The 225,000-nt window shown below is 47.5% G+C and overlaps 1 protein-coding gene and 1 pseudogene across 11 annotated transcripts; both read right to left on the reverse strand.

Annotated features, from left to right (window-relative positions):
• Positions 1–33,951: 33,951 nt before the first annotated feature.
• On the reverse strand, positions 33,952–205,887 carry Baldspot (elongation of very long chain fatty acids protein baldspot). 11 transcript variants are annotated; one of them, XM_084589509.1, is made up of 3 exons: positions 205,569–205,887; positions 115,244–115,339; positions 33,952–35,657 (listed from the first exon to the last, which is right to left on the reverse strand). In XM_084589509.1, the coding sequence occupies exon 3, from the start codon at positions 35,630–35,632 to the stop codon at positions 34,787–34,789; it is 846 nt and encodes a 281-aa protein (XP_084445635.1). In that variant the 5' UTR covers positions 35,633–35,657; positions 115,244–115,339; positions 205,569–205,887; the 3' UTR covers positions 33,952–34,786. The 11 variants fall into 11 exon arrangements, with proteins under 11 accessions (XP_084445635.1, XP_084445633.1, XP_084445637.1 ...); XM_084589507.1 differs by having other exon boundaries at positions 33,952–35,660; XM_084589511.1 differs by lacking the exon at positions 205,569–205,887 and adding an exon at positions 156,198–156,535.
• Positions 186,973–190,666, reverse strand: LOC146204808 (uncharacterized; annotated as a pseudogene).
• Positions 205,888–225,000: the final 19,113 nt, after the last annotated feature.

Raw genomic sequence — 225,000 nt, forward strand, 5'->3', positions numbered from 1 at the left:
ACAATTGTGTGTAACTTTTAAGCGGCACAGAGAGGCGATGACGCACCACTGGCCGCGAGGGTGGTGAAGCAAGCAAGGCAGGGCAGCTTTCGATCTACTTTTTATCCTTTTATGATTTCTAGAGATGGACTACCGTAACTATTTGAGCAATGAAAGGAAGTGAATATAGCCGTTTCACGTCATGTTTAGCAGCAATGCTAATCACACTACATTTGTTGGGGCAGCCGATCATTCATATACTCTTTCCTGCTTGAGCGGCTACTGCGGGAGTTCCCGCCCCTCCACAGGGGTGCTATTCTCAAGGATCCATTATCCATTTCGGATCCGTTTAGTTTGCCGGTATGTGCGGGAAGTGGCGATGACTTGTTGACGGCGGGAGCTGCTATTCTGCAATTTCTTTGACTGGGCGCTAGCTGCGTTTGCCTGGCTCTGCCGTCTTGCTGACATCCAGATTAAATAGAAAATTGACAATTGATACTTAAGGAAGAATGACCTTAAATTATGTCCCATAATGACCTCATCGAAAGTTGCTTTCATCAAAAATTGTGTAGTCCATTTGTCATCGCAAGATATGCTTACATAGAGAGGTCACTACTATCCCTATGATCACATTCCCATTCATTATCGGCACCAAAAAAGATGCTTATTTAAAAAAAAAAAATATTGTGACGCTCTTTTACTACATAAGTTGGCAACCAACTTATTAGGTATCGTTGTCTTCAAGTGGAACATGTTCTTTCATACTTTCATTAACCTCGGGTGACTGAATCGAAATAGTTTTTCTTTCCTGGCGGCATCTGGTAAATATTTGCCGCAAGTAATATTACCCGCTTGTTGCCCAAAGGCTGCCATTTTTGCACTGATATACAGTTTTTCCTGCCCCTTTCCCTACAAACACAGTGTTCGGAAGTCATACTAAAGGCTGCCAAGGCGAAACATTTTTGCTTGGGGCTTGAAACTTAGAGGCTGGTCGTCTTCGCCCGATTGAAAGAGTTGTAATTGGAACAGCGCAAAGCTACACACGCGCATATACCACCGCTGTTAATCTTTTATCTTCTGTTCTTTATTTCCTTTTGGCTGTTATTTTCTTGTTAATGCGAGCTACAGAGTAAAGAAAAAGGTTTTGCTAACCGCGACACCTCTTAGCAGCTAAACTGCGGCCGGCGGAAATGAAACGATTAGGAAAAGAAAGGAAAGAACGGGGCGAAAGAAGAAAGAACAGGCCGGGATGGGGTATGTAAAAAGCGTATAAAATGTAAAAAAAAAAAAAAAAAGAGAGAAGGATTAAAGATAGCGCATCGCTCTCATTAGCTAACCAGCTTTGACACTTTTCGGCTATTCAAGAGACTTTGCGTGCAAAAGGCTGCGCAACGCACGTGCTTTCTCCATAGAATGTTCTGGCGCCCCCGCTGCTATCACCGCGTCGCAACATACCAGAGAGGAGGAACGGCGCTGCGCGCGTCCGGATCGAGGCTATTTTCTTCCTCGCCACGAAAACGATCAAAGCGAACCAGCCATCCAACTAACCTGCAAAGCCTCGGGTCTTGCGTTTAGCTTGAGATTTTGCAGGTTAGGTGGGTGACGGGTTCACTTTGTGTTGCCTCGCCTAGCCTAGCCTAGGTAACTCTGCCGACAAGAACACCCGCCATCTTGGCACATTTGTGCAGCAGGCGTAAAGACATAATTCCATCAAATCTGTCGTGCTGCAGAGCATTGCTTATCATATAGTATACGTACGTAAACGCACTTGAGAAAAATCGTCTTCAAAAACACATTAATGTAAATTTTTATCAAGGCCGATATATGAAATAATAAAATTAAGAGCCAGATTGAACACCATTGCACTGCGCAATAATAATAATAATGATAATAATAATAATAATAGTAATAATAATAATAATAATAATAATGTTTATTGCCACTTTGTAGATGATACAATATGGTTCAGGCCCGTCATAAGCCAACAAGAGGCTTGAGGGACTGGGCCCGGCAGTTACGGCCAAGACTACAAAAAAGGCAGTAGATATAGCAACGCTTCTCGCTACACCCAAGCGAGAGCAAAAAAAAAAAAAAAAAAAAAAAAAAAGAAAAAAAAGAAAAAAAAAAAGGTGGAAAAAACAGGTTAACAGCATGAGTATTGAGAAATTCAACTCTAAACCCAGAGTAGACGTCAATATAAAAATAAATGAATTGACCAATATATTTTTAAGCATAACTTCACTCTGACAAAAGAATACAAATATCAACAAAGGGCTTTCAGATGCATCTTTAGGCTACGCATAGAAGTTACTGCAAAAATTTCATCCGGTAACTCGATTTCAGGTACATAAGCACAGCGCCTTGCTTTCCCGTATCTAGTTACACTCCGTGGTATATAATAACGTAATGTTTTCCTTAACTTCCGTTCAGGAGTATTATTAATTAAAAAGTCAGAATTCCAAAAATGCCGGTGAACAACGGTCTGCACAAAAAGAGAATGAAATGACGGAAGGCCTAGGAACTGAAAGACGTCCGTGCCGGATGGTATTTGACAATTGTATGCAATGCTCTTGAACATGTTTTTTAATATACTATCAATACGGCAATGCCAGAGTGAAGGACATGGCCCAAATGTAGTTATGCCGTATCTGAGAACACTGTAGGCGAGTGCATGAATTATAGTTTTTTTTACTGACATCGGCGCCAAAGACTTCATATTGAAGAGTATATACCACGTAACTTTCCGTAGCTTAGCACACAGATATGCCAAGTGGTCATGCCAAGATAAGCTGCTGCTGTCAAAAATAACACCGAGATATTTGATCGAGTTAACATATTCTATTGGCTTGCAACAACAGGGGAGGGAATCATGATCATGCAAGAATACTTGTCTATCTATAAGTAGTGTCTTTAAAGGATTTCTGAAACATATCATTTTCGTTTTGTTTATGTTTACCGAGATTCCATTATCGGAAAACCATTTCATGACATAATTAATGTTTTCCTGCAACACATTCACTGCCGTCTCGTAGTTTATATGCTTTGTGAGCAGAACTGTGTCGTCAGCGTACTGAAAAATCAAGCACTTGGATGTTACTGAGCTCAGATCATTTATAAATTTATTAAAGAGCAATGGAGATAGAATGGATCTCTGTGGTACACCCGCTTTTACAGGGAGCTTTCCACTGTGTTCCATTTGGCTGTTAATTCTGACTACTTGTGAACGTCCGCATAAGAAATTCTTTAAAACAGCATAAAAAGGACCTCGAAAGCCCAGAAGGTACAGTTTTTCTAATAAAATAGTATGATTACCGTATCAAAGGCTTTATTAACGTCTAGGAAAAGAGCACAGCTAAACGTATTTTCATCGAAAGCAGCGTACAACTCATCAGCAAATTCCTCAAGCAATAATGTAGTACCTCTTCCCTTAAAGAACTCATATTGACGGGTTGAAATGGCACCGAATTTGTCTAAGAAGGAAGTCATACATTCAAATAGGAATTTCTCTAGTATCTGTGATAAAATCGGCAGGATAGAAATCGGTCTGTAGTTGTCGATAGCATTCTTTTGTCCTCCCTTGAACAGTGGTTTTACGATAGCAGTTTTCAAATCTTCAGGTATTACAGCGTTTTCCAAAAACCCATTAATTAAGAAAAGCAGTATGTCCGAGAGAGCGGGAAAATTCCGCTGTATCAGTGCAGCCGATATACCATCTATTCCGGCGGGCTTGTTTTGTCGGAAGCTAAACACTAGCCTGGCAAGATCCTCCTTTGATAGCCTTGGAAGATACGTGGAAGCTGATGAAGAATGTTTTAGAGTACATTTAAAGCTTTGCCGTGTTGCTGCCATTTCGGCCGCTAGCGTAAAATACTTATTGAAATCGTCACCTTTCGACAAAAGTTCGTCTACCAAAACGTCCGAACAAGACAGGTTCCCATCGTTTCCCCGAAGGTGTTTAATCAGAGACCACATTTTTGCAGGATTTTTATAAGATCGTTGGAACTGCTGCTGAAAGTACTGCCGTCGTGCGGATCGAATAAGTGCTACAACCCTGTTTCTGGCGGTTCTGCATTCAGAACGAAGGTCAATGTTATTAGGAGCACGTTTAGAGCGTTTCCAAAGCCAATCTCGATTTGCGATTGCCCGAATGATTTCAGAGTTTAACCAGTGTGATTACGCCTTTTCTTACGCACTAATTTCCGAGTACACGTTTCTTTCAGCTGGTGAAGTTTATTACACAACTTTGTGTAAACTAACTCCGCCGGTTCGCCTTCAATTAAGTGCCCAGCTAAAGGACCCTATCAGCTTATTCAATCTTCTTTCATCTGTAATTGCGACAGTTAGCATATTAGCATCCCTGCTACTTGATGCAGTGGCTCCAGGCAGCTTATATTTCGGCGAAAAACGACAGGCAGTGAAATAATGATCTGCTAACCGCTGTGAAATAAGACATGCGGACAAGGTGTGATGCAGTGCACGAACAGCGATGTGATCAAGGCAAGACCTCACCAGTCGACCGTTCATGAGATCTTCACGCGTAGGGGCATTGATCATGTTTTCTATTCCAAATGCCGAAAGAGACGACAGGTAATCAGAAACAGGAATCTTAGTTGGGCATAAGATGTCAATGTTCAGGTCCCCTGCCACGCAGAACAAGTCATCTGCTTTGTGTTTCAGAAGTGTCTCTTCGAGTTCAATGACAAATCGTGTTATGCTAGCACATGGTGGTCTATACACAGCCAATAATGTAAGGGACGCATGCAATAGATCTATCTTTAAGGCTAAACATTCCGCATGTGCAAACGAGATGTCGACAACAGAAACATCGTACTTTTGGTTCACAAAGACAGCAATGCCTCCACCACGGCGCACTGCGCGTGTGGCAAACCTAGCACGATAACCATTCACGGTGAACAAATGTAAACAGGATTCCGGTGAATTAATCTCGGTGACAACAAATATGTCCACAAAACCTACCAATTCCTCTGCCAACATCTTGAATTGTTCCCAATACTTGCGAAGACTACGAATATTGAAGTTAACCAACGTGAATTCCTGACCTGTATTTCGTCCAAGGTTTGCCCTAAAAGCAGCAAAGTCTGTAAACTCTAGTGGATTTGTGAAGGATCCGTGATTCATTTTATAATAATAATAATAATAATAATAATAATAATAATAATAATAATAATAATAATAATAATAATAATAATAATAATAATAATAATAATAATAATAATAATAATAATAATAAATACAGGACAGAGTAAAGGCTAAAAAGTAACTTGCATTTTCTCATGAAATTGCAAAAACAATAGCTAATTAAATCAATTTCAGGCTATCATCAACGCTGCCAAGAAGCAGAAAATGTCTTCATGGGCACTGAGAAGGTTTTGGATATTGCATGAGATAAAATGAAACAGAATTCAGCAAATAATGAATCGAATTTCGGACGCCTACTACTTTAAGGGGAAGGCCTAAGCAATTCTCTAGAACAAAATCATGCGCTCAGTTGTATATTTATTTTTATATTTTTATTCTACTTATTGCAATACATTTCAGCGTCCGACATTTACGACTAACTGAGTACTGCTTTTAGGTGGTTTAAATGAAAATCGAATGTACTTTTTTTTATTCAAATAAAAAAATCTCCAGTTTTTTATATTTTTGAATTTTAGACAATTTCGAAGTAATTAAAAAAATGAACAGACAAATCCATTTTGCAGCTATAAAGAGCAATATCTCCATAATACCGAGAAAAAGCTTCAATGCCAAACACTTATTGGATGGTGCCGGAATGTAGGGCTAAATATTGATAATTTTCAATACTAGCTCTAAGTTCTATAATATTTTTTATAATTTTGAACAATATAATGCGACACTTTTTTTAGTTCCTAGTGATTCGAAGATATTGAGGGTTCTTCGCGGCGATTTAAAAAGAATCGAAGATGTCGCTTTTTTTTTTAATTGGAATCAAAGTTGTCCCCCTTTTTACTGTTTTCGAAATTTGGCCGAATTTGATGCGTTGTGGAGAAAACACTTGAATATCTAGAGCCTCAAGCTTTTCTGAAATTAAAATAATCGCATCAATATTCAAGGCAAAAAGTTTTAGCGAGAACAGCGTAATCCCTCATGTCGTAATATAGGATTGAAAATCGACTTTTTTTTCCAGCACGCTGCTCCTGGAGCAAAGTTTGCGATTTTTTTAGTAAAACAAGGCAAGGAAAAGATTTTTAATAGCTCTCCTTAAAAACGTTGCGTAGATTTATTTATTAAAAATAATGAACGAGAAAATTTTAGTGCACGAGCATCAGGGCTCCAAATTTGCAACCTTCTCAAATGGAAAAAACGGCGTTTGCACCTCTAGTGATTTACCTTTTTTTTTTTTCCGAGAAAGCTACAGCATATCTTGCGAAACTAAGGTTCATTCCTTTGTGTTGAGACATTTGCCCATCACATATAAAAATTTAATTGAAAACAAAACATGGTCATGGGACACCGATTACCGTTCTTATCTGAACACACGAGTTAGTAATTATAACCCAGAAAATGCGTCATTAGAGTCCTGCGTCCATCAGAACTGTGGCTGCGCTGCAGACATGTCTAGGTAGGCCGTGAAAGACAGTGGGGGTTACCATATTTACCATACCTTTACCTTGAGTCCAGGATTCCGGGACACCTTTTAGCTGTGGGGCAATTGCGGAATATTAGAAGATACTTTTAAAAAAGCAAATGTTGATGAGAATGGTCTAAGCTTTCGATGCATGGCAAGAATTTGCTTTTTTAATCCACCAGCAAGCCAAAAAGGCTCGTCTTTTGATATTGGCTTCAGCTCTGAGAATCAATCACCAGACTTCATTAACGATCAGCTGACGCCAAAAAAACAAGCGACTTTTTGTCCATGCTTTAGGTTTCCAAAAAGGGTTCCAGCCCGCCCGCCCGCCCGCCCGCCCGCCCGCCCGCCCGCCCGCCCGCCCGCCCGCCCGCCCGCCCGCCCATCCATCCATCCATCCATCCATCCATCCATCCATCCATCCATCCATCCATCCATCCATCCATCCATCCATCCATCCATCCATCCATCCATCCATCCATCCATCCATCCATCCATCCATCCATCCATCCATCCATCCATCCATCCATCCATCCATCCATCCATCCATCCATCCATCCATCCATCCATCCATCCATCCATCCATCCATCCATCCATCCATCCATCCATCCATCCATCCATCCATCCATCCATCCATCCATCCATCCATCCATCCATCCATCCATCCATCCATCCATCCATCCATCCATCCATCCATCCATCCATCCATCCATCCATCCATCCATCCATCCATCCATCCATCCATCCATCCATCCATCCATCCATCCATCCATCCATCCATCCATCCATCCATCCATCCATCCATCCATCCATCCATCCATCCATCCATCCATCCATCCATCCATCCATCCATCCATCCATCCATCCATCCATCCATCCATCCATCCATCCATCCATCCATCCATCCATCCATCCATCCATCCATCCATCCATCCATCCATCCATCCATCCATCCATCCATCCATCCATCCATCCATCCATCCATCCATCCATCCATCCATCCATCCATCCATCCATCCATCCATCCATCCATCCATCCATCCATCCATCCATCCATCCATCCATCCATCCATCCATCCATCCATCCATCCATCCATCCATCCATCCATCCATCCATCCATCCATCCATCCATCCATCCATCCATCCATCCATCCATCCATCCATCCATCCATCCATCCATCCATCCATCCATCCATCCATCCATCCATCCATCCATCCATCCATCCATCCATCCATCCATCCATCCATCCATCCATCCATCCATCCATCCATCCATCCATCCATCCATCCATCCATCCATCCATCCATCCATCCATCCATCCATCCATCCATCCATCCATCCATCCATCCATCCATCCATCCATCCATCCATCCATCCATCCATCCATCCATCCATCCATCCATCCATCCATCCATCCATCCATCCATCCATCCATCCATCCATCCATGCATGCATGCATGCATGCATGCATGCATGCATGCATGCATGCATGCATACATACATACATACATACATACATACATACATACATACATACATACATACCCGGAGAAAATCTGCGAGACACGGGCAAAAATGCGTGTGGCGCGTTGCTGCGGTTTGCGTCCGTGTTGAACTTCATGTCAGTGGCGTTGTACGACTCGTTCCGATGCCTGAAGCCTGGTTGTGCTATTACGTTTTTTGTTTGACTTACTGTTGCTGTTCGAGCGGGTTTGCCTGGGGCGTGTTTTTATTTTGTTGATCACTTTATATTATTTAGAAACATGCAATGGAACATCATGCAGACATGCCGAATTTGATCGCAATGCTAACAGGTGGGTGCTCGCAGCGATACATATCTGGGCATTATAATTACAGATATCGGTGCCGGAAGTTTAGAGCACACTGGTACTAGTCGTCGGCGGCTTTTCCTAGAGACTGTTCAGCTTCCTTATATAAGAGTGCACATCCAACAAAAGTGGTCAGCGCCTGTCAGAAACAGTCCGTACTTGTGAAACTATTAATAAATAAGAAGACCTGTGTAACTGCAAAAGAAACGTTGAGTGGGTGCAGTAGATCAACCTTGCACTCATTTGAGGGGGTGACATGAATGCACGTTCGAGGGTGAAATTTTGTTTATATAGTGAAGAAAAAGTTCAGTGGCAGCGTAGCTTTTACGTTGCGATAAGCTTCTTGCGACAATGCTGTACTCACGGCTACTGACGCAACGAAGAGCGCGGCCAATGCCTGACTGGCATTCTTGTCTTTTTCATGCCTAACTGATAAAAAAAAAAAAAAAAGCTTGATTTGAACCGACGCCTGGCATACCTCAGATGTTCCAGCAGAGGAATAAAACATATATTGCTACGCAGGCCGCATTTAGAAAACATCGTCCCTCGAATCGGAAATAATAAGAAAAATATAGACATTAAAATAGAATGGTAAAATAAAAATAACAAGATATATCAAAGCAACGTCTCTTTGCTAGAACTCACCTTTCCATTCTTCATTTAAAAGAAAAACGGCACGTGCTCGATTCTGCCAAAACGCCGAACAAGCGTCATTTCAAGATGTTTCGGAGAAATAAGTTATTAAAAGCGTACAATAGGTAATAAATACCCATTCTGTTTTCCCCCAAAAAGAAAATGCAGACTTGGAGGTAAAAGCGAGGGCGAGTTGTCCGAAGCTTACGCATATTAAGCAGCCCATTTTCATTATTTCCACAAACACTGTACCGTCTGGGGACGAGACCTTTTAGCTGATGTTAGTTGAAAAACGAGACTGATCGTAAAGCCGACAAATAAGAGTGACACGTGCTTTCAGAACAGAGGCTGAAATTTTGGAGCCGGTGAACCGCGGCACACAGCTCCTCTGGCTGCGTGTTTGAAATTGAAAAGCCGCCTACGCACCACAAGTTATCCATGTTTTTTCTCTATCTCTCTCTCTCTTTAACGAGAGTTAGTCTCCACATTTGCTTTTTTCCGCATGGTCGATAAGTGATATTTTCGACAGGCTTGCCGTAATTTCATGTAAACCTGCTTTATTTTTTTTTTTAATAAGTAGTAGAGATGGGAGTGAGCCTGCTTTCACCACTGTCGGCATTCGGTTTTGTAACGAGAGTTCTTTATGGGAGACTTGCCGCGACTGCCTAGTGCCGACGCGTGGCTCGCTTCGCGCAGGTGAGGGCGGATGCTAGGAGTGAAAGTTGGCGGAACCCGCAGCGCCGGTATTTCTCGGGATCATAGCTCTGACGCGCTCGGCTCTGGTTCGGCGCCGGGGGGTAAGACAGGTGAGGGTGATGATGGATGCAAGAAGGAAAAGCGACCTTGCAGAGCGCTCGGCTCTCCTAGCAGGGTACGGGCGAAGAGGAAGCACGGTGGATGCTGGGAGGGAATGGCGAGGCTGTGTAGCCTTTATTTAGCCACGGTGTTCGCAACTGTCACGATAAGTCACAAACAGTCAAAAAGCGCGCACATGCAGCAGATACCTAACCAAAATACCTAAACGCTGCCAGGTTTTAAAAATTTTAAAATTCGCAGATGCTTCGTGCAACTCCACATCAAAAAGTTCAGTTTGCCAAGCTTGTAATTTTTGAATTTTTCGAGAAGGCATTGAGTCGTTAAAACTATGGGGCAATTATTTTTTTAAAGATGCTCAATAATTTACGTAATAAAGAGTAATGCTTTGTGTAATACAGTTTTCCTGCTTCGATGCCCTTTAGACCACAAATAAAAGCCGCTGAAAGATAGCAGTAATAAGACACAAAATAAAATGAGAACAGACAAGTATCTCATTCCGCACAAAAACTAAATGCTGGTATTGTCTTGGGCTTAATAGATTAACTTTGTGTGGCAACTTGGATGGGCAACTTACAGCAGCTGTCTTGATTTAGCTTTCGTGTCTTGATGCCTTACCAACGACGTCCAATGGTTTGCAGATATAGAAACCTACGGAAGTGACCACATTCATACATATGTGATCATTAATGGCCTTTCCACATCCACGTCTGTCCCACGAATGCGCCACATCGATTGGTCGGCATTTCAAGCACTTATGGAAGATGCTTGCACAGCAAGCCTCTCTGCAAGTATTGAAGAGAAAATTAAGGAGGCCATGATAAACGCGACGTCTTTCTTCACCCCAGTGCCTACCTACACAGAGTTTGATACGGAATTACAGCGCCTGGGAGCATTGCGACGGAGGGCAGAGCGTAGATACTGACGCACGAAGTCGCGCCTCGACCTCAGAGATGTGAGGCGCCTCCAAAAGAAAATTCAGCGCCGAATTCAATCCCTCCAGGCAAAACGCTGGCGGTCATTCTGTGAAACGCTTGATCCCCGCAAGCCTTTATCACGCATCTGGAATGTCGTTCGTGGTCTCCGAACATCCCCTAAACTGCTCTACCCATTCAAATCTCTCGCACTCTATCAAAGACGTAGTGGGGTCGAGGTAGCAGAATTTTTCTGCGCTAGGGTAGCAGGCCAATCGACTTCAACGGCAAGGCTACATTTCAACGATGTTCCAGCTTCACGGGATTCACGAATGGACCTTCCCTTCTCGCTGGAGGAACTTGACGCTGCGCTGGCTTCTTGCAGACGGTCATCACTGGGTCCCGACGGTGTAACATACACTGCGCTTGCAAATCTTGGACAAGAAGTTAGGCACGCTCTTTTGGAATATTACAACAAATCATGGAGTGAGGGTACAGTTCCAGACGAGTGGAAGAGCAGTCGTTGAGTTCCGCTCCTGAAATCTGGCAAAGCGCCTCTGGACTTGACATCATACCGTCCAATTGCACTGGCTAGTTGCGTTGGTAAAGTACTTGAAAGAATGCTGCTTGCACGTATTGAATGGTACCTAGAGCGCTACCGCACATATCCGGATATTATGTCAGGGTTTCGACGTGGAAGCTCTTCGATTGACAACGTGGTGGACCTGGTATCATCTGTACAATAACAAAAAATTTTGAAGCGCTTACCCGCGGCGTTGTTCCTGGATATAAAAAGCGCACATGACAACGTCACTCACCATGGTCATTTTGAACGCTCTGGAAGCTGCCGAGCTTGGCGGTCGTGTTTTTTGCTGGATACGCAGTTATTTATCCAACAGATCTCACTTTATGCAGACTGAGGATGGCCCAATATCTTCTCATTTCACTTCCCGTGGAGTCCCACAGGGCGGAGTACTAAGCCCAACGCTTTTTAATCTTACTCTTGTCGGGCTTGTCGACTTAATACCACAATCGGCTAAACTTTCAATACTATGCAAACGACATATGTATCTGGGCATCAGGAGTTACGCGCCCACAGGTTAGAGCGAGGCTTCAAAAGGCAGCAAGTATAGTTGCGACCTACCTCCACCTGCGTGGTCTACAAATATCAACTGAAAAGTGTTCGCTAGTTGCATTTACACGCAAGAACATGTCACCTTACACCGTACTCATTGATGGAAAAACAATACCCTACGAAATCAGCCATCGCTTTCTGGGAGTTATCATCGACCGAAATCTTTCGTGGACTCCCCATATTTCATTCATGAAAAAGAGGCTGACAGCAATTACTCACGTACTTGCCTTTATTGGGGGAAAGTCATGGGGAGCGTCCTTGTGGTCGATGCTCCAACTATACCGCGCCTTATTTATGGGATTTCTTCGGTACACCTTACCTGCACTTGGAAATATCAAGAAAACCAACTTAGGAATTCTACAGAGCGTTCAAGCTCAAGCTCTGCGAACCTGCATGGGATTGCCGAAATGTGCCTCTACGGCTGCTACCATTTTAATTGCACAGGAGCATCCCGTATCTACCTACCTAACAATTGACTTCCTGAGGGCACATTTCCGACACATCTTTCGAGTTCCCCGTCATTATTTGGCCAGTCTTCCCATTACCAGGCCGCGTACATAGTTTACAAAGACCGTTGATGCGCATCGCTCTATGTTGCCGTCCCAGTTTACACCCGCATCTATAGACCGTCCTCTCCACTATGGAGCCTGCATAAAGCACACGTGCTTCTTTCAATACCCGGGATCAGGAAGAAGGTCGAGCTATCGACGACAGAACTCAAACAAATCACTCTTGAATACTTCCATGAGTACCATGCAAATCGTTTGCACGTCTACACCGATGGTTCAGTGAATGCCGTGCGGTCTTCAGGCTCCATGGTCATACCCTCAATTAATACAGAAATAAAAGTTAGGACAATTCACCAGACTTCTTCAACAGCTGCAGAGCTAACCGCTCTTCGTGTCGCAATTAGGCATATCAGTCAGCAGAGCCCCCAGTGGTGGTCTATTTTCACAGATTCAAAAGCAGCCCTGCAAACATTAAAAGCGGCTCTTCGCCGTGGAGCTCATGAACAACTCGTTGCGGAAATACAACAATTTCATCACTGTGCAATTAATGGAGGACATGACATCATCTTCCAGTGGCTTCCAGGACAAAGCGGCATAGCGGGCAATCTTCGGGCGGACGAAATCGCACGAACAGCCCACCAAGACGGCGATTGTGTGTTGAATCCCTTTTCCAGGGCAGACGCAGCGGGCAGGCTTCACGCACTTGCGCGGGAACACACACTCTTCTTGTGGAATTCTGGCCAGTGTGCGAACTGCCGCTTAAAATCCCTGGACCCTGACCTGAAGCTCCGCCTTCCACCTGGCCTACTCCGACGCGAAGAAACTTTGCTGTGCCACCTGTGGGTTGGTGTAGCATTCACAAACCCGTATTCTTTTATGATAGGCATGGCAAACAGCCCTACATGTACAAACTGTGGATGCGACGAGTTTATAGGCCACATTCTTTGTGAGTGCCCGATATACAGTGAGGAAAGGCAGTGTCTGTGCCGTTCGCTAGAGCATCTAGATGGAGCATCTAGATGGAGCATCTAGATGGAGCATCTAGATGAAGCATCTAGATGGACGCCCATTGAGTGAAACTAAGATTTTAGGTCCCTGGCCGCGGCGATCGTCTGCGGCGAAGGCCTCCCAGGCACTGCTCCGCTTTATGAGAAGCACAGGCCTAATCGAAAGACTATGAGTTTGCTATGACATGACTGTAACGTGATGTGATGTGGCATGTCTGTTATGTGACTGTATTAACTTCAACTATCCCTCTCTCACAACTTTTATATCCACTCATCACCTTCCCCCAGTGCAGGGTAGCAAACCGGTTGCTTTTACTGGTTAACCTCCCTGCCTTTCCTCCTCATCTTCCTCCTCCTTCGTGTGGCATTGTGCACCGCTGCGGCTGAGCTCGAGGTCGCCGATTCGATCCTGGCCACAGCGACCACATTTAGATAGATATAAAACGCAGAAACGCAGAAACGTTCATTTCACGCCAGAAAACACCCGGTCGTCGAAATTAACCCGGAGTGCTTCTCTATGCCGTGCACCTTATGCCCACACGGTGCGGATAGAGATTTTGTCCCAGTTGAACGTTACACGCGAAACCTCACAAAGACTAGAGAACGAAATAAAAGTCCTCCATGTACATATGGCTGGAGACATGACTACCTCACGTGCATGGTCGCCAAAGTCGCCGAAACAAAGCGAACAAGAGTCTGTTGCAGTAGCAAACGAGCTGTCACGTTGCAGAACCGACGAATAAATAACCAGAGACCTCATGGGAGCGCGCACTTTTCTCCTTCAGCAGCATTTTAACAATATGGCTTGGCAGTCAACCGGCTGGCTATTTTATTACTACCAGCCTAGTGTAGTGTAGTGTAGTGTAGTGTAGTGTAGTGTAGTGTAGTGTAGTGTAGTGTAGTGTAGTGTAGTGTAGTGTAGTGTAGTGCAGTGTAGTGCAGTGTAGTGTAGTGTAGTACCAGGCAGTAGTAATAGCACGTGGCTATTTTATTGAAAATAACAAAAGGAAGTAGCAAGATTTTTTTTCCCGGCCACAGTATCTGCTATCGCGAGAAACGGAAGCACTGGAACTGTGGCGGTGGAAATGAAGTGAAAGCAAGGGAACAGATAGGGAAAAGAACAAAGGGAAAGAATAGGAGAAATGACAGAGATAAAAAATAGTATTTCTCTGCGCATGGCTAGGTTTTAAGCAGTATTATACTGCATTAGGTGCAATGAGAGGCAAGCCTGCAGTGTGGTCAGAACAAATAGCCCTACATCTGATAATTCATTATACTAACTATATGTACCAATGCTGCAAGTGGTCTGCGATGAAGTGCATGTTAAAAATGTTAATTAACTTTAATTAACTACTTCGTGCTCACGTTTTTTGAAATGAATTGAATGTGCATTAATAAACAAATCGTTCTTCCTTCATTTCTTCCAGGACACGCGCATTTCACTCATAATTTTATTTCTACATTTTATGAGTGCAAGCTCGGTTTCGCTTTGTACACGCTCCCAGACGGAAAGGATTCGCGTGCAGCCGTACGCGACCGTGAATCACCGAAGTGATGAACAATTCAATTTGCTCGTATACATTCGACATACAGGAATCATCGAGTAACTTTTCCTTCCCCAGTATAGGTTATTGAACTGTAACACTACGCACAAAAAAAAAAAAAAAACTAGAGAGAAAGCGAAAGAGAGAAGCAAAGGCCATATAAAAAAAAGAATTAAAGCTTGCTGGGGTAGTAGCCAAAGTAATTTGCACTCTTTCTTGTGCTTTCCCTGCTTTCCGCGCTCAGCAGGATTTGGCAAAATCACAATGATGGCCTTCATTGAGATGAAGTGCTGCGGGGATCCTGGGTTCTCATCCTCTTCATGACCAAAAAGTCGCGGAAACAGCTGAACCCACTCCCGATCTCAGCTGGGCCACATGGAGCTTTGTTCCTTTTTATTCTTTCCTATAATTACTTCGCAGCGGTGCCTTTATCCGACAATAGCCAATGCGATAAGCCCTGGGCACAGCAAAGGCTGCAAAGATTATCAGTATCCGACTTCGGAAGCAAAAGCCGTAAAGTGCGTGATCCGTGAAGTGCGCTGACATAAGTGATTTGTCATACTCTGACATCGCGATAGGAAGAACACATGTAAATTCCGCTGGAAACGTTCGCCAAAATTCCCGAAAATAAGCAGACAGTTCCTGAAACTCACATAACTTTACTGAATAGTCATCATCATCAGCCTGACTATACCCACTGCAGGGCGGGCAAAGGCCTCTCCATATTTCTCCAATTCACCCGGTTCTGTGCTAGCTGCATCCACTTGACACCTGCGAATTTCTTAACCTCATCCGCCCACATTACTTTCTGCCGCGCCCTGCTACGCTTTCCTTCCCTTGGAATCCAGTTGGTTACCCTAAGCGACCATCGGTTATTCTCTCTTCGCACTACATGTCCTGCCCATGCCCAGTAGCAGTGTTTTTTTTTTTTTTTTCGTTAGTAGTCTTTATGCCAATTTATCTTCGAAGCCGAATTTGAGCGAATATGTCATATCAGGAGCATTTCAACAGTGTTTCTGCTCTAGCCAGCTATTCTGGAGCGATGCAAACTTGGAAGATAGCGCTGAGGCCTGTGTTGAATTTTAGACAAGCAGACAAATTCTTAGGTCCTGAGACAATACCTTATTTTCCATTTTGGGTGCTAACCTTTTGGTCTTCAGACATTGGCCGCGGCTTCCTGTTGACGTAGGCCGTACCGGGAAACGTCAGTGGCTAGCCAACACATCGCACCCCACAAAACACTACACCATGTCACGTGCTTCGCGCGGGGGCTCAATGGTTAGGGCGCTCGACTGCTGAGCCTGGGATTCGGTCCCGGCGGCGGCGGCGGTCCCGTTTCGATGACGGCGAAGCGAAGGCACCCGCGTACTGTGCGACGTCAGTACGCACGAAATAATTCTAGGCGCTCAAAATTCACCTAGAGCCGTCCACTACAGCTAATCTCAAGGCCTATGTCGCTTTCAGAAGTTACCATATATACCATACTACACACCTCATCACACCGTATCACACCACACCGCCTCGCACATCAAACCGCGGGCACACACACGCGCACGCGTACGTACACATATGTTCACACACCAGATTTACGAGCTGAAGCGCACATGCATGGTGTCGTCGGTCAGCTCAATCAGTAAGGATTACACTCATCGTAAAACGTGCCTGAAATTAGCGATGCATAATGTGCTGGCGCTGTGAACTGTATACATGCTACGCATACATAATTATTTTAAACGTTCCGCTTCCCGCATCACTTTGCAGGACGGCGGCAGTTCCAATTAACTTTTCGACAGTTGCCTCAAACATAGGTAAGGATGGCACCCCGCGGGTTTTCAGTGAATTATAGAATTGCTATTTATAAACGACGGCCGCCACGTCCTCCGTTTTTACATAGGAATGGAAACATGTCGACGGCACTTAGGGGTGTTTCGTATGCATATTGCGGTCGATAAGGTAGGCGCTACTAGCTGTAGGTGATCAAAAGGGCATAAATGTACAGCGGTCGCAAAGCCCGGGAAGACAAACGTCATTCTCCTCTTCGTGTCTCATGTGCGACGAATGCACATTTACAGCGTAAAAAAAAAAAAAAAAAAAAAAAAAAAAAAAAAAAAAAAAAAAGAGAGAGAGAGAGAGAGAGAGAGAGAGAGAGAGAGAGAGAGAGAGAGAAACAGCACAAAGAAAGGAGGCAGACGCAGGACGAACGCTTTTTCGCGAAGCGAGTGTCTTTGGCTCTTCCTGCGTCTGTCTGTCTTTGTCCTGTGTATTTTTGCGCTGAAAATATGCATTCGTTGTAGCAAGACTAACGGGCCCGTCTTTTTATATATACGTTAACAAGTCTCGTGTGTCTTGCTCGATCGTCTAACGTCTAATGATAACGAGATCTTTGGCAAACACCCAGTGTCTTTCTCCTGCTATCCAGCAGGCATATGCGATACACCCCGGTCAGCAACTACCACATTTACTCGACTATAAGCGCCACACTCGCGTATGGGCCGCTGATCCGAACTTGAGAGCCAATAATAAGTAAAATGAAAACTTGCGAAGAGCAACAGCGCTACTCGAGCTCGTAAATTTATCTGCGCTGCACGCTGCATATGGCGACACTAGTACTGCCACCATCATTCAGCATGCGGCACCGTTTAGCTGTACTCCATTTAAAGCACTGATCGGACGCTGCGGTATACACGGAGTGGATGGCAGCGAAGCGACTCTTTACTGAAGAGCATCACTTCAGGGTGGCGAAAAGCCGTCCCCGAGCAGCGGCGACAGCGGAGGCGATGAAGAAACATATACGTATCTGAAACTAGGTGTCACATAAGGGAGTAATTACTCACTGACATACACCAAGCGCAGCTATACGGTTACAAAGAAAAGCTAGATATATCGTAAGACTATATGGTACAACAGGCTAGTTCCCCTGGATTTCGCTGTATATTTTAACTGAAGCGACGACGGCTTGCAAAAACCTCACCGAGGCAAAATAACGAGAGAAAAAAAAAAAGAGAAAGAAATGCGACCGCATAGAGCGCATACTGTTGTTGGGCACGTAAACAGACCAAACCGCACGCGTTGTGAACGCGAACGTGCATCGTGACGGCAGTGGCACCCGCAGCCACCAGTTCTGCGGAAATGAGGCATTGCACAAACTAATGCTTTCTCAAGGGGGCAGAAAATACTGGCGAATGAATCGAGAAAACATCAGGTATACGGCCCCGGGAGACGTCGATGTTGTTCAGGCGCCAGCGTCGAGGGGAGTTATCTGCTGCGGATTGCAAGCAAGCTTTGGAACTTGCGGGAAACAAGGGGGGAAACAGTTCCGACCTTATTGAACAGACGCCAGCACCTACCGCTGTTGACGCTAGATATATGACAAATGTTGGGACTTTCTGCGGCCAGTCCCAACAGTGGAAGTAGCGCAACTGCATTGGCCATCGTCGCAAACTCGCAGGTTGTTGGCTTTTCTGAAAAGGCATATTGCGAAGGATAAGCGTTCAGCTGCCCGCTGCTAGGGGCCTGCAAATGCCAATAGAAAAGAGCACGGCAGTGTGGAGATGCACAAAAAAAAAAAAAAAAAAGCTATAATAAACTGAGAGGAACTGAAAAGAGTTCACAAACTTTCTGTCTGCCAGCCACGGGCAGAATGAGTGTGCAATTTTTTACACGGTAATAAATTCCCGGCGAAAGACGTCAATAGTAGCTCAGAAGTAGAAGACGAGTACTCCAGAGCTCCTGATAGAATTTTGGTTATAGTCTCGAGCGTGTGCGACCGATTTCGGGCCCTGTATCACACCAGCCACCACAGCTTCAATCCACGGCTCTCACGGTCAAAAACGCGCTCCGACGCCTACGGCATACCTGATATATGCCAGAACGGCCGTATTACGAACGAGCGGAATAGCGTGACAAGATAGGCCGATGGTAGCCATAGACGTTTGAGAGTGTATACGTAACGCCATACATTCATGAGCGAGTAGTTTGCGTAAAGATGACCGCAATATCCAGTTACAGCATACAACTCAAAGTGGTATTGACAGGGCAGTCATGCGAGACTGACTCGAGAGAGGAGACCATCAAAGTCGCGATATGATTACCTCGCTTTATTGGGAAAACAATAACAAAATAGTAAAGTTAGACAGTTAGACAGTTATATATTGTTATTGCTTATTTATTACCGTGTAGAAAATGGCACACTCATTCTGCCCGTGGCTGGTAGACAGAAAGCTTGTGAACTCTTTTCATCATCATCATCAGCCTGACTATACCCACCGCAGGGCGAAGGCCTCTCCCATATTTCTCCGGAACCCGGAACTCTTTTCAGTTCCTCCCAGTTTATTATAGCTTTTGTCAATGTCGTAAGCCAAGCGAACCAGTGCGGTCGCATTTACATAATACAAAATTAACACAGCTAGCGTTTGCGCGAGCTCGTCAGCCTTACCCGACTCCTATCTGTTGAGTTCGTCCCTCCGTCATTCAGCAAACAAATCCTGCTCCAAGAAAAGCGGCCTGGCTTGCTTCTGCCGGGTTCACGCAAATGCTGCCCGCATACCGTCCCATTTCATTTGATGGCATCGTTGCTACATTCATTATTAACGGACGGGTAGAATCTCTTCAAGCATTGAGCACTCGAGATAGCAGCCCGTTATCACCCTTCCTGCGAAGCGCTGGCCTGTGTCCGAAGTCACCTGACCTCCACGCGGTTTTTCGGGATTCTTTTTTTTTTTTTTTGCGCATCTCCACACTGCCGTGCTCTTTTCAATTGGCATTCGCAGGCCCCTAGTAGCAGGCCGCTGAACGCTTATCCTTCGCAATGTGCCTTTTCAGAAAAGCCAACAACCTGCGAGTTTGCGACGATGACCAATGCAGTTGCGCTACTTCCACTGTTGGGACTGGCCGCAGAAAGTCCAGAATTCTCATATATCTAGCGTCAAGAGCGGTGGGTGCTGGCGTCTGTCCAATAACCTCTAAACTGTTTCCCCCCTTGTTTCCCGCAAGTTCCAAAGCTTGCTTGCAATCCGCAGCAGACAACTTCCTTCTGCGCTACATAGGGCGCCTGAACAACTTAGATGTCTCCCGGTGCCGTACCTGTTGTTTTCTCGATTCATTCGCCAGTGTTTTGTGCACTCTTGAGAAAGTACTCGTTTGTGCAATGCCTCATTTCCACAGAACTGATGGCTACGGGAGCCACTGCCGTCGCGATGCACGCGTTCGCGTTCACAACGCGTGCGGTTTGGTCTGTGTACGTGTCTAACAACCGCATGCGCTGCACAAAAGTCAATATTCAGCCCTTTATTCTGGCATGATGCTACTAAATGTTTCCGCTGAAACTTTTTTGCCTGCAATATAGAGGTTATATTCTCTATTTCAAGCAACAATTGCAGTTATAAGACTGTAAACGTATTTTCCATGGCGCTTTAAAATCTGCTGAGGTTAAAAAACGTCACAAAACGAGCAAATTTGATTTACAAAAAAAAAATCCTCTTCGATTTCATTAAAAATTTGTCAGAATGATCCACATATGTCTCGTAATTATAACGCGCTGAAAATGCGTTGCATTATATCATTGAAATTTCATGAACTCAAGCTCATGATTGAATTCTGGGGGATTTAGTAGTATTACACTTGGAAAACTTAGCTGCGAAAGGGTAAATAAATTCGGCGCGATGAAAATGCAAGCAGATCTCCTTTCGCACGGTTTATAAAATCCTCATCAACCCCCTGGTTTATTTTTTTGCGACTGCAGTGTGTTAAAATTGGAGCAAATTCGCTTTTTTGGCATCATTTCTTAATAACTGCTTAATGTCCGTCAAACGTGTCCGCACTGTGTACTACATTCTATATGGCGCTTTGCTATGGAATAGATTATTTATTGATAGAGGATAACTGCAATTTTAAAATCTTTTTTGAATCTGCATACATAACAGGAATCTGGGGGGATCTCGCCAAAAGTGTTAAATATAGCTTTTTGATTACTATGCGCTCTAATCGATGCAGGACCGCTCCAGCTTCCTGTCTCCTTCGCGAATACAAGGTGGCCGTTTCTGAGATAGCTACTATGGCGATGGCTACAAGCGATACCCACGATAGCGGCGCGGGTTAGCGAAATCTGATATCTTCGGCGCTGTCGGTGACGGCTCACTCATATGGCCGTGTGCGCGACGACGGAACTGGAAGCAATCTTCTACCTCTAGCAAGCGTCTATCTCCCCCTCTTGCTATAAACATCAGTACCTACCCTTTCCACCCTTAAGCCGCGTTCAGACTACGTGCGCAACGCACGTATCGTTCGTAAGGATCGTAAGCGTAAGCGCAAAAAACGTAACGTGTCTGTTTAGACTGCTGTCGTATTGAGCGTAAAATGCGCAACGTACGCAGCCAGCATGGGCGTAAATTTCGGAGGACCCGCGACTTTTACGACAAGCACAGATACGTCTGTTACGCGCGACCAATGCGCACAGCCGTTTCGGTTTTCCTTTTCCGGTCACGGGGCTTCCGGTCCTCCCAGATTTCGCGCGCAAACCTAGGCGACATCATCCAACGCTCCTACTCTGCTGCAGTGTCTCGACTCGCCGGTGTTATATGTGTCGGTGATTGTGTCTGTCCGCGTGCAGTGCGGAATTTTCGCTGTGGAATTATCAGCCTGTCATAAAAAAATGTTCGGCAGGGGCCGGCTCTCTACTACGAGTAGCTGAAATCGCACAGAGAGAAGTGCAAACGATGCCTGGCTGCAAATTGCCAGTGCGCTGAGTGAAAGTAGTAAGTGGTTTATCAATCCGTTTTTTCATGTGCGAACAAGCTCTCAACAAGCAAATATTTTATCTAGTTTAGAAAAGTGAGGTTATGGAGGCGGGGGATGCCCGCTTCATCCCCGTGCATTCTCGCAGCCCATCGACTCCGTTGACAAGTGAGGAAACAGTTGGCCGGCAGCGAAAGGCCGATGCCGGGCGACGTTGCGGTCGGGCCGCAGAACGGAGCTGGTGCGGACTCGTCGAAGTTTGAAAGAAGCTCACCGTAAAAGAGAAAAAGAAAACAGCATTTTCTGAGGGAGGACGAGGTTCCGCGGACGTTTCCGTGTCTGCCGCGCGCCCCGGCTCATTGTTTGGTGTCAGTAGTACGGCCTTTGAGTCACCGCCCCGGCCCGTCTCCAAGATCGCTCCGGGGCACTGGTAAAATCGCAAGCAGGGATGCAGGCGGACAGTACGCCTGCTTTGGTGCGAGAGAGTGCGATCACGGGACACCGAGCAGGAGTGCGCTGTACGTCGACAATGAGAGCGGGCGCGTGAAGAAATGTGCGGAATGAGTGGTGCGTCAGCACGCTGAGCGGACGTTTGAAAACTGTGTGCGAACGTGCGTGTGCGAAACGAAGTGTATTTGTAATCGAGTGGTTAATTGTTAATATACCCATTGTTCTTTTTCGTATTTTATTTGTGTGTCCAGTCTTTTCTTTCACATCTCATTTTGAGTTTGAAGAGCCCAGACCGCCGCTATCAGCCGCTCGCTAACCGGCGCCATGTTGAGAGCGGTGATTGGTCGGTCGTAAAGAACGCATCTTACCGAACGGCCCAGTGTGAACATGCGCGGTCGCAAGCTACGTAAACGGGAGTTCCAGCCGCTATGCGCACTGCGATAAATACGATACTTACGACAGATGCGCACGTAGTCTGATTGCGGCTTTATGCTGAAAAAATAATTGTTAGAGTGAACCCAGCAGCTGTGTTGAAAGATTCCCCGATCACAGAGCTCCCATGCCCCCAATTTAACATTGAAGTAAGGTGACGTTTTGCGGCATCATTCTACCGCAAAATTCGCCTGTTTTTCTACAAGCCCCCCCCCCCCCCCCCTTTTTTTTTTTTTTTTTTTTTTGTAAAGGTGGCGTTCCCTGTACACCTGATACAACTCGGGGTTCTGTGGTTCTGCAGGGCACTGCCACAGTATAAAATTTTTCTTCTGAAGGCGAACATTTTATTTTCAAAATTCAAAAAGGGTTTACCTGGCGAGGCAAGTTACAGATATGATGGCATTTTGTGTGCAGATTCTAATCCAGGAAAATCCTTTAAGACAAGAAAAAAAAGCAGTCATTGACGTCGCTATATGCGTCACATATTGTCCAGCGCAGAACCACAAACAAGATCACAGTCTCTTCCAATCTGCATCTGCATCGGGATCGAGCTTAACTCCCCACGCGACGGCGGCAAAAGGTGTGCTATCACAGCCGGGATCGCGCCGGTGGTTATACGGCTACGGAACGGCTGCAGTCGTGAGCAGCGGAATCTCATTAAACATACCTTTAGAGCAGCAACGCGCGTCTTGAATATATATCTAGACTACCACTAAATGTCCGAGCTCTAAAATTGCAAGCTAAAGTATACTGCGAGTCAAACATGCTCCAGTGTCACGCAAGTTTTCAAAGCGAATACGAGTGTTTGTCTTATATGATGGCTAAAAACGCAACTTGCGCACTAGACACACTACACCGATGAATATGTAGAAATATACCTAGCCTTTTCTAGGTCGAAGTTTCGTAGAAGACACTTTCCAAGAGCAAAGTTTAAGAAATTCCAATGAATGAAAACATTAACTTAAATTTGCATTTACTATTATAATTTCAAACAATATAGTGCAACACTTTTTCAGTGCGTTATAATTACGAGAGATGTGGAATTATTCTGACAAATTAAAAAAAAAAAAAAGTCTAGAGATGGAGTTTTTTTTTTTAATTCAAATCAAATTTGCTCGTTTTTTGAAGTTTTTGAACCTCAACAGACTTTGAAGCGCCATGGATAAAAATTTTACAGTCTTACAACTGCACTTCTTGCTTGGAATAGAGAATATAACCTCCATATTGCAGGCAAAAAGTTTGAGCGAGAAAATTTAGGAGCATCATGTCAGAATAAAGGGCTGAAAATTGACTTTTGTGCAGCGCGCTGCTCGTGAATCTTTTTAATAAAACAATATTGCATCAAGACGCTTTCTTTTTAGTGTTTTTATTAGTAAAAGCTGCGTAAACTTATTCGCCAAGAAAATAATTCACGAGAAAAGTTTAGTGTGTATGCAACCGGGGACCACATTAGCCATATTCTCGACACAAATGGCTATGGCCACCGTTCGGCGCCATTTTGTTTCTCTGATTGGTTCTCAGAACAGTCAGGTTTTTAAAATTTGTGGCGAGAAATTTCAGTGTGTCGAAATGGCTTTTTTTGCGGTGACGTAAAAATGACGTGAGCGTGAAAACGGATTTTTAGCAGCGGTATTCATGATGTCTGGATGGTATTTATAAGTAATTGTGGAGGGAAAACAGAGGTATACCGGGTGTCCCAGCTAACTTGAACCAAGGTTTACAAAATAATATATTTGAGGTAGGTCAATGAAACCAGTTGCATACAACTACCAGCCTGCTTGAGCACTACAGGCAATTTTTTGTTTTGCTATTAGTTAATTGGCTAATTATGTTAATTTTTCTAATTTAATAAATATTCACCTTAGACCACAAATGTGAATTGGAAAGTTGTAGAGCACCATCAGAAACCCCCATTCCATTAATTGCGATAAAGAAAGTCTCACGTGTATATTTTTTTCAGGGCTCAAAAGAAAGCCCGCGAAATACAAATAATACCACGTGACTAGCGCATTTGAGCGCAGCGATCGTGGGGCTGTCAGTCGTGGTTTGAGCGAACGAAATCAACTGCGGCCGTGACCCGATGGTCCCGTTGCAGCGGCAGGCAGAAATGTTGGCGATGGTTGGAGCGAGAGCTCCCCCGTCGTCACCGCGATCTTAGCCAGGCCTGTGCACCGCAGCAGCCTACATCACGACAGGTGGATGACAATAAAGAACCGCCAAATGAAGGTGCAGCGCTAATTTTAGTCGAGTCACATGTCACCTCGCCCCTTTACCCAAGCCTGTATGCGCAGATTCAGTGGCTGATACCTTATCGCTCATCCGTTTGCCGTAAAGTTTGCTGACTGGAGAGAAAGGGGGTTTTTTAGAATCCCGGTGGTGTCGGCTCGCCGCTCTCGGTGCTACTTGCACCATCACGTGGGCCGGCTGTCGGACTAGGCGAAGAAGCCATCGCAGGCATATCGGCCTGCCGCTTTAACGGGGCAAAGGAGACATGGCCGCAGCCAGTTTCGTTCGCTCAAACCACGACTGAGAGCACCACAGTCGCGGCGCACAAATGCACTAGTCACGTGGTATTATTTGTATTTCGCGGGCTTTCTTTTGAGCCCAGAAAAAACGATACACGTGAGACTTTCTTTGTCGCAATTAATGGAATGGGGATTTCTAAAGGTACTCTACAAGTTTCCAATTCACATGTTTGGTCTAAAGTTGATATTAATTCAATTAGAAAAATTAACATAATTAGCTAATTAAGTAATTGCAAAACAAAAAATCGCCTGTAGTGCGCAAGGAGGCTGGCAGTTGAATGCAATTGGTTTCACTGACCTACCCCAAATGTATTATTTTGTATCCCTTGGTTCAAGTTAGTTGGGACACCCGGTATATGATAGAAAGGGAAGCACTTACGCTTGTATTACGAATGCGCTGAAATGAACCGCCCACTGTCAAGAGCCGACTCCTGAAACCTGATTGGCTGACGTTGTGTGGCGGGAAATACGTCATGCATAAACATTTATTGATGACGTCAAAATGACATTACAATACGTAAAGGGTGTTCGACCATTGCTGTAAATGACCAAAGTTGTGCGCCGCATTTCGAAACAGATGAGGCGGCCGCAAAAAAAAAAAAAAAAAAAAAAAAAAAAACATTGCGAATTCGACGTGCAGTATAGGCGGCTGTTATCTCACCGCTGTTTGGTAGATAATTTGGTGGGTGGTGAAGTGAGCTGACACATCATGTAATTGCAGAAAGCACTTAAACGACGTCATAAGGAAACTTTTCAGCTGCGTCAACTTTTAACGGATTAATAATGAAGATGCAGATTTACAGCCGCACGAGGGTCGTTGCTACCCTCCCGTTGCAAATGCTTTGCTCTCATAGGGAAAACATCAATCCGCGCCGTCGTTGCCAAGCGCAGGAATGCGGGCCGCTAACTCAAGCGGTTGATCTGCGCGAGACAAGGCATTTCAGAGAGCAACAGAAGGGAAAGTTGGGCGAGTTGTAGGTTGTTCATGATGGTTTCGTGGGCGCTCTTTAACACAGAGACAAAAAAAAAAAAAAAAAAAAAGAAGAAGAGAAATAAAGGCTCCAGTCCCGTATTTTCTTCTCTTTGTCTCTGTGTTAAACAGCGCCCACCAAACCATCATGGATTTCTGAGAGTACCGCGATGCTTTCTAATTATCTGTCTGGTCGGATCTTTAGTGCAACCTGAGGGGTCATATGGTTCGATGGCTTTGCAGGAACTTAGCGCTGCAGGCAGCGAGGAATCACCAAAGACTGTCTTAAAGGGCAACTCCGGTGGCTTTTTCATCATATTGTGTTTTTGGTTGAATTATATTCCTCGGCACGTCCTGACTCCAACACAAAAAACCGTTTTTTGAAATTCCAATTAGAAGTATTTTTAAAAAGGAAAAACAGCAAATCGAAACCGAAACTGTTTTCATGGCCAGAAACGACGTCCCAGTTGACGAAATGGTGACGTCACACTCAGTATTAGAAAAACACTCGTACGTGCGTTGGATGGTGAAAATTAAGTATGGAAATCATGACGCACTGCATAAAATGTCTGAGGTAGATCAATATAAGCCTCATATTTTTATAATCACGCGGGAAGGGAACAGTAACGCCGGTATACTACTTGTGACGTCAGAAACTCGGTATTGCCAGCAGAAATAGTCTCAACTTAAGCTATGAAAACGGTATATATTAAAGTCGTGTTGCGCGCGAACGGATTATTGTACGGCGCCCAAATTTTGTAGAATGCGTCAAGACGGCGAGGGGAACCTACAGTAAAATGTTTACTACAATATTCGAATGTCAAAAAACCTCCGAAGTTGCCCTTTAAAAAATCTTGTATTTGTATAACTTACTTACACATATAGACAAGCGTCATGTTTGTAAACAAAGGTGGCGCTGCTATCGGCAGCGACATGGGGTGTAGGCAAAAGCGCGGCGTGCCTACACTGCGCAAAGCGACGCTGCCTTCGAAACCAGTTCGCGCGTGCGAATATATTGAAACGTAAGCTTCGCTTATACGTAGAAATAGCTTGGTTTATGCCTGGAGAGTATTTCCGCACATTATCAGGCGATTACAGCTAGAATTACTTGGCGAAGAGCGCTGCATTGGCTTCCTTCTCCGTGGCCTCAACAGCGCGCGGCTGCGGTACGTAGGCGACGGCTGTGAGTGATTAAGTTAAATAAAAACGAGAAAGCGCAATGTATAAGAAAGACTAATAGTCAGCCCTGTTCAACTCCCAGGCCTATTCCTAGCGCATGCAAGGAGGACGACAATATGAATGACTGGAAGTGTGTTTTTCATATGACGAATCTATTGACTGCCTTTCTGTTGCTTCAAGCACTCACTCTAAAGAACAATATTATCGGCAACTATATATAGTAAACTAGAAATCCCATTTCTAGCTCACTTTACCGGCAACTTAAGTCATAGAATTTCGTATCTACAAAGAAGAACTCAATCTTTTAGATCCTTTTAACATGTTGGCAAAGTGCACTGCCAACTTGTTTTCGCCTGCCCGATAAAAAAGACGTTGACGTCTATCTCATCTTACAGATGTAGCAAGGTCATTCACAGGTTAATATGTACATGAATGCCAGTACGAAAGCTCTCATTTTGTTCTCTTTGCTCTATAGGAGAGACGCATGAGTGCAGATGAAACGTTCTTCACGATCGCTTGCAGCGAAATTTGCGTGATCTGCTGAGCTTTTTTTTAATATACATGGAAATTTTTTATTCAAATGCGCATCATCTTATTCTGCTTATTTTGCACCCCTCATAGTCGATTCCTCTTTGGGACATTGAACTCCATGTACCATATATACTTAAATATCCTGCTCGATCAGAGCTAGATTGTACGTGGATATTTAATTCGTTCGTCAGGATCTTATAATGACCTCCAAGAATAAATTTAGAAATGAGAAATAATGCTGCGGAACTGCCCGGATCATAACAATGTTTACTATAGAACCGGTGATGAAGAGACTGGTTGAAACTCGTGAAAGTACAAACAGAGAAAAGCTATACTTTACAGGTCCGGGCCTGTTATAGCCAGCAATATCGCACTGGAGTGACCGCGCTCAAAGTAATTGCAATTACCTTCACAGCAGCGTTTGTGTCCTTTCTGTGTGAACATATGCACGGGCAGCACTGCAAGTGAATAGAACTCACAGTGCAGCTTCCCTGCGGGATCATACGCACACGGAATATATCGCGTGTGAACTTCTTACAACTTAATAGCATATCAAAATGGGCACGAGCTGCAGGCGTTTGTTCTTGCGCTATTCGTCGTGCCGCCGAAAAGCAATCATGATAATTAAGGGTTGCAAACGAACTGATCTAGTTTCGGTGAAGAACTGCAACGCATATATATGTTAGCCGCGAAGGCAATCCGTCACCGAAGAGTCCACTTGTCGCGCTCAATGCCGCTGCCCTTCGCTCTCATCTTTATTCTACCGCAAGAAACATGTTAAAACAAGTGCCATTTTGCTTTTTGTGCCTCGAGGCGCAATCAATCGCACCCCAGCTCGTAGAAATATTGGGAATTATGCCCGAAAACAGAGCAATCGCCGCGCATCCAATGCAGACGGCCCGCGCTTTTGCCTACACCACGAAAGTCACTGCTGTCGCCAGCGCCACCGCATCTCCGCTGAAGTCACGGGCTGACGCTTGTCTATATGTTACCTATTCTGCTTTTCATTTCTGTGCGCCCCATCTCTTATGTAATACCCTCTAATGAGGGTCTTTAAGGTATTAAAGTGAAGTGAAGTCGGCTCTAAACACTGCCTTTTTGCCTTGCACTATGCACTCACTGCAATGTTAATGAATTGAACAGCCTTTCCATGATGGGAAAAGCAAGCAAAAATACTCACAGCTTCTATGTTAATAAAGGAATGCATGTTCCATGTACATGGCACATGTTTGCTTGCCACATTTGACGTGCTTCATATATAACGTTTTGTTTTAATATGCATGCGGGCTCACCATTTGCTTACTTCATAGAAAAAAATAAGTACTCCGGAGCATGTTATGACGGTACGCTTTAATCATATGATGTAGTTGAGTAACATTTTGTGTTGATTGCTTTTTTTTTTTCTTCTTTTTTACAGCTGGAAAATAATCTCGCCCCGCCGGGGTGGCGCAGTGGTTACGGCGCTCGACTACTGTTCCCAAGGAAGCGGGATCGAATCTCGGCCTCGGCGGCTGTGTTTCGATGGAGGCGAAACGGAGTGGCGCCCGTGTGCTGTACGATGTCAGTGCACGTTAAAGAACCCCAGGTGGTCGAAATTTCCGGAGTCCTCCACTACGGCGTCTCTCACAGCCTGAGTCGCTTTGGGACGTTAAACCCCACAAACCAAAACCAACCGGAAATAATCTCCCTTTATTGATTTGCATTTTACCGTTTCGACAGTAAGGAATATGCGCGCGCGGCGCCGCACTATCTTCATACCACGATTTCCTCAGTCATCTTTCGCTTTCTTTCTTTATTCTCCGTTTATTCCCCTCTGCGCGTGTATGGTAGCCTGGGCATTGCCTGATTGACCTTCCTGCTATTCCGTTCTTCTGTTTCTTTCTCTTTCTCGGACATCTTTTGCGTTTCGCACGCCAGCGCATGAAAATTTAACCGACTAGGTGTAAGGCCCAGCATATGCCTCTCACTTCGTGTGTGTGTGTGTGGGAGACTCTCTCTCTCTCCCTTCATCTCTCTCTGCGCTGCTATCCGCGCTCTACACAACTCAAGTCGACACAGTATGTTAGAAACTTAAGCAGACTTGGTGACCTGACGGTAACTGCTGGTCATAACGCGGCTTTTCGAAAAAGGTGGGTAGCACAGCCAGTGCGTAACAGTAATTGATACTTTCAGACTGCGAGCGTTGTCCTCAGACATGGACCATGCCGGCAGCTGCGCTGGGGCCTCTTCGTCAGTGCTGGAGCTACTTTGGAAATCTGTCGATTCTTTCTGTTTACGACCGAGTCCTTAACTTAAAAGCCGCTGATAAGTGAACGTGAGAGGTAACTGGCGTTTGAACAGCAATGCTATTTTCCGCCCCCATTTTGCATCAACCCACTGCGAATATTCCGTTGCCGTTCTTGCTCTTCAGCTGAAGCTCGGGCAACCTTTCCTTGCGTAGCTGATGTCGAATGTTTGACAGCAAATATGTCATGACACACTAATACCGCAACGCCACAACATACTTCACTCGCCCTCACTGCAACCAGAGACTTCCGAATCGCAGAATGCACCGCAGCGGCTCGGTTCCTGCATGGAGCATCGTCGTTTTTCATACTTGGCGCCAATATTAGTAGCAGACGACAGCGCGCTTTTTTCTGTCACTTTGTTTGTGTGTTTCTTCAGAATGCGTAACCCGATTGTGTGCCTACGTAAACTGGCACCGTCCTACCGCACACGTCACGCGTACGTCACAATGTGGACAAAATGGCGAATTGTCGAGAATAGGACCCCGGGCTCCAAACTTGCAACTTTTTGAAATGGCAAAAACGGCGTTTTCCACCTCTAGTTATATACGATTTTTTTTCTTCCAAGAAATCTACTGCATATCTTGCAAAACGAAGGTTCATTCCTCTGTGTCGAGACATTTGCCCACCGCATATAAAACTTTAATTGAAAACAAAAAATGGCCATGGGACCTCAATTCCCATTCTTATCTGAACACTGACACACACATACATATTATATATATATATATATATATATATATATATATATATACACACTAGTCAGAAATTGCTTCATACTGTTTCCAAGTTTATTTGGAGTCGACGTTTCGGCAGGAGCCCTGCTTTCTCGAAAGGCAGGGCTCCTGCCGCAACCTCTAGCAACCTAGTACGTCTATTTACTTATGCTATATATATATATATATATATATATATATATATATATATATATATATATATATATATATATATATATATATATATATATATATATATATATATATATGTATATATATATGACACGAGAGCTACACCTGCGCTCTACAGTAAATATTTCTACCGAAAGCTGCGTCATTCGATAATAATAAGTATGAATCCCATTTGCAAGCTTAACTCTTCTATGGGAAAAATATCTCCCTGGAGTGTGCCGACTGCGCCTCCACCGGCGCAAAAGGTAAAGTAAAAGTAGCGTTCAGCGAAAGTTCGTTAATGCTGCGGCGAGGTATCAGAGCGGGCGCGCCAAAGTGAGGTTGACTAGGAAATAGGGACGCGGCTTAGGAACGCTAGAATTCTCTTCAAAGCAGGCGTGCCTATAGAGTAACGCGCGATTAATTATTACGCGCGCTCATCCGTATCCTTCTAGACCAAAGAAGCTATGCTGCATCGAATTTCGTGATAGGCCTTACATAATTTAGGGCCAAATGAATTGGTGGGAATGATAAACTCTAGAAACACTCTGAGCCAAGAAGAAGAAGAAAGAAAGCTGCAAGGCACAAAAACAGCACGTGTGAACTGCGCTGACTGATACTGGAGCAAAGGGGTAAAGAAATAAAGTAGTTTCGGCCCTTTCTAAAAAAATAAATAAAAAAAAACGCACATGGATAAAAAAAAGCCAAGAGTGGATTGGTATGGAAAACGCTTGTTGGATGAGAGGTTTGCCTTTTTTTCTTTGAGGATGAAATGGGGAGGTTCAACACAAAACATATGACTTTCCTTCATATAGGAAAATGACACACAATTTGCTCAGTGAAAAAGGGGGAAGTGGGGGGGGGGGGGGGGAATGGCGTCTGCTGCCATTACGCTACAGAAGTGCAAAAAAAAAAAAATGCCGTTGCGATGAGCCTTGAAGTCGCTTTTTTTTTTTTTTTTTTTTTTTTTTTCATCTTGACAGCACTGTTGACACCCAACAAGTAAGCAAGGGCTTCGTCAAGTGCCATATTTTCTGGCTTATGGTTCGCATGCCATGGAAACAGCGACATAAAATATAAGCCCGCACAAAAGTCTGCTTACACGAGTTTTAAACAAGGCTTAAACCAGCCTGCGTGTGCTTAAACCGCATTTATCGTCTTCTCATATTCTGCACATCTAATAACAATATCACTTTATCGCGGCCGATAAAGCCATCAACACAAAACGCAACTGTAACTAGCGTTAAGGAAGGCGTGCTACCAGGCTGGTTGCGTTGTGTTATAAAGAAGTTGAAGTTAACGCAAATACGTTGACAAGCGCATTTTCTTTGACTTAGCAAAGCAAGGAGACACACATGACAATTGACTAGCGCTTCGTGGGGCATCGTAAAACAAGAGAGAGAAAAAAAAGCGCTACTTAATTGCTAAGATTGTTCTTATTCTAAGCATTAGCGCCTTCATACCACATAACTATCATAAACGCTTACAATGACGGCGCACTGTTGTTGTCCTGCATTATGAAGTGTACCACGCAGCGCGATGTTTTCTTTCTTTTTTTTTTTTTTTTTTGTCATGAACATGCCCTTCAACATTGATAGCACCTGTTAAACTCTAAATATGCGTAAGGCAAGAACCCAAGTCCTCACCTTTAGAGAGACCTCTTGGTCTTTGGGGTGCCGAAAGGGGTCCGCTATGCGACTGAGGGGCTTCGTAGTTAATTTTGGCAAAGACGATACATCTGCACAAGTCTCTCTTGCTCCTCTTCAATTGCTGTCAAAGATCAGCCACCTTAGTGGACGGACTCCCTGGCATCGTCCCCAAGTATGCACAGGGGTGGACATAAGTACACGGACCACGGTCTATTTAACTATAACTACGCGTTCTCTATGCGAAAATGAACAGAAATTGGTTACCTGAGGAAGGGCATTAGCGTGTACCATTAACGTGCACACACCATAGCACCAAATTCAATTGAGGCAAACCATTAAAATTGGAGCACAAAGCATGCTCAGTTTACTTTTGCTCGCGTTTTGCTCTTTTTCAAGCGTATCGCTTCTTACACCGTTTCCAAACGTATAGTGCGATAAGACAAAACTCATCTCGATTCACGCATCTCTCCTTTCAAAAACTGAAGCCCTGCGAAGTTTATGCGTTATTTACAGCAGCTCGCTCGCATGTCACACACTGCAGCAAGCTGCATGACGAAATAAATTTTATAAATAAAACATTCCGACTTGTACGTTAGAAATGGTCACGAGCCAATTGCTCAACTCACGGAAGTTTTCTCCAGTCCGCAAGAGGGGTTTACTTAGACACAACCACAATATATAGGAAATGCCTGGCAGCATGACTGCCAGCCACTTCCGTTTTCTTTTTTACCTGATCGGAAGCACTTGCCTAGCTGGCATCCGCGTTGTACGACGCCTGCAGAGTTGAACTCAAACAAAATACAGTCTGGTGGAGGCGTACGGCCACAGAGGTGACAAGAAAAAAAGAAAAATAAAAATGCCTCGAAGCCCCACTACCACCGTGTTGCAGATCGTATCAGCCTGTCGCCTCGCCGAAAGGACTTCGCTGTTCTCAGCAGCATGACCTTCGATTCCACAATACTGAACACAGGCCATGTGCTGAACAGTAACACTAAGCAAGCAACTTTTCCACAGCCGGATTAAAGTGCAAGAAACTGAGACCTAATAAGCGTATTTGGCCGGGCTGCATTGTGACGCAGCGATTGAGCTGCCCTTATGTAGTAGCAGTCGACCGTGACGCGCGGGACGCTTCAGCGAATGCCACTTGCCTACGTAAAGCCCAAGACAGCGGCATCACACAGCGTGAATCCCCTGAATGTCCAGCCCTGGAAAGCACCCTTAGTTCATTTTTAGGTTCACTTGCATAAGAAATGTAGAAAATGTATAAATGCTCTTGTACGTTGTTTTGGCATGTGCAAGATTACAGTCAGGTCACTAAACAGTAGCAGTCATGGGTATGTAAACTGAACGCACTTTTATTGTCTTGGAGAGGAAAAAATAAAATAAGGGGTGTGGGGATGATCAAAATTTGTAGACGACCAGAGCAATTAAAAAAAAATGAAGAAAAGGCACTACTCGTCGTCCAATGCCACAGACTTGTGGTCCACTGCCACCTCGCAGGTTAGAACAGTGTATGCGTTTACTATAACAATACCCTAGACGATGAGCCTTTTTGCGCATCAGAACCTGTCGGACAGTCATCGTTATTGCGACCCTCATCTAGGCGATTGAGTAACAAAACAGAGCAATGAGACACTTCTCATCCGCATTAACCAGCCTAAACCTCGTTGTGCGTGCTATGTTGTGACGCTAAATTCGTGCTCTAGGAAGCACACTCCGCCTAAAGACGTTTTGATCGGCTAAAACAGCACCAGGTGTGCGCTGACTCCCGCCAAGAGCGCGTGTTCCCGGACAGGGCACTCGCGCTCTACACGGAGCACTGGGTCTACTCTTTGAGCAACGTTGCCCTACACTGCTAACTGTCGCCACCGCAGATACATGCGATGACAATACTGCAAACTTTCGCCTGAGAAGGTGCTGGCTACCGCCGAACTGGACACTAGGCATAACTGCTGCGGTAGTATGATCCCAAAGAAAACAGGATGCGACGATGCAAGCGAAAGTGAAAGCAGCGATCACTAAACTTGCGCAGCACACACCGCGATTCGTTGAAGCCGTTCGATAGGAATGAGTCCGTCGCCAGGCGACCGCGGGTGAGTGGGGGCAAGAGGTGGGGAGCACCGCACGGCACTCGTCGGCTGTCCAGACACCACCGGCAGCGTAGGGAGGCTCAGTCGGCCTTGGCGGCGTCCTTGCGCTTGGGCTTGAGGTAGGCACCGTAGAAGAAGAGCGCGAAGAGGATGAAGTAGGATAGGTACATGAACATGGCGAGAAGCGCGGTGCGCTCGGAGATGGCGCACGAGGCGGCGCCGCGCTTGTTGGTGAAGAAGCCCAGGCCGGTGACGTAGGCACCCATGAGCATCTGGCCGATCTGGAGCGAGGTGATGCAGACGCCGATCCAGCGCGGCATGCGCACGCGGAACGACCGCAGCGCGAAGTACGAGTACATGAGCGAGTGGACCACGTAGTTCATGACCACGTACCAGCGCGCGGGCGCGATGTGCTGCTGGTAGAAGTACCAGGAGAACATGAGCACCGTGATGTGGTGGTACCAGTGCAGAAAGATGAGCTCCTTCTTGCGCAAGATGATGAACACCGTATCGCCCAGCTCTGGCACCTTGCTCAGCACGAACATCCAGGTCCAGAAACCAGAGACACGATCGTACTCGATGTAGGAGTTGTTGCACACCGAGTGAAAGAAGCCGAACTCGCGAAGCACGTGGATCAGCTCGGGGATGGTGCGGCAGGCTCCCACCACGCTGAACACAGACAGCAGCACGTTCCATGCCTGCAGCGGCCGCGTCAGCTTGAACGCCGGCCGCTGCGCCATGAAGGCCTGGCCGCCGAACACCACTAGCATGTACAGGCCCACCCAGTAGACCGACGTGTGCCAGTTGCGGTTCATCCACAACCGGTTTTGGTCCTTGTTGAAGTTGACCTCGAAGTCGAACTCGAACGAGTAGTTGGGCTTGATGTTGAGCAGGTTCAGCGGGGCATCTACGCCGACGCCACCCATGGTGCGGCCGCTGGTGCACGAGGCACTGCTGCAAAAGAGAAAAGAAAGCCAGAGATGACTGTTAGGACGGTTTTCCAGCGCAAACTGCACCACCGCAATACTCCACACGCTATGGTACTGGGCAATATCACAAGTGAACGACTAGTGGAGACGTGCGCGGGTTCACGCGATTTTACAGAGCACCCTGAAGAGCGCCACGTCCGCTCTTCGGGGACACCGCCCGACTAGGCTCCCTACGCCCGACGCTTTGTGCACGACATCTGCAGGGCATAGACCGACGAGATGGATCTCGCGATAGCAGCGCAGACAAGGACGCTGTTTATACACCATGGCGGGAGACAGCTGAATCAATCAAGATCGTCAATGAACAATGCCACGCGCTGTCCTCGGGGCTCGTTGCGCTCTTTGCTTTTCCGCTTTTAGTCAGACAAAACGGCATGTCAGCACCAGAGACGGCAGGCATTAGAACACTTCAGTCAACGCTACAAGGCAGCGATTACCCGCTCAATACGAAGCGTTCTATGGATTACACGCAGTTGTGACGATAGGCAGAGCACCAGAGCGATCAAGGCAAAACGAACTGTTTATCCAAGCGAATATGGGCCCGCGGTTACCCTCAGACCCACCTATGTAAATGACAGGCAACTTTCCAGGTAAACATGCATACCTTCGCGAACAATCGATAATCACAACCAAAGAACGAATACGCAAGAAAGTTCAACCCGCATGTCGGGGCTGTGCACCAGCGGCGATACACACACACACGCACAAAAAAAAAAAAGATCTTAAAAAAGTAAAAATAACAAAAGAGCGTGACAAAATATTTGTGTTTCTACAACACTTCAGCCCAGTGGACGCCACAAGTCATCGAGAGAAGCGCTTTTATAGTTTATGAAGCCTAGAAGGCAGAGTACGGGAGAAATTCGACACCAACTGAAGCCCAGGAACTCATTCTTACTACCAATACTACCAAACGAGGCCCATTCGGCCATTGAAACATCGCCAAAATGCCTTGAAAGTCTAGCTAACATAAATGAACGATCCTGACTGATTCATAACAAAGTGTAAAAAATAGAGGCGCTCCGGAGACGTCGTTTTAAACGACTAGTGGTGCATTCCAAGTAACAAACCTGCGCAGTGTAAATTTCTGGAGAACTCTGCATTGAATTTAGGGTTTAGTTGTCGAAATGTGAACTCATGGCATTTCCGTCCACCGATATGCGGCCGCCGCTGCTCTGCGGCACACCCATCACCTAGGACGCCATAGCGAGCGAACTTACACGGTATGTTATGAGTTAGCGCGAATACTTAGATGAGGGACGAAGGAAGGAGACACATTGAGTCCCCTTTCTTCGTCAGTCATCTAAGCATTCGCGCTAACTCCTTCATAACATGCAACACCAATTATCCCGGCAGCACGCTCCCTTGAATTGTAAACGGCACGCACCTGTTCCCTAGAGTGCATTCATGCTCCATTGCGGTGTAGTACCGTGCAAGGTGTGCGCTCCCCGCGGTAAGAGCGCGCGTGGTACTCAGTCCCACAACGCAGCTTGGAATGCGCACACCTGAAGATGAAGCCGCGCAGCGCTAACACACGCTCAGGCAAGGCCGAGTGTTTCACTTGGCCCAAAACAGCAAAATAATGAACAAAATTGAGCCATAAGTACCACAGCGTCAGCATGAGAGCCGTTGTCACCTTGAGGCACATCAGGCGGTAAGAGGCCGCTGAACCTTCCCTCGTTCCTCACTACCGATCCCAGCACTGAAATGGCCCTGCTTTTCCTGACTTCTTTTCGACGCAAGCGAAAGCCTAAAAAAGGAAAGAAGGCCGCAGGCAGTGCCCGGCTATTCGCCTGCTCTTCAATTTCGGTGTCCACGCCTGTATGTGCGCCTGTAAGCGCGTCCACATGCGCTGCGAAGGAAGCGAAAAAAGAAAACAGACAAGTTTCCTCGTATCGGTCGCACCCTCCTCTGCGTGCGGTGGAAGCCGAGTGCGAGTTGACCTCTGCTTCTCGAAAAAGCTTAACAACGAAGACGCACTCTCTGACGTCATTCCGCTTAATTCGAGCCGTTTTTCTTCTGTTCTCCGACTCTCCTGCCAAGCTGAGGTACACGCGAACTGCATACGGCTGCGCGACGCCGAAGGCAAATCAGACGAGGCAAGTATGCGTCGCCTACAGATGTGACGTCATTTCATCACCCGCAGGGTCGAATGCCGGTTGCTCAAGTTAGGGTAGAGAGAAAGTAGGCAAGAAAAAAAAAAAAAAAGCACAAGCAAGCCACCAGACCAAAATTTCGGGTGTCTTGCCTCACAACCTAGTAATGTAACGCTGGCGGCGGAAGACACATCGCCTTTTGCCTTTTTTTTTTTTTTTTACTATACATCAGTCTACCAGCGACGTTAAACACATGTTCGCATTCCACAGCCGTTCACTACATGAGGCTCCGCGGTACACCCTGCCCAGCTCGTTTCGCAGCGGCCAGCCTTCAAGCAGTATGTTTACGGACGCGCATGGCTGCAGAGTACACCGACCGGTCCTGTCTGCCGCCACGCACTGTGAACTCGAAGCCGGGGCAGCCACCAAACACTGACCCGCGAGACTGCTAAGTGCGGGGCTGAAAACTTCCTCCTTCGCGAGGATCACCAGAGGCTGCCACATGCCCACAAGTAATCATCTGTATGCGATCCTTCCACGAAAGTTAATTTGTATTCCCAAGGGAGAAAGGCAGGCTCACATAAATATACGCGCGAAAATCGGCGATCGCGTTAGCACCCCGATAACGTAACGCCCCTACGCTATCACCACTACTGTATGCGTTTTGATACGTATGCCTAACACACTATTGCCAGATCCACAGCGGCTGTGGGTAACGTCATGAAGCCGCACCCACGGAATCACCATTCAGGGAGAGCCAAGTGCTGGCCCGAGGGAAGAAGGCATCATAGACAGCCCGACGGATATGTTCGCAAAATCGGTACGGTAATCGAAGTTGCACCGTACGGCTGCAAGTACGCGATACCAAAAGCCGTTATTCACGAATGAGCCCCTTTTCTTTTCTTAACAACGCACGTCGTGCGGCTACACAGTCGAGGCAGTAATATCGCAGAAGCTGTGCGGATAGAAGTGCAAAACAGAACGCGTTGATGGGTACGCCCACCCGGTTCACCCGACATGAGCGAAGCGCTGAGACCGCGGCGTTCCCATATCCGCCACGTCCGCACCAAGGTTCGAGTCGGGGCACAAGAAAGAGGGCTCGTAATCGAAGACTTGATCTTCTAGGCAGAATAGACGAAAAGGGCCGAATTCTTGGTACCATGCGAACACGCAAGTAGCGTTATGCGTTGCTTTCTTGACGTGATGTGGAGTCACTGTTTCGTAGACAGATTAAATGAAGAAAGAAACATGTTTAATAAAGTCACACATTAAGGCAAATACAGGCAACCACGTGTCTGTCACACTGAACTCGTGCGAATCGACGCGTACGCGATATATAGCACCCACGAGCAGCTCTCAACAAACAAAGGCACCCTCTGGCGCCAAAAACAGGGAAAGTCAGACGTGCAGAAGAGCAGTCTGGACGGGAGTAGGAGTCAACAGAGTTTCACTCCCGTGAATAAAGAAGAACACAATCGCTAATAGTAGGTTCACCTGCCACAATGCTATTTCAAGTCACAACCTATTCTGCTGACCAACGTTTGGCTCCCCACTCAGCGCTCTAGAGCTGGATTCCGCCCCGGCAATGTTAGTAGATCCGTTGGTCCGGGGCTAGGCTCCTAAAACGTCCGCGGAAGGCGAGCAAACCTGGATCAGCTGATGCTAGGTGGTCAAGTAAATGGCACTGCGTGACGCTTTGGGATGGTGATGTGGCAGAGCATGAGCGTCCAGAATTCCTTGCCTCTGAGGCGAGCGCTATGACATATGAAGCCGACATCGCACACTGACCTCATGACGCTGATCAGTTTAGGTTATGCGCAACGTTCCTTCGCCCTAATTGTAAATGCCGTGACGATGACTGGCTTGAATTCTTCTGCACATGAGCTCTCCCTTTTGTTTCTTCAAAGTGCGAGATCGCGTGAGCATTTTTATCACCTTTTTTTTTTTTTTTACCACAGCCAAATTCAAGTAAACAGTGGTCTTACCAGCTTGATGGCATAGCCGGTCACCGTTTGGTCGCGCAAGTAACAGAATCTGGTAATACAAGACTGTTAAAGGGGAGAAATAACGACACACACACACAAAAAAAGTCATTTAAGTAGAAAGTGGAGAACCCAACACTCGCGTACATCTAAAGAAATCTCTCTACATCTAATTAAGAGTGTAGTACACCTAAAATGTACATCTAAATAAATCTCTCTGCACCCCAATTTTTAGCCAATTCCTCTGTGGCGGCACGTGCAGTCTGTTGACGGTCAACAACAACAAAGTGACAAAGCTCACGGGCGTGAGTGCTGAGACACCAGGAGACACCAAAATAGGACGAGGTGCACTGATGCTTTAGCAGAAGGCGAGCAGGCTCATGGTACGTCGCATGTATCGACGAAAGAAGGCAGCATTTTTAGAAATGAAAGTAAGCTGTGCTCAAACGCGCATTATATATATATATATATATATATATATATATATATATATATATATATATATATATATATATATATATATATATATATATATATATTTTTTTTTTTTCCCGCGGCTTCAAGAAACTTCGGAATCGCCACCTCAACCAACTATCGGCTCAAAAATGTAACCGGAACACACAGTTTTTTTATTTCGTAACAAAATCAAGAAGACGTTATTTTCGAGGGAGAGGCGGTTAGCCACGCTTTCTCAACCGGGCTGTGTTGAATGTATACCTTGTCAGTAAACCGCAGCGTTGGTTTTCGATCAATAAGACTTGAAAGCAGCTTTCGTTTCCAGGCTACTGCGCAGTTTCCGCCGCCAGCCACGAGCTGCTCATCTCTGCGACGCAGTGATAAACCCGTATACGCAGGCCCAGACACGCGCATCCTACAACCTTCGTTGCCATTGTGAGAAACGCGCGGTTGCAAGAAGTCGCCAAGCGCTAGAAACGACTCTTGAACGACCTGTGTGCCGTACGTCCGTGCAGATGTCGCAGACAGCATTGTAGAGGCGCAGTGAATTGTTTTTTTTTCTTTTTTTGTTAACGATTGGCTTAACCAGCAGATTTTGCGTCGTCAACGGATTTTTGGCTCCATAAAGTGTGCGCATAAGCCGACGAGAGAACTACACCGCGATCAAGTCTCCCCCAAAACCGGAAAAGATAACGGAAGCAGCTCACGCCGAGGATGACGGCGCTGAGCGCACGCAGCGACAACCCGTTTCCAGCACTCAGCGTCATCCGATAGCGCCACCCCACCACCACAGACGGTGGGGACGCTGGTAAGCAAAAGCTGATACACAGACGACAGCCCTCATGTCAAGTGCTGCCACAAACCACGAGACGTCTGGATGCCTTTGCAGGCTGTCTGTGCGAGAACAAGAACTCCCCGTTACACTCGCATTTGATCATCCACTCACTCGCTCCCCCGAAGTGCGCCAACAAACCGAAGAACTTGTACATAGAGTAGTAATATCAATATCGGGCCACCACGGACAAAGCGGGAAGGAAAACCACACAAAAGGGAAACTGCCGACGGAAAGCACCGCATGCCGCCCCGCAGATAAAGACCTCCTCTCATACACCCCCTTCCAGGCGCCGGGCGAGCCGATAGCCATGCATCCGCAGTCTGCGACGCGGTGCACGAGATGATACAGTTGTCCTAATCGACCGACACAAGCGCTCCGGGGCTGATATTACCCTCTCCAGCGCTGCTGATCATTTTTTTTTTTTTTCCCCTCTGAACGCTCCGTCGTTCTCGACGGGGCGTTGCGCCTCAGTATCCTGTCCGGGGCGAAAGTTGTCCGAAGTGGCTGTTTTATCGCTGCCTCGACGCAGATTACGGCGAAACCCGCCACGCCAGGGAGGTCGGCCAACTGGACATCTCTCGCCACTGCCGGTGCGCTTGTCCTCAGGTTAGTCTCCGGACGAAAGTGAAGGTCACTCACGCTGAGCGCCTCTAAAGTCACTCGCGCCAAAAATTTACGACGGACTTTAGCGACTAAAGTATTGAAAGGCGAAAGCCTGAGAAATCTCATCTTGTCTAGCGTTCCTGCTATCTGCAATCCCACACTTGAACGCGCGCCAAGAAACGCCACGCGACAGCCGCCGCAAAAGCGGGACACACTTTGTCCACGACAGTATGAGCCATTAAAGGCTTCCGCCTTAATATAGCGCAAAAGTACGCTGTCAAATTACGATTCCAGCTCGCCCTCGACCACTCACTTGGGGAATGTCAGTGACAAATTCTGAAGCTGACATATATAGAACGCGGCAACGCACCCCTAAGCATTTCTCAGCGAGCGGCTTCGCTTGAACGGGTGGTGCTTTCCTCAGAGGCGGAAACATTTGCTAACAAGAGCTTATAAACTAGGGTTCACCTTTCCTGGACCAATTTCAGCGACAACTGCACGGAACACCCTGCTTTAGCGTTTTCGCTCAGACGAAATGCTCACTTTTTTTTTTCTTTTTTCCAGCGCAGGCGACGGTTTTACGTTACGTGGCCACTAATCGTCGTGAAGGCCGATCGCATGCGTTTTTTTTTTGTTTGTTTTGTTTTCCCTCGGGCACGTACGCTTTGCCGTTTCTTCAACTCACAGTTATCCTCCAATGTACTCGCGTCGCTGATGCCCGGCTCCTGCGGGCATGGACGCCGCCGAAAACGGGCTGAAGAAGCACAGCACACACCCGACGGTAAGTCAGCGCAAATAACGCCAGAAGCGCGACACGCAAAAGTAGAGCCTGTCAGTCAGCGTTCGCGGTTAAAAGTGGTCGCGGTTACACGCGAGACAAGTGTAGGCTGTCGTCAACTGCCTCGACTTCCCGGTGCGCGACCATCGAAGCCTTGGCTGGTATGGTGCGAAAAGCAGCTAGTCGTTCAGGCTTGGAAATTTTTGTGCCCGCCGAGCATCCTGAGAGCACGCTGTCGACTCTAAAAGCGGGACACGACCGCAGCTGCCTCTGGCAGAAACACTGCGAGGATCGAACTCACGTTCTCTCATGAAAGGAAAGGTTTCGGAACTGCGGCCAAATTTCCAGAAGTGCAGAGGACCATTACATTGTTCCTTATATATTTAGAAGTCACACAAGTGAGCGCCCGCTTACTGACGCGCTGTTTAGATTTCGGATTGACTGGCCGTGATGGTCCCTTGCATGCATGTCACGTCCCATGGCGCGACGGACAAAACCTTCTTTCTCTGCCGCTTTCAGATTCTTTACTCGTTACTGATGTCTAGGGTATACCCAACCGGGCATTACATATGCTTGGTCAACTTCCTTGTCTATATTCTCCTGCACCCATGTCTAGGAAAGCCGCTAGATCAAACCTGTAAAGGAAAGAAACCCGACTGGATGCAAACAGCATACCGTTCTTTTATTTTTATAATTCGAGGATGAGGCCATCTCAGAAAAAAAAAAAAAAAAAAAAAAAAACCACAGTCGCAGAAGTCAGTGCACTTGTTTATATACAATTTTTACCTGTCTGAGTTCACCGTTGTTACCGCACATGCAGGTTGATACTGTTTTTTTTTTGTTTTTTTTTTTTGTTTTTTTTTTGTTTTGTTTTTTTACGGCCCTTTCTCTCTGCTTGCTATGTTGCAAAAGAATCCCGTTACAATCGCTTGTATTCGCGTAACTGAGATATATGCGTACTTGTTAGGCATATGCTTTTGAAATTTGTTGACATTTTGACTGAGCAGGATTCATAATCTTTGTGACACATATTCGCTTTCTCGGTTTCACCCAGTTTATGCGCGTTCCATCGCTTTGAATATCCCCAGGATGCACCTTTCTTTTTCATGAAAAATTAAGTCAAACGCATTGTACTGAAAATGTCGGGGATCCATTATGAAATGAGCGAACAGTCAAGCAGAGAGCTTGTCCACAAAATTGTGAATGTCTGGCGAGTAGGCAGAGATAGATGCAATTACGGGAAAGGGGGACGGGCATACATATGTGCTGGAAGCCGTACACATACTGCGTACAGCTCCCAGCGCGCAACGCAACACGAGCAAACTAGCTCTCCGGCCGTCAATCGCAGCGCTTTGCCCGTACCCTCCGCAGGCGCAGCTCAATTATTACCTCCATCGCCTTCGACCTTGAACCCGTGTAGGTGCCCTTCAGTATCGTGGCGTCCTGGCAGGTGTTGCCAATTTTACCAAAGCCGAATAAAATAAAACCGGCGAACGCTTCCCGTGGAGAGCCGGGAAAGTTGCAGAGAGGGCATCTCTCCGCAAACGATCTGCGACAGCTACACTAAGCTGAGCAGGTGGCCAGAGAGACAGTGCCCAGAAAGCGCGAGGCTGGACAGCAGCCCACATCTATGATGGAAGATGGAAAAGTTGTCAAATTAAATTGCCACTTCACACTTTTCGTGAGGAGGCCAGTATTGAACTTATAGCTGCATATATGGTAAACTCTACCAGGATAGAATTAGCTACTCTTCGTGTTTCTGTGCAATACGTCAGACAGTGTGCAACCCGGTGTATACAGCACAGTGCTGGCCTATGGACAAGCGCAAACCTCATTTACCTGCAAATTATAGGACTCGTTTCTCTCTCTCTCTCTATTTCGGTCCATCAAGTCGGGAAGGGGTCAGACTTCAGAACACTTGCAATCATCCATGCTTACCGCTTTAGGGCAATGACGAACGAAAAGTTACGAGAGGATTCGAAAAAAGAAAAAAAAAAAAAACGCGCCAAATTAGCGCTGCTACTACGTATGCCTCACCTTTACTAGTCCTCCATTATGTATTTCGGCTGGGCTATTACAAACGTGTTTATTCACTTATTCGCGTGCTTCCCTTTACAGCTTCGATGTACACACGCAGTCAAACGTTTAATGAACGCAGGTACAGCAGCGAGAAAAATTAATTTAGTCACCACCTTTAGGTGCAGTTCAATGATGAATGCGCGACACTACACAGTTCAGTCCCAAACGTCAAGCAATGCGCACTGAATGATAATGCATTCGTCAAGGTCGCGTTTCCCGACTCAAAAGGCATGGTGTGCATTCGTACTGGCGGCGTAAAACTTGCGGAAAGAGCTCTAAGAAGGCGCAGCAGTAAGTGGAAAGAGCACGTAGACAGCAGCTGACAGCTTCACGTAGCCCGCCCATAACCACCTGCAGCTCGTAGGTCTACGTATACATCGCGCAAGCGTTGCCTAAACACAGTTTCGATGTTTGTAAACAGAAGGGGTGCTGTGCTGCTGTTGATGATAATAGCGAACCCAAAAGCGCCTCCAGTATCATTGGCGCGGTGTTTGGAAAAGCGCCGGCTCAAACAACGCGAGTAGGACGACGATTGAAAATGCGCTGATGCAGACGAGGCGAGGTACTTGTTAAGGAATTCCGCTCAGTGTTTGATAACGCTCCGGTGCAGGTGACGCGTCCGTTTCCAATGTTCCGCCCCGCTTGGCATTTTCAAACTGAAAAACCGCCCCTAAAATGATACAAACAGGAAGCGATCTGGGGCTTAGTCGCAGTGTCGTCGGGACCAAAAGCGTTCGTCAAAGCCCGCAGCAAGGTGTCGCTTTTATTTATAGGACAGTGCGCCTCTAAAACTGTCTGCGCTTTCCCTTCCCTACCAGACTTGGGGTGTATTCTCTCACACAACTTTCCATGCCCCAGACAGGCACATGGCAACTGCGACAAGAAGTCCTTTCGCGCGCGACTCTAGTTTTATTACGCCTCGTGCATACAAGACTGAAAAAAACTGACCGCTGGGGCGACTTGGATGCATAACACCCTCAAGGAAAGCAAGCAGCCCGCAGCGGACCAAAATACAGAGCCTAGAATTCCACTTTTTTCCTTTCCAGCGCCCCCAAAATAAGCACGAACGCGGCGGCGTCCGTATCAGCGTGGAGCGCGCCCGTGAGGAAGAAAATTCCCTCAGCGCGCGGCTGAGGACAATCGGCGGATGCGATAGACTAGCGGGCGCGCGACTTCCGCGTGAGCTGATCCATGGCGCGGAAAAGTAGACCCGCGAGACGCAGGTTCTACCGCTGCTATTCCAGGGCGTGCGTATAGCGCGTACGCAGCCACGTAGGCGTGCGGTTGCTATATGCGGGATCTCTACGGAGTGAGTGTGGTGGGCTTACATCACGCGTCGTCCTTTTTCGGTGTCGCGATAGGAGCGCTTCCTCTGGGCTTCCCCCGTTTGATCAAGAGCAAAAGATGCCGGCCCGAGGTCAACACCATCTCTGGCAAGCGCACTTGCAAAGCGCCCTTCCCACTCTTTCTTCCGCTTCATTCGTAATGTTTTGTGCGTAACGAAGAACAGTCGCCCAACCAACCTCTTCCACTCCGGGCTATTGCATAGCGGCAGCCGACACTTACTATCGTGGAACTTTGCCAGACACATTCGTCGAGGTCACTGCGCTGCCGCGGGCGAGAAAAGGCGCGACGAGCAGCCATCCCCATTTCTCACGCGCACGATGCGCTTTCCGGTTCAATGAGGCACGACAAAAACCAGCGCACGGGGCATCGAAAGGTCAAGCGCAACAGGGCGAAAAGCGGGCACGAGGCGGACACGTCTCGGCCAACTGGCGCTGAGAGAAAAAAAGTTTAGTCACACGCAGAGGCACGTCATGCTTAAATTTTGTTTCGGGCGTCGGTTTTTCCAATCACAGGCAGTTATGCGCAGTGAAAGGAGCAACTGTACAGCGGCACACCTCAAGCGTAGGCACATGTGGATTTAATGAGCACGATCGCACAACTATAACACCACTCATCGCAACTGACAAAATAAGAATAGGGTACGTAACCTGACAGTTAAAACAAATTATAGTATTGCCTCGAAATCAATGCTGCAGTGTCGCAAGTCCATGAACTTTTTAGAGAGGCACACAAGAAGCGCGCTGAGCTGCAGTCAGACGCTGGCAGGGAGGAAGCTTTCTCAAAAACGACTGCAGCTGGAAGGTGGCTGCAGTCCCTTGACCAACCGAAAAATTGCGCACATGCAGCGAGGCTTATTCTCAATCAGCTTCACGGCCATTTGTGCCAGTGATGTATCGCAGACGCTGTTTGCATAGATGGACATGCAGAGGAAAAAGTAAAACGCCACGTACAGTTGTGAAGAAATAACTGACAAGTAAAATAGAAGCAAAAGCAAAAAAAGGCACGCTAAAGCAGCGACAAGAAGCGGAAGAAATACATGGGGGGGGGGGGGGGGGGGGGCAGCGGACTACAGGCAAGCAAAAAAAAAAGTTGTCGACGTGTATCACGCGATGGCCTATCGGACTCGCTCAACAGAAAAGCCTTCGCCGTAAACCAGATTTAAGAAAAGCTCGGGACCTCTGCATGCCAGGCGGGCACGCAACGCATAGGCCACGCAGGCTTTTTTCTTTTTCTTTATTGCCTGGAAGTACTTCGAGCACTTTAACCAGTTCGCATTCCGCAACCTGTCAATACACAGTTACACCAGCATCGAGCTCTCACTTTGATCACACATCAAAATTCCGGGAGACATATACATGCATCCAGTAAATGTAACCAGGCAGGAGGTCGATCCTGCGCAGCATCTATACCCTCCGCACCATAGCACATCGTTCTCTGAATAGAGACTTCAATGAACGTGGTGGCTCTGCGTGGCGATCGGTCATGCGGCTCTTCCACAGGCTAAAAAGTCACACGAGCACAAAAAGGTCACATGGCGCCTCACGCAGGGTTTCTTTTGTAGCGAGAGCTACATTGGCCACAGTCTCGCCATTTCACCGAGCCTGTCTGAAGAGCGAAGAAAGAAGAAAAGAAGAAAAAAAAATAAGTTTAAAAAATAAGAGCAGAAAAGCAGGAGAAGAAGAAGAGAATGAGAATGGTCAACGACGAGAGGCAAACGGTGCTTATACGTGAAGTGATTCCCCTGTGGCATGTAAAGCTGAAACCAGAGTAAACTATTATGTGCAAAAGCCATGTCTACTTTCAAGCAGCACCTACGCGTAGCCATGCAGATTGCTCTCGCGTAACTCCACACTTACCCACCAAGCTAAACTACAGCTATTTTCTTTTTTTATTACCGACTTCGGCACGGGATAGGTACAAAGCGTAATGGCAAAACGTCAGCAAGACATTTACAGGCGTGACAGGTTTAAATTTTTTTTTTCTTCAAACAGCACCAGTTAGTTGATCAAGCACTCCAATCCATGTTGGCTGATCAGGAAGTACTCGACGCGCTTCTCTGAACCGTATAACACTTTAAATGAAGTGCTCACGTACAGATCGAACTTCGATATCTGTGTTGTTATACTGCATTCTCGTTTTCTACAAATTGTGGAGGCACAGGAGAATAATTTAGCATCAAATGGAATATTATCTGTTTGCACAGGTAAGAACATAATTACATAGGGTTGTAACGGAAACTCTAATTTTCCTTGAAGGATATGCCAACAATCCAAAAACTTGTGTTCTATTGTTTCAGGTTTTTTTTTTTTACAGATAAAACAGTCAATCAATATCTTAGCTTATGCAGATGACATTGCTGTATTTTGCTCAAAGAAAGTGTAAGTGCAATGACAGCGGTTGTTGAGAACTATTGCACATCCACTGGTGCACAAATAAACTGGTATAAAAGTTCTGGGGTTTGGCATGGGGACTGGCACGAAACACTAGATTATTATTCCCAAATTCAGTGGTCAACCATTCCTGCAGTGCACCTTGGTGTGCCACTTGAGTGTTATCGGAATCCAGAATCCTACTGGAATGAGCAGGCCACAAAGGCAAAGGAAAAGGCCAACACATGGCGGCAGGGTCGGCAGCTGTCAATGTTTTCGCGTGCACCGTCTGCAACATTTTTCCTACAGCTGAAATATTGTACGTGATGAGTGTGTTGTGTGCGTCGCAAGGCAATATACAAAAAAAAAAAAATCCATCGAGTGTTTGCCGTCTTCATATGGGCCTCTCTACTTGGGAAAGGTCAAGTCGAAGAAACTTGTTTATAAATGCGAAAAAAGGAGGGCATGGTCTAGTGCATTTATCTTTGCGACAGGTTGTATAGCGCTTCATGTTCATTCGGGATCAAAAGGATGTATTTTTAAGGACAATAATTCAATTACGGTTAGGCCGTCTGCTGCCCGAATTTATTTGTTCGTCTGAAACCATGAGTGGTGCAGTGAGGAGGAACCTGCTAGAAGTTGGGCTCTCTTACAGGATGTTGCACGTGCGGTTCTCCATGGACTACCTGAATAATGTCACGAGGAAAAAATTGTATAGAGACTTAGTGGACATAATGCTTCCAGTGAAGTTGTACCGTTTTCCGCACTGCGGAGGCCCAAGAGGAGACGTGCACGATTGAGTTAAACGAATGCCAATCTTTTTCTTCAAATTTCACACTAATACATGATCAGTCAAAACATGGATGCATAACAACGGTCTTTTTGTCCCTTGGTTCACCACGCAGGGTCATTGGTACCAAGCGTGTTAGAGGGGAGTACCTAACAAAAGAGTTGTGGTTGTGGCGCGAGTAACAAACGTGCGTTTGTGACATTAACAGTAACAATAATTTTAAATATATCGATCATTTAAAAAAAAATGTTTCAAAGATCGCAGAATGAAAAAGCGGTGCTAAAGACGCGAAGCTTAGCAGTCCTCCCAATTTTTCAAAGCAGTCCTGGCGACGAGGAGGTGCAAAAGAACGTGCGAGCATGTCGTTTGAATGCCCTTAAGAAATGCCGGAATCGGTCTATTTCGCGCACACGTGTGCCGCATATACGTTCGTTTGGCGCCACCCAAAAAGCATCAGTGCAACAGCTAGGCAACTTTCTCCACGCTAATATCCAGCCATGCATTCGCCGGCGTGAACGGTAACCGGTCCAGTGGGATGTCCTCGGTTGTGCAACGCGTGCTAGGCCCATTCTGTGCCGCGCAATCCCAACGCAATCCTCGCTCTCCCGGACGGAAGCAGGCACGCGGAGTAAAGTAAGTCGTGCCTCGACCGGCTTCACTCCTCGCATTTGCATTTATCTCTCCTTCCGAAATTTCCCCGCGTCGCGTTCTTTTCACCCGATCAAGGTTACGAGGCGAGCAAGCGCGCTGCGCAACCACCCTGCAACGAGTGTAGTGGTCATTCTCTCGCCTCCCTCTTCTTCCCGTCTGGGCCCTAGGGCTACCTCAACGCAGTGCACAAGAGCGAGTGCCTCTCGATCGGCCAGATTTGCTCGGTGAACAAGCTTGCAGCAGCAGTAGAAGATACGTGCCTGTGCCGCCGTTACGCAGTCCATGCAGCTATTTTCTTCGACAATCAGGCAGTCTCGGCGTAGAGAGAGAGCCTGAATGAGGAGACACATGCTGCTTTTTTTTTTTTTTTTTTTTCTCGTTCCTTGCTTCCTGGACGAAGCGAGAGTCGTTAATAAATGACCGCTGGCGAAAAAACAGGACGTGAATAGCCGTCGCTGGGGCGTGTTCAAGTACGCGCGACAGAGTAATCGGCGAGGGGTCATTCACATAATCCGAGAACGGAAACGTATGTATAGGCAGTCAGTCCAGAACGCAAGCGTACGCGATTTGCATCCATCGAAATGAGCAAGTACAGAGTAGCGCATGAAAGCGTCCGCCTCACTTATTCACTCCCTTCGATGAAATTACCCCCAAACTGCAGGTTGCATAACCCGTTTGCGGTATAGGTGTATACACATGAGCAAACACAAGTGAAACCTGTACCAGCCACGTGTATACAAAAGTACCCGAGCACCTGCCCACGATCATTAGACAAATGAAACCGAATAGCGGACTGGAAATGTTCACCAGAAAATCTGAACACAGCGGCTCACTGAGAGCGGTCCGTGCCAGTGCCTTTATCTGAAATCTCTCAATCACGGAAACTTAGTCGCCGGAAAGGAATGTTTAAGACTCTACTCGCAGCTTTTTTCACAATTTCGTTAAATTATCTTCACTCGAAACGTATTCCAGCAGCGTCAATCAGGTTGGGTTTGGATCGCGCCAAGCTTGAAGGACACAGCGCGTTACCCCAGAACTTCAACTCTTTCCGCTGAGCAAGAATCGGGCGCCTTCCTCGTTTGCAGGAACATGCACACTACTCGGGGCGCTCAAGCGCGGTATACGACAAACAACACGGCAGAGATGTCGCGCGACCTTGGTTGACGCAACCGACCGACCGTCAAACCAGACGTGCCGTACAAGCTACTTACCCGTCATTGTTTAAAACTCGTCCCAGCGTGCCCCCACACACGTTACGCAACTGCACCTCTACACGACGGCGGCGCACACGCGCGCGTTTACCTACGCATATCGTTTAGAAACACTTGGCAGCTGCGAAAGCGCGGACAAGGAGGAGGGCGCAGCCGTATATCGGCGCATCTCTGCGTACTGAATTTACGAGCGAGCAAAAATGACCGCAGTGCAGTCGATTTGCGACAGGCTAGACAATGGCGTATTATATATTAAGGGATAGTATCGACACGCAGACTACGGGATATTCTAACATTCTAACGACCACACTGGCCTTCCTTGGTTCATGGTGAAAATCTCGCGTAGGCGAGGTCTGTCCGCAAGATGTGTCCGCGAGATTCCACAAAATGTCGGCGTAGCTTTGACCCTCAATTGTACAGTAGATGGCATCCGGAAGTCTGTAATCCTAGATGTACTCACTGAAACAGCATGGCAGATCTAGTCCACATGGTCTGAACCTGCCCATTTTATAATGATCCTAACAGAAATGGAGAATCTTGGAAGACTTTATTACTCAATCACAAAGCAGAAGAGCAACGAAAAGTCATCGGTCTCGCCCTGGCCGCCGCCGAGTCTCAAGGGATTCCGGCTTACGGTTAGGGCAATGGTTGGGGGTGTAGGCCTTCTTCCCCGTCATTCATTATGGGTGCGAATGAAAGCTATTTCTCTCTCTCTCCAACCTTGAAAAAAAAATAATCCTCCATCGGGGATCGAACTTATATACCCCTCCGACCACCTGCCGAGCGCGTTAACTGACTATACGCCTCGCCGGGCATGTGAGAAACATATCTCAGTTTTTGTCTAGCATTCCTGCCGTCTCCATGGCAACGCAGGGGCTCGGCGACGGCGCGTTCTGCCCACTCTCCAAGAGGGAGCGTGGCGCACGCCATCTTCCGCCAGCTATGAAGACCAAGCAGCGCAACGAGCGCGCGCCATTGCCGCCGAGCAGAGCTACTCATCTTGAATCCGACACGGAAGAAGCCCCTATCCTGCACTGTGTGATCGGTGGGGCTCTGTCAAATAAACGCTACATTACAACCAGACCCCAAAGAGTTTCGCCTTATCGCTCTTCAGTGGTTTTAATTAAGTGCCTCAAGCATACTTTATAAGCTAAAAAAAAAAAAAAATCAGGAATGAAAGTGCACATGTAGCCATCGCTGGCCGATTCCTCCTCTGTAATCCGCGCCCAGAGGTCGATGTCGACGTAATTTGCCTCTCACGCGAAGCACCAAAGCCGTCGCCATTGCGGTAACCAAAATTGAGCAAAAGGATGTCGGAGAAAATACGCCCATGATTGAGTATCAAAACTGAGAGGCAATCGTACTTTGCACAGCGTTCGTGGTGGTGTGATACCTCTTCGTTTCTGCTTTAGCATCCATATGCTAGTCGAATTCTAGTTTGAGACAGGGATTCGAACCGACCACATATGCACCTCTGACAAGTGTAGGCGGCCTCCGAGAAGTGACACAGATATTGGGCCTTCCTCTTCTCCCCAAACCAACTAATATATAGCCTATAAATGCTCAGGCTTCGATGAGAGCGATCTCTTTGTGATTGGTATGCCGCAGTCTGCATGTCAATACTAAGCCAATCCATATAAACTGCGTGCGTCAAAGGCGAAATTTTTTTGCGGTCCGATCCTAAACTACGTACGTAAACTACCTTCACTGAATCCAGCCTCAGTCGAGCGGCGGGAAAGTTCCGAGGCTGGCGAGTGGAGACTCCACGACAGGCTCACATGAACGGTTGTTTCAATTAGCTTTTTTTCGCATTACGTCCGTCACAGAGCGGCACAGAAACTGGGCTCCGTGTGCAAGCACCGCCGGTAAACAAGGAGAACGGAACGAATGTAATCAATTGGCTTCAAGCATAACACTGACACCGCGCAACAGGAGCAGACACATTACATCGCGCAGGGGAAAGAAGGAAATGTAAACCTCTGAGCAAGGCAGGGATGTTTAATATAACGTGGACCAGCGATGATGGCTGGGAAATGCGGCGTATGCGTGCACAGGAACGACAGAGAAGCGCGCTAACAAAAAGTGACATTTAGCTGTACAACCTAAGGTTCGCTTCGATAAATGTTCCCGCTAGCTGTGTCAATTGTCTGAGGAACATGGTAATGGAAGGTATAAAGCACAGTGGCTAAAGCCCTCCAAAATAGATCTGGAAATAATACATGTGCGGCGGCGTTTTAAGCTCGTTATTACGTTAAAAAAAAAAAAGAGAAAATAATAATAATAATGTCGTTCGAACTACTGACAAAATAAAACGTTTTTTTTTTCGGCTTTTTTTTTCTTTCTTTGACAAAAAAAAAAAAAAGTACAAGGAAGATGATGAACTGACGGAAAGCTCGGAGGTCAGCCTGGCAAACGAAGGTCCGCCTGGCAACCTGCAACTAAGCGTCGGGGTAAAAGGAAAGGCGAAATAAAATGTAGAGGAAAGTGGCGACGGGCAAGACGACGGCGACTTACACGCAAAGAAAAACATCTCTTTGAGGGGAGTCCAACGAAGTCCACACAGGTCTAAATTACTGCCCCAGCAACCTGAATACATTTCGCGAATAAAGAACGGGCGGCCATATCTCGCACTCTTAAAGACGAGGCCCGCCACAGACACAACATTATGAAGTGGGAAAGAACTATACTGCTGCCTGCTCGTGCGCATATCGCGCGAAACACATGTCTCTTGACTGCCAAACACAGACTCCGTCTCAACAGAAGAGAAAGCACCAATCTCATAACTATACGCCTCGCCACTCAACTCGAGCGCAAAACACGCGCACTAGCCCCCTAGAACGTCACCACAGAACGTCATCACAAAAAAAAAAAAAAAAAAAAAAAATCCAGCACCCTACGCAGCATCAGACCGACTGCAGAGGAGCAAGCGTGAAATGCTCTCATAAAAGACAACTGCAAAGCAGAGCCGACCCATTATGCCTGTCCACATCGCACGCGCCAGCAGATATCATGCGCATGCACTTTCAACGCCAACAGATTTGACGCGAACGCCGCGCGTGTTTTATCAACACGGGTTTGTTGACACAGGTTTGTTGGCCTGTGACTCCAACACAGCGGGAGTCACCGGCCAAATAACCCCACAGTGCAAGCCCTCCGCAACCGCTAACGAAGGTCAGGGGGCAAACTCCGTCAAGCTGACTAGAAACAGTGACCTGCGTTTGCACGAACAGTCGCGTTTTGTGCCTGTACGAGTGATAGCAGCAAGCATATACAGCTGAAAGCACCCGGTTCGACTGCCGCATCGTCTTCATGTGTTTCATCGAAAAATGAAAGGAAATTCCCCCTTTCTCAACTTACGCCTTATGGCAAACTTTTGAAATAAAATATATATATATATATATATATATATATATATATATATATATATATATATATATATATATATATATATATATATATATATATATACTTGTGCTAGCCGCGGCATTTACCATAGCGCTTGGATGCACCTGAGCTGCGATGACGGAAATAGAGACAGTGAGTAGAGTGTAAGAGGAAATATCTGCATAAGAACACGACGCCCGCGCCCGAGATTGTCTTGGCACTGCACAGCCCATCACTAAGACAAACTTCGTGTGGCAGACAAGGCCGCACCTGGACGAGCGGGGTCGGAAGAAGTTCACCGCCTCTTCGTCAGAAATTCGTTCCATGCGGGTCGGCTACATCACTCCGAAGAGCCAAGCTCATAACCGTCACGCCACCAGTAAAGAGTCGTGTTGGCGCGACAGGTTTCTGCAGATGCAGCATTTTTGCCATTGTACGTGTTTAAGAGCTACGAACTCGGGAGGAGTCAGGAGGGCGAAAAAAAAAGGGAGAGAGAGAGAGAGAGAGAGAGAGAGGAAGAAAAAATAATAAATAACATGAAATGGGCCGAATAAGTTAGGTACACGGTAAAGCGAAATGGAAATGGCCACCTCACGTAGCCGGTGGAGTTCGCACACTAGCCATTTGCATAATAGGAACGATCCAGAGGCACGAGGAAAACAACAGTATTGCAGGTGCCTCTTGTGCGTGTGAATACTCCCATGCCGTCGGGGAAGTTGAGGCCCGCGGGTTTAAAGGGCGACGTCAATGAAAGTCGTCTGGGAGCGCGCATTCAGTGAAAGCCCACCATATGTTTTTTTTTTTTTCCCCGTCACCGCCGCGCTGACAGACAACAGTAAACGTACTGCGCCGCGCACCCAGCCGGCGTCGTAAAGAAAGACGTGCGCCACTTCCGCGTTGCCTGCCAAAGTGAAAAATCGCGCAAATGCACGGCGCACGCTTGTAGTCAAATGTCAGGCAGCATGTATGCGGACTAGATTATGGAAGCCAAACAATCCTCGCCTTCGACAAAACTTCCACGTAGCCCGCACGCTTACTATTGGATGAGTACACCACCTCGGAAATGGTAGTTTTGCTCTCCTCGGAGACCTGTAGCGGTATAGAGTGTTTCACATAAAAATGCTAGCAACTTTTAAAAACAGCCTTTATAGCTCTTTGGCACAGCTCCATCGGAGGTGGTTTGCATCAAAATATAAATATACGAGAGCGCTGATTTAACTAATATCAAAAGCTAACTTTTCATTGATAAGTTTGTAGCACACCGTAAGTTAGATCCATATCAGACTTCAGTTTTTTGAAAACGTCGTTCCAGTCACCGCTGCAGCGCAAAGCATTCTGGGACAGCACAGAAGGGCTTTTTTTTTTTTTTTTTTTTTTTTTTCGCGGATTGACAGCACGTCACTGGCGCGTCGGTGTGTGACGTGCGCTCACCACACCGAAATGCCTTGGGCATGCGGCGGCGACGAGAACTGTAAAATCTGATATTAGTTGGTTGGTTTGTGGGGTTTAACGTCCCAAAGCGACTCAGGCGATGAAAAGCGCCGTAGTGGAGGGCTCCGGAAATTTTGACCACCTGGGCTTCTTTAACGTGCACTGACATCGCCTAGCACACAGGCGCCTTGCTTTTCGTCACCATCGAAAAGCGGCCGCCGAGGCCGGGATTCGGTCCCGCAGCCTTGGGCACAGTAGTAGAGCGCCGTAACCACTGCGGCACGCCTGCGGGGTGATATAAATTAAGAGTGGGCTACGAACCTCTCAATAAGTCAAACCTCTCAGTCTAACGGAAACGGGTAAACATTTCACTCTTGAAAATTAGTTAAGCAGCGTGCTAGTTAACATGTCATAGCTGTATCCCGATGCCCACCACCGCTGACAATGCTGTACTCAGGGGAGAGCTATTAAAAAAAAAAAATACGTTTCATTGAAGATTGATAACTAAACAAAGCGAAGCACCCTGTGTATTCCCGCCGCTCAGGAAAAGTTCGAGTGCTGACCAAATGAAGGGAGCTAATAATTCTCGTTTACAGGCGTTATCCGCCGGTGTTGGAAGGTGAAAACCAGCGACCTCGGAATGCGGCAAAGAGCGTAATGTAACCAACCGCAAACAAAACACGCAGATCTGCAGTGGGCTAATCCGTACAGAGACGGCGTACAGCTATTTTGAGCAGCCCACTGCATTACACAGCATGGGTTGTATACAAGAAACTCGATTGCGGCATTTTTTGCTCGCGAGATGGGGAGGCGTGCCGAGAGTTTATGACGGTCGGCTAATTCAGGAGGAAAAAAAAAAAAAACAAAAAAATACAGAGTACCTTTGTTCGAAGCCATACGTCACAACGACAGCGTGACGTAGTATTATGTGGTATGACCACCCTCACAGCGTACTTCGCACGAATGCAATAAATAAAGTCGCCTATGCTACGCACACAACGGCAGAGCATAAAAACCAACGGAGACGCTCTAATGAAAAGAGCGAATGCTAGGTTAAGCGTAATACGTATTGTGCCCGGTGCACTGCGCGCCGCACCAGCGGCAGGAAAACTAGACCAAAAACTACTCGCGTAGGGTATTCATAGAATGAAGCGTCAGCGGGCCGCACAAAACTACATCTCTCGTGTAGCATGCCAAAAGTATACGCGGTGTGACACCCAAAAGTAACTAGCTGCTTCCAGAGACTCTTCGCAGTATCGCATAAGAATACTTCATTAATTAGACCCTGCGGTGCGACATACTGGAAAAACGCAAACGTGTATATATGTGCGGATAGCATCACATTTGCAGTTCGTTTGAGCCCTTGCGCAGCTTAATAACCGAGAAAAAGACTGGAACGACGGCAAGACCAAGAAAAGAAAAAAGCCATACTTTCCATCTAGAGAATCGGGGACCGACGTATCTCGTGTTTTTTTTTTTTTTTCATTTTCTTCTGTGTTACCAACTTACACATAACACGTACTGAACCAAGCAACAACAGCCACACACACACACACAAAAGAAAAAGAAATACGCCACGGAAGGTTTACTGCTTATTCTTAGGAATTAAGAGCAAGTCCTCCCCGCCAGTTAGCACCTTCATTTGGCCCAGAAACACTTTTTTATTTTCTTTCAACTGTCTCCAATAACTTGCCTCAACCTAACCAAAGTAGCGCAGGTGAAAGACACGCACACACACACACACAGTAAATTAATAGGGTAAGGGCCAAGACAGGATGTCGGTTGAGATAATACAAGAAAAAAAAAAAAAAAAGGTGACAAAGAAAGCCCGGCCGCGAAATCGGAGCTGTGAGCAAAGCTGGAGTGTGCAGAATTCTCCACAGTCATGCTGTGTATGTATGTAAGCATAGCCTATAGGTCTCTTCGATTTGGCTTGCACTGGCTGCACTAGTTCTGAAAAGTGCTGCAGTGGTGCCAGGCGGTCACGTGAGCGTGCAGTGCCAGTTCCGACACTGGCGTGCGGCGGCAGCTGCCAAAACGAGTACGCAAGTGTAGGATTCTGCAATCTAGCAGACGCGTACGGGCGCATCATGTATCGCGTGCTGTAACATGATCACGTTCAATTTCGAAGCCATGGCTGCCGTATGCTTACAGCACTCGATCGGAAAGTGACGACCGGTAACAGTGACGCTGACTGCGACCAACTGACCACAGTACGCGCGACTGCATGATCATTAGATGGGCCGGTCTGCCTGGGCACGAGAGAATTAACATTGTAAGCAGTTACCACTAGTATAAGTTTAATTATCATAGTTTAATTAAGACTGCCTAACGAGACCATTGATTGGTTTAAGCGAACTTCTGTCCAAAAGCGCTAGCTGCTGAACAGACGCACGTACCTCATTGCGCGCTCTCGGACGACGCATGTGCGACAAGTTTGATGTCGCAGAGTCGCTGCGCACGCTATCACGTGGCACACACACTTGGCACGAAAGAAGCTCGATTTATCGCAACTGACTTCTGTTTGCAGCTACCCGTCTTCTTAGGTCACAACACGATTAAAAAAAAAAAAAAAATACTACATAGGACAACGCGCGCGAAGGTGCCGTATCGCGGCCACGTACCACTGCATATGTGGCCACAACTACATATAATACCGCTCCTCCATCAACAATCACCAGCATGCAGCCCAACTACCCTGTATACGCAACCATTCGCGGATCCATTAGCAGCGAACCGTCCGGGTTCTGAAGGAGACGGACTTCACAAAGCTCTGCAGAACGATGCGCAGCGTCGTCTGCTCTTGGCCGAGCGGCGCGTACGCCATGCTACACTTTTTTCTGCACCTCCTCTCGAGCGAGTGCAGGATGGGCGAGAACTCGTGCATAACTAGCCTTGCACCTTGACAAAACTATAACAAAACGAGGAGATAAGTGCAGACGGCGCGCGCGGCACCGGCAAAACGAGGACGGCGGTGCTGCACTGCTTGAACTATAGTGCAGCTGGTGCAGCCAAATCGAAGAGACCTTATGTCACAAGTTCAGAGCCCAGGGGGACTTGCTTCGAATAAGCAAGCCGTGTGGCTGTAAGGGGGCTTTGTAGCATAAGTGGAAGTCCTTACCTCCGGAAGGGGGAATACAATCAACTATTGGTATGGCGCAACGAGCCATTCAGCGTAGTCGAGAAGAGGCTTGTGACAAATACTGTACGTAAAACGCCTCGCCGGTTACCTTTCATCATTTTGAGGACCCAGGTTTCGCCAAAACGAGCAAACTCCACCAACTAGCCCAAGAAACAACTTTGCTGAATTAGATTTCATTGTTGGCTTTCCTTCACAACTTGACGGTACCGTACTCGATGGAGCTTTTAGTTTGTTTCTCACTCGTAATTTGTTTTACTGCCTCGCTAAACGCTGTTACGAGCTTGCTTTGTGCACTGCTCGACGATTGGCGTTGCGCAATATACGGCACTTTGCGCGCGAGAGTGAAATGGAATCTAAACCGTTTTGAGATCTGAGCTGCCACGGGACATCCGAAAACGTTCTCCAGCCGTGTCACGCGACCTGTAAAGGGACCGTGCTTAACTCTCCAGATCACGCCAACATATTGATCACGAACAGACTGCAGCGCCGGCGAAGCGGACTCTCGCGCGCCAAATAGCGCTGCCGTCAAGCGCCAATCCCTTTGGCGAGCGGCAGCGTACAAAACAAGCATTCGATTTCGCCACCTTTCCTTGTTAGCGATGAGTACCAGAGGTGCTCGCCCTGAAGACGACTTGTACCCCTCAGCCTCGTAGAGAAAGCGGTAGCTGTATCGTATACTGCATGAGACCGAGGCCACACGTCCATAGCGCCGATGCAACTGGACCAGAATTCTTGTTCGCTTGTCGGCAACCGACCGGTGTTTCCGATCAAGACATACTTCGCTGTCATTTCGTCCAGGAGAAAGTCCTTTACACCCAGCTGTTGCTGCAAATGCACTCGGGCCGTGCTGTAACTGTGTAGACATACATTTACCGAGCCTTTGTCAGTCGCCCAGCTCTTGTTTGCCGACTACGTCGGAGACAGGCACACAACGTCTTGGAACATACGCATACATTCAACGGTAAGAGCGCACACAAACGTGGTAACTCAAACACTCGTATCGCGATATCCTGGCATCTGTGAGGAGCGTGCAAACACGAAGAGCTCACGCGCGAAGAAAACAAACAAACAAAAAAAAAACGGCAGAAACGAGGGGAAGGAAAGCTATTGACGTCAGCGGGGCTGCTGGCAGACCAAAAAGGAGTAAGAATGTCAGCGAGAGGGACAGAGACAGAGAGAGAGAGAGAGAGAGAGAGAGAGAGAGAGTCCGGCACGTGAGAAAGGTGCGCGAAGCTTTCTCGAGATCTCCCGTTGTTCTGCGCCGGCGGCAGACTCCCCCACGCCTCCGTGTCGAGACGGAGGAAATTGCGGGCGCTGCTAGAGAGCTTCGGCCCTTTTCCTTCCCACGCGACACCGCACCGGTAGCGAGCACGCCTCCTTCCAGAGAAAGAGGCGGCTGTTCGCACGCGCCCAAGCCCGACCACGCGCACTGACAAGGAAAAATATGACAAAACAAGAGCCCACCGCGGATGGACCTACTCGCTCTCCACCAGTAACGTTGCTCTCCACCGCGTTGTTCGCCAGCGCACACGCGGCACACGAGCATGCAATGACTGTGCCTAGCTCGATGGACACCCTGCGACGGCAAAATCTCACCGCGTGGTCCGATGGTTCTCCGTGGGAAGACGAAGAAACCGCGTCACGTCGTCACATCGCAGCCGGTCGAAAAGTTTTCAAGCGCGCTACAGTAACAGCTCCTCGGTGTCCGGAGACACAGCGCTCCAGGCGCTCAGTCAGGTGCACATATCGTCAGAAGCAGTTTACTCGAATAGAAGCAAATTAGTTTACACCTCGTGGGGTTCTTAAGCGCGCAGAGATATCACGCAACATCTCGCCCTGAAAAATACGGCTGCCGCAGCCAGGATTCGATCCCGTCACCCTGGCATCAGCAGCCGAACACCAAAGCCACCTTGAGAGTGGCGCGTGACGATGTAGTTGCGGGCCAATAAAATCATGCCAAACCGTGCTCGCGTGTTCACTTTTACGTACTTTTACTAGAGCCCCCTACATGACCTACTATCAACATAAAGGATAGGCCCGTCGTTCCCCTCAACGTAAGTACGTGTAACTCGAGGCTCCGTGCACACCGCATCTCAATTGCCGTAAACGCCACATCATGACCGCAAACAAAACACTCAGCATTTTATAACTGGGGCCGTTTTACACAATAAGAAAAGTCATGTAAATATATGTGTGCAGTGGCACGTCAAGAGATGTATCTTAATGTATCTAAGCTGGCAGGAGAAATCAGAAGAATCGATCGGGCCGATCGCTTGCACGGTGCACAGTGGTAAGACGCGGAAGGCGACAATGCGGAAAATGTCGGCGAAATCACAATTGAAATAAATGTACACACTTACAATAAATGTAAGTCATTTTCTCCCTGAAAAAGCCAAACTACAAGTTTACCACGCTCCGTTTTCCTCGCATATTGTATATTGGTGTGGGGCACCACCACGCAGAGGAACATTGACAATGTATTGCTTTTACAAAAGAAAGCGTTACGTTCGTTACGTTACATTGCCGGTGTACCTTACATATACCCATCTAAAGAACTATTTTCACGATACCGGATAATAACTATTACAACAGTGTATGATTTCCGTCTTATTTACTCATTTTTGTCTGCCAGCAAAATGTCTAAAAGATTTCTTGAATCCTTATCCAACTTAACAGTGTATAGTGGTGACCACCGTACCCGCAGCCGTGATAAGTGGCTTATTCCTCACAGGCGCAGTGACTACATGTTGCAGTCCCTAAAACACAGATTGCCTTTTTTACTAAATAAATTCTTAAACCAAGGTTTTCATTTGACGACTGCCACCCGGAGACAAATACGCGAATTTTTTGTTACCTGATTGATGACGGCTGCTTTTTTGATTCTGCTTTGTTCATAGCGAAATTTTTCTTTGTTACTTTTCCTTTTTAGCGATATTTGTGATCTGTGTATGTTTTGCTTGTAATCTTGACATGTACACTAAAAGAAAAAATGGTGATTTTCGTCTTAGATGCTAATGCACAGACATGCTTTGTATGCTGCTGCCTTGTAAGGGCCCCAAGCACCCTCAAGCTGTTTCTCAACAGCTTTTTCGCCTGGGGACCCCCAACGACATGTTGGAAATGAATGATGATAACTGCTCATAATACTTCCCTCATCTATCAGGGACTTTACATGAACCCGATAAAGTTCATGTTCAGGGATACGCTGGTCTCGGGTCTCCTTGATGTGGTCGGGGTTCGGGGGCCTAGACTTCACCGCAGACTGGCCAGGAGACTAGACATCGAGGCAGGAGCAGCCAGGAAGGCGAGCGAAGAGGTTTATGTGCACTTATTTACATGGTGAAGTGCGTACAGAGCAGAGACGAGAACAGAGATAAGCTGAGCTCAGTGAGCTCAGGCGAATTCGCTTAGGTGAGAGTTTGCTCCCGGTGGATACAACTCCACTTATTAAATACTGCTTGTTGTCCCCAGCTAGGGAGCTGGGGAAAGAGAGTTCATATCACACAGTCCAATCAGGGAGACACTTGCGAACATTCGAGGTGCCGCCCACTGCCGACGGTGGTATAACTTAGCCTCCCCTCGCACACCTTGTGGCCAGGGCGAACTTGCTTGGTGGCGACGGCGATCTTGCGCTGGCCGTGGAAATACAGCACCAAGTTGAGACAGTCCAGGAAGGGCCACTTTGCCGCTGGACTTAATTCTTGTAGTGTCGCGATACTCCCGTTCGGCAAAAAGCTGAGCGCTTTTGCTTCAGCCAACAATAGGCAAAACTTCCTCGTAGTCACCCCTGGGAATGACAGGCAAGTAATTACATATGAATGGGTCGCTTCCCGGACTTTCCAACAGGGCAAGGTGTTTGACTGCCAACACGTGGTGGCGATGAAACTCCTGTCTTTCTTTGCCACCGCGGAATGGGCGTCTTCGATGGCGGCCGCTCGTCGGACCCGTTTGAGTCCTGTGTGCCAGCCGCATGAACCTCGGCTGGGACCCCAGACATAACAGCTGGGCAGCAGCAAGGGATGGGACCGTGAGCTGTTCGACTGAGCATTCCTCCTCTACATCTTGTCACGTCTGCGCCCGGTACACTTGCTCAACGAAAGGTGTAGCAGCGATCTCGGTTTGACTAAAGTTACTATAGGCCCGACTAACTGCTAAGCCCGACAGAAACGAGTTCATGTGAATCTGGACGGTTCGGGATGACTAAACCCGACAACCGGCTCCACCCGACTCGACGCGCTTGCGTCAGGCTCATGTATACATGCAAGGCGCATGTTGCCCATATGCTTGTACTGACCTCTACGAGCCTACAAGCGTGTAGACCCTGGCAGCTAGCCATTTCGAAAGACGTTGCGGATGCAAGCTTTGTTTTTTGTCTGTCTGGTAAGTAACGCTGCTATCACTTGCGAGCATTTTCTAAACTATTTAGTGACCTTGGAGAGGCTTTTTGATTGGCCATAAAAGCTGCATTTGGTCGCATGGAATGAATGGCGCAGCGTTGCATTCCGGGAAACACGCGAAATGATATCATTTGAAAGTCAACCCACCTCCTCCTGGGAAACAACCAGTGCACAAAGTACAGGTTACAACCACACATCGTATACTCAGCGCCGATTCTAAACAACTCGGGAGACGCGCAAGCAGCCAAAACGCTCCATCAACAGTCGAGTACAAGCACGCCCAGAGAGAGACAGACAAGACTAACAACCGCGGGCAGAGCCTCCCCAAAGAGAAAAACAAATTGCGTGAGTCGCAGTTTCGGGCGCATGATACAGCCGCCGCGGGCACTGCTGGATGTCGCAAAGCCTCGACAGCAGGGGCGGAGATTGCACGCGGAGGAAAAATACTACCGCGATACGCGCACGACCACCGAACCCGCGTCGCTCCTCCTTTCCCGTGACGCGCGGTTCGACGCTTCTTTCTTTTTTTTTGCTGCGAACCCATCTACAGGAGGACAAGCATAGCAAAGGTGGACGCACGATACGTTCGCATTCGGACGGCAAGTGCAGCCGACTCCTCGTCGTCCGGAACGCCGTGAATATCTGTTATAGATAGCTTCAGCGGCTCGGCCAGGAGGGAGTAACCACCACTGCATTCATAAGGGCACGTGACTAGAGCACGGTGGAGTTTCCTAGCATTCGGTAGGTGCTGCGGATTATGGTGTGGCAATCTGAGGTGTTTATAATAGAAGGGGGACGAGGGGACGGCATTGAGGCACCAATTTGCGGTCATGGTAGAATGCCGTTTCCTCGCCCGTCGCGTTCCAGTGGTTCTGGGCGGCTTTCAGCCCCAACCAACTGCAAACGACAGGCGGCGCGTCGACTTAATTTTGACTGCGAAGACAGCCAGAAAAGCGCCCCCAAAGCTCTAAGTATAGATTAGGGGTATGGAGCAGCAAGGAGAGCACAGGGAAATGCTGAGCGTGTGATTTCAGCGTGACATTAATGGCATGCGGCGAAAACATTACCCCGAGCTGTAGTTGTATATCCTACACTCTACCGAAAAGCTCAGAAGATCGCAGCTTCTCTCTTCGTCAAACCTTTTTAGAGCGAGGAGTAACAAACAGTATGTTGCGTCACGTGGCTGCCCGTGACCGGCATCAAAGTGCGCGTTCAGCCAAAACCACCTGTTCTGGAGCAGCGGAGACCGATGATAGCCGAACTGGCGGGGGATGGCTGCACGACACAACGCGAAGACCATCGCGCCCGGTGCCTTGCCAGCAGTGAATACCTGACCCCCTACATCCTCATTCGTGCTCGGGGCCACGCAACAGCATCACGAAAGCTACTCAGACTTTCACTACAGCGTCAGTGACCTCCGATATCAATGAGCAGGGTCAGATTCTAGCTCCGCGTCCTCTGGTCTTCGTCGTCAAAAGGAAAGATAAATCTCGACGAGCGGGAAAAAAGCCAGCAGAGAAAGAAAACATGAATACGCTCCTGAGAGGAACAAGCCAAGGAAACGAACAATGATTGAACCGGTCCATTCTAAACCGCGGCGGTCAGCTTGCAATGTTGCAGTTGTTAGGGCATCACAACGTGTACTCGCCCACTTTTCTTGCGTGAGTCAGAAAAGTACCTGCCCAATGCCGCAGAGCTTGATGTGTAGGCGCTATATGCTGAACGCAATCTCGCATGCGATTAAAGCAGGGAGGAGAATCTCGAAATAAACTTCGGCCGCTTTCAGCCCGTCAACGTGTCCCCATCCAGTGGCTGTCACGTACCACTCCGTCGGTCAAATGTGCTTCAACGCTGACGTGGAACAGTATACAAACCACACGGCACACTTTGGCAAAATGGCCACAATGAGACCGATGACATAAGTCTCTGCAATGGAGCCGGCGCAGCACAACAGAATCGATCATGGCGGTTGCCTTCGTTCAGATCAGATACCTTTCAACCTCTTAAATTCGAAAAAAAAAAAGAGAAAAACGTCTGCAGCCCGACGCCAAGAAAGAAAAAAAAAAAACAAAAGCGATGCGATACTCTCCAAAATATATATGGCAACTAATTAATCTGACCTATTGCTATCTTTTCTTCGGAATACTGTCCAACGGAAAATGTGTCCAAGCGTCAGGGAAGAAAGCAGCCGAAGAAAACTTTTGAAATGTTCAAATTTGAGGATTAAGGGTTGGGGACCGGTAAACTCCCTTCGTCCAACGTATATGCGACACTGCCACCAAGCTGATGCAGAATCGAGATATTTCTAAACAATGCTGTGGTCGCGGAGAAGTAAAATCACCATCTCCTCTGCAAAACAGACCTGAAACACCCTCGTACAAATATGACCACAGCACCGAAGGGCAGCCGCGCACGCGTTGAATAAAGTCGTGCGCGAAAATGCAACGCATACGGCTCAAGCATCGAATACACGTGCAAATTCCCCTCTTGGCAACGAGGCTGCATTTCGATAGTAGCAAAACGAAAAATTCCAAGGTACGGAAGCATGCATCCGCACATTAAGTTCAGTAGATCGCGCCGGTTCTGGCGTGCAAAAGCGATCGATTAGTGGCGAAAGTAACGAGGCACCCTGGTCTGTTTGTTTGCTGAGGTGTACCACAATCCATCCAGCTTCTTCGTTTTCTGGTGCACTAAAGGAGAGGTCACAATGCAAAAAAGGTTGGGACAGAAAGTGCCGCAGCCAAGGAGCGCCGTGCCGCATCTGGCCAAGTGACAGTCAACCGACCCGGAGAAGAAATTCGATCGAGCAAAGTGGAGAAAGACTCAAAGTACGCGAAAAATAAAAAATGCCCTGAACAGGAGCTTAAAGAACCGTACGCTAACATGCCACCAGAGAGATACACTGTGTTATTCTATGGGCCGCACACATAGCATTATACCGTTTCGATTACAGGTTTGTCGCGTATGCACGAATAGCATGCGCTCGAGGAGAACACAACTGAACAGTTCGTAGCAGTCTTATCAAGACGGGGCATGAGACAGACATTTGCGCTTCTCATCCCATGCCCCACCTTCATGGCGTTTTTACGCTCATTTCAATCAACGTTAGTTCGCGATCCCGTATTAGCCGTATTCTAAGGGCACTTACTCGACCATAGCAAAGTCAGAATGTAAAGTCAAATCTGACGAGCTTCTTCCACACGGGGACTAGCGAGAAACTGGCGTCCAGCCTACTGGAGATTTTTCCAAGCGGGTTGATCGCGCCACTATCCCAACCAAAGAAGCATCGGGAACCGAGGGTTCGACTATGAAGATCCTCCAAAAGGGAAGGCAAAAAGGGCAACAGGCGTTGTGGGTATACAAGAGCACAGGGCAACTCGATCAGCCGGTCAGGCAGTTTCAGAGAGCACAATGTTGGGAGAAACGCAGCGAGAGAAATAGTGATGGACGCAAACGCGGGAAGACGTTCGGCTCCTCGTTACTGTAGTTAGTGCAGGGCGACGGTTTCTCGCTACTCGCTGACGTCCGCAGCATGGTCACGCGGTGCAGAGAAAATGAGAACAAATGGACGCAATAAGACGAGGCAGCTGCCGCTTCTTCACACGCCACTACAAGTTCGAGCGGGAAGGGCTACCTGAACACACTCGAGGCCCGCACGCTGCACGGCCCCGGTATCGATTTCCACATGAAGCACATGCCTGACAGGTGATTTATCGCGAGCGGATCATCACGATACGTAAGGCGTGCGTTCGCAAAGGAAAAAGAGAAAAGAGGAAAAGAGAAAAAGAACACGCGCTCAAGTGCACTAGGAGGCTGGTGCAAACCCTGACGAAGGCCTGGTGGCGAATGAAGCTCAGAACTGGCGCGAGCGCATAAAATACATCTCTATGGAGAGGTAACTTACGGTCTCATTTACGTTGCACTTGATTTGCGCAGGTGTGCTCGGCTGCAAGAGATATCGAGGGGCTGCTTGCTGAAAGAAGCATTACGCCACCGTCAAATCCGCAATCACTCTGCGCTGCAGCACTAGAGTATTTGCGCACTAGACGTCAGCGTGGTGCGGACAACACTATAACAGAATGACATCGTCTCACAAGAAGCCATACGGGTGCGAGAACCTCACGTAAGAACAGACTGCGAGGATAATGGTTATGCACGTGTACCTTGGGCAATAATTCCAAGCACTAATATGCAACGCGCTGAACAAAACCCCTCCTCTTCCACGGCATGCGCACGAGGCTCAGTGTACTCGATTACACCGAGGCGTTGTGGTGTCTTGCTACTTCTGGCGCGTTCGACCGTTATTCCATTCATGTTGGCGCAAAACAAGGCCCGATGCGGGAATGTAAAACGAAAGATTCACGTCAATTCGGCACTGTTAACTAATCATAAGAGACTTAGAAGCGGCGGCGAGTTACAATCACAAGCGTCCGATGATTGCCAGCCTTCGAAGAGTACGCGATAAGTAACGCTTGGTGCACATGGCACGTGTCGAAGCATTTTCGCAAGCAAGCATCTGCAAACCTTCGACTTTGTCGTCTCTAAGGTCTCTCTATCTCTCTCTTTTACGAGATAACGTTCCTGCCTAAATGCAACAGAAGACCGCAGTGAAAAGCATGATCAGAGGAAAGAAGGAACGCGACATGGCCCAGTCACTCATAGAGCCATTCACTCTGGCGAGCCCATTACATACTCAGTGACGCCCGATCCGGAACGTTTACTTCTGTTCCTCTTCTGTCCCACTACAGTATTTGTCCACTCTCGCGGCTCAGTAAATGTCCTCTTATCGGGCATTTACACAGTACAAGCTCAGGAGCGCCCCTACGAGACAGTTCTGTACAGGCAAGAAAAGGTTCGGACAGCGCGAGAGAAAACGACACTGGCTGCACCACATTTGCCTCGCTCGAAAATCACTCCGGCGGCAGACAGCAGCCCTCCTTTCCCTCTAGAGGTGCGCACAACAGGTCGTCGGCACAGCGCCGTCGTACTCACGATAAGAGAGCTGTATCCCCGAGGTGGGTCGTCCGATGCAGCGGGGTGCCTGCTGGCGGTGGAGCGAGTCGCGAATCCCAAGGAGCCTCCGCGATCCAGTCGCCGAAAGTCTGCCCCGCAACCGGGAACCACTGATCCACAGGTGTGCGGCGCGGTCGCACGCCAGCGGCCAAATGTCCGGATCGGATCGTAAACGCGCGCTGATCAATCGGCCGCGTGGTGCGATAGCGGAGGGGCTAGAGGCGGCGCGAGGGAGCGCATCGCGTGAGCCGCAGCCGCAGCTGACGTCACGCGCTGCAAGCCGCCGCCGGCTGATACCCCGCTCTCAAATCCCGCCACGCTGCCCCCCTTCCCCGTCGTAGCCACACCTTCCCCCACCAATGTGGCGATGTGAGAGGCGAGAAAAGAAGTGCCCGAGCAGAACAGGAGAGAGCCGCCTGAGAGCGTTTCGGTTCACCGTCCACTGCTTACTCTCCGCCAACACAGGGAACCCTTTCTCTGCGCGCAGCTGCTCGGCTCGCCCGACTGGAGCACACAGAGAGAGAGAGAGAGAGAGAGAGAGAGAGAGAGAGAGAGAGAGAGAGAGAGAGAGAGAGAGAGAGAGAGAGGCGCCCCAGAGCATTAGATGGATTACACGACGGGACCACTCATTCACACACGATGAGAAAGAATGAAAGCCAAAAGCATTATTTTGGCCTTCGTTTGATCCTAGGTACCATGGAGGTGACCAGACGCCGAAAAGTCCCCAAATGCAGGGAGACCGTGCTGCGTACAATGATTGGTTTTGAATACAGTTGAGAGGATCGCAGGGCGCCAGTGCGCATAATAATCGCGACGTTTTTGACAACGCTCACTGCCTGTGCCATATAAAACGCCGTCCGCGGAGGGGAGAGTAAGCGCATTGGCCTGCGAAAGCTCCAAAGCGTGAGACGACATGTGAACAGAGCTACGAGCCCGTCGCGATGGCCCGCTGGTCAGGGCGCTAAATTACTGAGCCTTGGGACTTTGGTTCGATCCCGCCAGCGGCGACCGCGTTTCAATGGCGTCGAAACGCAAGGCGCCCATGTACTGTGCGATGCCCGTGCACGTTAAATAGGCCAAGGTGATCAAAATTATCCGGAGCCCTCCACTACGGCATCCCTCATAGTCCGAGTCACTTTAGAACGTTGAACACCATAAAACGAAACAGATATACCGACCAAATTTCAGTCACCGACACTGTTCGGTCAGGTATACTACCGACAGCACCCAGCTCTGCCACTACCACGACGACGCACCAAACTCGACTACTACTGCTGACAGTAGCACTAATAATATAAAAAGAAGAATAAAACGTGTTCTCTGCTGTAGTAATCGCCGGCCACGGCCTCATATGATGCTATAACTGTCACACATTTGTGAAGCCAGAATTCGGCGCGATCGGTTAAAATGCAACTTAACGTGAAAACAAACAAACAAAAAGTTGAAACAATAGGATTGCAGTAAGGATCATAAATTATTCCATATACATCTAATGTCCTACATGTAGGAAACTGTTTTTCTGCGCAGTTTGTTGTATAAAACCTTCCGCCTGCTAACATCTACCTGCAGTCAAAACTACAGTCAAAACTCGATTTAACGAAACAAGATTTAACGAAAGTCCTCAGACGCTCAGACCTCAGACGCTCATACGGCCCAGTGCTTTGAGTAACTCGAAATAATTAAACCAATTTCACTATCCGTCCCGATTTAACAAACCTCTGCTGAAAAATGAAGGTGATAAAGTCTATTTTGGTCTATTTTGTACAAAACGCGCAAGAATGTATTCACTGCGAGCTAACGGTAAAATCATACAGCAACTACGCCCCGCTTTTGCTAAATTGCGCGGTGCGAACCAACCGCGAATCATATTGATCTTAATTTAAGAGATTCCGCCAGCAGTAAAAGGTCGGCCCGTCGATCCGGTGTCGGCAGCGGTATACCGCATGCCAACACCGGGACAAATTATGGTTGCCCTTAATCTGCGGCGACAGTTTGCAGGAACACTTGAGGGAAAAATACACGAAAAATCCGGGAAGACGTTGCTTACAAACCGCAAGCAAGCATAGATCAGCAACGTCTTTTCTGGGAAAGAAATTTAATCCCCTGGGACCTTTCTTGCCGAGGTAAAAATTCCGTAGCTACTTTTTACACGCGCTGTCGGTGTCGGTGGTGGCGCGGGCCGCAACTTCATTGTAGCGACATAGCACATTGGACAAGTTCGTATTGCGCTTAAAAATGACATAACAGTAGAGCTTCCCTGGGCCTTTGTTTCAGTTCGCTGTTACGTCCTTTCAAAACACGATTTCATTTTCAGCACATTTACATTTCGCAAATATGATGCCGCGACAGCATATAACAATCGACTGTATCGAATTAGGTGACCGAGAAATACTTCCCTCAATTTAACGAAGTTCCCTATTTACCGAAATATTTCGTGGCTCTCCTCAACTTTGTTAAATCAAGTTTTAACTGTATTCCTGTGGCCAGAAAGAGCTGCTAGTCTTCACGGAAGCATTGAGAAGATTCCACCGCATCTGTAAACATTGTGATACGCAAGAAAACCAAACATTATTTGCGCATTGTGATCAGAAAACTACTATGTGTGATGATAAAAGCGATGTTAAAGACGATGTTCAATATTTTACCACACGCAATATGTAGTGCATTTGCCTATTGCCCTACATATGTTGGACGGGACGGCCGTTGAGAAAAAATGTTTTACAGATAAAAGGGAGATTATGCCCCGCCGGGGCGGCGCAGTTGTTACCGGGCGCTCGACTGCTGTGCCCAGGGATGCGGGATCGAATCGCGGGCTCGGCGGCCGCTTTCCTATGCAAGCGAACAGCTAGGCGCCCGTGTGCTGTGCGTTGTCAGTGCACGTTAAGGAACCGCAGGTGGTGGAAACTTCCGGAGCCCTCCACTACAGCGTACATAGCCAGAGCCGCTTTGGGACTTTAGACCCCACAAAGCAAATCTAAAAGAGCAATTATGAATTCTGAAGTCAGAAAAGCATGCATAATATATAATAAAGGTCTCAGCTTCTTTTAATGTAAAAGCACTAACTACTTCATGGGGTGAATCAATAAAATAGGAGGCATATCTGAAGTTTCGACCTCTGAGGGACCGCCTCTGGCAGGTGATAGTTGGCAGATGATATGGACACTGACTGGTCGGCGGTTGCTGTGATGTCACCTGCCTTATTCATCTATTTTTGTGTGCTTACATTAAACTTGTGTGTGACGTCTGCACTGACGAATGTGTCACGTAGTTTAGCCGTACTAACTCGCGTGATCAGGTAGTGAATTCAGTCTACTTCGAAATGTATTGTGAGTCTGGCCCTTATTCGCAGCAGTTGTTGGAGGCTGATCGAGATACGCCGCTTGCGGCGTCAAAAACAGCGGAAGAAATGACAGCGACAAAGTCATCTACACCTACCCAAATACGCGCGTTATACTAGGTTTAGCCACATTAAACATCTGCATTTTTATTTCCTAAATTCTGGCACATATGGTAAGTCATAGTTTGGCACATCTTCCAAAGAACATATATACCACGTTATATGAAGCAATGGGCAGATAAACAAGACTGCTTCGTGTTGCAGGCTCGAAGTACAAACGCCAATGTTAATGGCTACTTACAGCAGACAAAAGCGCGTTTTCGTTCGGTCTGGTTTATGGGGATGAATGTCCCCAAGCGACTATGTATATGAGGCACGCCGTAGGGGAGGGCTCCGGATAATTCCGACCAATCTTTCGGCTATCGGCCCGCTGACAACCGAGGACCAGATGTCACGTGATGTACCACTTCTCCGTGACGTTCGCGCCTAGAGCGTAATTGTTGAAGCAGTACGGCGAAAGGCCGTGCCATGTCTAATACTATTATCGCCACCTGCGAAGGGGAAGGTCAAAGGGGTGGCAGCAATTGGGAGACCTTGAAGAGCGAAAGAGCGTCACATGACACCAGGTCCACTGGCCAGCGGTCCGTCGTGGGGACGCCTTGTGTTTCGCCTCCACGAAAACGCGCCAGCCGCGGCAGCGATCGAATCCGCGTCCTGGGGCTCAACAGTCAAGCGCCTCAACCACTGAGCCACTGCGGTGGGCCAGTAGCGAATCTTATGCCACGCTATTTTGAAATTATTAGTATCACCATGCAACCTTATAGCACACGTACGACACACGCAGAAAAGCGGTATAGAATGTCACAAGAAACGCCTGTGGTGCAACTTGCAGAAAAGCTGGTTTGTTCTTAATGAACCTCTCCCCTCTCCCAATTTTGAAATGCGTGCCGCAACAACGGATGAGCACAAGATTGCGACTACTCGCGAGCGCCGTGCCAATGGTGATCGCAGTTGCGCCAGCGGGATGACAGCCACAGCGGCGCCAAAGCCGCCGCCATGAGCAGGTCGATTTCCAGGAGCTCGCGTCTGCGCCATTTGTTCACAACGCACTCTTGTTCACGACAGGCTATGTAATTTAATAAACAAAAAGCGGAAACTGCCACTCCCTTCAGATGTTCTGAAGCTATCTGATGAAACTAACCGCATACATTAATGTTAATGCTAATCGAATAGGCAGGGGAAAACTGCTCTCGAGAGTCGAAGACAAGAGAAAAAAAAAAAAAAAAGAGAGAGAGAGAGAGAGAGAGAGAGAGAGAGAGAGAGAGAGAGAGAGAGAGAGAGAGAGAGAAAATCGCAGCTCTAATTTCAGTGACGCGAAGCACGCCTAGTTTTTTTTTTTTTTTCTTGTAATGCCCGAGGTGACTTCAAGGGAAAACGTGTTCGGCTCCCAAAAAGCAAAACAAAAACGTATGGAGGGGAGGGGGGAGGAATCAGCAGCAACCGCGTTCCTAGAAACTAGCAGTAACAACCGCCTGTCAGCACCAATAGCGAAGTGAAAAGGCGCCCCCCACAGTACAAGGCGGTTCGGTTCGGTGACGCTCCATCGATGTGAGGCGCTTTTGCGAAACAAAAGACGACGGGCACGCGTTTTGGTCGTTATTTCCACCGGCTACACGCGAAAAGGTCCCAGCTTGTGTGAGGCAACGTGCGAGAGCATTCCAAAGGTTTCGTCCTTTTCTAGGAAAACGGAGAGTAACGATCGCCCGGAGACGGGCTAACAATTTTCTCGAGGACCTCGCAGGAGCGGGCTACACAGAAACGACGCACTGCGACGACAAGACGTGAACGCCCGGACACGCACGAGAAGGCGCGTCGAGGCAGGCAAAGTTATAACGAGGTCACAGATTACGCAAACCGTATACGGTGACGAAGCAAACTAGAGGTGAAATGGCATAACCACCCGCGCACAGCGCACTAATAGACGCAGGCTTCTGACAGTAACACTGCAGTACACTGTAAGTCAAGTCATTCCTCGCAAATGATACTCGTTCACTGCAGGAAAGAAGAAAAAACTAATATGAGGTTCGAGGCGCTCTCCAACGATAGAGAAAGATAACGAATAGCATTTTTGCTCTCGACACAGCTCATATCACTCTCTCCTACACCGACCCGGCCTCTGCTGCCACGATATTATTAGCCACAAAGTATGCATTTATCGTTGTCAGCAGCACAGTCGCCGGCATACTTCGGCGACATGGTCGCTCTTTTCGTTCTTTTTGCGCGGGAAACAAATACCAGCTTCAAAGCACTTTTGTAGCAATTGCGTACAACACAAGTTACAGTGCTATAGTTCTTTTAGCCACCGCACGCAGGCTGAAGAGGCTCGGAAAAAAACGTTAACACCTCCCTCCTGGAATGCCTGCCCGTCGTCGGTCCAGCTGGAAGACCAGCTTGCCTTGGTCAGCTAGCCGAAACATATGTTGAACGCATTCTTAAATAAAGTGGGCGTCTCTCTTTCAACTGTGCGCGCACAGGCAAAGGAATATCTGCCTTGAGGAAAGCTCGCCTACTGGCCGGATATACTGCTTGTCCCTTGCTGAAATCCCTTCGCTATGAAAGAACTTATCGCCATGGACAAAAAGTTTACGGGATGCGAGTTCGCAGGAAAAAAAGAGAAGGTTTACTCGTTTGAACAAAGGAGGCCAGTGAAAAACATACAAGCACGGAGAGGCTCTATCTGCTGGAATAAATGCAACTGACTGGCTAGCGAGGCAACGCAGCAAAAAATGTTTTACTGCGAATCCGCATCCTGTAGATTGCTCATGAGGTAGTAAGTACGCAGCATCTTAACTCCGAATTTTAGACAGAGAACTTAGTTGTTGACAAGAGCGCCGCGCAGCCACTTTATACTCAGGCCGCACTGGCTTCAGATATCAAAGCGCGACATAAGCTTTCGGGAAAAAAAGAAGAGAGTTAATGAGTATGACTATAGCGGAATGTAATTACACTGCCTTTTTTTTTTTTTTTTTTATCCTGGGGAAAGAGTAGAAATGAAGCTACGTGAACAACTTGGAAATTCCGAGAGACCTTGACTGCACGCGGACAATAGCCCTAAAATGGCGTTTGTTTGCTTGTTTGTTTGTTTTCGTAAATAGCGACGACAGACTTCATAGCACCGACGACTTTTTTCAGAGCGCCAGAGATTAATGCCCCGAAGGCGTTAACATAGACGTCATGGGTAGTGAAACTTTTTCGCATTGGTGTCGGAAAAGCAGTAATTTTCCTTTGTCACATGTATAAAAAATAATAACCAGGCAACACCAAACGAGCTTATCGGCTATCATTAAAACGTTCAACAAACGCTAAATCATTCTTCCAAACCGTAAATTGACAAATTGTCGCGCTGCACGGGCTCCCGACGACCCGTTTGGAATAGCTGCAGCCAACCGACTGGGTCTGGAAATGTGGACACCCGACAGAAAGTTAAAAAAAAAAAATGCATGCAGCCGTCAAAAGGTCATCTCTGACACCTGAAAGCGTGTCAGAGATGACAGCGGAAGCGAAAAGACCTTCGCTTATAAAACTAGAATCAGGAATGCTAAGAATTTCATATCGAAATACACGCATAAAAGTGAAACGTGACGAAGCGATCTAATCTTCGGTACATTATCTCGCCTACGTGGACAGTTATCCGTACACGCAATTTATTCGTCGATAAAGGTACTGCATTTTTATTTGGTTATAAAATGTGTTTGTCTTCGCATTTACACTCTCTTCCAAGCCCCTTCGCGTGCACGCGAATACCACGCTATTAAAAGCTGGCTTGGCCGAGGTGGTAGTGAAAGGTTGTTTGGATGAGCGCTCGTCCTGTATATACGGCCTCCTTTCACCCCGCCCGTTCAGTACAAATATCGCGCATGTTGAGAAGCGGCGTCGCGACGAGTCCACGGAACGGCGGTACATGCCTCGCTGCACTGTGGCGCGTACGCGTGAGCGCTTTTTCACGCACGCATGGGTGAAACTGCGTACAAGCGTGCATACATTAGTACAGGCGTCATGCAACAGTCCTTGCGGCCCTTACCGAGAGTATGAACTCGTAGTGCCTTACGGTCGACGCCACATTTGTTCTCGGCTTCTCAATTCAGTCGACGTTCGACCACTACCGCGCGCGCTCATTAATCGTCATTTCAGCCTGCACTGGGATGCACAAGAACGGATGCGCCTAATGACCGAGGAACTCTTCCTAAACCATTCTGCGGCGCTTCTAACGGAACCGTTTCGAGATAGGGACACCACCATATCACGTCGCTCAAAAATAAAATAAAATAAGAATCAGCTATAGGTTTCTTCAGTGAACTACAAGCTTAACTCTTCATTAAACTGGGACTGGCGCACGAATGCCTATTTGTGGGGGAGGGGACGTGGGGGACACGGACGCTAAATGTGAAGTAGGTTCTTATCCCCAGTAAGAACTGGGGGTAAAAGAAATAACGACCCAAAAAAGGTTTAACGACAATAACATGCAATACCCAGCGCGAGAGGGTGGCAGTATAACATTCAGTGTGTTCAGTTCCCAGTTCCCATTTTAAATACCTAGATTCGAATCTGCTCCGATACTTTTTTTTTTCTTTTGACTTGTTTGACTGTTGCTATATTGTTGCTATATAGTCGCTATGCTAGGCTCACGTGGTCACTTCAAGGCCAGCCCTCGCACCCGACTCGGGTTTTGCAGCTTCGGTCGTGAAAGTAGTGATTTCGCTCTAAAAGCTAGCGCTTGCTCCGCTAAGGCGCCCTCAAGTACTTCCCCTCTCACCGCTCATAGAAAGCAGAGTGTGATGGCGTCAGAATTTTTAGATAACGAGAGTACATACGCCCGTATTCTCCATTAATTTCAAGTTCTCTTGTACACGCTGTGCCTCGCCTTTGCCCTTTGCCTTCGCACGGTATGCGGAGCCAGCCAAGAACTAAGTGGTAATAATGATAACAACGGTTACACTTACATATGCAGAAGGCAATGCCAAACCATGTAACAGCGTACAAGCCGGCAGCGCGCCAAACCATAATCGCGTCCAACAAGGTTAGTTCCAGGCGTGAGGCGGGTGGACGCTGCTAGCGATGAAAGACAGCGGCGAGCGTCCGCACGTTTGCCTCCTCCTCCTCCTCTTCTGCACGCGCTCCTTCACTAGCCAGCTCCCAGGTGTCCCCAGTCCTGACCGGTGCACGCTCCCAATGGTCATCGGACACTGGCGTTCGCTCTGTAGTGGGCAACTGAAACTTCATCGAGTACTTCCACCAACATTTCGTCGATGTTATGGGACTCGTGGAAAGAACTTATCGGACCATGCAGTTATCTCCAGACGCACGGAGGGACAACAAGGCTTTCTAAAGAGGACTTGTACTCACTAATTGATACTAGACACACTGTACCTGCAGCTTACGACGCAGTCGACAGGAATAACTGAGCAGGTAAAAATGGGCTGCAGCGATACGTCAGGTAATGATCAATGTGCCAAAATAGCGGAAACACATTGCCCAGTCGTGCCAAAGTTCTCTACAACCACATTATTTACGAAAAAAAAAATAATATCGTGCGACAAGTTCACTTAGACAGCGTGTGCATGCAGCAACGTGCGGGTGAGTCATTATTCACGAAGTTGCTAGTGCCAAGAAGGACAGGTTAATGCGGACACTAAATGTTACCATTATCTCGAAGATAAAATGAAACAACTACTAATGCAGCGAACGTTTGACATTCAGCATGTCAGTGGCTCAACATGGAAAAGCGCTTGACACCGGTTAGGGAGCAATAGACAGCGCGTACCCTCAATTCGGCGCATGTCGCTCTCCCGTACTCCGTAATTCCTCACAGCAACCGCGTAAAGTTGTTTCGATTATTTTCGGTGGCTATACTACTCTCGCCCTGCACCTGCCCCCTCCTCCCTTGCCTTAAGGATCTTTTCTTTAACTATCTCGCTAGGAAATCAGCCCACCAGCGAAGCTTTTTCCCATATTCGCCCCTATCTGCCCTCTTCGAGGGTGCCTTATACTTAACAGATGAGACATCAAGGACCACATATGCTAAAACCTCAGACAGAACATGTCGAACACTAAACGGCCTCCTCACCTGACCCTCATCACTCCACCCCGCCGGGGTGGCGCAGTGGTTACGGTGCTCGACTACTGTTCCCAAGGACGCGGGATCAAATCCCGGCCTCGGCGGACGCTTTTCGATGGAGGCGAAAAGCAAGGCGCCCGTGTGCTGTGCGATATCAGTGCACGTTAAAGAACCGCAGGTGGTCGAAATTTCCGGAGTCCTCCACTACGGCGTCTCTCATAGCCTGAGTTGCTTTGGGACGTTAAACCCTACAAACCAAACCAACTCTCATTACTCCTCCTGCGCAAGGTACAATTAAAAACTCAGCAACCCCTGATACATACTAAGCCTCATTCGACTCCGATCGGACGCCTCTTTCCCCAACTGCTCGTGCTCGTACGCAAACCTGCAGCGCGGCGCGGCCCCTTTTAATGCCCCGGAGCGCTTCTATCTACCTTTATACACCTGCTTGGATCAGATCGACGGAAAAAACCAACTATCTCTGATCCACAAGGTCGTGGATACCATCATCGGAGGTATTTATTTTAAGTAGGCAGGAAATACTTTCTTCCTCTCTCTCTTCAAAACTAGCTCCCTTATCAAAAACAGCCTCGAAAACAAGCCCCTTTAAAAATCGTGTGCAGTCTGAATTACTTCAAACGCAACCAAACAGACTAGTATTTTGCCACGAATCCGAAACTGTAATCTGATCTCGATGCATTTGCTTCGCAGTGGGCCTCTCAAGTTCCCTGCAGATGAGACCAGTGAGCACCTCAAGTACCTGCAGGCGACCCAGTCGCTTTATTGAGCTCCGTCCATAGCTAAAACTGCTATGCTGATTGTTTTCATCAATGCTGGCACGTTCGCTCTTTGTAGCAGCAGCATCAAGCATTTACATCCCTATTCGCGAATCTGCATGCCGGGTCCAATTTCATAACAATGTTTCTTTACACTTTTCTTCAACAATCTCCTTCGCTTTTCCACTCCTTTTCTCCCCTCAAAACTGCCTACAGAGAGTAACCTTTGAGTGGTTTTATGCCGTCAAAAATATCCGGTATGTGGATATATGTCTTTCAAGCTTTTAATAACAGCCTCGTAAGAAGGCCCGGGAGAACACGACCTCGCGGACCTCGCATCTTTCTATATACCTGTACAGTCAGACGCGTAACCACACCCTTTATAGCAAATGCCTAAAGCCAGCACATGCAGGCACCTCAGATGCAAACACTTTACGTATATGCGCAGGGGGCCGTCCATCGGCGTCAGATTACTTGTCCGAAAAGAAAAGAGCGATAATTCTTCCTCTGACAACAGCCCAGTAAGATGTGAAAAGGCGGTGAACTGTTTATCTCAGGCGCATGGAAATCCAGCTGCGGGGCTGTATGTGCAAAAGACACCTGCTACGATAGAAATTACTGAGCACCTTTCAAAATCAGGGATAAATAACACGAAAAAAAAGAAACGGAAAAGACCATGAAATAAAAGGAAATGCTCGTCCAGTAGGTATCACCTCTTGTCAGTTTCACAAGTAAGCTTCCTCACAGCGTCAGAAAGACGTCGAAGAAAGATTTAACAACTGCGGTGACTACTACTGCAAACACGCAAATATAAGCGACGATAAATTTGTTGAGTAAGCTTATTACACAGTGGTAAAACAAATAACATTAACGAAAGCCAGCTTTCAATACATAATGTTTTTTTTTTTTTTTTTTTTTTGTATTGCTGCTGGTCGTACAGAGAGTCCAGCAGTTGCACAATATCTGATAGTGGCCCTAGACGGGCATTTGCGATTAAGTATAAATAGCAAAGCAATCGCGTGTCTACGACGTACGACAGTGCTCCTCGCGACAGTTCCCCAACTACACAGTAAATAATGCAACAGAAAGCTGCACAAATGAGCTACACTCTGGGTAAATAAACACATCAAGATATGCGCTAGCTGAGCTTGAACAATGCAAGATACATCAGATAAGTTTGAAGAAGTTAACAATAAGACAATTTAGAACTTTTAACTCCTGCCTACAAGCAGCGACATGTTTTCGTGGTCCATCATTACAGGCTCCCTATAGCATTTCGCACCTGTGATATGTTACAGCCAAAACATTAAGCCGCCCTGCGCAGACCTATTTTTGGGAATACAGAACGGTTTTTTCAGTGGCGAGAACAGGCACATGTAATAAAACGCCATTGATTCGAAGTTTGTAATGGTGAAGAAGTGCACGAACCGGACGAGTTTCAATTTCCCAGTGTGTTCCATCTCGCGGCGTTTTTCGCGATTATTAATTTTCACCAACTAGCTCTGTTACTCTACTGCTTTGCTACTGTTTGGAAGCACCCGATCCCCCTGGCCCGCTCGTTGATTTTGTCAAAATCGACGTCGCGGTCCAATCTGCGGCAAAACGAAGCTACGTAGTACAGGGTGCACGCCAGATATGCGTCCATGCATGAAGAATTATCCAGTCTCGTGCGTACAACACTCGTTGCTATACAGCATCATGTCGCTCCCGATTGCTCAGAAGTATCGATGACTGGTCGATTCATTGCCTCATGCTGGCTGCGAAACCGGGTACAGGGTCAGATAGACGCACAATTCACAACGCTCGTTTGTGTTGTACGCGGAATATTCTTCCGCCGTTCCTCCGAAATTGAACTTCAATGCAGACTCGAGGAGAATGATTTTTCTTTGCTTGAGCGAAGCTCGAGCCATCGGCCTGGTGCAACTTCCCACGTGTCCATCCTGCTTTACGGTATTCTCAATCAGCGCAACCCTTACAAAAATGACTTCTGAGCTGGTGTTGACGCCTTGCCGAGTTCGAGTTGATTCGACAGAAAGCCAACATGAGCTCAAAGTAGGTTGAGTCGACTAAAGAGTTGCTAGTCAAAATTTAGGTCGCGGTTCCCCAGCATACTTTATGGTGGGTGATTTCGATTATTTTTCGTTGTGGTGTTATAGAGGACATAAACAGCAAATTTACGTTCGTAAGTGAGTTAGCTGAAACACGGAAATGGGTTCCTATGGGAAATAGTTGAAAGGACACGCAATACACTGCATTACATGTACCGAGATATCCGGAGTAAGGTCTAATATGAAATACAAGTTCCGCAATAAATGCATGCGTTGTGACAGTTGGACGCCACTTTCCGAAGAACACAAAACAGCTCTTACAAAGCGCTTTAATTTTATTGTCGACAAAGAAATGAAGGGCAGAATGTAGGATGCGAGCCTGATTAGTTACAATGTAGATTAAATAAATAACTATTCACAAGGATATCTTATGTAACTTCGGTGGCCTGGAGTTCAAAACTTGCACATATGGGGAAGCCCTTGTGCAGGGATATATATAGAAGGACTTGAGATAGAGCATAGATCAAGAAGCTCTATCGTCTACTATGCAAAAGGGGTGAAACCATATTGAGCATGTTTTCTTGGGCTGCTGGGATGCAGTTTCCTTCCTCAAGATTTTCCGCGCAACCTTCACGGTATCAGGTATCTTCCGATTTAAATCGAGGACGGTATTCCACATGATCTTGTAAAAAAAAAAAAAAAAAGTTGGATGGCTGTGCGTCACGCAGATCTTGATGCATGGCCAGTGAGAGAAATACTTTAAGGAAGCCATTTTAAGGTATTGTGAAGTTATCAAACTTGTGGATACAGTACCTGACTGGCTCCCGCACATTGAAACGTTGAAGTTATTATAAAAAATTGTCATGTCAGTCAAATGCAGCTGAGGGTTCTTGTATAAATATTGCATATTTTGAGTTATTTTGAGTGCAATAAAAAAAGAATCATCAGTCCCCGGATTATTCTTTATTATAGTGTCGTGTGCGAAACTGATAAACAACTTGTGAATGTGGAAGCGTAAGACTTTAGGAGTGTATGAGCTTGCAGTGTGCGTGCACGATTTTTCGTGTCGAAAAGAACACTCCACCTATAAGTACTGCAGATGACGCTGAAATATAAGTACGGCAGCAGTGTCGAACGTTCCCGAAAATTGCTTGGGCATTCGGTCGTTCATCGAATAAGTGATAAGAGCTTCTTTTTCTTTTCTTCTTCTTTTTTTTTTAATTGAATCAGCCCAATAATTTCAACATGGCCTCAACACGAAAATAGCTATAAATAATGTTGAGATAGGTCAACTCCAGAACGGTGGCCATTTTCCCGTTGAAATTGAACTCCGCCTCAATATTCTGCCCACACCCGCGCTGTCTGATTACAACACAAATTCAAGATGGCATGTTGAGTCTGCTCAGCACGCCGACACGACCTCAGAATTATTTTTTCAAGGGAAAGCAGAGAATGCAGTCTATTATTTTTCGGTGCGTAGTTCGCGCAAAGGTGAGGGACGACGGGCGGCAAATGTCACTATTCGAATAAAAAAAAAAGAAAAAGAAAAGATAACTGCGCTCATCTGTGCCCTTCTCATTGCATCACTTAAAAACGGAGCCTTATTTTGCAACCGTGGCTGGATGCCCGATAGCTTGCACACGCAGGCTACCGCGTCCGCCTTTTGGCTGGCGAAAGGAGAGTGGTTGCCGCCAAGGCCGGGCCATCCGCCGTGGCACAAACACACACACAACCGCGTCCAGAGAGGTGCACAAGCTCAGAATGTATTGTTGCGCAAGCACGCTGGGCTGTCCCGCTGGACTTCGCGCTTCCCTGACGCAAGGCCTGCGATTTTTCTCCTTTGCTGCTGACGTTCTCGAGCAAGAGCCTTCATCTCGGCTGACGTGATCGTTCTAAACGTGTACGCAACCTGCGTTTCTCGAGTTTTGTACATTCGTTCTACGCTTACTCAACATGGGTACATTTCAGGATTTTCGTCCGGAGGGCGGCGAGGGCACATCTATAGGAACATCAGAACCAGTTCATTCGGGAGAAAGTCTTAGGGGCTGAAATGGAACCTCAAAAGGGAAGTTGTTTCGAGAAACATGAACCCATTTCCGGCTCCACACATCAGTCGAATGATAGAGTATATATGTTTCGTATATAGCGCCTGCAGATGTCTCGCTTAAGCCTTCCGCGAAGACGGCCCAACCTGACTCGCCGAAAACAAGGAAACGGATATGACGCTTAAAACTATACCCATCAGCGAACGCTTTACTTTCCGTATAATACCTGGCAAACTCGAAGCGCTACAACGGCAATGGGCACGGCTGCAAACATTTAGAGCACAAGTTTATACGCATCGTCGTCAATCGATGAACGGGCCAACTTATAACCTTGGAATCAACATCACAACAACAACAAAAATTCACTGCGCATAAGTATGCGACTGCTAATGACCTTCTGTCCGGTCCATTGCAGCAGCATGAATACGTTAAAATTTCATTGCTAGTCAAGTCCGATCAATAATTAACAAAAAAAAAAAATGCCAAGAAATCTCAATAGCTAATGCATAATGCGTTCTCGCGTAATGCGAGCTCTTCAAGTGCAGCTTCGAAAATACGAACAGCGTCACCGTCTATATCGAGCAACCACGGCCGGACGCGTATATTGCAATCCGACAGAACGAAGGAATAAAAACAAGCGTTCCCTGTCATATCAGAAACTTGACAATCCGTAGCGATCGCTGACTATAAGAAGAAAAATTAGTTCGAAGGCAGTGCGACACAAGACCGATACCAGGAATTGAAGTTTCTTCGGGAAAAAGAAAGAGCAAGCCTGAGCATTTGCGAAATTCTTGGCTGCGTTCTGATAATGACGATATATCCTTCCTCCGAAGCGGTGGGCAGCGTCATGGAAACTTTGCAATAGCGCCCGCTATAGCGAAGGCTCCGAGCATTCCTTAAAAGGCGAGACAGAAACCATGCGCCGCGAACGCCCAGACATTCTGTCACGCCGAGACCAGAAACTTGAGACAACTGAACGCGCAGTAAAAGAACACACAAGCGTGCGTCGACCGGGCACGCTGGAATGCCGCTCCACACTCGCGGCGCTTTGAACGACACTCACGAGCCACTGTATAATCCCGAGGTCGTGGGTGTAACACCCGGCCACGACGGACAGGTATACTGATGCGGGCGAAATGGGAGGCTTGCCGTCAGCCGAAATGAGACGCAGGATGAATAACCCTCGGCCGCCTTAATTAAACGCGCGCTTCATATTTATACAACCGCTACGGCGTCTAAGGGCTTTCTGCGGTTGATGTGGCGCGTAAAATCCCGCACTTACGTTTGTTTTCAGCTTACAGCACCAAAAACAGGCGCCACACGATCACGGCTATAGCAGGTGGCGCTACAGAACAGCGCACTACAGCTTTGCGGAAGATTTAGTTCAAGTTTGAGTGCACGCCATCTCAAACCACTCTTTCAAGCTTCACGTAAAATGCGAAAAGAGACGTGCAGCACTATGAAAAACAAAAATACATATAAAAAGGGCCCAAGAATTCCCAGCAAACGCGTGTGTCATCATCGCCATGTAACCGCAAAAGAAGATGGGAAAACATAAGCAAAAAGACTACAATACGAATGCATTATAGCTGGTGGAGAAAAAATATAAGCAGGGCCTATTGACGCTCTTATACGGCCTTCGCGCCACCAAAGTGCAAGCCAAATGCACGTTAATAGACGGTCTGCCTCGAGTAAAACCTTATTTTGCTGCTCCCATTTCAACTGTCTTGTTCTAGTTTAATTCGACGCTGACAGTACGTCAGATAAACAGCGGGAATCTGCCTACGCCTCTTTTTTTCTTTTTTTTCAAGACAACAACAGAGAGGGGCGCCGACTCAAATGTCACAGCTTGCTAATACTGTCACTTTCGGAAACATTTGAAAGCGAAGCATTGCAGATTGAGTTCCGAGAGGAGCTTCAACACCGGGATGACCAAATACAGGCAATAATATACCACGCCTAAAAATGCGATGCACGTGTCGTGCTAAACTAGCGAAATCATATGGCATGCTGCCAAGCGGTATATTTCAGGACGTACAGACAAATGAAGCTGTTCACAACAGACGAGAGAAAAAAAAAAAGGCCTAAAATAGGAGGTTTTTCCCGGTGGGCTTTCTCCGAAAAGACAGGGTGGAAATAGAAGCTGTGGCTCAAAACACCGTTCGGTCGATCCAAACAGCGAGACAATTTTTACCAACGTCCGCATTCGCACTTTTCTTTGCTATCATCGCTGGACACGTGGACGCCGCACCCACAACACGGCAGGGACGCCACCAAATAAATGAACGAGCAGGGGAGAGGCCCTAATCAGACGGAAGCCCCCCTCCCAATGCGGTTGACCTTGTATGCCCCAGTTCTCACCTGACACACAACTCCCTGATCCAAGAGCTGCACATACGTGCACCGGGATCCCTCCCTTCCATCTGATAAAATAAGAAAGCAAGAGAGAGAGAGAAAGGGAGCGAGATTAAGCTGCTGATGAAATCGGGAAGGGTTATCCCCACGAAAAGAGTATTTCCGGTTACGCTTTCGCGGCTTGCCGAGAATCGTATGACTTTAGATTGCATCAACCTTTCAGGGAGTTTGCTCGCATCGACTGAACCCTCTTGCGTCAGTTTAATAGAATCATAATTTGGAAAAATCGCTTAGGCCCTCAGCGCGCTGGTAGAGTAATGGCATTTGCACAATAACAAGGGGTATGACGTTCATGATGGCTGTCGTAGCGTATAAAGGCCAAGACACGTAAGGAAGGCGCCATAACGTGCGGATATGACGTGTTATGTATGGCCCGCACGACGGAGTGACAACCGAGTATGTCGCAGTTTTCTTTTTTTAGGCGACGCAACGATAAGGGATGACAAAATTCAAGGCATGGTAGGATAAGCTCTGCCGGCGATGAGCACTGAGAAACAAAGAAAACTAAAACAAAAGCTGAATACCACTCCCCTATTGTTAACTCTACGGAAAACTGCAAACCTGATCAAAATCGTGGCTAAAAAAAATAATAAACAAAAAACGTTTTATAGTACACATTGTCACAGAGGAAAAGTCACAGCTCTCACGGTTGTCTACATGATTTTGTTTTGTGTACTTGCATATATGCTGGTAGAGGTGCTGGGCCTGCAGATTTGGTTGACGTACGACGAGTGTGTTTGGATGTGGTCAGTAGTTGCCACTGCTGTCATGGGTGGGACGGCCTAGTCAGGCGGAAATGCCTTTAGACTTCTCACCCAGGTCAAATTTTGTACATTTTGTCTCAAATAAACTCTTCTACTACTGCTACAAAAACGTAGCTTACCGAAGCGCGTGATGAGACGAGCAGATAACTTTTCTGCAGAGTGGAAATGGATCTTTTTGAAAGAGATTTTAAAATAGAGCGAAATCGTTGCTGATTAATGCAATCTGCCATAAACGCACTGCCGCCCCACAGTTTGACTCACTCGGAGCTTAAGGCTCGCAACGAACGGACAGTAGCCTATAAACTCCAGTTGTTACCTCAGCATGTCGTCTACAAGCACCCGGGAAGACTATAGAACCTAAACACGTGCAAGAACACCATCAGTGCGTTTAGTATTCTTTTTCAAACGATTTGTACTGCCGAGTAAACGCCAGAGTTTAGCCATAACATTTCTCTCAGGGCGAGCCCCGCCTCGGGGCACGGCTCAGTGGTAGTACGCTCCACTGCTGAACCCAAGGACGCAGCTTCGGTCCCGGCCTCGCCGGTAGCTTTCCCATGGAGGTGAAAAGCAAGGCCGCCCGTGTATTGCGCGATGTCAGCGCGCGTTAAACAACCCCAGGTGGTCGCTGTAAACTAAACCACAATTCAATACAAAAATGAGAGAAAGTCAAAAGCAACGATGGCAGAATGGGATCATGTTTCCGAGAAATCTATCGGCCAATCGGATTACAGTAAATTACAGCTAGCGCGAGTTGCAACTCAAGGTACCCCAGCTAGAGCAAGTATCTTACTATCCAAGCCACACGCAAGGCTCGTACGTACGTAGCCAGATTTTTTTTTTTTTTTTTTTTTCAAGAGGGGCCCACTGTAACTTTTTCTTTTTTTTTTTGGAACGAGAGTCCCAAAATAATATGGACAAGAGAAAAGGAATAGGTGAGGGGCGACCCTAATAGAGCGGCGGAGGCAGGCCTCCCACGACGATAAAACGAAGCGCCTCCCCGCCGCACACTCGATGCCCTTCGTGTAACGGAAATGCAGGACGTCAAAGCGGTGACACCGGCGGAATACTTTCAATCACGATCCGTCGCTCGTTACAGGGAAAGAAATCAAGAGTTCCCGTTTACATTGCACTTCACTCCCGTCATTTCAGGGCCGACGGTCAGGGTCGAACGCGCCGCCGCGCTTTCGAAGGTCGGCTAGCACGGCAGCGAGTTTTCTGAAACGGAAGGGAGGTCGCGAACGTGGAAAGTAGTGGCCGCCCTTCGAAAGCGAACAACAATGCGCACGCGTGAGCACCACCACGGACGAGAGGCCGGCGGCCCCGCAAGCGTACTGTTCGCTCATGCTTAGGAAGCATGGGACACAGGAAGGTAAGCCGGCCGCGCGCGCCCGTAGCTTCCACTGCAGAGCCGTAGAAACCTATCCGCGACTTTAAAAACGACTGGCCAGTGGCCACTTAGAGTGGTCAAGGAAAATGCGAATTAATCGAGCTATAGAACTTCAGTTTTCAAAGCGGCTTCGATTCGAGGCTGAATTCAAGCGGGCTTCGAAGATCAGCTAAATCGGTGAATGGGGAGAAGTTGTCGAAGACGACGAGTCGACGACAGGCACCGCACGACGCGGGAGAGTGGCAGTAGAACATGAGGGGGACGTTCGGCTGCGGCAATGGTGCCGTTGTCAACTGCAGTGGACAGCCAAGCTGGTCCGCTCATATGCCACTGCGGATATGAAACCCACTCGCGACCAGAGGAACTGTTCTTTTTTTTTTTTTTTTGCTAATAGGTTATTTTACCCTCAACTACTTCCTGCCTGCTAACAACCACGTGTCAGATAACAAAGACAGAAAAAACACCCGAGAAATCGGCGAATGTGGGCTATAATGCTAGTGTACTTTTCTGAAAAGACACCGCGCGGCAACGATAACAAAAAATAAGAGGCGACGGTGCACGAAAGGCGTCCGCATCGCGGCCGGGCGGGACAGAACAACAAAGAAAAGTCAACGAGGCGACAAGATGACCGCTACTTGGACGAAGCAGGAAAAAAAAAACAAGAAAAAAAAAAGCCGGCACAGCATTCAGATGCAGCACGATTCCGCGTGCGCAACTGCCGTCGGATCGGCCGGTCAGTTACAAGAAACGCACGTGCGTCCCACTAATCGTCAAGGAGCGTGAAGCAAGTAATACAGGTTGCGTGCCGGCGCTTCTCTACCAGCGCAAGCCTTGCTTACTTATGCGAAGAGGGGTGCGCTTGGCGAGGAAGAGGCGCGAACAGTACGGCAGGAAAAGAAAAAAAAATTAGACTGCATCCCCAATCAACGCAATACGTGAGAAAGCGTTCAAAACTCGACTGTGCTTCCATAGGCTTTCCGATCCAATCTTTGGGTGTGGGCCACCCGAAAATCCGCGGGTGGGTCGTCTATTTCGGGCGGGGGAGGGGGGGTCGGCTTTCAACGCCGGTCAACTCATTTTTCGAATTGTGCACGAATTGTGCAAAGCCAGATTTGGGGACGAGCCACTCAAATTTTGGGAGTGGACCAAGTTCAATAGTCAATTCACATCTCTCACCTTCAATGCACCGTAGTCCACGAAGAGGGCAATGAAATAGCCGGTGTGTTCTGGATCCACTGCGCATGGATGGAAGTTGATGCAGGCGACGACATACAAGGCACAACGCGACAGCTAGAGTGGCTATAACATGCCGGGGACGATCGGCTGCGGCGATGGCTACGAGATTCCCACGAGAAGGTGGAAGCTTGGGCACGTTGGTTTGTCATTATCGCTACAGCGCAAATGACGCTGACAGCGCCTTGTCTGTGTACGTACTCGTTTTGTCCTATATGAGAACGAAACGAGCAGCGATAATTCCCACGAGAAATTCCTGGGTTAGAATCACGGATCTCTTTTTCTCTCTCTCTCTCTTTCTTTCTCTGAGCTCGGCAGAGGCTTCACACAAGATTAGTGGTTGGATTTGTGCATATCAAGTAGTCCTTTCGCACTGAAACTAATACGGCAGTATAAAGGGGCCCTGCAGTCTGGAGATATCAAAGGTAATATGAACGCGGCAGTTATGTACATTAGCTAAAAGCGCTTGGGAAATTAAGTTCAAAATTAATAATTTTGAACTTAAGGAGTTAAGGAGTTCACCCGTAAGGAGTCAATCCTAACAAGACCGAAGCAAGGTCCTTCAATGCTCTTTGCCGTAAAAAACCTCCGCTGTCTTCCAAGAAGAGGTGAAGGGTGCTGCCATATTGGGCACTGGGCTGCGCTCGTAGCAGAGGAAAGAATTGACGAATGCCCACCAATTTCTCCGAGGGTAGTGAAAAGGTCTTCCCCGCTGCACAGCTCACTAGTACCCCCCACCCCTCCCGGGCTTGAAACTTAAAAAAGAAAAAGAAAAAGGCTTTATGGTGGCGCGCATTTGGCTGGAACACTTGAGCATGAGGTCTTATGGCTAGCGCAGTGCCATTTGTGGTAACTCGCGTAGACAGTGTGACCACAGTGGTCACGCACTGTGACTGCGCCCCTGCTGCGGCATGCACCCGCACACAGCTGGAGCTGCGCAGGCAGCTGAAGCACGTTGCAAAGTTCTGCCGCTGTGGCACCCACCTCGTGCGCCTACCTAACCCAGGACCTGCTGCTATCAAGGCAGTACCAAACGGACGTTCCGTCATCTCATGATTGGTATAAGCAGTGCGCGTTTGGTACCGGTTCGCCCCCGTCGCTGGCTTATTGCACCTCACAAAGAACCGCCTCAGGGACAGTGACTGTGCATGTACCGAAAGCTGAACTGCCACAAGTAAAACAGGTAGCATCAGTTCTATGGACTTCCCACACGGTGCACATGTGCTATCTTCACGGTTGAATTTCTTGTAGATTCGCGTTTTAAAACACCCTGATCTCGCTCCAAAGTATGGTCCCTGGAAAGTCCCTGGAAAGTCCCTGGAAAGTCCTTCCAGGGACCATATCCAAAGAGTGGGGTGCTGCCTTTTAAATTACCATAGATTGATTCCTTTTCCATGTTATACAGAAGTCTACGAAGTGTTTTTTTTTTTTTTTTTTGAATCCAGTTCTTACTTAGCCTGTGTTTTTGACCTATCGTTTAAAGCGCTTCTTCGCCGCCCTGGTTTACAGTATACCTACTGGCTAGTTTGGTAATCCTTCTCCGCTCCAGAGAGTCTACCCTTTCCCTGTGCAAGTTAAATACTTAGCTGCCTTCATGTTATTGTCCAATGTCCTCAAGCGTTATCAGTATAATAGTTTCACGTGAGCCACCCGTGCTTCAAAAGATGCCCAGTCCACGGCTTCCTGTACTGCTGCCTCGTTTGTCGTTTTTGCCTTGAGCACGTTGTGCAAATAGATATCCAATTTATTTTTGGCGCCGAATGAACTTCTGTCCCTGGTCACAAAACCACATTCCCAATGGTAAGCTCTAGCCCTCTTATCCTTTCCAAATACATCCCAGTATTTCAGATCCGTTGTACACCCATAATTATCTGTGTTTCATTATCGCGCTCTTTTGCTCATTTTGCCCTAAGAAAAATCTTATTTTTCATTTACCTTTATCACTTACCCATACCCTGAGAAATTTGTATTCTTCCAGCCCGGGTAACCCTTGGAGTTTAGTGTAAGCATCTGGGCCCGTATTCCGAGTTTGCGTCGTTATCGAAAGTGTTGCTATCTCCCCGACCTCCTCGAGTCATCTGATTGGTGGAAATGCCGGAACATGATGTTGTCACCTCTTCTGGTTCCGTAGTGGCAACACCCGGTTCCGTTTTTTTCGACCAATCAGATGACTCGTGGTCACGTGAGATAGCGACACTTCGATAACGACGCAAACTCGGAATACGGGCCCTGTTTAGTGAAATCGTTGAACATAATCAGACCCGAATCACTGACGCTAATAGCAAAGCCTAGACCGCCTCTTTCACCACAAATAGTAACCAGACTGCAAATCTTTCCTGGCTATCGGCTTATAGCATCTGCTCTGAGATCATTCCGCCTAGCTTGTACGAGGCGTTATAACCTAGATTACTTTCTTGAAACAGTCTTTTCGTATTGATCATTTACACCACGTGTAGCAGCGGTGGTAATGCACAACCCTCCCCGAAACATATGAATACCGAAGTTGACAGATAGGAAGCATATTATCTATATATTTCGCAGGCGCTGTTCGTGTTTCAATGCTTCAGTCCGGTCAAACTGAGCATCCGCGCTCCGGCACAGGACGTCGGTGTCGTTTAGACAAGCTGCGAATTTAGCGCCAACAAAAACAGATAATTCCCACATTTTCCTTTTAGCTGTAGCCGCTGCACAGGAGGAGCAAGTGCCCTTTGAATTTAAGCAAGGAAGCCGCATTAGGATGCATTAACATGCCTGGTGCAACGAGTTTTGACAGCGGGCAGGACACGAGACCCGCGCTTCAAGGTTGCACAGTACGCGCACGACGGTACTGCTAAGCGTTTAAAACCTGACGCTTCATGAAGAAAGCAAAAAAACTTCAAGGCAGGGAACCTGGGCTAGTTAAGTGTGTAATAATGAAATAATAAGACTAGCACATGAAACGAGCACAAAGGCATTAAGAAAAAAAAAAAAAAAAACGGGACGTGCTAACCCCAGCGCTCGTCCGGTATTTTTCTATGCATTTGTCCTCGTTCCATATGCTAGTCTTTTTACTTAAAAGAAAAAAGAAAAAAAAAACGTCGAGGCGCTAGAGACACAAGTTGAACGACGTCTCTCTCTTATAACCATCGGACAGGGATAGCACTTTCACAGTGACAGCAAATGCGGCCCCTAGCGCCAAACCACAAGGACCCTACTATAAGTACATGTGCGCAACTTGCACAGATGCAAGTGTCGTACATTCTTCGATGGAGATGAAAATCAGGGCTCTTGTTCAGTGTGCAATGTCGGTGCACATAAGGGCGTCGTTCATTAATACTCCCGGTGAACGCCGGGAAGCTCGAGGAGTATCGTTGCGATGTGAACCATGAAGAAAAACAACCAGCAAACAAATGCAGGGAAAAAAAAAAAAAAAATGAAACACCATGGTTGCGGTCTCTTGAATTTCTCCCCCTTTTTCTGCGCACCTTGTATCGGGTCTTGGTGTAAAATACTGTTCGTTCAACGATCTGCTGTTATGCGCCTGGCCCATAGCGTAAGCCTAAACCTTTGCGACGTATATATGCTTGAGGAAGTCCGACTGCCTCTTGGAGAAAAGCGTTAACAAGTCCGCTCACGACACATCGATGATTACCTGTTTTTCACAATTCAGTCAAAATCTAGTAGTACACGTACTGCTGGTATCCTTGAGGTCCTTAAAAATAGTGGTTGTGGCCTTTCTGCCATATATCTGAACTGCCAAAGAGTTACAGGATCAGGCAGTCAACTCAGCTTGTTGTTTCACTACACCGGCTGATGTTTTTTCTAAGATCGGCGCAACCCTTGCTAGCTGTTAGCGCTGCCCACTGAGAAAATATTAAGAACAAATTCGGGTTTACTCGCACCGGGACGTCCATATTAGAAACATGTGGGCAAGCCACTTGAACAAGCTTCGAGCTTCAAATCAATACACTGCCGAGGCCTGACCTGGCTTCCTGAAGAAGTGCTGGGTGCAACGTATACGGGAGACGGGTTTTAATCCTGGGGCTCATATATCGCCGACAGACAGAGCAGAAAAAGAGAGAGAGAGAGAGAAAAAAAAAGCACCATATGACTGCATCCAACGCCGCACAGGATCAGAAACATCTTTTCGCAGTACAAAGCACGGACACCGTTTACAGCGCCGAATGAACTCGCACGTGTCTGCGCCGCTCTAGTACGGTACGTGTCACACTTGGAGAGAACACGAGGAATGATGGCCAAACTGGCGTTAACTTGGAGAAAAATCGATTTCGTCGCGGAACGGCAAAAAGGGGGCGGACGCCTTGAGAGGAGGAGCCAGAAGCCACGCTGCCAATTAGCGGTGATAATTTTTCTGCGCGTTAGGAACCGGTCTGATCAGTTTTCATGTCCAAGCATGACACATAACACACCTACTGAACATTAGCTGTCAGCTAATAATTGCTCTGAAGGCTTGCTGAATAAGGAAAGCGAAACTATGAGCCAAAAAAAGTCTATCCAAGAGCACACTAGAAGGATTTGCGCCCATGTTTCAGTTTTCCACCTTGCTGCTCGTTATATGCGTATCTTTCTGCAGCGCAAAAGTCCTGTTTTCCTTTTCTTTATTTGCTCGTGTTTTCACGAGTAAGGAAGTCTACGGCTCTGGAACACCCCATTAAATGATGCAACTTTCTTTATGCATCCGACCGAGTCACATCGATTTTTTCTTTTTTTTTTCTTTTTGTTTTAGTTTGAAGTATAAGGTTTAACGTCCCAAAGCGACTCAGGTTATGAGAAAAAACGTAATGAAGGGGCTGCGGAAATTTCGACCACCTAGGGTTATTTAACGTGCACTGCACAGCATACACATACGGGCGCCTTGCTTTTCGCCTCTATCGAAACGCAGCCACCGCGGCCGGGATTTGATCCTGCGTCCTTGGGCACAGCAGTCCAGCGCCCTAAGCACTGAGCCACTGCGGCAGGGCTCACAGTATTTTTCAATTTTGCATATAATCAGGGCTGGTCAAGTGCTTCCACACTACGTTTCTGATAGAAAAATTAAAGACACGCACAACGTGAGCTAGCTGCGGCAGCAGACGCAGTAAATGACGCGCATTCTGCAATGCACTGTCGACTGCGTTGTCGGCTAATTTCTTAGTTGATATATACACGGCTCTGAGGACATCAATTACCAGACCACCTGGTAACGGTACCACAGTAATGACAACCAAGTTCTCACTTATCGAAACATTTGCTGTCGCCTTCAACTCGTAATGCGTGTTTCATTTCGAGACATCCCGTTCATTCCTCGCATTAAGCGGTTACTAAGCGATAGCGTGTACAACTCGTTCTACCGAGAAGCCGCCACCACCGTAGACTTATCTTACGGAAGTCGGGAAATATCCTGATTGGTCGACAGGAGGGTCATGCCGTCACAATAACATGACCTCACGCCGGAATTTCAAACACCCGACATTCAAAATAGAGCTACATAACAAATTGGAGGAGGATCCGAATGGAGCCAAAATTGGCAAGCAGGTTCCTCTAATCGGGGTATCTCAGAATATAGGAATAATTCATAAGACAAATTTGTAGCCATTGATGTTAAAATCCCCAGCCTTCTACACGCCAGGCGGGCACCCAGTGAGCGCGTTGTGGTGCGTATCGCTTCACAACGTGCGTTTGTGATGTGTACTGACGTCACGCTAATAACAACAATTTTAAAAATTTCAACAATTTAAACCAAAAAAAAGAAACGCGGAATCAAAAGGTGGCGTTAGAGGCGCTATCGCATGAGCACTTAGGGCCAAGCTCTCCTGATTGTTTGCAACGGGGATCAGACACGCAAGCGACATGGCGTAAATAAGAAAGGAACAGTCCTCCAGCGTTTGTTCACCCGAGCCAACGGCTATCGTGATAACGAAGTACTACCCCGCGCTCGGAGGAATAAAGCATCAAAACAGCCCCAAGGGCGGTAATCAGGCGGCTACATCTACGCAGGAGGCGCGGCGGCGAAAGACCCGTTGGCATCCAATTCAGCGGAAAAGCCGGCCGAGCGATAATACGGGACGCGACTACGCCGCACGTGCCGGCCCCATGTGCGTGCGGACGAGCCTTTTCGCGAGCGAACTCAACTGTCTTGAACGCCGCCACGGTAACGTCAGGGTCGCCTTGTCAAAACGGGGAAAGTGAACTCCCGTAGGTCGATGGGCCCCGTAAACAAACCGTCTCTTTCTCTAGTGATAACTTTAGCCGCGGACAAAACTGTTGCGAAACGCCCCGAGGGCAAAACACGTCCTTGAAAGCGCCCACGAAAGCCCACTAACTTGTGTTGAAGACACGCTTCGTGCGCGACAGCAGTCGACTCGGACAGCCAATCGGGGAGGAATGTTAACTGTACACACTACCTTTGCGGAGTTCAAAGACGACGAAAACCTTTTGTCGTCCACGTGCTATGCGGGGCAATAAAGCGGAAATGCTCTACACCGGCTGCAAAAGTGGATATTCGCCACTTGTGCAGGGACTAGGGCGTCAAGGACATGGATTTCCAGGAAGTAGGACTGTCGGCGACGAGGGAGGAGGATTTCTCCAAGTGGCTAATGGACAACGCTAAAAGCAAAAACCTTCTCCAGTTTTTGGCAGAACACGATTTGCGTGACTTTCTATAGTATACTACATCGCAAGTTAGCGAAAAAAAAACAAAACAAAAAAAAAAAAAAACGGAAGCGGAAGCGGAGCTCGCACAGAGTCACAATACCAGTGGTGGAACTTACAACATGGCGTACTGAGCATCCGTGTGGCGTAGCGGTAGAACATCCGCCTCGCATGCAAGAGGACCGGGGTTCAAATCCCGGTGCCGCGCAATTCTCCACCAGATGAAAGAAAAAAAAAAAATCCGCGTGTTGATGGAATTGCATAAACAGGTTTGGGGTGCAACCTGATGCCGGTGAACACCTTCGGCAACGCACTCCCTCACCAGAACAGGAGTTGGCCACCCTGGCGCAGTAATTGGCCGCAACCTCCTATGATAAGCTCCATAAAACCCCGGCCCTCAGTCACCAGCGGCTGCGGAACAACTGACCACGGCGGCGGTCAGACCTGTGACGCAGCAGGGGGTGCTAAGAAAGTCTGGCTCCGCTGGACAGGCCGCCATTGGAAACTGACCCTGGCAACGTTTAATGCTAGAACCCTAGCTAGTGAAGCTAGCTTAGCAGTGCTGTTAGAGGAACTAGAGGGCATGAAATGGGATGTCATAGGGCTTAGTGAGGTTAGGAGGCCGAATGAGGCATATACTGTACTGAAAGATGGGCATGTACTGTGTTATCGAGGCTTACCAGAGAGGCGACAACTAGGAGTAGGTTTCCTTGTCAATAAGTATACAGCGGGTAATATAGATGAATTCTATAGTATAAATGAGAGGGTTGCAGGCATCGTAATTCGGCTTAATAAGCGGTATAAACAGAAGGTTGTACAGGCCTATGCACCTACATGTAGTTATGATGACCAGGCAGTTGAAAGCTTCTACGAAGATGTAGAATCGGCAATGCGAAAAGTAAAGACGCACTATACTGTACTAATGGGCGATTTCAATGCCAAGGTAGGGAAAAAACAGGCAGGAGACAAGGTAGTAGGTGACTATGGCATTGGTTCTAGGAATAGCAGGGGGGAGTTACTAGTTGAGCTTGCAGAGCGCAATAACTTACGAATCATGAATACCTTCTTCAGCAAACGGAAGAACCGGAAATCGACATGGAAAAGTCCTAACGGAGAGACTAAAAATGAAATCGACTTCATAATGTGTTCAACCCCCGCCATTATGCAAGATGTAGAGGTAATCGGGAAAGTGCGATGCAGTGACCACAGGATGGTGAGGTCCCGAATTAGCCTAAATCTGAAGAAGGAACGCAACAGATTAGTAAGAAAGAAGCCCATCAACGAATTAGCGGTGAGGGGGAGGGCAGAAGAGTTCAGGATCGCGCTACAGAATAGGTTTTCAGCTCTAACTGAGGATGGCGACATTACCCTAGAGGCAAGGAACAATAATTTCAGAGATATCATTACTGAGTGCGCGGTAGAAGTAGGCGGTAGGATAGTTAGAGAGGATACCGGTAAGCTGTCTAAGGAGACGAAAGATTTGATTAAGAAACGCCAGAGTATGAAAGCTTCCAATCCAACAGACCAGATCGAATTGGCCGAGATATCGAAGCTAATCAATAAGCGCAAGGTGGCCGATATTAGGAAGTATAACATGAAGAAAATTGAGCATGCTGTAAAGAACGGGGGAAGCCTTAAAGCGGTAAAGAAGAAATTGGGCATAGGCAAAAACCAGATGTATGCGATAAGGGGCAAGGCGGGCAACGTCATCACTAATATGGAAAAGATAGTCAAAGTAGCTGAGGAGTTCTATACAGATCTCTACAGTAGCCAAAGCAGTCAGGACCGTAATGAGATTGGCGGTAGGGAAAAACAGTCAGACGTTCCACCAGTGACGAAGGACGAGGTCAAGAAAGCACTAGAAACTATGAAAAGGGGGAAATCAGCTGGAGAGGATCAGATAACTACAGATTTTCTGAAGGACGGGGGGATATCGTGCTAGAAAACCTGGCCACCCTGTATACGCAGTGCCTGGTGTTATCGACGGTACCGGAACCATGGAAGAATGCAAACATTATCCTCAGTCACAAGAAAGGGGACTCTAAGGACCTTAAAAATTACAGACCAATCAGCTTACTGTCTGTTACGTATAAGGTATTTACTAAGGTAATCGCTAATAGAATCAGGACAACCTTAGACTGCAATCAAGCAAAGGATCAAGCAGGGTTTCGGAAACGGTACTCTACTATCGATCATATCCATACCATCAATCAGGTGATAGAAAAATGCTCGGAATATAACCAGCCCTTATACATAGCATTCATTGATTACGAAAAAGCATTTGACTCAGTTGAAACCTCGGCGGTGATGCAGGCATTGCGAAATCAGGGGGTAGACGAGCCATACGTGAAAGTGCTGGAAGATATATATAGCGACTGCACAGCAACCATAGTTCAGCATAAAGAAAGTAACAAAATTCCCATAAAGAGAGGTGTTAGGCAAGGAGACACAATCTCCCCAGTACTATTCACAGCTTGTTTAGAGGAAGTATTCAGAGACTTGGAATGGGAGCAGTTGGGGATAAGGGTAGATAGAGAATACCTCAGTAATCTGCGATTTGCTGATGACATTGCCTTGCTAAGCAACTCGGGGGATGAACTGCAAATAATGATTGATGACCTAGACAGGAAAAGTAGAAAGGTAGGTTTGAAAATCAATATGCAGAAGACTAAAGTAATGTTCAACAGCCTTGGGAAGGAACAGCAGTTTACATTAGGTAGCGAAGTACTGGAAGTAGTAGGCGAATATGTCTACTGTCGTGACGCTGGGGCTACGTCGACCCGGCCTTCACTTGGTAGCGTGCAGAGACTCGGGGTTGAAGTAGGATTGAATCTTCGAAGTTGGTGAAATATGTACAAGCAGGTTTACTGGCACTTTGAGAAAACGTATTTACAAGAATATTTACATGAAAAAGAAGGGTACATCAGCAAAATGACAAGCGTTAAGAGTTCATAGCGAGAAGCGACTGGATGAGCCGTTTACCCAGGGCCCAGAGCGACATTTCGTGCTCTGCAGCGTCCTTAAAAACCCCCTATGTCCAGCCCCTCTCTGAAGATGCTGACCAACCAAATCCAGGGCACGCCCCTCAGGTATCGGCATCCAATCGAACACATCACTGCACTGATGGTCTGAAGCACTGACTGGTCCGGCATTCATTCGTTGGGCGTGATCACTTGTTGGCGGGAAAAGCTTGGGAACGGCGAGGAGAGGAGGTACATTTCTATTCTTCAGCAAAGAAACCACAGGCTGGTTCTGAAAAGGGGTTTTACTTCTCAGAAACCCGAGTGCACGTGGCGCCGCATAGGGCTCCCAACATGGTCCCTTTTCGACAATTGCAAATCTTTCCTGCATTCCCGGGAAATCACTTAATGGCCGTATGAGTCATGCTCCTTTGTTGTCCTGCACGTCAGCGGACATGTCACTCTGTCGTCTCCTTTGGATAGGAGGCATTCATCACTGGAGGATAGTACTTCTCGACTGGAAGGGTGAACAAAAGAAAGAAAGCACTTCCTGCTATTTCCCGCAGGGGGACGTTTCTTTGTGTTTTTCCAGACGTTCTCTTGACAGGGTCAATTTGGCATTTGCAGGTTGTCCACAAAGCAAAACATGCTTACAAAACAGGATTCCTGGAAACAGGCTCACTTAGAGCCATTGGACCATCACCACATATTCACAAAACTTATCCATGCCCACAGGCGAACAATAGAGCGCGCAATTGCGGATGCTTGGTCGTAACAGCCTCCTCCCCCGCCAGAAGAGTCTCGGAGGGCAGCAGTCCCAGCTGCTGCATGAAGAGACGACTTAATGGCCTGCACGTGAACGCGTGAAGCTCGCTGTTGCTTGTCGCGTTGTCTTGATTGTTGTAGGCCAAATTGCTCGAGCTGTCTGAAACTCAACCACATGTCTAAACAAGCACTCGGCTCCCGTCTGAAGAGACCAGGTTAAAAGAAAACTGCCATTGTTGTTCGAGAAAAGCCCACTCTCAAGACGTTCAGGACCCACGTATGCCTAGAAAACCAAACGTGCTGCTTTACATAGTCACACATATACAAGCGCACGGAAAAAAAAAAAAACCTAATTATCAATTTCGATACATGGTGAGGAACATCTCGGACCGCTTAGAAAGAGCGGCTAAGCGCGTCCGCATTCCCATTTAACTTCCCCTTTTTGTATCTTATTTCAAAATTGTACTGCTGTAAAATCAAGCTCCACCTAAGAAGGCGACTGTTCTTCGATGTCGCAGTTTGCAGCCAAGCCAGGGGACAATGGCACCGTCGTCATCTCTCTGGCAGAGAACAGCACCTAGCCCTCGATCACTGGCATCACACTGGACCGTGAATTCTCGGGCATAGTCTGGAGCTCGCAATACCGGACGGCTAATCAGCACAGCCTTCAGGTTTACGAAGGAGGCTTCCTTTTGTTCGTCCCAGACTACATTTGTCGGTTCTGTCCTGCGGAGAGCGTCGGTCAGAGGGCTAGCCAAAGCTGAATAGTTAGGGATGTAGTGATTGTAGTATCCCGTCAGACCCAGGAATGCTCGAATTTCCGTCTTCGTGCTCGGCCGCGGGTAGTCTGCTACCGCAGAAATCTTAATCTCGCTGGGTTTCCTGAAACCTTGACCTACATTGTGACCCAAGTAGTCCACGGTCGCCCTTGCCAGGCAACATTTCTCGGCCTTTACGGTTAGTCCAGCTTGACGCAAAAGGCTCAGTACAGCTCTTAGATGTACCATATGGTCCGCCCATGAGTCGGAAAAAACCGCAATGTCGTCTAAATAAGGCACCGCGAATGTTTCACACCCCTTTAAAACCCTATCCATGAGTCGGGAAAAACAAAATGGAGCATTTTTGAGCCCGAAACTCATCATTGTTGGCTGGTAGCTGCCCGTCGGAGTGACGAAAGCCGCGTATCTGCTGGCGCGTTCAGTGAGCGGTACTTGCCAGTATCCTCGAGTAAGGTCCAGCGTAGTCACATATGCCGCTCTACTGACCTGTTCTACTCTCTCCTCAATATTCGGAATAGGATACACTTGATCCCTGGTGAGAGAATTTAGCTTTCGGTAGTCTACCACAGGCCTAGGGTCTTTACCTGGAGCTTCTACTAAGATCATAGGCGAAGCATAATCGCTTTCCGAGGGTTTTATTACTCCCAATTCCAGCATGCGAGTTACTTCCCTATCCAGAATTTCTCTTTGCCTTGGAGAGAATCGGTAGCACCTTGATCGCACTGGCACGTCTGAAGTCAGCTCAATATCGTGCTCAGTCAAATCAGTCCTGCCTGGCCTGTCCACGAAGCAGGACTCAAACTCTGTTATTATTTCGCCCAGATCGGACAGCTGGGATTTCTTTAGTTCTCCTCTCTGCTCCGTCTTTTTGAGAAGCTCCTGAGCGTTGCTTCCTTTTCCGCTGAGGCAAATCAAGTTGTCCCCCATCTCCTCGGGAAGGTTTAAAGTTAGATTTACCACGGCTTCCCTCTGCACATAAGGCTTCATAAGATTGCAATGATAAATGCGCACTTCTTTACGCCTACCGGGAATTTTCACTGCGTAGTTAGTGTTAGAAAGCTTTGCAACGACTTCAGCCGGTCCTTCCCACTGTACTTCGAGCTTATTCTGCCTTGAACTTCTCAGCAACATCACCTGGTCCCCGATACAAAACGTCCTTTGACGGGCTGTCTTATCATAGTACACCTTGGAACGAGCCTGGGCTGACTTCATGCTGGCCTCAACGAGTTCCTTAGTGTTATGTAAGCGATTCAAGAGGTTCAGAATGAATTCCACTACTGTTGGGTCTTCTCCGCGCCCCTCCCAGGCTTCGCGCACCATTCGCAAAGGTGAGCGCAGTGACCTTCCGTACACCAACTCGGCTGGGCTAAATCCAGTGGATTCGTGCGGCACTGACCGCAAAGCGAAAAGCGCTGCAGGCAGGCAGGTATCCCATTCGCGCTTGTTTTCATAGCACAGTCCCCTCAGGACTCGTTTGAGAACAGAGTGCCATCTTTCTACGCTGTTGCTCTGCGGATGATGGATCGAGCTATGCACTACCTTAATGCCGCATCGCTCGAGAAATGAGGTGGTGAGGACACTCGTGAAAACGCTACCCTGATCACTTTGGACCTCGGAAGGGAATCCAACTCGTGCAAACACTGACAGCAGCGAATCCACTACACTCTCGGACGTCACCTCGCGCAGCGGAACAGCCTCTGGAAACTTTGTGGCTGGGCATAACATAGTGAGGATATAACGGTACCCTGACTCTGTCACAGGAAGTGGCCCAACTACATCTATTACTAACCGGTGAAACGGCTCGGTAATGATTGGTACTAACACCATCGGAGCTTTCCACTTATCTTGCGCCTTTCCAACCCGCTGGCACGTGTCGCATGACCGTACAAAATTTTCCGTGTCCTTAAAACATCCAGGCCAATAGTATTCTTGCAACAGTCTCTGCTTTGTTTTCTTTATTCCAAGGTGACATGACCACGAGCTGCCATGGGAAAGTCGCAGTAAGTCTCCGCGGTACTTTTGGGGAACGACTAATTGGTCCCGCTCTACTCCGCGCTTATCCTTGAATAAGCGATACAGCACTCCCTTTCTCATCTCGAAAGAAATATTGTTTGCTGTCTTAGTGGCACGGTGGCGCTCCCTTATCTCCTGTATCTTGGGATCATTGGCTTGCTCTATAGCTAAGTCCTCTCGGGTTCCACTTAAAAGTCTCGTGAGATTACTAGACACTGGCGGCAAGAGGTTACTCTCAAGAACGTCCTCATTCCGCGTCTCATCAAGCTCACTTTCAAGTTGACATATCTGAGATGCCTCGCTCTCAAAGTTTTCTGACCTGCTATCTTCCGCATTTACCACTGTTTTAACTGCCGTTTCCTCCGCTGTGGATTTTTCTGGAATGAGCAGTGTAGCTAGTTCTCGCGCCTTTGAACGTGTTAATGCTTGCACAACACTGTCTCCGAAAAGGATGCCCCTCTTTCGCAGTAGCATGTCCGATTTGTTGGAGAACAAATACGGATAGCACTTAGGAAGCTTTCCTGAAACGGCAGCCTCGGTTGTTAATTCGCCGAAAGGGCCCTCGATGACCACGTTCGCGATCGGCAAGCACACACTCTGTTCCTCCACTACCTGGCGGATCCACGTACACTGTCCTGTATAGTCGGAAGGCGACACATACGCCGGATGGACAACATCCATCGTTGCGGCCGAATCGCGCAGTACCTTGCAAGGCTTCCCGTTGACTACTAGGTCATGCAGGTAGGGTTCTAAAAGCTGCATATTTTCATCGCAGTCACTGACGTACGAGAAAGCAATCTTTTCTTTCCGGCAGTTGACGGCAATGTGACCCTGCTCATTACACCTAAAGCATGTGAGCGGCTTCCTAGCCTCAAGCTTTTTCTTTGTGTTCTGCGCGTTGGTCACTTCCCCACTTTTCTCACTGCCGTCCTTTCTAGGGCGTTTGCCTGAAGAAGCCTTCCTTTCTTCGTTTGCAAATCTAGCAAAGTGCCTTTTCTGACGGTTATTCACACTGAACTTGGGATTGCGGGGCCTATCCACTGCTGGGTTGCTGAATTGTCGGCGCGAAGCATACTCCTCAATAAGTTCGGCAGCTTCAGTTGCCGACTTAATTTCGCCTCGGTCCTGTAACCAATTTCTTTCTTTTTCTGGGAGGCAGTTATAAAACTGCTCCAAAAGAATTCTCTCGACTACAGCGTCCCTATCACTGTAGGAATCAGTGCTCTTTAGCCACTCGCCCAAATTAACTCTTAAATTGTACAGGAATTCAGGGTAACTCTCGTCCCTGGACTTAGTAGCTTTCCGAAAACGTTGTCTGAACGCCTCGGCGCTAAGCCTATACTTTCTCAGAAGGCAAGCTTTGACCTTCTCGTAGTTGTCCGCGTCCTCCTTGCTTAGCCGCGCGACAACCTCCGCTGCCTCGCAGGGCAGAACCGTCAATAATCTCTGAGACCAAGTGTCTCGCTGGAAGGACAGTTTTTCGCAGGTTCGCTCAAAGTTAGCCAGATACAGACCGATATCCCCTGATATCACATATGGCTGCATGTACTTTGACATCTTGAAATCTGCCTCCTTGTTGAGACGAGGTACCGCTAGCTGGGGACAATCGCCCGACCTCTTGCTCAACTCTAGTTCTAATTTCCGGAGCTCAATTTCTAGCTCCAGCTTTTTTGCTTCTCTTTCAATTTCACGCTCTTTCTGCTGTCTGAGCTGTTCCTTTTTTTGACCGATGAGGTTCCATGCTTCACTGAGCTCCTCATCATCGGTTCCCAGATCAGTGATTGCCTTTATAATCAAGGGTTTTCGTGCCAAACCACTTGTATCAATTCCCAATTCCTCACACAATAGCAACAGGTCCGGTTTCTGCAGCTTTTGTAGGTCCATGATCGCTCCGAGTGTCGGCTACTTCCAAAACAACTGTGCAAACTACCAACCTAAAGGCGTTTCCACACTCTCTTTTCCAGTTCTAAAATCTAACCCTGTTCTAGAACCTGGTCCACATCAGAAGAAAAGCCAAGCACTCACCCACACATGCGATCGATGTTCCGAGCTGCCCTCTTGGCCGATTGTTGCTCCTGCTTGTTGCTTGAGATGCCACCTCCGATCACAAGGTGTTGTGGCTTGTAGCTTCAGATCCACCTCCAATCACCAGATGTTGTGGCTTGTAGATTCAGATCCCAACGCTGGGCACCAGTTGTCGTGACGCTGGGGCTACGTCGACCCGGCCTTCACTTGGTAGCGTGCAGAGACTCGGGGTTGAAGTAGGATTGAATCTTCGAAGTTGGTGAAATATGTACAAGCAGGTTTACTGGCACTTTGAGAAAACGTATTTACAAGAATATTTACATGAAAAAGAAGGGTACATCAGCAAAATGACAAGCGTTAAGAGTTCATAGCGAGAAGCGACTGGATGAGCCGTTTACCCAGGGCCCAGAGCGACATTTCGTGCTCTGCAGCGTCCTTAAAAACCCCCTATGTCCAGCCCCTCTCTGAAGATGCTGACCAACCAAATCCAGGGCACGCCCCTCAGGTATCGGCATCCAATCGAACACATCACTGCACTGATGGTCTGAAGCACTGACTGGTCCGGCATTCATTCGTTGGGCGTGATCACTTGTTGGCGGGAAAAGCTTGGGAACGGCGAGGAGAGGAGGTACATTTCTATTCTTCAGCAAAGAAACCACAGGCTGGTTCTGAAAAGGGGTTTTACTTCTCAGAAACCCGAGTGCACGTGGCGCCGCATAGGGCTCCCAACATGGTCCCTTTTCGACAATTGCAAATCTTTCCTGCATTCCCGGGAAATCACTTAATGGCCGTATGAGTCATGCTCCTTTCTTGTCCTGCACGTCAGCGGACATGTCACTCTGTCGTCTCCTTTGGATAGGAGGCATTCATCACTGGAGGATAGTACTTCTCGACTGGAAGGGTGAACAAAAGAAAGAAAGCACTTCCTGCTATTTCCCGCAGGGGGACGTTTCTTTGTGTTTTTCCAGACGTTCTCTTGACAGGGTCAATTTGGCATTTGCAGGTTGTCCACAAAGCAAAACATGCTTACAAAACAGGATTCCTGGAAACAGGCTCACTTAGAGCCATTGGACCATCACCACATATTCACAAAACTTATCCATGCCCACAGGCGAACAATAGAGCGCGCAATTGCGGATGCTTGGTCGTAACACTACTTAGGACAGGTAGTAACCGCAGATCCGGACCATGAAAAGGAAATAATAAGAAGAATAAGATTGGGATGGAGCGCATTTGGCAAGCACTCGCAGATTATGACTAGCAGCTTACCGGTATCGCTCAAGAGGAAAGTATACAACAGTTGCATCTTGCCTGTACTCACCTATGGGGCTGAAACGTGGAGGCTAACCAAGAGAGTTCTACTTAAGTTGAGGACAACCCAGAGGGCTATGGAACGAAAAATGGTAGGGGTAACATTAAGAGATAGAAAGCGTGCAGAGTGGGTCAGAGAAATAACTCAAGTTACCGAAATTCTAGTAGAAATTAAGAAGAAGAAATGGACATGGGCAGGACATGTAGTGCGAAGAGAGGATAACCGATGGTCGCTGAGGGTAACAATCTGGACTCCAAGGGAAGGAAAGCGTAGCAGGGGGCGGCAGAAAGTTAGGTGGGCGGATGAGATTAAGAAGTTCGCAGGGGTCAAGTGGATGCAGCTAGGACAGAACCGGGTTAAGTGGAGAAATATGGGAGAGGCCTTCGCCCTGCAGTGGGTATAATCAGGCTGATGATGATGATACTGAGCAATGAAAAAATGCCGCCTTTTTGCACAAGTTCCAACTCTTACAGAAGAAAAAAACATATTCATAGCAAAAATTGCAGAACACACAAAAAAGGGAGCTGTGCGAAATTTCAGCTTTTGATCTTCGAATATTCATTATGACCATCATCATCATCATCATCATCATCATCATCATCATCATCATCATCATCATCATCATCAGCCTGACTATACCCACTGCAGGGCGAAGGCCTCTCCCATATTTCTCCACTTAACCCGGTTCTGTGCTAGCTGCATCCACTTGACCCCCGCGAATTTCTTAACCTCATCCGCCCACCTAACTTTCTGCCGCCACCTGCTACGCTTTCCTTCTCTTGGAATCCAGTTTGTTACCCTAAGCGACCATCGGTTATCCTCTCTTCGCACTACATGTCCTGCCCAAACCCATTTCTTCTTCTTAATTTCCCTTAGAACGTCGGTAACTTGAGTTATTTCTCTGACCCACTCTGCACGCTTCCTATCTCTTAACGTTACCCCTACCATTTTTCGTTCCATAGCCCTCTGGGTTGTCCTCAACTTAAGTAGAACTCTCTTGGTTAGCCTCCACGTTTCAGCCCCATAGGTGAGTACAGGTAAGATGCAACTGTTGTATACTTTCCTCTTGAGCGATACCGGTAAGCTGCTAGTCATAATCTGCGAGTGCTTGCCAAATGCGCTCCATCCCAATCTTATTCTTCTTATTATTTCCTTTTCATGGTCCGGATCTGCGGTTACTACCTGTCCTAAGTAGACATATTCGCCTACTACTTCCAGTACTTCGCTACCTAATGTAAACTGCTGTTCCTTCCCGAGGCTGTTGAACATTACTTTAGTCTTCTGCATATTGATTTTCAAACCTACCTTTCTACTTTTCCTGTCTAGGTCATCAATCATTATTTGCAGTTCATCCCCCGAGTTGCTTAGCAAGGCAATGTCATCAGCAAATCGCAGATTACTGAGGTATTCTCCATCTACCCTTATCCCTAACTGCTCCCACTCCAAGTCTCTGAATACTTACTCTAAACAAGCTGTGAATAGTACTGGGGAGATTGTGTCTCCTTGCCTAACACCTTTCTTTTTGGGAATTTTGTTACTTTCGTTATGCAGAACTATGGTTGCTGTGCAGCCATTATATATAGCTTCCAGCACTTTCACGTACGGCTCGTCTACCCCCTGATTTCGCAATGCCTGCATCACCTCCGAGGTTTCAACTGAGTCAAATGCTTTTTCGTAATCAATGAATGCTATGTATAAAGGCTGGTTATATTCCGAGCATTTTTCTATCACCTGATTGATGATATGGATATGATCGATAGTAGAGTACCGTTTCCGAAAACCTGCTTGATCCTTTGCTTGATTGCAGTCTAAGGTTGTCCGGATTCTATTAGCGATTACCTTAGTAAATACCTTATACGTAACAGAGAGTAAGCCGATTGGTCTGTAATTTTTAAGGTCCTTAGAGTCCCCCTTCTTATGAATGAGGATAAAGTTTGCATTCTTCCATGGTTCCGGTACCATCGATGACACCAGGCACTGCGTATACAGGGTGGCCAGTTTTTCTAGCACGATATCCCCCCCGTCCTTTAGCAAATCTGTAGTTATCTGATCCTCTCCAGCTGATTTCCCCCTTTTCATAGTTTCTAATGCTTTCTTGACCTCATCCTTCGTCACTGGTGGAACGTCTGACTGTTTTTCCCTGCCGCCAATCTCGTTACGGTCCTGACTACTTTGGCTGCTATAGAGATCTGTATAGAACTCCTCGGCTACTTTGACTATCTTGTCCATATTCGTGATGACGTTGCCCGCCCTGTCCCTTATCGCATACATCTGGTTTTTGCCTATGCCCAATTTCTTCCTTACCGCTTTAAGGCTTCCCCCGTTCTTTACAGCATGCTCAATTTTCTCCACGTTATACTTCCTTATATCAGCTTATATCAGCTTCCTTATATTATGACCAAATTCAAGCAAAACAATAACAAAAAAAAAATGACTAGAACCCGAAGCTGAAACGCAGCCACTTTAACGTTCATTAAAAAAAGAAAAAAAAAAGCAACGCTAGAATGTACAAATAGAAGAAAGGTTGAGCTGAACACAGTGTAATTTTTCTTGAAAGTGAAAATAACCAACTATGAAAAAATATAGGGTCATAAAATACGATAATGAGATCCTTGAAACAAGCCACTAGTTCACCTCTCTTTTTTTTTCTTCTTTTTTTTTTTTTTTAAATGACTCGACGAAGTTAAGACAGTACCATCGACGGAGTGACATCAGATGCCGCTATCGGAGGGGCACGAAATGATGCATTGCTTCAGTTCTAGAACTTTTAAGGAGATGTCCCGAATGATGATCCGCGTGCTTACGCGCGGCGTGAATCTTATTCCAGCGACTGCTGGTGCATTTCCACGACCCCCGGTGGCTTATTACCAAACCATATCCCGTAGGAGCACTCGAGCAGACGACGCTCTGGCGCGTGATTCCTTTGAGCAGCGTCACCTGGCGACAAATAATGGATATATTGTCGAAACAAATAAGAACGCTTTTAAAGAGCACTGCTCCCGTCATTTTTGTGGCGCAGTGGATTAACGCCACTCATATCTGCACTGATGCCACTGAAACATCTGTTCGACTCCTGCGTTGTAATTTTCTTTTTGAATATTTTTTTTTTTGCCTTCACCGTAATTATTTCCTACCTTCAGTGAGTGTATGTTACCTTTAGTTTGCGTTCACAGACACCATTCTGTAGCAATCGGTATGACAACGGTTACACTAAGCAATTACCTTCACCGTAATCATTTCCTGCCTTCAGTGAGTGTATGTATGTTACCTTTAGGTTGCATTCAGGGACATCTTTCAGCAATAATTGCCATTTACAGTGGGTGTATGTTACCTTTAGGTTGCGTTCAGAGAGACCTTTCAGCAATAATCGCCGTATAACTCGCTGAGAGCGTCGTCCGCTCCAGTGCGCCTATGGGACATGGTTTGGCAATACGCACCCCAGTGAGGCCAGCGCATCCCACCGAAGGAAGCTAGGAGCAAAAACGAAACTATACCGCGACAGAGCGTGCGCTGGAGATGCACTACGCGATGCACCTGCGCGGGCTGGCTACGAAGCTTTTAATGCGATAGCATCTGCAGCCTCATCGAGAAGAAAAAAAAAAAAAGAAATCGCGGTTCGTGCAAAGTCTGACGGCCGTGCCCAACGCCCCAATTATATAGCATGGAAACAAACGGAGTAGCTGGGCGTGCACAACCATAGCCACGAAGCTGTTTTGTAGAGTGGGCTAAGATTATGTAAGCCAAGCTTTTTCTCTTTTCGGATCATTCCGAATACGCTGTTACCCACCACGAAATATTGTACAGCCGCGCTAAAGATGCCCAACAAGCTTGCCTCACACTTGGTGAAGAGGCTTATAGCCGAGGCAATAAATGGCCTCGGTCGCCGCTACGCTACAAGCTCTACTGCTTCTTCGTCGCGCAGCGCTTGAGCGATGGCCAGGCAAACTGGCGGCATTTTCGTCGACATCGATTGAAGTTTTGTAACAGTATAATCTTCCTCTGTTCGAAAGAATGGGTGAACGATTCGCATCGAAGGATCGCCGCCATCGATGCCCTTTTCTGCGCCCAGTGCAGCGGGATATTCGCTCTACTGCAACAGGTCGACGCGATTCGTGTTCAGTTTCTTAAACGAAGCGATAGCCGAGGGTGACAGACATATCGAGACGCAGAGCTCAATCAATACTCTACACGTCGAGAGAATGCAAAGCCGACGTTTAGACGCATAACGTCAACGCTGTAACCACCCAACGTATTTCTTCGACGCTGTGCAGGCTTCGCAGCAGGACGCCGGAGCACAACGACCGTTACGATTAAAAAAAAAAAAAAAAAAAAAGCAAGCCTGAGCTGGATGGTCGTACACCTTTCGCCAGCAGAGATCAAACGCACAGAATGCCAACGCGACCAACGACCGCTTTCGGTCAGGGCTTAATGCCAAGACCTGATCGATTATACACCTGCCAGCCATTTGGCAGAGACCGAGAACTATAATGTCTGGCTAATGTTTTATTTCATTTTATTTTTTTTTTTTGCTGCTTCCCTGCGCACACTAGGTCAAAGAATGCCAAAGAAAAACACTGTGTAACGGTAATTAAAAGATGAGACCGGGCGAAAGTAGCTGTCTACTCCTAAAAAAACAACCCTGCCTTCCTCCCACAGAGGACAAAAACGTGGTCTTCACGAACCGCTTTTCCTCGGCGCTTTGTGCAGTGTCTCAAGGGGCAAGTTGCGACATTTAGCGTAAGCTACGGCCACGTAGACCGTATCGCGAGGGGCTCCGATGCACTTCCACTGCAGCATCCACTTCTTATTTTGTTTGCTGAGGTTCCGCGTTTCTTCCTACCGTGATACAACTGTTGCGTCATAGTGGCAATGCCAGCCATTTCTCGTTCATTTTTTTCGTCAAGGAAGTTCTCAGCATTCACCCGTGGTGTCATAATCCGTATTTACGATAAAAATTATTATTATTATTATTATTATTATTATTATTATTATTATTATTATTATTATTATTATTATTATTATTATTATTATTATTATTATTATTATCGTAAGTACGGATTATGACACCACGGGTGAAAGCTGAGAACTTCCTTGACGAAAAAAATGAACGAGAAATGCCTGGCATTGCCACTATGACGCAGCAGTTGTATCACGGTAGGAAGAAACGCGGAACCTCAGCAAACAAAATAACAAGTGCATGCTGCAGTGGAAGTGCACCGGAGCCCCTCGCGATTCGGTCCACGTGGACGTAGCTTACGCTAAATGTCGCAACCTGCCCCCTGAGACACTGCGCAAAGCGCCGAGAAAAAGCGGTTCGTGAAGGCCACGTTTTTGTCCTCTGTGGGAGGAAGGCAAGGTTGTTTTTTTAGGAGTAGACGGGGTACTTTCGCTTGTTTTTTTCTAGCATTTTGTCCTGTTGTTATACCGCTGTTGTGATTACCGAAACCTGGCCGTCAAGCGATATTCCTTCAAATGATTTCTTTCCAAATAATTACTCTGTTTTTCGTAGCGACCGCCCTGAAACAGGTCCCAAATCAAGAGGAGGTGGAGTGCTCATTGCTATTGACAGTTTTGTGAAGTGTGTTCAACGTTCCGATCTGGAAACTGTTGAAGAATGTGTGTGGCTTGAGCTCACTTTAAATCGATATGAAAAACTTTTACTTGCAGCTTTCTACATTCCTCCGAATCTTCCTCCTCCAGCCTATGATGTTGTTCTGCTCTCAATCGAACATGTTATAACCCGTCATATCAAATACAAACTTTTTATTTTAGGAGATTTTAATACTCCTGGTATCAACTGGAACTCATTTATTCCTTCTCACAACAATCATTACATATTAAGTGAGTGTAACACTCTACTTGATTTTATAGCCTTTAACTCTTTGCAGCAACACAATTTCATTGAAAACTGCTGTGGTAATATTCTTGACATCTGTCTATTGAATTTTGAAAGTGTTCGAGTCTCGAGTTCAGACATACCGCTGACTCGCTGTGACAAATTTCACCCTACACTTCTAGTTACTACTGCTGTCTCTGCCTCACCTTCTACTAATTCAGATCGGGTGAGGAATTCGCTCCGTTTTGCGTATGCACGTGGTGATTATGTCGGTCTTTTCAATTTCTTCCCTTCCGTCGACTGGTCCCTTTTAAATGACATTAATGATTCAGACAGACAGGTCAGTCGCTTCACTGAAATAGTTCTTGATGGTACATACCTTTGCATGCTCCTACGCGAAATTCCCTTCCTGGTTTTCAAGGGAACTAATAACGGCGTTAAAACTCAAGGAACGGGCCCATCGTAAAGCGAAACGCCCTGGGTTTCACAATTGGGCAGATGAGTTTCGCCGCTTGCGTTCTCTTTGCAAACGCTTGTACAAGCGGGACTACGACTCCTATCTTGAGACTTTAGATAGGAGTGCCTCAAATCGTCCTAGTCAGTTCTGGCGTTACGTTCGCAAGCGTTCCATTAAATCAGATTTGAGTATCAGTTTAGTTGACTCTCAGGGGTCGGAAATTCGGGATGTTGCCGACAGTTTTGCCCAACATTTTTCCTCCGTTTACAAACATCTACATTGTGATTCCGTTTGCCTCCCATCCGGTGCACTATCTAATTCCGTTCTCTTTGACGAGGAGTTGATAACAGAGAGTCTTAAGCGTCTGAGACCATCTTTGTCTCCTTGACCTGATGGCATTCCAGCCGCCATAATAAAAACCTTTAGTTATATCTTTGTACCAGTACTGACTGCCAGATTTAATAACTGTTTAAAAAATGCTTCCTTTCCTCGCGTGTGGAAAATGGCACGCGTGTTTCCTGTCTTCAAGTCTGGAAACAAATCTGATGTTTCCAATTATCGTCCGATTTCTCTTCTATGTGCAACCTCTAAGCTTTTCAAATTAGCTTTGCACAACGTACTTTCCTTCCATCTCAAACATATTATAGTACCGAATCAACATGGCTTCATGTCGGGTCGCTCTACTTCTACCAACCTAGTCACGTTTATGACGTATGCCTCTGCAGCAGTCCTTCAGAGGGGTCAGGTTGACACTGTGTACTGTGATATGAGCAAAGCTTTCGACGTTGAATTACTCACTCACTACTTCTTGAAAAGCTTGTACTCTCTGGCGTCGAAGTCTCACTCGTAGCCCTCCTACGCAACTATCTCCTTGATCGCTTCTGCTTTGTCAGTGTCAATGGACAGACCTCTTTCGTTTACCCTGCAACCAGTGGAGTTCCTCAAGGTTCTGTACTAGGCCCGCTTCTCTTCGTTTTTATTAATGATGTTTCATCGGCGATAAAGAACTCCTCGTTTCTTCTTTATGCTGATGATATAAAAATATTCAAGGCAATACATTCTTTTCAAGATTGCTTGTTATTGCAATCGGACATATCTGCTTTTTCTGATTGGTGTGCGAAGACTCGACTTACCCTCAATTCTTCCAAAACTAGGGTTGTCTCATTTGCTCGTAAAAGACATAGCTTTCTCTACCAATATTCTGTGAATTCTGTGCTGCTAGATAGGGTTGATGAAATTAATGACCTTGGTGTACTTTTTGACCGCACCCCCAGCTTCTCCTCTCATACTAAACGCATTGCTCAGCGGGATATGCGCACACTCGGATTCGTTGCAGACTTTCGAGAGAGCTAGTTCCATACTCCACTTCCGCTCTTAAAACTGTACCTGTCCATATGCTTGCCGCTCTTGGAGTACGCGTCGGTTGTTTGGAATGCCACTTGCAAATCGAACTTGGACAAGGTTGACAGAGAACAAAAATTTTTTTTACGGATATTTCATTATCGCTTTTCTAGCGCAACTTCCTCCTCTCGCTTCACTAGGAGCGCCCAACTGAATCTTCCTTCTCTTCATTGCCGTCGTATCAGAGTTGATATCAATTTTCTGTACAAACTCCTTCATGGCCACATTATGTGCCCTCAGCTCTTAGAGTACATCCTACTGCGCGTTCCGCGAAAGAGCATGAGGGAATTCAGACCATTTCAAATTTCTCCGTCTCTTCATTCCCATTCCCCTATGGACAGAATGCAGTGCTTATTTAACTCTTTTTGTCCTCACCTTGACATCTTCCAAAACTCGCTCTGTTCATTTATATTGGATGTTCGTAGCGTTGTATTCTATATAGTACTTTATCACATATAACTCCCACTTTCTAGCCTTAATATTGTATTTACTTCACTTTTTGCTTTTTCTCCTGTTCATGCTGTCTGTATCTTGAACTACTTTTTATCCGTTTCTTACTTATATTTCAACTTTAAACTTTATATTCGAATCTTGCTGTTCCGTGTTAAATTCTATTTCTTTATTGTATTATTCTGTATTTCTAGCCTGTGTTTTAAGTACCACGCACTTGTTGCGCCTGGAATGGTTGTTTATTTTATGTATATTTCTATATTACTGTAATAAATGTCAGTTATATGTTGTTGTTTTTGCCTCTCTATCGTTTTTTGTTTTCTTTCGTGATGTGCTCTACAATTCTCTCACTGTGTATATAAGTGATGCTACTCATTCATTTCTTCCTTTCTGTGACATTTTTCGTCTCAGTTTCAATTCATGTATTATTTATTTCTTCTTTTGTATTCTATCTGTGCGTGTAAAACCTGTGCGTGCATTTTTTTTGTATTTGTGCCGCAGCACGAAGACCACGTGGTTGTTCCTGCGCACATTAAATAAAGATTGATTATTATTATTATTATTATTATTATTATTATTATTATTATTATTATTATTATTATTATTATTATTATTATTATTATTATTATTATTATTATTGCTGTTGTTGTAATTCCAGAGCCGCCAGCACCAGGGACACATGCGCTGATTTTTCCCTATCCGTCGGAATTGATCAATGCCGGTGTGCATCCCTCACTCGTTAGTTGCTTCTAGCTCGGCGCGACGCTCCACCTTGCCCATAGCTGCTAAATGCCTCATAACTTGGAACACTATAAGCAACATGTCGGCGCAGCAACTCATCGAAGAAACGGTTGCATTTTACAAAGCAAGCATTGTAATGCTTGCACTGTAAGCCCCTAATTCCAGATAACTAACTTCAATAAAATAATCCGCAACAACCCATTGAAGGGAAAATAAACACCCAATGCGTAAACTGGAAAGCGCGCGGGCGAAGAAAACAAAAATCACGTTGTCCGAATAAACGTCCGTACGGCTAAAATCCGCTGTATAATAGGGAAGAGGGTGCGGAGCGACGGAAGACCCGGCTAGTCGCAGCAAGGATGCAGTGGCATCGGAAGTAAACGAAATAACATGGATCTGACGCCGAAACGCGGCGCCGCGCATGCCTCTTAAAAGACATACCGTGCGACCCATACGCAAAATATATTTTCGTTATTTCATATTTTCTGTATTAACAGCGTTACCTGACGGATATAACAAAGCAAAAGCTCGTCGGTTCAAGGCAAAATCAAATGTAATGCAACTTTCTATTTTCCTGCCTTCCTTACGTTATGCAGCGATGCTAAATATCCGTTCATCACGGCTCATGAACCTGACATATCCGAATCAAACCAATGCCAAGGAAATTTGCGTGAACTGCAAATAACAACTTCGACGGCACGCAACAAAACAAAATGCATGTATGATAGCAATCCACAGAGAAACCACCGAAACAAAACCGTTTTAATGCAAATCAAAAATGAAGAAAATACAGAACGGACGCAGGACAAAGTAGACGACCAGACAACTCCACTGTTCCTTCATTTCCGCTTCCCTCCCGATAAAAGTGAGCACGATGCGGTATTGGTTGCCAATCCAGAAAAATAGCATTAAAAAAAATCTATTTAGATAACAGAGCAGGCGAGGCTGCGAGAAATTGCGAAAAAAAAAAAAAAAAAACAAACAAACAAGAAACGCCGTGCTGGGATGGAAATGTTACTTCCAAAGAAAGTGTCGCAGATGGCGTGCCAACAAATGTAGTCCAAAAGGCTGTTTTTTCTCACTGTCGTGCACCCGCACTTGAAAGGAAATGCATGTCACTTAGAAACAAGAATAGGCATAATATGAGAGAAAGCGGATGGCGCTGTTGGAGTTCACGACAGATCTTCCGTTTACGAAAAATGATGTGCTTCTTTTCTCTCTCTTTTTTTTTTTTTTGCACTAGCTAGGTGTACTGAGGCATGAAAGGTTCACTATTAATAGAAGTAAGCGTGCTCGGTGCTTTACAGAAAGTGCCCCATACGGTCACGTGACCAATCACCTCATATAGCCATCTCCTCTTTGGTCCGCAGAAAGAAGAAAGACGTTTCTTATTTTTTGTTCCCGCGTAAACAGCTCGATTTTTGCATTTCTCCTTTTTAGCAGTTCTGACATAAGGAAATCTTGCTATTCACATATATTTATTGTGTCAAGTGCTAACCTGATAATCCGATGCACCTTTTGTTGCACCGCTGGGTTGTTGCCGAAGCTGGGAGGGACACGTGGCAACGTCAAAGCTCCCCAGCCGTCATGAGCGCTGCGATGAAGACAAGGTACGGTCAGAAAGTTGTAAAACAAGCTGCACAGTTTTTCAGAATCTGAAAGCGTATACATAGAAGACAGCTTGCTCTTCCTGCCTCCTCTACCCCCCCTCCATCTAAATGTTGGACGACTGCTATCCGCGAGGCACGCAGTGAAGTGCACGCGATCCATCGCGCTGACGGCGACACACGCGGGTCCGCGCAGCAGCACACCAGCGGCAGCAGCCACCAAGGCCAAGCCAGTGCTTGATCAGACGCCCGTGATCTCGGCAGCGTTTTCCATCATTCGCGCCGCCGACGAGCACCATCAGTCACGCAGTGCGTGTGCGAAGCGACCGTTTCCCGGTGCCTTGCCCTCCATTGCGTGGCTTTCGTTAGTTCGCGTTTGTATCCTCGTCCTCTGCGATTCGACCATGCAGAAAAATCCCCACCACGGCAAGCAGTATGAGCCCGTTAGCTGCAGAACTTGCCGCACATAGCGCAATGCGGTGTAAATGTTCCGTGCTTTCAGTTGTACGCAGTCGGTTTCCACGAAGGTGTCTGGAGAGTTTGCATACGTATAAAGCGACAAGAAAAAGAAAGATCATGGAGAACAGCAGCCGCGGAATGCCCCATTTTCTCCGTGGCCTAGCGATGCAGCAAAAAATTTAATGCATGAGCAGAGTTGCGATCTCGGCTCGCGCGAGCACGGGAGCACGTGGCCTCGCGTGCTATCAGCACAAGCTTTGCAAGGCCCATTTAGCCGAGTACCAGGCCAGGGGAAAGTTGTGTCCATTGTATATCACCGGTGGATACCCACTGGCGACACTAAAGACCGAACACCGCATCTCCCCATCGTAAGACAGGTGCTGGAGGGGTAGAAATATGATCGAACCTCCTGACAGAGCGTTGGGAGTATTTTTTTGTGTGTGTGTTTTTTCTGTTTTTTTTTTCTTTTTTTTTTTTTTTTATTCCCTTTATTGTCGGCCCCTGCTAGCCGTTTCGGCCGCTCTTCTCTGCTGGATACCACTGCGTCCCCTGCATATTCTCGCTTCTCATTTAGGCGGTTAAACTGGTTTCATCTTCATTCGTGTATTCTGGCCTAGTTAAATTGCGAACGGGGTGATGCCCGTCCAAGTGATCACGATGACGTTGATGATCGTATAGGGCGTCGGTCGAAAGAAGAGCGCCAAGCTCCTTCGTCCGCTCGTCCGGCGACACGTTGCAAGTTGAACTCTTGAATATAAAGGCCGTTAATTCAAGACAGGGCCAAAGACGCACAGGGAAGATGAAGAAAGGCAGTTAAAACGATGACAGTCCAGGGGCGGCCGAGACCCGGCGCGCTCCCCCCATTTCGCGCCAAAACGTCCCCTTAAATCAGTTTTCCCAGGTTTTGGGGGAACCTCCTACATTTCGATCACCGTCAAGCTTCTGATGGCCAATCCGATCATTTAAGATCAACCTAAATGGGCCAATGGCGTGTCGGGGCTAACGAAGATTTTATTTTTTCCGCCCCACGCGTTTACTCGAAACCGTCGAGCGTTTCAATACATCGCTTCAGCCCCCCGAACAGACACGAAAAAGCACTCAACGAACAAAAGCATCGCGCAGCAGGAGCCACGCGTGCGATCCAAGGAGCAGTAGCGGTAGTAGCGGTCCCCATCCCGTCTCCATTTCTGGGACATCCGCGCGCCGTATCTTCGAGGGCCATAAAACAGTTCTCAGAAATAGAAGGGCTCGCTTGTCTTCGTCCGAGTCGCACACCTCGACACAAAAGACTCAGCGCTCCGGCGATGGCCATTCTTTCACCGCGGGGTGTCCCGCCGGACGCACACAACAGAGGGGGACTAAATCAGCAAGCAAGGGAAGGACGGGGAACCGGGGCGGCCGGCAAACTGAATTAGGCGCTGGAGGCTCCGATCCTAACAAAGGTTTTCGCAGGCACCGTACTCCATTTTGAGAAAGCATGCAATCACGGAAACGGAATTAAACAGCGTCGCATTTTACTCCTCTAGTCGCACATACTGCAGTCGCCATTGGAAGGCGCTCTGCGCACGCCGATTAGACGGACACGAGACTTGTAACTGCGGCGTCCGAATAAAGATTCAATACACCATAACCGTCAGTCCAATTAATGTCCCATTGATGTATGTATCTCGAGCCTTGGTTTTCCTCTTCAAGGCAGGCCTTGTCGTGTTCCAGACGGGGCGAAAGTAACAATGGACATCTCCAGGCCAATGTCACTGTTCTGGTCAGGAGGAGAAAGCATGCGGGTTGTGACCGCGAGGTGCAGGGTCTGCGACGCGTAGACAGAGGCGTCTGTAATCGGAAGGAAGCAAGGTGGCGAGGAACGCATTGCCGGCAAAAGGGGACCAGGCGCGCCTTCGAATTTCTTGAGAACACACGCGGTCTGCATACATTTTCGCAAGGGCACACATATGCAAGCGTGCCGTGCGCTAAATAAAAAGAAAGAAAACAGTCTCTATATTGCGACCGCTCGCGTCCTCTTCATAAGAATACGCTACAAGATCCTCGCTTAGCTTTACGGGGCAAGCAGCACGAACATTCGCTGACACCGCAGATAAGGTGTCTTGAGGCAGTGCTACCTATTACAGTCTGATATTGCGTAAGGCCGTCAGAATGACGTTGTAGTGTACGAAGCTGCCATTGGGTGCTGCTGAGCCGAATACAGCTCAGGCCATCATCGCGCAGAACGAAAGCGAAAGGGGGGGGGGGGGTGCATAGGTTCGGCCAAATTGAAGTCGCCTGCCGTCGATGATTGGTGCGCGCCGAGGTGGGAGCGGCGTCATTGCGCGAGAGCGGAAGTTCCCGCCAGCGTCACGGCGTAACGTCGCCGATGCGAAAAAGCAGCGCGTATACCAGCGGAGCGCATCCAAGGCCGTCCGTCCTTCCTGCTGGCCTGTTCCACTCTTCTTCCTGAGAGCAGCAGTCACTGGAGAGCGCGACCTTGGCGGGCGAAAAGGAAAGGCACCAGCGGCGCGTCCTGGGAGAAATCCCACGTTCGCCGTTGTACGCGAATCGCCACGTGACAACGTCCAAAATGAGCGAACGGCGGGAGCGTTCTCTGGTTCCTAGAAGGGGGAATCGCGATGTCGCCGCCGCCGCGCTTCCGTGAGCGGCCAGCACCCGGGAATCGTTCGCAGGGTCAAGGAAGAACGGTAAAATTAAAGGGACACTAAAGACATCCAAAGATGGTATGAATATCTAATAAACTACATTTGGTGACACTGTCGCCGCATATCCGGCAGCAAAAAATCGAATAATTGCTGAGATATTGCGATAAGAAGTTGAGGTTTTTTCTTGTTCCCGCCGGTCGAATTCAAACTGTGCCCTCCGACTACGTAGTCGGAGTAGAGTGACGCACACTATGACGTAAGCGGAGACTCCGTGATAGCTAGCGAGCCGGCGCGGCCCGCGGCGTCGCATTCCCAAGGGCCAACATGTGGCAACAACGTACTCGCAATGACGGCCACAGCCGAAATAAATAAAACGATGAAGAGAGTAATTTACCGAGCGATGGGCCCATAAAGGAAGAAAAAAACAAACAAACATAGAACGCTTGTAATGCACAATACTTTACATGTTTCTCAAGCTTTTGCGCTCCTTCTTGCACTGTGCATAAACAAACCAAGCCCTCGGTCATCGCAACGCTTCCCGACATGTTTACATACAAATAAGATTTAGTTACCAGCAAAATAGTGTCCTCGCTGCTGCGCTTGTCAGTTTTGAAGCTTCGTCGCACTTTTTTCCTTCAAGGTTTGTGCTACAGCTCCGTGTTGAGCGAAAATTACGTCCACGGCAGCAAAGCATGACCGAAGTGCCGGCGCCACTAAATTTGCCAGCGCTGTGAAATTTCACATGTTAAAATGGATCCAGTGCACAATATAGTGCGCATAGGCGTCCAGAACATTAGTTGCAAGTCGTGAGAGCAGGCAGCATGCGCCGATGGTCAAGAAGTTGTAATTTTTAGACCGGCAGCAGAAACATTTTATTGTAAATGGGGCCATGACATAAAGACCAAAATATTTTCAGGATTTCTGTGGCGCGACGTAGCCGAGGCAGAAATCTTGAAAAATTCTGACGAAATCCTGAGAAATTCTGATGAAGGTGTTAGCTAAGAGATTGCAATACATTATAAAAGATATTGTTGGGCCTCATCAAACATGTGGAATAAAGACCAGAAGCATATTTAATAATATTCATGTAGCGCGTAGTGTGTTCGAGTGCTGCGATGCTCTAAACAGGAGAGTGGCCATGGTTCAAGTTGATTTCGAAAAAGCATTTGATCGTGTGTCTCATGAAATATAGTACTGTTTGTTGGAACATATTGGTGTTGGTGCCGTTGTATTGAAAGGAGTTAAAATGGCTTATGCACGTTGTTCTACACGCCTTATGATTAACAAAGTGTTATCTGAAAGAATTGATGTAAGAGCATCTGTGCGGCAGGGATGTCCACTGCCTCCTCTCCTCTTTGCTATATATTTGGAACTATTGTGTAGAATGGTAATTGCTAACGAATACATCCATGGTTTTAAGCTGGGAGTATGTGAAGTGAAAATATTGGCATACGCTGATGATGTGGCGCTTTTTTGTGAAGATCGCGAAAGCGTTTCGGAAGCTTTGAAAGTAACACAAAGGTATTGCAGGCACACTGGTAGTGCTGTTAATTTAAAGAAAAGTCTCGGAGTCTGGCACGGGGAATGGGAAGAGGAACCGGAAATTTTCTGTGGAGTAAGATGGGCTACAAAGCCCGGAGTTTATTTGGGAGTCCCATTGGACAAATACGGGGAAAATACGAATTACTGGAATGAAAAAGCGGAAGAAATACGGGAAAGGACGAAAGGATGGATAGGACGTAACCTCTCTATTTTCGCCCGTGCGACTGTATGCAATGCCTTTTTGGTGGCAAGAATAATGTATTTACTTCAAGTATTGTATTGTGCTCGAAGCAATATACAAAGGTTCCATCGTGTATTTGCGGTCTTCATTTGGTCGTCCAACTGGGAACGAATTAGCAGAGATAATCTCTTTCGGCGAGTTAAAGACGGAGGGTTGTCTCTAATGCATCTATACGTGCGGCAGATGGTTTTAAGGTTTTGTTTCCTACGTGACCAAAAAGATGCATTCCTGAGAACCTTTATGCAAATCATGCTATCCAGTGCAATTCCAGAGTTTATAGTCTCATCATGCTCTGCTCGGAGATACATTGTGTCACGCTTCCTGCGAGAAGTGGTGTGGTCGTTCAAGTTTTTGCGCGTGAGGTACTCTCTAGAGTATTTAACGACGGTACCACCTAAGCGACTGTACAAGGATCTTATTTCACAATTGTTCCCAGCTCCATTGTACAGAACCTTATACTGTGAAGGCCCAGGGAAAGATGTGCTCAAACGAGTTAAAAACATGACTGTTGCACCGGGCGTAAAAACATTCTTTTTTAAATTGCATACAGGAACCCTCCCAGTCAAAACATGGATGGAAGAAAAGGGCCTTTTTGTACCTTGGGGCTCAAACTGTCTACTATGTAGGAAACCTGAAACAGTTGAGCACGTGTTCCTGGATTGTTGGGATGCGGTGTTTTACTGGGATGTGTTACAAAGGACACTTAAAAAAGACCTGCCATTGACGCCACGTGGAATTCGGTACTTGACAACTATTAATGGTGATTTTCAGTATGACCTCATCATGCTATTGGGCCTTCACAGTATTTGGAGGAGTAGGATGGCTTATAGACACTGTGATGCCGATGCACGATCTGTATGTGATTATTTTGTTGAACAAGTGTATAAACTAAAAGAAATTTTGAAGCAGCAAGACGCTGCTGCGGAGGAGGTCTTGAGTCTGATGGGCGAACTTGTGGTAATGAAAGTCCATTAGACGCGGTTGTCAGCCAAGCGGCATGGCAACCACGATCTTTTACTGATGTATTTGTACCAATTCATGCAATAAAGAAAAAAAAAGCGACGTAGCCGAGCGGTTAGGCGTTAGCCGAGCGTTGCGAAACAAGCAGTGGCGAGTTCGAATCTTACAGCTACTGGCGATTCTTTTTTCTACCAATCGATTTTTTTTTTATCTTTTGCAATTTTATTTTTAGTTTTTACTTTTTACCCAAGGCCCTTTTTTCGACGGGCGACGAGCGCAATATATCGACTCTCTCCTTGGCATGAGCGGCAAGTATGCCCCTTTTGTTTACGACGCCTGCAAATAGCACGTTGAAGGTCTTGTTGACGCAGTATGTTGGTCAGATGTGCCATGATTTAGTGAACAATTGAATGATAATGCGTTTTTCCTTCGGTACTTAGCATATGTATGCTTTTCGTGGCGTACGTAGCTGCAGTCGAGCGGTCAGGTCGCAGTCGAGCGGTCAGGTCGCAGAAGAAGCGGCGACGGCGGCGATATGTTGGCGCAGAAGTGTGAACGAAGGGAGCGTGTCGGCGGCAGCGGATTTCGCTCGCTCGTGCCTCCGAATGCTCAAATGGGAACCATCACTGCTGCTCCAAGCTCGTAATTCAGGCGCTGCAGGTCCGAACAAACTATCCGAGTGCGCACGAAATGCCTGAGCCGAGACATAACCAAAACTGAAGTGGCCGCCTGTGGCGCCTCCAAGTATATATATTTGCCTTGCAACGTTTACGTTGTCTTTTCACCGTCGTTTGCGTATGATAAAAGCGTGTTATTACATTCGAGACAAAACCTACGACCGCATTCAAACGGGCAACGTAGTTCGCATTTGACAGCCTCCGTGATCCCTAGCGCGTCACGTGATTTGTAGTTGCGCGTTTCGGCTGTGGCGGCGATACCTGTATTTCTGTTTTTCCTCTTTACTACCTTATAACAGCTCTGTTTTCAGTAAGAGTGGATTTTTTGTAATCGGGAATTGGCATTCTATCGATGCAAGCCCACTTCAGTTTTCTCTTTAGTGTCCCTTTAAGACGGAGCGCTCCATAGGCGTGAACTTATTCCTGACTGCGAAATAAAAAAAAAAAATACCACAGAAAGCATGTCGGGTTAAACATTTGCACGCGGAACGTCGGTACCATTCGACAGGACTAAAAAAAAAAGCTACAACAGAGGGAACGTTGAGCGGCCCGTTCAGCCTACCGCTAGCTCCGCCTTTCACTTGGAAGTACTTTCATTGTCCCCCAATTCCTTAGTGTGCGTCTTACGATCGATATTTTGAGGAAATACAATTGCAAACCTCGAAGATGCTGCCAGTTCGTATGTGCTTGCTATACAGCAATCTCGTCTCTCCCTCAGGTCTACCTGGTTTTTACATCGTTCTGTGAGCACCTGACTATCTGAGGGAGTCGACCTGTGTGAGCGATCGCTCCCCAGCGTTTGTGTTTAAAAACGCAGTTGGGTCCACGACCACGTGAGCCGCAAGTAATTCTGTGCAAACGTTCCTGGAGCAGTTACCACTTCATCCGTACCGGTTCTCGCAAACGACAGCTTACGAACCAGAAAGGGAAAAAAAAAAAAAACTTCTACACATTGTCCATTTCCACAAGCAACAAGCATGTCGAAACCACCTTAATTGCTTCTTTTTACACGAATACTCAACAAAGCTAAAAAACATGGTGTGTTTTAGAGGCCTCAAAAAACAAGCGTTCAGAAAACTGAACGTATAGTTCGTTCCCGCTCGAAAAGCTGTAGAAGATGGATAAACGGCACATAAGCTTTATGACTTCAAATCTTCAAGGCAGAGAGAGCACAAAGTATTCGCTAAATTCTCGGATCAAGAAAAACGGGACACCTTGCTCAACTACGACGCTGCACAACGCCTTTACGACTCCTTTCTTAATCGTCTTGGAACTATGCCTAAAAGAAGAAGCTAGGTTAAAATTCAATAATTTGAGCAGGAGCTATCAGCGGGGATCATAGCTATCGAGCTATCATCTCGGCAACCCGCTCCGATGTTCTTCCAGCATCTTATTACTCTCTATCCAAGTCTGCGCTTTGAATTTAACTGCCCGTATAGCCGATCTGTATGTAACCGAAGTTATTCTTAACTGCTCTGGATGATTTTGAAGGTCATATCGCCCTTCCATTGATAGATAAAATCACTGCGTAGCCAGCGCCCCAGAATTGGATTATTTGATATGACTGCACAGTTTGGACCAATTTAATTAATTAGCTCTACTGTAATTTCGCCAATACCTTCTGTTGCGTATTTATGAATATCTTACTCCGTTTTCATTTTTTTTTTCTTCCTGTTAGTCTCCTTACCTTTATGCTTTCCTGTGCTGCTTTTCTATTCAGGGAGATCACGTTATGCACGACTTTCCTAAATGACCCAGCTCTAATTAATTTATTGACTTCACAGTGTCGTCCGTTCTAAGCAGTTTTCCCCGCCATCTTGGATCAGTCCCTGCTCTTTATTTTTGTTCTTTTTACCCAGATACCTTATATGATAATAAGATTTTATTATCCAGATTTCAGCCATCCATCGATCAGCGGGCTGCTTTATTTCACTTTGTACGAAGATCTGTGCTTCCAGTTTCTTTTGTCGTTAAGATGACCATTTTTTCCTGCTTTGTCTTGATAAAGTTACGTCTTCTTTGCCTCCCTGTCTTTCGCTCGGAGACGACCCTTATATTTGTTCGGTGACCTCCTTAATTTCCTTATTTCGCCAAATATGGCTTACACTTTCCTTTTGCGGACAAGACATTTACTAAAGTTTGCCTTCCCTTTCGTGCTTCCTAATTCTGTCTTGGAACATTTCCCCTCTCCATATATAGGCTGCTCCTTATTTAAGTCTTACGAATAAATTTTTGGCGTGTTGGCACAGCAACCCCTTCCCATCCTTCTTCGTTGTTCCTTTGCACCCCTCCGTCAACTGAAGGCCCACTCTATAGGTTGTGAAAATCACCGATATGCTACTCTGTAAATTTTTGTTCGATCTGCTAACACGTGCACTGATAACAATCGCTGCCTTCTGCGTACAATTAGGCCTCCGTATTTCCCCGTGTGAGTGGCGTTATCCTTTACCTTGCTTTGTATTTATAACGTGATCGGCTTTGGCAGCGATGCGCTATTTTTTAGCAGGGCCGCAAGGTTACGTGACGCCAACCACACCGATATACACCTCCCTACCCGGGCGAAGGATCGAATTTCGCCCAAGTATAGCGTCTTTACAACGCGTCGAATGTTTTCAAAGCCACTTGCTTTTTGATACGGTAAACCGTTGCTTCCCTACGACAACTATACACGTCAGAGCTGCTATGTGTGAGAGCGTGTTATTTTACTGACGCGTTTTCGTTGACCCTTCACACGCGGGAATTATTTGCGTCACCAATGCAGCTGCAAAGCCTCGCCATAAGCGGCAACAAAACAAACTACTGAGTCCTAAGAGATATCCTTTATACGTGTGTGTGCAAACACGAAAGAAAAACTTGTTTAATGTGGCTGTTTCTTCCATCTTACAAACACGTTGCGCCGTTAGAGTCGCTAGCCTGCTTTTCCCTGATAGCTGCTCCATGAAACGATCGTCGTGCGGAGATATGAACGAACAAAATGTTTTAAACCACCCTTGAACTCAAGCTACACAAAGCGTTCAAGATACCGCATGCCACCACAAGATGCGGCGAACAAGCTCTATAGCTATTATGTGCCGCCAATCTGCCGTTAGCTGAATGCTTTTTTTTTTTCTTCTTCTTTGCAAGTAAACGGATACAAGACAACGCCCGTCTCGAAGAGCACAGCTGATGAGACTCCGACGCGGTGCAACCCAGCCTTTAGGAACTCCATACTTAAGGAAAGTGTTACCACTTTTCTCAACATCTTCGGGTTCATAATTGTATTACTAAATTACATATGCATAGCGATTACAGCGTTTAGTAGACGTTTAACATGGTGTTATCAGTCTTCCTGTATTTGAGACACTTCATTAGCAAGTGTTTACCAATTCGACAAGGTGCGATATTTCAGACAAGGGATTAAATAACAAATATTCCCCACCTGACTGCAGCTGTGTGCGACAAAAAAAAAAAAAAAAAAGCCTTATAACTTTTCTCTTGTAACAGTGACGCCCTTTATATTATATTATATATATATTTGTGTGTGTGTGTGTGTGTGTGTGTGTGTGTGTGTGTGTGTGTGTGTGTGTGTGTGTGTGTGTGTGTGTGTGTGTGTGTGTGTGTGTGTGCGCGCGCGTGCGTGCTTGCGTGCGCGCGTGCGAGAGAGAGAGAGAGAGAGAGCTTGCAGCTTCGAGAGTGCGAGGCGAATGCCGTTGAGGGTTTGCGATTGTGAATTTTCCGCGCACAATGGATGCAGTTCCAATTCAGAGAATCTGAGGCGAAAGATTACGCGCTCCTTTCTGCATCTAGCCTTTCCTCCTCGTCTCTTTCGAGGCTCCTTTAATTATCAGACTCGGTACCTCTGCTAAGTTCGCTGGACCGCTTTCCTCATATTTCAACAGCACCTGTCCACTGACGGCGAAATGCACTTCACTAGACGCAGCTGCAGAAATCTGCGAGAGCCAACGGCACGTGTACTGTTACGACCGTGCATCATCCGCACTTGCGCGCTCTATTGTTCGCCTGTGGGCATGGATAAGTGCTGTGGATATGTGCTGTTGGTACAAGGGCGCTAAGCGAGCCTGTTTCCAGGAATCCTTTTGTGTAAGCCTGTTTTGCTTTGTGGACACCCTGCAAATGCCAAATTGACCCTGTCAAGAGAACGTCTAGAAAAACACAAAGAAATGTCCCCCTGCGGGAAATAGCCGGAAGTGCTTTCGTTCAATTGTTCACCCTTCCCGTCGAGAAGCGCTATGGTCAAGTGAGGAATGCCTACTGTCCAAAGGAGACGACAGAGTGACACGTCCGAATTGACGTACAGGACAAGAAAGGAGCAAGGTGATTACGGCCATTAGAGGATTTCCTGGGAATGCAGGAAAGATTTGCAATTGTTGGAAAGGGACAATGCTGGCAGCCGTATGCGGCGCGCACGTGCACTTGGGTTTCTGAGAAGTAAATCCACTTGCCGGAACCAGCCTATCGATTCTTGGCTGAAGAATAGAAATGTACCTCCTCGCCGTTCCCAAGCTTTTCCCGCCAACAAGTGACCAGGCCCAACGAAACAATGCCGGACCAGTCAGTGCCTCAGACCATCAGTGCAGTGATGTGTTCGATTGGATGCCAATATCTGAGGGGCGTGCCCTGGATTTGGTTGGTCAGCATCTTCATAGAGGGGCTGGACATAGGGGGTTTTAAGGACGCTGCAGAGCACGAAATGTCGCTCTGAGCCCTGGGTAAACGGCTCATCCAGTCGCTTCTCGCTATGAACTCTTAACGCTTGCCATTTTGCTGATGTACCCTTCTTTTTCTTGTAAATAATCTTGTAAATAAGTTTTCTCAAAGTGCCATTAAACCTGCTTGTACATATTTCACCAACTTCGAAGATTCAATCCTTCTTCAACCCGGAGTCTCTGCACGCTACCAAGTGAAGGCCGGGTCGACTTAGCCCCAGCGTCACGACAGTACTTTGCTTTTACGAATATTTGTGACTTATTAAGCTTTGTTTTAGATAAAAATGACATTCGATACTACATGATGCTGTCCCGTCATTGGCTGTCAATTGACAAACAACGCTGCCCCACAATACTTGTTCGCAGCTGACATAGTTTGTCAGCTTCCGGAGTCCAATAAAGGTAATGCGACACCTCGCCAGCCTTCTCTTTTGTGCCTGCTCAGCAATGTTGTGCTTGTGTCAGCAATGTTTACCATTAACCCACTATATCACGTTCCAGGAGCGGCACAAAATAAGCAGTGTCTACTGTGTCGCCCGACGTCTTCGATTGCGCCCAACGGCGCAGCAAATGCGTACTGCAGCCAGCCCCGTTCCTCGGTAGTTGCCACGGCCCGTCTCTGCAGCATCGTTTGGGAGACGTGTTGCTCAGCGCAATGTCGAAAGATGAGCGGCCTCGGCTAGCTGTGTCATGAAAGTGCACAAGTTCGCAAAGCTTGCAGCACCGGATGCTGCAGCTGGCTGAGCTACGTTACACTTACCGTGGCGACAAAAGCATTTGTTGAGCGAGTTGGTGTTTTTGATGATCCATAACTACAGCGCGAACGACAGGACAGAGATGAAGGAGGGGCACCACACAGCGCTGACTCACAACTAAAGTTTTATTGGATACCAACAGGTATAAATACCTCCCTGGCGGCCAGAAAGAATACAGTCCACACTTACATGCGTGAATGGCATACTAGTATACCAGGCACGTATCACCATGCAAATCACATGCGAGTGAATACAACATAATCAGTGAGCAGTCAATATTCGCAATCAAGGTACCGTCTTTTTCCGTGACTCGTTAGCAAGGGAGATTATAGAAGCTCACTTAATAGGAAGGCTCTCGGAAGAATGTATCAGTGCTTCATCTGTCGCGTTGTCAGAAAACGAAAGACGTTACCTTGATTGCGAATATTGACTGCTCACTGATTATGTTGTATTCACTCGCATGTGATTTGCATGGTGATACGTGCCTGGTATACTAGTATGCCATTCACGCATATAAGTGTGGACTGTATTCTTTCTGGCTGCCAGGGAGGTATTTATACCTGCTGGCATCCAATAAAACTTCAGTTGTGAGTTAGCGCAGTGTGGGGTGTCCTTCCTTCATCTCTGTCCTGTCGTTTGCGCTGTAGTTATGGATTACCGTGGCAGACGAGTGCGTCGTAGCGAAGCCACAGCGGACGGCGCTTTGGGACTGTTCGACGCTATCGTAAATGGTCTACTGATGAAACCGCCCTATTTTGAACCTCATTGTGTCATAGTGCTATATGATTAACTTCGGTGAGGCATTAGTCGCAAGGCTAGCATACTATAAGATGACCTGCGATGCGCACTGACGGCTGCTGGCTGTGAGCAGAAACTTGCTTATAGTACCGCGGTTATCGTTCCTACCAGCAATTCGCCACTGGCCAACGATTTTCAAGGATGATTCATTTCTGATATTCGGCGACGCCAACAAATTTTAACACGCTTTCTTTCTGACGTCGGCGCAAGGGGTCGGTCGTTGACTGTTTGTGTATTAACTTTATGGTTTGTGTATTGTGTATTAACTCTATGGTTGACTCGTTCGCGTACAGTTTGCGAGAGGTCGGGCCAGCGTGACGTTGTGTACGGCGGTCGAGAAAGTGCTGCCATCGTGCGATACCGCGCTGTTCAAGCTCCATCGGACGACATTCCAGAAACTGCGTTATAAATAAGATATTTGCAAATACAGCCCCATTCCGCCGATCACCGCGTGCAGTTCGGTTGTTGTACTTAAATGGACAATGGTGGCCTAATCGACAACGGCGGCGAGCTGTGTAGCAACAGCGACTCGCGGTTAACCGTGATTCAGTTCGGTATCTTCGGTTAAGGCTAACCAAGGTTAAGCCGGCCGTGTAACTAGGGTATTACTAGCGGACATGATGACGCTATTTTGCATACCTCGTTTACCGAATTAGGGTGGATCACACGTTCTCTACCAGCGCTCGGACAAGCCGACTTTATGACGCTACTGTATTCGCAGTCACTGTCATTTGCGTTCGGCCTGTCGCACCGCTAGCCCTCGTGAATATTTTACAGAACTAGGTTGCGCCTTTAAGCAACAAATTGAGCTTCTTGGTGAAGCATGAATCGTTAATTCAAACCATGAGCAAGATATAACTGGCACGTCGTACGAAGGTGCGGCGCTTCGTGTTCGATGCTCCAGTCTCTTCCAATCCGTCGCCCGTTTGTCCTTCAATCGCGTTACGGAATACCGATTAGCCCCTGAGGCGGCCCATGTATGTACAATAAAAATTGTGCGGGTTTAAGCATGGCTTGAACCTAGTGATAGAGCGAAAGCTGTGATTGCTGCAGGGAAGTTTCTGCGCACACCTGAATTTAATCTGCCGCCGTCACACCGTTCGAACGAACCTTCTGTCTTAGCAACTCGCTGTTGTCGTTCGCCTCTACCAACTACCGAGTTATCTTCTTCTTCTTCCCTCGAGCGATTCTTCTCATTCTTTTTCTTCTTCTTTCCTCCTCCAACTCATGGCCCGGCTTTTGGTCTATACCACGGGACAGTTGCTAGGCAACGGTCACGTGGCACAGTGCCACGGTGCCATGCCGACGGCTTGAAAACCTAGCGCAGTTAGCGTAGCTTTCGCTACAATAAAATGCTTAAGACATTCGATTCAGTGGTTGGTTTATAGGGCAGCAATGGAAATTTGTAGTCGCGTTTTTATGCTGACTTTTAGCCGTGCTTTGTACATATGACAGCGCATTTACACGCTGCAAAAAGCACTGCCTCGCGGTGCGCGAAAAAAGAAACGCTTCCTGCAGGCATCCCCTGGCCAAGGCAGCGGCGGTGATCAGCATTTACGCTGATAATAAAAGGAAAAGTACAGAGTCAATTCATGTAGATGCAAATGAATTCATTGCAGTAAATGTTAAGCGCCTCTAAATAACATGCTCGGCATTCTCGCATTACATAAATTATTACGACACATGTGCGTAGAAGTTGTAACGGAGTGTGTGAAGAAAGGAGACTTTCAATGAGGCCAGCGGGCGGTGTTCGTGTGCACTGTAGTGTAAGTGTCACTGACACACACATACTGCACATCGCTACCTCATTCGCTTGAGGCCATCATGGACGCTAAAAGAATTGTATAAAAGTAAAATAATGTAGATCGGTCATGCAGAATGTCATTTTGTTCGAAGAGATCAAAATGTAAACTGCGCGAAAAAACGGGACAATAGGTGAAGGAACACAAACAAGACAACACGGGCGCAGTTCCTTCGCCTATTGTCCCTTTTTTTCGCGCAGTTTACATTTTGATCTGCAATGAACCAACTCGCCAGCAAAAATATTGTTATTGTTCGAAGAGTATTCGCCGGCTTGAGCACCGCCGCTGACAGTTCTGGAGAAGTTATGGGCTAGTTTTTAGTGTTTTTCGCGAGATGCGTACTCATTATTATTATTATTATTATTATTATTATTATTATTATTATTATTATTATTATTATTATTATTATTATTATTATTATTATTATTATTAATCTTTATTTAATGTGCGCAGGAACAACCACAATAATAATAATAATAATAATAATAATAATAATAATAATAATAATAATAATAATAATAATAATAATAATAATAATAATAATAATAATAATAATAATAATAATAATAATAATGATAATAATAATAATAATAATAATAATAATAATAATAATAATAATAATAATAATAATACTAAAAGATGAAAATAAAGCGCCTGACCATGCGATATGGCATCAGTTGAACGCTCTTAGGATGGAAAGGGAGAATAAACTATTCCTTTTCATTACAACGGCAGCCACTATAGGTGCATTCGGCACGGAGAGACGATCAGTATGCAGAAACCGTCTTGACCTTCACCTGTACGCGGAACTGAAAGCCCTCTGTCGGCTGTGAAGGTCTTCGAAGCCCTGCTCCATTCCCCGACGGCGTTGCGCCTGAGCGATATGCCGCAATTTAATCATGCGCAATGTTCTGACTTATTTGAAACTCTTCATTTTGTTCAGCTCTCTTACATCTCTTGCATTTTATACCGCTTTCCTGTTCCACCAGTCCATTTTAGCAAATCGGGTCTCACTTGTATAGTTAGCCACTATTTAAGTGCTTAAAAAAGTAAAAAACGCAAGAGAGCATGTCGGGTAGGTATGCTAACTGACGAAATGTGGCTGAGGAGGAAAGCACACTGGCCACCCTGAGCACCTTTATTACTCTTCGCTATTTTCAACACCACAAATGACCAGGCGAACTGTTTCCGACGCTTGAGCGTATCGAGCAAGTATGGTTTCCAGAGAAGCTCCACAACTGTCTTAATAGGATAGATTTCAGTCAACTCCAAACATGTTCACGACATATTCTTTTTTTTTTTTCAGCTCATTTTTTGATGCTCGCCTACTAGTAAAACAGCGAACAAAACAAGTTGCCATGCTGGCAAAACGTCGGCGCATCTCGTCATCTTGATGAAGCAATGTGCTTATGCACAACAGAATGGCTTGAGCATTGATTATGTCCTTGCCGAGCAATAGCTGTGGCCGACCGTGTAACAAAGTGTCTTAACCTCTCCTCCGGTAAATGCCACAGTGCGTCTGCAATGCTCAAAAAATTCCGGGAGCACTATGGAATCTACACTGCAGAAATGCGAAAGCTGGAACGCTGCTGCAGCACACGGTGCATCCTGTTTGCTCTCAGTATCGTTATCAGTAAATGTACCGCCATTATCACTGCTACTGTAATCATTGTCATTACCACTAACTGCATCGCTATTATCATCCTCATGGTATACAAGGGGAATTATGATGTGTGTTTCACAATCCCGGGCGTGGCGCAGTTGGCTAGAGAGCTTAGCTGGGGATCCGAGGGATGGAGGTTCGATTCCCGATGGAGACCGCGTTTTCATTTCCCTGATGACGTCATCACGATGATTGACAAGTGACACATCAGCGCACAGATACCGCGCACAACTCTCGCGCACGGAGTTTCGTTCCATGAGCATAGAATGGCTTTCCAGCACCGCGCCCAGAACAAACATGCCAGCGGCACGTGTGCACGGAACTATACTCGGGGACACTTTTTCTTGGCAATGGGCGCAGAGGCGGGGCCTTTAAACGTGTCGCTCCGCCATGTAGTTCGACCACGCGGCTTTCGGCCTACATAGACGTTGCAGATCATTTCTTTCGTTTGCTTCGACAGCCAGCGTCTCTTGAACTTGACCCGAATCTTGTCTGGTGAAAACGCTTCAAGTCGTTGCGGAGTGAACGAACCAGAACCGGAACGACCCGAACAGGCGGCAGTCGCCATCTTGTCTGCAAAGTCGGGGCTGTCTCTAAAACCCGCGACAGACATTACAGAAGAAAACCTGGTGGAACCAAGACAAGTGTTTTAGGCATCACAGCTTCATTTCGGAAAATCAATTCTGTTATAAAAGCTATACCGTAAATAACTAGCGCTATGATTTCAATTTGTTTTTGCATAAACTACTCATGTAACTAGGGACCATATTCAGCTGCGCAGGAAGATGGTGCGTTTTGGCTCTGTAGCTTTGGCTTCATTGCCAAGAAAAGGTGTCCCCGAGTATAGCCACCCAACTGGGAACGCCGAGTACGCGGACCACTCAAAAGCCGCGTAGCCTTCGACCGCGGAGTACCCTCACCCTCTAGAAACAAGTCGCGTCCGATTTCGGAACAGGAGTTTGGAAGCTGAAAAGTCAGCAACATAGAATAGCGTCTGCCATGTATAAGCAGAGCAAATCGAAAGCTCAGAGTAAATCTAAAAGATTCGCTTCGTAAAGTTTCTAGGCTGTTTGAGCCAGTATTTGAGTGAATATCCGGTAAATGCTACGCATGGCAATAGACACGTAGAACGCGCTTCTCCGCGACAGTAATAATAATCGCACACAGCTCTTCTTACAGCTCATTTTATCGTAACTACTCTTAAAATTGCTTCTGCTTGCATTCGCTTCCTCAGGAGAGCAGATAATAAAACGAAATTATAGTTAAAGCAGGCACCACTGAGGACAGCGTCCATCTGTACCAAGCAAATGCATAAATTGTGCACTTGTACGGGTAGGAAGAAAGAATCGCGCATAACGCAGTCTTGGGAGCCAAGTGCGCTTAGTAAAGGCTGTAACTAGACTATAAGCGTATGTAAATATACGTATTCAGCGTTGGACAGATTTCCTTTCGTGAAGCGGAAGCGTGTGACCGGGAAAGAGTGAACGAAGGTGACGTAAACGTAGACAAAACTCAATGGGAGCGCCAGACGACTACGACGATAGGGGTATTTGTGATAAGCTAACCACCCCATTAAGACAACGAGCAAAGCAAGCGCGGTATTTTCCGATAAAGAAACACGGGCGCTATCGCGAAGGGAGAAAAGTAGGGTATCTCTAACTATATAAGCAAGAGCTGACCGGAGGCACCTGCGGCTGTGTGTGATGCAAATTCCAAAAATGTCACGCCGCTGAACAGGAACTGAACGGGTGGGCCAAAAAGCTACGAAATGCAGCAATGGCCGTGTTTACATGAATGCGACAGCTAGCGCATCGCATCGAACCCGGTTCCTAGCGCATCGAATTCATGTAAACAGGGGTAATGCGCTAGGAACGCGCATCACATTAATGCCCCAGGCAAGGCTGGACTGAGAGGAGTAAGTCGACTTACCCCTCTCCATCTCAAAAGGCGACACCGCGTTCCGCCACTACCACGCTAGAGTTGATACGATACATGTAAACGCTGTCGCATCGCATTACCGTGCGGCGCTACTAAATGCGATACGATACGATGCGCTACTGTCGCCTTCATGTAAACACGGCTAATGGAGCGCCAGTTCCGGTCGCTAGGGAAATGAGACAAACACAACGTCGGGCGACGCTATAGCAATAACAATGACACGAAGTAAACGAACCGTGTATTCATTCCTACGTCGAGAAACGACGACGACCGTCGAGCGCACCCGAAGCTCTTATGAGTTTAGTTTTAGGCCATTTGGTCCCACATGTTGCATCAGGAAAAGAACAGCGACTTGAGACACGACACCAGAGAAGTGGACTGTGCAAGCTGCCAGGAATCGTTCCGAGAGAACAGCGCTGCCATCGCAACGATGCATACGGAATTCTGGGAAATCTATTCGAGAATTTTGCTGTTCAGTGTCCGTGACTTGGGCCCGCTTTCCTCGCCTGAAAAGATACCGAAGTGCTCCAAGTCCCTAGAAATGTGATGCTACACTAACGACGACTGATGGTTATAGTACTGGTCATGTGTGACGTAACGCATCGGGGCCAAGCCGATTCGCTGGATTTGATACGCAAACTCTCGAGCCAGTGGCCTGGAGAGGCCGTCAACAGCCCAGTGCGAACGGCACAGGCAGTGCGGATATCATGAGCGGATTAGTGTAGACTAAATACGGAACGGATTATAGGAGAAGGAGGGGGGGGGGGGGGGGGGGGGGGGGACAAAAGTGCAACAAGTGCATGGATTGCATACAATTTAATTCTGAAAACGTGTTTCATCCTTCACGAGCCCTTCGGCATCCGAAACATGTTATGAATATATTTCGTTCAAATGTGCAGTCCTGGTCTATTATTAACCATTAAAAAAAAAAATCAAAAGCCGTTTTATTCAGAGCCCGGAGTAAAGACTTATTGTTTGCACCGCATATTCAGATGGGAAACGAGAAATTAGAAATAATCGAAACTATGAAGACATTAGGTGCTCGCTTCAATTGATTCCTCAATTGCGACAGCAATGTAAATATTGTAATCAAGGGTTAATCTAGAACCGCAGGAATTATAAGTAGACATCGTTACTCAGTTGTTCAGTATATATATATAAAGTTAAATCAATGTTGCATTTTTAAAGGATAAAGGATTTTTTTTCTCTGCAAAAACGTGCATTGCGGTAAATTTACTATCCTCAGTTCAGGACTCGCGCAATTCGTTTGTTTTAAATATATGACACGATCCGAATTTTTCAGTTATATGAGGTGAAACTAGTGGAGAGACACGTAAAGAAACTTTAAAAAATCTTGATAAACTAAGTAACCTTGCTAATCTCACACGCAGCGTGCCAGTATACCGAAGACGCAAAACCGGAGCTCTGGAACGACCCGACTAGCAGAACCAACTTCGGTTTACAAAGCCTATCAAACCATTGCCACGCCTCCTGAACAAGCAGATGTTGACATATCACAATCATCGCTGAGAGACACGAGAAAAAATAATTCCCTACCAATGACTCTGTAATGTAGTGCGTAGAGATGTTTTTAGAGTGTGCTGTTCGACTTTGTTATTTGACTAAACTGTTTAATTGATTCCAATCTACAACATCTTTAAGGTATGCTCTTTGTTTCTGCATGGAATGAGAAACCTTTTATGAATAGGCGCAGCAAATTTTTATCGCTGGTTAGTTTCTACTTTCTTAATGTGCGTCTGTTTGCCAGCGCTGCCATATGTGGGTATTTCAAGCTGCTCCGAGCAGCCTTTTCCCCGCCCATTCCCTTGTAAGTGGCGGGAAATAAATGAAATGAAATCTGCTTCAATGTAGATGCTGGCGAGCGTTGCTCAAGTCCTTTCGAATTTGGAGACACGACGCTAACGTATTACTCTAACGTTTGAACAAGTAGAGAATAAACAGAGATAAAGTTCGATTTTCGAGTTCATGAAAGTCTACTCTCTGCAGACAGGCACGGTGAAGTCGGGTAGTTATTAGGAGTGAGCGAATTTTATTTTACTTACTCTATCATCATGATCTTCAGCTGAAAAAAAAAAAAAAAGACTGCGCGTGCTCAGTCGAAAGGCGGCGACTATGGAGGCTGCGCATAAACGGGCGATTCACGCTCACTGCGATTAGCGGGCAGCCGCTCGGCACACGTGATCGATGTTACATGAGTAATGACGTGCCGGTATATAATAAAACTACACACAGTAGCCGGAACAAAGTCCATAACATCGTGCAATGATATATATTATATATTAATTTTTCTTTTTTTAATTACGGTTAGGAAGATGCCTGTGAGGTTCTAGTGGAAAACTCTCCCACCATTTCGGAACGCGTGCTAGAAGCAGGGAAAATGCGAGGAATCTGCCTGATTGTAAGTGAGAAAAAAAAGGAAATGAGAAAGGAAGCAAAAATGACAGCAAATCGTTGATAAAGGGAATAATGAAGAGCGAAGGTTATCAGCGATGGGGTCCCAATGCAGCGCCCGAAACGAAATAAGTGAGACTTTACGCGGTGGAGAGCATACTTTCAATTATGCCTTCCCGTAGAAATCAATATCAAACAAGAAATCAAACAGAAAATGACGTGAATGTGACGGGCATCATTTTAATCGTTTGCTCGTTTTCACGTGTTTTTCTTTCTCCTGTTCAATGTCTGGCAAACTAAACCGACCAGCCATTTCTCACAGTAGAGGAAGGGGGGGGGGGGGGAATTAACGATGAGGAAATGTATTTATTGGTTACCCAGCTGTGAACTGAACGCAAAGATGAGAAACGTAAATTTCAGCCGCAAGACTCATTTAGAGTCTTATGTTTAAGACGGTTTGATAAAAAAACAAAAGAAGCTTTGTTGCTTTTCTTTTTTTTCTTTTGTCTTGAAACAGCTACATATGATGTTTGTTATCTTTGTTCGTGCAATGAATAGATGTGACCTAACGATTGAGACCTACAGCACACGAACCTGACAGCCATAGCTGAACGAAACTTCACTTCCGGTCTCTGCGCATTGTATTGCAAATGCTTGCCATCCTTGAAGATAGACGAGGAGATGAGCCGCTTGCAACATGCCTTATATTTTCTTCCCCTTTCGTTTTGGCTGCAACATCTTCGCAGCTAGCACGAGAGAAGGCAGTGCAAAATGATCTGGACACCACGAAGCGAAGCAGCCAACTCGCTGGCCCGTGCAAGGGTTGACAGGGCACAACGCATTCCATGCGAACGGAGTCCCAAGGAACGCGAGAATAAGCGCAGCCCATTGAAAGCGCTGAAAAATCTCGACTGTACATTGGTCTTGCCACAAAGATCACACGAGGGAGGGAACCAAGATCACTATGTCCCGACAAGCGCAAACAAGCACACACAGCACTACGCAATGCATGTATCACCGCAGAGCCGAGCCAACAATCTCTCCCCTCCCCTCCCTCCCAACCCCCTCGCGTAACTTCCGCAAGAAGCCCCCCCCCCTTTTCCTCCTCCTCCTCGTACATGATAAACGGAAGAAATCACTTTCTGGCTTCTGACTTGTTTGGCAGACTCCGATGGCAACTTTAGGCGGGCCAGTTCACAGCTTCAAGCACGTGAAAGATGCATACACTGGAAACAGCGTAGCAAAGGCGGCGAACGTAGTTCACAGCGCCAACTAAACAAAGCATTTCCTTACTCACGGCTTGTCTAAGAACATGTCCACAGAGACACGGCTTCACATGCCGACTGTCAGCGTAGGGGTCAGTGCTCGGTACAAATCACGCGCTCCCAGCATGACTTACCGGCTCAGTCATAAGTTTAGGCGAGCCCACAAACACACTGCTTGCATACGCTAAAAATTTTGCAGGTAAAGAAAAAAAAAAAAGGAAAGTTTCCGCTTGAGCAAGCGATGCGCTTCGGAGTGGTGTTTGTTGCGGAGCCCCCTTATTGTTTACAAGTTCTCCGGTGGTCCTCAGTCGCCTGCAATTCTCTCTGCGCTAGCGTGCGGGCGCACCCAGAGGCAAGTGTTCAGCGTCACGTCGTTTGTATACGCCGAACGCCAATACGCGTCGCCGTGCATTAGAGGTAATGTGAGGGCAAACGCGGCAGCCTTGCTGGCCGTGAACAGCACATATACGCGGCTCCTTGGCCCGATTGCACGCTAATAGCCACGACCGCTTTCCGATTATAGCGGCTATCAAACAACGATTCGAGGCGCTGCGCCGGAGGCGGGTCATTGCTGCGTATATCACTGTCGTATTGTTCCGCGAGGCCAACTGTAAACGCTTCCAATACGAGTGCTTGTGAGTTGCAGAGTAGTAAACAGCAGCAAAGGGAGGCGCAACCTAAACAAACGGGAATGTGCAAAACCCAACGACGATCACAGATGCCGTGCACGTACAAAATCACGGTCGGGGCGAAGCCGACGAGCACGCCACGACACATTGTGTATGCAACAAGTGAAGAATGAAGCGCCGAAATTCCTCAAAGCATCTTCAACCAATGGCATCGACTGGACAGCAACCTTCAAACGAGTGAGGCACAAAAGAATTTTTCCCTTTTCATGACAGTGACAAAGGACGTTGTGTTGACGACCGGTGTGCTCAAAATAAAGAAAACTGCACAGCCTTGGTAGACATATCTACAAATGCTAGTGGTAGCGTTTAGACAAAGTAGCCCTTTTGGAGGGGGATCAGCGCCACACGTTGAAGGGCCTCCTTTGGGCGTTATCTGCCGCTGCATTCTTGACGACAAGCAACAACCTTCGAACGGAGGGATGAATATTTAATTTCAGCATCCTTTCTTGAGAGGTGGGTTCAAACATTTGACAAAAACAAAAATAATACCTCAACTGTTATATTATGCAACCGTCTGATATAGCCTTCCTTTCGGGTTCGGAAAATTCATTACACTTCAGTATTCCCCGAATTCAGCAATGCTTTTTTTTTTTTTAACCCTCTTTCGTGGTCATGACGAGAGGAAAAATGGGCGTTTTCAGAGGCTTTACCCGCATTTTTATGAAAACAAGATTTCTGGAGGTCTGTATACTTTTCCTAAGAAACTACACACTGTAAGCGAGAAAATTTTCCACAGATTCCAATCAATGTCTTTTGCATAACCATTCCAGGACTCTAATCAATCCTTAGTCCGTTAGAAAGAAAAGATAATATTAATGGGTGGTTTGTGGAGTTTAACGTTCCAAAGTGACTCAGGTTATGAGAGACGCCGTAGTGGAGGAATCCGGAAATTTCGACCACCTGGGGTTCTTTAACGTGCACTGACATCGCACAGCACACAGGCACCTTGCTTTTCGCCTCCATCGAAAAGCGGCCGCCGAGGCCGGAATACGATCCCACACCCTTGGGAACAGTAGTCGAGCGCCGTAACCACTGCGTCACTCCGGCGGGGTATTAATGGGTGGGAATTTTTAGCACAGATAGAAGAAACAAAATCTACTTTTTACTTACCGTGTACTGCTCGTTGTGGTTGCGCAATAGAAGAGGTTTTTTTTCTCTCATAAAAAAATGCCAGGACTATGCAGTCAGCAGATTTTAAAAAAAGGGTACGTGCGTAAAAAATATAAACATATGATATAATACCCATGGAATTTTAACATTCTTCGGCCTTTAATGCGAACAGTGTCGATTCGAAAGATTGCTAGAAAAAATTCTAGAGGGCACTTTGGATCACTAAAGTGCAATGAGACAAAAGCCATTATAGCGCGGTGAATCGCAGCCGCGTCCACTACGGCACTTCTATCTCCCTCTCTTGTTTCACTCCCACCTTCTTCCCTTCCTTTACGGCGCGGTACATGCGTCCGCGGAGAATTGTAACATATACTGCGCCTTTTCTAATCTGTAAATCAATTTCAAACGCCGCTGATGCCTGCTGTACTAACGCCTCATAGACATCTGTGTCTGCTGCTGTTTGCTGTGTGGTTCGAGGAAGCGGCAAATGAAAGGCGCCGCACGGACACCTCGATCGGACGCCCGGCGGGGTCAGCTTTGCATATGTATGAATCGCCTGGTGACGTCATGACCTGTCGTAACGGTACATCGCGCGCCCCTTGTCGAACATAACCAGCATTTCATTGAACGCATCAAAGTTCACCGGCGTTCTATAATTCGTTTACTGGAAAGGAAAGGCTCAGAGTATCTGTCATTAGCGGAATCCAGCCATCATTCTCACGGTAGAAAAGCGGAATTATGAAGAAGCGTTTCACGATCCGGGGCTTCGCACGGTGGTAAAGCGCTCGGCTGTGGATCCAAGAGATGGAGTTTCGATTCCCGGTGGAGACAAGGTTTATTAATTTATTTTTAACTCTCGCTCTCGAAACGCGGACACATTTGCTAACGAGAGTATGAGGCATTAAAGGATTTCGCCTTAAAATTTCCAAGTCTCACTGCAGCCAATCACTGAGAGCGGCGGCTACGACTGCTGCTGGCCGCCTAGCAAAAGCATATTGCTCAGCAATCAAGGTCACGTCAACGCTTTCCGTTCGTTGTATGCGCGTCATGCGATATGAGCCATTTGTAATCGATGGCCGTTTGCCAACTACACTCGATGGCCATTTGCATTCACTAAAACTTGTGAATTGGCTCGACCTGGACAATCGGGGAAATCACGAGCCCTGTGTACTCGCTAGGCTACTCGCGCGGATGGCTTCCCGTCGAATAAATTGTTATCATTTGGCAAGCGTTTATCGCTGGTATGCAAATATGCAAGTATGCAAATATGGAATAACGGAGGCCGCTCATTTCGCTTATCCTGAACAGGGATGACGTAGATATAGACAAGCGAAGATATTGTCGCACCATCGCTTCATCGAAGTGAAGTTTTCGAGAAGCCGCCCATCTGCCAAAGACACAAAGGGGGCCGTCCCAGTGCCGTTGGACTGAATAATATATCAGTTCAGTTCAGGCGTTCAGTCGTGTCCGACTCTTCGTGACCCTATGGACCATGTCACGCCACGCTTTCCGGTCTCTCACTATCTTCTTAACATCACATAGCTTCAACTGCAATGCCTCGAGGATGCCATCTAACCATCGCGTTCGCTGCCTACCCCTTCTCCGGCGACCCTCAACCTTTCCCAACATCAAATCTTTCTCCAGCGACTCCTCTCTTCTCATCAGATGACCAAAGTAGCTGAGCTTTAACTTTAGAATTTGACCCTCCAATGAGCAGTCAGGGTTTATGGTCGACAATATCGACTGATTTGATCTTCTGGCAGTCCAAGGAACTCTCAAGAGTCTTCGCCAGCACCACAATTCAAACGCGTCAATTCTTCGGCGGTCAGCCTTTTTCACAGTCCAACTCTCGCATCCATACATCACAACTGGAAAGACCATAGCACGAGTTATACGGATCTTGGTTGGCAGACTAATGTCTCTGCTCTTTACTAGGCGGTCAAGGCTAACCATTGCTCTCTTTCCCAGAAGCAGGCGTCTCCTAATTTCATGGCTGCAGTCTCCTTCCGAGGTAATCTTGGCGCCCAAGAACAGAAAATCTGTCACAGCTTCCACTTCTTGTCTATTGATGCTCCAGGACTTGATAGGGCAAGACGCCATGATCTTCGTCTTTTTAATGTTCAGTTTAAGCCCAAACTTCTCACTCTCCTCTTGTACGCGCATCAGAAGTCTCTTGAGTTCCACTTCACTTTCTGCCATTAAAGTGGTATCATCCGCATATCTAAGGTTGTTGATACGGTACGGTTGAATAATATATCGCACTACATTAATATACGGCTGATGGACGTGCTGGCGTTGTTGTCTGTCTAGTGCGGCCCAGGTCACCACCGTCACCGTGTCGTTGTGCGTTGTACACAGTGAAAACGAGCGAACGTACAGATGCGAAACTCCCTGCAGCAGTGACAATGCAATGCCACGAGTGAATGCTGAAGCTTTCGATTGTGTTTGGAAATTTTCACGTAGCACCGCAGGAGTCATTCGACTCAAATGTCGTTCGAAGACACTCGTATAGCAAGGGTATTACAATAACCTCACACTGCGAATTTTCCACACCGAACCAGCAAAAGCGATCGGACTTCGCAGCGAAAGTCGAAAGCACCGTGCTCTAAAGCGCGGTGCCTGCTTCAACGCGCTACTCCAATGCACCACTTCCATAAGGAAGAGCACAGATTCCGGCAGAAATGGCCATAAGAAAAACAGTGCGAGTACATGCTCTAGCGCTTCGTTTGCAGAACCCGTTATACAACAATGAATGGAATGAAGCCCGCAGCTGAAAGAAGTTTTCCTCCGTACCACGGTGGTCTTTTCTTTTCTTTTTTTTTTTTTTTTTTTTTTTTTACAACGCGGAACAGACCGGCCTTCAACACATATACACACAAAAAGAGGATACCATTAACGGTACATAGAGTGGAAATATCAGCAACAAAAACAACACGATGTAGCAGTCCGTGGAGCCGGTTCGTCCACGGTGCGAACGCATTCACGTTCGCGCAGCAAGAAATTTCCTTCCTGTTTCCAGGGTGGCCTACTTGCAAGCATGCGCACGCACGCGCTACGTGGTCGCCGGAGGGTTCCGCCGCCCCTTCCAGCCCCCGCCACCAGTTGCAGACTGGAAAAAGCTATTTTGACTCTTGAAATGACATTTCCCTCCAAGCACAGCGGTCGCTGATTAAAAAAATCCTGTCACAAGAAAGCAACTGGCAAATTTGACCATTCGCATCGCGCTTGCTACCAGACATCGATTGGCCACTTCAGAGGCGACAGTTTGCACACGGCCTTCCGACTTGAGCGCAAGACGTTGTGCGTGGATTGTGCAGCTTCATAATTGCGTTCAGTCAGCGGTGAAGAATTTCCTCTGCCGGTCTGCCTGACAGCTACAAGCGCGTTTGCGTTCATTACCGCAAAAAGTGTCCGGCGAAGGCGTTCGCGTGCGAATGCTCCACCTGCCAGGCACCCTTTAGGCCAGGAAGCTGCATCTCCCACCTGCAAGCGTCCGTTCACCACCGACCTCCACTCTGCAGAGGCCTCCGTGTACCCACCTCCATGCACCCTTCAGAAAGCTCAACCCACAATCCACTTAGACACCCCCAGAAGCGTCCCGATACCACAAGCCCGCTTTGGAAAATTCAAGGCGCCAAATTGATCATCCAGCAGCTGAAGCTGTGCACAGAACATGCAAACGGCAGGTAGACTTAAAATGTGTTGGCATACACTGCCGCATGAGTCGAATTGTTCCTTTTTTTTTGTTGTTGTTGTTAAACACTGGTTTCGGCTCACAAGTGTGTCAGAACACAACGTGAAATGTAGCCCACATACAGGAGAAGCGAAGCGGTAAATGATCTGCGTGCTGCCGACTCTTGGGTTTTTTTTTTTTTTGGTTATTAAAAAACAAGTGATTTAAGCGGACGATTCGAGCTGCTGTTTTACACCTTCAACAACAGAGCGCTAATTCACCCCACCTCACGATCTTTGTTTGTTTGTTTAGAGCCGGCCTTCGACACACGAGTTTACCTTAAAGACCCAACCTTACTAAAGAGAGCCTACGCCTCGGTTGTATGTTGGCAGCAGAAATAAAGAATGCGTCATCAGCCCGACTAGAGCTGACCTTGCCAGGATACAATTTCGCTGACGATTGTAGTGTTGACAGAATCGACAGGTGGTGGCTCAGTTTAATTTTGGTCTTTATCCGCCCGCGTAAAATTGAAACCAAATTGAAACCAAATTGAAACCACAAAGGTATGACGCGACAGCGTTCACGGCTCCCCTGCAGGTCCTCGTTCATCTTAATCACTGATCCCTTTCATTTGTCCGTCTCTTATCCGACACATACTCATTAGCATATAGTCGAAATCTACCACATTATCACTTAACCAAGCCGTACGAACGTGCTTGCGTAGCCTACGGGCAAGGTGTCGAGTCCCGAGGGTTCTGGAAGGCTGAATTCCGATCTCCCCCTCCCACCTCAGAGGCGAAGAAGCCCCGAGCTGGTAGCGCTTGGCAACGCGGCCTTGCCATGTGTGTGACGTCATCTCAATCACGTCGCAACCGCTTCCCCTGTCGGCTACCACCTGGCACCTCTAGTTTTTCGCTTACAACGCCGAAAATACTGGATAGTCTGGAGAACAAAGAGATGGAATAATACAACCAGCCAGAGCACATTAGTTTCACAATTCTTACAGAAGGACAAAAATACAGAAATTCATGTTGTTCTGCAGCCAGGGCATCCTGTATTCACCACAAATCCTCATTCCTATAAATGTGGGAAGTGATGCGACCGAATTTAGCGACACACAGGCCGCTTACTCCTGCCAAGTGCGTGACGCTGGGCTGAGGCGACCTGCACTTTGTCTCACAAGATATCTGCAGCACTGCGAATGGCGGAGGAGCCCTTGCAATTGTACTCCTAAGTGCCTCGATCTCGCCCCTGCGCACTATAATAGAGAATTGTGTTCCTACTGTTATCCCCGCCAATTGGGGGGGGGGGGGGGGGGGGGAGCGGCGCGTAGGAGTACAATTGCCTATTGTAGTGCACGTGATCCTGACTGGACCGGGGTGCCTCTGCCTTTCGCAGTGCTGCAAACATACCGTGGCGCCACCTCTCGGAAGCGCCCGTGTGACGAACTAAGTGGGATGACGCGTATTGAACTGCTGCCGTAGGACGCTTTCCTAGGCAGTTTAGTTGCACGTTAATATTACGTTCATTTATTTATTTAATACACACCTCGGTCTGGACCTGTATCAGCTTAATTTCAGGTATCAGACCCATTAATTCGGCAAGAAAGCACTTCACCGAATAAGAGTTATCGAAGTTGGCGAGCTTTAACTACTGCGACAACGACGCGCGCCAGCTGCCACATTGCTGTTGCTGTTTATATATATATATATATATATATATATATATATATATATATATATATATATATATATATATATATATATAAAGCTTAAGCTGCTATAATACAACCAGTAAGATGTAAGCGGTCACTGTACATGTAAAGGGATTCCTCTGCTAGAGCAGCGGAGCGGTCAGGTGCCTGACAGATGCTGAGTGTCTTCGAATAGTGCCGGCGGAAGCGGCACCGTTCGCCTGCTGCTCCCTTGAACGTATAGTAGAGCAGACAAACTTGGCTGTGGGGAAGACGTGGATTAAGTTTTATAGCAAGTGTAAAGAAGTGCGTTCCGTGCAGCATGTTCTTGCGCACTGATTATCGCCATTGGCACTCTCGGTTCGAGCGGATATTTGTTTTCCCCGCACAAAGTAGCTTTCTTTCTTTTTTTTTTTTTTTTACGCATATACCTCAGCACATCACAACATGCATGTGATGTTCTATCTTTCCTTTATTCACAGACTCTGTCATTTGAAATCACTTCAGTACAGGAGACGCTGCCTGAGACAACTCGCCATGCATACCGCTGCCCGTGGCGGCAGAATTATTCTAGTTCATTTCAGTGAAACTTCCGTGACAACGCCTTTATCCTAAAAAATTTGAGACCTTCTGACTTTCGCACAATCCTCCGTTTTTCTGGGAGGCTAATGTTCCGTGAAGAAGCCAGCATCTTTTCCATCCCTCCAGCAATAGAATCGCTAGCTTCACAAGCGATAAGCGCAAATTAAGACGCGCGTGCCGTTCCTTCTGCCGCTCACCGAACTATTTAGCACCATCTCCACGGACGAAATCTTGCTCGCCGAAGTGTCTGCTGCACACGTGCGAATGGCCACTCGCTTCTTTGCCCATTCAAATCTTGATTAAGGAATATTCTGTGAGCTTATTTTTCGGGTAGCAATGGGAGCTTGCGCCGGGTTCCGTCCCTTACATCTCGGTAAAACAGTACAGACCGTAGCAACAGCTGTAATAAACTTCAGCAGCCTCAGCAACAATGCAAGATCAAAAAGTGCAATGCTGGTACTCGTTATCAACCAAGACTACAGAAATAAACGCGACTGTTAGCTTTTAAAACGCGCAAATTCAATCGAACGTCCGCTCCAGCAGCAGTAAGAGGAGTCACGTTATCCCACTTGCTCCCCTAGGTCGACACTAGCGCCATTCGCTCCAGTGGTGACGCTTGCGCTCAATACTTCGCATAGGCTGGAAGGCTACGCGCTTTTTATCGTTTCTTTTTTTCTACAACGCGAATGATTAGTTTCGCCTTAAACGCTTCGCAGTTGTTAAACCGGAGCTCCTCATAAGGGGGGGGGGGGGGGGGGGGGGGGGGAAGAAAGAAAACGAGAAGTAAACATCACGGAAAAACAAACGAAATTCTCGTGCTTGTTCCGGTTTGTTCCGGTTGCAGTAAACCGTAACGAAAGAAGCAGGCAAATGAAAACTCCTGTAGCTACCTCGTTCCTAGCATACTTTGTACCGCTGTCTCTATACCGGCAGTACTATGTGCTTCTAGCCCATCCGCCGGCTGAGGTTGACACAAAACGCTTCCGCGTAAGACAAAAAAAAAAAATTTAGAAGAAAATAGAAGAAAGAAACGCTCAAATGCTACAGCAGAAGCCTCTAGTACACTCCACGTAGTACGGGCAATCCACTCAAATGGCGTGGGATAAAAGGGAACCAAGAAAAAGCCAAAGGTCACGCGCAAAACGAACTCGGTTGAACGAGCGCCCTATTGTGCGGCTGCGCGAACGACGAAAACTTGTACGGGCGGCAGGTAAATCGGCGCTCGCGAATTACACGTGCTGAGGGCGCGCAAGAAAAACAAGGCTTCAGCGAAGCATGACACAGAATTGGTTTCCGAGCCGAGTCAATTTGGCTAATCCCATTTCCCGCCATACCAGGCTCTTTTCATTTATTCCGTCTACTTTTATTCAGACTTAAAAGGAAAGCCGCTAGCCATCTAGGCACGAGAGGAAGTAACAGAGCTTACACGAGGAAGAGGAACGAAAGGGGAGGGGAGAGTGGGGGACTCTTCCGGCGCAGGCTGCAGTCACGAGCGTGGGCGTCATGGCACAAAAAAGTATCCCGCTCAAAGTGGGTCACATTTAAATATCGTACAAAACTACCGTGTTATATGAAACGACGACTGTCCCTGTGCTGTCCTGTAATCTAACAGCGGCGTTAGATTAGGCAACTCCACCCGTATTTAAGCTTCTTTCGCGTCTGCGACAAATGTGTTCAGTTAATACTCCACCGGGAGCGGAGGTGCAAGCAATGAGGCACTGAACTGAGCAATGCGTTGGCGTGAACCCAACTAGTACCGTTTAGTGAACAATCACTTCCTTACAGTTGGCGTGAACGCTCCGCATACTCCCTAATACGAATAACAGCCCTTGGACTTCGCGACCTTTCCCCATGCCCTGTGCGGTGACATCATCCATGGCACAAGCAGGATTAGTTTCCTCTCCGTCTCCCTTAGACGCGAGCTCCATGTAGCAGCATACTTCCAGTAAGGAGCCTTTTTTCTCGGATCGAAATTCCGCTTACAGTACATTCTTGCGAGAGGAAGCCTCTTGCAGCACGGTAAGGAGGGCACGCAGCTACGGGATGCAGTGACGAAGCCTATCCATTTCAAACCCAAGCGACGCAACCAATCGAGAAAGGCACAAGTCGGTTACAGCCACATGTTTTGGTTGCCAGCACACCTCCGAGGTCACTGTCCGCCATGTGGCGGGCCCTAGGAGAGTGAGGCCTGCGAGAACTCATGTGCATACGCGTACGCTTTTGCAAACAAGCAACCGTGCACTAAGAACACAGCATGAGAACATGCAGAAGCCTTGTTGTGAATGGGGCTCCTGCCGAGGTTCGCGCAGATTGTTCAGCGGCTGAAGACAGAAACGGGTCTAGCGGACGCCGCCGAGCGACCACGGCCAAAGGCATCTAAGCGACGGCGCCGCCGGGGGAGTGACCTTTTGTCTACTGCGGCGGTGGTCAACACTCCCCCGCCCTCCCCTCTTCGGGACAGAGACGGGCTGCCTTTCGGGCATTTAATCCCCCTTGGCATCCACGGCGGCAACATCAGGGAACCTGTCGTTGTGTTGAAGGGACTATGAGGCGCGTCACCGAGCGGCCTTGACCCCGCTCGCCGCATTCTCAAAGCAGGCGGGTGACCTTCTTGGAATTACGCGGGGGAAATGACCGCCGCCAGTGGGCGACTTCGCGGGCTGTTTCGCCTTGGTGCAGGATCCCCACCACCAGAACAACATCGTCATCGACATCGGAGAAGTTTGCCCTCGCCACCGAAAGATGTGAGAGGAGGTTCGAGCACCACACTCGGCAGTGGGCGGCACACAGAGCGATCTCTTGTGCCCCACTGATTGGACTTCATCGATTGAACTTTGTTTCCCCAGCTAGGGAAGTGGGGCAACAACCGACCGTATTTAAGCGGTGGAAATTGTCTGCACAGAGAGCTCTATTTTCTTCCTCCTACCTGTAAATATCCCATCATGTAAAAAGTGCATAAAACCTTATTCTCCGCCTATCCTCCCTGGCTGCGCCTGTTCTTTCTCCTGCGTCTCGACTCCCCATGGTTCCACCGCGGTGAAGCCTTGGCCCCCGAGCCCCGATCACATCAGCCTATATATATATGTCATGTCTTTCAGATAAAGTGGTATATTACGGCTGTGTGCTGATGAGTATGCATGTAATCAGAGACGACCACAGGGCGCCATCACGTGGGTGTTTCCACGTAAGACAAAACAAAAGATTGTTTCTTTGTTTCGGAAGGTGAAAAGAAGTGCGTCGAACGGGGGGCCCTCATTGCCTGGCTCATTGGCTGTCTCTCATTGTATATATGTTTAATTCTCTTTTGTAAATATATTTTTCCCTGCTACAATATTATGCCAAAATTTAAAAATCGTGGGCGATTCACAAATGCCGTAGAGTCTTCAGATTTGCGTGGTGCGCTGCACCTTGCACAAGGGCCTTATTGAAGTGGCCGTAATTACTAGTGAAACAAAATTAGGCAACATATTTTAATGATTTTGAAAGCTGAGGTAGAGGCGAATAGATGGACAAAGTTTAAGACACATAAAAAATGGGTTTGTTTCTTTAATTGTCTACAGGAATTTTCATTCTTCACTCTTTTCTTGAAATTAGCGCGATAGTATATCTCTATTGAAACGTTATATAAATATAACCTTGATGTGTTTGATAGATAATTATACTGAGAACATAGCATCGAGTTATTGCTGCTCTGCCATAAACCTTTTTTTAAAATAAAGCCCTGTAAAGTAGGTAAAATTTCGTTTCCTGGGCCGAATTTGAGAAATATATAGAAATATCTACGCCACCCAGAAAAGCGAAAATTAACTCTCTCTCTCTCTCTCTCACACACACACACACACACACACACACACACACACACACACACACACACACACACACACACACACACACACACACACACACACACACACACACACACACACACACACACACACACACACACACACACACAGCGTCTCTCATAGCCTGAGTTGCTTTGGGACGTTAAACCCCACAAACCAACCAACCAACCAACCAACCACACACACACACACACACACACACACACACACACACACACACACACACACACACACACACACACACACACACACACACACACACACACACACACACACACACACACACACACACACACACACACACACACACACACACACACACACACACACACACACACACACACACACACACACACACACACACACACACACACACACAACATGCATATATTCAGACAATTTTCAGGTACCTAACGTTAACATATTTTGTGTAATTCATAACCAAAGTTGGCCAAAACAACAGAGAATATAAGCGCGGCACTCCACCTCTTCGTCGATATTAATTTCCATGTGCAGCGAAAAAATTTTTGGCAGCAAAACCGATTGCAGCTCTCTTCTTTCCATGTTTTAGCGTAGAAGCAAAAGATGCACTGTTCTGTGCAACCACCTCAGAACAGTGCATCTTTTGCTTCTACGCTAAAACATGGAAAGAAGAGAGCTGCAATCGGTTTTGCTGCCAAAAATTTTTTCGCTGCGCATGGAAATTAATATATTAAAAAATAACGGAGCACAGTGGCATTCACTACTGATGATTTTCCGGACCTTAAAGACTGCACAAGCCAGCAGGATGCAATAGAAAAAGAAATTGCGATGCTTTCAGCACAAATTGCACAGCTGCGACAAAAGAAAGCACATATAGCCCAACGACGAAAGGAGAGCTCAGAAAAACAGAAAGAAACGCTTGCAGGCAGTACGACAGCAAGGTTAGTGGATGCTCCGAATTGTAAACCTGCCGATAACATACCTATTTGGAAGGCGGTACTGGACACGCTTACGCAACTGACACACCTCATTCAGAGCAGCTTACATCATGGATAGAAGTAGCCGAAACAAGTGGCAACAGATTACACAATGGAACTGCAGAGGGCTCTGTAATAAAGTTGGGGAAATAAATACAAAATTATTGTACGGTAAGCTACAATCATGGGCGTTCTTGATACAGGAGCACAATAGGTTATATTCAATAACAGGATATATAGGGTACCATTGTCCTTCTATCCCTGATAAACGAGCAAGAGCAGAGGCCGAAATACCAGGAAAAACTGCCGTTTACATTAGGGCCAACATTCCCCAAACGCCACTTGACTTGAGCAAGTGGTGCAACACTCAGCAGGAAGTAGTTGCTGTACTCACGCGTCCGAACAAAACGCCCCTTATATTAGTGTCCATGTACGCTAGGCCAAGAAACACAGTGCTTAATCTTGGATGGGTTAAGCATATTCGCCATTCATACCCTGGAATTGCGATACTAATCGGTGGAGATTTTAACGCTCCGCACACCGTATGGGGATATGATTATGATTCTAAAAGGGGTGATCAAGTTCATACTGCCTTCACAGAAATGGAATTTACACTGCTAAATCATCCAGGAGTCGCAACACTACCTGCAACACAAACACGCTCACCAGACTTGACGTGGTGGAAGGGCCCTGGTGCACCACTATGGCAGGCGGAATTAGATGCGTGGGGTAGTGATCATGTCCCCATTGGTATTGGTCTTAATTTGAGACATATGAAGAAAATTCGAAAGAAAGCGTCTGTTACACATTGGGATGGTGTACGGCAGGATACTCGAACTCATTCAGTTAGCCCGAATACTCTATACCCTTCAAACGGTACTCAAGGATCACACCATTACAACTACAGTGAACGAAGATCAGCCAACTCCCGACCTGCACCTACTAAAACTTTGGGCACGCCGAAAGCGGGCCGAGATACAGGCTGGTCGCCATCCTGAAGACGTGCAAAGAAGAATTGAGGTAAACAGAGTGACGGCACAGGCACGCCGATATGAAAAACAGCTGGCTCATAGGAGATGGGATGAGTGGTGCAGTCGTTTGGGCTCAGGAACGAATAACAAGGCCCTCTGGAGGACTTTCCATGGCATGGAAAAGAGGCGGCAGGTTAAAGATCATGCAGAAAGTATTAGACTCGCATTACAGCTTACACCAGAAGAGTTTGCAGATCAGGCTGCTGCCCTTTTCTTCCCGAACCACGCACATTATCCGGCGCCTTCACCGACAGTGGATGTGGTTGATAAAACAGGAATAACATTACCATTTACCAAATTGGAGTTATTGGCTGCTATAGAAGAAGCGAATGGTAAAACTGCGCCTGGACATGACGATATTCCTTATGAAGTATTCAAGAATTTAGAAGGAGCCGCAGTTGACGGCTTGTTGGATGTGGTAAATGAGGTATGGCAAGGAGGAGACATTCCACTCGGCTGGAAACACTCGGTGGTGGTAACAATATTAAAGGCTGGGAAACCTCCCACAAGTCTAGAATCTTTGCGGCCTATCTCGCTAACACCCACAATTTGCAAAATCTATGAAAAGATGATAGCCACCCGCCTGTCATGGTGGTTGGAAAGTAATAAAAAATACCATGCTCGACAAATTGGGTTCCGAACAAACCTTGGGACAGAAAATGGACTGGCTGTGCTCGCTGAAGAGGTCATACACGTGTCGCCTTATAGCCACCTAGTGCGCACTGTAGTGGCTACCGACATGGCGAAGGCATACGACAACGTGTTACATGCCAAGATTCTTAGCAACATGGAATGTATGGGCATTCCCTTGCAGGTCATAAAAGCAGTACATAATCTGCTTAAGGACAGGACGTTTTCTATCCGGATAAACGGAAAACAAATTGGCAATTACACCTCGAACAGAGGCGTGCCACAAGGGTCAGTGTTAGCACCTTTATTATTTAATATCGCACTGATCCCATTGGCGTGGAAATTAGCTAAAATACCAGAAGTGGGGTTCATGATATACGCAGATGATGTCACGATTTGGTCTGTTCATAAACAAATTGACAGACAGATTCGGCATCTGCAAGAGGCTTTAAATACCATAGATGAGTACGTGCAAAGTGCAGGCCTGGAATTATCACCTCAAAAGTCCAGTTACATTCATGTTGCTAACAAGAATGGAAGAAAACAATTGGCAACGCAAAGAGTCCCCCTAAAGATTGGAAATCAGGCACTGGAAGAGGTGGACGAGTTGAGAGTTCTTGGCCTAGAAATTCACAAATCCGGCAAAGGAACACAATGGCTTCATAAAGTGAAAAAAGTAGCTGCGACTTCCTTAAACTTGATAAAACGCATTTCGTCTAGGGGAGGAGGAGCTCGAGCGGACATGGCAAGACGTCTTGTACAATCAGTGTTACAGCCGAGGATACTATACCAGGCCCAATTCCAAAGACTCACGAGGCGGCAATGGGCAAAATTGGAAACAATAAATAGAAACGCAATGCGCACTATCACGGCCTTACCAAAACTTACCCCTATCCCTATTCTCCAAGAGTTTGCACAGATAAATACGTTGACAGAATTAATTGAGCAACGAGAGGCAACAAGGGATATGAAGCGAAAGTACGTTACGCCCATAGCATCCTTGTACAACGAAGTGGCAGTTCGAACACCACCAATGGCTGACTCCCCTCCTTGGGAATTCACTACTATCATGACAAACAAGACCACTCGGCTTCGTCGCAAAGAAAAGCTGGCATCTCGACCTCTGGTTGATGCACTTCCAGGTACCTTAATTGCATATACGGACGCATCAATTATAGAAAATGGCGGTAGAACAGCAGCTACTAGTCCAACACACAGCGAACTAAAGGTACATAAAGAATATCTTTTAGAATACCCGGACCCCCTTGTGATGGAACTCTATGCAATCCGCGATGCTATGGAGGCCATAAATAAAATAGATTCGATAACAGAAGCCCACATCTATACAGACTCCTTAGCCGCCATAAAACAACTAAAGAAAGTGACGAAGACGCTATTTGTTACCCAGGAAATCCACGCACTCAATAAAAAAACAAAGATAAGCATCCAGATACATTGGACACAAGACAATGCTGAGAACGCTGAGCAGAGAAAAGTTGACCACCTCACACACGAAGTTCCACACACTAATGCGCCCCCCACCAGGCTCCCTTTCGATGCCCGCTCCGCTGTTTCCATTTTAGCATCCTCTTTAAGGAAAAGTACACGTGCCCTCATTCCCCCGTGTACATTCCCACTCCCTCGTAACTTAACGAGATTGGAGGAGGTTTCCCTTAGAAGGATAAGAGCTGGGGCGGCCCTTACCCCGTCGGTAAAATGCCGATGGGAATCGCAAGCTGAAATCGGACCAACCACATGCCCAAAGTGTTCCACACCAGCTGCAGAAGTGGATGTTCGCCACCTGCTATGGACTTGTGCAGGGACAAGGGAATCAAGGACAAAGATTCTGCGCGAACCACAACAAGGGAAGATGACTTTTCTAAATGGCTCACCGACAACGCTAAGAGCGGGAGCCTGCTCCGGTTCCTCACGGAAAACCATTTACATGAGTTTATATAATATGTCTTATGGCAAGTTTGCGTACAAAAAAAAAAAAAAAAAAAAAAAAAAAAGAAAAAAGAAAAAAAAAAGCTCTCTTCTTTCCAGTCATCAGGCAACGATACATAAAATTTTTAAAATAAATATAAAAGATCGACCGACCATCCTTTGTTCGATCTTACGCGGAAACACCCACGTCACACACTTAGGCGGAGCTTATTTATTTATTTATTTATTAAGAGACACTGCTGTCTCAGGTTTTGAGACATTGCAGGAGTGGTTACACAAGACAAAGAAGAATACTGCAAATTCAATACATAAAGGGGTTCTTTTTGAACCAACTGCTCAGGTGGTAGCTGCCGCAGCGAACCTTGAAGTTCATTCCCCATCTCAACTGTGTGCGGAAAAAAAGAAAATTTATGGCAATCAACGAAGGACCTGTACGGCATGATGTTCATAGGATTGGTGCTGCGGGTCACACGTGCAGGACAACTGCTGAATGAAGTGGGGGCAGTTAAAGAAACGAACGTGTGCACAATTTTGTGTATCATGATGAGACTGTCACAGTTTCGTCGATGCTCGAGGGATTTCAGTGGTAACACCTTGTAATGCTTTGAAGAGGAACAGTGGCGACCATACCAGTTAAAAATGAATATGCTAGCCTTTTTCTGTGCACACTCAAGTTTATCACATATAGTGTCAACATGCTTATGCCATTTTAGGTTCGGGTAGAATACTACGCCAAGGTACTTGAATTCGTGGATTCTTTGTAATGTGTATTCTGCATTTCCATAATTGAATTGTAAGAGTTGCTTTTCGTTCATAAAGGTAATTGTCATTGTTCTCCGGAAGTTAATCTGCATTAGCCTAGTAAAACCTGATCATTAACAATATAGCATCCATATGATACAGTCAGATTGGAGGCTAGTTAGCGATAGGGATTCGAACCGACCACATATACACATCTGGGAACACTCTTTGTATGGTGTATATGCCAAAGCACTGAAGCATCTCGACTGAGCCGCGAAGAAAAAAAAAATATTCTTCTCGGCAAAGAAAAGTGTCGTGAAACAAAGCCTCAATAACGTGCAGCCGTGTGTGCGGCCAACCCGGCGCTTCTCTCAAATCAGAGACGAGCGGCCAATAGGAAATAAGTTGTTCATTCGCATCGCGAGTTTCGCGCGAGGGTGAACCGCATTCGCTACTGCAGATATACAGAGGCCGGATTCATGGCACATAAAGGTGAAAACCGCGCGAACAAAATACGAAACGAGCGCTGTCTCATCGCTCCTGGCCATCGCGCCCAATAGTCTGCGGTGGGGGCGAAATTCGATCATCGAAAGCAACCGCACGCCACCTCCTTTTCAAGCAAACCATGCCCGCCTTCCACTTTGCGCGGCACTTTCCAGAGTTATGCAAGCTACTTTGCATCGATTGAAACGCACTGCGCAAGCACACAATGACGAGGCTAGGGGCCGTCGGGTTCTTGAGCTCGGGGCGGGATGACACCGGGGGCGCCGCCATCACCTCGGCGGCAAGACAAAGCGCTCACAAACCTGACAGAGAGCGATCGACATTCAGCTCGTCAATAAAGCGGCTCCATACACAACGTGGCTTCAACGGTGTAGCTGCCGAGACGGCCCCCTTCACCCCTTTAGCGTCAGTCGATCAATGAAAACTGATCAGGCGCACGATCCGTTACGCTCTTCGTTTTGAAATGCTTTAGGCGCGGCGGATATATCGATCTTTTGGCACAGGAAAAAGCAGAGCCAAAGACAAACAAGCAAAAAATAACTGGTATGAGCCTAAACGACGCCATGCACGATGAATAAAACTATATCTTTTCGCAATGCGTGACAAAAAGGCAGCCAGCGACACTGTGGGGGAACAGGTGGCAAAAAGGTAGCAAAACAATGCTTTGCCACGTTTTCACTACCATTCAGCTGTATACCCAGCGCCGCACATGAAAGCCCCACAATTTTTAAAGCAGAAAATGTAAGAGATTCTCCAAGTGTCAACGGCGCTACAGCTCTGCATTGGGTGGTTTTCAGAGTACTACTCAACGTGGCGTCGCAACTGGTCAGTGCCAGCCTCTGCAGCGCTCAACAATTTCAGCGTTCAGCTAGCTACCCATGCAGAGGTGAAAGTAGGCAGTTAAGAGACTGTGTACTGATCAGATACACATCCGGTGGCAGAGACTCAGCCCCTTCAGCCCCGCTGCCTGGACTTGCAGACCGAGGGCTCCTGTCTCCGTCGCAGGCACACTAGCTGGTGAAGTGAATTTACATTTACTGCGAGAGTATCAACGATAGCGGGTGCCTTTGTATAAACAAGCTCCGGAACAGAATCTTGTCCGCAGGCTATCTGAGCATCGAAGAGCAACTATCGCCAACGTAGATGAAGACTTCGATACAGCGCCAAGAGTGGTTGTTAAATTACACCTTACTGAACTTTCTTCGCGCCTCAATATCGTCCAGTGCACACTATTCGACATTCTCCGTGCGACGGTTCAGCCTAAATTTCAGTACCGTTAGCCGGGAACAACCCATCAACTGGAACGTTTACTGTTAGGAGTCTTTCAACCCATTCAACATTGCACAGATCGGTGAACTGTATGCAATGCTAAATTCCGCAATACTGATATATTATACTTGTTATCTACGAAATAGATTTTCTGTCAAAACTTACACGCTACAATCGGCTGTGGCGTGCTCAGCAAACGAAACTCTTGAAGAAATGACTGGTATGCTTCCTCCTTCAGTCAGAAACCGGCTGAGCCTGTAAATTATTTCGACGCTGTTTGCGAAATGCGTCGAACGTCATACTCACATTAAATCGTAGCTCACTCGCTGTTCCGGTGCACTGTAATCCGCAGATGCGACGACGCTTTCGCAGAAGAGCAGCTGCGCGCCGCCCGATGTGCCGGCTCTACAAGTACACAGCCGTTCCTTCAACGCGTTGATACAGGGGCGTGACAGAACCTCGCGTCGCGCGACTGCGGGGGATCCGAGAGCAGCGCGCTTAAACACACCGAGCAGCAGAGACGTACGATGACCCGACTCTACTCGGTGGCAGGCCCACCCGAGACGACAATGGATGGAGGCTTAACGACGATCTGGCTCCTTCCCAGGAATCCACGCTACGGGGCAGCGAGAAAGAGATTCCGCTCGGAGCGCTTCCTTCGACGAACAAAAGGAGGCGCCCGGTCTGAGCTGCTCCACGACGTCTGCGGATAGCCACTCTCGCGGTCCGACAATGCGCCTAAATGCGAGGCCCGCTCGACACCGACTGATGACACTGGAGGAATCGGCGGCAGAGCGGCGGCGCACACACGGCGCGTGCCTCCGAGGGGCGCTCCAGAGAAGCTGTGCCGGCGACCGTGCGCTCGTTCCAGCGAGCCAGTATCAAGCGAGCGGCCCCTAAAGCGATCCCCGGCGGCAGAAAGGGGGTCACTGACGCCTTTCCTGCCTGGCCGCCAGCTCTGGAAGGAAGCAACGTCCGCCGCCCAAGAATGCACGCTGCCAAGCCGGCTGCCCGGCCGCCGGGATAATAAACAAGGCGCCGCTAATCTCTTCCCCGCCCACGGCTACACGACAGCGTCCCCGAAACAGCAGCCACTCGAAGGCCTGGAGAGCTTTCTCCATTGTTTCGGCGGATCCGCTTCGCACATGCTTCCACGTGGAGAAGTCATTTCTTTCCTGGTGGGTTGGGAGACATTGTGACGCATTACGACGGAGAGGAGGAGTTCGCGTAGATGCTCGCGCAAACCATCATCACGCGATGTAAGACGCTTTGGGCAGACCGTGATATGTGACTCGGCCTACGATCTGCAATCTCCACCAACCGGCACGACTGTATCACCGGGACACCCCGAGTTTTTTTTTACCGACAGTCAAAGTGGGTCGTCGTCAGGCTGACTGTAATCGAGCCGAGCTTCCTGCCAGCTCCACTATGTCCCTTCGACCAGTCGGGGCTCGTAGCTAAGGTGCAAGCCACCTTCGGCAGAAGTAAAAAGAGCAGTATGCATATTTTATCTTCTCTGGGTATTCACCAATGGACAGTACTTCAACGAACGTCGCGTCTTGTATTGCAAGTAGTCCGCTCTGCCGCGCACAGGAGAGGAACACAAATCAGTGCATGAACACTACCCACACGCAACCCACAGGAAGCCCCCCTCTCAGTGACAGCGCCTGTTGAAGGAAAATGCGACAAGGAGAACAGAGGCACCGATTCCCACGCACAGCTCCCCTCTGGAGATCTCATGCCAGACTCGCAGGCTGCAAATAGTAATTGGTGGTCACTATAGGGAAAGACGGTCCTTGGTGGATTCCCGTGAACCTATTTGACGGAATCGGAGAACTCGAGCGTCTTTCGGGGAGCAGTAAAAACGTCGATGCCGACAAAGGTTCCCTGGCCCACGGGTCTTGTATAAGATCACACCTTCGCATTCGCGGACAAGTGGTGCGATTTCGAGAGTTATTACTACGTGACTTGCGCTCAGCAAGAGTGCAAGTGGGCGCGTGTTATACTCAGTGTGAGCCAGGCCAGTGCAGGCCTTCAAATTTGTGCGAAGCCAGACAGGTTGACATTTGCCAATCCTAGGAGCGCGGCCCCTCGACTCGGCGAAAATTCGCCCGTGCCTCGAGTCTCCGAAAAATGAAAATAAAAAGCACTAAATTCCAGCCACCCATGACCGTTCTATAGCAATGATCATGTACTTGGGCAGGAAGCACACACCGAGGCCACGGCGTCGGCGTAGGCTGGTGAGCACACGAAGTGAAAAATCGTGAAATACGCTCTGGCCTTCTTTACTACGTCAGCGAATATTGCAGCAAAGGCTGCAGCCTGCTTGCACAGTCAAGGTTCGAAATGAGTGCAAAAACATACACATATTCGACAGCCGTAAGGAGATCAGCGATAGGCGCTGCCCGCGGAGAAGTAATCACATCGAATGCGGGCTGTATAGACCTATATACATACGCACACCTCAAGGAGGCTCGCAATCCGTTTTCCCAATGGTTGAAGTGCGAACCAACAATTAATGGGTCCACACATTCCGCGCTGGCTTCATTAGCCCTAGAATATGCACGTGCACTTTTGAGGGTGTAGTAAAAGCGTGTCCGGATGAAAAGGCCCCTGTGGAAGCGGCTCCCAAAGAAAAGAAACGCCCCCAAAGCAATAACTGCCGCAAAAATGAAGCCTTCTGGAGCTCAGTTGGCAAAAAAAAAAAAAAAAAAAAAAAAAAAAAAAAAAGCTTCTCTTTATTTCTTGGTTTGGGAGATGGGTTTTCCGGGTGCCCTACATGTACACAATAAAAGCAATTAAAGAGGAAGGCGGAAAAGAATGGTGAAAGAGACCCCCAAAACTAGCCCATTCGGCTAGTTTCATACACTGCGTGGTCCCCAGTTTCCCAGCTGGGGAATATGACTCATAAGGTCTAATCAGATGGGTAATATTATTCATATTTTACCGGGCTCATCTGACAGTGCGATGACAATATACAGCCTTCGAGATTTTCAATATATCGCGCGAGCGTCGACTGCCCGCGCTGCGACAGCGGAAGACGAAGCCGAAGGGAAAGCATTGAGAGGATAAAGACATGTCCGCCATTCCCGCTGCTGAAGGCAACGCCATCCTCTATAGGCGGAGGCCGCGGAGCCCCAAGAAGCTCTGATTGTTTTGTCCACGGCTGGTGTAGGTGACACCGGAAAGAGCACACTGTTGCAAAAAAGATCCTAACCCAGCCAGAATAAAAGCCCAGCCATACGACTACGAAGCAAAGCTATATGGCATTCGGAGAAACATCGTAGTTCAAGAAAAGTTGGCCCTCATTCGGGGTTCAAACCCGGGATTACCGCTTATCCAGGGCAGTCGCTCTACCATCTGAGTGTGCTAGGAGAGCAGATGGTATTCAGAGAGCAAACTGGCCAACAACATGATTTGTGAATGGTGTTTCAAAAGTTAAGGGGAATTCATCACGGTAGAGTAGATTTGTAATAAGGGAGTAATTACTGAACAACAATGAGACGTTGCCCGCAACGCACACGGAGTCTGCCTACCGTCGTGCCTTGCCTGCAACGTTACACATTTGAACTTATTTAAGTGCCCCCCCCCCCCCCCCACACACACATACACACGCAAGCACGCACACACACGCAAAGCGGTCTCAAAACTCAGCCGTAAAACTTTCTTCGCAGGAATTCCTTCGCACGAAGCAAAAAAGCCCCGTACACGACTCTCTCCAGCAGCATGCCCCCGATAAGTCGAGCCAGGCGAAAGCTTCACGTTAAGGTAGTATGTAATGCATCCGCTTAGGGGCATTTTTTTCCTTTTCTTGCTACGTAATGGAAACATTTTTTCAGGCACTGTTTTTTTTTTTTTTTTTTTTCGGGGCCACTTCTTTATCGGACGTTTTTCCCCTTTGGGACCATCAGATTAATTTTTCTAACGCCTTCGAATATACCCAAAAGTGTGCACGCAGCTAGCCTTATTTTCAAGGATGACTCATATGATACCAGTGTCACGGCGCTCAAATTTAACGCGGATCTTAATGGCCTAGACACAAGGCGAAAATATACCAGGCTCTATATGTATCAACTTTCACCATCACCATATCACCCGCTTATCGAAATCCTTCCCGCACATGCCATATCGATACGCGCTCTGCACGCACACACATCATCGCATATTTCTTTTTTTTTTTTTGTACAAACAGTGAAAGACTGGAATTGCCTACCTGAAGAAGTCACGCACCACTCCAATGCTGCCAATTTGAAGAAGCCCGCCACTGAATACGTCATTCTTCACTGAAGCCGATCATCCCTCCCGTAAAACCCCAGAGCAGGGGCATTTGAAGAATAACAAAAAAATATATATGTACAAATTACGACATCCAGCGGAACGCGGCGAATTGCTTTTGAATAGCCGGTACGCCGCATTTCTTAGAAGAAAAAAAAAAAGAAAAAAAAAGCAGTGCTATTTTGGTCGAACATTCAGACACACTTGTTTCAGCGACAAGGCCACCCTCGCACAGCTCCGCAGGTAATCCTGTCACTGCGTGAGAACTGCTACGTCTGAATCACAATGTATTCCGTGAACATCGGCGACGTGTAGCTGCTTTCGAGTGGTTTATTTCGTAAGAAAAACGAAACTGCGTTTTAGCTACTTTTCACAACGTCGGAGAGAGGGAGATTAAAATAAAGTTCACTGCTTCATCGGCACGCCAACACCTCTGGCAGCCATTTTACCAATCCAAACGATTTGAAAGTGCAATTTTTACAATGGCGGACCAGGATGCATGGGCCTCTCAGGGCTCCACGTGGTCACACGGCTAAGACGACAAACGAACTGGACGGCGCACGCAATCGTTGCGAATATTTAATATGCCGCCCCTCAGTGCACCAGGAGCTTACCAACGACGCAGTGCTCGAAGACGCCACCACGCCTTACAGGCACGCACACAGCAGCTACAGCATCGGTGTCAATGCACTTCGCTACCTGACCACTCGCTTCTTTTCTCTGACGTTACTACACCTGATGTCTGGCGTCGTAATGACATCTTCTTGTGCAAGTGGAACCGGGCGCGACAGCCTTGTAAAGACGCTTCCCGTTGCACATGATCATGAAGCGCCGCATCGCGTGATGCCTCGTGCATCACGAGCCTGTTAACTGCAGCCGATTGAAAACGGCACGCCCTGCTTGCATGTTCCCACAGCCCCCTCCCATCCGTGGTAGCTTGCTATGACCACGAGGAGTACAAGCTCCCCACGCGCACGACGACGTCTCACTACCGGCGCGACATTTCCCAAGCTTTTGCCCCCCATATCTCTAAAACTGTACGTGAGCAACTGAACGAATGCCGACACGCACTGCTTTTTATCAAACGGGCGGTATCGGGTGGGGTTGCATGCAGTGTCTGGTTGAATGTGCTAAGCCCATGATTACACCTTCGAACGCTGATACAATCTTTCCGGTGTTGCAATCACTTGTAAGCCTGAGCTTGTGCGGCGTTTAGGAGGTCTCTGACACGTCTCTGACACGCTGAGCAAAGGTACAGTCGCAGCGACAGAAGATGAATCAATATTGGAGTTTCCTGCCATGCAGATCACGGACCATGTTTTCTCTTTGGTCGCTGCGACTCCTCCTACTTCCTCCTGGTGCAGGCCAGGGTGTCTAGTGTCAACAATCTCTTCTTTTAGTTCCTTTTACTGTTTACTTCGCTCGCGCCGTCAGACGGTACACATTGCAACTTGCAAATCCAATACATGCAACCCAACCAAACCCTGGAGTAAGGTAAACAAGAGTGCCGGCTCGACCGCTCTGCAATGCATTCGGCACTCGCCGATAATGACCCGTCGTCGTCAGGCGTCCACGTGTTTCGCTGTACTCATTCCCTCTGTTCCCCATGTCTCGCCAGTACAGCATCGTTTATGTGTCCCTCATTTTTCACTCCTTGCAGTGACGACGTTAGTCGCGATTAAGTCGATGCGCCACCTGTCAACACAGCTGCGAAACGAAACGTCGGTGCGAGCGACTGGCGGAACGCGTTAACGCCTTCGCGACCTGGATCAGTCTTACCGGCTCAACGGTATGCCGGCCAGACGTTAGGGTACTCGAGTGCAGAGCACGAAGACGCGGTTTAGATCCTGGCCGCGACAATCGCGTTTCAGTGGACGCCAAATGCAAGGCGCCTGCAGTGCGCCTGTGCGAGGCAAGTGCACGCTAAAGAACGCCGGGTGGTCAAAATTAATAAGAATTCCTTCCCGACGGCGTCCCTCATAGCCCATTCATGTCGCTTTGGGACGTTAAACCCCATTACACCATAGCACACCACTAACACACTAAAAGCCAACGAATGATTAGTTCCGTTCGAACAGATCATGTTAGAGCATTTGCATTGTCACTGCATACAGTGCCTGCAGAGACAGCGGCCGTGGCTCAGTTCACTCCACTAGATCTGCAGGGTCTGTGGTGATCCGGACGAGGCCCATTTTGATCAAGGTGAGGACAACCTACCCCACTTCATCGATGCAGAGCTAGCTGTCCTTCCAGCAGCAGTTGAGTTAATCAGCCAAGACCCCCCCCCCCCCCCCCCAGGATTGGTTATTTTCACTGATTTTAAAATCCCCCTACAAGGCCTGCAAGCACGACTACGCTGCGGTTCGCATGCACAACTATAGTTCCAGAAATCCGCGATGTTTACCACGGCACAGTACTCGAAGGGCATGGCGTAATTTTTCAGTGGCTGTCAGAACGTTGCGGTATCAGAAGAAACTACCGCGCGGACGAGGTTGCCCGATCCGCCCACAACGACGGACTTAAAGTCGATATTCCTATACAAGAACCTATACCGATATATCACAGCATGAGCTTCCCAGGCTGGCGCGTGAGGAGCTCACCTTTCCAGTGAGGAACACGGGCGAGTTTCTCAACCGTCACCTCAATGGTTTGGACCCGCAACTGTTCCTTCGGCTTCTACCTTGTGCCGTCTATGGCTTGGTGTCGCTTTTACGAAGCAATACACATTTCAGATTGGGATGGCTGACAGCGCGCCTAAAAAATGTTGCTGTTCGCGATAAACGACCGAGCATGTTCAGCAGCGTTATAGGTATACACGCGTGTGACAGATGAAGTCCTTGCCCAGGCGCTCTGGATGTAGCCTAGTTATATGACACATGCCACGCAAAGCTTCGACAGAGCGTGCAATCTGATCCCTGTAAGCTAGTGCAGGTGGCATGAAGACGCCCTACGAAAGCGCCTTAAAAGTATTTGCTCTTCTCGCTGGGATGTGTGTTACGGAGCGGCGATCGACACAGCAAACTTCACGGCAGGCTGCCTATAGAGGAGAGCGCAAAAACCTCATTAGGGTAGATTTTTAGTATTACTATCACCACATAATTTGGAATTCACCAGAACAACAGTCACCGAACGGCGTCAAAGAGCAACGTGCCACCAAGGAAAAAGCTCCTGTTTAAAGTGATATTAATCATTACTGCCACCTAAGTGAAAAAACTCTGTTACCACGTATTCTACTATGAAAATTTACCGCCGGGTGTACCTTCTAGACCCCTTCATGGATCACTGCCTTGTCGTGGCGGAGGGGCTTGCGAAACTCGATGAAGACGTGTGCTCTGCTGTGTAGGGCCACCCAAGATAGACAGGTCACGGCAGAGAGTTCTGACAAAATGTGATTCACTGGAGAAGGTAATGGCAACCCACTCCAGTATTTCCTGCCAAGAAAACCCTATGGCCAGTCACAATACCATTAATGATATGGCGCCGGAAGATGAGCCCCCCAGGTTGGATGGCGTCCCACATGTTACTGGGGATGAACAAAGGGCGATTCCTAGCAGCTCCAGGACGAATGAAGCGGCTGGGCTAAAGCCAAAAGGACGCTCAGTTGTGGATGTGTCGGAAAGCGACCGGAAAGTCCGATGTTGCAAGGAGATATATCACATAGCAACATGGAATGTAAGATCTATGACGCAAGGTAAACTGGATGTCGTCAAGCGAGAAATGGACAGATTGAACATTGATATCTTGGGTATCAGCGAGCTCAAGTGGACCGGAATGGAAGAATTTAACTCCGGCGACCATTATGTCTTTTATTGTGGGCACGAATCCAAGAGTAGGAATGGGGTCGCTCTCATAGTAAACAGAAGAATGGGCAGAGCAGTGCTAGGGTACAACCCCAAAAACGACCGAATGATTTCACTTCGGATCCAAGGTCAGCCTTTCAACATAACAGTTATCCAAGTCTATGCACCGACCACTGCTGCTGAAGAAGCTGACGTTGAGAGATTTTATGCGGACCTACAATGCCTTTTAGACCGCACCCCATCATCAGACGTCGTTTTTCTCATAGGAGACTGGAATGCTAAGGTCGGGAGTGAAGAAATATCCGGAATTATAGGCAAGTTCGGTCTTGGCGAGCCAAATGAAGCTGGGCAGAGGCTAGTAGATTTTTGTCAAGAAAACAACCTGACCATAGCGAATACTCATTTTCAACAGCCCAAGAGGCGCGTGTACACATGGACTTCACCGGACGGTCTGTACAGGAATCAGATCGATTATATTCTTTGCCGGCAGAGATGGAGAAGCGTTATACAAGCAGTAAATACAAGGCCTGGGGCCGATTGTGGCACCGATCATCAGCTTCTTGTTGCCAAAATTAAGCTTCGATTGAGGAAAACGCAGAAAACTAGAAGGACTTTCAGGTATGATCTGGATCAGATTCCATTAGAATATGCTGTGGAAGTGAGGAATCGATTTCAAGAATTAGATCTAGAAGACAAAGAGCCCGAAGAGATGTGGACTGAGGCTCGTGATATAATGCAAGAAGTTGCTACTAAGGTAGTTCCAAAGCAAAAGAAATGCAAAAAAGCAAACTGGTTATCTGAAGAGGCTTTGCAAATAGCTGAGGAAAGGAAGATGGCAAAAGTTATGGGGGAAAGAGAAAGATACAAGGTTCTCAATGCGGATTTTCAGAAAATAGCAAGGAGAGATAAGAATGCCTTCCTGAACATACAGTGCCAAGCAGTTGAGGACAACAGCCAATTAAGGAACACTGGAGCTCTGTATAAGACAATCAAAGATATCAAAGGAAGCTTCTGTGCTAAGCTGGGCGTGATAAAGGACAAACAAGGCAAGGAGCTCACTGAAGCCTCAGAGATAAAGAAGAGGTGGCAGGAATACACAGAAGAACTGTACAAGAAGGACCCGAATGTGCAAACCCAACATAAGACGGTTGTGATTACTGATCTCGAGCCGGGCATCCTGAAGAGTGAAGTTGAATGGGCCTTAGCCAAGAACAAAGCTAGCGGAATTGATGGCATTCCAGCTGAGTTGCTTCAAAACCTCAACCATGACACTGTTAACATTCTGCATACATTATGTCAGAAGATTTGGACAACCCTGCAGTGGCCACAGGATTGGAGGAGGTCAGTTTATATCCCCATTCCAAAGAAAGGCAGTGCCAAAGATTGTTCCAACTACCGCACGATCGCGCTTATTTCGCATGCTAGCAAGGTGATGTTGAAAATCCTCCAAGGTAGGCTGCAGCAGTATGTGGATCGGGAGCTTCCGGACGTGCAAGCTGGGTTTCGCAAGGGCAGAGGAACTAGAGACCAAATTGCTAACCTTCGCTGGATCATGGAAAAAGCAAGAGAGTTCCAGAAACCCATCTACTTCTGCTTTATTGATTATGCGAAAGCGTTTGACTGCGTAGATCACAGCAGATTGTGGCAAGCTCTCCAAGAGATGGGAGTTCCAATTCACCTCATCTGTCTCCTCAGGAACCTGTATGAAGGGCAAGAGGCCACAGTCAGAACTGGGCATGGTCTTACTGATTGGTTTCCGATCGAGAAAGGAGTGAGGCAAGGCTGCATACTGTCGCCCTGCCTATTTAACCTATATGCAGAGTGCATCATGAGGAAGGCCGGTCTGGACGAGTCTTCAGCTGGAGTGAAGATTGCTGGAAAACGTATCAACAACCTTAGATATGCGGATGATACCACTTTAATGGCAGAAAGTGAAGTGGAACTCAAGAGACTTCTGATCCGCGTACAAGAAGAGAGTGAGAAGTTTGGGCTTAAACTGAACATTAAAAAGACAAAGATCATGGCGTCTTGCCCTATCAAGTCCTGGAGCATCAATGGACAAGAAGTAGAAGCTGTGACAGATTTTCTGTTCTTGGGCTCCAAGATTACCTCGGAAGGAGACTGCAGCCATGAAATTAGGAGACGCCCTGCTTCTGGGAAAGAGAGCAATGGTTAGCCTTGACCGCCTAGTAAAGAGCAGAGACATTAGTCTGCCAACCAAGATCCGTATAACTCGTGCTATGGTCTTTCCAGTTGTGATGTATGGAGGCGAGAGTTGGACTGTGAAAAAGGCTGACCGCCGAAGAATTGACGCGTTTGAATTGTGGTGCTGGCGAAGGCGAAGACTCTTGAGAGTTCCTTGGACTGCCAGAAGATCAAATCAGTCGATATTGTCGACCATAAACCCTGACTGCTCATTAGAGGGTCAAATTTTAAAGTTAAAGCTCAGCTACTTTGGTCATCTGATGAGAAGAGAGGAGTCGCTGGAGAAAGATTTGATGTTGGGAAAGGTTGAGGGTCGCCGGAGAAGGGGTAGGCAGCGAACGCGTTGGTTAGATGGCATCCTCGAGGCACTGCAGATGAAGTTATGTGATGTTAGGAAGATAGTGAGAGACCGGAAAGCGTGGCGTGACATGGTCCATAGGGTCACGAAGAGTCGGACACGACTGAACGACTAAACTGAACTGTACCTTCTAGAACAGCGTCGCGTCTCACGAGTAAAGAACTTGCTACGAGAGGCAGTTGGCCATTGTGCGGATTTTAAAAATGCAAAATATTTAGTTTGGTTCATAGCGTTATCCCAAAGCAACTCAATTTATGAGAGAAGCCCTAGTAGAGGGCTCTATAAATTTCGAACACTTTAGGTTCTTTAACACGCGCTGACATCGCACAGTACACGGAAACCTTGGTTTTCGCCTCCAACGAAAAGCGGTTGTCGCGGCCAGGATGAGCGAACTCTCGAAAAAGGTATTTGCACTCGAAAAGACCAGTATACGTGGTTCTCACGATTTTACATCAAAGTATTGACTAAGACCATGCTTTCGAACATAAGGGGCGCTCACTGGTGCCGAAGGCGGCTGGGTATGTACCGCGTAAGCGCCGTCATCTGCTAGGGTCCGTTGTTGGCTTATTGTGCAGTCTGAGAACTGCCATCCATGTACTTACAACAGTCTAGGCTGTTATATAGGTTGAACAACTGTGCTTGTGAAAAAAATGTGCAGCATGCGGGAACATTTCGGACGAAGCAAGAAGCTTGCGCAATTCGGAGAGAAACATCCAGTTGATTGAGCGCCTAGACATGTGGGGATATGTGCGCGGCATCACAACACAGATTTATGGCAACCTTTTAAAAAACGTATATATATTTGCTTCAAAGTGACGTCGCATGCTTTTATTCCTCCCAAAAATTACTTTCCAGCTGTTACCTGTTAGCAGTGCAGTGCAAGGTGCACTGTCAAAATGAGAAAATTATTTTGAAAAGTTTTGTTAACATCTGCTTCTATAGGCTGAGCTCACGCCCGGTACTTCAACCCCGTGGTAACAACGACACGCACATATCGTGGTGTTTTAAACATAGGCTGGCTTTGAAATGACGTCTCGTACGTCTTATTACTATCGCGATGGAAAAAAAAGAATGCGAACACGCGGACAGCGTGGCATTCTGCATGCACAATCAGCGCAGAGCGACCGGCCGCCAGAGTGTGTGTCCAACTTCGATCTGTCTGGGCAAGCTGGTGTTTCGTATCGGACCCGCCGTGTGTATATATACAGGGTGTCTAAGCTAGCTTTAGCCAAGCGTTAAAAATTCAATCTTTGAGGTAGGCCAGGGAACTACTTGTAAACAGCTACCAGCCGTGTGGCGCACCAGAGGCATTTTTTTTTATTTTGCAATTGACTAATTAGTGATTAAGATAATTGTTCTGCCTTGGAAATCTGACTTGGGGAATGTGACTTGGAAAGTTGTAGAGCACTTTCAGAAACCCCCATTCCATTTATTTGCGATATAGGAAGTCGCACGCGTAGTTTTTCCGAGCTCTAAAGAAAGTCCGCGAAATACAAAAACAATCACGTGACAAGCGCATTCGCGCGCCACGATTATGCTGTTCTCAACCGTGGTGAAATAAAATAACCTGCAGCCTTGCCTGATGGCTCATACAGTTCCAGCGTTAGGCTGATAAGTTGGTGATGGCTGCAGCCCGCTCGACAACTTGTGCTGTCACATGCGCCAACTGGCTCCCAAAAGCGAAGAAACCACCGCAGACATATCGCCCTGCCTCTTCAGATGAGGTCATGCCATATACTTCGTCTCACAAGATGTTTGCAGCACTGCCAAAGACAAAGGCGCCCCGGTCCAATCAGGATCACGCGCACAACAATAGGAAATTGCGCTCCTACGCGCCTCTCGCCCCTCAAATTGGCGGGGGTGACAGTAGGAGCACAATTCTTTATTGTATAGTGCGCGGGGGCGAGACGCACAGCAAGGGCTCCTCTGCCTTTCGTAGTGCTGCATATATCTTGTGAGCCGAAGTACAGAGCAAGGATTGGGTAAGGAGCGGACACTCGCGAAATCTGGCCCAGGAAATGACGCATGACTGATAACATTAGTAACAGCGCCACGAAATGGATGGCGCCACCAGCACTTGTCGTAACTCGCGCCACGCGCGCGGGTGCCACCGGCGCAGACCGAAGCAGACTGCAGAAGGGCAAGGCCGTCTAGGCGGGCTGCGTGTTTGTTGGTGAGGGCAGAATGCGTAGTTTTATGACTTTCTTGGCCTTCGAAGCGGACCTACTGCAGTTTGTCAGAACGGCAAGGTGAGGAAAGTTATTTTGCCTTAAAACGTTGCATTTCGAGCAGTATAGGCGGACCGCGCGCCGGCTGGTTCCTTGAATTGCGCAGCTCGTGAACAGGCGCCGGTGCGCACGTCATGGGCCAGCCAGTTCGTGACATCCCGGCAGCTTCCAGCAAAGACAAGGTGAGAAATTTTTCCCGCTTGCAAACTAAGCTGCATTTCAAGAAGTTCAGCTCAGCACTCTGACTTGAGCGATTGTGAAGGGAAGGCCTATGCGCACAGTTACGGCGCAACAAGGGCTCGCCGGTTGGTGCGCAAGAGCGAACCCACGCCTGACGCTGTTTGCTTGGTTTGCCTTGCGGTTAGTTTTGCGTGGTTTCGCGTTGAACTTGTTTATGGCCTTCACCGGCACACAATCCCTTTTAGGTGATAAGTGTGGGCAGGGTGAAATCTGAACATCGAAAGAGTAGGCTAATGTGTTAATAGAGACTTTTAGTATAGCGTACACAGACACACGCAAAGGAATAGCGCACGCCAAAAATATCGTTACAGGCACTGCGCATGCGCTATACGATAGCCGAGACCGAACTCTTTCGTACGATAGGCCAGCGTGCGCTGAAACGAGTTTATCGCACCCAGCCCTCACGTACGATGGGAGATCAGCGTTGACAAGATGGCGGCGTCCAGGCCGCCCGCTTCAGAGTGAATTTGTCTTCGTTACCGCGTTTTTGTGCGCGCTGCTGCCTATAAATGGCACACGGGGTTTTCGCTTTGCCTCGTGTAGAATTGAGCACAAATAATTAGCGAATATTTACCTCTATTTTTTATTCTGCACCGCGGCAGCGCAGTCCCAAAGCCTGACGAGTAGCGTTGCTTTGTTGGTATGGCAACGCCATGAAGTGAATCGTTTTGGCTTGACTCCTTACACGCGTGTATCCGTAAAAATATGCTTGGCAGTACGGGGCTGAAAGGGGGCCGTTATGCACCATGACGGCAATACAAGGTAAAAGTAGTCAGCGCGGGAATACCAGCGTTAGGGAGTACAACAAAACTGCCACAGCAAAGAAACTGGCTCCGGTGCGACTTGGCTAGGTTTGGCTTGCGAGTACAAAAAAAAAAAAGCCCGAATGTGTTTTTTTATTCTAAACCTAGATGTCGCCACTGTAGTTTGCGTTCGCGCTTTCGTACGGCCAACTAAAAGCACCGATGCAACACACGGAGTAGCGTCCCATAATTTTCTAGCGTTTATCGTACGAAAGCGTCCATACGCTATACTAAAAGTCTCTAATGACGGGCGTTCTCGAGTAGTACGTACGGGACCGTTATTGTTAAGACGGCAGGAAAAAACGGTAGCGTGCAAAAAGCTGGAAAACCAGAAACTTGTTTGTCAAAAACTGCCATCTGCGACGAAAAACCCGCATTGCACACGTGCCGCAAGGGAATCCGCTTAAAAAAAAAATAAAGAAAAAGGCCATACAAAAGGAAACGCAGATATATTCTTAAACAGCTTGATATTACTGAAGTGGCGCGCCGGTAATTACGTCCTCTCTATTTCTGAAAACATGCATTCCACCCGCGCACTTATTTTCAATGCTCCTACACTGTGAACTTCTGGTTGGTAGCCCCTGTGTTGTTGCCGCTGTGTATCGGATATTTTTATCTAATGAAACGCGCAGGCGTCAATGCAGATTTTAAACCACAGATTAACAATTGGAAATAGAACAATGCTCGAAAATTACTGGTAGGGATCTTCGCCGTGTAGCTTGATATATGTACTTACGTGGGTACGCAAGCGAGTTTCGATCAATCATATTGACCTTGTTCGTAATTTTATTCCTTTACAGCTTTCTGGTGTCTAATCTGTTTACACAGTTTCGGTAAAAGGTGTATCGCGTTGACAAATACTTCTACTGTAAATTTTCCAGCTGATTCCAGGATGCTGCAGTCCCTGCTGTGTGCCTGGTGAAAATTGCAGCATACGTGCAAGAGGTCCGGACCATTCTTCCGCATCCCACGGGTCAATAGGTTTGAGCTTTCACTTTCAGCTTGCCGTTTTTCGTGACTTTGTGCATATCAGGCATTTCTACAACGATGGAATTGTTAATCAACCTGAAAAATGTGTTAAAAGGCATGAAATAAATGTCCCTAATGTTTCCTGAAATATTAATATCAGTGCATATTTTCACATTCCAAAAAATTTGCAATGTATAACGTTGCAATCTAAGCTTGGCTGGATTATATTGTTTACCGTCGCAAAGAGACCCGGGCTATAACGACGCGCATAATAGGGGAATTATACTGAAAATGTTGTGCATTCTGGATATGAATTTCATCATCATCATCAGCCTGATTATACCCACTGCAGGGCGAAGGCCTCTCCCATATTTCTCCACTTAACCCGGTTCTGTGCTAGCTGCATCCACTTGACCCCTGCGAACTTCTCAATCTCATCCGCCCACCTAACTTTCTGCCGCCCCCTGCTACGCTTTCCTTCCTTTGGAATCCAGTTTGTTACCCTAAGCGACCATCGGTTATCCTCTCTTCGCACTACATGTCCTGCCCATGTCCATTTCTTCTTCTTAATTTCTACTAGAATATCGGTAACTTGAGTTATTTCTCTGACCCACTCTGCACGCTTCCTATCTCTTAATGGTACCCCTACCATTTTTCGTTCCATAGCCCTCTGGGTTGTCCTCAACTTAAGTAGAACTCTCTTATGAATTTAACGAGTGCTAGTTACATTTTCATCTTAACTTGAATGCAAGGCACTTTGTAACATGAGTATGAATGTTTTCCAGCTTATTTCGGGCTTACAACATATTGGTTTTCAGAAACCCATCAAACTTCTGAAAAAAGTAATGCTCAGGATGAAAGACGTGACCGTCTGCTGAAATTTTGCTGCCAAGGTCGTACAAAAAAGCACAATGTTGTCCTGTGGCATAACACCCAAGACCACTTGAAGTGTATTTGTTTGAAATCTGTTTAAAATAAAATACAGGGTCCTCTGAGGGAGCCGCGAGTGTACTGTGAGCATAGCATATACCTATTTCCTTCTGTATCATTTTCCATACTTTGTATACCTGCATGCCATGCTGCATTTGTCTACCTTGTGTAATATTTTTTTTTTTTTTTTTCACTTTTTTGTAATGTACACGTCAGCTGACGAATCCTATTTTCTCTTTCTGGTTGCTTTTACGCACCAATTATGTGACAGAATTGCATCGGCTTTGTTTTCGTATGAAGCAAAATAAATGTCCATTTCACAAAGCTCCTGGCATCTTTCCTGCAATATCGCTGTTTGGCAATTTGACGCTGCTGCGTTGATGGCCAGTCAGCAGTAATTGTGACTTAATTTATATTGCTAGAATTCTGACTGCGTGCCATGGAGCAGCGCATTTCGGCATTCAAACTGCGCGCCTTTAACCGAAAGCGGATGTACGCCAAGCACCGGCCGCTTGATGTGCTATACAGTTAATTGGGCCGCTGGGATCTATGGAAGTGTCCGCTCTTCACCCAATCCTTCCTCTATGGTCATGCCGCCATGGCCGCAGCTTTTGTTCTCTCAAGCCATGGTTGACAGCAGGGAAATCTTGGCGCGCGAATGCGATAGTCTCGTGATTGCTTTTGCAATTCGCGAGCTTTCTTTATCGGAACAAATAGAATGGGGGTTTCTGAAAATGTTCTCCAACTTTTCAAATTACATTTACCGTCTAAGGCAATAGTTGTTAAACTAAAAGGATCCTAATTATGAATTCGGTAATTGCAAAAATAAAATGCTCGTGGTGTGCAAGACGTCTGGCAGCTCTATGCAACTGGTTTCCCTGGCCTACTTCAAACGCAAGTTTTTAACCGTTGACTAATTAGCTTGGACACCGTGTGTGTATGTGTGAGAGAGAGAGAGAGCGCCGCTATTTTATTCTGGCTAGCGATGCATAGCGTGCGTGTTCGCCGAGCGTCAGAACTATCTTGCACCGTGGTCAGAACTGACCAGCGCATGATAAGCGTCCCGATACTCGCAGCATGAATTTCACTGCAAACGAAAGACAGCCGGTAGCATATTATACCGCGGTCGAATAAAGCATGCCCTTTCAGACATTCCTGTCAATGTTTAGTTTGTTTTTTATTCAGACCTTTAAAGTCGCGAAGACTAGGCATGCACTGAACGCTTTCGTTCCTTAATACAAGCAACTCGTAGCTGACGTCGCAGATTGGTACACCTGCAAAGCAAGGCATCAGTCATCATTTTCCTTGCTCTTTCCGTTCCTTGCGATCCGCCGGTCTTTTTTTTTTTTTTTTTTTCTCAATGCGAAAAAGAGAAGTTTGGCACCGAGCCGAAAACAGGAAACAATCCGACACAACGTTGTACCGCATATGCGCCTCCGTCACTCGTGCGCACACTGCCGTATATACACGCGTGTTCAGGGTCAGAGACGAGATAAATGAGCCTGGATTGCAGTGCGCGCGGCGAAAGAGGCTGCACGGGACGCGAAGAAACGCCGACCAGCAGTGATGCAGGGAGGCCAGATTCCCTTGACCTTTCACCGCCGGCTAGCGGGTCATTTCCAGACCGAGATCGCTTATGATGGGGCATCCCACAGCCACAAAAAATGGTACATGCCTCTGCGTCAGTGAGTGGGATGCGGTCAAAGAACGGGCGCCGTTATGGACTGACTTCAGGTCGGGCACATTGGGCAAAAACGGGCCGGCGGACGCCGACACGGCGCAGGCGCTAGTGCAGGACATCGTACAAATATATAAGCCAATGCAAACACGGGCATTATATGTCTCCGACTGTGTATGTCCCAGTTTCTTGTTAGGGCGAGTAGTACGGCGTATTAAAACGCTGGAGGAAAAAGAAGTCCTTTCGTATTGCGCTAAACGCCAACAAACTGGCGGTGCAAGCGGGTGCTATAAAACAAGCCCACGATATTCTTTTCTTCATGCAGCTCGTACCTGAACTCTATTTTAAAGAAAATATTTTAAAGCGCATATGCACGTAATAACATCAGCGGAAGCGACAGCTCCCTATCATTCGCTCAAGCATGTGATCGATAATACACACCGCAGCAGATTTGTGAGATGCGGCTCGAAAGCTTACCAGTAACTTAGCGCATGCAAATGTCGATATCGCATACAGATATCCTGTACAGATCTGTTTTTCTCATAAACGCCCTCGTCAATGCCCTATTGTTCTTGTCGCGTAATAGATCGCAATATGGTGGTCATCATACGGATATACGAAGCCTGCTAGGCTTACCCCGAGAAGAGAGAGACGGCAGTGGCCGGTGAAACTCCAACCATCGCGTGTTTGCGTTAGCTAAAACTTGGCTAAATCTGACTTCAGGAGTTTCTGATTATCGAAAAGGTGAATCGTGGCCTAATTCCTGCGCGCCATGCATCTGCACCGTGGGTAGGTCGCAGTGGAAGGCTATGCGCATGCATTTTCCACCACCTGGACTTCATCAAGAATCGCCCAAGTTTCGAATTTTTTTTTTTTTTTTTTTTTTTCAGTTTGTTTCTACCGAGGAGCGGCTTAGCCTAATTTTAACCCGTGCGTATTATAGCATCGCGCTAAGTAGCCCAAAGCCTCTTTGCGGCCCCCTTTTTTCACCGTCGAGAAATAGAAGGAAAAACGAAAAACAAGCGACTCATTGGTGAAGCGCCGGAAATAACCAGCGAGCCGATGCTCATATATACGCCGATATATATACAAGCCGATGATCATATATACGCGCCAACGATGTGCACCCCAAAATAGCTGCAAAACCAGCCGACTTTTTTAACTGGTAGTTGAGCGCATGTTTTGTTTGAAAGAAAAAAGGCAATAAAATTGCGGCGTCTATTGCGGCGTCTTTACACTGACCGGGTCAGGTCTGCGAGGCAGCGGAGCACGTACTTAGCGGCGATTTTTATCCCTGCTTAGTATGCATGCAGGATCACCATGTTACTCCAGGTTTTCAGCGTTATAAATAACTGTCTCAACTCAAAAATTCTTCAAAGTCTTCTCCCTCGCTGAGGTAGGCTTACAATTATATTGGGCATACTTCACACGCATAAGATTCAAATACAGTCAGGTTATTTCCCCTCTCAGCGCTTGTACAGAAGGACACGCAGAGAGGCCGAAAATAGCATGTCATGTCCGCATCGCTTTTTTTTTTTTTTCGCTTTTTTTTTTTCTCTCTCTCTGGAACACCATCAACAAGCGTGTTTAAAGTCGCGCTCGCTTTTCGGGCTCCGCTCCCGTCTTCACACGTCATGAACAAAGGTTTTGCAATCTGCACGAGTAACTGTTTAAAATAGGACGCGATTAAATCCGCCGCGCCGCCTCCGCTGGTTCGAGTCCTGGCCGCGGCGGACGCACTTCAACGACGACGAAACACGAAATCGTGCGTGCACACTTGGATATCGCAAGTCAAGTTGTAGGAACACAGAGTGGTCGTAAAAAATTCACCTCCAACAGTGCTATATATATACAGCGCCGCATTCTTTTCCCTCGGGAAAATAATGGCAAAGTACGTCGTTGCCTCCACATTGATTTCGGTCGCCCGGTGTCCTCAGTACATGCGGGCTCCGCCTTCGCCGAAATGGAGCAGCCGTGGCTTGGATCTAACCCACGCTCAATCTAATACACAGTTTCAAGGCGACATTTGTATGGGGAGCTTAATTTTATGACGTACGTGGCGTCGCCATCGGAGCGGTATGTCGTAACTGAAAATTCCCTCGCTCACCTGCTGACCAAAGAGTATTTTAGGCACGGTCGACTGAGCTGGGAGTGGCTGCTGGGATTATAGCAATTATACTCGGCCTCTGACGCGATGTTTGCCTTGGTAGTATAGCTGCGTCTACCTCTTTCTTTTGTATTGTCCACTACGCATGCTCAGGCTACTGTCCTGCTTCTTCCTGCGTTACGTTGATTAATTTATAGGAAGGGAAAGGCGCGGTAACTGTCTCACTTGTTTTCTGTGGACACCTCAACCGCGCCGTAAGGGAAGGGAGGAAGGTGGGAGTGAAAGCGGAAAGAGAGAAAGAGGAGCGGTAGTGGAGGGCTACGGAACAATTTCGACCACGTGGGGATCTTTAACGTGCGGTGACATCGCACAGCACACGTTAATTCTGCATTAGGTTATAGGTAGCCGGGGAGAGAAAGAGAGAAAAAGCGGAGAGAGGGCAGCGAGATGGAATTAATCATGCATTGTAGAATCTCGCAGGCTGGACAGAATAAAACAACCACCGCCTAAAACACACACACACACACACACACACACACACACACACACACACACACACACACACACACACACACACACACACACACACACACACACACACACACACACACACACACACACACACACACACACACACACACACACACACACACACACACACACACACACACACACGAGAGCAATCTGCATAGAGACAGCTGCAGACTAATACTCATCGCTACATTTCAGTATCCTACATATAATACACCCAATCACACATCCGACGAATTCCCCCCACTATGCAGGACTCATCCCCTACTGGTATACACAACTTGGGCTTACCAAAAAATAACGCCAGTGCCCAGAAACTTCAATTCATCCGGTGAGTAGTGGGAGGTCACGCTAACCATACACACCTGGTGGACCGTGCCGACGAGGCTTGCACTTCCACTAGAAAAATAGCTCTTTTTACCAGCAAATAAACGTTTTCCGTTAGCATCATCATCAACTAGAATGGTCGCTCTCACGTGCCGCCACCTCTCATCACGTGATGCAGGCAAACAAGTAGAATTAGGGTGCCACCCTTTCCTTCCTCCGGGGATGCTCACATGGGGGTGCTGTAGAGGGGCTGGGTACTGTGCAGCAGTCGCTGCCACTTCGTCTCAACCTCGTGAGAGAGCAAACAGTCGGGAGCTTTTTCGACGCCTTAGACCAGGCTCGGTGGTTAGAGCGCTCAGGACGTATGTTTACTTGCTCGTCTACGTATGTGCACATTAAATACCCTCAGGTGGTGAAAATATTTACGAATCTCTCACTTCGACGTCGATTTTTCCCTTTCCGTCCCTCGTTTCCACTTTTTCTCAAGGCGCGGTTCGGCGTCCACGAAGGGGTGAAGCAACGAATGAGCCCTCTCTTTTCTTCGGAGCTCTTTTACTGCGTTGGCAGGACGAGCGACACTCCCACAAAGTGGCGGCGTGTAGGTCTTCAGCTCTAGAAATGTGAAGCCTGCACCCGCCCTGGTGTGAAGCACACAACCTCCATGAGCGCCGCATTTCATCTTGCCCACCATCTGTTGGCCTGCACCAGCAGTTATGTAACTCGAAGAGTGGTGCAGGACAGGCGGTGCCGCGCATATAAAGGCCGCCAAGAGGGGGATATAGGGGCAAATCTAATCTGACGTGACGCCAGGGTAAACGCTTCCCTGCTAAACGATCAAGGACCGAATTCATCCAGCCATCTCGGCCGCCACCACGGCCACGCAGTTTTCAGTAGCGGACACAAAAAGAGGGCACAAGGCGCGATAGAATCAGTTTATCTATACCGAGCTCTGAAGATCAATCCTCAGATTAAATCATAACCGCCTTGTGAGGGTCAAAATGGAAGCGTGAAAAATCAAAATCACGACCTTTAGTTAGACCTATCTATACCGCCTACCCCACCGGGGTGGCGCAGTGGTTACGGCGCTCGACTACTGTTCCCAAGGGCGCGGGATCGAATCCCGGCCTCGGCGACCGCTTTTCCGTGGAGGCGAAAAGCAAGGCGCCCGTGTGCTGTGCGATGTCAGTGCACGTTAAAGAACCCCAGGTGGTCGAAATTTCTGGAGTACTGTACTACGGCATCTCTCATAGCCTGAGTTGCTTCGGGACGTTAAACCCCATAAACCAACCAAACCAACTATCTATACCGTCTCTATACTAGCATGCGCTCTAAGTGTAGCTTGGCATGCGGCCGCTACAACTTCTCTAGTGTAGCGGGAGTAGCGGCGACGTTAACGAGCTCAATCAATCTTCTAAACTGTCCTTTCAAAGGAAATGCCGCAACGAGTTCATTCCGTTGCAATTTAAAACGAACCGGGACGGCGTGCGTGCTCATGACTGGCTTGCGACAGGCACTAGGGAAAACCCTCCAACAAAACAAAAATGAAAAGAAAAAAGAACGCGATCTTGTGTGCAGTGCCTGCTACCGCAGCGATCACATTCCAGGTATTTCGCACACGCAAAGATGGAATGAGATAAGCAAACCGCAACCATCATTGCATAATAGAGCATCATCATAAACACTCAAATGCGCTCAGAAAACCGGTTTGTGCGCCTTATTGGCGTCTTTCGCTAAAAGGCGTTTAACCAAGGAAAGCAATGTCATTGTGCCTATTCAGACGAGACCAACACTTCCTGTCGACAGCACCCTTGGTAACGAAAGAGAGTAGTGCTCGTGCATTTTGAAATTAAAACCGCAGCAGAGACAAATGCATCACTAACTGGCCTATTCATATCCACCCGCCTAAATTATGCGTGTACATGCTAACCCTTATTGCTTGCGTGAATTTTGCCTGCACATTTGAAGGAAACTCGATTGTTCCTACTGGTCGAACCGAATAGTGGCTTGCGAAAAGATAAAAAAAAAAAAAAAATTGCCCCGCTACGGCGATGCAGTGGTAAGACGCCCGATTACTGTGCCGGAGTACCTGGTTTTGATTCCGACCACCGGCGGCTGCTTTTCGATGGAGACGAAACGAAGTGGTGTCCATGTGCGGTGCGATGTCAGTGCACGTTAAAGATCCCCAGGTGGTCGAAATTACTCCGGAGCCCTCCACTATGGCTCCTATTTCTCTCTTCCCTTAAGGCGCGGTCAGGTGTCCACAGAACAAGTGTGACAGATACTGTACCTTTCCTTTCTTGTGAACTAACCAACCAAAAGATAAAAACATAGTCGCCACAACTCCGACGGAGGAATGTGGACGCTGCTTCTGCACTATTCTACATGCGCCCCATTTTGCAGAATACAAGCGTAGCGCGAACTAGTGAAAATGTCCCAACGCATACCGACATGCCAGAGCGCTTCAGCAAACACATCCGCGGTGAAAAATCGGCAGAAAAGAAAAGTAACTAAATGCTACAAAAATGCGTGAGTTTTACTGCTGTCTATATAATACCAAACTGAGAACACTTCATTTCCAGTGCGGGCACCAAAGAGATCTGATGTAACCAAACAGCAGCGCCGTCGGCAATGTCAGCGTGCTAGAACGCTGGGAAAAATTATGGATTTTTAGACGGCAGCTCGCAGCAGTAACAGTCACGCGTGGAAAGAACAGTTAATTAGCCCGGCTAACGATACATGTTTCTTGTTTCGCTTTATATATATATATATATATATATATATATATATATATATATATATATATATATATATATATATATATTAAGGGGAAATGAGGGTGCTCGTTATAATACATGAAGGAAAGAAGCCAACGATCGGCGAGGCCAAGGAAAGCGTTGGGGATGGTACTTTGTCTTTTTTTTTTTAATGTTTACTTGGATAATCACAGAAATTAGTAATGTAATCTGTTTAGGGGAAATATAATTAATGTTTAATTATATTTTCCCTAAACAGATTACATTACTAATTTCTGTGATTATCCAAGTAAACATTAATAATTATATTTCCCCTAAACAGATTACATTACTAATTTCTGTGATTATCCAAGTAAATATTAAAAAAAAAAGACAAAGTACCATCCCCAACGCTTTCCTTGGCCTCGCCGATCGTTGGCTTCCTTCCTTCATATATATATATATATATATATATATATATATATATATATATATATATATATATAGATCCCACCATCGGCACGTTGTTTTTTCTTCTACTTTGTGTCTAATTATCTTCCCCTAAATAGATTGCATTACTAATTTCTGTGATTATCCAAGTAAACATTAACAAAAAAAAAGACATAAAGTAACGTCCCCAACGCTTTCCTTGGCCTCGCCGACTGTTTGCTTCTTTCCTTCATGTATTATAACGAGCACCCTCATTTCCCCTTGATTGATCTGCTTGTAGCTTACGGGGGTCTCGGTTCTGGCAGTCTTGAAGCCATAGGTAGCGTAAGAGGGTTCTAGCACAGCTTTCGCCCTCGCTCTTGATCACGTTCTACGTGACGCTGGCGGTAACGAAGGACGTCCCACGTCCGCCGCTATGGCTGAGGGTGGCGCTGGTGAACACTCTCAAGGTTCGTATACAGACAACATAAATACCCAAGAAAGTAGCAGGGGGGACAGCGGACGATGTAGCTCAGTTGGAAGAGCACCGGACGCGTTATTCGGAGGTCGTGGGTTCGGATCCCACCATCGGCACGTTGTTTTTTCTTCTACTTTGTGTCTAATTATCTTTCCCCTAAATAGATTGCATTACTAATTTCTGTGATTATCCAAGTAAACATTAACAAAAAAAAAAGACATAAAGTAACGTCCCCAACGCTTTCCTTGGCCTCGCCGACTGTTTGCTTCTTTCCTTCATGTATTATAACGAGCACCCTCATTTCCCCTTGATTGATCTGCTTGTAGCTTACGGGGGTCTCGGTTCTGGCAGTCTTGAAGCCATAGGTAGCGTAAGAGGGTTCTAGCACAGCTTTCGCCCTCGCTCTTGATCACGTTCTACGTGACGCTGGCGGTAACGAAGGACGTCCCACGTCCGCCGCTATGGCTGAGGGTGGCGCTGGTGAACACTCTCAAGGTTCGTATACAGACAACATAAATACCCAAGAAAGTAGCAGGGGGGACAGCGGCCGATGTAGCTCAGTTGGAAGAGCACCGGACGCGTTATTCGGAGGTCGTGGGTTCGGATCCCACCATCGGCACGTTGTTTTTTCTTCTACTTTGTGTCTAATTATCTTTCCCCTAAATAGATTGCATTACTAATTTCTGTGATTATCCAAGTAAACATTAACAAAAAAAAAAAAAGACATAAAGTAACGTCCCCAACGCTTTCCTTGGCCTCGCCGACTGTTTGCTTCTTTCCTTCATGTATTATAACGAGCACCCTCATTTCCCCTTGATTGATCTGCTTGTAGCTTACGGGGGTCTCGGTTCTGGCAGTCTTGAAGCCATAGGTAGCGTAAGAGGGTTCTAGCACAGCTTTCGCCCTCGCTCTTGATCACGTTCTACGTGACGCTGGCGGTAACGAAGGACGTCCCACGTCCGCCGCTATGGCTGAGGGTGGCGCTGGTGAACACTCTCAAGGTTCGTATACAGACAACATAAATACCCAAGAAAGTAGCAGGGGGGGGGGCAGCGGCCGATGTAGCTCAGTTGGAAGAGCACCGGACGCGTTATTCGGAGGTCGTGGGTTCGGATCCCACCATCGGCACGTTGTTTTTTCTTCTACTTTGTGTCTAATTATCTTTCCCCTAAATAGATTGCATTACTAATTTCTGTGATTATCCAAGTAAACATTAACAAAAAAAAAAGACATAAAGTAACGTCCCCAACGCTTTCCTTGGCCTCGCCGACTGTTTGCTTCTTTCCTTCATGTATTATAACGAGCACCCTCATTTCCCCTTGATTGATCTGCTTGTAGCTTACGGGGGTCTCGGTTCTGGCAGTCTTGAAGCCATAGGTAGCGTAAGAGGGTTCTAGCACAGCTTTCGCCCTCGCTCTTGATCACGTTCTACGTGACGCTGGCGGTAACGAAGGACGTCCCACGTCCGCCGCTATGGCTGAGGGTGGCGCTGGTGAACACTCTCAAGGTTCGTATACAGACAACATAAATACCCAAGAAAGTAGTAGAGGGGGCAGCGGCCGATGTAGCTCAGTTGGAAGAGCACCGGACGCGTTATTCGGAGGTCGTGGGTTGGGATCCCACCATCGGCACGTTGTTTTTTCTTCTACTTTGTGTCTAATTATCTTTCCCCTAAATAGATTGCATTACTAATTTCTGTGATTATCCAAGTAAACATTAACAAAAAAAAAGACATAAAGTAACGTCCCCAACGCTTTCCTTGGCCTCGCCGACTGTTTGCTTCTTTCCTTCATATACATTATATATATATATATATATATATATATATATATATATATATATATATATATATATATATATACGGCTGACATCGTTGGTTGCGCCGACCCATATTAAATAGAGGTCGGATGGATTGCATCTATAAACGTTTTTTCTGTTTCAAGTTTTTGTTGCAGCCGGAACCAGAACGCTAAGTGTTAAATATGACCATTATGGCCAAACATCCAGCCTAGTCTGGAGGAGACCGCTCAGGCTAGGCTGTAAAGCCTGGTTGCAGTAGTTTCCGATTTTGGAGATATCCGGGGCTTGGCCGCTCCTCCCCCGGCCTCTTCCAGTCCACGATCACGGAGTGCTTCATGCACTTGACGTAATCATCTCATAAATTTGGTTCCCGAGAAGAGCGAAAATATGTCGACTCCAAAGCAAACAGCCCAATTATCGAATTTTCGCCAAGAATAGACATTCTGTGGAGTTCCCATCCAATGAACGAGCGACCACTAAAACCCATGCTTCGAGCGCGAGCGGCCGACACAGGCAGCTTCGTTTTCGGACTGTTCTAACACCTTTACAATAAGTGGTCACTGGGCGCCGCCATAGTGTTCACTGGACTGCATTCTGCACAGAAAAATCAGTTCCACTGCGGCTTCCATCGTGCTAGAGACAAGCGCAAAATGCAGTCCAGCGAGCACTATGGCGGTGCCCAGCGACCACTTATTGAAAACGTGTTATGGCGACGTCACTGCAAGCGCGCCGCCGAAGGCCGACGCATATCTCTCATGCTATATATACGCCTTCGTTCCACGCTGCTCTCGCCGCACAATACGGCGAAGCTATAAAGCGCTTAGTGCAGCCATCTCTACTGATCGGCCGGACAGGGTTCCGCGCACCCAAGGGGGAAATTCTACGATATAAAAATGAGAGAACAGGCGACATAAACAAGATTGGAGAGCGACCATAACAGCTCTGAAGTCTGCACTGTGCAGGATCAGCTCACGTGAATAGATAACGAACAGATAAGTCAGCGAGATAAGCAGCTACACACCAGTTCATTGTATTGTTTCCTTTTTACTTTTGAGACACGTGCACACCCAAGAAAACGCAGGTTTATACCACCCAGCAGGCGTAGTAATTGTAGCTTCAGTTTGCAATTTCTTTTTTCTCGCTATCATCTTCTTTGCGTATATGGCGCATTCCACGTGAATCGGTTGTAAAATTGAACATACAATAGATATTCGCGCGTGAAATCTGTTCAAAAGTAAAATACAGATGTGGTTGCACAACGCGCTCTCGCGAATGCGCGGAAAGGCAGAATACGGGAGACTATATACTGTCACGAAAAGCAGGTCTACACTTCACGAAAAAGGCACGCGAGGCTCTGTCAATAAATAGCGTTCCGCCGACAGTGCGCGAACCCACTTCAACGTCTTTTTCTTTCAGGCGCCACCTGAGAACACCAGGTGGCATTACTCTCCTTCCTAAAAAAAGAAAAGCTGAGGCAGAGCACGAGCAATGGCCGGTACAAGCGCACATTGCAAATTACCGCGTGAAATACGGCTTCATGCGGACAACGTGCACGATCTCGGAGCGTGGTTGTCGACGCGAGGGCTGCACAGTGCCAGCTGGAAGGACTTCGTATGTCACTTCCGCGACACTGCGCAAAACTTCGTAAGGTCCAAAGTAACGTGAGATCAGTTTGTCACACAAGCCAGGCCGGCGCACCGGGGTCAACACCCAAACTTTCTCTCCAGGATGGTATGTGACGTGTCTATGACGGAGGTTATAGCGGTGTTCACCCGTGCCCTGCTGTTGCTGAATGTGAATGCGGGCAAGTTGACGTGCTTCCTCGGCGCGCTGAGCAAACTGTTCAGCGTCTGGCGTGAGTGGATGATCATCAGTGCAGCACGGAAGCATGGCATCCAATATCGTCTGAATGTCACGTCCGTAGACCAGGCGAAATGGTGTAAAGGGCGTCATCTCTTGAATGGCCGTGTTGTAGGCATATGTGATGTAGGGGAGAATTTCATCCCAGGTTTTGTGCTGCGAGTCTACGTACATTGCGATCGTGTCGGCGATGGTTTTGTTGAGTCTCTCCGTGAGGCCATTCGTCTGCGGGTGATAGGCAGTGGTTTTGCGGTGGCCCGTATGAGAGCTCAAACACGTCGTGCATTAGTGTGCCGTAAACGCGGTGCCTCTGTAGGTGACGACTAGCGGTATGCCATGACGCAACACGATTTGCTGCATAAAGAACTGAGTGATCTCAATTGATGTGCCACGCTGCACCGTCTTGGTTTCTGCATACCGTGTGAGATAGTCGGTCGCGACTGTAATCCATTTGTTACTGGCTGATGACAGCGGAAACGGGCTCAGAAGGTCGATGCCAACTTGGTCAAACGGCGTCTGAGGCGGCGTAATAGGTTGGAGCAAACCCGCGGGCTTGAGAGGCGGCGCCTTTCGTCGTTGACACTCGCGGCAGCCTTTGACGTAGCGATGGACAGCGTCAGAAAGTTTAGGCCAATAATAGGCTTCAACTCGAGCGAGTGTGCGTGCAAAGCCCAAGTGGCCGGAGGTGGGCTCATCGTGGCAAGCAAAAAGGATATCGGCGCGAAGGTCGGTCGACAGGACGAGGAGGTGCGCTCGGTCAAGAGTGCTGGAATTTTTCTTGAATGGAACGCCATTCCGGAGACAGAATGCAGAGAGGTTCCTACCAAACTGGCGAGGGACGTCAGCAGCGCGACCCTCCAGGTGGTCAATGACAGGTCGAAGGTCTGGGTCAGCTCGCTGTCGGGTCATTATGTCTAAGGCGTTCACTAGTCCAAGAAAACCTGTGTCATCATCCGTGACGTTATCAACTAATCCCACGGATGCCCGCGAGAGCGCGTCAGCATATTCGTGCTTCTTACCAGATTTGTACACAATGGTGTAACCAAATTCTTGAAGGCCAAGGCTCCAACGTGCTAGGCACCCCGATGGGTCACGGAGATTGGCCAGCCAGCACAAAGAATGGTGATCGGCAACTACTTTAAACGGGTGGCCATGAGGTAAGGCCTAAATTCCATGGTTGCCCATACAACCGCGAGGCATTACTTTTACGTAGTGGAACAGTTTGTTTCAGCGCGGGAGAGCATGCGGCTGGCATACGCAATGACCCTTTCCACGTCAGCTCGGAGTTAAACGAGTGCAACGCCCAGGCCGATTATGCTGGCGTCGGTATGGACTTCGGTGGCAGCGTCTTCATCAAAGTGCGCAAGAATAGGGGTAGTTTGCAGTCGTCTGCCCAGCTCCGCAAAAGCCTCCTGTAGGTCGGAGGCCCACACGAACTGTGTATCATCCTGCGTGACGGGCGGGTCAGGGGTGCGGCTTGGAAAAATAGGCGATGAAGCGGCGGTAGTATACGTACACAGACCCAGGAAGCGTTTCAAACTCCTCTTCGTGGCAGGAACGGGAAAATTGGCAGCAGCAGCAGTTTTGTCGGAGTCTGGCCTAACGCCCGCGGCGCTCACAAGATGACAGAGAAACTTCAACTCTTTGTAGCCAATGTGGCACTTCTCGGGCTTGAGCGTCGGGCCAGCTGACCGGAGGGCATCTAATACTGCGCGCCGGTGTTCAAGGTGTTCGCCAAAGGTTTCAGAGAACAAGACAACGTCGTCGAGATAAACTAAACAAATTTGCCATTTGAGGCCGGCGAGAACCGTGTCCATCATGCGCTGAAAAGTAGCCGGCGCTGAACCTAGGCCGAAAGGCAGCACTTTAATCTCGTACAGTTCATCTGGGGTGGCGAAAGTTGTTTTTTCGCGGTCCCGCTCATCGACCTCAATCTGCCAGTACCCACTCTTCAAGTCAATTGAGGAGAAGTACTGGGCGCGACGAAGCCTGTCAAGCAAATCGTCGTTACGGGGCAACGGGTAAACGTCTTTTTTAGTGATGTCGTTCAACTTTCGATAATCAATACAGAAGCGAAGGGTCCCATCCTTTTTCTTTACCAGCACGACAGGGGACGACCACGGGCTGTTGGACGGTTGTATGATGCCATCACAAAGCATTCCTGAACCAGTGTCTGAATCGCTTCCCGTTCCGTCGTTGAGATACGGTACGGCTGCTGGCAGATAGGGCGGGCGTCGTCGGGAGTAATAATTCGGTGCTTCACAAGAGGCGTTTGCAATACTTTCGATGAGGACGCGAAACAAGCGCTGTACTCTAGTAGGTGGGCACGTTTGTCACGCTTCTGTGTTTCCGAGAGATCCGGACTAATGTCAAGCCGGTCAAAGGGTGGGTGCACAGTGCTAATAGCCCCAAATGTAAAACATTCAGAAACATCCGCTAAGGAGTCGGCGAATGCGATGGCGGTAGCACGAAAAAGATTCCGGGGTTCGTTGGTGAAGTTAGTAGCCAGGAGCTCAGACCGGCCGTCGTGGAGGTGAATGAGGATGCGCGCTGTACAGATGCCGTGGGTGAGCAAAAGAGACTGGTTGCCTTTCGCGACCGCGAGCCCGTCACGCAGTTCGTCGCGAGTAACAGTCAACAGTCACAAAAACACTGGCGCGTGGCGGAATCGAAACGCTCTCGGAGGAAATTCGAAGGGCGGCGCAGCGTTGGCGATTCTCGGTGTCAGTATCAGCAGCTTTCTCGGTCGAAAATGTAACTGTACGCTTCCGGGAGTCTATAATAGCTCCGTACTCCCGGAGAAAATCAACGCCAAGGATACAGTCCCGGGAGCAGTCAGGTATAACGAGGCAGCTGACAACGAACGCGGAGCTGCGCATTTCAACTCTTGCCGTGCACAGGCCACTCGGAGTTACGACATGTCGACCAGCGGTGCGAATCTGCGTGCCAGACCATGGAGTCATTACGTTTTTAAGAAGCGCCGCTAGCTTCCCGTTTAAAATCGGAAAATCAGCGCCAGTGTCCACCAATGCGCTAACCTAATAGCCATCGAGAACCACGGGTATGTCTAGCAAGAATCGATCTTCAAGCGTCGGAACCGTCGTCGATGCTGTAAAATCGTGGTCGCTCATAGGTCTCGTTGTCGGGGGGTCTTCATCACGTCGATTGCAAGCGGCCTCGCCCCCGGGTGTTGCCTGCTGTCTTTAGTTTTCCCGACGGGGACTTGGCGACCGTCGCTACGCCATCCAGGAGGATCTGGGCTGCGGCGATGGTCGGCGTGGGAACGGAGAGCGTGACTGCCGCTGAGAAGTTGGCGCCATGCGCTGCTGGGCTAAGCAGTCCTCAATCTCGCGAGGTCGTTGGCCTAATGGAGGGCGAAGCATGTCGATGGGAAATCCGTGCAGTCCCAGGTGTCGATAGGGGCACTGGCGATACAGATGACCTGGTTCCCCGCAATGGAAGCATAGGTGCTGGCGATTTGGAGCTCGCCACAGGTCCGCCTTCCACTGGGGTGGTCGTCGGTTGTCGATGTACGGCTCAGTTTATGCGGAATACAGTGAGCCTCGATCGGGCAGCTGCAATGGCGTCGAAGCAGGCGCAGGGGGTCGCAACCTATCTGCATAAATTGGACGATGGTACTCCGTGCAGGTGGCGGATCAGCAGACAGTACCGAAGGCCTAAATGCTTAAAGCTCTTCGCGGACAATGCTAGCTATAGAGCCGACCATTGCTGGGGAGCACCGAAAAGCGTCTGGAGCTCTTCGCGTAAAACTGAGCGGATGATGTAGCGTAGATTCTGCGTGGCCCCGAAGGCCGAAAGCGGCTCCGCAACCGAAGCGGCGAATACCGGCCTGTCGTAGGTGGTAGACCTCTGCTGGAGCATCCGTTCCATTGTGACAGCTTCCGCAAGAAACCCGGCAACCGTGCTCGGTGGATTGCACACGAGACCAGCGAACAATTGTTCTTTAACGCCGCGCATGAGGTGGCGCACCTTTTTGTCTTAGGGCATGGCAGGGTCAGATCGTCGGAAGAGCCGGGTCATGTCCTCCACGTGCGCGGTTTAGTCTCGTTCGGCATCTGCATGTGAGACTGTAAAGCCCTTTCTGAGCGTTATCGCCGATCCGCGCTGGTATAGATCTCAAGGATGCGTCAGCAGAACTCGTGCCATGATGTTAGGACGTCCTCTCGGTTCTCGTACCAAGTACGAGCGCCATCTTCCAGGCTGAAGACGTTTCTAAGCATGGCGGCGGCGTCCTACTGATTAAATGAGGCGGCCCGTTCAAACTGGACGAGCCAGTCTTCGACGTCTTCGGTCTGACAGCCGTGGAAGGGCTGAGGCAGTCGTGGGTTCTGCAAGGTGTAGTAACCTGGAGCTTGCATGGCAGGTTGAGGCGCGGCTGCGGTGCTGCACTCCAGCGGCCCGTGCTCAAAGGGCAGGCCTTGATTCCTCCGGCTAGCACGGTGCACAGGAGTGTCGACTGGCAGAGGAGTTGAATCCTGGGCGTGCGGGACATATACTGGGATCGATACTAAGCGCCGACACCAAAATATATCACGGAAAGCAGGTCTACATTTCACGAAAAAAGGCAGGCGAGGCTTTGTCAACAAGCAGCGTTCCGCCGACAGCGCGCGAACCAACTTCAACGTCCTTTTCTTTTAAGCGCCACCTGAGAACACCAGCTGGCAATATAGAAAACGGGAATACAATGTGCTCGCAGATCCTGCCCATTGAGCCGTCTGTATAAATTCAAATTATCTCCGAATTTTATAATAATGGAGTAATTATTCATCATTAACGTCCTTCCAAGCGCGACCATATGGGTAAAAAAGGAGGTTCGAGCAGGTTGGAGTTCTACATAAAAAATTGGAGGCTTATAGTCTAGAAATGCAGGAGGTTAGTTAGTCCCACCCATGACTCTTACACCACCAGACGGCACTGCTAGCTGTAGTGAAGTTACAATTAGCGAATGATGCGACAGCGACTTGTGAACTTTATCGTTTGCAGCGGCCTACAGCACACTAACTTCTCTCCTCAGACTCGTTCGCTGGAAAATTTGTAGGCTGTCAAACCTTATTCGGCAGGAAACATTAAGTGTGGCTCACTCTCACGCCTGCGAGTAATCTGATTACCGAGGAGCGATCTCTTCCGCTGTGCTCCTGCGTTCCTTGCGTTGGAATACAAAGACAGGACGCACACTGTCACATCAGCAATCCTCATGCGGCGCTTAAAGTGACTTACAATTTTACATCATTACCATACGTACAGCCGACACGCCAAAAGCGAAAAAAAAAAAAAATCGGGGGCGGGGGGTGTCATCTCGCTCCTCTGAAGCAGGACAGGGTGCCACATGGTTTCAATAGTCTTGCCAGCAGCTTACACCGATTCCCAAACATAGCAAACAACGCCTCGATCGATTTACAAGCACGCAAATTTCCCCTCGTGTGGCACGCATTCGTAGCTATCAGAGGCGAGTACAGTGAGACGCTGCTGAAGTTACAAAGGCCGCGCCCACTGACGAACGGGAAGCGGTAGCGGCAACGCGGTCACACACACACACACGGGGCGTCGATATAGCGCCGACCGCGAGCGCGTAGTGAAAACGGAACGCAGCGCGCTGCATACACGCAGAGAAAAGGGCAAGGCGACCTTCGTTTGTCTAGAATAAGCCACTTCGCCCTGAATGACAAGTGCCTGCGACAGGTCCTGAGGTGGCGTCACTCCTTCGCTAATCGGTGTCAGCCACGCCAGGAGCCGGCAGCAGACTCGAGGACAGTGAACACAGAAGGAAGAGGCGAACGTGCAGCGCCGCAAACTACAGGATGCCACGCAGCACCACATTATGCATGGACCGTTAAGACTGAGCGCGCAGAGAATTTTGAAATATTACAGTGGCCCTCTGGGAAGCGTCGAAGGCAAACTGCTTTTCCGGCCTGAGCGTGCGCGGGATTATCTGGCCGCGAGGCACCTTCCGCGCACTCGCCTCGCCGCTGCCCTCCCTCCGTCTGCGGTGCAGGACGAAGCCGCCCATCAGCCGGGACCTCCGAACGCCGAAAAATCGCGTGATTACGACTCGTGTTCGTCACCCGGCATGCGATGCTTGTCTCCCAGCAAACAACAATCCTTCGCGGCGGCAGCCCTGAATGCAGGGTCGCAGATCGGACCAATGACGACAGCCGAACAGGGCCGAGAGCGATTGGAGGGATACGGGTACGCGTAGCGCGCGCTCAAATCTCGCCCGATCTCACCTCAGTGCTTCTGTTTCAAGGCCCGTAGCGATTAGATTTGCCTCCCGGTACATTTCGCTCCATCTCTCATATGCCGAGCAGTAGATCAGGGGCCCGAAGGAGAGCGTGGCTTGTTTACGTCTCGTTTACTTCCTCGTTCCACTCCCATAGTCAAACGGCGTTAGGGGTCGGGGATTAGCACAAGGTACAACATCGCAAAAGACAACGAACGTTGGTAACGTGTAAAAAAATAAATCCCGTTAGCTACTGCGCCTAGAAAACGTGGATTACAGTCAATGAAAAACGAATTGTAAACGAACTCTAAACTCAAACCAACTGTGAAATGGCGCCAAAAGTTTTTGTACCGCCCTTCTTAAGAACTCAAACAATGAAGCTGTTGTCCAATGCCATATGCTGGTATTGTAAACTCATTGAACGCTATATACATGACATTTATTATTGGTTTTTGTTTTTCCCTCAGCACACACTCTACGCGTCAAAGTAAATTGTTAGATTTGCAGCCAAGAACAACTCTGCGTCAACTGTTTAATATATGTGAGAACATTTAACTGGTACAGTTATTCAAAGGCGGCATCTTATAATACATGGCGGCTAGTATCCCAAAAGGAACAAGCATATCCAGCAACATAAGATGTAATTTGTTCTATACGCGACATGTTTAAAGGGAACTTAAAGAGAATTTACGCAAAGCTACCGTTCCTCAGAGTCGGGCTTCCCACATCTCTCGGCCTCCACCGGCGCGTTGCAATGCTGGCGGTCGGTGCGTGCAGCCGTGGGCATCCCACATACTCGTTCTTATGCTTGAGCAGTACGTGGGATAGAAGCGGCGCATGTAAAAGGCGTTTGACTGTGGCATGCTTACAGTAGTGTGTGTATTCTTTGCTACAGCAATCACAACGAAGTTCAACCAAGCTGCATGTCCGGCTTCGGTAAGTTAACATTCAAGACACATAAGCCCGAGAAAAAGCCGCAAGTATACCGAGGGCTTCATGTGCGAAATGATCAACTGACTCGCATTCTCTACGGTCGACGTTTAATCAATTTATTACAAACAACATTTATGCAATTACAAATTAGCGCAGGGCGCTTCAACTCCAGAACAATTTCGGCTAAAGGAACCAAGGGGGTGAAATTCACCAAAAACAGTGCAGAGTGGCCCTTCAAGCTGCCTTCCTCTCTTCCCTCCGGGGTTACCTGACAGGTGTCGAACCAAGTGGACGAGCGCGCCCCGGTACTCCATGACCAGGATATTTTATACGCTTAACGTAATAACTTTGTCTCTTGCTCAGGTCAAAATGAACAATATTTCTTGATCTAAGTTTACTCTAGTGCCTTTTTTGCTGGCCAACAATATTTGTCTACCCTTTCGTAGACTATAATGACTGGTCCTCTGTCCAAGCATCCGACAATAGCGCAGCACTCGTACGCAGATTAGTGCACATTGGATATCGTCAACTTTACAACTGCGTGCAGCAACAGACGAAAACAAAGCACTGGCGCGGAGTCTGCACCTGTCAACGCTAGGTCACAGAAAGGCTGATAATTGACTGAATTGCGGTCGAGGGCAAATATGGAGTATGTGTCCAGCCGGCGCGCCCAAAAGACGGTACAAAACGCACGCAAGAAATCTTTCGGACCTTTACAGCGCTGTCTGAGATCTCGCACTTTGTTTTTTACGGGAACTGCGTTCGCCACGAATTTGCTCTCGCCCTCCCTAAGTCAGAAGGGTTTGCTTCATTGTGGCCTCGATTATTATTCCATCGTTAGCCGCACTGATGACTGACTGCGCGCAGCAAATGTCAATGTATGCTGGAGTCAGAGCTGCCGGGAGATAACAAAAACGCACGTACTAGACAAATACCGCGCCCGTCACCAGCATTCACAGAATGGAATAAGCGACGCTAGGCGTGGTAAGAGAGAGAGCAATAAGGGAGTAATTACTCACTGACATCTACCCAAGTGCAGCCATACGACTACAAAGGAAAGCTATACAACTTTCTCAGAAACTTTGTAGTTGCAGTAAAATTCGTCTTGGTCCAGGGATCGAACCTGAGACCACCGCCTTTCCGGGCCAGTCGCTCTACAAACTGAGCTCACCGCAGGACGGTCTGAGCTAACGAAGTTGGCTCAGTTGGTAGAGTGACTGCTCCGGAAAGGCGGTGATCCCGGGTTCGATCCCCGGATCCCGACGATTTTTTCTATTAACTACGAAGTTTCTGAGAAAGTTGTATAGCTTTCCTTTGTAGCCGTATGGCTTCGCTTGGGTGGATGTCAATGAGTAATTACTTTCTTATTACAAATCTACTCTACCTTGCGGGATTCCCCTTAATATTCGACCAAGAGAGAAAGCAGCGTGAGCGGACACTCGCGACATTTTGCTGCATTTTGCCGCCCAGGCGCTCTTTTGCTACAGTGGTTAGGGAGGGGCTAGCGTGCTCCCTCTGCTATGTGCTCCTTGTCTTGTGTGGAGCGTGGTTACTGAATGAACAATACGAGACATAAGGATTTGTCGACAACATTGACAAACTCTGTAAGCAACTCAAGTAAGGTATCCATTGTCTTCGCGCCCCACGCTTTGGACAACTCCTCCCCCCCCCCCCCCCCACACACACACACAAACTGCTCCTTCGGGATATTTATGCGCGCGACAGAGACTCACAAAGGACAAGCAGAACGGAAAGGAAAGCGCTTGTCCCGTTCTGCTTGTCCCTTGTGTGTCTCAGTCGCGCGCATAAATATCTCGGATGAGCAGTATGAACCAACTGGCCCAACAAAAAGTTTTGTTAAACAAACAAACATACAGCACGACCCGATGTCGTGAAGCTGCATGCTTCGGAAACAAGCTCGCCGTCTTCACCATCCTTGAAGAGTCAGCGCCAAGACGCACGTTTCACGTAAATCCGACCTCACACGCGTTTTTTTAGTAAGCACGTCGAGTCAGCACATAAAGGGAAGGAAAGCGAACATTTGGATTTCATTTACGCACCAACTCTCTCAACCACATCCTTTGCTATGTTCCTCATTCAGAGCGCATAATCTGTCTTTTTTTTTTTCCCCTTTCCTTTTTGTTCCGCGTTGGCAACAGTCTTCCCATCCATTATATCGAACTCCGATTGTAGTCCGTTACCTCTGGAGCTAATGATATGGTGAAATAGCCAGCAACGGAGTACATACGGCGAGGTTGGAGTCGCAAAATTCGAAGCAGTTAGCACCAATTACAAGCGACTTCGTACGCCCTCGGCGATCACTGATCTACATCCCAGTCTGGCCAAGCTGCTGTAGTCGTTGCTTGCCAACTGTAGAGCGAAAGCACAAAAACTTCATCGATAAGTGAGCGACCTTGTTCGCGCTCACTTTCTAACCGAAGGCCGGAAACTGCATCTAAAGTGGTAAAGATCCCAGACGATACAAAAGAATAAGGAAAATCCTAACGCTACCTTCCACGGTTTATTTGCATTGGAAAAAAAAAAGGGGGGGGGGGGGGGGGGGGGAGGGATATCAACAACCTCGGTGTAACGCAAACTACATTATAGGACTCTCAAAATACGCAGTCGGCTGCTGCAAAATAAAGAAAAGCAAGCAATTACGCTCGGGGACTGCGGCTATTTACCGGCTTATAGAACAAAGCGCCTACGACAAAAAGTGTCTGGCTTTGTCGGTGGCCACAGCCATGGCTAGCTGTAGTGGTGCTTATTTCTCTGCCACGTGCGATTATACTCTCTGCCTGAATTTGCAGTGTTCCCGGTAAACTTGCTTGAAAATTGTGGATTCGCGACCCGAGCTGTTGACCGCATTCAAGACAGGTGCGGGAAGCGCTGCCGTCTCCCGCATCGCCGCGCAAGCAGCTGCGCAGAGTTTGTCAGAGAAGGCGAAAACGGCGGCGCACTTTCCGCCGCTTCCATTCGCGCACGGAAGTCACAAAAGAAACGCGCATTGTTCCGTTGCCAGCTTCTCTCCCGACTATGCAAGCTTGTATACTTCACGCAAGTGGCATGCATAGTGGAGCAGCAGACAGGTGGGCGCTCAAAATAGACTTTTCTTTTTCTGTTATGAATGGAGGCATCGCAAACGAGAGAAAGTGAGCTGTCGCAGAAACAAAATAACATTGCAGGATCGCCCTATTCCCTGCTAACGCACGTGTGCACGTGCTTGGACGGACACACACACACGCACACGCGCACGCACGCACGCACACACACACACACACACACACACACACACACACACACACACACACACACACACACACACACACACACACACACACACACACACACACACACACACACACACACACACACACACACACACACACACACACACACACACACACACACACACACACACACACACACACACACACACACACACACACACACACACACACACACACAGTGCGGCGCACAAGTGCACAGCCGTCATCCATGTAGCCCTTGATAAATGGCGCTCTTTCTCGGGACCTTGCTCCGCTTGCTACAGTTTCGGCGTCATGGTTTTCGCGGCTAGTGCAGTCTAATATAAAAAACGCATTCATTTCCGTCACCTCGCCAGGAAGCAGAAGGGTTAACCTGCCGAGACAAAAGCGCAGAGGGCGGGGGCACAAGAAGCACAACAGCGGCAGCGATGCAGTGGCTGCATACCAACGAAGACGTTGCTGGAGACGTTGACGGGGCAGCCGCACCGCAAGGAAGAGTGCTGCCCTGACAGGCACTGAGCGGCCACTGCTCCCAACAGGGTCAGACGCACCGTAACGACCGAAGATGGCCGACGGTGAGACGTGGGCGGACGCGAACGGGGACAGCCACCTTAGCCTGCTCGCCAGCACGACTTTGGAGAGGTAACGAACGCCGCTAACGGTCGCGCCAACAAAAGCGATGGTAGCAACGATGTGCGTGGCGGAGCCTTTCCGAGGCTACGCGGAGTTTTGGCGGTAATATCATGCCGCCATGGCATAGAACCAGCCCGCAAACCTGCCCCTGGGACACGCTTCGAATGCAGGGCCTATCTGATGCAGCAAAGGGAGCGCGTCGCGTAACTACGCACAAGCATGACCAGAGTTACGAACAGGTTAAAAGTTTCGTAGAGCTCTATATTCACTCGTCTTCGGGCTTTAGAATGAGATCCACATTTAACAAAAGAGTCTCCGCTACCAACATATCAAACAAGATACTTACGTTGTACCTCTCCTCACCGCCTCTCATAAAAGAATACGAGTTTGTGAATGCTACACCAACCCACAGGCGGCGCAGCAAAGTTTCTTCGCGTCGGGGTAGGCCAGGTGAAAGCCGGAGCGTGGCATGGCAAACAACCCTGCATGTACAAACTGTGGGTGCGACGAGTCTATAGGCCACATTCTTTGTGAGTGCCCCATATACAGTGTCTGTGTCGGTGCCGTACGCTGGTTCATCTAGATGGACGCACATTTACTGAAAATAAGATTTTATGTCCCTGGCCACGGCGATCGTCTGCGGTGAAGGCCTCCCAGGCACTGCTCCGCTTTATGAGAAGCACAGGGCTAATCATAGTCTTTTGATTAGCCCTGTGCTTCTCATAAAGCGGAGCAGTGCCTGGGAGGCCTTCACCGCAGACGATCGCCGTGGCCAGGGACCTAATGAGAAGCACAGGGCTAATCGAAAGACTATGAACCCCGCCGGGGTGGCGCAGTGGTTACGGCGCTCGACTACTGTTCCCAAGGACGCGGGATCGAATCCCGGCCTCGGCGGCCGCTTTTCGATGGAGGCGAAAAGCAAGGCGCCCGTGTGCTGTGCGATTTCAGTGCACGTTAAAGAACCCCAGGTGGTCGAAATTTCCGGAGCCCTCCACTACGGCGTATGTCATAGCCTGAGTTGCTTTGGGACGTTAAACCCCACAAACCAACCAACCAACCGAAAGACTATGAGTTTGCTGTTATGTTACGTGATATGACTGTGACATGATGTGATGTGACATGTCTGTGATGTGACTGTACTAACTTCAACCATCCCTCTTTCACAACTTTTATATCCACTCAACCCTTTCCCCCAGTGCAGGGTAGCAAATCGGTTGCTTTTAGGGGTTATCCTCCCTGCCTTTCCTCCTCATCTTCCTCCTCCTCACCGCCTCAGTGTTTCCCGTCTGCCTCGATGCTGCACACTACACAATTCTTATCGACACTTCAGTAACTCCTAATATACCTCTTTAGAATTTAATGAGATCCGTCTTGACCAAATCGGCACACTAACGTGGAAAAACCACCCCCTTCAGTGCCCCGTTGCCGATTCAATCTTCCTATTCAATTTAAAATCAATAACTAAACCCAGCACACTACCCAAAGGCATATTCATCATCTCTCGAGGCCCACAGCTTGCCAACGTTTTCAGCCCCTCGTCAGCCGTTCATCGCGCGGCCGTCGCACTGAAGGGCGAATTCCGACGCCAGCGAGACGCCTCGTCTGGCGCTAATTCATCACTCGACCGAGAACGAGGCACGCACACCCGGCTTGCCTCAGCGGGACGCAATCACCGCAGTGGGTGTACGCTTTCACCACATCCTTTAGCGCATTTAGTGCAATTGTTAGCAGTAACTCCGGCACACGCAAACTTTCAACTTTTCAAAATGATTCTGCACATTTTTTGAACACCACACGTATACTGTTGAGAATGATGTTTCTCTACTGGACCCATTCCGATATGTCCTGGGTAATGGCAAACCAACCACTCCAATAAGTGCACATTATTAAATATGTTCTTCTTTCCTAATATTCATGGCTACATTAGTTTGCCTCCTCAGCTGTCTATCGCAAGCAGGACTGCTTTCAAAAGCAAAAACAACTAATCCTGAATGAACCAGGATTGTTTTTTCGTTTTAATCCTGGTTGAACGAAGATTGTTTTTTCTTTTTTTTTTTTTTTATGTAGTCATGAGCATTCGAGTCAATCACTGCCTGCATTGCCAGCCTTGTTAGGAACGCGTAACAAGTAACTGATTGCATGCAATAAATTACATTTCCTTCGAATTTTTAATGCGTTGGTTACTTTTCGAAACGTATAACATTCCTGGCCAATCCGATTATCTTTTTTTTTTTTTTCAGCAATCTATTAAAGTAATCTCTGACTTTCTTTTTTTTTTTTTTCTATACAAAAGTTGTAGCCACGGGTACTACTTTTAGAACCTGACTTTGGTGGCAAACGCTAGTGTAATACGGACTCCCCTTCGCGTTATAGCGATGTCCGTCGCGAGCTTGAGTGTCCACACGGCCAGTCTGGGCGGCCTGCATTTTTTAACAATCCCCGCAATGCGTTTCGCATTTCACCACGCCGGCACAACAGAATACCGTGCTTTGTGAGCTCCGGTTTTGTCCCCTGCACAGCGAGAACAACAGCGAAGCGCGCCGCTTTGCGCGACTTTTGAGGTGGCGCGCAAGCCCTCTTGCCTCCGGCGCATGCATCAAGATACCCTCCAGAGTCGCCACTGGTGTGTGTTAGCAAGGAAACGTGGGGGAAAAAAAAAATTAATAAAAAACGCCGAAGAAAACTTCAAAAGACAAATGCAGGGAAATTTACCAACTTATGCACTTCAAGATCAAGCAAGCCGCAGCTCGTGTACTACGCTGAAAACAAGATGGATGAAAAATAACTCCAAAGGAATAGATCACTTATCTATAATTGTTCAGTTACTTTTCATGAAGTGTAACTAACCACTAAAATCAGTTTGCCCACTGTCGTTGTAAATACACATATACTTGCATGCTCAACATGCATATATATGTTGAGCGTGTTAACGTTCTGATGATTATAATTTGATGACAGCGTCGAAAGCGAAACTTCTGCACACGACAGAGATCAATCAGCTTATGACAGCGGTTTCAGAAGTGTGAACTGCTTCGAATGTCTAGATGGCCCCGACGTTCACGTGGCATGCGTCGCTTGTCTGGCGGGCTCTCCAAGTTCAGTGCAGCGCCCACGTTCAGACGATGTGCACAAACTACACGGTACAGCTGACGCGTTCTTTGCGCGTGTGCCCAGTGGTATCTTCACCGCTGCGTCGGCCCGGGATCAACGCATGACGCCGTCGAAAATCGGCGTGATCAGACACTTGTGGATTTGGGGTAACGCGTCGTTGATGGACAGCTGGTCGGATGTCACGCGGGGTAACTTCATTCGCGCGGACACCGACACTGCAGAGCCGTACTTCGATGGGGAGCCATTGTGCGTGAAGTAAACGAGCACTTTACTTGCCACCAACTGTCGTGTATACGCTTCAACCGCGGTTAGTTATAGCGCATTAAAGAAGGGTAACAGCAGTAGTCTCGGCGACGAGCTCATGACCACGCTGAGGAACATTGAAAGCGTCGAGATAGTGTCAGATTTGAAGGAGCAGGTGCGTGCCATTTTTTAAAGAAATAAACGTCACTTTCTGACCGTAATATTAAAAGTTCACTTCTTGCGAACTTCGGACAACGAAAATATTCCGCGGCCGTCAGGTTCGTTATAAATGGAGTCGACTGCGTTATCTCGCACTAAGTAAGCTGCCGCTATCATTTTCTCTTAACACAGCAGCCTTTCTTTCAAAATGTTCCAATATATTTTCCTGTACTGTACGAGGCCCCGGCTGGACGTTCCTAATTAACCACTGGACACAGCGCCTCGATCGGATGTAACAGAAATGTTACCAGTTTGCAGCGAAGCGAACGCAGACGTTCCTGATCGTGCGGCCCACTAGATGTCGCCACATTAAGGCCAAGCATTACAGATACGTCACAGCTTATTGCGGGCTTACGGTGGAAACGCAGCGGTCGTAGCTGTGAGCGACATGGAAACTATCTATACACACAAGATACCGAGCGTGCTGATCCATCGTTTCAGCGCGGCATTTTGGCAGAAAACTTTAGTATGAGGCGCATGCAGCCCTTACTCGTAAACAAACGATCAAGAAATAAATCCTCCAGCAAGATCGGGGAGAAGGGGAGAAGACAGCTTATGGCGGCAACACAGAAAGCAGGTTTGAGAAGTGTGCCGAACACCCAAATAAGCAAATGAACCACTGAAGGGAGGGCTTTTTAATGCAGTGTAGGGTGCTTTTCGGTGCCCCTCAACGTTTTTTTTTTTTTTTTTTTTTTTTTGCATAAGTCAATAAACACGCAAGCCCTTAAACGGCTAGACAGATCTCTTGGACAACAGACAGCTTGCAAACTGCTGCTTTAATTTTTCAGTAACAACCTGAACCCGACGGAAGATGATCACAAGGGAGACTTACGGGACAAAGTGATGCGTCTCCCTCGTGATCCTGTTTTGTACCGCTTAACCTCCCACCCGAAAATGTGTCCGAGTTGAAAGCGCACAATTAACCCCCCATTGCAGCACATATAACTCACTCACTTGAAATAACAATATGTAAAGCACGCAAAATTTATTTTTTGAAACCTTAAGCTACAGCTCTGTCTAATAAAAGAGTGTATACTCCTTATCCCCGAACGCAGCCAAACGGCTACGGTGGAAAGCCTTTCCCAGAATTAAGATGAAAAATTCGTACTGTTCCGGGGTTTAGCCCTGGAACCCCCATCTGTCGGGGTAGTCGCTCACCATCCTAGCTAACAGGAGTCCCAGCAATTCGATGGCACTACGGGAGCGAAGTAATCATCAACTTGAGTAGAAATTAGGTGTTGGTTCGATGATTAGGGGAATCCCTCAAGGTGGAGCAGAATTAGTAACAAAAATGCTAATGAATAAGTACTCTTTTATTGCATACTCTACGCCACCTTGGGGGATTTCCCTAAACATTGCACCATTACCGCTATCTGACCATGCCCCTTTAGTTTCCTGTTGTTAATAGCGCCATACACCGAAGTAAGAGCCGTTGCCTGCATGCGTCCCACAACTGTAATCGTTTTTATGCCCCGGGCTCGTTTAAGCGGTACCACTGATTTCCACTCAAGGTGAAGCGCTACCGTCAGTTTGAGGATGTCGTATCACAATTTTCTTTCACGACTCCGTAGCGAATGTAGTATAGACGCATTACACCCAAAATCCCGACAAAGCTTTGCCCATGGGACGTTCCACTTGGAATGAGGCGATTCCATGCCGAAAGTCCCAGGGACGCCGCTAGGAGTGATGTGTTTTGGTAGCATTTTAGCAAATTTACTTTCAAACGCAAAAGACCTCAGTCAAAAAAAAAAAAATTCCGCACAAAAATAAACAGCGCGTCCACACAAAAGAACAAGCTGCTGCTCTCCTTCCACGTATAAATAGCGAAGTGAACAAACGAACACATGCAACGAGTCCTGCTTCGTGACCACGATCTGAACTTGAGCAGCGCTAAAAAACTCGAATGCAAATCGCCTACAAAAAGAAGAGGCTGACAGCAAATTTGCAGTTTGTACGCATTTTTCAAACCATGGCCTCAAGGCAGGATGAAACTATAAACGCCTAAAGCGAAACGGTAGCCATTATTAGGTGTAAAGTGCTATCAGTCATCCCGAGATTTTCGTTTAGCTTATATGAAGAGCGGACGGCTGCCCTTTTATTATTAACTATAGTCGGAGAACGCGACCGCAGATCCTTTTGAGGAGCATTGTGAAAAGCAATGTTTATTGCTCCTACTGCATTCACTGAGAATACCTATGGTCGCGACGAAACCTTTCCTCAACATCTTTTGAGACTAGAGTTTATTACTGCGCTCGAAAACAAAACAAAAAAAAAACAATAAAAAATTGTCTCTCATTCCTGTGAGGAAGAGGAACGCCAACAAAACGAAGAAATGCGTGAAGAAAAAAAAAAAAGAGGGAGAGAAAAGAGCTTTCCAGTAGTTCATACACGTTCGCGCGATCCACCAAGGCTACAGGAAGGTGAAGTCGGAAGCTGGCAGCCATGCTTCCGCCCTGGCATCGACTGCTGAGCAGCCTTCAGCAGACTATTGTTCCAACACATCGACAGCTCCACGCCTCAAGGGCTCACAATTTATCGCTGAAATGGAAGGAAATGCACAGCCCATCACTATATCAGAGGTAAAACTTTGCATCGATGCTTTGAATCTATACAACGGGCATCCCCAGGGCGCCCTCGTCGTGTGTGTTTACTGACCAAGCACACCACACGCAATGAGCATGGCATTTTGTGCTGCGTATATATCCCATCATTTTCGGCCTTCTTGGGCGGGCGCTGCTCGTTCCGTCAAAAGCAGCAACTTCGTCCAGTGCGCCCTGGTGCATGGTCAAACTGTAGTTCGGGAGCTCGTAGCTTTGTTGCTAAGGTGCGCCAGTCCTGGAACAGAGACTCCGAATGCTCGATTCCTGGGAGGGCTTCGACCAGCGGTGCGCGGCTCATTAACTCTATCACCCGGAGACCTGTGGCACGCAGATACTTTGCCAGACTATAGGGGAGACCCTGTGAAAGCTTGGTTTGAAATATGGCTCTTTTGCTGCAAAACAATTTCCAACTGAAAAGCAAAGCACAAAGTATTTATCCTTCTTCTCAGAGCTATGCAAGCGCTCATTTCGTGTGACAAATCCGCCACGTTCACTTGACGCCGCCAAGCGAACGATGAAAGCTTCAGGGCAAGCTTTGCCTTGAGGCCCTGTAGCTCTCAAGTCAAATAACGAATCGACGGTTTCTATCGGCATATTGTTGCTGTTGTTCTCCTCTAAATTGATGCCGCATTAAGTGAAAAATCAGCGGCACCGCTTAAACGAGCTCAGAACAGAAAAACGAGGACAGTTGTGAGGCGCGCCAACGGCACATCGGAGCTAGAAACTGTCATTTTCTTTGTCTTCTCCAACTTTGGTTTTTGGCGGAGAGCCGTCCCCACAGAATTAGGGGGGGTTGATGAACCCCTCCTATTGCTTTGTGCTGCTAGCGCTGGCTCCCAAACTGATTAATAAACGTTTTCACCACCACCAACTGGTTTTTTCCTCTTTGCTAAAGATGTCAAAGAGGAGAAACCAGAGCGTTGAAGAAGAGAAAGAAAAGCTAGCCGACGAAAAATACGGCAAATGACGCGTGCGACATTAAACCACGAAGAGTAAGCTGTCGGCTACAGTGAACTATGATACTGTTGCCCAAAGCCAACAAAAAGCACCGAAAAAAAGTTGCCGCTGCCTCAACAAACGGCATGATCGAACGTATACTCGAAAAGAACATCCCATTCGGTTCGCCCCTTTTATGGTACTGCTGTTCCCTTGATACGAGCCTGCCTTGAATTCCCTCCATGACCATGACACATCGGATATCCATCTTTGATATCTTGAACGCATGAAATTAAGCGTGGTAGAGGCATGTGTACAATAACGAGGGACTCCATAGAATAGGGATCCGAATTAATGCAGACCCATTGGGGGTCTTCCATGTGCACATCCATCGTACAGCACGCAGTTTTTTTTTTTTTTTTTTTTTCATTTCGTCTTTATCGACACGCGCCCGCTGAGCCGCTGAGCAGGGTTCGATCCTTGATACTCCGGCTAGGTGGCCGAACGTTCTAACAATCCCTGATCCATCAACCTGACACGAAGCTTAAAAGTATCGCCCCCGCTACCCTCTCCTCCTTCCGTCTGGTTTCCCAACAATCATCATCATCATCATCATCATATCAGCTTGACTATACCCAATGCAGGGCGAAGGCCTCTCCCATACTCCTTCAATTAACCCGGTCATGTGCTGGCTGCATCCACTTGACCCCCGCGAACTTCTTAACCTCATCCGCCCACCTAACTCTCTGCCGCCCCCTGCTACGCTTTCCTTCCCTTGGAATCCAGTTTGTTACCCTAAGCAACCATTGGTTATGCTCTTTTCGCGCTACATGTCCTGCCCATGCCCCTTTCTTCTTCTTGATTTCCACTAGAATTTCAGTAACTTGAGTTATTTATCTGACCCACTCTGCACACTTCCCATTTCTTAACTTTAACCCTACTATTTTTCGGTCCCAACAAAAGCGCTTCTTTATTCGAGAACTTGTTAATTCGTGCAATGTCTCGTACAGAAGCCTTTGTCAGCTTCCAAACATATTCCGAGGTCACTGCGGAGTCTGCACTAGAGAAATGCGGAAGCCTGAGCGTTGCTGTGTTGTGCGAGATGTGCCACAGGGATTCCGCGAGTGGCAGATACTGCGCATTCCCTTTCCTGTGAATCAATTATAAAACGCCGGTGAACTTTGATGCGTTCAAAGGAACAAGGGGCGTTCCACTGAGACACGTGACCGGAAGTTGAGACCCGAAGTTGGCTGGCGGCCATCTTGGCTGCCAATTACATGCTCAATTGGCTATAATTAATTATGTAATTAACCCTCAACCATTTTGTCACTTGCACACCTTTCCTTGACGCTCTATCCGATGGTATACGATTCTTTTTCCGATATACCAATTAGTTCCGCTTCTACAGCTCCGACAAGGCCACGCCCATGCAAAACCCGCGTACACAGCCATACAATGCTTATGCATTAACAGAATCCTACAGCGACACAGAGTTGGAAGGTGGCACATGTTTTGGTCCAGCGAACTGGTTTAGTTCTCACGCTGAAGATGCGAGTGATGTCAGGTCATGGCACGGCATATTCATCCATTCCGCACTGAAAAGACGTATAGATGCCAACAGAAGTAAAAACGGAGCACGGTATTCCATTTCAAGTCGTGCGAAAAAGCCTTCCATGCCAAAAGTAAAGAAACAATGCTTCTCCGTGAGAAAGCGCACAAGCGTCCCCATCATATATCAACGTGTGCATACCCAGACTGGCTATTTCAAACCAGGAATATTTTTTCTTTAACTACAAGTTCCTAAGAAAGCTGTGGAGCTTTCCTTTGTATAGCGTGTACGGCTGCGCTCGGGCGGATGCTGATGAACAACATTACTCCCTTATTTCAAATCTACTCCACCTTGGGGAATTCTCCTAAAACGTTGGACAAATACCAAGCTTTGTAAACGAAGCGCAAGGCAGCAACAGTCAGAAAGAAAAACAAATTGCACTTCTGAGCTGCTTTCTCTTTTTCGCGACACATCTACAAGTTCATTTCTATAAATATACAATAGAAATGGATTTGTGTGTGTGTGTGGGGGGGGGGGGGTTGTGCCTGATGCCTACAAGGACGAGGGCCTAAAGACCACAGCTCGTCACCCCTCGTGAACGCTGACGAACGTATGACTGATGGAAAAACAGCTGCAAACACGGCCCTTGCTCTCTCGAATGCTATATTATACTCGCGGTAATCATAAACAAGGCGCGAAAGCAAGCTCGTTGTGCACCAGCGAAGCGGCTTGCATCAACGCCGCATGGCGTAGGCGGCAAATATCTGAGGCAAGCACGCCCGTTATGAACTGCCCATGAAACAAGCGATTAGAGCGCGCAGTTCGCTGCTCTCCCCGCCGTATCGGCACACATCGATCGCCATACGCCGGAAAGCATTTCAAGGACGCCCTACATTACAGAAATTGTCGGCGAAAGCCTGCACGGCATAACGATGAACGTTCCTGTCCCCAGTGACGAACGGTTTCGCGGCTTTGACAGCACGAGAACACGACAGAAGAAAGAAAAATTAAGCAGAAAAGCTTTCCAATTTGCGATGGACACACCGTGGCACATGATTTACGGCGCTTATGAGCGACAGCAGATTACACTGTTTTTTTATACCACTTGCTTCAGATAAATGCTGTGAATCGAAACACATCGAAACGTTTGACACTAATTTCACGTCCAACGTTCACGGAGCGATAATAGCGGAAACCGCGGCAACAACTTGAAAGTCGCTAAGGTAGAGGTTTGGGCTAGTTAGGTGACATGGCGATGAGATACCGTGCGGTGGAGCAGGACACAACTGATAGACGGAAAAGCTCCAACGTTCCTCGCTCGCTCTGTACATCATCGGAAGCGCTCGACTAACTTCTCGCGACATATGCCACCGCCACAACCAAGTACTGCAAACAAACAACCTACGCTGTAAGCTGCAGTGTTCCAGGCTGTATTTGCGAGAATAATAATAGCACGAAAGAATGACTTTGGGCTTCTCTATCGAGCTGAACTGCCCCGCAGAAAAGCCAACGAGCCTTGTCATAACGTTTTCACGCGGCCCATGGCGCCGAGGAAAAGCACGTCCGCAGCACCAGCTAGAAGAAATGTGGGCCCAGCGTGAGCGACAGGCCAATTTTACACCTCTGCTTTTCGTTTGAAGAACGTGACGATCCCCGAAGTGAAGCTATCGTGCCGCACTAACGGGCAGTGGTCACGCCGGGTCGAGCAGTTGCAAAAGCGAAATTCGTCTGCTGCCGAGCCGCGCGCCGCTCTCTTCCCCCTCCCGCCATCGGGGAGGCGCGACTCTGCTCTCCCTCTCTGTGCCGTCGGAGAGAGGACGCCACCCTCTAAAAGGACGACCAGAGCGCCGAAAATACAAATGATCGCTTCCTGACAGACATGCATGCAGGCGGCTAGGAGCGGACTGCCGGCGTCCGTTTGCGAAAGTGGAAAACTCGTTCGGTAACCTCCCCGTGATGTATGTATCGGCCCGTAAAAGGCTAGACCGAGCTCTTTTCAGCCCCACCAGAACGTGCTTTCATTCAATGAAAGGGAGTTCAAGACGGAGCACAAGCGCCGTTCCCTCTTTGACAAGCCGGCATGCGGTCGCTTTCGTCGACGATCAATGGAAGTAGCGTGCTGTTTCTAGCGTAGCAGCTTGCGATCTCTGCAGTAAGAGACAAAAATCATGGGGAGTACATGCGAATTGGACATACCTCAGGAGTACAGAAGAAAAGCTTCTAGTCGCCGCGCGGGCGGAACAAATATCCACCCCGTGTGGGCCGGCGACCGTGGTGCGGCTTGTCCGGCGGCCCTCGCGGATGCTTTCGGCAGCCGCGCAAACTTGAGGGTAGCTCGAGCAGTGCCTTGCCTGTGGTCACGTCGGTCTGCCGAACGGCTCGAACGAGAGCTTCCAGTGAACGGACCAACCAAACGTTTCACTGAGATGTCGGACCACGCTCAGGAGCCGCACGGTTGGTTGCTGCCGCGCCTCTCTCCGGCCCCCAGTCGCGCCATGGGAAGCTGCCGCCGGCGCAGGGACGTCACTTCCGGCTGATTTGTGGTCACGTGACCTAGGACGCGCTGCCGCTGCTGCCGCCGCTGCCGGCCCAGCGCGCGAAAGCAGACAATTGCCGCTGAGGGCTGCCGCGTCTGGAAAGGCGAATATCGCTCTTACGATCTCTCGCGAAATGCCTCTCAAAACGAGTGCGCATCTACAGATGGAGCTTAACGCTACCATGTTCGCTTTTTATCGGCATAGCTCAAGTCACCAGTCAACGCGGTTACAAAATATATTGGGAAAGTGGTCCCTCAACCTCTCCCATAAAATGGAAACTGGTTTCGCTCATATCAGCAGCCACTTGATTTTGAGCTCCAGCATGTCTAACAAGTAATAATTAATAAAATACAAGCGTTGCACTTGATGTGTCAGTGCATTCATTAATTGTCTTTAATTTTCCGATTCAAGCTCGGAACCTTTCTCGTTTTTCAGGCAAGGACTCGAAATGTCAGAAGAATTACGGGGCGAGAAGCCAACCAAAGAACGCAGTGAAGTTAACAGAAATTTCCCGAGTACTGTTGTCCCGAGACACACACCTCGCTGCCAACTGTACCTTGTAAGCTCTTTATATGCTTCCAAGCCAAAAGAAGCTGTCTCGGCAATATGCTCGTGACGTTCAGGTTCCCATAGTGTAGAACTTTCGCGCGTGGTGTTCAAGAAGTTTTGAGTCTGCCATGTAGATTCTTTTTTTATTTTCTTAGGCATTTGAGTTGAAATATGATGCTTTCAAATCGCATTTAGCAATGGCTTCTTCCCACAACACGACCAGAACACATTTTAGCCGTCCCACCCACAGTAGTGTCAGGCCAGTGCGCTAGTCGAAAAGTGATGCGCTCCTCAGAAGTCGAACTCAAGAGCTTATGTGAGTGTTCTGTCCTTAGTCCACAACTTCTTAAAGATAGAGCCCAGAGGCGAAAACTTATGAACACTGCTGGCAGAGTACATAAGCGTCAGTAAGCTCTCACTTCCTGTTGGCCGTGCTTACTTTCAAGCTTTCTGTGCACATAAACACCTAAGCAGTACAAAAGCAAAACGCCGAATTAATGAGCGTGCGTCAAGTCTCAATACCTCAGTCATCATCTCTCACATATAAGTCACCATGCGCGCCGATCTCTATTGGTTTTTTTTGCTCGAGCGTGCGGAAAAAGATAATGACATATGCCGCCTATATGTTGCAAGATCACTCATGGTCAACACGAAGTAAGAAAATAATAACAATAAATAAGGACAAAGCACTGAACTTCGTCACTAACCGTAAATGAATGAGTCGGCGGCTAATCAAGCCTGTTTTTTTGGTGCCCAGAGTTAAGCAGTTCGGAGTTTGACGTCTGCGCAAATATTTTCTCTTTGCTGTGCATGCCAAGAATTAATTCCACAGAAAGCAGTCGGGGTTTTCAGCGGGTGGACATAGAAGTTACAAACTGTCCCTCTTTGTCCCCAACGCACTCGACCGACGTATACAAATTCGCTGAACCAGCATTGAGCTGGACCTTGTGGCAAGGCATCGCACCGCGCAGGTAAGTCGACAGAGGAAAAACAAGGAACAGGAAAACAGCACTTGTTCAGAGAGCAAAGCGCGGCATGTGAGTGACTGTATACACGCAGATGCAGCTGGGTCATGATTTGGTCCACCGGGAAATTGCGTCGCCAACAACGGTATTCTTATCATTTTATTCGACAAGGCTGCTTAATTGTTTTCCGACCAGTCTTGGCGTGCACGCACCGAGACGTTGAACTGCGTAGAGCGTGACTAACTGAGGTCGGCGACATATAGCGCTGGATGGTTTGGCTGCCATATTGGGCACCATAGCTCTGCTCGTAGCAAAGGGGAAGAGCTGACGACTGACCACCTAAACAACCCAGTCAAAAGGGTTTCTCCGAGTATCGTGGAAAGGTCTACAAGCAAAATAATAATGTTTTCAAGCGGCGATAACTTTCTCGAACCTATGACAAACGCTGAAAGAATAAATTAAACTCTCCTCCCAATGGACTTCTGTATGCGCTAGAAAACAACGGCATGAGCAAATGTATTAATGGGCTTGTCCGTCACAACTTTAATACGAGCCGCTGGTGAGTTTCAAGCAAGTGGAATGGTGGCGGACACAAGGAAACAAACCACTCAAGGAAGCTGACTGCAAGTAACGTAAATGAAGAATGGCTAGCATCGTGAGCTGTTTCCGTGTCGGAAGAATCCCCGACTCGCATGCCATGGCAGAGAGGCATCAATCTATAGGTCAAGTGCACCCAGTAAGGTATCAATCCCCCTCCTACTCTTTCTTTATACGTTATAACAACATAAACAAACGAGTAAAATTTACATTTACAACAAAGACGCGTCAATTAAGAAGCAGGCACGTCAATTTCCTGAGAGGTGAATGAAATTGGCAGACAGTGGGATAAGTAGCAAAGTCAAAAAGAAGCAAATGGTAAAGATCTACTAATTCTATTTGAGGATTTAAGGGTTTAAGGGTTTACAATGATACCTGTAGGAATTATTTCGGATGAGTTAAGACGACCATCAGCCAAGGTTGGCTTGAACACAGAAAAACTAAATTGATATCCGCAGGGACTAGCAGAAATCAACCGATAATCAAGTAGGATAAAGACTTTTCAAGATACAGAGCTGGTGAAAAAGAAAAACAAAAACAAAGTTGAGAATGACGAAAGGTCCACGAACTTATATGAGTACTTTTGACCAAAAACATACGAGCAACAGATACCGGAATGCACCGTAACTACATTTCCGAGAATGACAATTAAGCTGGTACTAACATTTAGCAATGCAAAATAAGAGCTTTTATATCGTAGCCTAACTGGCACAACTGTAACCTGTCACAACTGTAGGCTGCACCACCAATAAATACTCCGTTCCGCAAGCTGTTTGCAGCCCTACGAAAAGTAAGGGTGATCTTGGGCTGGTCAGGATGGCAACGGCACTACTTGATAGTGTTCCTGCCACATTCTTACACCGTAGTCGACAGGCGCGAAAGAACACAATCCTGTAGTGCGTGCCATCTTGACTGGCCTATGTCGCCCTGCCGGTGAAACGGAGCATAATTATATTACCTTCCAATGTTACAAATATAGTCTTGTCTGTGCAGATTGAGTTAAATCCAGACATAAACAGACAGTGAATAAAGCACCGGGAATGATGGGATGACAAACGCAGTAACTTGTGCGTAGAAGGAAAGCATATAGGGTTTGAAGCTTCGTTCTTTCTTAAATATTTTACAAAGTAAACAAACAAACGCAACTACGTCCACCAAGGGATGATAGCTGTATGTAGCAAAGTAAACCTTCCAGCCACCAGTCGATGTTTGGGACCATAAAGTTTAACACGACAAACAGTCAGTCGAAGGCGGTCTCCGTTCAGGGGGATATGTCAAAGCAACTTCGGGTATAAAATCTTGTCGGCGGTGGTAGAGCTAGCTCACGAATCAGGCATTGCAGTCGGGGGAGGGGGGGGGGGGGGGGTTCAATATCATTGGTGATGTTCTTTCTTTCTTTGAGGGAGGGGGAATGTTAAAGGCCCATTCTCGGCCTGTGCCAGAAATGCGACACCTGAGTAGAAATTATGCCGCTAGCAATGCAACCAAAATCATTTAAACATACTTAGATAATACTGGGGAGACGCATTCTTAAAATTTTGCGGGTGGTATAGCATGAGCCCATCACTGCCGTCCGCAGTCCAAAAAGAAGCCCATGCTATGGCAGCACGAGGCTCGCAACTTAAGAAATTTCGTGTGCAAATGTGAGCCGGAAAGGTTGTGCACGTGGATTTTTAGGATACTGAAGGCGTTTTTTTTTTACTAAAATTCGTACCTCGCGAGACGACCACTTGGGACACCATGTGTTTCAGTTTATAGGAATTACGTGAGCAAGTAAAGGGAATCGCCGCAGGAAGGTGTCGTCAAGTATATGATGCATGCTTCATGAGAATGCGCCAACTATCATGTCTCGTCAACCACAATCTGCTATCGGGAATATGGCTTCATAGAGCTTAACCAGACCTGGGTCACCGTTAACCTTGCGCGGACATTTTCTGGTGATAATGCAGTCAAGCGATTACAGGGTTCTTGGAGAAGCAAGAAATCTCACTTTGTTGTGAGCGCAATTACAACAGGCAATGTGGAATTAGTGTGTTGATGTCACAGGTGACTTCATCGATAATTTTTTTTTTTTTTCATATTGGCATAGAGAACTTCTTGGGCACCCCTCGCATAGAGGCACTTCCTGAAAGCATTCCCTAATTCGGATTGTGTATGGAGCAAGAAAAAAATATCCAAGTTTTGTTTGACTGTGACGGCTGCTTTTGAAGGCTGAAGGCTGATCGTTTCTTGAAAGAGTCGCTTTTGACAAGTTCTATTGTGCGGCATGACAACCCGGACGTTTCTGCCTTTCACATTGTTTATACGTTTCAAAAAGAACCCCTCCCGTCTAATGCTTTCACATTGATATGTGTCTAGCGGAAAGTCTGTGCGAGAAGATAAAATTCATTTGATTAATAATTACAGCGATTCCCAATGCTGACTAGTGCATGGGATCTTCAAAGTACAGGCTCCGCCGCTTTGACGCATACACTTGTCAGGGCGCTCGATTGCGGAGATCAAGGACACGGGTTCGATCCCGGCCGCAGCGACCGCGTTTCGATGGAGGCGAAACGCAAGGCGCCCGTGTGCTGTGCAAAGTCGGTGTACGATTAAGACTCCCGGGTTATCGGAACTAATCTGGAGGCCTCCACTACGGCATTCCAGATGGCCGATGCCACTATATAACCCCGTATACCATCCTTGAGGTTTATGCCATCCGCTTTCAGGTTTATCCATAGTGAAACCATGTCGGCATTTGTGCGTTCTCAGACAACGTGTAACAGAAAGCCGTGAGTACCGGAATTGAGATGAGCTCATTCAGATACATGAGACACTCGACAAGCGCAGCATCATCACGACGCTCAGCCCCCCTTTTTATATTCCAACTACAGCGGTCGACTGCGCTCCCATAAGCTACACACCCGGTGCCGACTACAGTTTCCGAGTTGCCCTACTACCATGTCACATACACAGAGGTCACAATACATTGATATTGCACTATTCGGACACACTCCTGTGCTAGTTCTGCAGCCAAGTCGACAGGTGACAGCTCGCACCGGAGTTTGATAAGGCTTTCAGCGGTGTTTGCGTATCGTATACATAGGCTTTAAGAGTGCCTGCTACGAGGATGGTTGCGAGTTCCCCAGACGTTGAATTGAGAGCGTATACTTCTCATGCGTCGTAATCAAGTGCAGCTTGCTGCCATTGTTCGATCGGGTGGTCATCTCTCTTGTTAAGGACGTGAACCCAGCAGGAATGCGCATCTGATAAGCTTTATTCCATTTTGTAGAAAGTGAAATGCAGTGAGTATTCTGGTCCCTCCATGGCTGTAGGCGCCCATGTCGCCATAAACTAAAATGATAATGTCATTTCGGATAAGCTTCCAAATAGACCATCATTTGAGAGCGTTTAGCCTCTTGACAGCACGCCCATTAGGCTGATCCCAGAGCACTTAATTGCATCTGTGCGGATGTCGAAATGCATTGGCTCATGTCTGTTTGGATAAGTGTACATAATTTTTTTTTTTCGCTGGGGGACAGGGTGGGATGTGGGTGAGGGGATGTCAAGGGACTGACACGCTGCTATTTTCTGGTAAAGCAGTCTCTGCCTTCTCTCCTACTATCAACACACGTCTAGGCAGTATTTATTCTATCCCCGTGAAACATAGACATAAGGTCACTCACAGACCTTGCCTCGGCGCCGATATATTTCATAATGAATATTTTACTCCGCTTAATTCTCACTCATCAACAGGATGCGTCGTTCGCGCGACCCAAAATAACAACGCGTTTTATTCAGCGAGCTCGGGCTCGGTCGGTGTGGTCGGTTTCGCAGCGTGCATCGAAACAATCGTACTTATTGTAGCAGCGCTGAAGGAATGCCGTCCTGTAGGCGCCGTTCGCACGTGGCAGCAACGATAGTTCAGCGCCTGCGGCATGCCCTTTTCCCGTCTGCCCTTGTAGCACAATGACAGACGCCAGTGGAACAGCTGCCGTCGTGACGAAGATATCGTTCGATCATGAACACCTGCCGATTGGGACGCGATCCCAATACAACAACGACAAAAATAAAATCCGTTCCTCACCAACTTTTACGAACCTCTTCTGTTAGTTTTTTTTCTGTTTTCAGACCGCTGTGTCCATGCACTGACATTTGAGAGCTTCAAAGTAGGGGGCCCCGACGTTGAGGACAAAGTGCTAAGAAACGTTCTCAAATTCGAGCTCCAAGTTTTGGCAATATGGGTCACCAAATACACTTAATTTGTAGACATAGCACAGCAATAAAGTTCCAATTGGTGTGTGTGTGTGTGTGTGTGTGTGTGTGTGTGTGTGTGTGTGTGTGTGTGTGTGTGTGTGTGTGTGTGTGTGTGTGTGTGTGTGTGTGTGTGTGTGTGTGTGTGTGTGTGTGTGTGTGTGTGTGTGTGTGTGTGTGTGTGTGTGTGTGTGTGTGTGTGTGTGTGTGTGTGTGTGTGTGTGAGAGAGAGAGAGAAAGACTCACGTTACGCGGCACAGCTGTGTATAAGATAACGACCACCCATTGCGGAAACTGTACGAAAGCAGCATCGGTAGCGCACGTTTCAGAGCACACGAGCCTAATTTACGAATGCAGAAGTTAAAACACCTTCGAACCGCGGAAGTTTTATGCCTGCGATGAAAAACTGACGGTGCGACTTAGAAAGTGTTTCCTGGTGTCGATTTGGCCTGAAGATAGTGCGATGGCCGAATCGGATGTCGACAGCTTAATTTTCGTTCGTAATTTGCTGTGTTGGAGTCAACATCATCCTCTTACTATACTGCCGTAGTATACCGTTCGAAGAATTTAGCAATTATAATGGTCTTAGTCAATTCACATTCTTCTAACCACATATCCTTTTTCTCTCCATCTTCCATCCACTTCTATCCATCTTCTAACCACTTGGACCGAACAACAAAAGGTAAAGCAGACATCCATTACGGGTCATTCCTTGAAATTGACATTGCAGGGACTGATGGGAAATGCACTGATCTTGATGCATTTGGCATTCTGCGTTCTGGCCGTACATCGCAAAAAGGAGGCGAAGGAGACAGATGGCGATGTGCAACTAATAACAGTGATTGAAGGCTCCTCAATACTCGAGTGCAGCTGCCGTCATTTATGATACGCCCCTGGAACGCCTTTCATGTAGTGGATTTTATGCCTACATCTATCCTCCACGACAACGACCTCTGTCATTTTTGTTCTCTCACTTGCATCTGTGCTCGAAATTGAAATAAATGTACAGACTCAACTAAATAAGTTGCTATAGGAAATACATATGTCATTGTGACAAAGTGGGCATTGAAAGGCAAATAGCTCCAAGGAGGTTCGTCCCGCCGCTGGTTAGGGCACTCGACTTCTGTGCCTAAGGATGCGGGATCGAATCCCGGCAGCGGCGGCCGCTTTTTGATGGAGGCAAAAAACAAGTTGTCCGTGTGCTGTGCGACGTCAGCGCAGGTTAAGGAATCCCAGGTGGTCGACATTTCCCGAGTCCTCTACTACGACGTCTTTCATAGCCTGAGTCACTCATAGCCTGTCCACGACTCCTTTGCTGGGTGAACTGAGATATTAGTTTGGTTTGTTCTCAAATCCTCAAGTGACACAGGCTGTGAGGGATGCCGTAGTGGAGGGCTGCATATAATTTAGATCACCTGGCATGGTTAAACGCGACGTGGCACAGCTTATACGGCGCCTTACTGTGTGATGACAGTTGCACGTTAAAGAGCCCCAGGTGGTCCGGAGCCCTCCACTACCGCGTCTCTCACAGTCTGACTTCTGAGTCGCTTTTAGACGGCAGCAGCCAACCGAGCCATAGCTACCTCTGCAGTTCTAGAAAGCGCATCAAAAGTGCGCGCAAGAATTAGCGCGCGGCGAGTATACAGAGCGCGGCTTCCGCGCATACCTCACTTGTACTGGCGCGGCGCTCTGTTCGATTCAATGTCATCAACGCATGGGGTCGTTTCATTGTATTATCCGGCTTTTGACCTGACTGCGCTGCTCTGCCGCTTTTATTACTCCTCCTCACGGCGTTCAAGCAGCTGTCGCTTTCTTTCTCCAATCTCTTCGTGGTCCGGTGACTATCAAGCCAAGTAATGTTCGAAATGGTCCAAGCAGCGAATCCACAGCCACGCAGTTTGGGCAATGCTCGTTCGATGTTATTGATGGGCACTGACAGACGAAAAGCTCCAGACTGATTTCGTTCATCTTTTGCGCAACTAATAATCCCTGTATATTCTATATTCGACTATCACTAAGCACTGTGTCCGACTGGTACTACCAACGTTCTATGCTAGTTTTACGTTTTATTTTCTTTTAGTGGAAGATTTCGCTCCTAACGAAGTCTGGGGTAGCAGTTTGTTCTCGAAAGCTTTTTATTGAATGACATACATGACGGAAATTTCGATAGATGTGCTTTGAAACATTTTTTTTTCGCCCTTTACAAATTGTGAACGAACAACGTGGGCGAAATTTTCAATTCATATTCGATCTACGCCTCTCATCATTACATTCTTATAGACGATTCGGTAGCACTGTAAGGCAGGTATTATATAGTGATGCCTCTTTTCGATTACATCCCGTCCTTATAACCCGCTATGGAGACTGGCAAGCTCCGGCGATAATAAGGACTAGGCATCCCTTCAGCCAATGACTGAGTGAACAAGAGTAAAAATGAACCGGAAGGAATGAATTTGCCATATCTTATCGCTGATCTTTCTGCCTTCTTACAGCACCCCCGTCGCATCATCGAGTACTACAGCCGACGAAGGGGCCGGGGGATTGAGAGCCAGCACTCATCTACTTTGCCTCGATCCGCCAGTGCCATTGCTCGAGATAGCGGAAGGAATCGGGTCGCCGCCCAACGACGCCGGTCGCGTCCTTGGTCAGCAGGTTAATGCTCCACAGGACTCAAGCCGAATGAAAGCGGGGGAGAGAATTCCAGTCCAGGGACACGGCGGAATGTAAATATTGCGCATTTAATTTCTCCGCCTCTGTTGAGCGTTTAGGAAAAACACCGGTACTTCGCTCGTATAGCGGCCCATATAGTTCTCCATGGCGCTTCTCGCGTTTCTCTACGCCTTATTGAGGACTGCCCCGCACGCCTACATCTCTGCACGTGCTTCTCTCAATATCAACTGAAGCGCCTATATATAGCGGAGTATTTTTCCGATGAGTGAAAGTGATGTTTAGCGAAGTAACCCTACAGATCATGCCGCACAAGTACCATGCCACTGCATTTCAGCCCTGAGGTGTTCGAAAGGGCCGTGCAGGTATACTGCGTACGGGCACAGGGTAAGGTGCTATGTTTCTCATTTATTCTAAGACATGATCAAACTGTTCAATATAGCTGTGACTTCAAGCAAACTGGACGCAAACGCGCTTCATGACTGGCTTGTGTCCGCTAGTTCGGTAGCCGTGATAGCCTGGAATACACAACAGCCCAAGCTCTGGCCAGTCATGCAACCCCCACTCCTGTTTCTCTCTCTCTTTTTCGTTTAATGCACTGCCATTTTGACAGGCCTGCTCTTGTTTTGTCGGCTCCAACTCTTGCTTCATGCTTCAGTGCCAGAAAGTTAGACTGTGGGCGGGCCAGTAGGGGAGGTTGACCCTTCGTTGCATGCTGTTCAATACAGTGGACAAATTTCTACAATTTTTGGAGAAAGTTCAGCGCATTACAGATACCCATGTGCATACTCGCAACAGTGGATAAAAAAGCTGTTTCTACCGCTCTGGATGGCTCCGCGATGCCGTGCCGCCGATTTTTGAAAACTTAGTTTTAATAATGAGTGCATCCTGCTCGAATGGATAAGTGACGTCAGTCGCCAATACTTTTCTTATAACTCGTCTTTACTTATAATTTGAAGGATATAATTATATAAAAGAGATACAAGGGGCACTCAGAGAAAACTGCTATAAAAACTGTGGCTGAGTAAAGCGGAGATAATTTTTCATAACTTTTGTAAAATGTCCACTACAGTGGACACCATACATGGCGGGATAAACCGCTCGTACAGAACATGGCTCGTATTCCGAGTTTGCGTCGTTATCGAAAGTGTTGCAATTTCCCCGACCTCGATTCATCTCATTGGTGGAAACCGGATGTTGCCACTACGGAACCGGAAGTATAGTGTCAACTTTCTGTTCCGGTGTTTCAACCGATCAGATGACGCGAGGTTGGGGAGATAGCGGCACTTTCGATAACGAAGCAAACTCGGAATACGGGGCCATGTAAGCATCTTCCATGCTCTGCTACTTATAGCATCACATGCATGGTTTCTGATGGTGTTTTTTTTTTTATTTTACTTTGTGTACGACTACTCGGTTCTCAATAGACTGCAGCGGGCTGCAAAGAAAAAATTGTTATCTAATACCGAAGTCGACGAAATTTGACATTCTTTTTTTAGACTGGGCGGCTATCAACGCATGGCTCTTTTACCACCTTCTCACAGCAGAGCGCACCATCCAACTTTGTTATTTCAAGCTATAGAGGGGGACAGATCTGATAAAAGACTAATAAATTGCCACAGCTGATGAACCAGATTTTTCTGTGGACCTACAAGCGGCTTCTGCCGCAGTGAAACTAAGGACACCTGTGAAATCAAGTACTGTTTGCAACGATGTGCATTTCGTCTGTGTCATTTTCGCAGTCAACATGCATATACTGCTCAGTGATGTGAGATGAGCAACAGGAAGAGCAAGACTACGTACCTCTGCGGAAGGTGCAAGGTGTACATGTGCGTTGGCGACAAAAGCGTCTGTTTCTGTTTTATAAGGCAGAGTAACACCGCATCTAGCCTATAGCATTCACGTCTCCATGTGTGCAGCAGCAAACCTTGACTGCTGAATAAAAAGAACACTGTTCTGAACTTCCGCTCTCGGAGCTCGGGTGCATGATGTCCACTGTAGTGGACATTCTATACCTCATGGAATCAACACTTTGAAAGGAGCAAAATTTTGTTCTTGATGTTTTCTGTATGCATAAAGACAGAAAACACCCAAAACTCGCACTTTCCACACGTTAACCTTTTATCATGCAACAAAGTGTTAAGGTTGAGGTTGTTGCTGGTTACTTTAGAGTCTTGCGATTTTTTATGTATCTGCGTAACATTCCTCACAAAAGGAATTTAAAGAAATAACAGTCACCATTCGTGTCGTCTGCTTTCTTCCCGAGGGCGAGCACCCAGAAATACAAAACGTCGTTCCTATATCATAAAGTGATAGTGGCCAGCGTCACCATTTGTCTCCCTGTTTCATACCACTAGATACAGGGAAGAAGCACCGGGAAGGCTACTGAAACGTGTGAGACACCTGCCCTCTCCAGAGAAGCGAAGCGTGGGTGGCACCTCTCTCCATGTCATGTTCTGAGCAGCGTATTGCATAGTGGTGCAGACTACAGTACAAATGGCCGTAGAACACAAGGGTATCCCACCCTGAGGTGTCCAAACCCGTGATGACGTGATATAGTCAACTGGCTTTACTTGGTCATTTAGCCGCTTGGCCAAACAGGGCGGTCTGGCGGAGATTAAATCGCTCTGAAAAAGTTTTTTAACTTTTCTCGGTAGTATTTTTTGACCCTTCCATTGCCCGCTTGGCACACGGCGTTTCACTGGAGAGACTGCAACCAACTTGACTGTCCAGGAGGTCTATATGACACGACGAGTCACGACCAGCTGAAAGCGTATAGTATACACCTGGGCAGCGTATAGTACTAATTCAAAGCGGAAAGCTGGGCTTGTTGGTGTTTAAATTTAGAAAAAATGGTACTGATTGTACTAATGACAGAGTAGTCTGGTACGACTTTACATAGGAGAAACCACGCTTTAAAATTGCTGAAGCAGTATCACCATGAGCTAAGCTGTGCAAAAACTAGTCTTTCTTAACGCCGCACAATAACAGCAGTTTTGATCATTATTCCTGTATTCCTGGATATAAAGGGCGCACATAACAACGTCACTCACCAGGCAATTTTGGACGCTCTGGAAGCTGCCGATCTTGGCGGTCGTCTTTTCTGCTCGATACGGAGTTATTTATTCAACAGATCTCACTTTATTCAGACTGAGGATGGCCCAACATATTCTCCTTTCCCTTCCCGTGGAGTCGCACAGGGTGGAGTACTAAACCAAACGCTTTTCAAGCTTACTCTTGTCGGTCTTGTCGACTTAATACCACAGTCGGCGCAACTTTCAATCTATGTAGACGACATCTGTATCTGGGCATCCGGAGTTACGCGCCCACAAGTTCAAGCGAGGCTTCATAAGGCGGCAAGTATAGTTGCGTCCTAATTCTACCTGCAAGGTCTGCAGATACCGAAAAGTGTTCTCTAGTTGCATTTACACGCAAGAACATGTCACCTTACACCGTACGCATTAATGGTAAAGCAATACCCTACGAAAGCAGCCATCGCTTTCTAGGAGGGATCATCGACCGAAATCTTTCGTGGACTTCTTATATTTCATTCATGAAAAAGAGGCTGACAGCGATTGCTCACGTACTTGCCTTTATTGGGGGAAAGTCATGGAGAGCGTCCTTGCGGTCGATGCTCCAGCTGTACAATGCATTATTCATAGGATTCCTTCGGTATAGCTTACCTGCACTTGGAAATATCAGAAAAACCAACTTAAGAATTCTACAGAGCATTCAAGCTCAAGCTCTGCAAACCTTCCTGGGATTGCTGAAATGTGCCCCTACGTATGCTACCGTGTTAATTGCCCAGGAGCATTCCATCACTACCTACCTAACAGTTGACGCCCTGAGGGCACATTTCCGACAAATCTCCCGGGTTTCCTCTGATCATTTGGCCAGTCTTCCTATTACCAAGCTGCGTACTCCGTTTACAGAGACCGTTGATGCACATCTCGCTATTCTGCCGTCCCAGTTTACACCTGCCTCTAGACCGTCCTCTCCACTATGGAGCCTGCATCAACCCCATGTGCTTCTTTCAATACCCGACATCAGGAATAAATGTCGAGCTATCGTTGACAGAACTAAAACAGGTGACTCTCGAATACTTCCACGAGCACCATGGAAATCGCTTGTACGTCTACACCAACGGCTCAGTGAAAGGCGTGAGTTCTTCAGGCTCCATGGCCATCCCCGCAAGGAACTACAGAAATAAAAGTTAGGACAATTCACCGGACTCCTTCAACAGCCGCAGAGCTAACCGCTCTTCGTGTCACAATTAGCCATATCAGTCAGCAGAGCCACCAGCAGTGGTCTATTTTCGAAAGCAGCCCTGCAAGCCTTACAAGCGGCTCTTTGCCGTGGAGCGAGCAAGCCGTAGCAGAAATACAAGAACTTCATCACTATGTCATCAGTAAAGGACACGACATCATCTACCAACGGCTTCCAGGACACAGAGACATAGCGGGCAATCTCCGTGCGAACGAGGTCGCTCGAACTGCCCACCAAGATGGCGATTGTGTGTTGATCCCCTTTTCCAGGGCAGACGCAGCGGGCAGGCTTCGCGCACTTGCTCGGAAGCACCCGCTCGCCTCGTGGAATTCTGGCCAATTTGCGAAGTCCCGCTTAAAATCCCTGGACCCTAATCGGAAGCTCCGGCTTCCACCTGGCCTACCCCGACGTGAAGAAACTGTGCTGTGCCGCCTGTGGGTTGGTGCAGCGTTTATAAACTCTTATTCGTTTGTGATAGGTATGGCAAATAGTCCGGCATGTGCAACCTGCGGGTGCGACGATACTACAGGCCACATTCTTTGTGAGTGCCCCATATACAGTGAGGAAAGACAGTGTCTCTACCGTGTGCTGGAGCGTCTAGATGGACGTCCACGGACTGAAATCAAGATTCTAGGTCATTGGCCGCGGCAATCGTCGGCGGTGAAGACCTTCCAGGCATTGCTCCGCTTCATGAAAACCACGGGCCTGATCGATAGGCTGTAATTTTGATGTGATCTGACGGGATATGACTGTGACGTGATGTGAACTGACGTCATATGGCTATGATATAACTATACTGACTTCACCCATCCTCTCCTACCCATCACTTTTATATCCAATCACCCCCTTTCCCCTGTGCAGGGTAAAAACCGGTTTCTTTTACCAGTTAACCTCCCTGCCTTTCCTCCTCCTCTTCATCATCCTCCTCCTTGATCATTATAGACGATGCAACTCCGGTAATTCAGTAGCCCAGAGTACAAGTTGCATTCAAGGCAGCGTTGCTATGAAAAGGAATTGCGTTTGCTGATAAAATAAAAATAAAGGACTGTATAAGACTAAAGGAAGTTGTTTTCTGAGTCAACCGCGTGATAATGTAGCTCAGACAAAAGGAAAGGCGATGACAAGGTTCATTAACTCTATCGCGTTCGGCTCTTAATACGGGGCCTAATTGTGGAGCAGTTTCTTGCTTTTAGTCAATACACGCTTTCCTCTGGGCATCCGCATTCTCTCCGCCCTCTTGAAACTTTGTCCTTCAATGACAAAACTAGCCCGAGGCGTTTTATTAACGCAACAAGTATCTCAGTCCACGTATCGGAACAACATGTGCAGGTACCAAGCGCTCAGTCTGGAAAGATCGGCTCTGGAGTCGTGTTTGTTTTCGTTACCGCCAGCTAAACTTGCTCGCCATTGACGGCGAGTTAATGGAGAACGCCTTATGTAACCTTCGATTTGCCGGTGAGATTGCCCGTCTATATAGCAGCTAGTTAGTCAGGATATTGGGTTTACTACAGGAGCACCAGTAGAGGAGTGAACGCAGAGAAGGCGCGAGCACCAGGAGAAAAAATGAAACTGTATTTATATCCATTAATACATGGCTTTCCTAAAGAAAGCCGAGGCGATAGTAAACCAATGACACAATCAGCCTACCTCCTGAGACCTATTACCTTACATATCGCAGTCAACGTTGTCCGGGAACCGCAGCAGTAGGCACCAGTACCTCAGCTCCGGATCGCTAACGAGCCTGTCTCAAAAACATCCTCATAAACAAGATCATCAGCGGCGTAGGCGAGCCGTCCACAACCAGCGCAAAAGTGCGACCGCATGCGACACGCGCGGTTCTTCTCTGTCTTGGCAGACACAGAAAACGCCGTATGCGCTCGAAAGGCAGAGAGAAATTGGTCCTGAAGATGAGGAATAAATCACCACTAGCACGGACAAGCCATATGCATGGGCAACGCAGGGGACGCGTAGACTGCAGGGGTAATCAAGGTACCGTTGAATTCTTAATAGGTAAGCACAGTCACACTGCTACATATATTGCCTGCTCGCTCCTTTAACGCAGCTGGGCTCAATGTGCATTGTTGAAATTTTGAGCTCTGGTAGTGTGGATGGGGCGGAAAAGGGACGAGGAAGCCGGAAACGAGATTACGATAAGTAGCGAGGATATTTTATATAAAATATCACATCAGTTCAAGGTCAAAGCAAGAGCATAGAGACACAGTAGACATCACAGCCACGACAGGAACAGACTAGAACGCATACCCTCACTCTTATTTCCATTACTACTAGGTCTCTAGATGAGGACCGCAGTTACTCCAAAAATGAAATGAAAAGTATTTTATTTACTTTGTTCGATACAACAACGCACGACAAAGATTAAAAGGCTACCAGCCGCCGCTTGAAAACTTCCCTGTAGTACACGGCGACCAGGCTTGAGCCTTCGCGGGTAGTATGAGAGTTCTTGTTCGTACATAAAAAGCAACGTATTAGAACAAAATAATTACATACCGCATATATCAGTAGCATATTACGAATCATACAGGCAGTGAACTTGGCAGGAAAAAAAAAAGGTTTGAATTAAACTTGCTGCAAAAAAAAAAAAAAAAAAAAAGAGTGCGAAACAAAAGACGCGAAAACGTCAAGAAAAACGTTACATCGAAAGGTGAGGTATTGCAGCTAATTATTTTACAAGTTTTTCTATAGTTATGCCATGTTTGGCAAGAATGGGGGCCCCACCCCCGGTCCCGGGAAAATCGGTTCAGGTGCCCAAAGGCGGCTCGTTTTCACAACATCGTGGTCGAGAGGGGTGGGTTTCTCCCCCGTGTGAATACCTTTTGTGCGCGAACAAGCAAGACAGATAAATGCGCATTCTGCGATTCGAACTAGCACGGCACAGAGACCTGCACGGCTGTACGGACGAACGAAGAAAGAGAAAGGCTTGCCAGGGCGAAAAGGTGCTTTCGATGCACAAGGTGGGGACACCGATCAAAAGACTGCAGGCGGAAGATAAGATAGGTGAAGTGAGAAAAACGGCATGCTACGTCAATTTAAAATCCCAGTTGGGCAGCACGCAAAACCGACGTAACGACAGACGTCACTGCCGCTTACGTGCATGCCGCCGCCGAAAAAGGTGAAACGCAAGGGACGGCGCTGCAGCCTTCCCGTGCCTTTGCTTTGGGGGGCGCTAAATATGGCAACGTCCGAGGCGTAGTGAACGGTGGAAATAAAAAAAAAAAAAAAAAAAACCCATTCATTCGAGCGACTGTGTTAAAAACACTTGATTTGAAGGTTTTGGGAAAAACCGACTTCCATCTAAACACCTTTGGGACGGCGGCCGCGCAAGTCCAAAGCTTCCGGCTGGTAGGACTTCGCCTTCGAAGCCAATACAAAGACCACGAAATAGCAATAGAGGCTATTGAGGTTTCCTTCGTATGCACGGACGCCAGGCAGGCCCGCAGATTACAGTTTTATTCAAAAGATGGAAGTTTGAGGAGCGCTGCTCGCAGACAAACTGATCCATCCGGGCATGTGTTCAGTCCGAGGTATTGGATTACTAACTGGAGCCGACCACCTGTGGAAATTTTAGACAGGAGAAGAACAGCGATGCAAAGAAAACGAAGGGTTGGCAGCGGTGAACACGAAGTTAGGTTGGACCATCCAGGGACCGTTCAGTGTGACTTCTAACCTCACACGCGCAAACAATGTGTGCATACTAAGAATAGGCTTGGAAACAGCACACCAGGCCTACACTACGCAACAGAATTTCTAGGAACTAGACTCCATGGGCATGAAGATTCCCCAGAGACACACGACGGAAGAGCACTGAGCAAAGTAATAAAGTTGGAAAATAAAAGCCAGGGCTCTGAAGTTGCCTTGCCACGGAAATACTGATCTAAAGAACTGAATGACAGCAAAATATGGCAATGCTGCGACTCGATAACCTGACAAAGTGACTATGCCGCAATTCAGAACTCGCTAAATAATACGAAAAAACTATCAGGAGTTATTTCGAGGCGGGGCATGCGGAGCGGATGACCAAAAGTAGTACTGACTGGCAAAGTTTATTACAGCCGTATAAGCCAGTCGTACGTAGGGAGGTAACGTACCACGACGAAACTGCGCGTCGTCTTCGATGCACCATCACACGCTCCGGGGAACCGGTCACTCAACGACCACTTGGAAAAAGGACCTCCTGCACCTCCTCAGTGATTTGGTGCAAATTCTCTTGCGGTTCCGCCTATACAAGCTCGCTCTCGTGGCTGACATAGAGAATGCATTTCTCCAGATAAGCGTGCGGCCTGAAGATAGAGATCGCCGCTTAACCCGTCAGCATTGCTGGACATCGAAAAATGGAGGATGACTCGGGTACCGTTCGGTACGATAGTCAGCCCATATTTGCTGACCGCTACCCTCCCCCATGACCTGAAATGCACGACATAGGAAGTTACGAAAACGGCGAGCCTCATGAAGGACTCCTTTTACGTGGATGATCTGGTGAAGCGAGCGGCTACCGTAAACGAGGCGTTGAGAATAGCCACAGAAGAAAACCAACATAATGAACGACGCCGGCTAAGGAAACGGTCCTCAAATTCCGATGCAGTCCGCGCGGCGCTTGGGGACGAAGAAAGCACACCCCGAACGGTGAACAGAATATTCTGAGAATGAAGTGGAACGCAGCTGACGACAAGACAGCGATATCCCTGGCCAGTGTGATGAGCTCATTAACGAGCGGAGTTGCATCGAAGCGCGCGGTGCTGCAGGCGACGGCAAGAATCTTCGACCCCTTGGGCCTCGTCGCACCGCTCGTAGTGCGAGCAAAGATCCTTTTTCAAATGATATGGGAGCGAGGTATTGAGTGGAATGGCCAGTTTCCAAGTGACTTGGAAGCGTAATGGAGAAGTTGGTGTTTAGACCTCGCCAATCTGAGACAACTTTCCTTCCCACTTTGCATCGTTCAGAACGACCAAGTTTCCTGTCAGCTCCACATTTTTTGCGACGCAACTCTGACGGCCTACGGGGGCTCTGCCTACATCCGGATCGGAAAAGACAACAAAACGGTGAGAGTCAATCTCATCCATGCCAAGTCACGCGTGGCACCTCTGAAAACCTTGTCGCTGCCTTGGCTGGAGGTGATGGCGGCTGTTATTGAAACACGCATGGTCAACTACTTACAAGTCGCAATCACTCACCAAATGAATGTTTTCTTTTGGACTGACTCCATGATTACGCTCCACTGGATTAGAAGCACAGCGCAAAACTGTAAACGATACGTTCAAAACAGGGTGACAGAGATACAAAGTGCAATCAACCTGGAGAGATGGCGGCATTGCTCGGGAAACAGTAACCCAGCGGACGGCCTCACAAGAGGCATGAAAGCAGAGACCCTCTGCAACAGCAAGCTTTGATGGCATGGCTGGAATGGCTGGAAAAGGGCTCAACTTCATGGCCTAAGATTTAGAATTCTGTGCAGTGCAGCCCTGGGGTAGTAGCAGAAGAGAGAAAGAGACGACTCAACTTCTTATCTCAGAGCTCAACACTCCATTGCTGCGAGCAGAGAATTATAGCAGCCTTACTCGTTTGCTCAGGGTCACCGCCTGGATAAGAAGATTCGTTAACAACTGTTGGAAAAGAAATGCAATTGCGTAAGAGTTTCTTACCGCGGGGGACATTGAGGCTGCACGCAACTTCTGGCTTAAATGTGGCCAAAGAGAAGGCTTTGGGCATGAAGTTACGACGCTATCCCGCGGAGAAAAGCTACCTAATTCGCAAGCGGCTCAGCTTCAGCTTTTTCTGGATCCTAAAGGTCTGCTCCGG

The sequence above is a fragment of the Amblyomma maculatum genome, chromosome 1 (assembly GCF_055883805.1).
Source record: "Amblyomma maculatum isolate TAMU_Amacu chromosome 1, ASM5588380v1, whole genome shotgun sequence".
Classification (NCBI taxonomy): domain Eukaryota; kingdom Metazoa; phylum Arthropoda; class Arachnida; order Ixodida; family Ixodidae; genus Amblyomma; species Amblyomma maculatum.

What these genes read in the sequence shown, in the direction of transcription:
- Baldspot (XM_084589510.1), bottom strand. Translation starts at nt 35,632, where the DNA reads ATGGGTGGCGTCGGCGTAGATGCCCCGCTGAACCTGCTCAACATCAAG.